The following is a 288,358-nucleotide window of genomic DNA, read 5'->3' as shown; positions in this document are numbered from 1 at the left end:
AATTAGGAAGAGGAGGGAAGAGGATGAAGATGACATGATCTTCTTTATTTGGCCAACACTGTACCAGAACCTTAGTAGGATCGACAAAAAACAGCGACATAGCTCTGTCCTGTATGGCAAGAGGCGTGTTAATGAAATCCTTCAAGGTCATGTCAAGAATTGCCTGGTATCTTTTAGGATGGAGCCCCACATCTTCGAAGTGCTAGCATCATATCTTAGAAGGGAAAATTTGATGAAGGACAAGACAATCAAGGTGGAGGAGAAATTAGCCTTTTTCCTTTACATGTTGTCTCACAACGCGTCTTTTCAAGATCTACAACTAGAATACCAACATAGCGGGTGGACCTTCCATGAATACATCAAGTCTTTCTTCGACATCGTCCCGACTCTATCATGTCGATTTTTAAAGCATCAAAGCATCGATGAACCTCATCCAAAGATTGCTGGAGATCCAAGATTCTTCCCATACTTTGAGGTTTTCACCTCGACACTTTCACTTCTTGTCTTATCTATATCTTCAGATTTTGTATATTGACTTGCAATCAATCTATTCGCAGAATTGCATAGGCGCCATCGATGGAACTCATGTTCCTATGACTGCAACACCCGACAAAGCCGCTCCTTTCCGGAATAGGAAGGGAACTCTCAGCCAAAATGTCATGGTTGCATGTGACTTTGACTTAAATTTCACATTCATCTCATGTGGTTGGGAAGGGTCGGCTACAGATGCTAGAGTGCTCCAGTCGGCCTTGAACCGCGGCTTCAAAGTACCTGAAGGAAAGTTCTATTTGGTTGATGGTGGTTATGCAAATACCACATCTTTCCTTGCACCGTATCGGGGTGTACGATATCACCTCAAGGAGTTTGGGCATGGGCGCCATCGACCACAGAACTACAAGGAGTTATTCAATCTTCGGCATGCCGTGTTGCGCAACCATGTGGAAAGGGCCATAGGAATTCTTAAGAAGCGTTTTCCAATTCTTCGCGTTGGTACATTCCATCAAATCGAAAACCAAGTCAAGATCCCAGCAGCTGCAGCCGTCTTTCATAATATCATCAGGATGCATAAGGGCGATGAAAATTGGCTTGATAATCAACCCAATAACATACCTCCCACTGAATTTGTTGACCTTCCAGATGATAATGATCACCAACACGTTAGCAACCAAGAGAATAACATCCCAGGCGACAACTTGAGGGACGAGATTGCTAGGAGGATGTGGGATGATTTTCAATGATGTGGGATGAACTTTTTTGTAATGAGCTCTTTTGTTATGTTTGTCATGTAATAGTGAACCCTTTGTTATGAATACTTGAATGACGTAAGATTGATTCTAGTAATAATTGTTATCTTTGTTATGATGCTCTTTGTTATCATGTAATAATGAGCTCTTTGTTATCTTACATGTTCATCATATAAGATATGTATGCTAAAGGTTCTCCAAAGTTCAACTTGATGCAAAGGAAAGGTTTGCAGAAAAAACCTTCACCAAAGGCAATGAAAAGGGTTACTTCACCAAGAGGTATTTTCCATATTACCTGCGTCTCAACTTGTATCTTTTGAAACATATTTCTTTCATCTGCACTTCTCTAATACTTGTGCTTGTGTAGTTGACAAGCCAAGGGCCCAATGGAACCGAGGACTTGAGAAGTCTTTGGTGGATTTGCTTCATGAGCATGATGATCCCTGTTTTAGAGGTGACAATGGCTGGGGAAGTGAAACATGGAACCAGATGGTCAAGCTATTCAATTGTAGGAATTGTGTGAACTTTACTAAGAATCAGATCCAAGAGAAGGAGAAAGAAATGAAAAGGGACTACAGGGCTCTAAAGGAGGCTCGAAGACAAAGCGGTGTTAGCTGGGATGATGTTAGATGCACACTAATTGCCGATGAAAACCTTTGGAAAAATATGATCCAAGTAAGTTACTTTACCAACATTGCAATGACAGCTCCATGCTTGAAGTTGGTATTATTGTGGTATTAATCATTTTCACTATTCTTGTTTGTAGACATGGAAAAGAATTGGAAAATTCAGGAGAGGATCTTTCCCCCTATATGACAGACTAGGCGACTTATATGATGGTAAGCATAATTTGAAGAAATTAATACTGCTGCTCCTAGTTAGGGTGGAAGCCATTTCCTCCATAAATTAACACTTCATAGACTAGTTCTGTTACTAGTTCTGTTAGGGTGGAAGCCATTTGATATCTGAATTTTGCAATGCAAATGCAAATGGAAATGCACCAGCTCCCAATACTGTTAGGTATATATAATTCATTGAAAGCAAAAGCAATCATAGTAGTTCTACAGCAGAATTAACTGAAGTTGCACATGGGCCGCAAAATTTAACTCGTCAAAAAGCAAGACACGGAAGAGCAAGACACTGAACTTTGCAAATTAACTGAATTTTAACATTTTGCTGCTAGTTATGGGTGTTATGTATGGAGAAGCATAAATTTTAATGCTTCTCAGTATGTTCTTTGTGCAGGCCATACAGCTGAAGGAAATTACAATTTCATATCTTCTGAACCATCACATCAAGCTGGGCTGTCACAAGTACCAGGTATTACACAAGTGGAGGATGAGACTGAAGAAGAGCGGGTAGAAGAGGTAGATGCTGATGAATTGCAGATCCTGGAGGAAGAGGATATTGCTGCTGCTAGAGTTGGTGAAAAGAGGGTTGCAGACGCTGATCCTGTAGGAACTGATGAACAAGTTAGTGAAAAGAGGGTTCCTGCTGCTGCAAAAATGAAGCCTCGGAAGGAGGCAAAGAAGGCAAAGAAGACTGGAGATGCGATGGTGGAAGTGATGCAGCAGTACGTGAACATAAAGAAGAAACAAGCGGAGGATGAAATCGCCCTGCTGACAAAAGAGAGTGCTGGATCAACAAATGGGCATGAATTCTCCATCAGCAGGTGCATTTCTCTAGTGCACAAGATGGGAGACATCGCACGCCATGAGAGAGCCAGAGCATATAAGGTGTTCAAAAATGTTGAGAACCGTGAAACCTTCATCACTTCCGCTGCCGAGGATGAAGCGAGTGCAGTCGAGTGGCTTCGGAGCGAAATGGATGAGTTGGCTACCTAGAAGAGGTAAACTTTCTTGGAACTTGAATATTGGATCGGTTCATAATGTTCTTGCTTGCTTGGTTTGGTTCTTGAATATTGCTTGATATTAGAGTTTCTTGCTTGCTTAATTCAGCCAACACATGATTGGTGAACACATATTAATATGCATCACAGTAATTGGAATGTCCACAATAATCATCACAGATTTTGGTCCATAAACTTTTATGCATACATGCCCTGCTTTTGAATCCATGCATGCCCTGCTTTTGGATGCCGCAAAATCATTTTTTTAAGTCTTTGGTGTCGTTTATCTCATCAGGATTAATTAGCTTGATGTCTCCCAAGAAGAGACAAGAGAGAGTATATATGTTCTCTTCTAATATACATATATATGTAAGTTCAGTTAGCCTTGCTAAGTTAGGCAGGAGGTGCATGTGTTAGGCTGTCTAAGTTACATAGGTAGGATAGATAGAATTATCATGATCTGCAAAGCAGCAGAAGAGCTTAGCATATTCAAACTGCAAAGAACAAATGAATATAAAGTTCAAAGATCAAGGAACAAGGCCATTTTTTCTTACTTTCTTGCAAGGCCAGGATTTTAGTGTGTTTCTCCAGACCTCTCTCTCTGTTTTCACTCTGAGATGCCAGTGCTATATCAAATCCTTTACGCGAAGCTTTTCAAAATTTTCAACATGCAAAGGCTTGTCCTTTTTTACATTTTTGCCTTGGGTCTTTGTGTCACTGTTCTCGTTCTCACCGATACGATTTGGACATGATATCGTGTCAACCCAGCTAGTTTTCCGTACTGTGAACATGAACCGCGGAGGAATTACATGTTTAAGCCTACAGAAATTGTGTTCTTATTTTTCAATCCATGCATGATTTATTCCCTCTCTATTTGTATGTCGATAACACCATCAACCCAAAGCTGCAGTTTCAGTTTAAACGTAGAGCAGGCACTGAAGGTACTGTGCAATCTTCAGCACATATATAGCCATTGCTCGATATGTTGTTGTTTCTCTTGCGTGCTTCCAATGGTGGATGGATCAACTTCTGATTTATACTCCTTTGCTTTGTTTTTGTAGGTGTGTCCCTTCAGCCTTCATGTTCATGAGTTCAGAAGATCACGACGATTCTTTGCCTTTGATGAAAGTTCCACCCCGTATGCGCTGCTTCCATAATTGACTTGTTATGATGGCATGATCTTTTTCTTTAGCCTAGATGAGATATTCTTGGTTTATTTGACTCAATGGTGTGAAAAATGATGGTGATGTTGCTGGAATGAACTGTTGTAATTGACAACTGTCATAATTATTTTTATTTGGCCCAGATGTGAAATGATGGTTGTGATAAAAGTCACATTTTTACATGCTGTTGGTGTGATAAAAATTACATTTTTATTCTATTGTGCATCCAAAGGCTATCCCTAGCCAAACAACAATTTTATGTGTTTGAGAATATTGGGGCTGGGGGTGGGAGGGAATGTAGGGGATTGTAGGGGATTGGTGAAGGGGAGGGATTCACCAAATCCGTGAAAATCCCCAGCCCCTTTGGGGCTTGAAAGCCTCCAGCGCCAAACAAGGCCTGACCGGGTGCAATCCCATAAAACTTTCTTTTCCTCCCTCTTCCCCAAATTCGCCATCTGCACCCGGGAAAACATCGCTGAAAACCTGGCCCCGCATGAATGAGGACCCATCAATCATGTCACACGTCTGCTACAAGTCGCAGGCGCAGCCGTGGGGCCCTACAACGAGCGAGGGCTCCCGATCCCGGAAAGGGTTGGTCCTCATGTGCGTGTACGAGGGCGGAGGATAGGCCCCCCTGGTCGTACGGAATAGGCCGCTGCGACGGCGACACGTACGTGGGGGAGGGCCTCGGCCGTAGCATCGGTATCCGCCCGACCGGCCCCGCCGGGCGGGTGTAGTTGGCCATGTACGCCCTGTACTCTCTCCTTCTCCCTCCTTTCAATTCTTTATTATTTCTTTCTCCCTAACTCCAACCATAATCTTACATGTTAACAAGTCCGTTAAATCCTCTCGCTCAAAATAATAGTAAAAAGCTGGTTCTCCACATGCCATAAGCTTAATCTGGATGCATGTTCTACAAAGAATCCGGATGCACGGAGCTGCATGGTTTTCCTTCGACATTTTTTTGCACGTAAGTTTTTCCAATGTCAGCGCAAAATGTATTCCCTCGGTTCCATATATAAGATGTCTTTGAAAGAAAAAAAAATGCTTGCTAAAACGTCCTGTATTATGAAACGGGTTACCAACCAAAACCTGATTAGGGAATTAAAGAAAACCTTAATGAAAATAGTATTTCGCATAATCCCGTAAGTATGCGTCGTCATAAAAACTTATACCTCGTAAGTACGTGCATATCCTTAGATACATGTTTGCAGTGCATAGCTCTTTAGCTCTCCACATGCCATGACTTCCATGAATGTCATTTCATGCAAAAATTGTCAAGCACACAAAATATTTGTCAAAGTTTGCAAAATAATCAGACTTTTTTGAATTTGAGCTCGGACGTAGAAAAGGGTCTTCTCAATACACGAGGACATGTGATAGTTATATTAATGCATGAAGCAACCTCTAAATATTTTTTGCAAATGGTCATCAAAATTCTCTTTGGTCTGCCCTTGCCCTACTAAATTTTCACTCCTTTTTTATTGCAAATGGTCATCGAAATTCTCTTTGGTCTGCCCTTGCCCTACTTGGCCTTTGCTTCACGAAATGCCTTGCTTGCTCTCCCGCTATCATTCAATAGTGGAACGTGCTACTTTAGGTCCTTACACCAATAATATGTGACTTTACGTCCTTAGAGCAATAATATGCCACCAAAGTAAGTGCTAGAATTTAACTGATGACACATATGCTGCCACATTATTCGTACTCCAACTCTTGTGAGGATAGGGATGCTGCTCTATAAGACAATGAAGTAGTTCATCCCCAAACTATCTCAATATTCCATGTCTTCCCTTTGGTATGTGATGTAAAGCCATAGGTCAATCTTTGATGTGCCAAGAGCTTTCAAACCTTTTAGAGTTGTTGGAGCTGTTCCCTTCCTCCTTGCCATCCATATCACTCATTTATTATCCGCGGTAACTTAGAAATTGGTTAACCGGACAACACGTTATCTATCGATAATTCTTTTCAGAAACCATTCTTTGGCACCACTTTAGACTTAAAGCAAACGTGCCAACACAAAAAAAATAGTGTTGCGGTTGTCGAGAGCGAGCGAACGAACCGCTCCCGCTAGAAGGCGATCGCCAGGAACTGCCCTAGCGACACCGGCCGCCACCGGTCCCTGCCTCCTCCGTTGCCCACTCCGTCGACGTGAGGAGGTGGGGACCACGGCGCTGCAACGGCGCTGCGACGCCGGCTTGTTGTTAGGGTTGGTCTAGTGTTTTCTTAGGACGCCGTTGGGGTGGTGGGAGCGGCGTCTGGTCAAATAAATCGGCCTCAACTCTATTCCCACACTGACGACGACCTTCACGGCGGCGTCTTGGAGTTGATGGCAACGTGTGCTGCTCGGTCCTTCAGATCGGCGGCTTGGTCTTCTCGCCGTTCTTCAGATCTGGCGAGATCAGTTTCTGGGTGTGTCCCTGGCGTCCGTGGTTATTCGCGACGACGCTGGCGGCCGGGGCGAGGTGGTTCTTCTGGAGCGAGGATGTCGGTCCGAAGGTGGTGGATCTGCCGTTCCACTCCAACTTTGTTGATGGGAGGCGACAAATCTTGGTCCAAGACAGCACAGGGACGTCCCCCGGTCGACGTGCCACAGCGACATGTGCCTTGCTGCGTGCAGCGGGCCTTTTCATCGACTCACAAAGCCTCGTTGGCGATGGTGCTTTCTCTGATCTTGGGATTGTGGAGGCTCGGCGTCACTTCCGGCGTTCGCCTCGGGGGCGCTGGAGTTGGGCGGCGGCCGTTCGCTATGGTGGTTGCAGGAAACCATAGGGATCGTTTTGTATTTCTCGTTCTCTTAGGTTTTTATCTGCAAATTCAGGATAATCATTTTATCCCGGTTTGTCTTTTAGTTTCCACGTGTGTTGCTTATTGTAACTTGTTTTTCGATTAATGAAACATGTGGTTCTCTCTCAAAAAAAAGAGTTGAAGAAAAAATGAAGATAGTATGTTGGGCCACTACACAATAAAGACCAATGAAACACAAACCGTGTGGCTACCACATTGAGAGGCTAGAAAGTAGAGGTGAGTATATAGCTATATATTATAATATGACCTCGAGATTCACTTACATGAAAATGTACATATACGTTGAATGTAAGTTTATATAGATTGCGATAATATGTTGCATATGTGGTACTCTAGGATTAGAATGCCTGATAGTGTGGGAGCATCACTTTGGCCCCGGAGCTACATGAATGCGCTTATATACAAAAATTTAAAACTTTTATTTGGAGTCTATAAAAAATTCCATCAGTTTCCACATGTACATGTAGACGCGTTCACTATGTAGTTCATTATATCCATAAATTTATAATAAAATACATTAATCTTTGTGCCGTACAAAAAAGATATGTTTGGAGATCTAAATGGCAAATAGATATGCATTTTTATCTTATTTTTTTGTAGTCGACAAATGATAAAAAATACTGAAACTTTATATGTATATATTTCACACCTGTGTACACAATGATTTTTTTTCATTTTTCAGTTTAATATATTGATTTTGATTTGAAAGGAAAGGGCTCCATAGGCCCAGGGATCTAATTTGTATTTTCGCGGATAAATTCCAATAGTCATGGGATGGTGAACAGTTGGACAAAGAGAGAACAAAACCGGAGGAGCGAGCACCCCTTGGCATATTTTCATAGAAGGGGCGAGATATAAAAGAGATGAACAACACGGTCCTGCTAGTATAAAAATATATTCCTCACCGAGATCGTACACCGATAGTCGCACTTCCCCGGGCTCCCGGCTCAAAAATATTACGTAATGTTATAAAACGATTTCCCAACTAACATTATGTGTGTTGTAACCATTGGCAAGGATGGGCACAACTTCGGCCAAGGCATGTAATTATAAATCAACTCTCTCTATCTTAATATATAGACGCGCAGATCTCCTGGTCCTCGAAAAGAACAATGCTTGCCATCCTCGTATGTTCCTTGTTTGTGCTTGCAAGTGATGTGATCATGGAGCAATAGTATGCCTAGCCACATAAAGTTCAAAACATTGAATATGTCCTGACATTTTGATTGGTTAATTTGTCGAGCTTGTGCGTAGGAGCGTGCAAAACCACCGAGCAGAACTTCTTTTGAGATTTGCACGTACTAGCTGGCTTAAAATAGCAGTTAGTGGATTTGTGGTCCATACAATTATGGTAAGTATCCTGCTAAATAAAGGTTTTTCGCTGGTGTACCTGACAAGGCTGCTCGTGTCTTTTGAAGTACATGTGCATGTTGTTAAACGTACGACGTGAGCAGTGATTGGCCTGTGCAAAATTGCATAGAACTCCCACTTGGGTCCCAAAGCTGAAACTGGCGATGCATTTTTTGAGGCGATAAACTGTGGAGCAACTGTGGGCTGTGGGGCGCGTTGTGCAGAGGTAAAGCCTTTCTCTGGGGAATCCAAGCTTTAAACGGATGGTGGAAATATATAGGACGTACACACACAAACAAATAAAAATGCACGGTACTAACTGCAGTACGCCGTGCCTGTTTTGAAATGAAAACGCAGTACGTAGCAGCTGGGTGGCAAGTTCGAAAATGTATAACCGGCCATTAATCCTTACCGATTCATCAAATTTTTGAAGTAGTTTTAAACAATTTTGCTTTTGGATTCTACGAAGTACAGTACATCATGCAAATTAATTGTCACCCTACATGCATCACCGGGTTAGTATGAGAATCGAAACCCTTTCAAAAATGTCACGAGGCTATAATAATCATCTAGAAGAACACGGCTCCCTGATGGAGTACGTTGCTATCTTTCATGATCCGTCAAGATCTCACCCATGACCCATCCGCATCTACTTGATGGGGTCCCCGGACACTACAGTCTACTTGGAATCCCACCTCCGCCTCTCTTTCTCCATCGACTAGCCATTTATCATATCATCGTTGTGAGCTAGCTCGCGATCAAATTCTTTCACAGGGAATCCTTTAACTACCGGGGGCTAGCTGGATTGCCAAAACAAGGAAGGAACGTGACTTTTTCGAAACGGAGAGCTAGCGCAGGCAAAGTTATCCTGGGCAACTCGGAGACGTCCAGTGCATGTGATCATTGTGTGAGGCCCGGCCGGAGCTAGGTGTGGTAGAAGCTTTTTCTGGCCCAGTAGCGGCACTGCCCTAGCCACCCAACTTGCTTCCTGTTCATACTTTCCTGGTCAATTATCGATTGCATCAGTGCACAGCATCGATGCAAAGCTGATGCTGCTATTTCCTGCACGCGTGCGTGTCCAGTCCGACTCGGTGAGGCTGGACGCAAGAATGACATGATTTGATTGGCCCGAAAGACCCCGCTGAACTTGCCAGCTTCTCTGCTTTTGTCCTCCAGGCAGGCTAACGTGTACGGCTGTACGCAACTGGAGTTTGGAGGATACGCCGTGAGAGAGCCAACTGATATACCCTCAAACAAAAACCAAGAAAATTGTCTGATTTTTATTTTTGAGGCAATCAATAGAAGCTTTTATTCAACCGTCACCATGTTTACCATATATGTCCGCCAACCCCTAAATACAAAACATGCTTCCCTAGATTGTGAGCCTCAAAATTAAGACTTCTAAATTCATGGACGAAATTACAAATGTATAAAAAACACTACTATAGTCTATGATTTCATGTATAATGGCTCCATAGCTGGCCAACTTCACCGCTTGATGTCGTCCACCACTACCTTGCAGTCAGAAGCTACGTGAATTTTCCGCAAATTGAGATCTTCGGTGAGGGCTGGGAGCATCTCCAAGGTGGACCCGCACACCTTCCGCAACCGTCCGGGCCGCACTGTCCGGACCACGGAAGCCATCCAAGGCGGTTTTGTATCGGTTTGCGCCGTGGTCCGGATGAGATTTCTCCTGCAAACTGGAGACAAACGTGGGAAGCTTTATGGGAGTCCGGACACGAGAAACATCGCTATCTACCCCCTAGCCAACCCAAAAGGAAGGCGAAGCTCGCGCTTTTGTAGCATCAAGCAATGCATCCGCATCAAAATCCCCCACTTCTCTTGTTTCAGTCTCCGCCGCTCTCCGTCCATTTCCCACTCTTTTCTTCCACCATCTCCTTCCTTTTGCCGCCGACGCATGGATTTATTGGAGAACCTACCGGATGTGGAGCCGGTGGAGGTGCCGAAGGATCCATGCATCAAGGTCATCCGGAAGTTCAACTCTACGACGCGACAGGATCGCCGCGTCAAAATGAAGGTCACAAAGGAGGAGAAGCTTAAGAACCGGTTGGCCACCGGTGGGCCTGCTGGTGGCGATGGGTGTGGAGGTTGTGGCGGTCAGAAAGGCCGTGGAGGACGCCTCAAGATGGGCGCGCACACAGTACAAACAACGCCTTCGACAGAGCCTTACAAGCCTCTATACTACTATGCCGCCAAGCAGCACGGCACCCCAGTCGGTACGGTGCCTTACATCATCTACGTTAACACGGCTCCACTCTTCTCCGAGTATTCCTCACCATAGCTAGCCTGGGCACGACCAATGGTCGGGGAGCAGATGGGTGCCCACACGTTGTTTGCTATAATACCTACATCGGAGGGGTACAACATGGACAGGGAAATGCTCAATAGCATCCACGACGAAAGCGAGGGAAGAGGAGGGGGCTATGAGGATGGGGAGGTGGAAGACTTCGATCCCACCTAGTCCGCCAACTACCACCAACAGTCCTACACCCAGACGGCCACACAACAGACATACGCCCAGACCGACGATGGCACGGAGCAATGATAACATTGGGCCATCGGAGAGCAGGAGCCCCATGGGGAGGATGGGGAAGAGGAGGAGGGCTATGACGACGACGATGATCCACAAGATACAATCGGCGATCCGAAAAAGAAGGGAAAAGGAGAAAGCTTCAACATGCTCGAGGACGAGCTATTGTGTGAGGCATTGTTGGCCACTAGCCTCGATCCGTTCCATGGCATTGAGAAAAAGGACATGACCTTTTGGAGGAACATTCACATATGGTTCCACGAACACAAGAATTTTGCACCCTTACTCCAACGCCGTCATCCGCAACCGTGAATCGAAGTCCCTCAACCATCGATGGTACACCATCCAAGAGATTATGTCCAAGTATTGGGGGCACTTGAAGCATCTCATCGCACGGTGGCCTACCGGTGCATAAAAACCGAGTAATTAAGTTGATCATTAGCCAGATATGCTTTAGTTTTGTTGATCACTAGCCGGACATGTATCGTTTTGTTGCTCTAGACGAATATGCATTGTCGACATTGTTTTACTTTGTAGCCTACTCGTGCTTGTGTGATGTACAAGAAGTTGGAGAAGAAGTCCTTCACTGTCATGCATTGTTGGTGAAGTTCAATGGACAACAGAAGTGGAACCATTTCATTGCCAAGACCATCGTCCAAGCCAATTAGAAAGAAACGGGTGACCCTACCGAACCAACCCAACAACTATCGAATAAGGTTAGAAGAAATCTGTGGGGGAGTGGGAGGAGGAGAGCTAGAAGCAAGAAGGTGTGGCGACCAAGATGATGAATAGGTTCGAAGACATCTTGGCAAAGAAGGAGGAGGCATGCGTCAGACGCTCGGAGATCACAGAGGAGAAGAAGGCGGAAATGTTTACACTGTTGATGGATGCGGCGGACAAGAAGCTCACACTCGAAGAGAGGAGAACCATGATCGAAGAGAGGAAGACCGTGCTCGTGGAAAAGAGGGTGATGATCGCCGCCAATGCGGAAGATGCCAAGATGTTAACCCTTGACTGTCGACTCTTTGGATTCCGATGCAAGATCCATCGTGCAATCCTATGGAAACCAAATGTCATAGCGGCAGAAAGATGAGGTGGCGGTGGCGGACTATGAGGACGCGACCGAGGCAGACGTGGAGGTGGAGGCGAAAGAGGACAAGGAGGCTGCCTACACGGCTCCGACGACACCTCCTTGATTAGGGAGCAGCTCACACGGATTGCCGGTCCGGCAAGGCAGAAATGCATGGACTGTCACACTGATATTCTTTCGGAATTGGACATGTAAAATCTAAGCATATTTGCCTCTTTTGTTGTGATCGGAAGCATATTTTCCTCTTTTGTTGTGATCGGACATGCGATCTGTCATGTTATGTGAATCGGATCAGAATATATTTAAATTTAATTTACTCGAGGAGGGGGGCGGTTTCGGTCCAAAATGGGCCTTCACGTCCTAAGACACTTGGGTGTTGATTTCCTCATCGGTCTTCTCGTAAGCCAACTTCTTTTTGGCAGGAGGCTCGGGTTTCTTCTTTGGTGCTCTCTTCCTTTTTGGAGTCCCCTGACACGGCAGAGATCGTAATATTGCAGACTCGCACTGGGCTCCGTCTCGGGGTGGAGTGGAGTTTGCTGACGCGGTGGAGATCGATATAGTGGACTCGTGCTGTGCTCCGTCTTGAGGTGGGCAGTGGAGTCGGCTGACGCGCCGGACTTGGAGGAGGAGTTGGTGGCCTTGGCGCCAGGTTTGGAAAAACGATGCATTCCTTTCTCCATAAAATGACACAATGTGCGACCTCTCCGAGTCTCTCCTCCCCTTCACCTCCAGGAATGTCAAGCTATAGTGACTCATATTCCGGCACAATGTCATCCACATATGAGCATATTTCTTATAGTGCCCCAACTTAGCATAGCCAGCTGGAATCGGATTGCCATGGCTGGTTTCTCGAGGTGCACTCATTAAAGCAAAGCCGACCGCCACATTCATGGATATGTTCTTCTTTTCTAGGGTAGCTCACAACTTGTCCTCTCTTTGATATCATCCACGGGGTCGCCAGCCAGGAGGGCATCATTGGCCAGGACCCCCTTGGAACACACGCTGCTTTTCCACATATATGGGACGGTAGTATCATCCAATGTTGGATCTTCTTGCTCCTACCACAAAGATGCCCTTTGCTCGCTAATTGTGTCTAATTGCTCCTGCTGCAGCTTTACTATGCGACATAACTACTTGTTACTTATTTCTGCCCTTTGAAGCCGGTCCGCATCCTGCTTCTTCTTTCTCACACGGGTTATGTAAGTGTTGTTCCACTCCGTAAACCCCTCAACCCATGGAACACCGCCTTTGCCTCGTGTTCGTCTTGGGTGTTCACGATTCCCGAGGGCGCGTATAAGCTTGTCGTTCTCTCTATCGGGCTGGAACGCCCCCATTACAACCTCTTCTATTGCTTGAATTAAAGCATCTCAGGCATCTTTAAGATCTTCCTGTTCAATAATCTCCCCTGTCTTTGGGTCCAACTTTTGCCCCATGCACATAAAACCAAGTCCTAGACCGGTCGGGCCAACCCACTGTTTTTGAAGTGACCCCTACAGCAATCATCTTGGCCTCAGATTCTTCCCACTTAAGCAGGGCAGTCTTGTATCCACCTCGCCCTAGAATATGGTGAAACTTTTTCTTTGTCAGCATTTTTCTTATTTTTTTCTCGACCGTTCCTTAGCTACTTCCGATTCCTTGACGTGCACAAATAAGTCCAAGTGATCTTTTACCTTCTCTAGTGTTCCAATGAATTATAGTCTTCTTTCCTGCATTGACGTACTTGGACCATAATCTTTTCTTCCACGTCTGTAATTGTGTGGCCATCTTCTCAAGAGCAAACTGCTTGACTCTCGACCGTTCGCAATACATGAAACCCTCTCGTAGGTTGAAATGTGACATGAGCATATCCCAAAGCAAAAAAAAATTATCTTTCATCCACAAAACTAACTCCTCGATCTTCCCTTGGCTTATTCCGTTCTTGAATGGTGATCGGGATGTTGTCCCTAAAAATAACTCAGCATTGAGTTGTAAATTTGTCGGCATTGTTTGTAGGAGATATCGGTTCGCCATCTGCTTTGACATCATCAATGGTGTAATTTATGCCATCGGGCAACTTTTGGCCTCGCCTCGTACCCATGTAGAAGATTTTCTCGATCCGGAGGGCTAAAAGAAGAAAGATTTTTTAATATATATATACAAATCAATTAATACATATAATGATCATCAGATGCCATATATATATATACACACACACCTCGCCGGACTTTGTTAATTGAAGAACATTTCCTTCGTCATCATCGTTTGTGTACCCTTTATCTCTTGGTTCTTCCTCAAATCCCTCACAAGACTAGTTCAGATATTGTGAGCCGTCATCTAGTTTATTCTGTGGGTTTTGGGAAGAGCGTATCATGTCGAAGATGAGGTCCTCTTGATCATGGTCGTCTCTGCCGCTATCGTCCATAGCTTAACTAATCCAGAAGAAAGATAAAATAATTTAGTATTCAAATTAGAATGCATTCAATAAGCAAAAAAAAAAATGAATCAGAATATTTAGTCGCCGACAAGATTTGATCTCAGGGGCGAGGGATGGCAAGGATGATTATTTTTTTAGCAAGATCATCATATAATATCACTAATTAATACATCTTGAATAACCCAGTTAATGCATCATCAATTATCGAATATTATCACTAATACATATCAAATGTTACCATATAATATCACTAATACATCTCCTGATCAAACTGATCACCCAAAGAGCTGCTGATGTACTGAACCGCGGGCGATGGATACCCAAAGAGAAGGAACCATCACAGGATCATAGCTCGGGTGAGATCCCTGAAGAACCTGCGAGGTATTGGAGAACCTGATGTCCAACGCAAGTGAAAGTGCGTTATATCGACTAGAGGGGGGTGAATAGGTGATTTTTACAAATTCATCACTGAGGAAATTCCTAGTGAGGAAAGTCCCCAGTCATGAACTGAGTGCAGCAGAAATAATACTTAGACAGAAGTGCAAAAACAACTACAGCAAAGTACACAGCGTGAATTGATAGGGTCGGTTTGCACAGGTCATGTATACAGGATAAGCAGGTGATGAATAACTTAGGTGAAGAATTTGAGGTCAGGAATTCAATGAAAGTCTTCAGTCAAATTCTTCAAACGGTACAGATCAATATATTCAACATGCAATTGAGGAAATGAAAATAGTTGAAGAAATAGAACGAGTAGCTCGATGAAGATAGTGGTTGATAATCCAGTTCCAACTGATGTGACAGTTGTACGTCTGGTTTGGAGCAGCTTGGTATTGAAACCAAAAGACACACAGTCCTTACCGTATTCTCCTTGAGCTAAGGACACACAATCCTCGCCTAACACTCGTCTTAAGTCTTCAGGGCAGACTTCCAAACCCTCACAAACTTGGTCACTCGGCGATCCACGAATTGACTGCTGGATGCTCTAGACCATGACACCTAACCGTTTGGAGGATGCACAGTCCTCAAAGGTAACAGGCGTCGGTTCCACACAGGAACAATCTCTTCAATGATGCTCAATCACTTTGGTTTTGGTTTTGGTTTGGGTGTTTGGGGTATTTCCTCACTTGATAATTTTTGCTCAAAGTCCTTGAGGAATTGGGTTGCTCTAAATGACAAGTGGCAGTTTCTCTCGGAGCAGCCAACCAACTAGTGGTTGCGGGGGCGGCTATTTATAGCCTCGGAGCATCCCGACATGATTTGACATTAATTCCCTTAATGACATGACCGTTGGGTGGATAAGATTTGGGACAAGTGGCGCGTGGTGCGGCAACGGTCGGAGATTTCGACTCTGAAAGTTTGCATGTCTCTCATGTTCCTCACTTGAAGGATTTGGTATGTGTAGGTTTGAGTTGAGCATCATGAGGAAATTATTTCCATAGTTTTACCTTGACCCCCTTTAGCAATACGGTGTCCCTATGACTCAAGAATGAAGAAAATGAAACAGAAAGAGTAATCTTCAAGCTTCAAAGTCTTCAAAGTATTTTTTTGGGACACACCAAATTCCTCATCTTCAATGTCTTCACGAGGAATATCAATTTCTTCACAATTTCTTCGCGATCAAGGTCTTCAAGGAATGACCAAAGTCTTCACCCGAAGACATACATTTTAAGGGGTCGATATTCATCGAATAACTTAAACTCCTCAGCGACTTATAGAGCCTGTGTACACTTACAAACTTATCAGTCTCTTAACCTATATGTCTTCAATCCACCAAAATCACTAAGGGGCACTAGATGCACTTAGAGCAACCATGTAGTGATGGACGTTCTGGTCCTCCTCCCTGACATGGCGACATACGACCTCCTCGGGGGGCGGCTGCCTTCGCACCGGTAATGGCCAATGGGACCGCCACCAAATAAGCTCCCGGTCGACGACGAGACCCGGATTCCTCACCAAGCTGCACGCCCCGGAAGGTAGCACCTCCCGGTGCCAGCCCAGCGAAGCCCAGTCCCAGACATGTCGCCTCTAAAATTGGTTGTCGCTGCTGAGTCGACGACGAGGATGCTAGCCGGGCGTCGTCGACGTCGAGAATAAACTTTTACAACTATATAGTAGATACTCATATTTAATAAACTTTAACATTTTTCAAATAAGATATTGACATGTTTTGAATACATGAAAAACCTTTTTAGCATTTTTCATGCATTTAATGCTTTTTTAGCTAAAAGATAATTAAAACAACTTAAAATAATTAAAGTAAAAAGAAACTAGCACTAAACCTATAAAGAACTAAAACAATACTATTTTGTTTAAAACCTAAATTTAATTAATCCTAAAAATACTCAGATTAAACATACTCATAAAAAAATCTAATACAAAACATCAGCAAAAATATTCACTAAAATCTATTTTAAACTAAAAGATTGCACAAACATGCCAATAACATTTCTATTGGAATAAAAGCATATATATTTTTCTCGTGCAAAGCACGTACAAATTTCTATTGGAATTTAAATAATTTAGTATTGTGATTACACATAATAATCTAACGTGCAAATATGAACCCTAGAAAAATCCTAGAACCCCCATTTTTTGGTTTAAACCTAGAAAAATCCTAGAATTTTTTTTGATGAACCCTAGAAAAATCACCTTGTGGGCGAGGCGGAGGAGGTCGGAGTGGCTGATGGCGGAGGCGTTGAGGAGGAGGTGGAAGTGGCCGACGATGGAAGCATGGAGGAGGAGGTCGGAGTGGTCGACGGTGGAGGCGTGGAGGAGGAGGTCAGAGTGGTTGACGGTGGAGGCATTGAGGGGAAGGTCGGAGTGGTCAATGTCGAAGGCGTGGAGGAGGAGGTCGGAGTGGCCGACGGCGAGGCGAAGGCGTTGAGGCGTCGGCGCCGGCGTAGGGACGTGGGCGGCATGGAGGACGACACGGGGTCGGGCGACGAAGGGAGGGCACGGGTCTGGGGCGACATGGGGTCGGGCAGCTCAATGCCGATCGAAGACGGGGCATCGAGCAGCGGTGGCGGCGACGAGCGGTTCGGCGTGATGGTCGGGCAGCTTGGCGGCGTCAATCTAATTCTTCTCCCGGGCGGTGTGTGGCACCGGGAGATGAGGAAGTTATATACGCGAGCCCTTTTGTCCCGGTTCCAGCCACGAACAGGACTAAATGTCCTTTAGTCCCAGCTGCAGCCACCAACTTGGACTAAAGGTCCTTCTTTTCGGCGGCCCAAATTCCGCACAGGAGAAGGAACCTTTAGTCCCGGCTGGTGGTTACAACCGGGACAAAAGGTGGTTTTTTTCTTTTCTGTTTTGTATTTTGCTAGAGAGAACAATTTCTGTTTTGAGATTTTGAAGAACTCTTAGAATATTTAGAGTTTTTGAGTGAACCTTTTTGCTATAGGTCACAAAACTTATAAACTTTCTGTTAGTTCTAGTAGTTTTTAAATTTGAATTCTTTAAAATTTGTGTGACTGACTAGTTTGTGAATAACTTTATTTTAAATATTATTTTTTGAGTGATTCTTTTTCCTACTATTTAATATTAGTGTGTTTTATTAGTATGTTCAATTTTGAAATTTTTAAGATATTTTAAATAGGCGTTTTAATCAAAAACAAATTATCTTTAGCTCTTTTAGGTTTATACCTTTTTCCTTTGTTTTAATTATTTGAAATTAATTCTTGTAAAATACATAAAAATTTGAAACTAAACCAAATGAGTTGATTCAAATTTCTGTGGATTCATCTTGAAGATTTCTATCAGCTATATAGTATCATTTTGACTCGAAATTGCATAATTAATTTTGCACTTATTAATTTAAAAATCACTACAAATAAATTCTGAAAAGGTTGAAATTTGGCATGCTATCATAATTCTACCCACATAGCATGTGCTAAAAAGTTGAGAGGGTTACGGCAAAAACTAGATGCACTTCATGTAGAAACTGGACAATCTCTTTCGAAGTATAGGGTTTTGGACGAAAACTCATATGTTACAAAGGCATTCCGCTCTTTTAAGCTTATTTCAATATGCACCATTCAAAGCCACACCATCAATTTTCAACCCTTTTCGACTTCATTTGCTATTTTCATGCTTTTAATGATTTTTTGAGCTAAATGACCCTGAAATTGAAAAGCACTACAAATGAACTCTGAAAAGGTTGAAATTTGGCACGGTATCATCATTTCACCCTCATATCGTGTGCTAAAAAGTTGAGAGGGTTACGACAAATTGGATGCACTTAGTGTACAAACTGGACAATCTCTTTCGAAGTATCAGGATTTCGGACGAAATCTCATCTGTTACAAAGGCAGTTCATTTTTTAAGCTTATTTCAACTCCGGACTTTTTGTGCGTTCAATATGTACCATTCAAAGCCACATCATCAATTTTCGACCCTTTGTGACTTCATTTGCTATTTTTGTTTGGACATAATTGCATTGGTTAACTCCTACAAAATGTTTCTTCGTGTTTCAAATGTCAAAATGCCAGAACACATATATACCCTAATTCTTACAAAGATTCCCTTCGGTTTGTCCGAAGTGGGACTTTCCAGCTATAAGTTTGGAATCTCACTAGAGAAGAAAGTGATGACGGTGAAGTCGGTCACATCCAAGAGTGGGGTCTTGGGTATAAAACTTTTTCTTCGCGTGTGTCCCTTTGCGCCGTAACCATGGGCAGTCTTCATCATTTAACATGTTGCTTGGGTCAGTCTTCACTGTGAAGGGAGGAATTTCATGAAACTTTTCATAATCTTCTGACATGTCTGTCTTGTCCTCCACTCCCACGATGTTTCCTTTCCCTGAAAGAACTATGTGGCACTTTGGCTCATCATATGATGTATTAGCTTCCTTATATTTTCTTTTTCTCGGTTTGGTAGACATGTCCTTCACATAGAAAACCTACGCCACATCATTGGCTAGATGAATGGATCGTCTGTGTACCCTAGATTGTTGAGACCCACTCTTGTCATTTCGTGCCGCGGGTCTTCCTTTACCCCGCCTCGTGTCAGATTGACCCATTTACAGAAGAAAAGGGACCTTAAAATCACGTCCATAGTCAAGTTCCCATATCTCCTCTATTTAACCATAATATGTGTCTTTTGCCCTATTGGTGTTTGCTGCATCAAAGCAAACACCACTGTTTTGGTTGGTTCTCTTTTTATCTTGGGTGATCGTGTAAAATGTATTCCAATTTATCTCGTACCCTTGGAAAGTCAATCCGTCGAAGATGGTGTCCTGCTTTCCAACACTGTTGTTACCCATGAGATGTGTTTGCAACCAATCACAAAAAATCCCCATGTGTTCACGTGTAATCGAGTCGTCAGACTCCCCCGGGTGTTTTGAGTGCAGATTATTCTTATGTTCATTGATATACGGGGCCATCAAGGTAGAATTTTGTAGAACTTTATAGTGTGCTTGCGCCCAAGAATGCTCGTCCCTACATATTACTGAATCCTTTCCTAGCGTGCCTTTTCCACTCAGTTTCCCCTCATAACGTGATTCAGGAACACCGATCGTCTTAAAGTCAGGAATAAAGTCAATACAAAACTCAATAACTGATATGTCTCCAACGTATCTATAATTTTTGATGGTTCCATGCTATTATCTTGTCAAATTTGGATGTTTTGTATGCATGAATATGCTATTTTATATCTTTTTTGGAACTAACCTATTAACTCGGTGCCACGTGCCAGTTTTTGTTTTTTCGTGTTTTTGACCTTTTTCAGAGAAGAATATTAAACGGAGTCCAAACGGAATAAAACCTCAGGAATGATTTTTTCCATAACACAAGATATGTAGGGGACTTGAGAAGGACTTGAGAACCAAGGCAAAGGACCCTGGGGGAGGTCACAAGCCCCCTAGACGCAGCCTCGGGGGGGCGCCTACCAGGCTTGTGGGCCCCCGTGGATCCTTTGCCCTACTTCTTCCGCCTATAAATTCTCTAAAAATCCAAAACTGCTAGAGAGAGGCACGAAAATAGTTTTCCGCCGCCGCAAGCTTCTGTCTCCGCAAGGTCCCATCTGGGGACCGTTCTGGTGCCCTGCCGGAGGGGGGATTCGGACACGGAGGGCTTCTTCATCAACACCATTGCCTCTCCGATGATGCGTGAGTAGTTCAGCACAGACCTTCGGGTCCATAGCTAGTAGCTAGATGGCTTCTTCTCTCTCTTGGATCTTCAATACAAAGTTCTCCATGATCTTCATGAAGATCTATCCGATGTAACCTTGTTTTGCGGTGTGTTTGTCAAGATCCGATGAATTGTGGATTTATGATCAGATTATCTATGAATATTATTTGAGTCTCCTCTGATCTCTTATATGCATGATTTCGTATCCTTGTAATTCTCTTCGAGTTGTGGGTTTTGTTTGGCCAACTTGATCTATAATTCTTGTAATGGGAGAAGTGCTTGGTTTTGGGTTCATACCGTGTCGTGTCCTCACCTAGTGACAGAAGGGGTAGCGAGGCACGCATCGTTTTGTTGCCATCAAGGGTAAAAAGATGGGGTTTATATCTATTGCATGAATTTATCCTTCTACATCATGTCATCTTGCTTAAGGCGTTACTCTGTTTGTTATGAACTCAATACACTAGATGCATGCTGGATAGCGGTCGATATGTGGAGTAATAGTAGTAGATGCAGAGAGTATCGGTCTACTTGTCTCGGACGTGATGCCTATATGTATGATCATTGCCTTAGATATCATCATGACTTTGCGCGATTCTATCAATTGCTCGACAGTAATTCGTTCACCCACCGTAATACTTGTTATCATGAGAGAAACCTCTAGTGTACACTATGGCCCCGGGGTCTACTTCATATCATATTTTCAGCTCTACACTTTTACTTTGTTGCACTTTCCACCTTCAGATCTCACCTTGCAAATAATCGTGAAGGGATTGACAACCCCTTTATAGCGTTGGGTGCAAGTTTGTTTGTTTTTGTGCAGGTACATTGGTGCCTCATCTCGATACTCCTACTGGATTGAGACCTTGGTTCTCAAACTGAGGGAAATACTTAGTACTACTGTGCTGCATCACCCTTTCCTCTTCAAGGGAAAAACCAACGCAAGCTCAAGAGGTAGCAAGAAGAATTTCTGGCGTCGTTGCTAGGGAGTATCAAGTCAATAATAGTCTCCCTTCAACGTGCCAATTTCTGGCGCCGTTGTCGGGGAGTATTTAGAGTGAAGCATATCCAAGTAACTGTCGCAAACTCATCTCTTGCATTTACATTATTTGCCTTTTGCCTCTCGTTTTCCTCTCCCCCACTTTTGAGAAAAACAAAATTTACAAAAATATTTTCCTTTTTCGTTCGCCCTTTTCTTTCGCTTGCTTTCTGTTTCTTGTGTTGCCATGTGCCTTCAATATGCTTGCATCTTTGCTTGCTAAGTATCTCTTGATATGGATCCTCATCCACTTGCTAATCTTTTCAAGAGACCCAATTATGTTGAACCAATTGCTAGTGAGTTGAGTGCACTTGACTATCTCTATGAGTTTTGTTTGAGATGCGTGAATCTGAAAATTGTGATGAAGAAATTTATGAAGTGATTCACGAGGGATCCTTGAATGAAAAGCATGATTGCAATGGTTTCACTATGAATTCTATTAATGGAAATCATGCTAAAAATTTGCAAAACCCTAAGCTTGGGGATGCTAGTTTTGCTATGTCCACTACTTGTTGCAATGATCGTGATTGGGGTGATGATTTTTCTTATGATCTTGAAAATTTGTTTAAGCCTCATGATGAATATGATATTTGCAATAATATTGAAAGTGGGTTTGGAGAAGTCATGACTTTAGTTGATGATAATCCCACTATTTTTGAAGAGCGTAAACTTTGCATGCATGTGGATTATGAAAAAATATCCTATGTGATAGCTATATTGTTGAATTTGATTATGATCCCACATGTAATTGTTATGAGAGACGAAAATATTGTGGTAGAAACTTTCATGTTACTAAATTACCTCTCGTTTTGTTGAGATTGATATTGTCTCTTTCTTCTTCCTTGCATATGGTAGTTATTGCTTGTCTTGATAATTTGTTTTCCTATAAAATGTCTATGCATAGGAAGTAGTTCATGATGCTCTCTTCGTTTTCGATTGCTATCTTTTATGTGAGCATCATCGAATTATCAATGCCTAGCTAAGGGCGCTAAACAATAGCGCTTGTTGGGAGGCAACCCAATGAATTTATCTTTGCTTTTTTGCTTTATGTTTTGTTGTGTCCACGCCATCATAATTCTGTTGTGATTGTGTTTTTTTGTGTTTATTTTTTGTTTGTGCCAAGTAAAACCTGTATGACTAGTTTTGGTGATGGTTGTTTGATCTTGCTGAAAAAGACAAAAACTTTGGGCTCAAGAAATTATTTTTAATTCCTATCCAGAAAGAGCTTTTGAGTTTATTCTTTTTGCTGATGGTTGATATGAAAATTTCCCTAATTTTCATAAATTTTCAGAATTTTGGGGATACCATAAGTATACGAAGTATACATATTGCTACAGACTCGTCTGTGTTTGACAGATTCTGTTTTTGTTGTGTTGATTGGTTATTTTGATGAAACTATGGATAGTATCGGGGGGTACTAGCCATGCAAAAGTGAGAATACAGTAATCTAACATCAATCTAAATAGAAATCAAGTTTACTACAGTACCTAAAGAGTTGGTAGTTTGTTTTCTTATGCTAATGATATCACAAGTTTCTGTTTAAGTTTTGTGTTGTGAAGTTTTCAAGTTTTGGGTGATGTTCTCATGGAAAATGGGATAAAGAGTGGAAAGAGCTCAAGCTTGGGGATTCCCAAGGCATCCCAAGCCAAATTCAAGGACACCAAAAAGCCTAAGCTTGGGGATGCCCCGAGAAGGCATCCCCTCTTTCGTCTTCAATCCATCGGTAACGTTACTTAGAACTATATTTTTATTCACCACATGATATGTGTTGTGCTTGGAGTGTCGTGTATTATAGGAGTATTTTTCTTTTTGTTGTGTCACAATCATCCTTGCTGCACACATTTTTGAGAGAGACATGCACTCATCGTGAATTTGCTAGAATACTCAATGACCTTCACTTATATCTTTTGAGTTAGGCAATTTAGCTCGCATGTGCCTCACTTATATCTTTTGAGCTAGATAACTTTGCTCTAGTGCTTCACTTAGATCTTTTTAGAGCATGGCCATATCATAGTTTGAAGAAATAAAAACTCTCAATCTTCACTTATATCTTTTTGAGAGTTCTCTCTCTCAGTAACTTGGTAATTGGCGTGTGCTATGAAAGTAGTCCTAAAGGTGATAGGCATCCAAAGAGGATATAATAAAAACTTCCATATTCAAGTGCATTGATTAGTAAGAGAAGTTTGATTCCTAACAATTAAGTTTTGAGATATGGATTTGGTAATATTAGAGTTATGTTAGTAGGGTGTTGTGAATCTAGAAATACTTGCGTTGAAGTTAGTGATTCCCGTAGCATGCACGTATGGTGAACCGCTATGTTAGGAAGTCGGAGAATAATTGATTTATTGATTGTCATCCTTTGTGTGGCGGTCTGGATCGCGCGATGGTTAACACCTACCAACCCTTCCCCTAGGAGTATGCGTTTAGCACTTTGTTTTGATTACTAATAAAACTTTCGCAAGAAGTATATGAGTTCTTCATGACTAATGTGAGTCCATGGTATAGATGCACTTTCACCTTCCACCATTGCTAGCCTCTCTAGTGATGCGCAACTTTCGCCGGTACACAAACCCACCATATACCTTTCTCAAAACACCCACCATACCTACCTATTATGGCATTTTCATAGCCATTCCGAGATATATTGCCATGCAACTCCCACCGTTCCGTCTCATGACTGGTGCCGTCACGTACATATTGCCATTGCATGCTCGTAAGATAGCTAGCGAGATGTTTCAACGTCATACGCTAAGCTAGATCGTTGCACATCCGGTACACTGCCGGAGGCATTTCCTATAGAGTCATCATTGCTCTAAGTATTGAGTTGTGAGTAAATAAAAGTGTGATGATCATCATTATTAGAGCATTGTCCCAAGTGAGGAAATAAAAATAGGCCAAAGTTGCCCACACAAAAAAAATGAAAAGATGCCAAAGAGCCCAAACAAAAAAAATGAGAGAAAAAGAGAGAAGGGACAATGGTACTATCTTTTTTTCCACACTTGTGCTTCACAATAGCACCATATTCTTCATGATTGAGAGTCTCTTGTTTTGACACTTCCATTTACTAGTGGGACTTTTCATTATATAACTTGGCTTGTATATTCCAATGATGTGCTTCCTCAAAATTGCCCTAGGTCTTCGTGAGCAAGCAAGTTGGGTGCATACCCACTAGTTCTCCTTTTGAGCTTTCACACACTTATAGCTCTAAGTGCATCCGTTGCATGGTAATCCCTACTCATTCACATTGATATCTATTGATGGGCATGTCCATAGCCCGTTGATACACCAAGTCGATGTGACCATCTCCTCCTTTTTGTCTCACAACCTCCACCACACTCTATTCCACCTATAGTGCTATATACATGGCTCACGCTCATGTATTACGTGAGAGTTGAAAAGGTTTGAGAAAGTAAGAGTGTGAAAACAATTACTTGGCTAATACCGGGGTTGTGCATGATTTAAATTCGTTGTGTGGGGATTATGGAGCATAGCCAGACTATATGATTTTGTAGGGATAACTTTCTTGGCCTTGTTATTTCAAAAGTTCATGATTACCTTGCTAGTTCGCTTGAAGTATTATTGTTTTCATGTCAATAGTAAACTATTGTTTTGAATCTTACGGATCTGAACATTCATGCCACAAGAAAGAAGTTACAAAGGACAAATATGTAAGGTAACATTCCACAACAAAAATTCAGTCTTTATCACTTCCCTACTCGAGGACGAGCAGGAGTTAAGCTTGGGGATGCTTGATACATCTCCAACGTATCTATAATTTTTGATGGTTCCATGATATTATCTTGTCAACTTTGGATGTTTTGTATGCATGAATATCTTATTTTATATCTTTTTTGGGACTAACCTATTAACTCAGTGCCACGTGCCAGTTTTAGTTTTTTCGTGTTTTTGACCTTTTTCAAAGAAGAATATTAAACGGAGTCCAAACAGAATAAAACCTGCGGAATGATTTTTTCCATAACAGAAGATACACTGGGGACTTGAGAACCAAGGCAAAGGACCCCGGGGAACGTCACAAGCCCCCTATCCACGGCCTGGGGGTGCGGCTACCAAGCTTGTGGGACCCCCGTGGATCCTTTGCCCTACTTCTTCCACCTATAAATTCTCTAAAAATGCAAAACTGCGAGAGAGCCACGGAAATACTTTTCCGCCGCCGCAAGCTTCTGTCTCTGCAAGATCCCATCTAGGGACCATTCTGGTGCCCTGCCGGAGGGGGAATTCAGACACGGAGGGCTTCTTCATCAACACCATTGCCTCTCAGATGATGCGTGAGTAGTTCACCACAGACCTTCGGGTCCATAGGTAGTAGCTAGATGGCTTCTTCTCTCTCTTGGATCTTGAATACAAAGTTCTCCTCTAGGGCAAGGAGGTCCAGGGGGCCCACAAGCCTGTGGGTTGCGGCCTCCCCCTGGCCACGGGGTGAGGGCTTGTGGGGCCCCTGGGCCCCCCTGCCTTGGGTCTCAAGTCTCCTAATCTTCTTCCGTTACGGAAAAAATCTTTTCGGGGATTTTATTCCGGTTGGACTCCGTTTCAAAATTTCCTCTGAAAGGGGTCAAAAACATGGAAAAAACAGGAACTGGCACTTGTCACTGAGTTAACAAGTTAGTCCCAAAATAATATAAAAGGCATGCAAAACATCCAAAGTTTGACAAGATAATAGCATGAAACCATAAAAAATTATAGATACGTTGGAGACGTATCAAGCATCCCCAAGCTTAACTCCAACTCGTCCTCGAGTAGGGAAGTGATAAAGAATGAATTTTTGATGTGGAATGCTACCTAGCATAGTTGTCCTTTGCAACTTATTTCACGTGACATGGATGTTCAGATCCGTAAGATTTGAAACAATAGTTTGCTATTGACATGAAAACAATAATACTTCAAGCAAACTAGCAAGGTAATCATGAACTTTCAAAATAACAAGGCCAAGGAAAGTTATCCCTACAAAATCATATAGTCTGGCTATGCTCCATCATCCTCACACAACTAATGTAAATCATGCACAACCCCGGTATTGGCCAAGTAATTGTTTTCGCACTCTTACTTTCTCAAACCTTTTATAACTATCACGCAATACATGAGCGTGAGCCATGGATATAGCACTATAGGTGGAATAGAGTGTGGTGGTGGTTGTGAGACAAAAAGGAGAAGATGGTCACATTGACTCGGCGTATCAAAGGGCTATGGAGATGCCCATCAATAGATATCAATGTGAATGAGTAGGGATTGCCATACAATGGATGCACTAGAGCTATAAGTATGTGAAAGCTCAAAAGGAGAACTTGTGGGTGTGCATCCAACTTGCTTGCTCACGGAGACCTAGGGCAATTTTGAGGAAGCCCATCATTGGAATATACAAGCCAAGTTATATAATGAAGATTCCCACTAGCATATGGTAGTGACAAACCAAGAAGCTCTCAATCATGAAGAACATGGTGCTATTATGAAGCACAAGTGTGGAAAAAGATAGTAGCATTGTCCCTTCTCTCTTTTTCTCTTTTTTTTAATTTTTGGGCTCTTGGGCCTCTTTTTTTTATTTTCTCCTTTTTTTATTTGGGCTCTTTGGCCTATTTTTTTCCTCACATGGGACAATGCTCTAATAATGATGATCATCACACTTTTATTTACTCACAGCTCAAAGCTTAGAACGATGATGACTCTATAGGAAATGCCTCCGGTAGTGTACCGGGATGTGCAACGATCTAGCATGGCGTATGACGTTGAAAACATCTCGCTAGCTATCTTACAATCATGCAATGGCAATATGAGAGTGACGGCACAAGTCATGAGACGGAACGGTGGGAGTTGCATGGCAATATATCTCGGAATGGCTATGAAAATGCCATAGTAGGTAGGTATGGTGGCTGTTTTGAGGAAGGCATATGGTGGGTTTGTGCACCGGCGAGAGTTGCGCGGTACTAGAGAGGCTAGAAATGGTGGAAGGTGAAAGTACATCTATACCATGGGCTCACATTAGTCATGAAGAACTCACATACTTGTTGCGAAAGTTTTTATTAGTAATCAAAACAAAGTGCTAAACGCATACTCCTAGGGAAGGGTTGGTAGGTGTTAACCATCGCGCGATCCCGACCTCAACACAAAGGATGACACTCAATAGATCAATTATGCTCCGACTTCCTAACATAGCGGTTCACTATACGTGCATGCTACGGGAATCACTAACTTCAACACAAGTATCTCTAGATTCACAACACCCTACTAACATAGCTCTCAATATTACCGAATCCACGTCTCAAAACTAACTGAGAGGAATCAAGACTTCTCTTTCTACTCAATGCACATGAAGATGGAGGTTTTTGTATCCTCTTTGGGTACCTATCACCTTTGGGACTACTTTCATAGCATAAGACAACTACTCAGTCACGCACCGCCGTGCTCTAAAAGGTATAAGTGAAGCACATAGAGCAAAAGTATCTAGCTCAAAAGATATAAGTGAAGCACTATGAGCATTCTAGCAAAATCACGATGAGTGCATGTCTCTCTCTCTCAAAAAGGTGTGAAGCAAGGATGATTGTGACACAACAAAAATAAAAGACTCCTACGATACAAGACACTCCAAACAAAACTCATATCATGCGCTGAATAAAAATATAGCTCCAAGTAATGTTACCGATGTATTGAAGACGAAAGAGGGGATGCCTTCCCGGGGCATCCCCAAGCTTAGGCTTTTTGGTGTCCTTGAATTTGGCTTGGGATTCCTTGGGAATCCCCAAGCTTGAGATCTTTACACTCCTTATCTCTTTGTCCATGAGAACATCACCCAAAACTTGAAAACTTCACAACACAAAACTTAAACATAAACTTGTGATAACATTAGAACAAGAAAACAAACTACCACTTCTTTTGGTACTGTAGCAAACTTGAATTCTATCTATATTGGTGTTGGGCTACTGTATTCTCACATTTCCATGGCTAGTACCCCCCGATACTAACTATAGTTTCATCAAAACAAGCAACCAACTCAACAAAAACAGAATCTGTCAAAAACATACCAGTCTTTAGGAATCTGTATACTTCATATACTTCTGGTACCTCACAAAATCTGAAAAATTACGACTGCCTGGGAAAAAGGCATATCAACCAGCAGCAAAAACAATCAACTCAAAAGCTCTTTCTGAATAAAAATGAAAAATCATCTCGTGAGCGAAAAGTTTATGTCTTTTTCCAGCAGGATCAAACAACCATTACCAAGACTAGTCATAAAGGTTTTGCTTGGCTCAAACACAAAAAGAAACACAAAAAACACAATCACAACAGAATTATGATGGTGTGGACGCAACAAAACAGAAAGAAAAAAGATAAATTCATGGGTTTGCCTCCCAACAAGCGCTATTGTTTAACGCCCTTAGCTAGGCATTGATAATTCAATGATGCTCACACAAAAGACAAGAATTGAAGCACAACGAGAGCATCATAAAGCATGTGAAAATCACATCTAAGTCTAACATACTTCCTATGCATAGGCATTTTATAGAAAAACAAATTATCAAGACAAGCAATAACTGCCATATGCAAGGAAGAAGAAAGAGACAAGAGCAATTTCCACATAACGAGAGGTAATTTGGTAACATGAAAGTTTCTACCACAATATTTTCCTCTCTCATAGCAATTACATGTGGGATCATAATCAAATTCAACGAAATAGCTATCACAAAGGATATTCTTTTCATGATCCACATGCATGCAAAGTTGATGCTCTTCAAAAATAGTGGGATTATCATCAATTAAAGTCATGACTTCTCCAAACCCACTTTCAATATTATTGCAAATATCATTGCAACAAGTAGTGGACATAGCAAAACTAGAATCCCCAAGCTTAGGGTTTTGCATATTTTTAGCATGATTGTCATTAACATAATTTATAATGAAATCATTGCAATCATGCTTTTCATTCAAGGAGCCCTCGTGAATCATTTCATAAATTTCTTCATCACGATTTTTAGATTCACGCATCTCAAGAAAAACTCCAAAGAGAAAGTCAAGTGCACTCAACTCACTAGCAATTGGTTCCACATAAGCGGATCTCTTAAAGAGATTAGCAAGTGGGTGAGGATCCATATCACTAGATTTTCAGCAAGCGAAGATGCAAGCATATTGAAGGCACATAGCACACAAGCAAAGGAAAGGCAAACGAAAAAGGAAAATTGTGAAGTGGGGGAGAGGAAAACGAGAAGCAGCTGGCAAACAAAGTAAATGGAAGAGATGAGTCTGCAACACTTACTTGGATGAGTTCTTGACTTGATCCTCCCCGGCAACGGTGCCAGAAATCCTTCTGCTACGGCAACAAAAGTCCTTCCCCGGCAGTGGTGCCAGAGATCCTTCTGTCGTCACTTGAGCTTGCTTTGGTTTTTCCCTTGAAGAGGAAAGGGTGATGCAGCACAGGAGCAGTAAGTATTTCCCTCAGTTTGAGAACCAAGGTATCAATCCAGTAGGACAATCTCGCCAAGTCCAGAGTACCTGCACAAACACAAAAGAGCTTGCACCCAATGCTTTAAAGGGGTTGTCAATCCCTTCAAGATTGTTTGCAAAGTGAGATATGAAGGCAAAAAAGTGCAATGAAGTAAAAAGTGTAAGGCTGAAAATATGGTGTGGAGTAGACCCGGGGGCCATAGTGTTCACTAGATGCTTCTCTCAAAATAGCAAATATCACGATGGGTAAACAAATTACTGTCGAGCAATTGATAGAACCGCGCAAAGTCATGACGATATCTAAGGCAATGATCATACATATAGGTATCACGTCCGAGACAAGTAGACTGATGCTTTCTGCATCTACTACTATTACTCCACACATCGACCGCTATCCAGCATGCATCTAGTGTATTGAGTTCATGACGAACAGAGTAACGCCTTAAGCAAGATGACATGATGTAGAGGGATAATCTCAAACCAATGATGAAAACCCCATCTTTTTACCCTTGATGGCAACAACACGATGCGTGCCTCGCTACCCCTTCTATCACTGGGTGAGGTCACCACACGGTATGAACCCAAAACCAAGCACTTCTCCCATTGCAAGAATCATAGATCTAGTTAGCTAAACAAAACCCACAACTCGTAGAGAATTACAAGGATATGAAATCATGCATAAGAGAGATCAGAAGAAACTCAAATAAATTCATAAATAATCTGATTATCTATGAATATTATTTGAGTCTCCTCTCATCTCTTATATGCATGATTTCGTATCCTTGTAATTCTCTTCGAGTTGTGGGTTTCGTTTGGCCAACTTGATCTATAATTCTTGCAATGGGAGAAGTGCTTGGTTTTGGGTTCATACCGTGTGGCGTCCTCACCAAGTGACAGAAGGGGTAGCGAGGCACGCACCGTGTTGTTGCCATCAAGGGTAAAAAGATGGGGTTTATATCTATTGCATGAATTTATTCCTCTACATCATGTCATCTTGCTTAAGGCGTTACTCTGTTTGTTATTAACTCAATACACTAGATGCATGCTGGATAGCGGTTGATGTGTGGAGTAATAGTAGTAGATGCAGACAGTATCGGTCTACTTGTCTCGGACGTGATGCCTATATGTATGATCATTGCCTTAGATATCATCATGACTTTGCGCAATTCTATCAATTGCTCGACAGTAATTCGTTCACCCACCGTAATACTTGCTATCATGAGAGAAGCCTCTAGTGAACACTATGGCCCCCGGGTCTACTTCACATCATATTTTCAGCTCTACAGTTTTACTTTGTTGCACTTTCCACCTTCAGATCTCACCTTGCAAATAATCGTGAAGGGATTGACAACCCCTTTATAGCGTTGGGTGCAAGTTTGTTTGTTTTTGCACAGGTATATTGGTGCCTCATCTCGATACTCCTACTCGATTGATACCTTGGTTCTCAAACTAAGGGAAATACTTACTGCTACTATGCTGCATCACCCTTTCCTCTTCAAGGGGAAAACCAATGCAAGCTCAAGAGGTAGCAATAACCTCCTATGTTTCATGGCCCTTGGAGATGCTTCCTTTGGGCCTAGCACGGTTATGAACATATTTCTTTAAGACTCCCATGAACCTCTCAAAGTGCAACATATTGTTTAGAAATACAGGACCGAGAATGGAAATCTCTTCGACTAGGTGAACTAGGACGTGTGTCGTGATATTGAAGAAGGATAGTGGGAAGACCAACTCAAAAATGACAAGACATTGCACCAAATCATTATGTAACCTTGTTACACATTCTTCTTACATTCATCCAAATATATACTTTCGGTCTCACCTAAACAGTGATTGCATGCATTGTATCCCTTGTTTGTGTGTCCTAAAAGGTTAGTAAGAGCAGGCCAATCATTGATGGTTATAAATAGCAATGCTCGTAGGTCAAATTCCTCCTGTTTGTGCTCATCCCACACACATACAACTTTTATATCCCACAACTATAAAAGTTCTTCCACTAATGGCCTTAGGTACACATCAATGTCGTTGCCTGGTTGCTTATGGCCATGGATGAGACTAACATCATAATGAACTTCCGCTTGATGCACAACCAAGGAGGAAGGTTATATATACATAGAGTCACACACGAGGTGATATGATTGTTGTCGTGCTCCCCAAAAGGATTAATGTCATCTGCACTTATACCAAGCCAACAGTTCCTTGCGTCATCTGCAAACTCCGACCACATTCTCTCAATTTTTATCCATTGCGACACATCGACGGGTACTCTCAATTTCCCGTCTTTCTTATGATGTTCTTTGTGCCATCGCAACAACTTGGCATGCTCTTTGTTTTAGATCAAATGTTTCAACCCTGGTATTATAGGAGTGTACCACATTACCTTGGCAGAAATCCTCTTCCTAGGTCGCTCGCCCTCAACATCACGAGGGTCATCACTGCTGATCTTCTATGCAATGCATCGCATATTGGGCATGCATTCAAATTCTCATACTCCTCGCCATGGTAGAGGATTCGGTCATTAGGGCATGCATGTATCTTCTGCACCTCTAATCCTAGAGGGCACACGGCCTTCTTTGCTTCGTACGTATTGTCGGGCAATTTGTTCTCCTTTGGAAGCATAGTCTTTAACATTTTCAGCAACTTTTCAAATCCCTTGTCAGATACACCATTTCCTGCCTTCCATTGCAGCAATTCCACTATGGTACCCAGCTTTTTCTTGTCATCTTCGCAATTTGGGTACAACAATTTTTTGTAATCCTCTCACATGCGCTGCAACTTCAACTCCTACTTTTCACTTGTGTTGTTTCTCTTTGCATCAGCAATGGCTCGACCAAGATCATCAATGGGCTCATGTCCTCTTCTTTAGCTTCTTCCCCCATTGTAGTACCATCATATTCAAGGAACCTAGGATAGTTGTTGTGACAGCTCGAGACCGACGCTCCAGAAGGTTCCTCTTTTATTCCATTGTCGCCGGTTTAATTATTGTTTGTCGCACTCATCATCGCATCATGCGCATCATCTGCATTGCATTGGCACTCCGTTGCTACCAGTTTTCAAAACTGCATTCGTTATCAGTTGTGAGTTCTCTCCGTTTTTGTCATTGACCGTTTTGAGCCCGACCACACACGCACGCCCCCATGGCATCGTTAAAATATTGTTTTTAAAAGTGTCTGGAAAATGTTCTCGGGTTGGATCAAAACTTGGCGTGCGGTCTTATTTTAATGTAGGTAGGCCGCCCGCCAATTTTCGTCGCAATTGGAGTTCGTTTGATACCCGAACGGTCGACCATAGCGGCACCGTCATCGGTTTATCGTCGGACATTTTTGGTGTTTTAAAACTCTGTTGCTGGGTGCGCGTTTTCCCTCTCATCTCCACCTAGCCTCTCTAACACATCCCGTCAGACCACCTAAGCTAACTCTAAGCCCCTCCGCTTCCAGAGCCGTCGGATCGTGATCCAACAGTCCAAAAACAGAGCAAATCGCCTAACCCTAGCCCTGTTTTCTATAAATAGGCACCTAACTCTAACCCTCCTCATTTACCGTACTCCCCAGCCCCCGCACCCGCCACAGCATCCTCCTCTCTCCTCCAGCCGCCAGGACCGCCGAGCCCAGATCGGGCTCGCGAATCCCATCCACCTCCTCGCTCCATATCGGGAGAGGCACTCCCGATCGAGAGCCTCCTGAGCCCCTGCTCCGCCTTCCGTCGCCGTGGTCGTGCCGCCCCAGCCGACTGTCGCGTCCCTATGGCGAGCCGCGTCGCCAGGCACCGGATCAGGCCGGAACGCCTCCTCCCTCCCCCTTCTTCTTCCTTCCTTCTTCTCCCAATCACAGGTTCTTTCCCACTATGCATGTAGGTGTTGTGCCATGGAGGCTTGCCGAGCTCGCGTCGTGCCTCATCGCCGGGAATCGGCTGGCCCGCACCATGGCTCGTCGCCTTCGTCGGAGTAGGTGCCTCGCCGGAGCCCCGGAATTCGCGCTGCCGCGTCATCCTGTGCGGGAAACGAGCGCTAGTCGTGCTCACGTTGACCGCACCGCCATGCTCCTAGGCCGGCTCACGCGCTTGGGCCTCGCCACCCAGGCCGGCTTCCTCCAACCGCCTCCTCAGCCTCGGCCCAGCTCGAGCCCATCACCAGCCGACCCAAAGGCCCTCGGTGAGCTGCCCCCACCCCCCCCCCCCCCCCCCGCGCGCGCCCTATCCTTCGCCTAAGCATCATTTATCTATTGTGCGCGCGTGCCTGTTGAGCCCAATAGCAACAGATTCGGCCCATGGGTATTTTCCTAATTAACCGTAGATTTAATTAATTTCAGGAAAAATGCATATTTTCTTTCGCTCGTAGATTTTAAACCGTGCATCCGTTCGCGACAAGTCATATATGTAGAACGTGTAGAATTTCGCGTAGAATAATATTTTCTAGCTCTAATGCATATTTAAAACTGTTAGCCATGTTGTTTGCATTGGTTTGGATGGCAACATGTTTAAAATGGTTTAATTCATAGCTAGTGAACCGTAGCTCCGTTGGAGATGAGCCATATATGTAAACGGTTTAATTCGTCTGCTTCACGGAGTCGTTCTTCTTCCAAGCGGGATCTCAAGCAAGATGATCATTTTCCTAGATACCAATACTATCATTGCCATGCTAGTTGTCTCGTTTCTTTCATTATGTCTTGTTGCCTACCACCTATTAAATGTAAGCCTCTCAACATTGCCATGAAAACTTTCAACCTTCTACAACCTAACAAACCATTGATTGGCTATGTTACCGCTTGCTTAACCTTTGGATAGCGTTCCTAGTTGCAGGTGCAGTTGCTTCCATGTGAAAACATGGGTTCCTTGTTATATCACCCTATTAAATTCTATTTAATTCAATGCGCGTATATACTTGGTAAAAGGTGGAAGGCTCGGCCTTTCTTGCCTGGTGTTTTGTTCCACCTTTGCCGCCTTAGTTTCAATTACCGGTGTTATGTTCCATAAATGAGCGCTCCTAACATGCTTGGGGTTTTTATGGGGACCCCCTAGATTCTCGTTTTGGGATAAAGCTCGCCTAGAAAGGCCCGACATTCGTACTATATTTGCCCAACATAATAATCCTGATAATACTGAAAACATAGCGCATCATGAACCCAAGGAGTAATTCAACATAGTACAGGGGGCCAGTGTTAATGGTGCTGGTCCAAAATAGAGCACTGTGCGGGGCCAACCCAGGGCAACTTGGGTGATTTCTATCAGGCCACTATGTGTGTTGCTTATCCGTCATGTCCTCAAGACGAGATACGTTGCTCCTATCGGGATCGTCGACATGCTAGGCGGCCTTGCTGGACTTGTTTTACCTTTCTCGAGCGTCTCATGTGTGGGATTTCGAGGATGCTTTGGGTTATCTCGAGGTTGAGGTTTTCCAATAGGAATCCGAGGAGATCACGGGTTTCCCTGATCGAGGTCATTCCATCGTAGCGTGTGGTAGTTTTTGATGGACTAGTTGGGGCACCCCTACAGGGTTAAATCTTTCAGAAATCCGTTCCCGCGGTTATGTGGCAACATGGAAACTTTGTTTAACATCCGATTCTAGATACCATGAAGTAAACTTAATTAAAACTTGCCAACTGAGTGTGTAGCTGTGACTGTCTCTTTCGTGAGCTCCTTCTCCGATCGAGGACACGGTGGGGTTATGTCTGACATAAGTAGGTGTTCAGGATCGTTCATTTGATCATCAGTAGTTCACGTCCGCTATGTGTAGATCATCCCCCTCTTATTCTTGTACTCATAAGTGAGCCACCTCAAATAAATGCTTAGTCGCTTGTTGCAGCCTCACCACTTAACCATACCTCACCCATTAAGCTTTGCTAGTCTTGATACCTTTGAAAATGAGATTGCTGAGTCCCTGCGGCTCACAGATTACTACAACACCAGTTGCAGGTACAGGTAAGGAGTTAATTTGATGTGAGTGCGATGATTGTTATTTGGAGTTTCTTCTTCTTCTTCATCATCGATCTAGGATGGGTTCCAGGTCGGCAGCCTGGGATAGCAAGGCTGGATGTCGTTCTTTTATCGTTTGTTTTCATCTGTAGACGGACCCTGCTATTCTTCATGATGATTGTATGTATTGTACTGATGTGACTTTGATGTAGCTTGTGGCGAGTGTAAGCCAACTCATTATACTGATCTTTTCAATACATGTACTTGTAACGATATCCATTCTTGCTAAACGACAAGATACGTTTATATCCCTGTCGAGGCCCTCGCGCCAAAATAATGATAGGACCGTATCTTGGGTGTTACAAGTTGGTATCAGAGCAGTACCGACCTAGGAGCCCTCTTGATTGATAGAACTTGGCCGAGTCGAGTCTAGTGAAAAACTGCTTTGAGTCTAGTTATATATCGGAGAGTAGGATTCTCTTTTCTCCTCTTCTATGCTCTCGTGAGGAATCTTGGCATAATGATTTTAATTCTACTCTTCTTCTCAGTCAATTTTTTTAGGATCACGCAATATGTTGGAATCTATATGATGCTGATGTGACGGAGTTCTGAGTTGGTGCCTCATGTTGTGTTGATTTTACTCCGGGGAGTTGAGCTCCACGGGATTCTTGAGCACATCGTTATCATTCACATTTCTTAGTATCTCAGGACGAAGGATGTTCGAAATTGCTTCTATACTAGTAGTGGCGAGATAACCTCGGCATCCCCAGTACTGGTGTAGAGAGTTTGGGGGTACCGCCATACTTAGTATCGTTGTGATTACGAGGATCTGAGATAGATGAAGTTCTGAGATTTTGGTTATGTGTTGACGGATGTGATACACTGGACGGGTAGTGTTATTGCTAGGAGTTGAGTGATGGATTTTACTCCTTGTATCCGTGGACCCGATTGCATGACCAGAAAATTTCGGGAGTTCTTAGGTGGTAATTCAAGTAGTTACTTATAGGACAATCTTCCAACAGATGCATGATGTAGGTTGGGGTTCGACATCTAGTGGATTCGTTTGTTCATGGTCGTCTTACAGCGGTTCCCGTTGTGTCTTAAAGAGTCCTTGTAGCTTGCTACGACTCGGGAACGCTTCGTATCTCGTGTGCACTACCTTGTACATGATTTCTACTGTAGGATAGAGCCCGTGCGATCCTATCCACGAAAATATCAGACGAAATCTCTGTCATGAATTTGTTCCGTCTTGTTTTGTAAGCCTCATCCTTTGTGTTGTTGGAGTATGGTAACTCGAGTTGCTTTGATGTCAAATGGTGATTTCATATATTTTCCAAGAGGTGTTCTCATATTTTTATGGGAATGCTAATTTAGTTGCTCAATCAAGTTGTCTTTGCAATTCTTCTCAACCGGAGTCGTCATATCAATTCTTCAACCGGTGTGCTTCTCTTCAAGTGAATTCAATCCTCTCCAATTTTTGCAAAATCAATGTCTCGTTTCTTTCCGGAGTTCATCTCAGATGTCCCAAGTTGTCTTTGTTTTCCCCCGCCCTCCCTCCCTCCCTTTTCTTCAGTGTTTTAGTCATCATTCAAGTGCATTTCAATTCATTGTTGCCTCTTCTATTTCTTCTTCTGTTTCGTAACCGGTGATTCGTTGTAAAGATTCTCAGGAATTCCGAGTTCATCATTTTTCATTCGTGTTCTCTTTTCTGGTGAATTCAATTTAAGCTATCCGTGTTCATCATATCCTTTTCATCCTTTAAATTATTTCCCATGTTGAAAATTCCTATCCAAGTCTCTCTTGTTTTTCATCTCTCTCAATTCTACCCGGAGTGCTGAAGATATCCAGAAGTTTCTTGTTTTCAATTCTTTCAATTACTTTGAGGTTCTCACCTCATCAGGTTTTCTTTATACCAGTGCAATATCTCTCTTTTTGAGCAATCCATTCATCCGGTGTTTCCTTTCAGTGGGCCCCTAACCCACACGTTATTTCTCAGGATCTTTTGCGACTCTTGTAATCTTTTTTGGAGATCTCTTAATCTTTTCAGGTGTGATGTAAGTATGCATTCCATCAGTCTTATTTCTTCTTCAAGATTGCTTCAAATTTATTTCGCATCATTGATTCAACTTTTCCTTGTTCATTTCTTCCGGAGTGTCTCAGCAATTTTGGTGGTGTCTCTTGCCATCGTTCTCAGCCTATGAAGACAGAAGAAGTGGTTCTCTCAAATCTTGGTTCATTCTCTTGAAGATTCATCATTTCAGCTTGTGTTATCATCCTGAATTGTTCTCGATCATGAGAATCCCTTTCTTGCTATCCGGTGCATTTCAGAGGTGTTTTCATTCTCGATCCTCCGAAGGCCATCATTTGAGAATATTTCTTCGTTTTCAGCTTTTAACTTTCATTCTCAAATTCTTCTCAGTTTTGTCTCTTCGTTCGTCTCTCAATTATTACGGTGCCTTGTTCAGGTTTTTTATCTCAAGTGGCTCATGATCTCTTCATTCTCATATATCTCCATTTATTCTTGTTATCCCCATCCATTACAATTCTTATCGGTGTCTCCTTCAAGACTTTATCAAGTTTGTGCTCTATCTGTCTCTCTTCAATCTTTTCAAGAAGAATAAGTGCTATGCTAAAACCGTTGCTACTCATCAGTTTAACTTTATGTAGGATGAGCATAATATAATTCTTATTCTTGTTTCATACTGATTGCAATTCTTCTTCTGGAGTGGCTCATGATATCAATTCTTTTCTCAAGTGCTCATCTTTTCTTTTCTGGAGTTCCAAGTTTTCTCAAGTATCTCTTCGTGAAGCTTCATCTAAATCTTTGCAAGGTCATAATTTAATTCTTTTGAACCATCAATTCTTTTCTAGCATCCTTTCATTCCGATGTTCTCCAAGTGGTTCTTCATGGTGATTCATCAAGGTTTCAATTCTTTCTCGAAGTTTCCTTCAACATTCTAGTTGGAGAGGCTCAAATATCATGTGTTTTGCATTCCTAGTGCAATTCTTCTCCCTTATTCTTTGAGGTGGTGTTATAGCATTCTCGATAGTGGAGGAGTCTCGAAGAGAAGTTGTTTCAAGAATTAAATATGTAAACCCACCAATCCTATGATCAGGAGATTTTTTTTTCAACTCAAGATTTCTTCATTGAGCTATCTTGGTTTAGACTTCACCTAATGCTTTGTCTAAGGATTGTTTCTATTATGGTGTTGCCATTAATCCAAGTTTTCATTGTTTCCCCTTGGTGTAAGAAGTTGTGCATATCTTGTTGCTCCCAATCTCTGTTTCTGTTAGTGGCTGGTTGTCACCTCATTATTTTGAAATGGTTTCCATAAGCCCACAACAAGCTTGTTCTTTTCGTTGTCGGTTTTCCAACAACCCCGTTCAATTCTTATCGCAAGGCTGCTTCTCAAATTCAATTGTGATAGAAGTTGTCATTTTCTTCTCCATTCTCTTCTTCTCAATGGTCTAGTCTCTATTCTCTTGTTCAGGAGTTGTTGTGATGTGCTCACATATATCTATCATCTTGTTCTGTCAAGATCGTGTTCTTTCCTTGCTTATCAATTTAGTTGGTTTGTTGTGAATATTGTCAACATCTTTCCATCTTATCAAATTTTTGTCCTCAATTTCCTACCGAAGTGCTGCCAAAATTTTGTGTGAATTCTTGCTTGTTTCTCATATCACTCTTCATCTCTTTGCAACCTTCAACGATCGTTGGTTTCACTCGTTTGTCAAAGAAGCGACTAAGTTTTACCTCTTGCTCTTCTCTCCTATTCACCCCTTTCATTCTTAGATCTCGGCGCAAGATCTTTTGTTAGTGTAGGAGAGTTCTAACAGTCCAAGACCGACGCTCGAGAAGATTCCCCTTTTATTCCGTTGTCGTCGGGTTAATTATTGTTTGTCGCACTCATCATCGCATCATGCGCATCATCTCCATTGCATCGGCACTCCGTTTTCGCCAGTTTTCAAAACTGCATTCGTTATTAGTTGTCAGTTCTCTCCGTTTTTGTCGTTGACCGTTTTGAGCCCGACCACACAGGCACGCGCACGCGGCATCGTTAAAATATTGTTTTTAAAAGTGTCCAGAAAATATTCTCGGATTGGGTCGAAACTTGGCGTGCGGTCTTATTTTAATGTAGGTAGGCCGCCTGCCAATTTTCGTCGCAATCGGAGTCTGTTTGATACCCAAGCGGTCGACCGTAGCGGCACCGTCATCGGTTTATCGTCACACGTTTTCGGTGTTTTAAAACTCTGTCGCCGGGTGCCCGTTTTCCCTCTCATCTCCACCTAGCCTCTCTAACACATCCCGTCAGACCACCTAAGCTAACCCTAAGCCCCTCCGCTTTCGGAGCCGTCGGATCACGATCCAACGGTCCGAAAACGGAGCAAATCCCCTAACCCTAGCCATGTTTTCTATAAATAGGCAGCTAACCCTAACCCTCCTCGTCCCGTGCTCCCCATCCCCCGCAACCGCCACAACCTCCTCCTCTCTCCTCGAGCCGCCAGGACCGCCGAGCCCAGATCGGTCCCGCGAAGCCAATCCGCCTCCTCGCTCCAGATCGGGAGAGGAGCTCCCAATCCAGAGCCTCCCAAGCCCCTGCTCTGCCTTCCGTCGCCATGGCCGTGCCGCCCCAGCCGGCTGCCGCGTCCCTTCGGCGAGCCGCGTCGCTAGGCCCCGGATCAGGCCGGAACGCCTCCTCCCTCTCCCTTCTTCTTCCTTCCTTCTTCTCCCCATCACATGTTCTCTCCCTCTACGCATGTAGGTGCTCTGTCATTGAGGCTCGTCGAGCTTGTGTCGCGCCTCCCCGTCGGGAATCGGCCGGATCTGGCAACCCTCGGCACGCGCAATGGCCCGCCGCCTTCGCCGGAGTAGGTGCCTCGTTAGAGCCCCAGGATTCACGCAGTCGCATCGTCCTGTGCGGGAGACGAGCGCGAGCCACGCCCGCGTTGACCTCGCCGCCGCGCTCCTGGACCGGCTCGTGCGCTTGGGCCGTGCCGCCCAGGTCGGCCTCCTCCAACCGCCTCCTCAGCCCCGACCCAGCTCGAGCCCATCACCAGCCGGCCCGAAGGCCCTCGGTGAGCTGCCCCCCCCCTCGAGCCCTATCCTTCGCATACGCGTCATTTAGCTATTGCGCGCACGCGTGTTGAGCCCAATAGCAACAGATTCGGCCCATGGGCGATTTTCTAATTAACCGGAGATTTAATTAATTTCCGGAAAAATGCATATTTTCTTTCGCGCGTAGTTTTTAAACCTGGGTCGGTTCGCGACAAGTTATATATGTAGAACGTGTAGCATTTTGCATAGAATAATATTTTACAACTCTCATGCGTATTTAAAATTGTTAGCCGTGTTGTTTGCATTGGTTTGCGTGGCAACATGTTTAAAATGGTTTAATTCGTAGCTAGTGAACCGTAGCTCCGTTGGAGATGAGCCATATATGTAAATGGACTACAACAACGAGTAGAATCACGTGAACCATTTTTTGCCGTTTAACAAACATAAAAGGTGATTAGGACAAATTTGGACAGATTACAAAGTCAATGCGTGGGGTCGTTTCACAGATGCTATATGTCGTTTTCGGCCTCATTTAAAATGCCTAGATAGGTAGATTAATTTGTGCTTAACCCCTTTCCATGTGTAACACTATTTAATATTGTTGTGTACCTAAATGGGAGTGAACTAAATAATTAAATGTGGAGTCTCGTCAATATGCAACTCGTTGCATATTGAGCTTCACGTAATGTGTAGTGTTTGACTGTGTGAATTGCCATGTGAAAGGACGTGGATGTCGCCTAGAGGGGGTGAATAGGTGCTTTAAAATAATTAAGGTTTAGGCTTGAACAAATGCGGAATAAAACTAACGTTTAATATGTCAAGCACAAAACCTCAAACAACTAGGCTCACCTATGTGCACCAACAACTTATGCTAAGCAAGATAAACAACTAAGTGATAGCAAGATATATGACAAGAGACAATATGGCTATCACAAAGTAAAGTGCATAAGTGAAGGGTTCGGGTAAGAGATAACCGAGGTACGCGGAGACGATGATGTATCCCGAAGTTCACACCCCTGCGGATGCTAATCTCCGTTGGAGCGGTGTGGAGGCACAATGCTCCCCAAGATGCCACTAAGGCCACCGTAATCTCCTCACGCCCTCGCACAATGCAAGATGCCGTGATTCCACTAAGGGACCCTTGAGGGCGGTCACCGAACCTGTACAAATGGCAAACCTTGGGGGCGGTCACCGAACCCGTACACGTGGCAACCCTTGGGGGCGGTTACTGGTACCCGTACAAATTGCTCGGGGCAATCTCCACAACCTAATTGGAGACCCCGACGCTTTCCCGGAGCTTCACACCACAATGATTGAGCTCCGAGACACCACCAAGCTTCTAGGACGCCAAAGCATCCACGAAGAACAATATCTAGGGTACTAAGTACCAAAGGTAATAAGCTTCTCAAACTTCACTTCCACGTATCACCGTGGAGAACTCAAACCGATGCAACCAATGCAATGGCAATAACACACGAAGTGGTCAAGTCCCTCACACTCAACTCCCTCCACAACAACGAAAGCTATGGAGAAATATGAGAGGAAGAACAAGGAGCTCACAAAGAACTCCAAGATCTAGATCCAAGGGGTTCCCCTCACATAGAGGAGAAAGTGATTGGTGGAGATGTGGATCTAGATCTCCTCTCTCTTTTCCCTCAAGAACAAGCAAGAATCATTGGAGGGATTGAGAGTAAGCAAGCTCTAAGAATGTCAACAATGGAGGTAGAACAAGAGCTCAATGGATGGATGAGGCCAAGGGGGAAGAAGACCCCCTTTATATAGTGGGGGAAGGAATCAGACCATTACCCCCACTTACAGCCCGAGCCCTGCGGTACTACCGCTGGTTGCAGCGGTACTACCGCTGAGCCCATGGTAGCGCAAAGATACTACCGGGCCAACCACCGCCAAGAAAGCCTTCGCAAAAATGTCCGACGCAGTACAACCGCAAAGATGACGGTAGTAAAAACTTGGAGCGGTACTACCGCTGGCCAGGGGCGGTACTACCGCTGGGATAGCGGTAGTACCGCCAGCTCTAGTGGTACTGCCGCTAGGGCCCGCGGTACTACCACCAACTCTAGCGGTACCACCGCTAGGTCCAACGGTACTACCGCTCACCACTGAAACAGCCATAACTTTCGCATACGAGATCCGAATCGAGCAAACCCAAGCTTGTTGGATTCAGGACGACAAGAGCTATCCAAACAGATATGAAAATGCCAATGATATAGAGATGTGAGTCCTCTATGAATGAAGAACCGGCAAAAACTCCAACATCGAAAACATCATAGTAGATGCATATGGACTCCGTTTTCGATGAACTTGAGCTTGTCACGAAGATGACCATAAGCTCTAAAACTCACAAAGAGAAACACCAAACAAGAACCAAGAAGTATGATGCAAGGATGCAAATGGTTTGAGCTCTCAACGAACGATACGATCAAGCTACTCACTTGAGAGCCCCCCTTGATAGTACAACAATCTATCCGAAACATAAAACCTATCATGGGAAAACCTATACCTTGCACCTCGTCCTCTTGAGCTAGATGATTATGATCTTGGCTTCCTCAAGATGGACCACCTTTCTTGATTGTGTTGGCTTGATGAAGACTAGTTGATTGCTCCCCCATACTCACTATGGGTGAGCCACTCTTCAGCATATCTTCACAAGTCCATTGCCACCACAATGGACGGTAAGCTTCAAGCATGATATCTTCGTGCTGATCCACTTGAACTTGCACATCGCAATCTTGATGACGATCACAACTTGACGTCATACTTCATGGGTTGTATGAGATCTTCCCTTTGACGCAAGCCCATGGAAACACACCTAACCCCCACATAGAACTCTCACGAAGACCATGGGTTAGTACACAAACACGTAATGGACAATGCTTACCATACCATGGGATCACTTGATCCCTCTCGGTACATCTTGTACGCTTTGTGTCTTGATCATCTTGATTTACTCTTTGTCTGAGATCTTGATCAACCATGTGTCTCTATGACCATTCTTTGGATAATACCTTGAATACCATCTTGCTCATCATATAAACTCCTTGAACCCAATAGATGGACTTCAAGAAGTGCCTATGGACAAATCCTATAAATGTAACTTAAGGCAACCATTAGTCCATAGGAATTGTCATCAATTACCAAAACCACATATGGAGATATATGCTCTAACACCATGCCCTGCCTTGCATAGTTGAACTGATCATGCATCATATTAGGAGGTGCATCGTATCGTACTTTTGTGGTGGTGATGTCGTATTTTGATTCCTGTTTCTGTTTGCTTCGTCTCGATAGAGTTCCACAAGCGTGTCTGAATGTGAGGATCCATTCGACTCGGTTCGTCTGCTTCATGGAGTCGTTCTTCTTCCAAGCGGGATCTCAGGCAAGATGATCATTTCCCTAGATACCATTACTATCATTTCCATGCTAGTTGTCTCGTTTCTTTCGTTATGTCTCGTTGCCTACCACATGTTAAACGTAAGCCTCTCAACATTGCCATGAAAACTTTAAACCTTCTACAACCTAACCACCTGTTAAATGTAAGCCTCTCAACATTGCCATGAAAACTTTCAACCTTCTACAACCTAACAAACCACTGATTGGCTATGTTACCGCTTGCTTAACCTTTGGATAGCGTTGCTAGTTGCAGGTGCAGTTGCTTTCATATGAAAACATGGGTTCCTTGTTATATCACCCTATTAAATTCTATTTAATTCAATGCGCATATATACTTGGTAAAAGGCGGAAGGCTCGGCCTTTCTAGCCTCGTGTTTTGTTCCACCTTTGTCGCCTTAGTTTCGGTTATCGGTGTTATGTTCCATAAATGAATGCTCCTAACATGCTTGAGGTTGTTATGGGGACCCCCTAGATTCTCATTTTGGGATAAAGCTCGTATCACAAGGCCTCACATTGGTACTATATTTCCCAACAAAATAATCCTGATAATACTGAAAAACAAAGGGCGTCATGAACCCGAGGAGTAATTCAACATAATACACGGGGGCAGTGCTAATGGTGCTGGTCCAAAATAGAGCACTGTGCGGGGCCAACCCAAGGCAACTTGGGTGATTTCTATCAGGCCACTGTACGCATCGCTTATCCTCATGTCCTAAGAACGAGATACGCGGCTCCTATCGGGATCGTCGACACGTCGGGTGGCCTTGCTAGACTTGTTTTACCTTTCTCGAGCGTCTCATGCGTGGGATTCCAAGGATGCTTTGGGTTATCTCAAGGTTGAGGTTTTCCAATAGGAACCCGAGGAGATCACGAGTTTCCCTGATCGAGGTCATTCCGTCGTAGCGTGTGGTAGTTTGTGATGGACTAGTTGGGGCACCCCTACAGGGTTAAATCTTTCAGAAAGTCGTTCCCGTGGTTATGTGGCAACGTGGAAACTTTTTTTAACATCTGATACTAGATAACATGAAGTTAACTTAATTAAAACTTGCCAAATGAGTGTGTAACTGTGACTGTCTCTTTCGTGAGCTCCTTCTCCGATCGAGGACACGGTGGGGTTATGTCTGACGTAAGTAGGTGTTCAGGATCGTTCATTTGATCATCAGTAGTTCACGTCTGCTATGCGTAGATTATCCCCCTCTTATTCTTGTACTCGTAAGTTAGCCACCTCAAATAAATGCTTAGTCGCTTGCTGCAGCCTCACCACTTAACCATACCTCACCCATTAAGCTTTGCTAGTCTTGATACCTTTGAAAATGAGATTGCTGAGTCCCTGCGCCTCACAGATTACTACAACAACAGTTGCAGGTACAGGTAAGGAGTTACTTTGACGTGAGCGCGATGCTTGTTATTTGGAGTTTCTTCTTCTTCATCATCATCGATCTAGGATGGGTTCCAGGTCGGCAGCCTGGGATAGCAAGGATGGACGTCGTTCTTTTATCGTTTGTTTTCGTCCGTAGACGGACCCTGCTATTCTTCATGATGATTGTATGTATTATACTGATATGACTCTGGTGTAGCTTGTGGCAAGTGTAAGTCAACTCCTTATACTCATCTTTTCAGTACATGTACTTGTAACAATATCCATTCTTGCGAAATGATGAGATATGTTTCTATCCCTGTCGAGGCCCTTGCGCCAAAATAAGGATAGGACCGCATCTTGGGCGTTACAGTTGTCCTCATCCTCTTCTTCTTCATTCTCTTCCATTAGAACCCCTCTTTCTCCGTGCTTGGTCAAACAGTTATAGCAGGACATAAAACCAGACGTAAATACGTACACGTGAAGGATTTTTGAGCTAGAGTAATTCCTATCATTCTCAGAGACACCACATGGACCACACATAAAACCATTCGACTTGTTTGCCTCAGCCACACGCAGAAAACTATGCACGTCATTAATGAACAGGGGAGAGCGTTGGTCATCTTACATCCATTGTCGGCTCATCTTCATTACACAACACCGAGAAGACCAAATTAATACAATTGCAGACATAAAGTTCATACACACTTATTCTCATAAAACAACATACAACTATTTAGCTAAAGCATTTAAATGCAACAACAAATGCGATCAAAATCGCAATTAAGGCAATAATTGATCCAACAACTTAATGATACCAAGTTTCTTTATAAACGGCGTGTTTTCTGATCTTTCTAATCTTCAAGCGCGTTGCATCCAGCTTGATCTCGTGATCATCGACGATATCGACAACATACAACTTTAATTTCATCTTCTTTTGTTCAATTTTTTTCATTCAAATACTCGTTTTATTTTTAACTAAATTTAACTTCTCGACAAGAGGGCGGTTGCAATTTCTGGTTCACATACCTCCTAGATAAAAAATATCTATGTCAACTTGATGGGCATAATTGTCATAAACCTGAAATGCAACAAATAGTCATAAAAGATATTATACCACATCCAAATCATAAACCGGACGAGGGCCGACGGGGACGAATATCAAAACCATGGCACTACGTATGGCAAACAATCATACAAGTAAGAAAATTATACAAGCAACTATCTAAATCATAAAAATAAGATTTTTTTTCACAAAAAGGATAAGAACAAGAGCCGCACCAAGGTGGTGTTGGCGACGGGACAGCGTGGGCGATCGATGTTGGTGAGGACGGTGACGGGAAGGCACTAAGAAACCACACCTACACATATGCAAACTAAGAAGTTAATTTAAGCTCATATTGCATATTAATCAAATAAACTCCCACATAATTACTTCCAAACTAAAACCCACAACTCACTATACTTATAGAGCATGAAACAAGCTAAACTAGCAATGAGAGGTGAAAGCATGAAGTTGCTAACCTTTTACAACCTTGGATAGATGGGGTGTCTCAAATCTTGACAAAATTAGCAAAAATAGAGGGTGAGAGCTCGCGCTATGGGGAAAACAGAGAGGATGGGGCTTGGACTGGATGAAGGGGTTTATATAGGGACATCTTTAGTCCGAGTTGTTGATACAAACCGGGACTAAAGGTCCACCTCTAGTCCCGGTTGGTAATAACAACGGGACAAAATGGGTTACTTGGGGCCCCAGCCTGACGCTAGCCTGTCACCATCCTTTTAGTCCCGGTCCGTAATACCAACCGGGACTAAAGGTCACAAATGAACCGGCACTAATCCTGGTCGTGCTCTCGGCCGCCCCTAGCCATTGAAACCGGGACTACTGGTCACATTAATCCCAGTCAGAAACCCAACCCAGACTAATGTTGCGGACGAAAGGTTAGTTTTCTACTAGTGCTTGGCGCAGACCATAGACATGGTCGTCGGCGTCAAGGATTCGGAGCGTGCATACAAACGAGAGTGGTCAACATGAGAAGCTTCGAACTATGCTTGGGGAGACGACTATGGTGGGCGGAAGAGAACTAAGGTCTTTTATGCCCTATTATGGGGCAGCCGTTGGATACGGCACTTGCTCATGGCCAAAAAAAAAATCAGTTTTGATGCCCAATTATTTTTACACAGATGGAGATTAATTTGGCATAATAACCCTTAGCTTATTCGTCGGTTTATTTTGATCCTATGCATTAGAAGGATTTTCTTTTAGCTGTTATGCTTCTCTGCTAGGGGTTATGAGTGTATGTCTGTAGCTAGCTTGCACATGCTTGTGTTTTGGCACACATAGCAACAATACATCATATTCCTATGTCCTCGCATATAAAAGCAAGAAACACACGCATACTCTACTGAATTAAGACCAGCGATCCATGTTCATCTAATTGGTTTACACTCTTTTGTATGGTCATTGTTTAGCTTGGACGAAAGGATTTATCAATTGGAGACTTATGTTTGATTGTGCTCGTTCTATATCTATCAGCAACATGACATCACTTGATCAATAACTCATACATCTTTTTACTGTTTTGTAGCAACATGGACTCCTCATTATAGACAATGTTTCACCTCATCTACGATCTTTGCAATTCCATAGCGTAGCACGGACATCTTAATTACTAGTTGCGTCAAAAGGTTCTAGTTTTGCAAGGGGTGTCACAGAGTGGGCCGACCTATCAAAGGGACAGTATATCACGTCGCTTTACTATAGCTAACAATTAACAATAGCGTTGTCTTTTTCTATTTTTCTGTTGGTCAATATAATAAACACTATTATTTTTTGAAAATTGTGAAGAAAAAATCCAAACTTTTTTTTTAAAACGGGTACAGTTTTATAAAATTGGGAACAATTCTTAAAATCCAATCATTTATTTAATATGCGTTTGAATTGAATAATTTCTGAAAATTGTGAAAATTTTAAGACCAGAACATTTATTTTTCAAGATTCCAAACGTTTTGGAAAGTGTGAACAATCTTCAAAACATGAACTTTTTTGATAACACAATTTTTTCAAACGTGCATACTTTTAGAAAATTTGAGGAATATTTGAATATTTTATGAAAAATACAAATATTTACTGAAAAAATTAGGTTTTTCTAAGTAATCAGAATAATGATGTAAATTGGGAATATATTTTCAATATTCACGATTTTCTTTTGAAAAATTGAACAGGTTTTGGCATTTTTAACATTTTCATAAAATTCTGAAGTATTTTTACATTTCCAATTTTGGAAGATGTTTTTTAAGGATACAATTTAAAAAATCCATTGAATTTTGAATGTAGGAATTTTTTAAACTTATTTATTGAAAACTTCAAGAAAGGAAAAACAGAAAACCATACAAGATATAGCCGGAAAACCCCATACATGACGTTCTACAAATTCACCCAAACTGGAAAAAATGGGTTCGAAGAAGGTTCGTAAACTGGGACCCGTTAAACACATAGTACAACTAAATGGACTGGCCGAGTTAGGTCCCTTACTCGCTATCTCTGTGCAGGAGGGAGAAGACGAAATTACTAATTAGAGAATACTCCTTTCAACGATTACTCTCACCTCCACATGTTGCGACAAATAACGCAATGCATGCGTGCCACTTGTCGCAACCTGTGAGTTTTTTCTTTTTTTCGTAGATCCGTATTTTTAAAACGTTTTATCTCCTAAACCGTGCGTCCAAATCTCGAACAGTTTTCACCATTGGCTTTCTCGCGTCGAGATATTCAAAACTAGATACCATGTTGATAGGTTTTGATGAACTTTTTTTTCACGAAAAAAACCGGAATAAAAAAACCAGACAAAAAACCGTGCCTCACACGATAGAAAATAAAAACTGAAAACGCGTTTTTTTCCTTTCCGAGAGGCATGGGTCATGCCTCTTGCGAAGGCAAAACCGTAACTCTTGCGGAAGCAAAACCGTGCCTCTTGCGGAAAAAAAAAAGAAGCAAAAAACGCGTTTTTTCCTTTTCGGGAGAGGCGTGGCTGTGCCTTTCGCGGAAGCAAAACTGTGCCTTTCGCGGAAGCAAAACCGTGCCTCTCACAAAAAAACAGAAAACAGTTTTTTTCCTTTAAGGAGAGGCATGGGCATGCCTCTCGCGAAGGGCAAAACTGTGTCTTTTGCGGAAGCAAAACCGTGTCTTTCGCAAAAAAAAAGAGGCACGGGCGTGCCTCTCGCGAAGGTAAAACCATGCCTTTGTCGCAAGCAAAACCGTGGCTCTCGCAAAAAAAAGTAGAAAATGAGTTCTTTTTCCTTTTGGAGAGGCACGGCCGTGCCTCTCGTGAAGGCAAAACCATGCCTCTCGCGAAAGCAAAACCGTGCCTCTCGCGGAAGCTAAAACGAGCATTTTTTTGAAAAAAAGTTGAAATTTTTTTTCATCCAAAAGTTACGAAAGACCGGTGAAAATCGCAATATCAAAAAAATTGGAAAAAATCACTCAAAAAAGACGAGAACCCATGCGAAATAATAAAAAAAATCTAAAAAAACGCTGAGAGCACGACACGTGACGGCGGCTGGAAACGCGCCAAGTGGCGATGCGCGAAAGCGATCGCTGGAAGGCTACCGAAAGAGCGCTCGCTAACTAGTTGCTCTCGGGAGAAGACAACTCCTACTCGGTGCTCTCCGCACCAGCTAAGGCTACTCGCGCTCACACGCGACATGTAGCAGGTCGGCCCAACAACATCCTCAAAAATCAAAATGCGAGCAACAAGAAAATTCCTATTCGTCGTTGTGTGCGAAGCGATGTGGTGACTTCGCACAGGAAGGACAGCGCAGCGATTTTAAATGTGATAGCTTATTCAGCGGGTTGCAGCGTTTCGGTTTTGAAAACCTTTCCCAGATGGGTTTTTCTGGATTTCAGAAACATCTAGAAGGTTCTTTGAACCGTTTTTTTTCTCTTTTTCTCTTTTCTTTACTCTTTTCTGTTTTGTTTTAAAAAATATACGGGATTTCCGAAAAATATTTTTAGATTTACAAAAAATGTTCTCAATTTTAGAAAAATGTTCTGTATTTTCAAAATATATTCTTCCAATACGAAAAATGTTCACAATTTATAATTTTATTCATGAATTTGAAACTTTTCATGTTTTAGAATTTATTCACAATTCAAAAAATCTTCTCAGTTTTAAAATTTGTTCGCAGATGCAAATAATGTTCAAAAAAATTAATTTTTCTCAAAATTCAAGTAATGTTCTTAGTTTCAACATATGTTAGCAGATTCGAAAAATATTGCCAACTTTCTGATTTTGTTTACGAATTTGACATTTGTTCATATTTCAAAAAAATCACAATTCAAAAAATGTTCGCGGTTCCAAAGTTTGTTCACAATTCAACAAAATTCATAGTCTTATAATTACATTCACAAATTTGATATTTGTTCATGTTTTAAAATTTGTTGACAATTTGAAAAAAGTTCGCGGTTTCAATATATATTCGCAGATTTGAAAAATGTTCACATTTTGCGAAAATCCTATTTTTAGAAAAATCAAAATATTCTAGTGTTTGAAAAAATGTACTCATTTTCAAAAAGTCAATCACAATTTTCAAATTTTGTTCACGAATTAGAAATATGTATTGTATCTTTTCAAATTTGTTCACACTTTCAGAATCTTTTCATGAATTTTTGTTCACAATTTGATAAAAAATCGTGGTCTCAATTTTTTTTCGTACAGATAAAAAATGTTCGTACTTTAAAAAAGGATCTCATTTTCAAAAACAATAGTCACAGTTTTAAATTTTGTTCACGAATTATAAATATGTTCCTGTTATTTTAAACTGTTTGTACTTCCAAATTTGTTCAGTACTTTTCGAAATTGTCCTCTGTTTCAAAATATGTTCTCGAGATTCAAAAAAAGTTTTACTTTAAAAAATTGTTCGCGGTTCCAAATTTGTTCGGATTTTTTCATAAATTTGTTCTCACTTTTAAATTTGTTCATTTGTTTTCAAAATTGTTCTCCTTCTGAAAATTTTGTCTCAATATGAAAAACTGTTCAGGCTTTAAAAAGTTATTTGCGCTTCCAAATTTATTCAGGTTCAAATTCGAAAAATGTTTTGGATTCAAATACAAAAATAAAGGAAAAAGGAAATAAAAAACAAACCAAAAAAAGTAACAGCAAAAAATGGAAACGAAGCTGGGACGGCCGAGATGGGGGAACACCCCCGACCAAATTGCAGGTACAAGGATTCGAACTCGGGAGCTGCTACCTGCCGCTCACTGCGGCAGGCAGCCCAGTTCTGTTCTTTTTTCCAGTTATTATTTTGCTTCTCTGTTTTTCTTTGGTTCGTTTATTCTTTCGTTTTTATTTTTATTTTTTATTTGAAGAAAAAACATTTTTCTAGTTTGAATAAAAGTTTTGAAAAATCATGAATAAATTTGGAAACGTGAAAAAATTCTTAAAGCACGAACATTTTTTTCAAGAAAGATATTTTTTTGAATTTTGAGAACAAATTTTGAAACCGAGAACAATTTTAAAAAGACGTGAACAAATTTGGAAGCATGAACAGTTTTTTAAAGCACGAACATTTTTTAAATCCTGAGAACAAAATTTGGAAAAGGAGAACAATTTTAATAAACCCCGGAAAATTTGAAAGCGCAGACAAATTTGTAAAGCACAAACATTTTTGGAATTTTGAGAACAAATTTTGAAACATGGTACAATTTAAAAAAAAAGTGAATAAATTTCGAAGCGCACACAATTTTCTGACGCATGAATATTTTTTGAATACCGAGAACAAAAAATTGAAAAGGAAAACAATTTTGAAAAACCCCGAACAAAATTTTAAAGAATGAAATTCTTTTGCATTTTGAGAACAAATTTTGAAAGCAAGAACAATTTAGAAAAAAAAGAAATTTGAAAGCGCGAACAACTTTTTAGCTACACGGACATTTCTTGAATCTTGAGAATAAAATATTTAAAATGAGAAACTTTTGAAAATCCCCAAGCAAATTTGATAGAGCAAACAATTTTTAAAGAAGGAACAATTTTTGAATTTTGAGAACAAATTTTGAAACCGAGAACAATTTGAAAAAAACATGAATGAATTTGGAAGCGCGGACAATTTTTTCAATACACAAATTGTTTGGAAAACAGAAACAATTTCTTAGTATATAAACAAATTTGAAAACAGGAACATTTTACAAACATAGAATATTTTTTGAAAGAAAGAAAGAATTTTTAAATTTCTGCACAATTTTTGAGACACGGACAATTTTTAAACTTATGTACACTTTTTTAAACAGGGACATTTTTTGAACTTACGTACACTTTTTGAAATGGCGAGTATTTTTTAGAAAATGAAGAATATTTTTTTAACTTCTCGAACATTTTAAAATCATGAATAATTTTGGAAATGGCGAACAAAATTTCAACAAGTTTTCAATTTGTGAACAAATTTCAAAAAAGAAGAACATTTTTTAGAAAATTTTGAACAATTGTTGAAAAAAGAAAAAAATGAAAAATCATGCAGTATTTCGAATACGACAACAATTTTTGAAACAGAAACATTTTTCAAAATATGAACACATTTTCGAAGAGGGAAGATTTTTTGAAGCACGGACATTTAAATATAAACAGTGAGTACGAGAACATTTTTTTACATTCAAAACGAAAATTATAAAATGTCAAACAGGGAAATAGAAAAAGGAAAAAGGAACAAAAGTGAAGGAAAGAATTAAAAAGGAAACAATAACATTTTTTTGAACAAGAAAATTTTCTGAAAAAAAAGAACATTTTTTGAAAATGGCAAATATTTTTCAAAAATGTCAGACATTTTTCTAAAATACCGAACATCTTTTGAAGCTAGGAATGTTTTTGAAAAACGGTAAACATTTGAAAGTTAGAACATATTTATAAAATCAAGAACATTTTCTGAATTTAAGAATTTTTTTAAAACATGAGCTTAGGTTAAAACAAAAGCCATCAAAAAAAAAGAAAAAAAAACTGAAGCAGAAAAACAAAAAAGAAAAAAACAGCAAAAGGAAAAAAATGAAGCAGAAACCGGAACTACCTGCACAGGGAGATGGCCTGGCCGAGTTTGTCGCTCCCCTGTGCGTTTACCCGACTATTTGAGGCAAAGAGTGTCAAATAGGGTTTTCTGTCGAACTCGCGCCTTCCTAATGCAGGTATGGTGTATCTAACCACTACGACTTCACCACAGTAATAGCAATGCATACTTTGCAAGAAACTTTATAACCGTGCTATTTATTTATTACTTATTACACAATAGCACTTAGATTTTTGAATTATATGGAAAGGTTGGTTTCTTATGGAAAAAGTTCATCAATTTTTAGAAAAAGTTCATGAATTTTATAAGGTTTACGCATGTGAGAAAAACTTCATGATTGTACAAAAAGTCCATGGAATTTGAAAAAACTTCCATTGAATTTTAAAATCTTAATCGATTTTGAAAAAAGGTCATCGAACTAGAAAAGTAGTTCATTGAGTTTGAAAAAAGCCCATCCAATTTCAAAAAAGATTCATAGATCACAAAAACAGTTCACCGAAATTTGGAAAAGGTTCATCAACTTCGAATAAAGTTCATCGTATTCAATAAAAATTCATCAATCTTGAACAAAATTCATAGAATTAGAAACGAAGTTTGCATAATTAGAAAAAAGTTCATTGAATTTCAGAAATAGGTTCATTGATCTCGAAAAAGGTTCACCAAATTTGAAAAGAGTTCATCAACTTTGAAAAAAATCATCGAATTTGAAAATAAAATTTAATCACATTGTAAAAAAAATCAACGAATTTGAAAAAACTTCATCGGTTTTGCAAAAAAATATCACAAAAAAGGTTCATCAGTTGTCCAAAACATTGATCAAATTGAAACTTTTTAATCCATGCTAAAAAATGCTCATGCAATTTAGGAAAAGTTGATCCATTTTGAAAAGAAACTTTATGAATTTGAAAAAAGATATGATTATTTAATAAAACAAAAACGTTTAGTAATTTGAATATGTTCGCACATGTAAGGAAAAAAGATAAAGGAAAAAAAAAGAAACTTCAGCCACAATAAAAAGGATAAAAGAGGTTATTAACCACGATGGTCAAGGTCGTGAAGTGGTTTGTGTTGTTCCGTGCGACTCGGGATGTCGCGAGTTCGACCCACCCCCGTCGCTGCACCCTTTTTTGCTTTTAACAGGAAAATAGGTAATATGGGCCGGCAACGCGTTTGTAGCGCTAAATAGGAATTGCGCGTCAATGACGACGGTCGTAGCTAGACCTTGGTGAAATAATAATTATAGCAAGCCCAATATAAATTATTTGACAAAATAGGAATTGCCCGTCAATGCCGACGACCGTAGCTAGATCTTGGTGAAATAATCATTATAGCAAGCCCGGTATAAATTATTTGACAAAACAAAAGTAAAGTATGAAAAATAATGAATTTAAACAAAGTTCAAAATTGAAAAACTATTGTAAAAGCTAAAAAAATTTGTGAATTCGAGCAAAAATAACGAATTTGCAAAGATTCTTATAAATTCGAAAAAACTAAAAATTAGAGAAAAGTTCTTCAATATTTAAAAACTTCGAGACTAGGGAAAAAATTTGATTTAAAAAAAATCATGAAATTTCAAAAAAGTTCAATTTTTTAAGAAAGCTTGTAAATATGCAAAAGTTGATGAAATATGAACAAAAATCACAATTTTCAAAGAACAATCAAGACTTCGGAAAGCTCATAATTTGAAAAAACCTTAAAAAATAAAAAATTCAAAATTTGGAAAAAAGGTTCACGATATTTGGAAAAAGGTTCACAAACTTGCAAAATGTTTAAATTTGCGAAGTTCATGTGTTTAAAATATAAAAAATAAGAAGGAAATAAAAGCAAGAACTAAAACTAAAACGAAAGCCGAAACAAAACCTATGAAGAAAAAATTAGATTGAAAATGAACGACGAGTAGAAAATGTGAGAACTCTATTTGGCAATTGATGGTATTGTGGTGCTTCACGTTTTTTCTTTTTTTTCTTCCTTGTTTTACTTTTGTTATACTTCTCACTACTCACATACTTATTGTAAGATTTTATTAGCTCTTTCGAAGCAAAGCACTAACCGCATGCCCCTAGAGAGAAGGTTGGGAGGAGTTAACCATCGCACGACTCCGATTATAATAGCATAAAGGATTTCAATCAAGGATAAGTTATGCTCCAACTTCATCACATAACCACAGACTATACGTGCATGATTCGGGAATCACAAACCTTAACACTAATATTCTTACTAATCCACAATCATCAACTAGTGCACCCACATATTACTATTTTAATATCGCAAAACTATTGCAAGGAATCAACCATATCATAATTAGTGATCTACAAGTTTTATGTAGGATTTAATAACCATGTAAATGACCAAATCCTTTTGGCTCTCTGAATAGGTATAAGTGAAGCATGATAGTTTAGCTCTTTCTACAAAAGACCATGCTCTAATAAATATAAGTGAAGCACAAGAGCATTCTACAAATAACGGTTTTCTTCATGTAGAGAAATAGGCAATCCAAACTTCAAATGATATAAGTGAAGCACACGAAGCATTCTATAAATACATACTCAAAAGATATAAGTGAAGTACAATGAGAATTATATAAATCAACCATGGAATATCTAATACCAACATGGTGCATAAAAGAAAGTTGAAAACTAAACACAAAAGACGCTCCAAGATTTACGCATATCACGTGAACGAAACAAAGACAAAAACATACCGATACTTGTTGAAGAAAGACAAGATGCCTTCCAGGGCATCCCAAGCTTAGATGATTGAGTCTCCTTGGATATTTACTTGGGGTTCCTTGGGCATCCCCAAGCTTGAACTCTTTCCTCTCCTCCATCTCCTCATATCGAGACTTCCTCGAACTTCGAACACTTCATCCACACAAAACTTAATAGAAAACTCGTGAGATCTGTTAGTACAATAATGCAAATTACAACTTAAGTACTATTTCAAACCCTTGCATATTTTGTTTTGCATTATGGCTACTGTAATATAACTTCTCCATGTCTTATGTCACTGATACAATCGATAGTTTCATCAAAACTAGCAAAACGGTGCATCAAAAACATAATCTTTCAAAAACAGGTCAGTCTGTAGTAATCTGAACATTGACCATACGTATGTAACTTTAAAAATTCTGACAAATTAGGAAGAAATAAAAAATGTTATAGCATTACTGTGTAAATTTTTTAGAAACTTTTGACATTTCAGTAAAAAATATAAATACACGCAATACAGCCAAAGTTTTTGTTTTTGCACCACACATACCAACAAGCAATCTAATCATCCTAAAGGAAAATCTTGGCACATTATTTTTATAATTCAATGGTATTTATATAAGGGGATAATTATTTTTGTTGAAAATTTTATGTAATCAAGATTCACAATGTTTCCATGGGCATGAACAAAGTTCAAGTCTAGCCCCACTTCAACATGCTCATCCTTCTCAGTTTCACTTCTCTTTTACAAAAAGTTTTAAGTTCCTCACTTTATTTTTTTTTGTTTTTAAATATTTTAAAATAACACAAGAGAAATAAATGAATCTCTACCGGGTTATCTCCTTGGCAGCACTTTCTTTAAATCCATTAAGCTAGGCATAAAGTGCTCAAGTAATGGATCCACCCGGATCACAAGGTATATCAAAGCCAATTTTAATTAACAATGATATGTAATTTAGTAGTAAGCACAAAGAAACATATATCATACAATGATGAAGTCTAACTCTCTTCCTATGCATCGGCGTGTCATAAAAGAACAATTCATGCACATCAAGTAAAGGCCAATACATAGCATAAGTAGTTTCTTGCAATTTTATCATGTTGAAAACATAAAGAGGTGGAGATGTAGTTCCTCTCATAATAATTGCAAGTAGGAGCACCAAGCACATGCATATTATATCCATCAAAATCATCATGTGAAGTGGTAAAACACAACCAATCAATATAATCCTTAATAAGAGCAAACTTATCTAAAATAATATAGTTGGGAGAATTCAAAAAGATAATAGGACTATTGATACATCTCCAACGTATCTACTTTTCCAAACTCTTTTGCCCTTGTTTTGGACTCTAATTTGCATGATTTGTGTGTTACTAACCCGGATTGACGCTGTTTTCAGCAGAATTGCCTTGGTGTTATTTTTGTGCAGAAATAAAAGTTCTCTGATTGACCTAAAAATTTACGGAGAACATTTTTGGATTTAATAAAAAATACCGGCGAAAGAATCTACTGGAGAGGGCCACCCCCAGGACACAAGCCTGCAGGGCGCCCCCCCTAGGGCACGCCCCCGGGCTTGTGGGGGCCCTGAAGCTCCACTGACCTCGTTTCCACTCCTATATATTCCCATCTGCGGACAAAAAATGGAGAAGAAGAGTTCATTCCATTTTACAATACGGAGCCGCCACCACCTCCTATTCTTCCTCGGGAGGGGAAACCTCGAGTCTCATTCGAGCTCTGGAGAGGGGAAATTGACGCCGTCGCCATCATCAACCATCCTTCATCACCAATTCCATAATGCTCTCCATCATTCGTAAGTAATTCCATCATAGGCTTGCTCGACGGTGATGGTTTGGATGAGATCGATCATGTAATTGAGTTAGTTTTGTTAGGGTTTGATCCTAGTATCCACTATGTTCTGAGAGCTATGACTTTTCTATGCTTAATGCTTGTCACTAGGGCCCGAGTGCCATGATTTCAGATATGAACCTATTATGTTTTCATGAATATATATGTGTTCTTGATCCTATCTTGCAAGTAATAGACACCTATTATGACCCGCATCCCCCAGGGTGATAATAATTGGGATTCTTTCCGGTGATTACCGTAGACCCATAGTTTGAGGAGTTCATGTATTCACTAAGTGCTAATGCTTTGGTCTGGTTCTCTATTAAAAGGAGTCCTTAATATCCCTTAGTTTCCGTTAGGACCCCGCTGCCACCTGATGGTAGAACAAAAGATGTCGTGCAAGTTCTTTTCCATAAGCACGTATGACTATATATGTAATACATGCCTACATTACATTGATGAATTGTAGCTAGTTCTATATCACCCTATGTTATGACTGTTGCATGATGAATGCCATCCAACATAATTATCCATCACTGATCCATTGCCTACGAGCTTTCCACATATTGGTCTTTGCTATGTTACTTTTCCGTTGCTATTGTTACGATCACTACAAAACTGCTATTGTCACGTTTGCTACCATTACCGTTACTTCCATACCACTTTGCTACTAAATACTTTGCTGCAGATATTAAGTTTTTCAGGTGTGTTTGAATTGACAACTCAGCTGCTAATACTCGAGAATATTCTTTGGCTCCCCTTGTGTCGAATCAATAAATTTGGGTTGAATACTCTACCCTCGAAAATTGTTGCGATCCCCTATACTTGTGGGTTATCAAGACCTTTGTGTGGCGCCATTGTCGGGGAGCATAGCTCTATTCTGTGAGTCACTTGGAATTTATATCTGTTGATCACTACGAAGAATATGAAATACGCTAAAACCAAGATCTACCCCTCAACTACGAGGGCAGGTAAGGAACTGCCATCTAGCTCTGCATTTGATTCACCGTCTGTTATGAGTAAACTTACGACACCACCACTTGTTACTAAATCTTATATGTCACAAGTAATTGATGAAGCTACCTCTGATATGCATGATGCTTCTGATACTTTGCTTGATACTACTGTGCCACTTGGTGAATTTCTTGATGAACAAATTGCTAGAGTGAATGGTGAAACTGATAATATTGCTGAATCTGATGAAACTGAACACTATGATTCACCTTCTAGACCTAGCTCTCCTAGATATGAATTGCCTAATATACCTGAGGGTTATGTTATGGAAGGAGAAGTAGCTAGAGACTTTCTTGCTTGTAAGGATAGAGATGATCTTAAGAAGTTGCTATGCAAGTGGAAGGAAAATCTTTGAATGCTAGAATGCAATATGATCCCAAGTTTGCTACTTCACCTATCTGTCTTACTGATAAGGATTATGAATTCTCTGTCGACCTAAGTTAATTAGTTTGGTAGAATCTTATCCTTTTCATGGTTATGAATCTGAAACTACTGTGGCACACCTTACTAAATTGAATGATATAGCCACCCTATTTACTCATGAGGCAAAAATTCGTTACTATTATATTCTTAAGCTGTTTCCGTTTTCATTAAAGGGTGATGCTAAGATATGGTTTAATTGTCTTGCTCCTAGTTATGTGCGTAGTCCCGAGGATATGATTTACTACTTCTCTGAAAAATATTTTCCTGTCCATAAGAAACAAGCTGCCTTGCAGGAAATATTTAACTTTGCGCAAATTGAAGAAGAGAGTCTCCCACAAGCTTGGGGGATGCTTCTCCAGTTACTTAATGCTTTGCCTAATCACCCTCTCAAGAAAAATGAAATACTTGATATCTTTTATAATAGACTAACCGATGCTTCTCGGGATCAGCTAGATAGTTGTGCTGGTTGTGTTTTTAAGGAATGAACTGTTGAACAAGCTGAACTATTATTGAATAATATATTGAGCAATGAAAATGATTGGACTATTCCTGAACCACCTCCAAAACCAACTCCGAAGAAAAGAGGTATTCTATTCCTCAGTCCCAACCATATGTAAGAGGCAAAGAAATCTATGAAATAAAAGGGTATTAAAGCTGAAGATGTTAAGAATCTACCACCTATTGAATAAATACATGGTCTGGATAACCCGACACAGGTAGTAGAGGTAATTTCTCTTCGTAGATTTGATGAAGATGATATTCCTTATAACAAGTCTGCTAGCCAATGCTTGGATGAATTTGGTAACTTTGTTGCTAAACAAGAAAATTTCAATGCTTATGTTAGTAGACAATTGAAACATAATGCTTACATGCTTGATCGCTTGGGAGAATATATGAGTAGAACTGTTACTGACCTTAGGCTTATTAGTAAACATGCTTCCACGGTAACTACTCAAGTAGAACAGGTACTTAAGGCACAAAATGATTTTCTCAATGAGATGACTAGTAAGAACAATGATCATACTGTTAGAATTGTGACTAGAGGTGGTAGAATGACTCAGGAACCCTTGTATCCTGAGGGCCATCCTAAGAGAATTGAGCAAGAATCTCAGAGAGATAATATTAATGTACCTGGTCCTTCTAATAAAAACAAAAAGAATGATGATAGGACTTTGCATGCTACTAGTGAACTTGTTATAGAGTCACATGAAAACCCAAATGATACCTCTATTTCTGATGCTGAGACACAATCTAGTAATGAACATGAACCTAGTGATAATATTAATGATGATGTTCATGTCGATGCTCAACCTAGTAATGACAATGATGTGGAGATTGAACCTGTTGTTGATCTTGATAACCCACGACCTAAGAACAAGAGATATGATAAAAGAGATTTTGTTGCTAGGAAGCATGGTAGAAAAAGAGAACCATGGGTTCAGAAACCCATGCCCTTTCCTCCTAAACCATCCAAAAAGAAGGATGATGAGGATTTTGAGCGCTTTGCTGAAATGTTGAGACATGTTTTCTTACGTATGAGCTTAACTGATATCCTGAAAATGTCTCCCTATGCTAAGTACATGAAAGATATTGTTACTGATAAAAGAAATATACCGGAAGCTGAGATTTCCACCATGCTTGCTAATTATACTTTTAAGGGTGGAATACCAAAGAAACTGAGAGATCCCAGAGTACCTACTATACCATGCTCCGTTAAAGGAAATTATGTTAAAGACCTTGGAGCTGGTGTTAGTGTTATGCCGTTCTCTTTATATCGTAGACTTGATTTGAATAAATTGACACCTACTGAAATATCTCTTCAAAATGGATGATAAATCAACTGCTTTACCTATCGGTATTTGTGAGGATGTGCCTGTTGTGGTTGCAAACTTTACTATCTTAACAGACTTTGTTATTCTTGATATTCCCGAGGACGATAGCTTGTCGATCATCCTTGGTAGACCCTTTCTAAATACTCCAGGGGCTGTTATTGATTGCAACAAAGGCAATGTCACTTTTCATGTCAATGGTAATGAGCATACAGTATACTTTCCGAAGAAGCAATCTCAAGTTCATAGCATCAATTTCATTGAAAAAATTCCAAGGATCATTATTGGAGACTTTGAATTCCCTCTTCCTACTGCCAAGAAGAAATATGATATACTTATTGTTGGGGACATGCATATCCCCATTGAGGTAACCTAGTGCTATTCGGAAGTTCTCCGGTTCCATGTCATTCGAAAAAAGTTTGTCAATAATACTTGATCAACCTTATTGATGGATTCTTTTTTACAGGCATGAGATGGATGAATTTAGAAAACACAACCTTCTGTACCTAACTTTTTATTTCATGTTTTCTTAGTTTCACTTTAGTAAAAAAGTTATTATTTCCCTGTTTTTCGTTTTACCCGTGCAATAGAAAATATCTTGAAAAAAAAAAGTTCTCAGAATTCCTTGAAAACTTAGTAGTGATTTTTTCTGGAATATTTAAGAATTTATGGCACTAAGAACACATCAGGGGGCTGTACCAGTGGGCCACAAGCCTGCAGGGCGCGGCCACCTCCCTGGGCGCCCCCTGGGCTTGTGGGTTCCATGTGGAGCCCCTCCACTTATTCCAGTACCCATCCACTCCCTCTTCCTCCAGAAAAAATCCCACCATTGCTAAAACCCATGTTTTAATTCATCTTGCTCCATTATCGATCTCCTTGCTCAAAGCTTCATTTGTGAAACTATTTTAGGGGATTGTTCATCGGTATGTGACTCCTCCAATGGTCCAATTAGTTTTTGTTCTAGTGCTTTATATATTGCAAAATCTTGCTGCTGTGGTGATCTTGTTCTTGAGCTTGCATGTCAAATTTGTAGGGTCCCAAGTAGTTGTGATGCATGATATATCCCCTATGTACTTGTGGGACTAGTTGTTATAAGCTTTGATTGTGCTTTGTTCATTTTTATTTTGAGTGACTAAAAATTTCAGATTTATTTTTCAAAAAAAGAAAGGATGAGGAGATTGTTAAGAGGCTCTTCAAGCCGGGTTCTAAACAAAATGAAAATGAGAAGCCTAGATACAATATTCCTCGCACCGTGGAAGTTCAACCATGTGAATGGCCAAGTGAGGCATTCTTGAGGGTGGTCGGAATTTATGAAGATTTTTACTATCTAGTAGAAAATGTAGGCATCACCGACTTCCTCAATGATAAGTGTGACCAGTATCTCCTACTTACTAATTCTTTCCTGCAAATTTTTCTCTTTTATCCTAGGAAGAATCCTCCCATGGTAGAATTTCATTTATATGATATGCGTAAGGAAATGACACTTTATGATTTTTGCAATGTTTGCAAATTACCTTTTGAGGGCAGCATCAGTGAACCATGTCCTAGAGACATGGAGGATTTTATTCCCTTAATCACTATAGGAGAAGAAAGAGGGGTGTCAAAGCCGAGAGCGGCTAACGTACATTTCCCCGTTCTATGTTATTATTCATTATTTGCAGGGAGATGTTTAGTTGGTCGTGGTAAGAGTGGAAGCCTCAGTGCTCCCGACCTCACTATTATGCGCCACACTTTACTTGTTGATTGAACTTTTAGTTTGGGCGCTATAGTGGCTCAACGGTTGAATTTAAACCATTCGAAGGGCATTATATTCGGAGGTATCTATGCATCTCGTTTAGCTAAAAACTTTGAAATGCCCATTAGGCTTAACGAGGAAGAGGAAATTTGACTACCTACGAGATACTTAGATTATGATAGGATGGTAGCACATGATTTTATTGAGAAAGATAATAGTAGGAGGCTGCTCTATAACTTAGTATTTAGTCAGGGTACCTGTGAGATTATTACTTTGCCTACTCCTTCTTTGTTCGATATCCATACAGGAAAGTACACTATTATGCACGAGGACATTTACAAATATTGGGGGCTTTCGCAACCCCCAGCATTTGAGCTTGCACCAGCCCTCGATCCGTATCAAGTTCCATTTTTCGGTGGGAGCCGCAGGAGCTCGGAAACCGGTGGAACCCTCACTATTCTCTAAAGTATCCATGAGAGGGTTATTTCCAGTCATGGCCCTAGACCAACATTACATTCATGTTCACACACACGTATTCACCCCCAGTAAAGCCTAAGCGAGTACATATTTCTCACCGACATTACATTCATGTTCACACACACATTCAAGTTGTCGGTGTTCATACTTTTTCATTGTACTATCCATGATAGTTTATTTTCTTATTTTTATTTCTTGTGTGTTTCATTAACCTTGAGAAAATAAAAATATATATTTATTTTTAGCTTTACCTTCTAGTTTGTTTAGTTGTAGTGTTAAAAGAAAACCCAAAAAGATTTTTCGTTCTTCTTTTGCTTGTTGGGGGCTTCCCCATGTAAATAAGTTTTTTTTTCTTCTTTGGGTCGTAAGGAGAAGACCACAATGACATGCTGAGTGGCTCTCGTTTTTATTATCGTTTATTTATCAAGAGAGTCCATATTACCTCGTCTTCTCCTTTGAGTTATTTCTTGCATATTCCAGCTTAGTCCAATGCACGAACACTCTTATTATTATTTTCCACATCGTTCGGACGTGCAAGTGAAAGGCAATAATGATGATTTATGATGAAGTGACCGAGATGGAGAAAAGCTGGTATGAACTCGACCTATTTTGTTTTTGTAAATATGATTAGCTCGTCGTTCTGGATTCATCTCATTATGGATTGAACATGTTTGCAATAACAATTAGAGATTATAGTTACTTATGCCATGCTTAATTAGCTAGGAGTGAATAATGGTTTGTCTGGAGTGCCAACATACGTATTAAAATGGTTGTGATGTAGTATGATAGAATGGTATCCTCATCTGAATGATTCGAGTGGCTTGACTTGGCACATGTTCACGCATGTAGTTGAAACAAAATCAACATAGCCTCTATGATGTTTATGTTCACAGTGATTTATATCATACTCATGCTTGCATTCAATGTTGGTTAATCTCAAAGCATGTTTATGATTGTCGCCGCTCTCTAGTTGGTTGCTTCCCAGTCTTTTGCTAGCCTCCACAAAGAGGAAATACTACTTATTCATCCACCCCCATAAACCCAAAGTTGTTCCATATGAGTCCATCATACCTACCTATATGCGGTAATTACCTGCCGTTCTAAGTAAATGTGCATGTGCCATACTCTAAACCTTCAAATAAATATTTTGTTTTGTATGCCCGAATCGCTCATGTAGTAGCTAGGGGCTATCAGTACTCCCTCCGGTCCTTTTTACTCCGCGTATTAGATTTCAGTCAAGTCAAACTTTACAAAGTTTGACCAAATTTATATTAAAAAATATCAATATCTACAATATCAAATATATACACTATGAAACTACATTTCGTAAAGAATCTAACAATATTGATATGGCATGGTGAATGTTGATATTTTTTTCTATAAGTTTGGTCAAAGTAGAGATACTTTGACTTCGGACAAAACTTATATGCAGACTAAAAAGGACCGGAGGGAGTATCTTCCATGCTAGGTGGGTTATTCTCAAGATATGTGTTGATTCACTATCATTCACGAGAAAGTGGCTGGTAATCGGGATTCCCAGTTCCATGCTTAAAGTCAAAACAAATTTAATGAAACAAAACTCCCCCAGTATTGATGTTTGTATGGGCGGTACCCGTGGATGCGGCCCGCCGTGGAATGCGATTGATTGGTGGAGGGGGAGTAAAAACTTTACTACTCTGTTTGGGAACTGCCTATAATTTATTTAGCATGGAAGATATTGAGAAATCTTAGTTGTTACGTTGACAATGAAAGCATACCACCCAAAATTTTGATTCATCCCTGTTTTAAAAGCTCGAGCTCTGGCACTTGTGCAAATCCATGCTTCCCTCTACGAAGGGCCTATCTATTTTACTTTATTGATGAGTCATCCTCTTCTTATTAAAGGCACCAGTTAGAGAGCACCCCCGTCATTTGTATGCTTTGCTATTAACTGATATTGAGTATGAGTATGACTGGATCTCTTTTACCATGAATTACAACGTCTAGTCACTACTTGTTATTTGGAGGTGCTCTGCATTTATGTTTTGCGGTCTGAGAAAGGGCTAGCGAGATACCAATTTATCATACTGTATTATGATTGTTTTGATAAAATTGTTGTCATCCGAGACTTATTATTATTACTTGCTAGTTGATTATGGCATTGATATAAGTAAACATGAGACCTAAGTATTATTGTGAATGTGGTTAGTCTATAATCTGAGCTGAAAATCTAAAGATAAGTTAGACATATTTACAACAACAAGATCAAACAAAGTTTGTAAAAGTTTTTCTTTATCACTTTCAGTTTATCAACTAAATTGCTTGAGGACAAGCAAATGTTTAAGCTTGGGGGAGTTGATATGTCTCCAGCGTATCTACTTTTCCAAACTCTTTTGCCCTTGTTTTGGACTCTAATTTGCATGATTCGAATGTAACTAACACGGACCGACGTTGTTTTCATCAGAATTGCCTTGGTGTTATTTTTGTGCAGAAATAAAAGTTCTTGGATTGACCTGAAAATTTATGGAGAGTATTTTTGGATTTAATAAAAAATACCAGCGAAAGAATCTACAAGAGAGGGGCCACCCCCAGGCCACAAGCCCGCGGGGTGCCCCCCCTAGGGTGCACCCCTAGGCTTGTGGGGCCCCTGAAGCTCCACCAACCTCATTTCCACTCCTATATATTCACATCTACGTAGAAAAAATGGAGAAGAAGAGTTCATCGCATTTTACGATACGGAGCCGCCGCCACCTCTTGTTCTTCCTCGGGAGGGCAGATCTGGAGTGTGATTTGGGCTCTGGAGAGGGGAAATCGACGTCGTCGTCATCATCAACCATCCTTCATCACCAATCCCATGATGCTCTCCATCATTCGTGAGTAATTCCATCGTAGGCTTGCTCGACGGTGATGGGTTGGATGAGATCTATCATGTAATCGGGTTAGTTATGTTAGGGTTTGATCCCTAGTATCCACTATGTTCTGAGATTGATGTTGCTATGACTTTGCTATGCTTAATGCTTGTCACTAGGGCCCGAGTGCCATGATTTCAGATATGAACCTATTATGTTTTCATGAATATATATGTGTTCTTGATCCTATCTTGCAAGTTAAAGACACCTATTACGAGTTATGATCCACATCCCCTAGGGTGACAATAAATGAGATTCTTTTCGGTGATTACCGTAGTTTGAGGAGTTCATTGCTATCCCACAAACAACAGCGCCAGAAATTGACACGTTAACAATGGTTGGGCTTGCGTTGGTTCTTCCCTTGAAGAGTAAAGGGTGGCGCAGCACAGGAGCAGTAAGTATTTCCCTCAGTTTGAGAACCAAGGTATCGATCCAGAAGGAGGGTCTCGTCAAGTCCAGATTACCTGCGCAAACACAGACAAGCTTGCACCCAACGCTTCAAAGGGGTTGTCAATCCCTTCAAGATTGTTTGCAAAGTGAGATCTGAAGGCGGAAAGTGCAATGAAGTAAAAAGTGTAAGGCTGAAAATATGGTGTGGAGTAGACCCTGGGGGTCATAGTGTTCACTAGAGACTTCTCTCAAAATAGCAAGTATCACAGTGGGTGAACAAATTACTATCGAGCAATTGATAGAACCGCGCAAAGTCATGACGATATCTAAGGCAATGATCATACATATAGGCATCACGTCCGAGACAAGTAGACCGATACTTTTTGCATCTACTAATATTGCTCCACACATCGACCGCTATCCAGCATGCATCTAGTGTATTGAGTTCATGATGAACAGAGTAACGCTTTAAGCAAGATGACATGATGTAGAGGGATAATCTCAAACCAATGATGAAAACCCCATCTTTTTACCCTTGATGGCAACAACACGATGCGTGCCTCGCTACCCCTTCTGTCACTGGGTGAGGTCACCGCACGGTATCAACCCAAAACCAAGCACTTCTCCCATCGCAAGAATCATAGATCTAGTTGGCCAGACAAAACCCACAACTCGAAGAGAATTACAAGGATATGAAATCATGCATAAGAGAGATCAGAAGAAACTCAAATAAGATTCATAGATAATCTGATAATAAATCCACAATTCATCGATCTCGACAAACACACCGCAAAATAAGATTACATCGGATAGATCTCCATGAAGATCATGGAGAACTTTGTATTCAAGATCCAAGAGAGAGAAGAAGCCATCTAGCTACTCGCTATGGACCCGTAGGTCTATGGTGAACTACTCACGCATCATCGGAGAGGTCATGGTGTTGATGAAGAAGCCCTCCGTGTCCGAATCCCCCCTCCGGCAGGGCACCAGGACGTGCCCCAGATGGGGTCTTGCAGAGACAGAAGCTTGCGGCGGCGAAAAAGCGATTGCGATGATCTCGTGATTTTTTTCTGGAATTTATGTGAATATATAGGCGAAAGACCTAGGTTAGGGGATGTCCAGGGGGCCCACAAGTCTGGATGGCGCGGCCCCCCTGGCCGCAGGGTGGAGGCTTGTCGGGCCCCTAGGGCTCCCCTGCCTTGGCTCCCAAGCTCCCCGATCTTCTTCCGTTCCAAAAACAATATTTTCAGGGATTTTCTTCCGTTTGGACTCCGTTTCAAAATCTCCTCTGAAAGGGGACAAAAACATGGAAAAACAGGAACTGGCACTTGGCACTGACTTAATAAGTTAGTCCCCAAAAATATATAAAAGGCATGCAAAACATACAAAGTTTGACAAGATAATAGCATGGAACCATCAAAAATTATAGATACGTTGGAGACGTATCAAGCATCCCCAAGCTTAACTCCTGCTCGTCCTCGAGTAGGGAAGTGCTAAAGAATGATTTTTTGATGTGGAATGCTACCTAGCATAGTTGTCCTTTGCAACTTCTCTCACGTGACATGAATGTTCAGACCCGTAAGATTCAAAACAATAGTTTGCTATTGACGTGAAAACAGTAATACTTCTAGCAAACTAGCAAAGTAATCATGAACTTTCAAAATAACAAGGCCAAAGGAAGTTATCCCTACAAAATCATATAGTCTGGCTATGCTCCATCATCCTCACACAACTAATCTAAATCATGCACAACCCCAGAATTGGCCAAGTAATTGTTTTTGCACTCTTACTTTCTCAAACCTTTTTTATAACTATTACGCAATACATGAGCGCGAGCCATGGATATAGCACTATATGTGGAATAGAGTGCGGTGGTGGTTGTGAGACAAAAAAGGAATAGATGTTCACATTGACTCAGCATATCAATAGGCTATGGAGATGCCCATTAATAGATATCAATGTGAATGAGTAGGGATTGCCATACAAGAGATGCACTAGAGCTATAAGTATGTGAAAGCTCAAGAGGAAAACTAGTGGGTGTGCATCCAACTTGCTTCCTCATGAAGACCTAGGGCAATTTTGAGGAAGCCCATCATTGGAATATACAAGCCAAGTTATAAAACAAAGATTCCCACTAGAATATGGTAGTGACAAAGCATGAAGCTCTCAATCATGAAGAATATGGTCCTAACATGAAGCACAAGTGTTGAAAAAGATAGTAGCATTGTCCCTTCTCTCTTTTTCTCTCTTTTATTTTTTTTCATTTGGGCTCTTAGGCCTCTTTTTTTGTTTTTTTTGTTTTTGGGCTCTTTGGCCTTTTTTTTATTTCCTCACATGGGACAATGCTCTAATAATGATGATCATCACACTTTTATTTACTCACAACTCAAAGATCACAATGATGATGACTCCATAGGAAATGCCTCCGGCAGTGTACCGGGATGTGCAACTATCTAGCATGGCGTATGACGTTGAAACATCTCGCTAGCTATCTTACGATCATGCAATGGCAATATGAGAGTGACAACACAAGTCATGAGATGGAACGGTGGGAGTTGCATGGCAATATATCTCGGAATGGCTATGAAAATGCCATAGTAGGTCGGTATGGTGGCTGTTTTGAGGAAGGAATTTGGTGGGTTTGAGTACCGGCGAGAATTGCGCGGCACTAGAGAGGCTAGCAATGGTGGAAGGTGAAAGTGCATCTATACCATGGACTCACATTAGTCATGAAGAAGTCACATACTTATTGCAAAAGTTTTTATTAGTGTATGGGTGTTAGATTTATTACAATGTAATTCGCATGATGATGTGAGGGCTAGATTATTGACTCTAGTGCAAGTGGGAGACTGTTGGAATTATGCCCTAGAGGCAATAATAAATATAGTTATTATTATAATTCCTGTATCAAGATAATCGTTTATTATCCATGCTATAATTGTATTGAATGAAGACTTGTATACATGTGTGGATACATAGACAAAACACTGTCCCTAGCAAGCCTCTAGTTGGCTAGCCAGTTGATCAACGATAGTCAGTGTCTTCTGATTATGAACAAAGTGTTGTTGCTTGATAACTGGATCACGTCATTAGGAGAATCACGTGATGGACTAGACCCAAACTAATAGACGTAGCATGTTGATCGTTTCATTTTATTGCTACTGTTTTCTGCGTGTCAAGTATTTGTTCCTATGACCATGAGATCATATAACTCACTAACACCGGAGGAATACTTTTTGTGTATCAAACGTCGCAACGTAACTGGGTGACTATAAAGATGCTCTACAGGTATCTCCGAAGGTGTTCGTTGAGTTAGTATGGATCAAGACTGGGATTTGTCACTCCGTGTGACGGAGAGGTATCTCGGGGCCCACTCGGTAATACAACATCACACACAAGCCTTGCAAGCAATGTGACTTAGTGTAAGTTGCGGGATCTTGTATTACGGAACGAGTAAAGAGACTTGCCGGTAAACGAGATTGAAATAGGTATGCGGATACTGACGATCAAATCTCGGGCAAGTAACATACCGAAGGACAAAGGGAATGACATACGGGATTATATGAATCCTTGGCACTGAGGTTCAAATGATAAGATCTTCATAGAATATGTAGGATCCAATATGGGCATCCAGGTCCCGCTATTGGATATTGACCGAGGAGTCTCTCGGGTCATGTCTACATAGTTCTCGAACCCGCAGGGTCTGCACACTTAAGGTTCGACGTTGTTTTATGCGTATTTGAGTTATATGGTTGGTTACCGAATGTTGTTCGGAGTCCCGGATGAGATCACGGACATCACGAGGGTTTCCGGAATGGTCCGGAAATGAAGATTGATATATAGGATGACCTCATTTGATTACCGGAAGGTTTTCGGAGTTACCGGGAATGTACCGGGAATGACGAATGGGTTCCGGGAGTTCACCGGGGGGGGGCACCCACCCCGGGGAAGCCCATAGGTCTTGGGGGTGCCGCACCAGCCCTTAGTGGGCTGGTGGGACAGCCCAAAAGGGGCCTATGCGCATTGGGAAGAAAATCAAAGAGAAAAAAAAGGAGGAGGTGGGAAAGGGAAGAAGGACTCCACCTTCCAAACCAAGTAGGACTCGGTTTGGGAGGGGAATCCTTCCCCCCTTGGCTCGGCCGACCCCTTGGGGGTTCTTGGACCCCAAGGCAAGGCTCGCCCCTCTCCCTCCTATATATAGTGGGGTTTTAGGGCTGATTTGACAACTTTTGCCACGGCAGCCCGACCACATATCTCCACGGTTTTACCTCAAGATCGCGTTTCTGCGGAGCTCGGGCGGAGCCCTGCTGAGACGAGATCATCACCAACCTCCGAAGCGCCGTCACGCTGCCGGAGAACTCTTCAACCTCTCCGTCTCTCTTGCTGGATCAAGAAGGCCGAGATCATCGTCGAGCTGTACGTGTGCTGAACGCGGAGGTGCCGTCCGTTTGGCACTAGATCGTGGGACTGATCGCGGGATAGTTCGCGGGGCGGATCGAGGGACGTGAGGACGTTCCACTACATCAACCGCGTTCACTAACGCTTCTGCTGTACGGTCTACAAGGATACGTAGATCACACATCCCCTCTCGTAGATGGACATCACCATGATAGGTCTTCATGCGCGTAGGAAATTTTTTGTTTCCCATGTGACGTTCCCAACAGTGGCATCATGAGCTAGGTTCATGCGTAGATGTCTTCTCGAGTAGAACACAAAAGTTTTTGTGGGCGGAGATGTGCGTTTTGCTGCCTTCCTTAGTCTTTTCTTGATTCCGCGGTATTGTTGGATCGAAGCAGCTCGGACCGACATTACTCGTACGCTTACGAGAGAGTGGTTTCATCGCTGCGAGTAACTCCGTTGCTCAAAGATGACTGGCGGGTGTCAGTTTCTCCAACTTTAGTTGAATCGGATTTGACCGAGGAGGTCCTTGGATGAGGTTAAATAGCAACTCATATATCTCCGTTGTGGTGTGTGCGTAAGTAAGATGCGATCCTACTAGATACCCATGGTCACCACGTAAAACATGCAACAACAAAATTAGAGGACGTCTAACTTGTTTTTGCAGGGTATGCTTGTGATGTGATATAGCCAACGATGTGATGTGATATATTGGATGTATGAGACGATCATGTTGTAATAGAAAATATCGACTTGCACGTCGATGGTACGGCAACCGGCAGGAGCCATAGGGTTGTCTTTATAACTAACGTTTGTGCTTGCAGATGCGTTTACTATTTTGCTAGGATGTAGCTTTAGTAGTAATAGCATGAGTAGCATGACAACCCCGATGGTGACACGTTGATGGAGATCATGGTGTGGCGCCGGTGACAAGAAGATCGTGCCGGTGCTTTGGTGATGGAGATCAAGAAGCACATGATGATGGCCATATCATGTCACTTATGAATTGCATGTGATGTTAATCCTTTTATGCACCTTATTTTGCTTAGAACGACGGTAGCATTATGAGGTGATCTCTCACTAAAATTTCAAGACGAAATTGTGTTCTCCCCGACTGTGCACCGTTGCTACAGTTCGTCATTTCGAGACACCACGTGATGATTGGGTGCGATAGACTCAACGTTCACATACAACGGGTGCAAAACAGTTGCGCACGCGGAACACTCGGGTTAAGCTTGACGAGCCTAGCATGTGCAGACATGGCCTCGGAACACATGAGACCGAAAGTTCGATCATGAATCATATAGATGATATGATTAGCATAGGGATGCTTACCACTGAAACTATACTCAACTCACGTGATGATCGGACTTGAGATTGTGTAAGTGGATCATGAACCACTCAAATGACTAGAGAGATGTACTTTTTGAGTGGGAGTTTAGCGAGTAATATGATTAAGTTAAACTCTAATTATCTTGAACATAGTCTAAGTCCACTTTGAATATATTTCTGTTGTAGATCATGGCTCACGCGACAGTCACCCTCAATTTTAATACGTTCCTAGAGAAAGCTAAGTTGAAAGATGATGGAAGCAACTTTGTAGACTAGGCTCGTAATCTTAAGATAATCTTACAAGCTGGGAAGAAGGATTATGTCCTTAATGCTGCGCTAGGAGATGAACCACCCGCTACGGCTGATCAGGATGTTAAGAACGCTTGGTTAGCACGTAAGGAGGACTACTCAATAGTTCAATGTGCAGTCTTGTATGGCTTAGAACCGGGACTTCAACGTCGCTTTGAGCATCATGGAGCATTTGAGATGTTCCAGGAGTTGAAGTTTATCTTTCAGAAGAACGCCCGGATCGAGAGGTATGAGACCTCCGATAAATTCTATGCTTGCAAGATGGAGGAGAATTCGTCTGTCAGTGAACATGTGCTCAAAATGTCTGGGTACTCAAACCGTCTAGCTGAGCTGGGGATTGAACTCCCGCAAGAAGCTATCACTGACAGAATCCTTCAATCACTGCCGCCAAGCTATAAAGGCTTTGTGTTGAACTACAACATGCAAGGCATGAACAAGTCTCCCGGCGAGTTGTTTGCGATGCTGAAAGTCGCAGAGTCTAAACTCCGTAAAGAACATCAAGTGTTGATGGTGAATAAGACCACTAGTTTCAAGAGAAACGGCAAAGGCAAGAAGGGTAATTCAAAGAAGAGCGGCAAGCCTGTTGCCAATCCAACGAAGAAACCCAAAGCTGTACCTAAGCCTGAAACAGAGTGTTACTATTGCAAGGGTATGGGTCACTGGAAGCGAAATTGCCCCAAGTATCTGGCTGATAAGAAGGCGGCCAAAGAAAAATCTGGTATATTTGATATACATGTTATTGATGTGTACTTAACCAGCTCTCGTAGTAGTGCCTGGGTATTCGATACCGGTTCTGTTGCTCATATTTGCAACTCGAAACAGGAACTGTGGAATAGACGAAGGCTGGCGAAAGATGAAGTGACGATGTGCGTAGGAAATGGTTCCAAGGTTGATGCAATCGCCGTCGGCACAGTTTCACTTCAGTTACCATCAGGATTAGTTATGAACTTGAATCATTGTTATTTAGTGCCTGCGTTGAGCATGAACATTATATCTGGATCTTGTTTATTGCGAGACGGTTACTCTTTTAAGTCAGAGAATAATGGTTGTTCTATTTCTATGAGTAACATCTTTTATGGTCATGCACCCAATGTGAGAGGATTGTTCATATTGAATCTTGATAGTGATACACACATACATAACATTGAGACCAAAAGAGTTAGAGTTAACAATGATAGCGCCATATTTTTGTGGCACTGCCGCTTAGGTCATATTGGTGTAAAGCGCATGAAGAAACTCCATGCCGATGGACTTTTGGAGTCACTTGACTTTGATTCACTTGACACGTGCGAACCATGCCTCATGGGCAAGATGACTAAAACTCCGTTCTCCGGAACAATGGAGCATGCAAGTGACTTGTTGGAAATCATACATACCGATGTGTGTGGTCCGATGAGCGTAGAGGCACGCGGCGGATATCGTTATTTTCTCACCTTCACTGACGATTTGAGTAGATATGGTTATGTCTACTTAATGAAGCACAAGTCTGAAACATTTGAAAAGTTCAAGCAATTTTAGAGTGAAGTTGAAAATCATCGTAACAAGAAGATCAAGTTCCCGCGGTCTGATCGTGGGGGTGAATATCTGAGTTTCGAGTTTGGTGCTCACTTAAGACAATGTGGAATTGCTTCACAATTAACACCGCCTGGAACACCACAGCGTAATGGTGTGTCCGAACGTCGTAATCGTACTTTGTTAGAGATGGTGCGATCTATGATGTCCCTTACCGATTTGCCATTATCATTTTGGGGTTATGCATTAGAAACAGCTGCATTCACTTTAAATAGGGCACCATCAAAATCCGTTGAGACGACACCATACGAACTGTGGTATGGCAAAAGGCCAAAGTTGTCGTTTCTTAAAGTTTGGGGATGTGATGCTTATGTCAAAAAGCTTCAGCCTGAAAAGCTGGAACCCAAAGCGGAAAAGTGCATCTTCATAGGTTACCCAAAAGAGACAGTTGGGTACACCTTCTATCTCAAATCCGAGGGCAAAGTGTTTGTTGCTAAAAATGGAGCTTTTCCCGAGAAGGAGTTTCTCTCGAGAGAATTGAGTGGGAGGAAGATAGAACTTGACGAGGTTGTCGAACCTCTCATCCCTCTGGATGGTGGCGCAGGGCAAGGGGAAACCTCTGTCGTTGCGACGCCGGTTGAGGAGGAAGTTAATGATGATGATCATGAAACTCCGGTTCAAGTTTCTGTCGAACCACGCAGGTCGACGAGACCACGTGCTGCTCCAGAGTGGTACGGTAATCCCGTCTTGTCAATCATGCTGTTAGACAACAATGAACCTGCAAATTATGAAGAAGCAATGGTGGGCCCAGATTCCAACAAATGGCTAGAAGCCATGAAGTCCGAAATAGGATCCATGTATGAGAACAAAGTGTGGACTTTGGAAGTATTACCTGAGGGCCGCAAGGCTATTCAGAACAAATGGATCTTTAAGAGGAAGACGGACGCTGACGGCAATGTGACCGTTTATAAAGCTCGACTTGTGGCAAAGGGTTTTTCACAAGTTCAAGGAGTTGACTACGATGAGACATTCTCACCCGTAGCGATGCTTAAGTCCGTCAGAATCATGTTAGCAATAGCTGCATTTTTCGATTATGAAATCTGGCAGATGGATGTCAAAACGGTGTTCCTTAACGGTTTCCTTAAGGAAGAGTTGTATATGATGCAACCCGAAGGTTTTGTCGATCCTAAGAATGCTAACAAAGTGTGCAAGCTCCAGCGATCCATTTATGGACTGGTGCAAGCATCTCGGAGTTGGAACAAACTCTTTGATGAGGTGATCAAAGCATTTGGGTTTATACAAGTGGTTGGAGAATCCTGTATTTACAAGAAAGTGAGTGGGAGCTCTGTGGCGTTTCTAATATTATATGTGGATGACATATTGCTGATTGGAAACAACGTGTAGTTCTTGGAGAGCATAAATGATTACTTGAATAAAAGTTTCTCTATGAAGGACCTAGGAGAAGCTGCTTACATTCTAGGCATTAAGATCTACAGGGATAGATCAAAACGCCTGATAGGACTTTCACAAAGTACATACCTTGATAAAGTTTTGAAGAGGTTCAAAATGGAACAGTCCAAGAAAGGGTTCTTGCCAGTTTTACAAGGTACGAGATTGAGTAAGACTCAGTGCCCAGCAACTGATGAAGATAGAGAGCATATGCGCTCCGTCCCCTATGCTTCAGCCATAGGTTCTATCATGTATGCAATGCTGTGCACTAGACCGGACGTTAGCCTAGCCATAAGTATGGCAGGTAGGTTCCAGAGTAATCCAGGAGTGGATCACTGGACGGCGGTCAAGAATATCCTGAAGTACCTGAAAAGGACTAAGGAGATGTTTCTCGTGTATGGAGGTGATGAAGAGCTCACCGTAAAAGGTTATGTCGATGCAAGCTTTGACACAGATCCGGACGACTCTAAGTCGCAAACCGGATACGTATTTATTCTTAATGGGGGTGCGGTAAGCTGGTGCAGTTCCAAGCAGAGCGTCGTAGCAGATTCTACATGTGAAGCGGAGTACATGGCTGCCTCGGAGGCGGCTAAGGAGGGTGTCTGGATGAAGCAATTCATGACGGATCTTGGAGTGGTGCCAAGCGCACTGAATCCAATAACCTTGTTCTGTGATAACACGGGTGCCATTGCCCTAGCAAAGGAACTACGGTTTCACAAGAAGTCCAGACACATCAAACGACGCTTCAACCTCATCCGCGACTATGTCGAAGGGGAGGACGTAAATATATGCAAAGTGCACACATCTTAATGTAGCAGACCCGTTGACTAAACCTCTTCCACGGGCAAAGCATGATCAACACCAGAACTGTATGGGTGTTAGATTTATTACAATGTAATTCGCATGATGATGTGAGGGCTAGATTATTGACTCTAGTGCAAGTGGGAGATTGTTGGAATTATGCCCTAGAGGCAATAATAAATATAGTTATTATTATAATTCCTGTGTCAAGATAATCGTTTATTATCCATGCTATAATTGTATTGAATGAAGACTTGTATACATGTGTGGATACATAGACAAAACACTGTCCCTAGCAAGCCTCTAGTTGGCTAGCCAGTTGATCAACGATAGTCAGTGTCTTCTGATTATGAACAAAGTGTTGTTGCTTGATAACTGGATCACGTCATTAGGAGAATCACGTGATGGACTAGACCCAAACTAATAGACGTAGCATGTTGATCGTGTCATTTTATTGCTACTGTTTTCTACGTGTCAAGTATTTGTTCCTATGACCATGAGATCATATAACTCACTAACACCGGAGGAATACTTTGTGTGTATCAAACGTCGCAACGTAACTGGGTGACTATAAAGATGCTCTACAGGTATCTCCGAAGGTGTTCGTTGAGTTAGTATGGATCAAGACTGGGATTTGTCACTCCGTGTGACGGAGAGGTATCTCGGGGCCCACTCGGTAATACAACATCACACACAAGCCTTGCAAGCAATGTGACTTAGTGTAAGTTGCGGGATCTTGTATTACGGAACGAGTAAAGAGACTTGCCGGTAAACGAGATTGAAATAGGTATGCGGATACTGACGATCAAATCTCGGGCAAGTAACATACCGAAGGACAAAGGGAATGACATACGGGATTATATGAATCCTTGGCACTGAGGTTCAAACGATAAGATCTTTGTAGAATATGTAGGATCCAATATGGGCATCCAGGTCCCGCTATTGGATATTGACCGAGGAGTCTCTCGGGTCATGTCTACATAGTTCTCGAACCCGCAGGGTCTGCACACTTAAGGTTCGACGTTGTTTTATGCGTATTTGAGTTATATGGTTGGTTACCGAATGTTGTTCGGAGTCCCAGATGAGATCACGGACATCACAAGGGTTTCCGGAATGGTCCGAAAATGAAGATTGATATATAGGATGACCTCATTTGATTACCGGAAGGTTTTCGGAGTTACCGGGAATGTACCGGGAATGACGAATGGGTTCCGGGAGTTCACCGGGGGGGGCACCCACCCCGGGGAAGCCCATAGGTCTTGGGGGTGCCGCACCAGCCCTTAGTGGGCTGGTGGGACAGCCCAAAAGGGGCCTATGCGCATTGGGAAGAAAATCAAAGAGAAAAAAAAGGAGGAGGTGGGAAAGGGAAGAAGGACTCCACCTTCCAAACCAAGTAGGACTCGGTTTGGGAGGGGAATCCTTCCCCCCTTGGCTCGGCCGACCCCTTGGGGGTTCTTGGACCCCAAGGCAAGGCTCCCCCCTCTCCGTCCTATATATAGTGGGGTTTTAGGGCTGATTTGACAACTTTTGCCACGGCAGCCCGACCACATATCTCCACGGTTTTACCTCAAGATCGCGTTTCTGCGGAGCTCGGGCGGAGCCCTGCTGAGACGAGATCATCACCAACCTCCGGAGCGCCGTCATGCTGCCGGAGAACTCTTCTACCTCTCCGGCTCTCTTGCTGGATCAAGAAGGCCGAGATCATCGTCGAGCTGTACGTGTGCTGAACGCGGAGGTGCCGTCCGTTCGGCACTAGATCGTGGGACTGATCGCGGGATAGTTCGCGGGGCGGATCGAGGGACGTGAGGATGTTCCACTACATCAACCGCGTTCACTAACGCTTCTGCTGTACGGTCTACAAGGGTACGTAGATCACACATCCCCTCTCGTAGATGGACATCACCATGATAGGTCTTCGTGCGCGTAGGAATTTTTTTGTTTCCCATGCGATGTTCCCAACAAAGCCAACTACCAAATCACGCACCACCGTGCTCTAAAGATATAAGTGAAGCACAAGAGCAAAAGTGTCTAGCTCAAAAGATATAAGTGAAGCACAAGAGCAAAAGTGTCTAGCTCAAAAGGTATAAGTGAAGCACTATGAGCATTCTAGCAAAAATCACGATGAGTGCATGTCTCTCAAGAAGGTGTGCAGCAAGGATGATTGTGACACAACAAAAACAAAAGACTCCTAAGATACAAGACGCTCCAAGCAAAACACATATCATGTGGTGAATAAAAATATAGCTCCAAGTAATGTTACCGATGGATTGAAGACGAAAGAGGGGATGCCTTCCCGGGACATCCCCAAGCTTAGGCTTTTTGGTGTCCTTTAATTTGGCTTGGGATGCCTTGGGCATCCCCAAGCTTGAGCTATTTCCACTCCTTATATCTTTGTCCATGAGAACATCACCCAAAACTTGAAAACTTCACAACACAAAACTTAAACAGAAACTTGTGATAACATTAGTACAAGAAAACAAACTACCACTTCTTTTGGTACTGTAGCAAACTTGAATTCCATCTATATTTATGATGAGCTACTGTATTCCCACTTTTCCATGGCTAGTACCCCCCCGATACTAACCATAGTTTCATCAAAACAAGCAACCAGCTCAACAAAAATAGAATCTGTCAAAAACAGACCAGTCTGCAGCAATCTGTATACTTCGTATACTTCTGGTACCTCAAAAAATCTGAAAAAGCACGACGGCCTGGGAAAAAAGCATATCAATCAGCAGAAAAAAGAATCAACTCAAAACATATTTCCGAATAAAAATGAAAAATCATCTTGTGAGCGAAATGTTTCTGTCTTTTTCCAGCAGGATCAAACAACCATTACCAAGACTAGTCATAAAGGCTTTGCTTGGCTCAAACACAAAAAGAAACACAAAAAACACAATCACAACAGAATTATGAAAGTGTGGACGCAACAAAACAGAAAGAAAAAGATAAATTCATTGGGTTGCCTCCCAACAAGCGCTATTGTTTAACGCCCTTAGCTAGGCATAGAAGCGATAGAATCACGTATCGTCGTCTTTGGTGCTCAAACCATAAGTGTCCCTCATCATGGATTCATAAGGCAATCTTATTTTATTTCTAGGAAAGTGTTCCATGTCCTTCCTTAAAGGAAATTAAAATCTAATATTCCCTTTCTTCATATCGATGATAGCACCGATAGTCCTTAGGAAAGGTCTACCAAGAATAATGGGGCATGAAGGATTGCAATTAATGTCAAGCACAATGAAATCCACGAGTACATAGTTCCTATTTGCACTAATAAGAACATCATTGATCCTCCCCATGGGTTTCTTGACCGTATAATCCGCAAGATGCAAATTAATAGAACACTCTTCAATCTCATTCAAACCCAGAACATCACATAAAGACTTTGGAATCGCAGAAGCACTAGCACCCAAATCACACAAAGCATTGCACTCATATTTTTGGTAGGTTCCCACTCATCATGAAGCTTTCTAGGGATAGAGACTTACAATTCAAGTTTCTCTTCAAGAGATTTTATCATAGCTTCGACGATATGATCGGTAAAGGCTTTGTTTTGGCTATAAGCGTGTGGAGAGTTCAACATGGATTGCATCAAAGAAATGCATTCAATCAAGGAGAAACTATCATAATTGAATTCCTTGAAATACACGGTATAAATTTCATTACTACTCAAAGTTTTAACGTCTTCTACTCCACTTTTAATGCTTTTAGCATCAAGATAGATGGACTCTGAATCATTGGGGCACTTTTCAACCAAAGTGGATTCATATCCAGCCCCATAATCATTAGGTTTGTCACAAGAAAACAAAGATTCAATGGGAGTCACACCAAGCACTTTAAGATCTTCGTGATTCTCATCACGAGAACATGCCTTTTTAAGCCATTCATGTCTAGCACGAATTTGGGCGGTTCTTTCTTGGATCTCAATCATGGAAACACGCATAGCTTTCAAAGTTTCATCCATGTTGATTTTGGGAGGAGAACATCTAACTTTCAAAGCATCAACATCACAAGAAATTCTATCCACGCTCTTAGCCAAATCGTCAATTTTGAGTAGTTTTTCCTCTATGGACGCATTGAAAATCTTTTGAGAGTTGATAAACTCTTTGATATTACTCTCTAGATCAGAGGGTAATCTATTGTAATTTCCATGAGTATTGTTGTAGGAGTTGCCAAAGTTATTAGAGGATTTACTAGGAAAAGGCCTAGGAACATAGTTTCCTCTAAAAGCATTGTTGTTGCCAAAGTTATTCCTACCAAGCTAGCGTTGCTACTATCAATCAAAGAAGACAAAGTCATATCATTAGGATCCAAAGGAGCACTTTTACTAGCAACCAAATTCATTAACTCGTCCACCTTAGCACTCAACGAGTTAATTTCTGCTATAGCGTGTACCTTCTTACTAGTAGGTGACCTTTCAGTGTGCCATTGAGAGTAGTTTGTCATGATGTTGTCTAAGATCTTTGTGGCTTCCCCTAACGTGATTTCCATGAACGTTCCACCTGAGGCAGAGTCCAAGATATTTCTAGAAGCGAAATTCAAGCCAGCGTAAAAGATTTGAATAATCATCCAAAGGCTCAAGCCATGAGCGGGACAATTTCTAATCATTAATTTCATTCTCTCCCAAGCTTGTGCAACATGTTCATGATCAAGTTGCTTGAAATTCATGATATCATTACGGAGAGAGATGATCTTAGCCGGCGGAAAATACCATCTTTGCACTTATCCCAAGAATCAATACTATTTTTGGGCAAAGAAGAAAACCAAGTTTTTGCGCAATCTCGCAACGAGAAAGGGAAAAGCTTCAATTTAATCACGTCATTATCCAAATCTTTTTTCTTTTGCATATCGCAAAGCTCAATGAAGGTATTGAGATGGGATGCAGCATCTTCACTAGGAAGGCCAGAGAATTGCTCTTTCATAACAAGATTCAGCAAAGCGGCATTGATTTGGTATGATTCCACACTAGTGGCGGGAGCAATCGGAGTACTAATAAGATCATTATTATTAGTATTCGAGAAGTCACAAAGTTTGGTGTTTTCGTTCATGGTGACTTCAGCAAGCAAGCAAGTGCACAAGCAAACAAAAAGCAGGGGAGAAAAAGGGCAAACAAAAAGGCGAACGAAAAAGGCAAATTGGTGAAGTGGGGGAGAGGAAAACGAGAGGAAACTGGCAAACAAAGTAAATGCAAGAGATGAGTTTGCGACACCTACTTGGATGAGTTCTTGACTTGATCTTCCTCCCCGACAACGGCGCCAGAAATTCTTCTGCTATCCCACAGACAACAGCGCCAGAAATTGACACGTTGACAGAGGCTGGGCTTGCGTTGGTTCTTCCCTTGAAGAGTAAAGGGTGATGCAGCAGAGCAGCAGTAAGTATTTCCCTCAGTTTGAGAACCAAGGTATCGATCCAGAAGGAGGGTCTCGTCAAGTCCAGAGTACCTGCGCAGACACAAACAAGCTTGCACCGAACGCTTCAAAGGGGTTGTCAATCCCTTCAAGATTGTTTGCAAAGTGAGATCTGAAGGCGGAAAGTGCAACGAAGTAAAAAGTGTAAGGCTGAAAATATGGTGTGGAGTAGACCCTGGGGGCCATAGTGTTCACTAGAGGCTTCTCCCAAAATAGCAAGTAACATGGTGGGTGAACAAATTACTGTCGAGCAATTGATAGAACCGCGCAAAGTCATGACGATATCTAAGGCAATGATCATACATATAGGCATCACGTCCGAGACAAGTAGACCGATACTTTCTGCATCTACTACTATTACTCCACACATCAACCGCTATCCAGCATGCATCTAGTGTATTGAGTTCATGACGAACAGAGTAACGCTTTAAGCAAGATGACATGATGTAGAGGGATAATCTCAAACCAATGATGAAAACCCCATCTTTGTACCCTTGATGGCAACAACATGATGTGTGCCTCGCTACCCCTTCTGTCACTGGGTGAGGTCACCGCACGGTATGAACCCAAAACCAAGCACTTCTCCCATTGCAAGAATCATAGATCTAGTTGGCCAGACAAAACCCACAACTCGAAGAGAACATGCATAAGAGAGATCAGAAGAAACTCAAATAAGATTCATAGATAATATGATCATAAATCCACAATTCATCGGATCTCGACAAACACACTGCAAAAGAAGATTACACCGGATAGATCTCTTGAAGATCATGGAGAACTTTGTATGGAAGATCCAAGAGAGAGAAGAAGCCATCTAGCTACTAGCTATGGACCCGTAGGTCTATGGTGAACTACTCACGCATCAGCGGAGAGGTCATGGTGTTAATGAAGAAGCCCTCCATGTCCGAATCCCCCCTCTGGCAAGGCACCAGGACATGTCCCAGATGAGATATTGCGGAGACAGAAGCTTGAGGCGGCGGAAAAGCGATTGCGATGATCTCCTGATTTTTTCTAGAATTTATGGGAATATATAGGCGAAAGACCTAGGTCAGGGGACGTCCAGGGGTCCCACAAGCCTGGATGGCGCGGCCCCCTGGCCGTGGGGTGGTGGCTTGTGGGGCCCCTGGGGCTCCCCTGCCTTGGCTCCCAAGCTCCCCGATCTTCTTCTGTTCCAAAAAAAAATCTTTTCAGGGATTTTCTTCCATCTGGACTCCGTTGTAAAATCTCCTCTGAAAGGGGTCAAAAACATGGAAAAAACAGGAACTCGCACTTGGCAGCGAGTTAATAAGTTAGTCCCAAAAAATATATAAAAGGCATGCAAAACATCCAAAGTTTGACAAGATAATAGCATGAAACCATCAAAAATTATAGATACATTGGAGACGTATCATTCATGTATTCACTCAGTGCTAATGCTTTGGTCCGGTACTCTATTAAAAGGAGGCCTTAATATCCCTTAGTTCCATTAGGACCCCGCTGCCACGGGAGGGTAGGACAAAAGATGTCATGCAAGTTTTTTTCCGTAAGCACGTATGACTATATATGGAATACTTGCCTACATTACATTGATGAATTGTAGCTAGTTATGTATCACCCTATGTTATGACTGTTGCATGAAGAATGCTCTCCAACATAATTATCCATCATTGATCCATTTCCTACAAGCTTTCCACATATTGGTCTTTGCCACGTTACATTTTTGTTGCTATTGTTACTATCACTACAAAACTGCTACTGTCACGTTTGCTACCGTTATCGTTACTTCCATAGCACTTTGCTACTAAATACTTTGCTGCAGATATTAAGTTTTCTAGGTGTGGTTGAATTGACAACTCAGCTGCTAGTAGTCAAGAATATTCTTTGGCTCCCCTTGTGAGGAATCAATAAATTTGGGTTGAATACTCTACCCTCAAAAACTGGTGCAATCCCCTATACTTGTGGGTTATCAACTATCATGTGTGGGTGCAAGGGAAAAAACTTCATTCTTAACATAAGGAACTATAGCAAGTTCATCCTCAGAAGCATAATTCATATTGGCATCTTGGCCACAAGCATAGGAAGCATCAATTTCATCAAAAAGGGACATTTCAAAAGAATCAATGGGATCATAGCAGTTATCATAACATTCTTCCTTTGGTAAGCACAAAGGGAAATTAAATAATGTATGAGTTGAAGAGTTACTCTCATTAGAAGGTGGGCATGGGTAGCCAATCCGCTCTTCCTCCTTTTGTTCTTCGCTCTCCTCATCATCTTTTTCATCCAATGAGCTCACATTTTCATCAATTACTTTTTCCGTAGGTTCCTGCAAAATATTAGTCTCTTCATGGATATCGTAATTGTATTCATAATTCTCATAGCAATATTTAAGTATAGCAAAATTTTCAGGTCTATAAACACCATCATCATAATTTTCAAACTTTTCAAACAAAGATTCAAGTTCATAAGCACCCTTAAAAGCAACAAATTCTTCTATTCGTTCCATATCATACTAATCATATATACCATTAGCATAAGAAGCTATGGTTTCATTATCATTATATTCACATGCAAAGAGAATGTGTCGAGCCTTCATCCTAGAGAAACAAGTATAATCATATCTCTAGCATAAATTCCAAGCATACCAATACAACATATGAATTTGATCCCATAAGAATTTCCCTTTTTGAGTCAAGCGATAATCCCTAAAGTATTCACGTTGATCCAACGTAACTCCCATCATCAAGTTGAATGGGTTTTATCAGGGTTATCAAAGTAGTGTTTAATATTTTCCACATAACGAGCATCGAGGGTTTTAGGAGGTTCCTCTTGGGGAACGTCGCGTGGGAAACAAAAAAATTGCTACGCACACCAAGATCAATCTATGGAGACTAACATCTAGGAGAAGGGGAGTGCATCTACATACCCTTGTAGATTGCTAAGCAGAAGAGTTAAAGAATGCGGTTGACGTAGTGGTACGTCTCCGCGATCCAATCATGATCCGTCCCATGAACTCCCAACCAAGCGCCGAACGGACGACACCTCCGCGTTTAGCACCCGTACAGCTCGATGACGTCTCTGCCTCCTCGATCCAGCGAGCAAGGGAAGAGTAGTAGATGAGTCCTCTGGCAACACGACGGTGTCGTGGTGGTTGTGGTGGTGCTATCCCGGCAAGGCTACGCCTAGCGCTACCGAAACCGCAAACGGAGGAGAAAACGATCTAGGGAGAGAGAGGGGCGCCAAGGGCTTCCTGTGTCCTCTTGGGGCACCCCTGCCTTCTATATATAGGTGGAGGGGCGTCGGTAACAGCCCCTCCAAGCCCTAGGTGCAGCCATGGCGGAGGAGGTGTAATCCTAGTCCCCTTCCTTCCCTTCCATAGAAAGGTGGACTTTCCACCTTTCCCAACTGCATGGGCCTTGAGAGACTAGTGCGCTTGGCCCAACAAGGCCACAATGTCTCTTATCAGTCCATGCAAACCCTTGGGACGTGGTAGAACCCTTGGTGGACTTCCGGATTCCTCCGGAAGTTTCCAAAACCTTCTAGAAGCTTCCCAGTACAATGTTGGAAAACCCCGAAACTTTTCCGATAGTGAAAATATGACTTCATATATATATATATATATATATACACACACACACACACACACACACACACACACGTCCGGACTATCCTCGAGCTCCTTGTGACGTCCGGGGTCTCATCCGGGACTCCGAACAATCTTCGGTTACCAACATACATAACTCAACTATACCGAAATGTCATTGAACCTTAAGTGTGCAGACCCTGCGAGTTCGAGAACTATGCACACATGACCTGAGACACTCTCTGGCCAATAACCAATAGCGGGACCGGGATGCCCATATTGTCTCCTACATATTCTACAAAGATCTTTATCGGTCGAACCACGATGTCAAGGATTCAATCAATCCCGTATAGTGTTCGCTTTGTCCATCGGTATGTTACTTGCCCGAGATTCGATCGTTGGTATGTCCATACCTAGTTGAATCTCGTTACCAACAAGTCTCTTTACTCGTTCTGTAATAGAAGATCTCGTGACTAACTCTTTAGTCACATTGCTTGCAAGGCTTGTTGTGATGTTGTATTACCGAGTGGGCCCCGAGATACCTCTCCGTCACACGGAGTGACAAATCCCAGTCTTGATCCATGCCAACCCAACAAACACCTTCAGAGATACCTGTAGAGCACCTTTATAGTCTCTGAGTTATGTTGTGAATTTTGATACACACAAGGCATTCCTCCGGTGTCCGGGAGTTGCATGATCTCATGGTCATAGGAACACATACTTGACATGTAGAAAATGGTAGCAATAAACTGACATGATGATATGCTGCGTTCATAGTTTGGGTCTTGTCCATCACATCATTCTCCTAATGATGTGATCCCTTTATCAAACTACATCTCATGTCTATGTCTAGTAAACCTTGACCATCTTTGATCAACGAGCTAGTCCTTCAGAGTCTCACTAGGGACAGTGTGTTGTCTATGTATCCACATATGTATTTGAGTTTCCAATCACTACAATTCTAGCATGGATAATAAAAGATTATCATGAACAAGGAAATATAATAATAACCAATTTATTATTGCCTCTAGGGAAAATTTCCAACAGTCACCCACTTGCCCTAGAGTAAATAATCTAGTTCACATCACTATGTGATTGCAATGAATCTAACACCCATACAGTTCTGGGGTTTGATCATGTCTTGCTTGTGAGAGAGGTTTTTAGTCAACAGGTCCGGAACATTCAGAGTCGTGTGTACTTTATAAATCTTCTATGTCATACTGTAGTTCCTTCTACCACACTTCACTTGGAACAATTCCAAGCGACTGCTCCACTATATGAATCCGTTTTACTACTCACAGTTATCCGGATTGGTGTCCAAGCTTGCATCGATGTAACCCTTTACGACGGACTCTTTTATCACCTCCATAATCGAGAAAAAATTCCTTAGTCCACTGGTTCTTAAGGATAACTTTGACCGATGTCGAGTGATCCATTCCTGGATTACTCTTGTACCCCTTGACTAATTCATGGCAAGGCACACATCAGGTGTGGTATGCAGCATGGCATACCATAGAGCCTATGGCTTAGGCGGAGGGGACGACCTTCGTCCTTTCTCTTTCTTCTACCATGGTCGAGCTTTGAGTCTTACTCAAATTTCACACGTTTACAACACAACCAAGAACTCCTTCTTTGACCAATCTACTTTGAACTCCTTCCAAACTTGTCAAGGTATGCATTCATCAAAAGTTTTATCAAGCATCTTGATCTATCTCCATAGATCTTGATACTCATTGTTCAAGTAGGCTTAATTCAGGTTTTCCTTTGGAAAACACTTTTCAAACAACCATACATGCTTTCCAGAAATTCTACATAATTTTCGATCAACAATATGTCAACCACATATCAAAAATTCTATAGTGCTCCCACTCACCTTCTTGGAAATACAAGTTTCTCATAAACCTTGTATAAACACAAAAGCTTTGATCATCTCATCAAAGCGTATATTCCAACTGCGAGATGCTTGCTCCAGTCCATAGAAGGATCGATGGAGCTTGCATACTCGTTAGCATCCTTAGGATCGACAAAACCTTCTGGTTGTATCGCATATTCCACAACTAAACCGTCAAGGAAACAATGTTTTGACATCCATCTGCAAGATTTCGTAATTGAAAAATGCAGTAACTGCTAACAATATTCCAACAGACTTTAGCATCACTACGAGTGAAAAAGTCTCATCGTAGTCAACCCCTTGAACTTGTCGGAAACCTCTTTGCAACAAGTCGAGCTTTCTAAATGGTGACATTCACAATTATCGTCTGTCTTCCTTTTAAAGATCCATATGTGCCTAACAGCCGTACGACCATCGAGTAGTTCTTCCAAAGTCTACACTTTGTTTTTATACATGGATCCTATCTTGGATTTCATGTCCTTCATCCATTCGTCGGAATTCGGACCCACCATCGCTTCTCCATAGCTCGTATATTCATTGTTGTTCAGCAACATGACATCCTAGACAAGATTACCGTAGCACTCTGGAGTAGCACGTGTCCTTGTCGACCTTTGAGCTTTGGTAGTAACTTGATCCGAAGCTTTTTGATCAACATCATCAGCTTCCACTTCAACTGGTGTAGGCGCCACAGGAACAATTTTTTGTGCCCTTCTACTCTCTCGTTGAAGGGATGGTTCAACAACCTCATCAAGTTCCACCATCCTCCCACCCAATTCTTTCGAGAGAAACCTTTTCTTGAGAAAAGACCCTTTTCTAGAAACAAACACTTTTCTTACGGATTTGAGATAGGAGGTCTACCCAACTATTTTGGATGTCCTATGAAGATGCATCTATCCGCTTTGGGTTCAAGCTTATCAAGCTGAAACTTTTTCACATAAGCATCGCAACCCTAAACTTTTAGAAACGACAGCTTAGGTTTCTCCAAACCATAGTTCATACGATGTCATCTCAACGGAATTACGTGGTGCCCTATTTAAAGTGAATGTGGTTGACTCTAATGCCAAACCCCAAAACAATAGTGGTAATTCGATAAGAGACATCATAGTATGCACCATATCCAATAGGGCGCGACTATGACGTTCGGACACACCATAACACTACCGTGTTCCAGGTGGCATGAGTTGTGAAACAATTTTCACATTGTCTTAAATGTTTACCAAACTCGCAACTTAGATACTTATTTACCTCCACGATAACATCGTAGACATATTATCCTCTTGTCACGACGATCTTCAACTTCACTCAAAAATTGATTGAACTTTTCAATATTTCAGACTTTGTGATTCATCAAGCAAATACAACTGTATCTACTCAAATCATCATTGAAGTAAGAACATAATGATAGCCACTACGTGCCTCAACACACATTGGACTGCATACATCAAAATGTATTATTTCCAACAAGTCACTTGCTCGTTCCATCTCACTGAAAACGAGGCCTTCAATCATCTTGCCCATGTGGCATGATTTGCATGTCTCAAGTGAGTCTAAACGATCCATCTGCATGGAGTTTCTTCATGCATTTACACCAATAGGCATGGTTCGCATGTCTTAAACGATTCAAAAATGAGTGAGTCTATAGATCCATCAGCATGGAGCTTCTTCATGCGTTTTATACCAATATGACTCAAACGGAGTGCCACAAGTAAGTGGTACTATCATTACTACTTTGTATCTTTTGTCATCAATATTATGAACATGTGTATCACTACGATCGAGATTCAATAAACCATTCATTTTAGGTGCATGACCATTGATGGTATTATTCAAGTAAACAGAGTAACCATTATTCTCTTTAAATGAATAACGTACTGCAATAAACACGATCTAATCATGTCTATGCTCAACGCAAACACCAAATAACAATTTTTTAGGTTCAACACTAATCCCGATGGTAGAGGGAGCATGTGATGTTTGATCACATCAACCTTGGAATTACTTCCAACATACATCGTCACCTCACTCTTGCTAGTATATGTTTATTCCGTAGCTATATTTTTGAGTTACTAACACTTGGCAACTGAACCGGTATCTAATACCCTAGTGCTACTAGGAGTACTAGTAAGGTACACATCAATATCATGTATATCCAATATACTTTTGTCGACTTTGCCAGCGTTCTCATCTACCAAGTATCTAGGGTAGTGCTGCTTTAGTGACCGTTCCACTCATATTAGAAGCACTTAGTCTCGGGTTTGGGTTCAACATTGGCTTTCTTCACTAGAGCAACAACTGGTTTGGCATTCATGAAGTATCCCTTCTTCCCTTGCCCTTCTTGAAACTAGTGGTTTTACTAACCATCAACAATTGATGATCCTAATTGATTTCTACATTCGCGTTGTCAAACATGGCGAATAACACAGGGATCATCTTGTGCATCCCTGATATGCTATAGTTCATCACGAAGCTCCAGTAGCTTGGTGGCAGTGACTTTGGAGAACTATGTCGATCACTATCTTATCTGGAAGATCAACTCCCACTCGATTCAAGCGATTCTAGTACCCAGACAATCTGAGCACATGCTTAAGATTGAGATTTTCTCCCTTACTATGCAGACAAAGAATCTTGTCGGAGGTCTCATACCTCTCAACACAGGCACGAGCCTGAAATCCAAATCTTAGCTCTTGGAACATCTTATCTGTTCCGTGACGTTCAAAACATCTTGGGCACATCAATTCTAAGTTGTTAAGCATTACACACTGAACTATCAAGTAGTCATAAAAAATGTGTATGTCAGATGTTCGCAACAACCACAAATAACGCTCGGGGGGTAGCACACTGAGCGGTGCATTAAGGACATAAGCCTTGTGTGTAGCAATGAGGACAATCCTTAGTTTACGGACCCAGTCCGCATAATTGCTACTATCATCTTTCAACTAAGTTTTCTCTAGGAACATATAAAAAAAGTGGATCTACAGTGCAAGCTACAACATAATTTGCAAAGACATTTTGACTATGTTCATGATAATGAGTTGGGTTAATCATATTAATTAAGAACTCCCACTCAAATTTACATCCCTCTGGTCATTCGAGTGGTCCATGATCCAAATCCGCCAACCCAAGTCCGGTCATCACATGAGTTGAGTTGGCTTCAATGGTGAACATCTCTATGTTGATCATATCTACTATATGACTCATGTTCGACCTTTCGTTCTCTTGTGTTCCGAGGCCATGTCTGTACATGATAGGCTCGTCAAGTTTAACCCGAGTGTTCCGCGTGTGCAAAACTGTCTCGCACCCGTTGTATGTGAACGTAGAGTCTATCACACCCGATCATCATGTGGTGTCTCAAAACGACGAACTATCGCAATGGTGCACACTCAGGGAGAACATAATTTTATCTTGAAATTTTAGTGAGGGACCATCTTATAATGCTACCATCGTCCTAAGAAAGATAAGGTGCATAAAAGGATTAACATCACATTCAAATCATAAGTGACATGATATGACCATGAACTTGTGCTTCTTGATCTCCATCATCAAAGCACCGGCATGATCTCCATTGTCACCGACGCCACACCATGATCTCCATCATTGTTCTGCCATCAAGGTTGTCGCGCCAACTATGCTATTAATACTAAAGCTACTGAACTAGCGATAAAGCAAAGCATCACTAGGTGCAAAATAATTAAAGACAACCCTATAGCTCATGCCGGTTGTCGTAGCATCGACGTGCAAGTCGGTATTTAACTATTACAACATGATCATCTCATACATGAAATATATCATATCATGTCTTTGGCCATATCATATCACAACATACCCTGCAAAAACAAGTTAGACGTCCTCTAATTTGTTGTTGCTTGTTTTACATGGCTGATACGTCTCCAACGTATCTATAATTTTTGATTGTTCCATGCTGTTATATTACAATTATTGGATGTTTTACAATCATTTTATAGTCATTTTATATCATTTTTTGGTACTAACCTATTGACATAGTGTCCAGTGCTAGTTGTTGTTTTCTGCATGTTTTTACATTGCAGGAAATCAATACCAAACGGATTCCAAATGCAACGAAACTTTTTGTGGATTTTTTTGGTCCAGAAGACATGCAGTGGGCCAGTAACGCACCTGAGGAGAGCTCTAATGGGAGCACAACCCACCAGGGCGAGCCTGGGGGGCCAGGCGCACCCCGGTGGGTTGTGCCCTCCTCATTGGTCTCCCACACCGCCTCTTCGCTCTATAAATACCCAAATATTCCAGAAACCCTATGGAGGGGGACGAAAATCAATTCCAGCCGCTGCAGAGTCCATAAACACCAGATCCAATCTAGACACAACCACAGAGGGGTTCATCATGTCCATTGGTGCCTCTCCAATGATGTGTGAGTAGTTGTTTGTAGACCTACGGATCCGTAGTTAGTAGCTAGATAGCATCCTCTCTCGCTCTTGATTATCCATACAATGGTCTCTTGGAGATCCATATGATGTAAGTCTTTTTGCAGTGTGTTTGTTGGGATCCGATGAACTTTGAGTTTATGATCAGATCTATGTTTTTATCCATGAAAGTTATTTGAGTCTTCTTTGATCTCTTATATGCGTGATTGATTGTAGCCTCATATTTCTTCTCTGATATTTGGGTTTTGTTTGGCCAACTTGATCTATTTATCTTGCAATGGGAAGAGGTGCTTTGTGATGGGTTCGATCTTACGATGCTTGATCCCAGTGACATAAAGGGAAACAACACGTATGTATCATTGCTATTAAGGATAACAAGACGGGGTCTATTTCTACATAAATAGATCTTGTCTACATCATGTCATCGTTCTTATTGCATTACTTCATTTTTCCATTAACTTAATACACTAGATGTATGCTGGATAGCGGTCGATGAGTGCAGTAATAGTAGTAGATGTAGGCAGGAGTCGGTCTACTAATCTTGGACGTGATGCCTATATAATGATCATTTGCCAGGATATCGTCATGATTATTTGAAGTTCTATCATTTGCCCAACAGTAATTGTTTTCCCACCGTTTGCTATTTTTCTCGAGAGAAGCCACTAGTGAAACCTACGGCCCCCGGGTCTCTTTTCGTCATATTTGCCTTTGCGATCTATTTTCCTTTGCTTTTATTTCCAGATCTATTAAACCAAAAATACAAAAATACCTTGCTGCAATTTATTTGTTCCGCGGTCTATTTATCCTATCTACCATTTTACCTCACGTTATTTGCCTATCTTGAGGCACCGTACCCGAAAGGGATTGACAACCCCTTTAACAAGTCGGGTTGCGAGTATTTGTTATTTGTGTGGAGGTGTTGTTTACGTGGTGTGAGGAGGTTATCCTACTCGTTCGATAACCTTGGTCTCATAACTGAGGGAAGTATCTACCATCGCTATACTACATCATCCCTTCCTCTTTGGGGATATACCGACATAGTTCTAGCAGACATCAAAAGGAATTTCTGGCACCGTTGCCGAGGAGGATCTTCAACATGAACCAGGTTCCTAATCACAAATGTCATCTCCCCACAACTTATATTATTCGCCATTTTCCTCTCGTTTTCCTCTCCCCCACTTCACAAAAATTTGCCGTTTTATTCACCCTCTTTTTTGTGCGCCGTTTTCTCGTGAGATCTGTTTTTTGTGTGCAATCTTGTTTGCGTAGTCATGATGCCTCAAAGAAAATATTATAATGTTCCTTACCCAAATATTTTGCTTGAAATTGAGAAAAGCACAAAGGAATATATGACTACACAATTTGAGCATAATAAGTATTTTACTTAAGAGCTTAAGGAACACTCTGTTGTGTTAGAGGATATAACGAAACAACTTGATGATATTAGTAGAGAAGTTTGCATTCTCCAATCAAAGTATGCTTTTGCTGAAAGTTTGTTGGGAAAATATCCGATGCACAAGCTACTTCAGTGAATCAAATGGCTATCAAACCAATCTCGTTAGAAAATAAAAATTAAGATCTTAAAATGATTGGTGTTTCTTCTATTGATTCTTTGTTTAGTAAAATTAAGATTGATGAAAAAGGTACTGGAGAATATTCAACTTTAGTTAGAAGGTGTCCCTATGATTCGGAGGGTGAAATCTTGTTGAGAAAATTGATAAAAGTGGGTTTGAAGAGGTCAAGACTTTAACTAGTGATGTGCCCACTATTTTGGATTACAAAGACTTTAATTATGATAGTTTCTCTTTGGTTGATTGTATTTCTTTGTTTCAATCCATGATAAATTCACCCCATGCTTATGAACAAAATAAATCTTTTACTAAACATATTTTTGATGCTATGATGAAAGCTTTTGAAGAAAAAATGGAATTGGAAGTTTCAATTCCTAGAAAATTTCATGAAGAGTGGGAACCTACTATCAAAGTCAAAATTAAAAATTATGAGTGTTTTGCTTTATGTGACTTGGGTGCTAGTGTTTCTACAATTCTGAAATCTTTATGTGATGTGCTTGGACATACCAATATTGAAGAATGCTCTTTAAATTTGCGCTTGGCGGATTATACTATTAAAAATCGTATGGGAAGAATTAATGATGTTCTCATTCTTGCAAATAGGAATTATGTGCCCATAGATTTTATTGTTCTTGATATTGATTGCAATTCGTCTTGTCCAATTATACCTGGTAGACCGTTTTTTCGTACTATTGGTGTCATGATTGATATGAAAGAAAGTAATATTGAATTTCAATTTCCACTAAGGAAGGGAATGGAACACTTCCCTAGAACAAGAATTAGGTCACCATATGAATCAATCATGAGGGCACCATATGGATCTAGAAACAAAGATGACAACACTTAGATCCTACGTGTTATGCCTAGCTAGGGGCGTAAAACGATAGCGCTTGTTGGGAGGCAACCCAACTTGTATCTTTTTGATTTTCGGTTTTCTTTCTTTTTTCAATAAAATACACGATTATACCTCTCGTTATATGTGTTTTTTGGTTTAAATTAGTGTTTGTGCCAAGCAAGGCCTTTGGGATGATTTGGGTGAAAGTTGATTTGATCTTGCTGAAAAACAGAAACTTTTCCGCTCACGAAATTATTTTTAGTTTTTAACAGAAGAGTGTTTTTGAGTTGATTTTTGAAGAAGATTAATAAACAAATGATTCATGTATTACTTTTTTTTAGAATTTTTGTAGTTACAGAAGTATTTGAAGTAGTCAAATTGCTACAGTCTGTTCTGTTTTTGACAGATTCTGTTGTCTTTGCGTTGTGTGCTTGTTTTGATGATTCTATGGTTTTCTTTGATGAGTTTTTGCCATAGAAAAGTTGGAATACAGTAGATATAATGCAAAAATAAATATGAATAGGTTTGCAATAGTACTTATAGTAGTGGTTTGCTTTCTTATACTAACGGATCTCACGAAGGTTTTGTTGAGTTTTGTGTGATTGAAGTTTTCAAGTTTTGGGTGATCTTACGATGGATGAAGGAATAAGGATTAGCAAAAGGATAAGCTTGGGGATGCCCGAGGCACCCCAAGATAATATTCAAGAAGTAGCAAGAAACTAAGCTTGGGTATGCCCCCGAGTGGCATCCCCTCTTTCTTCTAACAACCATTGATATTTTACTTGAAACTATATTTTTATTCGTCACATATTATGAGTTTTGCTTGAAGCGTCTTGTATGATATGAGTCTGTAACATCCCAATTTTCCTAATTGGGAATGTTTTACATTGTAGCTAAGCATCTATGCATATCTATTTAAATAAAGTTTGCATTTGAATTCTTTCGACTTTTGCTTTTGCATTTCTATTTTTTTCTTCACACGAGAAGTGCCGGGAAATAATCTCTTGCACGCAAGGGAGAGCGGAGGAAAATGACCCTCCAAAGTGTGAGGCATTTTTGAAATATTTTGAGCCAAGAAAGCCAAAATTTTATCGTGAAAATAATTGCAAAAATAAAATATAGCATAAGGGATTTTTTCTGAAAAAACTTTTTTTAAAAGTTTTTATTTTTGCCTTGGAAAAATGTTAATCGAGTAGAGGATATTTTTCTGATTATTTTGGTATATAATACCCCATATTAATTATTTTATTTGTCTCCTTTTTATTCCCTTTTAGTTTCTGTTTTATTAAAAAGGCTAAAATAGGAATTTTATTTTTTGTTTGGTAAGCGCCTGAGCACGTTATAGCAGTTCTGGCCCAGATCCCACCTGGCCCGGGATCCGAATCTGGTCCGAGCCGGCCACCCGATCCCACGCCCAACCCCTCCCCCTCTATGCTCGTGGGACCCCACTGGCTGATCCACCTCACCCGCCGGTCACCTTCTTCCTCCTTCCTTCCCCCGTCGGATTCCCTGCCATGCATCACCGGCCGACCGATCCCCGCTCGGAACCGAGATTTCCCTGCCGCCTGAGAGCCCCCCGAGGCCGCCTATATAATCCCAAGGCCACCGCACCCCGAACCCCCCTCCTCGCCGCCCCAGCCGCCCGACCCCCTACCTCGCCGGAGCAGTAGCCCCGAGCTCCTCCCTGCTCCTTGCCGAGCCCTCCCCGCACCAACCGCGCCACCAACAGCCACCCCATCGCCGTCACATTCCATTTTTCACCCAGCACCCGAGCTCGTCGCCCCGCTGCCGCTCCTCACCTCGCCAGAAATACTGCTGGACCGGAACTTCCCCGAGCTCGTGACGGCCCTCCTCGCCACCCCGGACCGCTCCGACGCCTCCAAAGGACGCTGGAGGTTCGTCGTGTCCCCTTAGTGCTCTCACCGTCGCCGGAGGACCGCCGGAGCTCCTCTCCTCGCTAGCGCCGCCTCGGACCTCGCCGGAGTAGCCCCTAGCCAGCCAACTCTCTGTAAGTCTCCACCCCCTCCTCTAGTTTTCCTTTTGTTGTTTTTCCACCGTAGGATCTTAGATCAATGGGTTAGATTAGATGTGCATACCCCTTCGGTTCTTTAAAAAAACCGGAGCGGTTTTATCTGTCACTTAAACTGAGCCGAGTAGTTTTCATTAGATTGCGGCCGTGTGTTAGTTTTCCTCCATAGCAAACACCCCGCAGCCAATCAGAGCACGCCACATACCCCCCCCCCCGTTGACTAGCTAGTTCTCTGTTTTTTTGTTTAATTCAAAAACAGAGAAAGTTGTAATCTTGTTTCCCCTATAAGTTTTGATCTAGAGATACAATGAGGTTGATTCTTTTTCCAGTAGATCACAATTTTTCTGTAGTTTTCAAAACATATAATTTTTCTATGTTTGAAATTTTGAAATTTGAATTAGATCAGATTTAGTTTAAACTTGTTTTGCTTATTCCTGGATTTTAAAAACTGATTTTGATTTGATTCTTTTTGCTACTGCTTCCTAGTGATTATATCTTATTGTGGTATAAGTTTCATTTTTTTTTAATATTTTTACTTCGGGTTTTAACAGAAACAAGTTTCTTCCTTAGTGACGCATAGTGAATTCTTTCACTTAGGCCATAGCAACTTATTACTTGTGATGTTATTTTTACTTGTTGTTTGATTGTAGTGCTTATGGTGTGTATTTTTTTCTATCGGTAGATCACCCGGAGTGCGAAGCTTGTTACTTAGAAGCGCTCGATCAAGACAACTATCATCAAGGAAAGTCATTTTGATCATACTATCTCCTAAGTTTTTTGATGCATGGTAGTTTCACCTTTCTTTGCCCAATTGCATGCTGCTTAGGTACTTGGAAATTTTAGTATAGGTTGTAGTATCATGTGGTAGGCACAAAACAACCCCGATACATGGCCCCGGGACGACAAATTTCATATTGCTATGCTTGAGTAGACGGGATTTCGGTTGAGTGCATAACACGAGTGATGCGAGGTTAATTAAATAATCAAGACCGGTTAAGAGAAGATTTTCAAGACCTCGTGATGCAATGCAACTCTGGGTGACGGACGGTTGATCGGCTCCCTGGAGAAACCAGTGGATGACCCGGGATGCTGGAGACGGCCATGGCATCTTGCGGAAAGATTCACCCAGGCTCGAAGAGACGGATGGAGGCTTCAAGACCCAAGGCTTACCAGCATAGCCACAAGTCATTATGGGCTCTGTCTTGGTTGGACAACGCGGCGACTCTGGACAGGTGGTGCTAGCAGATGTAGAAGAACGGTAGGAATGGATGGGCACCGACAGGGATTCATAGGGACCTGTTGAAAGAACATGTTTTGATCATCCGGTCTTCAAACACCCTGAAGTGCGAGGACATACTCGGAGGCGATCAAATCTTGTGGGGAACATGTGCAAAACTCTGCAGAGTGCCCAACCTAATCGATTAGCCGTGTCCACGGTCATGGACAACTTGAGCCGAAGGCATTGAAATTCCCCTGAACTCTCGACACAAGTTAATAATGATGTGGGTATTAACAACAACTCGGTACGAGAATTGGTTGGCGGAACCATCTCGTTAACAACAAGCAATGTAGTAATATTTTGCTTCCAGCCCCTCTTGTTGTAGGAGAAAATTGGCTTTATGCAAAACTTATAGCCCCACCTGCCAAATATGCATGTAGAGATAGTTGATTATTATTTTACCCCTCTCTTTGATGACTTGCCGGCATATTCCATATGCTGACCTACACGACTGCAACATATCATGTTGCAGAGTACTTTTCCAACCAGGAGTGAGGCTACGATCTACGCTCAGCGACATGCCCTGGAGTCAGATGGACTCGTCTACCTGATGCTTCCGCTAGTCTTCGTTAGATATCTCATGAGATGGTCTTAAGCCACTTTATTGTAATCCATTATTGTAATAAAGTACTCGTTATGAGATTTCGATTAATAAAGCTGTCTGATTGAACTCTTGATATATACATTAATGTACTGAGTGTGTACCAGCATGATCTTGGGATGGTACGGAAACACCAGAGGCTTGACTCGTCTTGAGCCGGGTCGCTACAGAAATGGTATTCAGAGCACACGCTGACCGTAGGACATAACCTCTAGGAATGGAAAAGCCTTAGGAAGAAAACTATTTTCTTATGTCTATAAATCCTCTATTTCCTCTTCTGATCATTTCTGACTTCTCTCCGATTTTCCAATGTTTTAGATGGCCACCTTCATCCCCGTTAAGTTCACGGAGTTTTGCCAGCCCGACGCCACAATGCCTTTCGGAAAGGAGCTGATACAGATCACCAAGGACTTGAGGATTGCTCTGCCGACTATCACAGGGAAGCCGAGTTCGTCTTACCCGGAGGATTCATGCTACAGGATTGAGGTGCACGTTCCCGGAAGGACATTCGAGCCGCGCACTGAGCCTGTGGACTTCAAGTTCATCGCACCCAACTGGATTCTCGGAAGGGACATGGCGGTCCATTGTGCACTCTGACGTATCAAGGAAGTGTACAGAGGCTGCCCTATTTCACCGGACCTATTCATGGTATCCCGGAGAAGAGAAGATGGAGAAATCATCTCAAGCAAGACCAAGGACGCTCTCCTGTCCTATGCCCAGACCTTGGAGAAGCACAGCGGGACTCTGGAGCATCGTGTGATCAAGGACGCTAGGAAGATCAAGCAACTGTCGCTCCGCAAACTCGAACTCGAAGAACCAGCCCGGGAAGCCCACTATGAGCACGAACTGGAGGTGAAGGACTTTCTGGAGAGGATCGAGAAGCTGAAGACTCGAGTTGCATACCTGGAGGAGGAACTGGACATGGGCGAGAACCTTCATCCGAAGGTGACGTAGCCCCCTTGATCAACAATGACGAGGACTATGAAGAAAGCTCCACCGAAGGACCCACCACCATGCTTTTCTGAGGAGGACACTTAGACTAGACCACCAAATTTATTTTATCGTTAAACGCTTAGGCCAATGTTTAGGTTATCGAATTTTGTATCCCCGTGTGTGAACCTTTTGTGATGGTATTGAATAAAATGTGTGGTGTGATACTTGTTTTGTTGCATTTCATATGGGTAGTGTAATTACTCTTAGACCATTGTTCTATGCTAATCTCACCCCTCTACAAACATCAGATGCCTCCAAGACGTGCCCCTACTTCCAACTTTCCGCCGGAACTCACCCAGTTGATTCAGCAACAGAATACCCTGATGCAGCTGATCATCCAGAACCAGAACAATAACAACAACCATCATCCACCCGAGGCCGACAATCTCACCCGTTTCCTGAGCTTGAACCCTCCGACTTTCTCCAGCAGCATTGAGCCCATTGTGGCAGATGATTGGCTCCGCAAGATGGAGCGGGAACTTATCACTGCTGGTTGTACTGAAGCTGAGAAGGTGCGCTTTGCTGTGCATCAAATTGAAGGCCCTGCAGCTGCATGGTGGGAGAACTACACCACCACATACCCCATTGCTGGAGTCACTTGGGAGCAGTTCAAGCAAGCCTTCCGTACCGCACATGTCTCAGCTGGTGCAATGAGTCTGAAGAAGCGTGAGTTTCGCAACTTACGCTAGGGGAATCGCTCTGTGGCTCAGTATGTCGATGAATTCAGCATGCTCGCCCGTTATGCACCTGGAGATGTGGCCGATGATGCGGCCAAGTAGGAAAAGTTCTTGGAGGGACTCAATGATGAGCTGAGCATTCAGCTGACTGTAGCCACCTTCAACAACTACCAGGAGCTGGTAGATAAGGCCCTCATCTTGGAGGGGAAACACTAGCAGATGGAGAACCGCAAGCGGAAGTATGGGAATGGAAAGTTCAACTCCGGCACTCAGCAGAAGCCTCGCTACACCCCCTATTCAGGGAATACCAGGACTGGATATGGTAAGTTTGGAGGACACGTCCAGCATAACCACCCAGTGCACAACCATGGAGGCCACAACCATGGAGGAAATGGGAACCACCGCAACAACAACAACTTCAAGAATGGCGGTACTGGCACTTAGCATCATTCAGCTCCAGCTCAGAAGGATCTGAACCACATCACCTGCTTCAAGTGTCAGAAGACGGGACACTATGCCACTGAATGTCCCCAGAACAAGCAGGGAAATGGAAACGGCAACGGCAACTCTGCAGCAAAGAAGCCCAATACTTTTCCTCGAGCTCAGGTGAATCACATTGATGTTGAAGAGGTCTATGATCACCCCGATACTGTGGTTGGTAAGTTTTTGCTAAATTCACGTCCAGTATTGGTACTTTTTGATTCTGGTGCAACGCATTCATTCATATCAAGGGTAGTTGTCGAAAAGTATAGTTTTCCAACTAGAACCCTCAGCCAGCCTATTAAGGTCAGTTCCCCAGGAGGCATGATGACAGCCGGGATAGGATGCCATGCTTTGAGTCTCAACATCGGTAACCATAATTTTCCCACCGACCTCATCGTATTAGAGTCCCAGGGATTGGATGTAATCCTAGGCATGGATTGGTTGGCCAAGTATGAAGGGAATATTGATTGTAACCTTAAGTCTATTTTGCTAACCACCCCCGAGCAAAAGCAGATTAAGTACGTGTCTCAGCGCCCGACACAGAGTAAACGAGTAAACTCTCTCACGGGAGTAGTCTAGGAGGAAGTACCGATTGTACAGGAATACCCAGATGTATTTCCGGAGGAATTGCCGGACATGCCACCTGATAGAGAGATTGAGTTCCTGATTGAGCTATTACCCGGAACAGCCCCAATATCCAAGAGACCCTATCAGATGCCCGCAAATGACTTGGTAGAAATCAAGAAGAAAATTAAGGAGTTGTTGGACAAAGGGTATATTCGCCCAAGTTCTTCACCTTGGGGAGCCCCAGTGCTCTTGGTTGAAAAGAAGGATAAGTCCTTGAGAATGGTTGTCGATTATCATGCATTGAACAAGGTGACCATCAAGAACAAGTACCCTTTGCCGATGATCAATGATCTGTTTGACCAGTTAGTTGGAGCCCGAATATTCTCCAAGATCGATCTTCGATCCGGGTACCATCAGCTGAAGATTCGTGAACAGGATATACCCAAGACAGCCTTCACCACTCGGTACGGCTTGTATGAGTACACGGTCATGTCATTTGGACTAACTAATGCTCCGGCATATTTTATGAATCTGATGAACAAGGTATTTATGGAATACTTGGACGAGTTTGTCGTGGTGTTCATCGATGACATACTGATATTCTCCAAGAACGAAGAGGAACACAAGGAACATCTGCGTCTAGTTCTGGAGAAACTTCGAGAGCATAAGTTGTATGCAAAGTTTAGCAAATGTGAGTTTTGGTTGAAGGAATTCGGATTCCTCGGACACATCATCTCAGGAGAAGGAATAGCAGTGGACAATGCCAAGGTCGCAGCAGTCACCGAATGGGTAGCACCCACGTCAGTCAAGGAGATCCGCAGTTTCCTCGGACTTGCCGGATATTACCGGAGGTTCATTGAGAATTTCTCAAAGATCGCCAAGCCCATGACAGAATTTTTGAAGAAGGAGTCCAAGTATGTTTGGACTGAGGAATGTGAAACCAGTTTTCAAGAGTTGAAGAAACGTCTAGTTACAGCCCCAGTGCTGATATTGCCGAACATTCGGAAGGATTTCTAGGTTTACTGTGACGCTTCTCATCAAGGACTCGGAGGAGTGCTCATGCAAGAAGGTAAAGTTGTAGCCTATGCATCCAGACAGCTCAGACCCCATGAGTTGAATTATGCCACTCATGACTTGGAACTAGCAGCCATAGTGCACGCTCTTAAGACATGGAGAATTTCCTGATCGGAAATAGTTGTGATGTTTACACTGATCACAAGAGCCTGAAATATATCTTCACGCAGAAGGAGTTGAACCTCATACAAAGGCGATGGCTAGAGTTGATCAAGGACTATGACATGAGACTGCATTATCACCCAGGCAAGGCAAATGTTGTAGCCGATGCGTTGAGCCGCAAGAGTTATGTGAACACACTCATAGCAGGAGGGTTACCCCAGGAGTTAGCCGATGACCTCCGAGAGCTCAAATTGGAAATAGTTCCAAGAGGATTTGTTGCCACACTAGAAATTCAGTCCACTTTGACAGAAAAGATCCGCGAGGCACAAAAATCAGACAAGGAGATAGCTGAGATTAAGCAGAAAGTGAAAGACGGGAAGGCTAAAGGTTTTCGTGAGGATGAACATGGAACTTTATGGTTTGAGGATCGCATTTATGTGCCCAATGATCCCGAACTCAGGAAGTTAATACTTCAGGAGGCCCATGATTCCCCGTACTCGATACACCCCGGCAACACCAAGATTGTAGGGGCCAATGAAGAAATGCCACGCGGAGATGGCTGATGTTCCGTTGAGAGATACAGTGCCCCTAGAGGCCATACAGCTTGACAGTGATCTGACGTATGAGGAGAAACCCGTCAGGATTCTCGAGACTGCCAACAGAGTTATCCGCAACAAGATCATCAAGTTCTGCAAGGTGTTGTGGAGCCACCACACCGAGGAAGAAGCCACCTGGGAACGAGAAGAGGATCTTCGTCGAGACCACCCGCACCTATTTTCTAGCCAACCCGAATCTCGAGGGCGAGATTCATCTTAAGGTGGGTAGGTTTGTAACATCCCAATTTTCCTAATTGGGAATGTTTTACATTGTAGCTAAGCATCTATGCATATCGATTTAAATAAAGTTTGCATTTGAATTCTTTCGACTATTGCTTTTGCATTTCTATTTTTTTTTCTTCACACGAGAAGTGCCGGGAAATAATCTCTTGCACGCAAGGGAGAGCGGGGGAAAATGACCCTCCAAAGTGTGAGGCATTTTTGAAATATTTTGAGCCAAGGAAGCCAAAATTTTATCGTGAAAATAATTGCAAAAAGAAAATATAGCATAAGGGATTTTTTCTGAAAAAACATTTTTTAAAAGTTTTTATTTTTGCCTTGGAAAAATGTTAATCGAGTAGAGGATATTTTTCTGATTATTTTGGCATATAATACCCCATATTAATTATTTTATTTGTTTCCTTTTTATTCCCTTTTAGTTTGTGTTTTATTAAAAAGGCTAAAATAGGAATTTTCTTTTTTGTTTGGTAAGCGCCTGAGCGTGTTATAGCAGTTCTGGCCCAGATCCCGCCTGGCCCGGGATCCGAATCTGGTCCGAGCCGGCCACCCGATCCCACGCCCAACCCCTCCCCCTCTCTGCTCATGGGACCCCCCTGGCCGATCCACCTCACCCGCCGGTCACCTTCTTCCTCCTTCCTTCCCTCGTCGGATCCCCTGCCATGCCACACCGGCCGGCCGATCCCCGCTCGGATCCGAGATTTCCCTGCCGCCTGAGAGCCCCCCGAGGCCGCCTATATAAATCCCGAGGCCACCGCACCCCGAACCCCCTCTCCTCGCCGCCCCAGCCGCCCAACCCCCTGCCTCGGCGGAGCAGTAGCCCCGATCTCCTCCCTGCTCCTTGCCGAGCCCTCCCCGCACCAATCGCGCCACCAGCAGCCACCCCATCGCCGCCGCATTCCGTTTTTCCACCCAGCACCCGAGCTCGTCGCCCCGCTGCCGCTCCTCACCTCACCGGAAATACTGCTGGACCGGAACTTCCCCGAGCTCGTGACGATCCTCCTCGCCACCCCGGACCGCTCCGACGCCTCCAAAGGACGCCGGAGGTTCGCCGCGTCCCCTTAGTGCTCTCGCCGTCGCCGGAGGACCGCCGGAGCTCCTCCCCTCGCTAGCGCTGCCTCAGACCTCGCCGGAGTAGCCCCTAGCCGGCCAACTCTCTGTAAGTCTCCACCCCCTCCTCTAGTTTTCCTTTTGTTGTTTTTCCATCGTAGGATCTTAGATCAATGGGTTAGATTAGATGTGCATACCCCTTCGGTTCTTGCAAAAAAGAACCGGAGCGGTTTTCTCTGTGACTTAAACTGAGCCGAGTAGTTTTCATTAGATTGCGGCCGTGTGTTAGTTTTCCCCCGCAGCAAACATCCCGCAGCCAATCAGAGCACGCCACATACCCCCCCGGTTGACTAGCTAGTTCTCTGTTTTTTTTGTTTAATTCAAAAACAGAGAAAGTTGTAACCTTGTTTCCCCTATAATTTTTGATCTCGAGATCCAATGAGGTTGATTCTTTTTCCAGTAGATCAAAAATTTTCTGTAGTTTTCAAAAACATATAATTTGTCTATGTTTGAGATATTAAAATTTGAATTAGATCAGATTTAGTTTAAACCTTGTTTTGCTTATTCCAGGAGTTTAAAAAACTGATTTTGATTTGATTCTTTTTGCTACTGCTTCCTAGTGATTCTATCTTACTGTGGTATAAGTTTCAATTTTTTTTAAATATTTTTACTTGGGGTTTTAACAGAAACAAGTTTCTGCCTTAGTGACGCATAGTGAATTCTTTCACTTAGGCCATAGCAACTTATTACTTGTGATGTTATTTTTACTTGTTGTTTGATTGTAGTGCTTATGGTGTGTATTTGTTTGTATCGGTAGATCACCCGGAGTGCGAAGCTTGTTACTTAGAAGCGCTCGATCAAGACAACTATCATCAAGGCAAGTCATTTTGATCATACTATCTCCTATGTTTTTCGATGCATGGTAGTTTCACCTTTCTTTGCCCAATTGCATGCTGCTTAGGTACTTGGAAATTTTAGTATAGGTTGTAGTATCATGTGGTAGGCACACAACAAACCCCGATACATGGCCCCGGGACGACAAATTTCATATTGCTATGCTTGAGTAGACGGGATTTCGGTTGAGTGCATAACACGAGTGATGCGAGGTTGATTTAATAATCAAGACTGGTTAAGACAAGATTTTCAAGACCTCGTGATGCAATGCAACTCTGGGTGAAGGACGGTTGATCGGCTCCCTGGAGAAACCAGTGGATGACCCGGGATGCTGGAGACGGCCATGACATCTTGCGGAAAGATTCACCCAGGCTCGAAGAGATGGACGGAGGCTTCAAGACTCAAGGCTTACCTGCACAGCCACAAGTCATTATGGGCTCTGGCTTGGTTGGACAACGCGGCGACTCTGGACAGGCGGTGCTAGCAGATGTAGAAGAACGGTAGGAATGGATGGGCACCGACAGGGATTCAGAGGGACCCGTTGAAAGACCATGTTTTGATCATCCGGTCTTCAAACACCCTGAAGTGCGAGGACATACTCGGAGGCGATCAAATCTTGTGGGGAACGTGTGCAAAACTCTGCAGAGTGCCCAACCTAATCGATTAGCCGTGTCCACGGTCATGGACAACTTGAGCCGAAGGCATTGGAATTCCCCTGAACTCTCGACACAACTTAATAATGATGTGGGTATTAACAACAACTCGGGTACGAGAATTGGTTGGCGGAACCATCTCGTTAACAACAAGCAATGTAGTAATATTTTGCTTCCAGCCCCTCTTGTTGTAGGAGAAAATTGGCTTTATGCAAAACTTATAGCCCCACCTGCCAAATATGCATGTAGAGATAGTTGATTATTATTTTACCCCCTCTCTTTGATGACTTGCCAGCATATTCCATATGCTGACCTACACGGCTGCAACGTATCATGTTGCAGAGTACTTTTCCGACTAGGAGTGAGGCTACGTTCTACGCTCAGCGACATGCCCTGGAGTCGGATGGACTCGTCTACCTGATGCTCCCGCTAGTCTTCGTTAGATATCTCATGAGATGGCCTTCAGCCACTTTATGGTAATCCATTATTGTAATAAAGTACTCGTTATGAGATTTCGATTAATAAAGCTGTGTGATTGAACTCTTGATATATACATTGATGTACTGAGTGTGTACCAGCATGATCTTGGGATGGTACGGAAACACCAGAGGCTTGACTCGTCTTGAGTCGGGTCGCTACAAAGTCTTTGCTTGTTTTGCTTTGTGTTTTAAGTCTTCAATCCTTGCCGGACACACCTTTTTGAGAGAGCCCAAAATTATGCTATGCTTGCTCCTATGCTTCACTTAAATTTTTAGAGCCATGGATTTGCTCTAGTACTTAACTTATATCTTTTTGAGCGCGGTGTGCTTTGTTATTTTTGAAGAAATGCTCTCATGCTTCACTTAAATTTATTTGGGAGTTAGTAAATTTTTTAAGAAATTCTCTCTTGCTTCACTTAGATTATTTTTAGAGAACGAAAAACTATGCTCTTGTTCTTCACTTAAATTGTTTGAGCTTATCAAAAGCAACATATGAAAATAGTCCCAAAGTGATAGATATCCAAGGAAGATATAATAAACACTTTCATGAAGATCATTGGACAAAATAAACTTGATTCTTAGTAATGGTTTTGAGATATGAGAATATGATATGTGAGTCATGTTGATGACTAATTGTGCTTTAGTAAGAATATTGATGTTAAGGTTTGTGATTCCCTATGCAAGCACGAAAGTCAATAGTTATGCAATGAAATTTATATCCTACTTGTGGTGCATTATTCGGTGTTACTTATGCTTAATACTTAGGTACGAGATTTTTCGTTTCTTGGATGTTCGCTTCTCAATCTTTTTGCTAGCCTTCATTTTGCACTAAGTATGATCACTACTAGTGCACCCAAAACCCTTTAAACCATTTTTGCCATATGAGTTCACTATACCTACCTATATGCAGTATTTCCATGCCGTTATAAGCAAATTTGCATGTGCCATCTCCAATTTTCAAAATAAATTTCTCTTTTGTGTGCTCTACCGCTCCCGAGGCGGTGAGGGGTGGCCAATATTTTCCATGCTAGATGTGTTATTCTCACGATGAGTGTTTATTCACTTGTCACTGCACGAGAGTACGACAAAGGTATTAGGGACGCCCAGTCCCGAAATGAAAAAAATGAATTTACTTTTTGTTGTCAAATAATAAATTCCTTGGAAAGTGTTGGTATGGAGGGTACCCGTGGATACGAACAAGCCATGGAAAGTGAAAGTAATGGTGGAAAAGGGAATAAACTTTAGTTCCTGTTTGGGAACCGCCTATGATGTTTCTAGCATGAAAAGTGTTGGGAGCTCTAAGTCGTTTTCGTTGGTGGGAAAAGTATGCCTCCCAAAATGTGTTTACTCTAAATTTTCTCTTTGAGCACTGGCACCTCTACAAATCCCTACTTCCCTCAGTGAAGGGCCTTTCTTTTACTTATGCAATTTTTACTTTGAATTTGAGTCTCCATCTTCTCTCATAAAGCACCAAGTAAGGGGCACTATGATCGTATTTGAGCATTGGGTGTAGCTAATATTCGAGTGTGTTTCATGAATGGATGAATGTTTGAGCATAATGGGCTAGGGCTAACTTGCTTTAGTGTTGATATTTTGGAAGACATGGTTGCTTGTTGGTATGCTTGAGTATTAAAGTCTTCATGTCAAAACTAGACTATTGCTTTGAACCATATAAAAGTCCAAATGTCCATGCTATAAAGAAAAGAAATGTGGTAAACATGTTAGGCAGCATTACACATCAAAAATTCTGTTTTTATCATTTACCTACTCGAGGACAAGCAGGAATTAAGCTTGGGGATGCTGATATGTCTCCAACATATCTATAATTTTTGATTGTTCCATGATGTTATGTTATCATTCTTGGATGTTTTACAATCATTTTATATCATTATTTGGTACTAACCTATTGACATAGTGCCCAGTGCCAATTGTCGTTTTCTGCATGTTTTTTTACATCGCAGGAAATCAATACCAAACGGAGTCCAAACGCAACAAAACTTTTTGTGGATTTTTTGGGCCAGAAGACATCCAGTGGGCGGGGAACGCACCTGAGGGGAGCTCCGATGGGAGCACAACCCACCAGGGCGCGCCTGGGGGCCCACGCGCGCCCCGGTGTGTTGTGCCCTCCTCGTTGACCTCCCGCAACGCCTCTTTGCTCTAGAAATACCCAATATTCTATAAACCCTAAGGAGGGGGAGCGAAAATCAATTCCATCCGCCGCAGAGTCCAGAAACACCAGATCCAATCTAGACACCACCACAGAGGGGTTCATCATGTCCATTGGTGCCTCTCCGATGATGCGTGAGTAGTTCTTTGTAGACCTACGGGTCCATAGTAAGTAGCTAGATGGCTTCCTCTCTCTCTTGATTATCAATACAATGGTCTCTTGGAGATCCATATGATGTAAGTCATTTTGCGGTGTGTCTGTTGGGATCCGATGAACTTTGAGTTTATGATCACATCTATGTTTTTATCCATGAAAGTTATTTGATCTTCTTTGATCTCTTATATGCGTGATTGATTATAACCTCGTATTTCTTCTCCGATATTTGGGTTTTCTTTGGTCAACTTGATATATTTATCTTGCAATGGGAGGAGGTGCTTTGTGATTGGTTCGATCTTACGGTGCTTGATCCCACTAACAGAAAGGGAAATGACACGTATGTATCATTGCTATTAAGGACAACAAGATGGGTCTATTTCTACATAAATAGATCTTGTCTACATCATGCCATCGTTCTTATTGCATTACTCCATTTTCCCATGAACTTAATACACTAGATGCATGCTGGATAGCGGACGATGTGTGGAGTAATAGTAGTAGATGCAGGCAGGACTCGGTCTACTAATCTTGGACATGATGCCTATATAATGATCATTGCATGGATATCATCATGATTATTTGAAGTTCTATCAATTGCCCAACAATAATTGTTTTCCAGCCGTTTGCTATTTTTCTCGAGAGAAGCCACTAGTGAGACCTACGGCCCCAGGTCTCTTTTCGTCATATTTGCCTTTGCGATCTATTTTCCTTTGCTTTTATTTTCAGATCTATTAAACCAAAAATACAAAAATACCTTGATGCAATTTATTTGCTCCGTGATCTATTTATCCTATCTACCACTTTTACCTCACGTTATTTGCCTATCTTCAGGCGTCGTACCCGAAAGGGATTGACAACCCCTTTAACACGTCGGATTGCGAGTATTTGTTATTTGTGTGCAGGTGTTGTTTATGTGGTCTGACGAGGTTCTCCTACTGGTTCGATAACCTTGGTCTCATCACCGAGGGAAATACCTGTCGTCACTATACTGCATCATCCCTTCCTCTTTGGGGAAATACCGACGTAGTTCTAGCAGACATCAGTGGCTGCTATGTGTATCACTACAGGAATCGGGAATTTGCCATCAACTAGTTCGTTGCCGTTTGCTGGCTGATGGCAAAGAGTCTCTATGGCGTCAGCTTTCAGAAAACAGACGGCAAAGAGGTGGCTGATGGCAAAGAGGCTATTTGCAATCAGCCACCTCTTTGTCGTCTGCCAACGGACGGAAGAGAAGGTGCAGGCAGACGGCAAAGAGCTGACTGTTGGCAAAAAACATATTGGCCATCAGCCACCTCTTTGCAGTCTGCCAACACACGAAAAAGAAGCTGAAGGCAAACGACAAAGGGGACTGCCCTAATGGACAGAGCCCACCACACCCCACCGACCCCTTTGCCGTCTGCCTCCCACCCTTTGTCGTCCGCTGCAAACGGCAAAGGGGGCGCCCGCTAACGGTACTCAGCCCCCACCCCGCTCCCCCTAATGTCCACTCTCTCCCACTCTCTCTCTCTCGCCCTGCCCACCCTCTCTCTCTCTCTCTCTCCCTGCCCACCCCAACACCGCCGCCGCACCAGCGGAGTCGCTTTGGCCCACCACCCCGCCCCGGCCACCAACTGCGCTTCGGCCCCCCACCCCACTCCGGTCCCCCGACGCCCCTGCCGCCCCCGACGCCCCCTAACGTCGTGGTGCCCCCGGCCGCCACACCCGCCCCCAGCGTCCCCGCGCCGCCCCTGTCCACCGCCGCCCATGCCGCCTCGCCGCCCTCCGCCGGTGAGTACCACCGTCGGCCGCCCCCTTTTTCCATTTAGTTAGTTTAGTTAGTTTATTAGGTTAGTTTAGGTTAGTTTATTAGGTTAGTTTAGGTTAATTTAGTTAGTTTATTAGGTTAGTATTATTAGGTCAATTAGGTTAGTTAGTTAGGTTAGAAGAAAAATAAGATGAAAAGAAGAAGGAAAAAAATGAAAAAGAAAAAGGAAAAGAAGAAAAGAATTAGAAGAAGAAGAAGGAAAAGAAGAAGGAAAAGAAGAAGGAGAAGAAGAAGAAGAAGAAGAAGAAGGAGAAGGAGGAGGAGGAGAAAAAACAAGAAGAAGGAGAAGAAGAAAAAGAGGAGACAGGAGAAGAAGAAAGAAGAGGAAAAGGGAAAAGAAGGAAGAAGAAGAAGAAGAATAAGAAGAGGAAAAAGGAAAATAAGGAAGAAGAAGAAGAAGAAGAAGGTGACATCCCGACACCCCGACACAACGCCCCGACACCCCCGCACAACGCCTTGACACCCCGGCACGACGCCCGACACTCCAAAACGACATCCCCACGACACCCCGGCACAAAACTCCGCGCAGCTGTTCATACGCCGCCCCCCACGCCACTGACCCCGAACCTCCGACACCTCTTCGGCCTCTTGTTGACCTAGAAGGTGATCTTCGGCCTTCCAGAGGCCGCCAGCCGCGGACCTCACCAGGAGAATGCTCGGCGAGGATAGGAGAGGCAGAGAAGAGAGTTAGGGGGTTCCTCGACATTGATGGAACCCTAGATGACATCTATATAGGTCATATATTTGTGTTAGGTCATATATTTTTTGATTTTATTAATGAACACAAAATATTTGTGTTGATCGGATGGATTTACATGTGAAGTTGTCTCGTGTGCTGTTCGAAGACCTCCCCGTGCATTCGACGAGCTCCGCCCCTACGTTCGTGGGTGAGTACAAATGACATCTCCTCCTCGCCCCTTAATTTGCTTTGGGTCAGTGTGTACATGAAACTTCCTAGATATAGGTACATTAAATTATCAGTATGCGTGACCAGTATGTGTCTCCCATTCGAAAGGGTTACAGTTATAAATATGCATGTATTTGCATATATTTATAACCGTGATTCTTCCAAATTGTCCAACATTATCCATGGACAGCCCGAGTATGTGTAGATTGGGTTCATTTTCCCATATGCTTTGTTCCCGATCGGATGCAGAATTTTGTCAGTGCCTCCCTGTTGTTCTCTGAATACACATCCTCTCTGCTTATTGCCGAGACGTGTATCATGAGAATAGCGGGGAGGTGCTGCCGAAATTTTGTGTTGGATCTGGAGGAGAGCATGGGAAAACGAACCCAATCTACACATACTCGGGTGGGATTAGGACGTATCTTTACCTATTAGCGTGTAGGTTGCATGGAAGTAATAAAACTGGCGAACTTGATTAACTGATGAACATATATGCTGAATTACATATAAATTTCTTGTGTGTTTAGTAGCTAGGCAAGATGAGTGATCGTGCTTGGATGAACACCAGTCACCCTAGTCAGAAAGAGATGACGAAAGAATGGTTTCTAAAAACAAAGGACTTTGTGAAAGCTGCATTTGAAAATGGCCAAGAAACAAACTGGTGCCCTTGTCCATGGTGCGACAACTATAGAAAGAGGACAAAGGTTGTAATGATTAAACACCTACAAAGGAAGGGTTTTAAGCCTAATTATACGGTGTGGTCATTTCATGGCGAGTCTATACAACGCACCAGAGCTGAGGTGGTTCGTCGTCGCACCAATGAGCATGGTACCGGGATCGAAGACATGGTGCACGACTTTGATGATGCTCGGGATTCAGACGAAGAGATGGAGGAATCTGCAAAGGCCTTCTATGAAATGTTGGAGTCTTCAAAACGTTCTCTCCATGAGCACACTGAGCTTTGTTAGCTCGATACCTACAAGTAATGGCTCTGAAGGCTCAGTTCAACTTGGGAAGAGAATGCTACGACGCGATGATGACACTATTTGGACTCTTTCTACCCAAAGGCCATGTCATGCCTGCAAATCTGTACCAGTCGAACAAAATACTTTGGGTACTTAAGATACCATATGAGAAGATAGATGCATGTGATAAAGTATGTGTATTATTTACGAAGGAGTATGCACACTTGGACTATTGTCCCAATTTCGGGTCTTGCAGGTATCTTGTGGTAGACAACGTTATGGGTGAGAAGAGGAAGACCAAAATCGCAGTTAGTGTTCTTCTGTATATGCCAATCATACCAAGGCTTCAACGTCTTTTCATGGTCGAAGAGACAGCCAGACAGATGAGATGGCACAAATTGGGCAAAAGAACCAAACTAGATGCGGATGGGAATAAGATGGCGGTACACACATCGGATGGGGAAGCGTGGAAACATTTCGATGGATTACATCCGGATAAAGTGGCAGATCCAAGGAATCCTCGAGTGTGCGTCACCACGGATGGGTTCAATCCCTTCGGCATGACGGCAACCCAATACAGTAGTTGGCCTGTATTTTTCATTCCACTCAATCTCCCCACGGTCAGTTTATGCAAAGAAAGAACATATTCCTCATGTTGATAATTCCAGGGCCCAACTAACCGGGGAAGAATATGAATGTGTACATGCAGCCGCTTAAGGATGAATTGCAAGAAGCTTGGGATATGGGGTCAACACATACGATGCCGCTAGAAAAGAAAACTTCAAAATGCATGTGTGGTACATGTACTCGATGCATGACTTGCCGGCGTATGCGCTATTCTCTGGATGGCGTGTGCATGGAAGGTTCCCATGCCCCTTGTGCAAGGGAGCTCTTCAGTTTCATTGCTTGCAGGCGGGTGGGAAGTATTCTTGCTTTGACTTGCATAGACAGTTCCTGGATCCTCACCATCAGTTCAGAAAAGACACGAAGAACTTTACCAAAGGTAAAGTTGTCAAAACCTTGGCACCACCTGCGTTGATAGGCCAACAGATCCTGGATCAGTTAGACGCCCTCAAGCCTGATCCAAAGCGTCCAGGGTATTTCAAGGGGCATAATTCAAAACACGCATGGACTCACAAGTCATGCTTTTGGGATTTGCCTTACTTCAAACACCTCCTTCTTCCACACAACATCGACATGATGCACACTGAAAAGAATATCAAAGAGGCCATTTTTGGTACATTGCTCGGCATAGATGGGAAGACAAAAGATAATCCTAAGGTTAGAGTCGATCAAGAGACACTATGTCGTAGACTGTTACAAAACATGCGAGAAGGCAAAGGAAAGCAGAAGCGGTCGAAGCGAAAGGCCTGGTTCAATCTTGGAAGGCCAGCTATGAGGGAAATTATCTTGTGGGTCAAAATGTACTTGATGTTCCCCGATGGGTGTGCAGCAAATCTAAAGAGGGGAGCGAGTCTTGAAAATTTATAAATATTTGGTCTCAAGAGTCATGATTGGCACATATGGCTTGAGCGGGTAATGCCGGTGATGTTATGTGGCTTTATTCCTGAGGATGAATGGCTAGTACTGGCGGAGCTGAGCTATTTCATCCGTGTTCTTTGTGCGAAAGAACTGTTGCCTGGCGTGGTAGATGACATGGAGGAGTTTGCGTCGGAGTTGATCTGCAAGTTAGAGAAGATCTTTCCGCTGGGCTTCTTTAATCCAATGCAGCATTTGATTTTACATCTACCGACCGAGGCAAGATAGGGTGGGCCCGTGCAAAATCATTGGTGCTATGCAACTGAGAGGGTGTAGAAGACACTTCGAGCTAAATGTAAAAATAAACGTAGAATTGAAGCATCGATGGCCGACGCATTAATTACTAAGGAGGTGGCTAACTTTGTGACAGCACACTACGAAGCAAAAAATTGTCATTTGCATAATCCGAAGTCTTGGTACAATGATACCGACCCTAAAAAGGTAGATCCAACCTCAGCCTATTCAAAGGGAAGCTCGCAACAGTCGGTGCTTCGAAACCAATAACGTTGGATGTCAAAGAATGGCGGAATATTTCATTGTATATCTTCAACAACCTAATAGAAGTGCGGCCGTACATCGAGTAAGTTCTCGGCACATTTTTCCGTAACTTCTAGTTCCTTTGAACTGCTCTTATTCCCAGATATTTGATGCAGTCGATACGTCGCCAAATTCTCACATGGAGCGGTGATCCAAAATGATTCCGTCGAAGAGTATGAGCTTCTGGTAAAGCATGGAGGCGGCTATCCCAGTTTCATCTCTTGGTTCAAACAAATGGTAATTATCAATAATGGACCATTTCATTCCTTGGTCTAACTTGCGGCTAATGCAACAATCATTTTGTATTAAACTTGTAGGCTAATTCAGAGTCTATGGACGCCGAATTGAGACAAGCCGCTAATGGTTTTGACTATAAGGTCCGTTCATTTGAGAAATACAACATCAATGGGTATCACTTTCATACCTTTGGCAAAGAGCTATCTATGCCGGACCGGAAATCTACAAATTGTGGTGTCTCTGCTATTAGCGAAGGTGGAATCGAGTATTATGGAAGAGTTGAAGCAATTTATGGACTTCAATTCTATGGTGAAAACCCACCGAACGTCATAGTATTCAAATGTTATTGGTTCCAGCCAAAGGAGACTACAAGGACTCATGAACATATAGGGCTAGTCAAAATCAATCCAAGCACCCATTTAGATGTTCCCGATGTCTATATTACGTCTCAACATGCGACCCAAATTTTCTATCTACCGTGGGCATGCCAAACTAATAAGAATCTGAATGGTTGGTATGTTGTCTATGAAGTGCCGCCACGTGTTAGACCACCTCCCCCAGATGAAGAGGATTATGAACCTCACATTAACCCAGACACATATGAAGGAGAATTCTTCCAAGAAACACGCCTTTCCAAGAAATGTTTCAACCACCACGCTTCACCCCAGAACATGGAAGTAGACAGCGACAGTGAATCCGACTTCACCCCTGACCTAGAACAAGCAGAGACGGAACTAGAAGAGGTTACTGTTGCGGATGACCTGTCAACGCTTGACCGATTACAGAAAGGCCTTCCACAAGTTCATGCCGTTGAACCCGATGAGCACGTCATTCATGATGACACGCATGATAGTGGTGATGATTATGCATTTTTTGATCCACAGTATTATTAATTTGTATGTATCTCAATTTAAATTAAATATGTACATATTTGTATTCATGTCTGGTATTCAATTTTTTTATGTATTACTAATTTATTTTACTCTTTACCATGGCAGGTGTTGAAAGATGGTGGGTGCGGGTCCAGATCGCTTGGCGGGTTCTTCTTCGTCGGCGGCCCACGCGAGGGGTGGTACTTCCATTCAACCCCTCATACGTCTCCAACGTATCTATAATTTTTAATGGTTTCATGCTATTATCTTGTCAAACTTTGGATGTTTTGCATGCCTTTTATATATTTTTTGGGACTAACTTATGCTATCTCAAAAAGATTCCCGGCAACGGTGCCAGAAATACTTCTGATTGTTCTGCTGTGTATCCCTTGCAATGGTGCTAGGAAGTAGTAGTGTCGACGGCACCAGGAATCCTTCAGCTACGACTACGCCTTAAGGGACTTCCTAGGAAAGTATGCAAAGGATTTCCCCTGTGGCCTTGGAGCCTTGCGTTGGTGTTCCCTCGAAGCAGAAAGGGTGATGTAGCACAACGACGGTAAGTATTTCCCTCAGTTGAGAACCAAGGTATCTATCCGGCGGAAGAGTATCTCAAGATCCTGCACAAACACAAAAACTTGCACCCAACCCTATGAAGGGGTTGTCAATCCCTTATAGATTGTTTGCCAAGTGAGAATTGAAAGCAACAAGTAACAAAGCAAAGTAAAAGCGGAGATGTAAACGATGGATGTGAATAGACCCGAGGGGTGTAGTGTTTACTAGTGGCTTCTCTGATGAAAGCAAGTAGACGGTGGGTGAAAAAATTACTGTCGAGCAATTGATAGAACTGTGCAGAGTCGTGACGATATCTATGCAATGATTATTTCTATAGGCATCACGTCTGAAACAAGTAGACCGATACTTTCTGCATCTCCTACTATTACTCCACACGTCGACCGCTATCTAGCATGCATCTAGTGTATTAAGTCCATAAGAACAGAGTAATGCCTTAAGCAAGATGACATGATGTAGAGGGATAATCTCAAACCAATGATAAAAACCCCATCTTTTTTACCCTTGATGGCAACTGCTTGATGTGTGCCTTGCTGCCCCTACTGTCACTGGGAAAGGTCACCACATGGCAGAACCCAAAACCAAGCACTTCTCCCATTGCAAGAATCATAGATCTAGTTGGCCAAACAAAACCCAAGACTCGGAGAGACTTACAAGGATATAAAATCATGCATATAAGAAATCAGCAAAGACTCAAAATATATCATAGATAATCTGATCACAAGTCCACAATTCATCAGATCTCGACAAACACACCGCCAAAGAAGATTACATCGGATAGATCTCCATGAAGATCATGGAGAACTTTGTATTGAAGATCCAAGAGAGAGAAGAAGCCATCTAGCTACTAACTACGGACCCGTAGGTCTGAAGTGAACTACTCACGAGTCATTGGAGGGGCGATGATGATGATGAAGAAGCCCTCCACCTCCAAAGTCCCCTCCGGCAGGGTGCCGGGAAGGGTCTCCAGATGAGATCTCGCAGAAACGGAAGCTTGCGGCAGCGGAAAAGTATTTTCGAAACTCCCCTGATTTTTTGCAGAATATTTGGGAATATATAGGCGCAAGATCTAGGTCAGGGGGCGGCCAGGGAGGCCACAAGCCTACCCATCGCCGCCTCCCCCTGGTGGCGGAGTGGGGGCTTGTGGGCTCACTCGAGCCCACCTGGCTTGGCCCAAAAGCCCCCTGGACTTCTTCCGTTCCGGAAAAAATCATTTCAGGGTTTTTCTTCCGTTTGGACTCCGTTCCAAAATCATATCTGAAAAGAGTCAAAAACACGGAAAAAATAGGAACTGGCACTTGGCACTGAATTAATAAGTTAGTCCCAAAAAGATATAAAAAGGTACATAAAACATACAAAGAAGGCAAGATAACAGCGTGAAACCATCAAAATTATAGATACATTTGAGACGTATCAACTTATTAACTCAGTGCCAAGTGCCAGTTCTTGTTTTTTCCATGTTTTTGACCCCTTTCAGAGGAGATTTTGAAACGGAGTCCAAACGGAATAAAATCCCCGAAAAGATTTTTTCCGTAACGGAAGAAGATCAGGAGACTTGAAAGCCAAGGCAGGGGGGCCCCAGGGGCCCCACAAGCCCTAACCCCGCGGCCAGGGGGGAGGCCGCGGCCCACAGGCTTGTGGGCCCCCTGGACCTCCTGTGCCCTAGGTTTTGCGCCTATATATCCCCAAAAATTCCACAAAAAAGCAGGAGATCATCCAAAGTACTTTTCCGCCGCCGCAAGCTTCTGTGTCCGCAAGATCCCATATGGGGACGTTCTGGTGCCCTGCCGGAGGGGGATTCGGATACGGAGGGCTTCTTCATCAACACCATGACTTCTTCGATGATGCGTGAGTAGTTCACCATAGACCTACGGGTGCATAGCTAGTAACTAGATGGCTTCTTCTCTCTCTTGGATCTTCAATACAAAGTTCCCCATGATCTTCATGGAGATCTATCTGATGTAATCTTCTTTTGTGGTGTGTTTGTCGAGATCCGATGAATTGTGGATTTATGATCAGATTATCTATGAATTTTATTTGAGTTTCTTCTGATCTCTCTTATGCATGATTTCATATCCTTGTAATTTTCTTCGAGTTGTGTGTATTGTTTGGAAAACTACATCTATGATTCTTGCAATGGGAGAAGTGCTTGGTTTTGGGTTCATATCGTGTGGTGACCTCACCCAGTGATAGAAGGGGTAGCGAGGCACGCATCATGTTGTTGCCATCAAGGGTAAAAAGATGGGGTTTCATCATTGGTTTGAGATTATCCCTCTACATCATGTCATCTTGCTTAAGGCGTTACTTTGTTTGTCATGAACTCAATACACTAGATGCATGCTGGATAGCGGTCGATGTGTGGAGTAATAGTAGTAGATGCGGAAAGTATCGGTCTACTTGTCTCGGACGTGATGCCTATATGTATGATCATTGCCTTAGATATCGTCATGACTTTGCGTGGTTCTACCAATTGCTCGACAGTAATTTGTTCACCCACCGTGATATTTGCTATTTTGGGAGAAGCCTCTAGTGAACACTATGGCCCCCAGGTCTACTCCACACCATATTTTCAGCCTTACACTTTTTACTTCGTTGCACTTTTTCGCCTTCAGATCTCACTTTGCAAACAATCTTGAAGGGATTGACAACCCCTTTAAGGCGTTGGGTGCAAGCTCTTTTGTGTTTGCGCAGGTACTCTGGACTTGACGAGATTCTCCTACTGGATTGATACCTTGTTTCTCAAACTGAGGGAAATACTTACTGCTCCTGTGCTGCATCACCCTTTCCTCTTCAAGGGAAAAACCAACGCAAGCTCAAGAGACGACAGAAGGATCTCTGGCACCACTGCCGGGGAAGGTCTTTTGTTGCCGTAGCAGAAGGATTTCTGGTGTCGTTGCCGGGAGGATCAAGTCAAGAACTCATCCAAGTAAGTGTCGCAGACTCATCTCTTGCATTTACTTTGTTTGCCAGTTGCCTCTCGTTTTCCTCTCCCCCACTTCACAATTTGCCCTTTTCTTCGTTTGCCTTTACTTTGCTTGTGTGCTATGTGCCTTCAATATGCTTGCATCTTCGCTTGCTGAAAATCTAGTGATATGGATCCTCACCCACTTGCTAATCTCTTTAAGAGATCCCCTTAGGTGGAACCAATTGCTAGTGAGTTGAGTGCACTTGACTTTCTCTATGGAGTTTTGCTTGAGATGCGTGAATATGAAAAGCGTGATGAAGAAATTTATGAAATGATTCACGAGGGATCCTTGAATGAAAAGCATGATTGCAATGATTTCATTATAAATTATATTAATGACAATCATGCTAAAAATATGCAAAACCCTAAGCTTGGGGACGCTAGTTTTGCTATGTCCACTACTTGTTGCAATGATATTTGCAATAATATTGAAAGTGGGTTTGGAGAAGTCATGACTTCAGTTGATGATAATCCCACTATTTTTGAAGAGGGTCAACTTTGCATGCATGTGGATCATGAAAAGAATATCCTATGGGATAGCTATACTGTTGAATTTGAATATGATCCCACATATAATTGCTATGAGAGAGGAAAATATTATGGTAGAAACTTTCATGTTACCAAATTACCTCTCGTCATGTTGAGATTGATATTGTTCTTTCTTCTTCCTTGCATATGGTAACTATTGGTTGTCTTGACAATCTGTTTTCCTATAAAATTCCTATGCATAGGAAGTATGTTAGACTTAGATGTGATTTTCACATTCTTTATGATGCTCTCGTTGTGCTTCAATTCTTGTCTTTTATGTGAGCATCATTAAAATCCTTATGCCTAGCTAAGGGCGTTAAACAATAGCGCTTGTTGGGAGGCAACCCAATGAATTTATCTTTTTGTTTGTGTTTTTTTGCGTCCACACCATCATAATTCTGTTGTGATTGTGCTTTTTGTGTTTCTTTTTGTGTTTGATCCAAGCAAAACCTTTATGACTAGTCTTGGTGATGGTTGTTTGATCCTGCTGGAAAAAGACAGAAACTTTTCACTCACGAAATGATTTTTCATTTTTATTCATAAAGAGATTTTGAGTTGATTTATTTTGCTGCTGGTTGATATGCCTTTTGCCCAGGCAGTCCTAATTCTTCAGATTTTTTGAGGTACCAAAAGTATACAAAGTATACAGATTTCTCCACACTGGTCTGTTTTTGACAGATTCTGTTTTTGTTGAGTTGGTTGCTTGTTTTGATGAAACTATGGTTAGTATTGGGGGGTAATAGCCATGGAAATGTGATAATACAGTAGCCCAACACAAATATAGATAGTATTCAAGTTTTCTACAGTACCAAAAGAAGTGGTAGTTTGTTTTCTTGTGCTAATGGTATCACGAGTTTCTGTTTAAGTTTTGTGTTGTGAAGTTTTAAAGTTTTAGGTGATGTTCTCATGGACAAAGAGGTAAGGAGTGGAAAGAGCTCAAGCTTGGGGATTCCCAAGGCATCCCAAGCCATATTCGAGGACACCAAAAAGCCTAAGCTTGGGGATGCCCCGGGAAGGCATCCCCTCTTTCGTCTTCAATCCATCGGTAACATTACTTGGAGCTATATTTTTGTTCACCACATGATATGTGTTTTTCTTGGAGCGTCTTGTATCGTAGGAGTCTTTTCTTTTTGTTGTGTCACAATCATCCTTGCTGCACACCTTTTTGAGAGAGAGAGACATGCACTCATCGTGATTTTGCTAGAATGCTCATAGTGCTTCACTTATATCTTTTGAGCTAGATACTTTTGCTCTATGTGCTTCAATTATATCTTTTAGAGCATGGCTGTGCGTGATTGGGTAGTTGGCTTATGCTATGAAAGTAGTCCCAAGGTGATAGGTACTCAAAGAGGATACAAAAACCTCCATCTTCATGTGCATTGAGTAGAAAGAGAAGTTTTGTTTCCTCTCAATTAGTTTTGAGACGTGGATGTGGTAATATTAAGAGCTATGTTAGTAGAGTGTTGTGAATCTAGAGATACTCGTGTTGAAGGTAGTGATTCCCGTAGCATGCACGTAAGGTGAACCGCTTTGTTAGGAAGTCAGAGCATAATTGATCTATTGATTGTCATCCTTTGTGTTGAGGTCGGGATCGCGCGATGGTTAACACCTACCAACCCTTTCCCTAGGAGTATGCGTTTAGCACTTTGTTTCGATTACTAATAAAAACTTTCACAACAAGTATGTGAGTTCTTCATGACTAATGTGAGTCCATGGTATAGATGCACTTTCACCTTCCACCATTGCTAGCCTCTCTAGTGCCGCGCAATTCTCGCCGGTACACAAACCACCATATGCCTTCCTCAAAACAGCCACCATACCTACCTACTATGGCATTTTCATAGCGATTTTGAGATATAATGCCATGCAACTCCCACCGTTTCGTCTCATGACTTGTGCCGGCACTCTCATATTGCCATTGCATGATCGTAAGATAGCTAGCGAGATGTTTTCAACGTCATACGCCATGCTAGATCGTTGCACATCCCGGTACACCGCCGGAGGCATTTCCTATAGAGTCATCATCGTTCTAAGCTTTGAGATGTGAGTAAATTAAAGTGTGATGATCATCATTATTAGAGCATTGTCCCATGTGAGGAAAAAAAGAGGCCAAGGATCCCAAAAAGAAAAAAAAAGAGGAAAGAAAAAAAAGAGGCCAAGAGCCCAAATAAAAAAAGAGAAAAACAGAGAAGGGACAATTCTACTATCTTTTTCCAGACTTGTGCTTCATAATAGCACCATGTTCTTCATGATTGAGAGCTTCTTGATTTGTCACCACCATATGCTAGTGGGAATCTTCATTATATAACTTGGCTTGTATATTCCAATGATGGGCTTCCTCAAAATTGCCCTAGGTCTTCGTGAGCAAGCAAGTTGGATGCACACCCACTAGTTCTCCTTTTGAGCTTTCACATACTTATAGCTCTAGTGCTTCCCTTGTATGGCAATCCCTACTCATTCACATTGATATCTATTAATGGGCATCTCCATAGCCTATTGATATGCTGAGTCAATGTGAACATCTATTCCTTTTTTGTCTCACAACCACCACCGCACTCTATTCCACATATAGTGTTATATCCATGGCTCGCGCTCATGTATTGCGTAATAGTTATAAAAAAGGTTTGAGAAAGTAAGAGTGCAAAAACAATTACTTGGCCAATTCTGGGGTTGTGCATGATTTAGATTAGTTGTGTGAGGATGATGGAGCATAGCCAGACTATATGATTTTGTAGGGATAACTTCCTTTGGCCTTGTTATTTTGAAAGTTCATGATTACTTTGCTAGTTTGCTAGAAGTATTACTGTTTTCACGTCAATAGCAAACTATTGTTTTGAATCTTACGGGTCTGAACATTCATGGCACGTGAGAGAAGTTGCAAAGGACAACTATGCTAGGTAGCATTCCACATCAAAAAATCATTCTTTAGCACTTCCCTACTCGAGGACGAGCAGGAGTTAAGCTTGGGGATGCTTGATACTGTTGGAAATATGCCCTAGAGGCAATAATAAATTAGTTATTATTATATTTCTTAGTTCATGATAATCGTTTATTATCCATGCTATAATTGTATTGATTGGAAACACAATACTTGTGTGGATACATAGACAAAACACTGTCCCTAGTAAGCCTCTAGTTGACTAGCTCGTTGATCAAAGATGGTCAAGGTTTCCTGGCCATAGGCAAGTGTTGTCACTTGATAACGGGATCACATCATTAGGAGAATCATGTGATGGACTAGACCCAAACTAATAGACGTAGCATGTTGATCGTGTCATTTTGTTGCTACTGTTTTCTGCGTGTCAAGTATTTATTCCTATGACCATGAGATCATATAACTCACTGACACCGGAGGAATGCTTTGTGTGTATCAAACGTCGCAACGTAACTGGGTGACTATAAAGATGCTCTACAGGTATCTCCGAAGGTGTCAGTTGGGTTAGTATGGATCAAAACTGGGATTTGTCACTCCGTGTGACGGAGAGGTATCTCGGGGCCCACTCGGTAATACAACATCACACACAAGCCTTGCAAGCAATGTAACTTAGTGTAAGTTGCGGGATCTTGTATTACGGAACGAGTAAAGAGACTTGCCGGTAAACGAGATTGAAATAGGTATACGGATACTGACGATCGAATCTCGGGCAAGTAACATACCGAAGGACAAAGGGAATGACATACGGGATTATACGAATCCTTGGCACTGAGGTTCAAACGATAAGATCTTCGTAGAATATGTAGGATCCAATATGGGCATCCAGGTCCCGCTATTGGATATTGACCGAGGAGTCTCTCGGGTCATGTCTACATAGTTCTCGAACCCGCAGGGTCTGCACACTTAAGGTTCGACGTTGTTTTATGCGTATTTGAGTTATATGGTTGGTTACCGAATGTTGTTCGGAGTCCCGGATGAGATCACGGACGTCACGAGGGTTTCCGGAATGGTCCGGAAATGAAGATTGATATATAGGATGACCTCATTTGGTTACCGGAAGGTTTTCGTGCATTACCGGAAAAGTTTCGGGCTCATCGGTAGTGTACCGGGAGTGCCGGGAGGGGTGCCGGGGACCATCGGGAGGGGTGTCACGCCCCAAGGGGTCTCATGGGCTATGGGAAGAGATAAACCAGCCCCTAGTGGGCTGGAATAAGTTCCCACTAAGGCCCATAAGGTTTGAGAAGGAAAAAAAAAACAAGGTGGAAAGAGTTTCCAAGTGGGAAGGTGGAATCCTACTCCAAGTAGGATTGGAGTAGGACTCCTCCACCTCCAATTTCGGCCAAACCTTTAGGTTTTGAGGCTGACTCCTCCCCTCCCTCCCACCTATATATACGGAGGTTTTAGGGCTGATTTGAGACGACTTTCTCACGGCTGCCCGACCACATACCTCCATAGTTTTTCCTCTAGATCGCGTTTCTGCGGAGCTCGGGCGGAGCCCTGCTGAGACAAGATCATCACCAACCTCCGGAGCGCCGTCATGCTGCCGGAGAACTCTTCTACCTCTCCATCTCTCTTGCTGGATCAAGAAGGCCGAGATCATCGTCGAGCTGTACGTGTGCTGAACGCGGAGGTGCCGTCCGTTCGGTACTAGATCGTGGGACTGATCGCGGGATTGTTCGCGGGGCGGATCGAGGGACGTGAGGACGTTCCACTACATCAACCGCGTTCACTAACGCTTCTGCTGTACGATCTACAAGGGTACGTAGATCACTCATCCCCTCTCGTAGATGGACATCACCATGATAGGTCTTCGTGCGCGTAGGAAATTTTTGTTTCCCATGCGACGTTCCCCAACAGTGGCATCATGAGCTAGGTTCATGCGTAGATGTCTTCTCGAGTAGAACACAAAAGCTTTTGTGGGCGGTGATGTGCGTTTTGCTGCCCTCTTTAGTCTTTTCTTGATTCCGCGGTATTGTTGGATTGAAGCGGCTTGGACCGACATTACTCGTACGCTTACGAGAGACTGGTTTCATCGCTACGAGTAACCCCGTTGCTCAAAGATGACTGGCAAGTGTCAGTTTCTCCAACTTTAGTTGAATCGGATTTGACCGAGGAGGTCCTTGGATGAGGTTAAATAGCAACTCATATATCTCCGTTGTGGTGTTTGCGTAAGTAAGATGCGATCCTACTAGATACCCATGGTCACCACGTAAAAAATGCAACAACAAAATTAGAGGACGTCTAACTTGTTTTTGCAGGGTATGCTTGTGATGTGATATGGCCAACGATGTGATGTGATATATTGGATGTATGAGATGATCATGTTGTAATAGATAATATCGACTTGCACGTCGATGGTACGGCAACCGGCAGGAGCCATAGGGTTGTCTTTATAACTAATGTTTCTGCTTGCAGATGCGTTTACTATTTTGCTAGGACGTAGCTTTAGTAGTAATAGCATGAGTAGCACGACAACCCCGATGGCGACACGTTGATGGATATCATGATGATGGAGATCATGGTGTGACGCCGGTGACAAGAAGATCGTGCCGGTGCTTTGGTGATGGAGATCAAGAAGCACGTGATGATGACCATATCATGTCACTTATAAATTGCATGTGATGTTAATCCTTTTATGCACCTTATTTTGCTTAGAACGACGGTAGCATTATGAGGTGATCTCTCACTAAAATTTCAAGATGAAATTGTGTTCTCCCCGACTGTGCACCGTTGCTACAGTTCGTCGTTTCGAGACACCACGTGATGATCGGGTGTGATAGACTCAACGTTCACATACAACGGGTGCAAAACAGTTGCGCACGCGGAACACTCGGGTTAAGCTTGACGAGCCTAGCATGTGTAGACATGGCCTCGGAACACATGAGACCGAAAGGTCGAGCATGAATCGTATAGTTGATATGATTATCATAGAGATGCTTACCACTGAAACTATTCTCGACTCACGTGATGATCGGACTTGAGATAGTGGATTTGGATCATGTACCACTCAAATGACTAGAGAGATGTACTTTTTGAGTGGGAGTTCTTAAGTAATATGATTAATTGAACTAATTGTCATGAACATAGTCTAATGGTCTTTGCGAATTACGATGTAGCTTGCGCTATAGCTCTACTATTTTATATGTTCCTAGAGAAAATTTAGTTGAAAGTTGATAGTAGCAAACTTTGCAGACTGAGTCTGTAAAACCGAGGATTGTCCTCGTTGTTGCACAGAAGGCTTATGTCCTTAATGCACCACTCGGTGTGCTGCACCTCGAGCGTCGTCTGTGGATGCTGTGAACATCCGACATACATGTTTCTGATGACTACACGATAGTTTAGTACAAAAATACTTAATGGCTTAGAAGCAAGGCGCCGAAAACGTTGTAAAACGTCACGGAACATAAGTGATGTTCTAAAGAGATGAAATTGTGATTTCATGCTTGTGCCCTTGTTAAGAGGTACGAGACCTCCGACAAGATTCTTTGTCCACAAAGCACAGGAGAAAAGGCTCAATCGTTGAGCATGTGCTCAGATTGTCTGAGTACGACAATCGCTTGAATCAAGTGGGAGTTAATCTTCCAGATGAGATAGTGATAGTTCTCCAAAGTCACTGCCACCAAGCTGTGAGAGCTTCGTGATGAACTATAACATATCAAGGATACATACAATGATCCTTGAGCGATTCGCGATGTTTGACACTGCGAAAGTAGAAATCAAGAAGGAGCATCAATAGTTGATGGTTTGTAAAACCACTAAGTTTCAAGAAAGGCAAGGGCTAGAAGGGATACTTCGTGAAACGGCAAAACAGTTGCTGCACTAATGAAGAGACCCAAGATTAAACCCAAACCCGAGACTAAGTGCTTCTATAATGAGGGGAACAATCACTGAGGCGGAGCAACTCAAGATACTTGGTAGATAAGAAGGCTGGCAAAAGTCGAAAGAAGTGTATTTGATATACATGATGTTGATGTGTACTTTACTAGTACTCCTAGTAGCACGAGGGTATTGGATACCGGTTCGGTTGCTAAGTGATTAGTGACGCGAAATGAAAGCTACGGCATAAACGGAGACTAGCTAAAGGCGAGGTGACGATACGTGTTGGAAGTGTTTCCAAGATTGATATGATCAAACGTCGCACGCTCCCTCTACCATCGGGATTGGTGTTAAACCTAAATAATTGTTATTTGGTGCTTGCGTTAAGCATGAACATGATTGGATCGTATTTATTGCAATACGATTATTCATTTAAAGAGAATAATGGTTACTCTATTTTCTTGAATAATCACCTTCAATGGTTTATTGAATCTCGATCGTAGTGTTACACATGTTCATGATATTGGTGCCAAAAGATACAAGTTGATGATGATAGTACCACTTACTTGTGGCACTGCCGCTTGAGTCATGTTAGTATAAATTGCATGAAGAGGCTCCATGCTGATGGATCTTTGTACTCACCTGATTTCGAATCACTAGTGACATGCGAATCATACCACATGAGCAAGGCCTTGTTTTCATTGAGATGAAATAAGATAGTAACTTGTTGGAAGTGATACATTTTGATGTATGCAGTCCAATGGGTGCTGAGGCACGCAGTGGATATCATTATGTTCTTACTTCACTGACGATTTGAGTAGATACAGGAGTATTTACTTAATGAATCACAAGTCTAAAATGTTGAAAAGTTCAATTCCGTTTTAGAGTGAAGTTCGTCGTAACAAGAGGATAAACTGTCTACGATATGATCATGGAAATGAATATCTGAGTTACGAGTTTTGGTACACAGTTAAGACAATGTGGAAATTGTTTCGCAGTTCATGCCACCTGGAACATCATAGTGTGATGATGTGTCTGAACGTCATAGCCACGCACTATTTGGTATGGTGCATACTATGATGTCTCTTATCGAATTACCACTATCGTTTATGGGTTATTCATTAGAGACAACCGCACTCACTTTAAATAGGGCACCGCGTATTTCCGTTGAGATGACACAGTATAGACTGAGGTTTAGAGAAATCTAAACTGTCGTTTCTTGAAAGTTTGGGGTTTCGACACTTATGTGAAAAAGTTTCAGTCTGATAAGCTCGAACCCAAAGCGGATAAATGCATCTTCATAGGATATCCAAAACAGTTGGGTACATCTCCTATCTCAGATCCGAAAGCAAAGTGTTTGTTTCTAGAAACGGATCCTTTCTCGAGGAAAGGTTTCTCTCGAAAGAATTGAGTGGGAGGGTAGTAGAACTTCATGAGGTTATTGAACCATCACTTCAACCAGTATGTAGCAGGGCGCAGGAAGTTGTTCATGTGGCGCCTACACCAATTGAAGTGGAAGCTGATGATGATGATCATTGAGCTTCGAATCAAGTTACTACAAACCTCGTAGGTCGACAAGGTCGCGTACTGCTGCAGAGTACTACGGTAACCCTGTCTTGGAGGTCATGTTGTTGAGCAACAGTGAACCTACGAGTTATGGAGAAAGCGATGGTGGGCCCAGATTCTGACAAATGGCTGGAAGCCATGAAATCCGAGAGAGGATCCATGTGTGAAAACAAAGTGTAGACTTTGGTAGAACTACTTGATGGTCATAGGACTATTGAGTAAAAATGGATCTTTAAAAGAAGACAGACGATGATGGTGATAAGTCACTATTAAGAAAAGCTCGACTTGTCGCAAAGATGTTTTCGATAAGATCAAACAGTTGACTATGATGAGACTTTCTCACTCGTAGCGATGCTAACAGTCTGTTAGAATTATGTTAGTTGTTGATGCATTATTTATGAAATATTGCACGTAGGATGTCAAAACATTGTTTTCTCGATGGTTTCCTTGAGCAAACATTGTATGTGATACAACCAGAAGGTTTTGTCGATCCTAAAGATACTAGCAAGTATGCAAGCTCGAGTGATCCTTCAATGGACTGGTGCAAGCATCTCGGAGTTGGAATATACACTTTGATGAGATGATCAAAGATTTTGGGTTTGTACAAGGTTTATGAGAAACTTGTATTTCCAAAGAAGTGAGTGGGAGCACTATAGAATTTCTGATAGGTATATGTGGTTGACATATTGTGGATCAGAAGTAATGTAGAATTTTTGTAAAGCATACAAGGTTGTTTGAAAGAAGTTTTCAAAGGAGTACCTGGATTACGCTACTTGAACGTTGAGCGTCAAAGATCTATGGAGATAGATCGAAAGCGCTTAATAGAAGTTTCAACAAGATGCATGCCTTGACAAGTTTTTGAAAGAGTTCAAAATAGGCCAGCAAAGAAGGAGTTCTTGGTTGCGTTGTGAGGTGTGAATTTGAGTAAGACTCAAAACCCGACCACGGCAGAATAAAGAGAATAGACGAAGGTCGTCTTCTATGTCTTAGCCGTAGAATCTAAAGTATGCCATGCTGTGTACCGCACCTGAAGTGTGCCTTGACTCAAAGTATGTTGAGAGGTACAGAGAGTGATCCATGATTGAATCACTAGCAGCGGTCGAAATTTATCCTTAGTAACTAATGGACTAAGGAATTTTTCTCGATTATGGAGGTGGTTAAAGAGTTTGCCGTAAAGGGTTACGTCAATGCAAGCTTTGACACTAATCCAGATAACTATGAGTAGTGAAACGGATTCGTATAGTAGAGTAGATATTTGGAGCATTTCCGAATAGCACGTAGTAGCAGCATCTATAAGATGACATAAAGATTTGTAAAGAACGCACGAATCTGAAAGTTTCAGAACCGTTGACTAAAACCTCTCTCACGAGCAAGACGTGATCAAACCCCATAACTATATGGGTGTTGGATTCGTTGGAATCACATGGTGATGTGAACTAGATTATTGACTCTAGTGCAAGTGGGAGACTGTTGGAAATATGCCCTAGAGGCAATAATAAATTAGTTATTATTATATTTCTTAGTTCATGATAATCGTTTATTATCCATGCTATAATTGTATTGATTGGAAACACAATACTTGTGTGGATACATAGACAAAACACTGTCCCTAGTAAGCCTCTAGTTGACTAGCTCGTTGATCAAAGATGGTCAAGGTTTCCTGGCCATAGGCAAGTGTTGTCACTTGATAACGGGATCACATCATTAGGAGAATCATGTGATGGACTAGACCCAAACTAATAGACGTAGCATGTTGATCGTGTCATTTTGTTGCTACTGTTTTCTGCGTGTCAAGTATTTATTCCTATGACCATGAGATCATATAACTCACTGACACCGGAGGAATGCTTTGTGTGTATCAAACGTCGCAACGTAACTGGGTGACTATAAAGATGCTCTACAGGTATCTCCGAAGGTGTCAGTTGGGTTAGTATGGATCAAAACTGGGATTTGTCACTCCGTGTGACGGAGAGGTATCTCGGGGCCCACTCGGTAATACAACATCACACACAAGCCTTGCAAGCAATGTAACTTAGTGTAAGTTGCGGGATCTTGTATTACGGAACGAGTAAAGAGACTTGCCGGTAAACGAGATTGAAATAGGTATACGGATACTGACGATCGAATCTCGGGCAAGTAACATACCGAAGGACAAAGGGAATGACATACGGGATTATACGAATCCTTGGCACTGAGGTTCAAACGATAAGATCTTCGTAGAATATGTAGGATCCAATATGGGCATCCAGGTCCCGCTATTGGATATTGACCGAGGAGTCTCTCGGGTCATGTCTACATAGTTCTCGAACCCGCAGGGTCTGCACACTTAAGGTTCGACGTTGTTTTATGCGTATTTGAGTTATATGGTTGGTTACCGAATGTTGTTCGGAGTCCCGGATGAGATCACGGACGTCACGAGGGTTTCCGGAATGGTCCGGAAATGAAGATTGATATATAGGATGACCTCATTTGGTTACCGGAAGGTTTTCGTGCATTACCGGAAAAGTTTCGGGCTCATCGGTAGTGTACCGGGAGTGCCGGGAGGGGTGCCGGGGACCATCGGGAGGGGTGTCACGCCCCAAGGGGTCTCATGGGCTATGGGAAGAGATAAACCAGCCCCTAGTGGGCTGGAATAAGTTCCCACTAAGGCCCATAAGGTTTGAGAAGGAAAAAAAAACAAGGTGGAAAGAGTTTCCAAGTGGGAAGGTGGAATCCTACTCCAAGTAGGATTGGAGTAGGACTCCTCCACCTCCAATTTCGGCCAAACCTTTAGGTTTTGAGGCTGACTCCTCCCCTCCCTCCCACCTATATATACGGAGGTTTTAGGGCTGATTTGAGACGACTTTCTCACGGCTGCCCGACCACATACCTCCATAGTTTTTCCTCTAGATCGCGTTTCTGCGGAGCTCGGGCAGAGCCCTGCTGAGACAAGATCATCACCAACCTCCGGAGCGCCGTCACGCTGCCGGAGAACTCTTCTACCTCTCCGTCTCTCTTGCTGGATCAAGAAGGCCGAGATCATCGTCGAGCTGTACGTGTGCTGAACGCGGAGGTGCCGTCCGTTCGGTACTAGATCGTGGGACTGATCGCGGGATTGTTCGCGGGGCGGATCGAGGGACGTGAGGACGTTCCACTACATCAACCGCGTTCTCTAACGCTTCTGCTGTACGATCTACAAGGGTACGTAGATCACTCATCCCCTCTCGTAGATGGACATCACCATGATAGGTCTTCGTGCGCGTAGGAAATTTTTGTTTCCCATGCGACGTTCCCCAACAACGTCTCCAACGTATCTATAATTTTTGATGGTTTCATGCTATTATGTTTTCAAACTTTGGATGTTTTGCATGCCTTTTATATATTTTTTGGGACTAACTTATTAACTCAGTGCCAAGTGCCAGTTCCTGTTTTTTCCATGTTTTTGACACCTTTTCGAGGAGATTTTGAAACGGAGTCCAAAAGGAATAAAATCCCCGAAAAGATTTTTTCCGTAACAGAAGAAGATCAGGAGACTTGAGAGCCAAGGCAGGGGGGCCCTAGGGGCCCCACAAGCCCTCACCCCGCAGCCAGGGGGAGGCCGCGGCCCACAGTCTTGTGGGCCCCCTGGATCTCCTCTGCCCTAGGTTTTGCGCCTATATATCCCCAAAAATTCCACAAAAAATCAGGAGATCATCGAAAATACTTTTCCGCCGCCGCAAGCTTCTGTCTCCGCAAGAACCCATCTGGGGCACATTCTGGTGCCCTGCCGGAGGGGGGATTTGGATACGGAGGGCTTATTCATCAACACCATGACCTCTTCGATGATGCGTGAGTAGTTTACCATAGACCTACGGGTCCATAGCTAGTAACTAGATGGCTTCTTCTCTCTCTTGGATCGTCAATACAAAGTTCCCCATGATCTTCATGGAGATCTATCCGATGTAATCTTCTTTTGCGGTGTGTTTGTCGAGATCCGATGAATTGTGAATTTATGATCAGATTATCTATGAATCTTATTTGAGTTTCTTCTGATCTCTCTTATGCACGATTTCATATCCTTGTAATTATCTTCGAGTTGTGGGTTTTGTTTGGCCAACTAGATCTAAGATTCTTGCAATGGGAGAAGTGCTTGGTTTTGGGTTCATACCGTGCGGTGACCTCACCCAGTGACAGAAGGGGTAGCGAGGCACGCATCGTGTTGTTGCCATCAAGGGTAAAAATATGGGGTTTTCATCATTGGTTTGAGATTATCCCTCTACATCATGTCATCTTGCTTAAGGCGTTACTCTGTTCGTCATGAACTCAATACACTAGATGCATGCTGGATAGCGGTCGATGTGTGGAGTAATAGTAGTAGATGCAGAAAGTATCGGTCTACTTGTCTCGGACATGATGCCTATATGTATGATCATTGCCTTAGATAACGTCATGATTTTGCGCGGTTCTATCAATTGGTCGACAGTAATTTGTTCACCCACCGTGATATTTTCTATTTTGAGAGAAGCCTCTAGTCAACACTATGGCGCCCGGGTCTACTCCACACCATATTTTCAGCCTTACACTTTTTACTTCGTTGCACTTTTTCGCCTTCGGATCTCACTTTGCAAACAATCTTGAAGGGATTGACAACCCCTTTAACGCGTTGGGTGCAAGCTCTTTTGTGTTTGCGCAGGTACTCTGGACTTGACGAGATTCTCCTACTGGATTTATACCTTGGTTCTCAAACTGAGGGAAATACTTACTGCTCCTGTGCTGCATCACCCTTTCCTCTTCAAGGGAAAAACGAACGCAAGTTCAAGAGACGACAGAAGGATCTCTGGCACCACTGCCGGGGAAGGTCTTTTGTTGCCGTAGCAACCACTGTCTCTCCGTAGAGCCTTGGCGGACAGTGTGATGACACCATCCGCGGCTACTTCTTCGTTGGTGGCGTTGCCCACTGCGAGAGGAGGTCGGGCAGGGAAGAAGGGGAAAGGTAAAGGATGTGGCCGCGGGAGAGGTAGGTGGAATGCTACATCGTCCTCGCCACCACCAGCCGCTCATTCACCCAAGCACAGGACCACTATGGTGGACCCATTTGTGGTGGATGCTACGGGCACTCCGGTCCAGGAGCCTGGTGTCGACGGGCATTTGGCCCATGAGACTCCGGTCCAGGAGTCTAGGGTCGACGGGCATTCGGCCCATGAGACTTCGGTTCCTGAGGCTACGTCCCAGGAGACTCCCGCCACAGAGGCTACGGCTAATGTGGAGACGTCCGGATGGGGTGCCTGGCTGGATCGGACCAAGGGGTTGGGTTGCCATTCTAGTGATGGCGGGGATGAGTCGACGAATAGTGAGGGCGATGTGGTGGACGGGGTCACCATGTACAAGCGTGGTAGTACACGTCTCCCGGTCGTACCGGCTACCCGCGAGCAGAGGCCGGTGATTCGGCTTGAAGGGAAGAGGTAAGTGCATTTACTTTTTTTTACCTTTTGCCTTCAAGTTTCTTCAAATATGTAATTTGTTGACCTTGTCATACTGTAGGGGTTGGATACATCCCCTTGGAGTCCGCAAGCTGAACACCGTCCTTGGTGTGCTTTGTCGGACAAATTTCCCGGGGTTTATCACATTGCCCGGTGAGGGTCAGGTTCCTACACTAGGATTCACCTGGGAGCACTACCAGGTTGCGCAGGCCCCGCCGAAGGAGATTGTAGATGGTGTCTTGTGCCACACGAGGGCCGAGATGGTGATTAACACCTTCTGGGTAAATTCTCCTTTTATACAATCTAACATTAACAATATAGCTAATTATTGTACTAATCGGTGTTGTCTCGTTTGATTGCAGACCTTCTACAGGTGTGAGGAGGGATATGAGGAGGTGGCGTCCAATGTTCTTGAGGCCGAGTGCAGGAGGCTATTATAGAAGTTGCGCCACGAGGCTCGGCCGCAAGCTATTAGAGACTCCTACGCCACGCGTGGTGTTAAGAAGGAGAAGAAGGACTGCCACAGAAAGTATCTAAAGAAAGAGCAGTACATGAAGGTAATTACCTATTCTTAAGGCCTTGTACGTAGTTTTCTTGATTTGATTCGTAGGCATAGCGCTCAAAATTCTTTTTACTCACTTATAGGTGCCCCCGAGATGGTGTGCGGATAAGATGGATTGTTGGGAGGCGTTGGTGGATGAGTGGTGCACAGGCAACTGGCGAGCTGTCTACGACAATGTGAACGAGGGGCGTTCCCAAATGGTTGGTGTGCCACACCATCAAGGTAGCGCCAACTTAATTCAGTTCGGACGGAACTCGGTACGTGGTTTGCTTCCTTATTCATGCAATTAGTTCTTCATGCTAGGTTGAGCCCTTTACTAATACTTTCTTCCTCTCTTTTAGGCACATCACAATAAGGCGGAGGAGCCAGAGTTGTACAACCTTTATGGCATGGCCCATACTGCCTCCTACAAGAAGGCCAAGGCATTCTGTGAGACTAACCTGGATAACACGTCGTCCATGTCCAGTCGATCTCGCCGTCGAGGTTAGTTGTACGGACTCAGAGAACTTTCATCCATTTCATTGTGTGTGTGGTCATTGATCATTATAGTGGTAATGAGGAATGGTGTTGCAGGCTGCTCTTCAGAAGGAGAGAGCGGCAAACCAGGCTGCTCTTAAGAAAGAGAGAGTTGCAAACCAGGCTGCTCTTCGGGGTGCTCTTGAGGAGAGGGACCGGAACACGACTCGGTTGTTGGAGGAGGAGAGGGCCCGGAATGATGCGGGTCACCTCGCCATTTACGAGCTTCTTGTGGTAAGTATTTTTTTCACATTAGCCAAATCATGCATGTAATGTGGGTTTCATTAGTAACTAATACGTCCGACTCTTCAAAACCAAATGTGTAGTCTATGTGCGAGAAGGCCGATCAGCCCCCTCCGCCGATGCCTATCTTTTCTGTGATTGGCACGGTGAGATTCATTTAAATGGTCATTATAAACTAGTATTAACATTTTAGTGTCATCATGCCAACGAGACATTGCAAAATATCTTTTCTACAAAATAACTCCCGAGCGGCATCGCACGAACCTTCTCCAGGGAAACCATCTCCAAACACAACCGGCCCGAGCAACCCTGGTGCTTCTCCCAAATGACCACGACGGTAATATTTCTCTAGTTCATTTATGACATAATTAGCTAATTTAGCTCCAAATGACCTAATTACCTTATTTATCCTCTTTCTTCTCCTCCTTAGCTTATTTTCCCAACAAAAACATACCTAGCTAATTATCCTCTAAAATGACATAATTAGCTAATTTAGCTCCAAAATGACATAATTAGCTAGTTTAGCTCCAAGAAGACATCATATTAGCTAATTTAGCTCCAAAATGACATAATTAGCTAATTTAGCTCTAAAAAGACATACTTAGCTAATTTAGCTCCAAGAAGAGGAGAAGAAATAGGAAAAATGAAAAGAAGGAAGAAGAAGAAGAGAAGAAAAAAGAATAAGAAGGAGAAGAAGAAGGAGAAGAAGAAGAAGGACAAGGAGGAGAAGAAGGAGGACTCCTTCTACTTCTTCTCCTTCTCCTTCTTCTTCTCTTATTATTTTCTTCTTTTCTTCTTCTCCTCCTCCTCCTTCTTCTCCTTCTCCTCCTCCTCCTCCTCCTCCTCATGCTTCTTGTTCTTCTCCTTTTCTTCTCCTTCTTCTTCTCTTCTTTATTCTCCTCTTTCATCTTCTACTTAGCTTATTTTTCCCCCAACAAAGAAATAATTAGCTAATTTAGCTCCAAAATGACATAATTAGCTAATTTAGCTCCAAAATGGCATAATTAGCTAGTTTAGCTCCAAGAAGACATACTTAGCCAATTCAGCTCTAAAATGACATAATTAGCTAATTTAGCTCTAAAAAGACATACTTAGCTAATTTATCTCCAAGAAGAGGAGAAGAGGAGGAGAAGAAAGAGGAAAAATGAAAAGAAGGAAGAAGAAAAAGAAGAAGGAGAAGAAGAAGAAGAAGAGAAGAAAAAAGAAGAAGAAGAGAACAAAAAGAAGAAGAATGTGAAGAAGAAGGAGAAAAAGGAGAAGGAGGAGAAGGAGGTCCTTCTTATTCTCCTTCTTCTCTTCTTCTTTTATTCTTCTTATTCTCCTCCTCCTCCTCCTCCTTATTCTTCTTCTCCTTTTTCTTCTCCTTCTTCTTCTCTTGTTTCTTCTCCTCTTTCATCTTCTACTTAGGTTATTTTCCCCAACAAAGACATAATTAGCTAATGTAGCTCCAAAATGACATAATTAGCTACTTTAGCTCCAAAATGACATAATTAGCTTAGTTAGGTAAGAACATCACAAGAACCTTGCTTAGATCATAACTTAGTGTATCCTCCTCCTAAATGACATAATAAGCTTTTCCTCCTAAATGACATATCATTTTTCCTCTCCTTCTTCTTCTCCTTCTCCTCCTCCTCTTCGTATTCTTCTTCTTCTTCTTCTTCTCCTTCTCCTCCTCTTTCTTCTCCTCATCTTATTTTCCCCAACAATGACATAATTAGCTAATTTAGCTCCAAAATGACATAATTAGCTAGTTTAGCTCCAAGAAGACATACTTAGTTAATTTACCTCCAAAATTACATAATTAGCTAATTTAGCTCTAAAAAGACGTACTTAGATAATTTAGCTCCAAGAAGAGGAGAAGAGGAGAAGAACGAGGAAAAATGAAAATAAGGAAGAAGAAGAAGAAGAAGAAGAGAAGAAAACAGAAGAAGAAGGAGAAGAAGAAGGAGAAGGAGGGGAATAAGGAGAAGGAGTCCTCCTTTTCTTCTTCTCCTCCTCCTCCTCCTTCTCTTCTTCTTCTTCTTCTTCTCCTTCTTCTTATTCTCCTTCTTCTTCTACTTCTTCGTTTCTTCTTCTTTTCTTGTTTTCTTGTTTTCTTCTTATCCTCCTCCTCCTCCTGCTTCTTCTTCTCCTTTTTATTCTCCGTCTTCTTCTCTTCTTTCTTCTCCTCTTTCATCTTCTACTTAGCTGATTTTCCCCAACAAATACATAATTTGCTAATTTAGCTCCAAAATGACATAATTAGCTACTTTAGCTCCCAAATGACATAATTAGCTTAGTTAGGTAAAAAACATCACAAGGACCTTGGTTAGCTCATAACTTAGCGCATCCTCCTCCTAAATGACATAATAATCTCATAAATATTATATACTTAGCTTGTTTTCCTCTAAAATGACATAATTAGCTTAGTTAGGTCAAAAAGGCATAAGAACCTTTGTTAGCTCAAAAAGGTCATATACTTAGCTTATTTTCCTCCAAAAAGACACAATAAGCTCAAAAATGTCATATATTGTTGTTCTTCTTCTAACTTTATTATTCCCATTTTGCAGATTAGATGTACTACATGGAAGCTGGCATTGATGGAGTGCTTTAGTTTTTGTTTTCATTTGAGTTCATGATAATGTGGAACTATATGTATATGTATATATGGATGAACAGTGTAAAACATTGTATGTTGGTTCTTTCGATATATGGGATGTGATTGATGAACAAACAACATTGATGAACTTTATATGTATATTATATATGTGTGCCGTGAACTATATCATATATGTGGTGTGAACTATATATATGTGTGTGTTAAATATATATATATATGTGTGTGTGTGTGTGTGTGTGTGTGTGCGCTATGAAATAACATAAAACAAATAAAACAGTGACAATATGGGCTCTTTGCCGTGTGCTAGCGGATGGCAAAAACCTTTGCCATCACGTAGCAGACGGCAAAGAGGCCACATGGCAGCCAACTATGCAACCTGGGGAAAAGGGGGCTGGCCCATATGGTTACTTTGTCGTCTGCTGCCTTTGAAGGCAGACGACAAAGACAGTGAAAGCAGACGACAAACACTTGCAAAAAGTGAGACGGAAAGGAGCCTGAGAGAGGCAGACGGCAAAGAGCCTGAGAGAGGCAGACAACAAAGAGGCTAAGAGAGGCAGGCGACAAATATTCTGTTAGCCACATAACGGAGTAGGTACCTGTCGACTGTCGTGTACATGTCTTTGCCGTCTGCTTCGGCAGGTGGCTGACGGCAAAGGTCCTTGCCGTCCGCTTTGTATTAGCACACGACAAAAAAGGTACTTTGCCGTCGAAAGTTGTCGCAAAACTTTTGCTAAGAGGTGGCTGACAGCAAAGCCTTTTCCATCCGTGGAACACCCCTTTGCCATCTGTTACGGCAGACGGCAAAGAGTTTGATTCATGTAGTGTATCTAGTATCATCGCATCTTACTTATGCAAAGCCACAACGGTGATATACAAGTTGCTACTTGTCACATCCCTGGAACCCTAACCAAGGTTTAGCATTGTGCTCATATCTTCATTGCATTGCATCCAAGAAATTGCATCAAGATCAAAGTAAGTGGTGAAGCTAAACTCAAAAACCCTAGCCACTTCTCAATTTAAAGGAAATTCCAAACTTGTTAAAATCAATGAACCCAAAATGGCCTCAAGAAAAGTTCAACTTTTCTGATAATTCTTGAAAGCAAATCATGAGGGAAGAAAACTATTTTTAAAACAGATTTGGCATTTTATTTAAATTCAAAAAGCTACTGAATTCAAGTTTAAATTTGACTTCAAATATTTTCAAGTTTCAAAAATGTTGCAAACCTCGGGAGTGGTTGGAAATATTCCAACTAATATTTCAGTGGGTTCAAAATGATTTATGAACCAATACTTGAGCCAAAACAAATAGGAATTCAAATCAGTGGATAAAACAGAAAACAAAACAAGAAAAAAATAGCAAAACACTTACCTGTCGCTCACCTGGCCCAGGCCCAGCTCCCCCGTGTCGTCTTCCTCCTCGCCAGTGGGCAGCAGGAGGTGGCCGCCGCGACGCCCGGCGTCTCGACGCAGCTCCCTTCCTGCCTGGACGTCTTGGTGCACTGGCAAGGCGAGGATAACCTCCCAGAGCACAACCCTATCCATCCCCGCTACCCATTCCTCCCCTCTCCTCTCGGTTCCTTCCTCTCCTCCTGCCGCCATTGACACGAGCTCGAGCTCGAGCTGCCAGAGACTCTGGCCACAGGTTCTTCCCTCCGAGTGCTCCATTCGCTCCGCCTCGACAAGCTGGTCGTCCCTACCCAAGAAGAAGGTCCCCCAAGCCCTGCAACGCCCTCGGCACCGTCGTCTTCAAGCTTCGGCCGCCGGCGAGCTTCGTTGGATTCGTCGCCCACAGCGCCTCCCCGAGCCGTCCGAGCCTTCCACTTCCTTCACCGTGAGCTCGCGCTCATTTCCCCTCTTCTTCCCCTCGATTTCGTGCACCCTAGCCACTAGATCGACGAGCCCGAGCTCCGGCCGTCGCCTCAGCTCGTCGTCGGTGACCTCCGGTCCTCCCCAGTCCTCCCTGTGATGAGGCCGAGCCTGGGGATCCTCCCAGTGCTCTCGGCCCTCGTTCCCGAGCACCATTGCCAACTCCAGCAACTCTCTGGCAAAGATCCGCCGCGGATCTGGTCACCGCCGATCAGTTCCGGCAGGATCTGACCTGGCCTCGCTAATCTGCCGGTTTAAACTCTAAGCAGTCGCTGATAGTGGGCCCCAGACGCAAGTCAAATGCAATCTGGGGCTGGTCAGCGCGAGATTAGCCCTGTGAGGCTGACCAGTGGGTCCCCCTGTCGGGTTTGACCTGACCAGGTCAGCCGACGGCTGACGCCATGCTGACGTGGGCCTGACGCAATAAGTAGCTTTTCTGATTTAAAAGAATTCCAGAAAATACCCAAAACTTCTAAAAACCATAGAAATTAATGTGTAACTCCAATGAAAATAATTTATATATGAAAAAGTATCAAAAAAATCCAAGGAATATGAATATGTCATTTTCAAACATTTTTGAAAATGTTACTGGACCAAACATGTAAAATGATGAATAGGTTAAATTTAATAAATGCTATGGAGTTGGAATTTGAAAATCATTTGAATTCCACTTCAAATGCTATGATCAAACATTGTTCAATCACAACCAGCAACTTAACATATCATTCCCATGCATGTTAAAAACAAGTTGATCTGAGCATTAGGTCGAATCAATTAAAATGGTATTCGAGAATACCTCGTTTGAAGTGATATTTGAATCTGATTCAAATCCACTTCAACCTAATAATGGTCGCTACATTAGCATACCACCATGCATCTTCATGCCATGCCCATGCATCATTTTGTTGCATATGATTGTTATTGATTGATGTCATTTCTATCGGTAGGCTCCGCTCCTCCGGATTCCACCGAATATCCGACTGATGGATATTGTCCCTCTACTGAGCAACAAGGCAAGCAACCATTTTGATCATCCCGATAAACCCCATGTTCTCGCTCCTGCACTTACTTATTGCATTAGGATCAAATGCTTTTGCCACGTTAGTTGAACCCACTTCCTTTGCATGACCTGTCTTTGTCACGGTAAATAGCTGAACCTTGCAACCTAGCATACCTGGTAGATGCTTGAGCCATGATGTGCCTTATCCTGCTATGCATGCTATGCTTAGAGTTGTGTATGGTCTGTCATCTGGGAGATGAACAGAACTGTGAGAATGTGTTCACTAAGTAAAGGTTGTGTGTTGAACCTGATTTGGTAAAGGTACCAGTGAAAGGCTATGTAGGAGTACATGGAGGGTTGTTTCATTGGAACCGTCCTTAGGAACTGAGTTCCGTGTATGTAATCCAAGACTAGATACTACCACACGTTGGGATACTTAATTGACCCTCTCGACTTATTAATCGCTTAGTACACGGTCCAGGAGTTGCAAGTAGTTTCTGGTGTTTATAGTCATATGGAGGCCGTGCATAGCGCTGACCTGAGAGGTGGGCTGTGATGTGGTAGGCAGTGGCACGGTGTACCAAGTGGCACCCGGATGGTGGGCTTGGGAACCCTGCGCACATTGTTTGGGGCCGTGGCAAAAACCTCGGCCGGACTTCCGTGCGGGTTACCCTCAGATAGGCGATAGACCTGGATTAAGTATTAGCGTGGTTCACGGTCGTCGCCGACTCCCTCGCTGGGCTTCTGCTTGAAGGTTGCCAAGGTGCATGACGTGCACATGGCGATAAGTGGCGAGAGCGTGTGTGAAGAAGTACACCCGTGCAGGGTTATGATCTATTCAAATAGCCGCGTCCACGGATATGGCCTACTTGGAGACATATGTTGTTCATAGATAACATTAATGGCTACTCATAAAATTGTCAAGATAAGCGTGAGTGTCGTGGACGGCATTTCCGTATGGAGACGGAATGATTCCACGATGGAGTATTGTTATGGTGTTAGTGGACTCGTGTGCAAGAAATCAAGTTGTCAAAATTATTTAAAAATGCAAGTTGTCTAGCCACGAGTCAAATGCTGGCTCTCCGCATGAAACCCCACAATTCCTTATTGATACATTGCATGAGTAGATAGTTATCCTAAAGTCTTGCTGAGTACCCCTGTACTCATGTTTTCTTAATAATTTGTTGCAGAAGTTGTTAATGACCCTAATGGAGGGTTCTACCTAGACATCGACGACGACGAGTAGCTGGTATCCCAGCTACGATCTGGCCCTAGGGTTGGTCTGTAGTATAGTTAGGCCATGTGCCTTCTAGTTTCATCTGTCTGTACTCAGACAGTTTAATTACTTCCTCTAGCTTGTAACTTGAATGACTGTTATGATGGGTCGTGAGACCCCTACAGTGTAATATTATGTGTGAGGCTCTTCCGAGCCTTTTAAATAAAGCTTGTATGTTACGGTTATGTTGTGATGCCATCGATGTATCTATACATATCGGTATGCCATGCGTACGTGTGTTGTACTTGATATGTATGGGGTTCGATTACCTAGCCGTAGGCTTTAGTAGCATTCCTTACAGGGAAATGCCCCTTTGTGATCCAACGAGCCATGGTAGTTCGCTACTGCTCCGGACACATTGGTTGACCGGCATGTGTCCTTCTTAGCTACTGTGTCTGTCCCCTTTGGGGAAATGTCACGCGATGTAATGGAGTCCCTGTAGCTTGCTACGACTCGTCTACATTCGCTGGTGACCGACACCTGTTTTGCTGGGTCATGTATGCCTGTCCCTGTGCGGAACTGCCGCTTGGGTTTATGACTATACATGTCGATCCGGGTTCTCTGTCACTGGATTGCTAGCGACACAATTGCATACAGTAGTCAAAAGGCGCAAACGGTCCCGGCTAAGGTAAGGCTGCAGCCATGGGGATAACCGTGCATGAGACCGCAAAGAGATGTGATGTGTTACAGGCTAGATTCCTATGACTTAGGATCGGGGTCCCGACAGCGTTGGTATGAGAGCCTGACTGACTGTAGGACTACTAAGCCAAACTGGTCGAAGTTGAGTCTAGAACTGCTTTAGTTAGATATAAGGGAATTGTTTGTGGAAGGGAATGTAAGACTCTTGTTCTCTTCTCAAGTTATTCTATTCTGGTCATCCTCGTCTTTTCTGCGGGGATTAAGGACTAGGTTACTCATCTTCTTTTAGGCTCGTGTTTCTGATCGGTAGATTATAGGACAACGGGTCGAGAGTTATTTTGGGTTTCTTTTATCCCTAGGAAAAGGAAGTAAGTTTGATGATCAGAGAATTGAACTTGATAGTTGAGTGGTTACACTATTCTAATTTTGGGTTGTCTCAAAATTGTTTTTGAGCATTTACAGCCGTTATGCTGCCCAATTTTGCATTCAGAGCTCTAATGCTTTTGCATTACTCCCTATTTTCAGATGCCTGGCCGTCCTTCTCGTCAGGTGGTTCGTTTGACTAGGTGCATTGATGTGCCGGGTCATACGGCCATGCTAGTCTGGGTGATGTCGGTGTGCGGTTACCGCTGGTACCCAGAGTACACAGTGGAGGAACAGTATCGAGACTTCAACCAGAGCCAGTATATCCGCACTGTTAGGGTATTCCCAGATTACCCAGGAGCTGAGGAGCCAATCCATTGGTCTTATGGATTGGGAGTCACTGTTGACATGGCAGTACAAGATGCTGCCTATTCAATGTTGAACATCATGAGGGCTAGACATGCGCTGCTGCAGAATTTAGAGTTCTGCTATGTTCCTGCCTCTCAGCCAGGTGAAGAAGGATACCTCAGCGGGGTCTACTTTGATTCCTCTATGGAGGATCCGCTACTGCAGTCCACTATTGAGATGCTAGAGAATAGAGACAGGGATGCTCGTGCCCTCCGCATGGAGCTTTATGCTACACGTACCCGTCTGTGGACGACTTTGACGCAGCTGGCACCGGTAGTCCAGACAGAGTATGGAGATATGGAGATGCTGAACCCTGTTAGAACCCATCTTCCGGCTCATGTTGACTGGCCCGCTATAGGAGGAGTCACCCCTCTTCGGGGACCCCTACTACCACCAGTCAGGGGACCAAGGCCACATTTGTGTCCTTACGGATCCCAGGGATCTCAGGCTAGAGTATTTCCTGATCCGCGGGTTGAGCTTCCACGCCATGGAGGCAATCTTTATGAGATGTTCTATGTGGATGCCTGAACCGTGAGTGGAAGGATAGTGTGGTAGTAGCTGTACTTTCACAGTCCCGTGTGACTTGTGAAGTATGCTTGTGTCGTGAAATGAATTCCGGAGGCATAGATAAATAATGTATAGGAAGCTTGTAAGACTCTGATGAGTAGTTTCATAACTTTAGTAGTTTGCTCTTCGGTTAAGGTTGTACTGAACTATGTAATGGTGTGTATGAACCATGGTGTATATATAGCAGTTGCTTGTTACCATGTTGTTCGGATATTCATTTCCGCATTCCATGTGTTCAGTGCATTCTTAATCCATAGCTAGCATTGATGATGATATTGGTCTAAGCTATGTTGTTTGTCAGGATGGTGTTCACCAGGTTGAACCGTGCCCCCGCTCATGAGCAAGGCAAGGGTAGTCAAGCGTCGCAGGAAGAACTGCCTCACCCGCCCTCTCTGGCGGAAGTTATGCTTGAGGCAGAGAGAAACAAAAGGGAGACCAACCGACTGTTAGAGCGTATTGAGCAAAATACAGCTCGACAGCCTAGGAATGCTGCAGTGTCCCTCAATGACTTTGTGAAGCTGAATCCTCCAAAGTTCCATCATTCCGTCGATCCCCTCGACGCTGATGATTGGTTGTGCAGTATTTCCCATAAGATTCGCTCTGCGAATGTTTCTGAGGCCGACAAGGTGACCTTTGCGGCATATTTTCTGGAAGGACCCGCCAATCTGTGGTGGGAGAACTTTGAAGCTATGCATCCTACTGAACCAGCGGCCACATGGGCAGACTTTAGTGCAGCCTTCCATCTGCACCATATTCCAGAGGGCCTGATGGAAAGAAAGAGAGAGGAGTTATGTGCATTCACCCAGGGAAAGTTGACCGTGGATGCCTATAGTCGCGAGTTCGGTAACCTCGCCCGCTATGCAACAGAGGAGGTGTCTACTGATGCCAAGAAGCAAGCAAGATTCCGTAAAGGTCTGAGCCCTGAGCTTCGTCGTGATTTGCGCCTCCATGAGTGTACAAGCTTCCAAGCCCTGGTCAACAAGGCGATCAGTGCCGAGACTGGTCATACCGACTATGAAGCCACAAAGAAGCACTCCCGTGACTTTGGCTCGTCCTCTGGTTCCGTGTTTCCAAAACGCAGGCTGTGTGTTCCAAACAGTTCTCTGCCGCCAAGATACACTCCGAGGCCATCCTATGTGGCGCCTCAGATGAATCAGTCCAACCCTCCAGCAAAAACCTATGGTGGTCCAGCTAGCAACGCTGCACCACGTGCCAACCAAGTGATATGTTACAAGTGTGGAGAACCAGGACACTATTCCTGTGAGTGTCCTCAGAATGTGGGTGCCAAGCAACCCGGAAAGTCCGTCGGGCAAGGCAAGTCGGGCAGAGCTTACTATGTGAAGCCAACTCCTGCACGTGGCCGTGTGAACTATGTTTCAGGAGAAGAAGCTGCAGAGGATCCCGACGTCATCCTGGGTACGCTCCTTGTTAATTATCACCCAGCGTCTGTTCTTTTTGACACTGGGTCTTCTCATTCCTTCATTTCGTAAAGTTATGCACAGTTGCATAACATGTCTTTCCGTGATATGCCAATCCCATTGGTTGTCCAAACCCCTGGTAGTAAGTGGCAAACCTCTAGGATATCTTATGACAATGAAATTCTAGTAGACATGCTAGTTTTTCTAGCATCATTGATAGCCCTGAAATCTTTGGATATTAATATCATCTTGGGTATGGACTGGATGTCAGCTCACTATGCCAAGATTGATACTCATACCAGAAATGTTCAACTTACCCATCCCTCGGGTGAGAGAGTCAATGTCTCTACTCGAGTTGCCAAATGCCAACTCTATTCCCTCAATGTCAACCCACTTCCGGAACTTGAAGACATTCCGGTAGTCCGTGACTTCCCGGATGTTTTTCCACAGGAACTGCGAGGAATTCCACCTGATAGAGATGTAGAGTTTGTGATAGATCTTGTTCCGGGAACTGTTCCAATAGCCAGAAGACCATATAAGATGGCACCCCTGGAGCTAGCCAAACTTAAGAAGCAACTAGATGAGGCCTTGAATAAAGGTTTCATTCGTCCTAGCTCTTCTCCTTGGGCTTGTCCCGTCCTCTTCATCTAGAAGAAAGACGGAATGGATCGGATGGTTGTAGATTACCGACCAGTTAATCTGGTCACCATAAAGAACAAGTATCCGCTCCCTAGGATCAACGACCTGTATGATCAGCTCGCTGGATCCTCAGTCTTCTCAAAAATGGATTTGAGGTTGGGATACCATCAAATCAAGATCAAGAACGGGGACATTCCAAAAACGGCTTTTGTTACTCGTTATGGCCAATACGAGTACACCGTCATGTCCTTCGGTTTAACTAATGCCCCAGCCACCTTCTCTCGCTTGATGAATTCAATCTTCATGGAGTATTTGGATAAATTCGTCGTGGTATACCTCGATGATATTCTTATCTACTCGAAGAACGAACAAGAACATGTCGAGCATCTAAGGCTGGTATTGATGAAACTTCGAGAGCATCGCCTTTATGCCAAGTTTTCAAAATGTGAATTTTGGTTGCCAGAAGTGACCTATCTAGGTCGCGTAATCTCTGGTAAGGGTATTGCTGTCAATCCTGAGAGAGTTCAAGCTGTCCTTGATTGGACTCAACCTGAATCGGTTAAGCAAGTTAGGAGTTTTCTTGGTCTAGCGAGATATTGTCGCCGCTTTGTCGAGAATTTCTCCAAGGTTGCAAAGCCTCTAACTGAACTCCTCAAGAAAGATAAAAAGTTCGAGTGGACACCATAGTGTGAGCATAGTTTTCAGGAACTAAAAAGGCGCCTAACTTCCGCACCTGTGTTGCTACCACCAGATTTTTCTAAGGACTTTGTTATCTATTGCGATGCCTCGCGACAAGGATTAGGTTGCATTCTCATGCAAGATCGTCATGTGATTGCATACGCATCTCGGCAGTTGCGTCCACATGAGGATAATTATCCCACACATGATCTTGAGCTTGCAGCTGTAGTCCATGCACTTAAAACCTAGCGACATTACCTTCTTGGTAATCATTGCGAAATATTCACTGATCACCAAAGTCTGAAATATATCTTCACTCAGCCGGATTTGAATCTCAGGCAAAGACGATGGGTTGAGTTGATCACGGATTACGACTTAGGGATAACTTACACCCCTAGGAAGGCCAATGTTATGGCCGATGCACTAAGTCGTAAATCTTATTGTAACAACTTGATGCTACAATGAGGTCAACCACATCTCTATGAGGAATTTCGGAAGTTAAATCTCCATATTGTTCCTCAAGGATTTCTTTCTACCCTGGTGGCGAAGCCTACTCTTAGGGATCAAATCATAGCCGTGCAGGCTTATGATAAGGGTATATCCCAGATCAAGGAGAATATTGCTAGCGGAAACGCTAGGGATTTCTCCATCAATGAGAAAGGTGTTGTGTTCTTTCAGAACCGTTTAGTGGTTCCTAAGAGTAAACGTCTGCGGCAATTGATCCTTAAGGAGGCTCATGATTCTCCTTTCACCATTCATCCTGGTAGTACTAAGATGTATCAGGACCTACGCCAGAGGTTTTGGTGGACCAGGATGAAGAGAGAAATTGTCGAGTTCGTTGCTAACTGCGACATTTGTAGTCGAGTTAAGGCAGAACATCAAAGGCCTGCTGGCACCCTTCAACCTTTAGCTATTCCTGAATGGAAATGGGATAAAGTCAGTATGGATTTCATTACCGGATTTCCCGAGACCAAGAAAGGAAATAATGCTATCTTTGTGGTCATTGACCGTCTCTCCAAAGTAGCTCATTTTCTTCCAGTTCGTGAGAGTATAACAGCTAGCCAGCTAGTAGAGTTATATATCTCTCGAATAGTGTCTCTTCATGGTGTCCCTTTGGAGATTAACTCAGACCGTGGAAGTATCTTTACTTCTCGCTTCTAGGAAAGTTTTCAGAATGCTATGGGGACTCACTTATCTTTTAGCACTGCTTTCCATCCTCAATCAAGTGGTCAAGTAGAACGAGTGAATCAAATCCTAGAATATATGCTCCGAGCTTGTGTCATATCGTTCGGTATGAATTGGGGGAAGTGCATTCCATTCGTCGAATTTTCTTATAACAATAGTTATCAATCAAGCTTGGGCAAAGCCCCTTTTGAAGTTCTCTATGGACAAAGATGTCGAACACCTCTTAATTGGTCAGAAACCGGAGAGAGGCAACTCTTTGGCCCGGATATGATCCAGGATGCAGAAGAGCGGGTTCGCATTATTCGTGAAAAGTTGAAAACAGCCCAGTCTCGTCAAAAGAGCCAATATGATCGTCATCATAAGGCTGTGACCTTTGAAGTTGACGAGAAGGCTTACCTTCGGGTTACACCTTTGAAGGGTACCCATCGATTCGGTATCAAGGGAAAATTGGCTCCTTGTTACATTGGTCCTTTTCGCATTCTTGCCAAACGAGGAGAAGTTGCCTACCAATTGGAACTTCCTCCGCATCTTTCCAAGGTTCATGATGTCTTCCACGTCTCGCAACTCAGGCGTTGCTTTTCGAATCCTATCCGTGAAGTGGACCACGAAACGCTTGATCTCCAAGATAACCTTTCATACCGAGAATACCCTGTGCGTATTCTTGATCAAGCTGAGCGTACCACCCGATGTCGAAACCTCAAGTTTCTTAAAGTTCAATGGTCAAATCATTCTGAAAAGGAGGCAACATGGGAAAGAGAGGATCATCTCCGACTTAAATATCTCGCGTTATTCCCAACGACTTCTAAATCTTGGGACGAGATTCTTTTGAGTGCGGGTGATTTGTCACATCCCTGGAACCCTAACCAAGGTTTAGCATTGTGCTCATATCTTCATTGCATTGCATCCAAGAAATTGCATCAAGATCAAAGTAAGTGGTGAAGCAAAACTCATAAACCCTAGCCACTTCTCAATTTAAAGGAAATTCCAAACTTGTTAAAATCAATGAACCCAAAATGGCCTCAAGAAAAGTTCAACTTTTCTGATAATTCTTGAAAGCAAATCATCAGGGAAGAAAACTATTTTTAAAACAGATTTGGCATTTTATTTAAATTCAAAAAGCTACTGAATTCAAGTTTAAATTTGAATTCAAATATTTTCAAGTTTCAAAAATGTTGCAAACCTCAGGAATGGTTGGAAATATTCCAACTAATATTTCAGTGGGTTCAAAATGATTTATGAACCAATATGTGAGCCAAAACAAATAGGAATTCAAATGAGTGGATAAAACAGAAAACAAAACAAGAAAAAGATAGCAAAACACTTACGTATCGCTCACCTGGCCCAAGCCCAGCTCCCCCGTGTCGTCTTCCTCCTCGCCAGTGGGCAGCAGGAGGTGGCCGCCGCGACACCCGGCGTCTCCACGCAGCTCCCTGCCTGCCTAGACGTCTCGGTGAGCTGGCAAGGCGAGGATAACCTCCCCGAGCACGACCCTATCCATCCCCGCTACCCATTCCTCCCCTCTCCTCTCGGTTCCTTCCTCTCCTCCTGCCGCCATTGACAGCAGCTCGAGCTCGAGCTGCCCGAGCCCCTGGCCACAGGTTCTTCCCTCCGAGTGCTCCATTCGCTTCGCCTCGACAAGCTGGTCGTCCCTGCCCAAGAAGAAGGTCCGCCGAGCCCGGCAACGCCCTCGGCACCATCGTCTTCAAGCTTCGGCCGCCGGCGAGCTATGTTTGATTCGTCGCCCACAGCGCCTCCCCGAGCCGTCCGAGCCTTCCACTGCCTTCACCGTGAGCTCGCGCTCGTTTCCCCTCTTCTTCCCCTTGGTTTCGTGCACGCTAGCCACTAGACCGACGAGCCCGAGCTCTGGCCGTCGCCTCAGCTCGTCGCCGGTGACCTCCGATCCTCCCCAGTCCTCCCTGAGGCCCGTGCTGGATGAGGCCGAGCCTGGGGATCCTCCCAGTGCTCTCGGCCCTCGTTCCCGAGCACCACAGCCAACTCCGGCAAAGATCCGCCGCGGATCTGGTCGCCGCCGATCAGTTCCGGCAGGATCTGACCTGGCCTCGCTAATCAGCCAGTTTAAACTCTAAGCAGTCGCTGACAGTGGGCCCCAGGCGCAAGTCAAACGCAATCAGGGGCTGGTCAGCGCGGGATTAGCCCTGTGAGGCTGACCAGTGGGTCCCCCCTGTCGGGTTTGACCTGACCAGGTCAGCCGACGGCTGACGCCATGCTGACGTGGGCCTGACGCAATAAGTAGCTTTTCTGATTTAAAAGAATTCCAGAAAATGCCCAAAACTTCTAAAAATCATAGAAATTAATCTGTAACTCCAATGAAAATAATTTATATATGAAAAAGTATCAGAAAAATCCAAGGAATCTGAATATGTCATTTCCAAACATGATTGAAAATGTTATTGGACCAAACATGTAAAATCATGAATAGGTTATATTTAATAGATGCTATGGACTTGGAATTTTAAAATCATTTGAATTTCACTTCAAATGCTATGATCAAACATTGTTCAATCACAACCAGCAACTTAACATATCATTCCCATGCATGTTAAAAACAAGTTGATCTGAGCATCAGGTCGAACAATGAAAATGGTATTCGAGAATACCTCGTTTGAAGTGATATTTGAATCCGATTCAAATGCACTTCAACCTAATAATGGTAGCTACATTAGCATACCACCATGCATCTTCATGCCATGCCCATGCATCATTTTGTTGCATATGATTGTTATTGATTGATGTCATTTCTATCGGTAGGCTCCGCTCCTCCGGATTCCACCGAATATTCGACTGACGGATATTGTCCCTCTACTGAGCAACAAGGCAAGCAACCATTTTGATCATCCCGATAAACCCCATGTTCTCGCTCCTGCACTTACTTATTGCATTAGGATCAAATGCTTTTGCCACATTAGTTGAACCCACTTCCTTTGCATGACCTGTCTTTGTCATGGTAAATAGCTGAACCTTGCAACCTAGCATACCTGGTAGATGCTTGAGCCATGATGTGCCTTATCCTGCTATGCATGCTATGCTTAGAGTTGTGTATGGTCTGTCATCTGGGAGATGAACAGAACTGTGAGAATGTGTTCAGTAAGTAAAGGTTGTGTGTTGAACCTGATTTGGTAAAGGTACCGGTGAAAGGCTATGTAGGAGTACATGGCGGGTTGTTTCATTGGAACCGTCCTTAGGAACTGTGTTCTGTGGTCTGTAATCCAAGACTAGATACTACCACACGTTGGGATACTTAATTGACCCTCTCGACTTATTAATCGCTTAGTACTCGGTCCAGGAGTTGCAAGTAGTTTCTGGTGCTTACAGTCATGCTGGAGGCCGTGCATAGCGCTGACCTGAGAGGTGGGCTGTGATGCGGTAGGCAGTGGCACGGTGTACCAAGTGGCACCTGGATGGTGGGCTTGGGAACCCTGCGCACATCGTTTATGGCCGTGGCGGAAACCTCGGACGGACTTCCGTGCGGGTTACCCTCAAATACGCGATAGACCTGGACTAAGTATTAGCGTGGTTAACGGTCGTGGCCGACTCCCTCGTTGTGCTTCCGCTTGAAGGTTGCCGAGGTGCATGACGTGCACATGGCGATAAGTGGCGAGAGCGTGTGTGAAGAAGTACACCCGTGCAGGGTTATGATCTATTCAAATAGCCGCGTCCGCGGATATGGACTACTTGGAGACATATTTTGTTCATAGATAACATTAATGGCTACTCATAAAATTGTCAAGATAAGCATGAGTGTCGTGGACGGAATTTCCGTATGAAGACTAAATGATTGCACGATGGAGTATTGTTGTGGTGCTAGTGGACTCATGTGCGAGAAATCAACTTGTCAAAACTATTTAAAAATGCAAGTTGTCTAGCCACGAGTCAAATGCTAGCTTTCCGCATGAAACCTCACAATTCCTTATTGATACATTGCATGAGTAGATAGTTATCCGAAAGTCTTGCTGAGTACCCCTGTACTGACGTTTGCTTAATAATTTCTTGCAGAGGTTGTTAATGACCCTAATGGAGGGTTCTACCTAGACATCGACAACGACGAGTAGCTGGTATCCCAGCTACGATCTGGCCCTAGGGTGGGTCTGTAGTATAGTCAGGCCATGTGCCTTCTAGTTTCATCTGTCTGTACTCAGACAGTTTAATTACTTCCGCTGGCCTGTAACTTGAATGACTGTTATGATGGGTCGTGAGAGCCCTACTGTGTAATATTATGTGTGAGGCTCTTCCGAGCCTTTTAAATAAAGCTTGTATGTTATGGTTATGTTGTGATGCCATTGATGTATCTATACATATCGGTATGCCATGCGTATGTGTGTTGTACTTGATATGTATGGGGTTCAATTACCTAGCCGTAGGCTTTAGTAGCATTCCTTACAGGGAAATGCCCCTTTGTGATCCAACGAGCCGTGGTAGTTCGCTACTGCTCTGGACACATTGGTTGACCGGCATGTGTCCTTCTTAGCTGATGTGTCTGTCCCCTTTGGGGAAATGTCACGCGATGTAATGGAGTTCCTGTAGCTTGCTACGACTCGTCTACATTCGCTGGTGACCGACACCTGCTTTGCTGGGTCATGTATGCCTGTCCCTGTGCGGAACTGCCGCTTGGGTTTATGACTAGACATGTCGATCCGGGTTTTCTGTCAGTGGATTGCTAGCGACACGATTGCATACGCGAGTCAAAAGGTGCAAACGGTCCCGGCTAAGGTAAGGCTGCAGCCGTGGGGATAACCGTGCGTGAGACCGCAAAGAGATGCGATGTGTTACAGGCTGGATTCCTATGACTTAGGATCGGGGTCCCGACACTACTTAACCTTCTCCAAGGACCGCCTTGGTCAAATCCGATTCAACTAAAATTGGAGAAACAGACACCCGCGAGGCATCTTTATGCAACAATTTGCATGTTAGTCGATGAAACCGGTCACTCGTAAGCGTACGAGTAAGGTTGGTCCGGGCCGCTTCATCTAACAATACCGCCAAATCAAGAAAAGACTAAGGAGGGAAGCAATCTGAATATCAACGCCCACAAACTCCTTCGTGTTCTACTCAAGATGTCATCTACGCATAGACCTAGCTCATGATGCCACTATTGGGGAACGTCGCGTAGGAAACCAAAATTTCCTACACACACCAAGATCAATCTATGGAGACTAATGATACGTGACCAATGGATCTACAATTTTTGATTGTTCCATGCTATTATATTATCTATTTTGGGTGTTTTATATGCATTAATATGTTATTTTATATTATTTTTGGGGCTAACCTATTAATCTAGAGCCTAGTGCCAGTTTCTGTTTTTTCCATGTTTTTGAGTATTGCAGATAAGGAATATTAAACGGAGTCCAAACGGAATTAAATCTCCGGAATGGTTTTTCTTGGACTAGAAGAAACCCAGAAGATTTGGAGTAGGGGGCAGGGCACCTGTCGGGAAACCACAAGCCTGCAGGGTGCACCCCCTGGCTTGTGGGTCCCCTGCAGGTCTCCTAACCCTATTCTTCGGCCTATAAATTCCCAAATATTCCTCCATTGCAAAAGAGAGCCACGAAAATACTTTTCCGCCGTCGGGAACCTCTCTTCCCATGAGATCCAATCTGGGAGCCTTTTTCGGTAATCTCCCGGAGAGGGAATTGATCACGGAGGGCATCTACATCAACTCCATTGCCCCTCCGATGATGTGTGAGTAGTTCACCACAAACCTATGGGTCCATAGCTAGTAGCTAGATGGCTTCTTCTCTCTCTTTGATCTTCAATACCATGGTCTCCATGATCTTCATGGAGATCTATCCGATGTAATACTCTTTTGCGGTGTGTTTGTCGAGATCCGATGAATTGTGAGTTTATGTTCAGATTATCTATGAATATTATTTGAATCTCTTCTAAATTATTATATGCATGATTTCATATCTTAGCAAGTCTCTTCGAGTTATTGGTTTGGTTTGGCCAACTAGATTGGGGATTCTTGCAATAGGAGAAGTGCTTAGTTTTGGGTTCAATCTTGCGGCAAATAAAGTAGCAAGGCACTTATTTTATTGTTGCCATCGAGGATAACAAGATGGGGTTTTCATCATATTGCTTGAGTTTATCCCTCTACATCATGTCATCTTACTTAATGCGTTACTCTGTTCTTCATGAACTTAATACTCTAGATGCACGCAGGAGTCGATCGATGTGTGGAGTAATAGTAGGAGATGCAGAATCATTTCAGTCTACTTGACACGGACGTGATGCCTATATGCATAATCATTGCATTCGATATCTTCATAGTTATTTGTTTTTCTATCAATTGCTCGACAGAAATTTGTTCACCCACCGTATTATTTTCCTTTTTGAGAGAAGCCTCTAGTGAAACCTATGGCCCCGGGGTCTATTTTCCATATTATACTTTCACACCTACAAACCAAAAATACAATAAATATCTTGCTGCAATTTATTTACTTTTGTTTCCGCAATCTTTTATATCTATCTCTATCAGATCTCATCCTTGCAAATAACTCTAAAGGGATTGACAACCCCTTTTTAGCGTTGGGTGCAAGTGTTTGATTATTTGTGTAGGTACTACGATTGGGCCTTGCTTGTTCCTCCTACTGGATTGATATCTTGGTTCTCAACAAACTAAGGAAAATACTTAACTACTTTGTTGCATCACCCTTTCCTCTTCAAGGGAAAACCAACGCAAGCTCAAGAAGTAGAAAGAAGGATATCTGGCACCGTTGCCAGGGAGGATACATAGCAAGATCAAGCCTACCAAGTTCCCATCGTAAACTCATCTCTTGCATTTACTTTATTTGCCATTTGCCTCTCGTTTTCCTCTCCCCCACTTCTAAATTTTTTTTCAGAAAATACCAAAAAGATTTGCCCCTTTATTCGCCCTTTTTCGTGTGTCTTTTCGTTTGCTTCTCGTTTGCTTAGGTGTTAGATCGCTTAAACTCATGGCTGGCCTTGCTACTATCGCTAATATTCATGAGAATGAAGTTCTTAATTTTAAGCAAAGGGAGGGAGAAAACTTAAAAGACGTTTGGAATTGAATTTGCAATGCTCAAAATAGATCTATTCGCAGGAAATCTACAACCGTTCTCTTTCACAATTTTTATGTGGGTGTCTCTCCTTGGAATAGACATGTTTTGGATACCATTGTGGGAGGAAACTTCTTGGGTAGCCATACATTTGATTCTTATAATGCTATGACAAATCTGATAGGTTCACTGATACGTCCATTTTGCATCATGCTTTCATGTTGATATTTATCACTTTATGGACTGTTACTATACTTTGTGGAAACTTACTTATGCCTTTTCTCTCTTATTTTGCAAGGTTCATTTGAAGAGGGAGAATACCGGCAGCTGGAATTCTGGACTGGAAAAGGAGAAAGTCTGAGTGCTCTATTCTACGCAACTCCAGATGCCCTGAAAATCAACATGGATTTTTTTGGATTTTATAAAAAATACTGGGCGAAAGAAGTGTCACAGGGGAGCAACCAGGGGTCCACAATCCTGGTTGCCGCGGCCTACTCCCCTGGCCGCGGCAACAGGGCTTGTGGGCACCCTGGCGGCCCACTGCCCCCCTCTTTTGCTATATGAAGGGTTTCGTCCGGAAAAAAATCAGTGTGGAGCTTTTTCGTGGTTTCTCCGCCGCCACGAGGCGGAACTTGAGCAGATCCAATCTAGAGCTCCGGCAGGACGATCCTGCTGGGGAAACTTCCCTCCCGGAGGGGGAAATCGTCGGCATCACCATCACCAACACTCCTCTCGTCGGAGGGGAGGCATCTTCATCGACATCTTCATCAGCACCATCTCCTCTCCAATCCCTAGTTCATCTCTTGTAACCAATCTCCGTCTCGCGACTCCGATTGGTACATGTAAGGTTGCTAGTAGTGTTGATTACTCTTTATAGTTGATGTTAGTTGGATTACTTGGTGGAAGAGTTTATGTTCATATCCTTGATGCTATTCATTACACCTCTGATCATGATTATGATTATGCTTTGTGAGTAGTTACTTTTGTTCTTGAGGACATGGGATAAGTCATGCTAATAATAGTCATGTGAATTTGATATTCGTTCGGTATTTTGATATGTTGTATATTGTTTTTCCTCTAGTGGTGTTATGTGAACGTCGACTACATAACACTTCACCATATTTGGGCCTAGAGGAACACATTGGGGAGTAGTAAGTAGATGATGGGTTGCTGGAGTGACAGAAGCTTAAACCCCAGTCTATGCGTTGCTTCGTAAGGGGCTGATTTGGATCCACTAGTTTAATGCTATGGTTAGACGTTGTCTTAATTCTTCTTTCGTAGTTGCGGATGCTTGCGAGAGGGTTTAATCGTAAGTGGGATGCTTGTCCAAGTAAGGGAAGTACCCAAGCGCTGGTCCACCCACATATCAAACTATCAAAGTAACGAACGCGAATCATATGAACATGATGAAACTAGCATGACAGAAATTCCCATGTGTCCTCGGGAGCGTTTTTCCTCTTATAAGACTTTGTTCAGGCTTGTCCCTTGCTACAAAAGGGATTGGGACACTTGCTGCACCGTTGCTACTACTTGTTACTTGTTACTTTCCGCTTGCTACGTTTCACCTCACTACACCATCACTTGTTACCGCTACTTTCAGTGTCTGCAGTTATTACCTTGCTGAAAACCGTTTATCAGAGCCTTCTCCTCCTCGTTGGGTTCGACACTCTTACTTATAAAAAGGACTACGATTGATCCCCTATACTTGTGGGTCATCATTCACCCCCACTCATGGTTAATGAAACAATCTTAACTTTGGAACATGTGATGCGAAGGCTTGATGCTATTGAAAATAAAGTGGCTACTATTGAGCTCATTGAAAACTTGGACAAAAATATTCATAATCATATTACTCAATATGGATCTAAGGTAGGAGTTACTTTAAAAAACCTAAGGGAAAAGGAACCCATAGTTAACGAAAAATTGGATCAAGATTCTTCTAAAATTGGAAAGCTTGAGGACAATATTACCAACTTGGGTTCCGCCTTTGCCTCTATTCGAACCACCCCTCCTCCTAAGACTGCCAAGTTTGTTTATGTTCCTAAAAATAAGGGTGAATCCTCTAGAAAAGGTGATGAAGATCTTAAGATGATAAGCGTTCACCCAAGCTTTATTAGGGAACTTATTACTACAAGTGAAATTCTGGATTTCTCACCTAGGAGTATGACTATTGATAAAACCAAAGGATCTCCTAGGGTTCACAAGTGTGCAATTGAGGATTTGCATGCCAAAGATGGCAATACCTAGATCTATTTCGTTATGCCTAGCTATGGGGCGTTAAACAATAGCGCTTGTTGGGAGGCAAGCAATTTCATTTTTATGCTTTTGTTTTTGCTTCTATTTTTGAGTTCTACACACATTATTACCTTTGTAATAATTTTGTTTTCTTGTTTTAATTAGTGTTTGATCCAAGTAAGACCTTTGGGATGGTCTACGGTGTTTGCTAGTTGAATTTGCTGAAAACAGAAACTTTCGCTCTCAGTCCAGGAATTTTGTAAATTCACTCGAATGTGCTTTTGATCTGCATTCTTTACAAAATATTTATTTACAACTTTCCTAGGTTTTTCTAAATTTTCAGAATTTATATGGTTACATAAGTATTCGAAGTAAACAGATTGCTACAAACTGTTCTGTTTTTGACAGATTCTGTCTTCTTTGTGTTGTTTTCTTATTTTGATGAATCTATGGGTTGTATCGGGGGGTATGAAGCATGGAGAAGTTGGAATACAGTAAATATTACATCAATATAAATAAAGAATGAGTTCACAACAGTACCTAAAGTGGTGATTTATTTTTCTTATACTAACGGATCTCATGAGTTTTCTGTTGAGTTTTGTGTTGTGAAGTTTTCATGTTATTGGGTAAAGATTTGATGGACTATGGAATAAGGAGTGGCAAGAGCCTAAGCTTGGGGATGCCCAAGGCACCCCAAGCCATATTCAAGGATAACAAAGATCCTAAGATCGGGGATGCCCCAGAAGGAATCCCCTCTTTCGTCTTTAATCCATCGATAAATTTACTTTAGGCTATATTTTTATTCACCACATGATATGTGTTTTGCTTGGAGCGTCTTGTATGATATGAGTATTTACTTTTTAGTTTTCCACAATCATCCTTGCTGTACACATCTTTTTATTAGAATACTCTTTGTGCTTCACTTATATCTTTTGAACTAGGCAATGTTGCTCTAGTGCTTCACTTATATCTTTTAGAGCACGGCGGTGTTGTGTTTTATAGAAATTATTAAACTCTCGTACCTCACTTGTATTATTTTGAGAGTTCTTTAAGCAACATGGTAATTGGTTTAGGATATGAATTTAGTCCTAATATAATGTGCATCCAAGAGGGATATAATAGAAACTTTCATATTAAGTGCATTGAATATGATGAGAAGTTTGATTCCTTGCATATAGTTTTGAGATATGAAGCTGGTAGTATGAGAGTCATGCTAGTAAGTAATTGTGAATTAGAAGAAATACTTGTGTTAAAGCTCGTGATTCCCGTAGCATGCACGTATCGTGAACCGTTATGTGATGAATTCGGAGCATGATTTTGTTTAATGATTGCCAAACTTTGTGTGGAGGTCAGGATCGCGCGATGGTTAACTCCTACCAACCCTTCCCCTAGGAGCATGTGTCTAATACTTTGCTTCGATAACTAATAGGCTTTTGCAATAAGTATGTGAGTTCTTTATGACTAATGTTGAGTTCATGGATTAAACACACTCTCACCCTTCCACCTTCTCTAGCATCTCTAGTACCGTGCAACTCTCGTCGGTACATTAAACCCACCTTCCTCAAAACAGCCACCATATATTTTCCTCAAAATAGACACCATATCTACCTATTATGTCATTTTCATAGCCATTCTGAGATATATTTCCATGCAACACCATCGTCTCATTTTTGTGACACGCACCATCACTTCCATATTTCTTATAGAGTCATATTTTGCTCTAGATATCGAATTGTAATCTTTGAGTTGTAAGTAAATAAAGTGTGATGATTTGCATTATTAGAGCATTGTCCCATGTGAGAAAAGGATGATGGAAGCTATGATTCCCTCACAAGTTGGGATGAGTCTCCGGATTTACGAAAAATAAAAGTGGCCAGCGAAGCCCATAAAAAAATAAAAGAGGCCAAAGAAGCCCACCAAAAAAGACAAAAAGGAAAATGAGAGAAAGAGAGAAGGGACAATGCTACTATCTTTTTACACACTTGTGCTTCAAAGTAGCACCATGTTCTTCATAGAGAGTCTCCTATTTTGTCACTTTCATATAACTAGTGCAATTACATCTCTTGCACAACTACTTAGTTTCCTTTTTGAGATTTCATACACTTATAGCTCAAATGCATTTGTTGCATGGCAATCCCTACTCAATCACATTGATATCTATTGATGGGCATGTCCATAGCCCGTTGATATGCCTAGTTGATGTGAGACTATCTTCTCCTCTTTTTTGCAACCTCTACCATACTCTATTCCACCTATAGTGCTATATCCATGGCTCACGCTCATCAATTGCATGAGAGTTGAAAAAGTTTGAGAACATAAAAAGTGTGAAACAATTGCTTGATTTTCAACGGGGTTGTGCATGATTTAGATACTTTGTGTGGTGAAGATGGAGCATAGCCAGACCATATGATTTTGTAGGGATAACTTTCTAAGACCATGTTATTTCGAAAGAAGCAATTGCCTTATTAGTATGCTTGAAGTATTATTGTTTTTATGTCAATATTAGACTTTTGTTTTGAATCCTATGGATATGAATAGTCATGCCACAATAGAGAATATTACATGGATAAATATGTTAGGTAGCATTTAAACCTGAGAATGGTTATTATAAAACTGGGTGTAACGGTTCGGTTCTTACTTTGGGTTTGATTGGTTTAGGTTTTATTGGGCTGAGATTTTTTTAGTTTGGTTTTGGTTTGGGTATGTGGAGAAACTAGTTTGGTTATAGTTGGTTATGGGTTTAAATGGTTTGGTTATTAGAGGTTATAAACTATGGGTCGAAACCAGTTTCTAGGCATTGGTTATATGCAATAACCAACGACAACCGAGAACGAGTATGTTTGATCCACGTGCATGCTGTAATGCACTTTGTAATTATGTATTATGGAGAAACACCACATGAAAATCGGAAGTGTTTGCTTGTGCTTTGGCTAAGAAATTTGGTTTTAATACACTTATTAGTGAGATTTTAAGTCGTAGGCATTTTCTTTTTACCTCTTGCTCTGTGCTCACTGTATCTCACTGATACCTTTATTCCCAAACTGTTGTAGATGTACTTATATATTTTATATCTCATTTGCTTCTTAACATGTCAATTTGTGCAATCATATGTAAATTAAAGCAAAACTATAGTTATGTACTGGGTTTAAACCCACGGTTATGTATTTGGTTTAAATTGGTTTGGGTGGAAAAATAGTGGGTTCAGTTTTGGTTGGGGTGAAAATGACATTAAATGGTATGGTTAAAGTATGGTTTTGAGAGATAAATGAACGGGTATGGTTCAAGTATGGTTCAAGTATGAAACCATTCTCATGTTTAGTAGCATTCCACATCAAAAATTCTGTTTTTACCATTTACCTACTCGAGGACGAGCAGGAATTAAGCTTGGGGATGCTTGATACGTCTACAACATATATATAATTTTTTATTGTTTCATGCTATTATATTATCTGTTTTGGATGTTTTATATGCATTAATATATCGCTTTATATTATTTTTGGGATTAACCTATTAATCTAGAGCCTAGTGCAAGTTTCTGTTTTTTTCGTGTGTTCCAGTATTGCAGATAAGGAATATTAAACGGAGTCGAAATGGAATAAAATCTCCGGAATGATTTTTCTTGGACCAGAAGAAACCCAGAAGACTTGGAGTAGGGGGTAGGGCACCTGTCGGGAGGCCACAATCCTGCAGGGCGTGCCCTAGGGGGGCACCCACTCGCTTCTGGGTCCCCCCCAGGTCTCCTAACCCTATTCTTCAGCCTATAAATTCCCAAATATTCCTCCATTGTAAAATAGAGCCACAAAATACTTTTCCGCCACCGGGAGCCTCTGTTCCCGTGAGATCCAATATGGGAGCCTTTTCCGGTAATCTGTCGGAGAGGGAATTGATCACGGAGGGCATCTACATCAACTCCATTGCCCCTCCGATGATGCATGAGTAGTTCACCACAGACCTATGGGTCCATAGCTAGTAGCTAGATGGCTTCTTCTCTCTCTTTGATCTTCAATACCATGTTCTCCATGATCTTCATGGAGATCTATCCGATGTAATACTCTTTTGCGGTGTGTTTATCGAGATCCGATGAATTGTGAGTTTATGTTCAAATTATCTATGAATATTATTTGAATCTCTTCTGATTTCTTATATGGATGATTTCATATCTTAGCAACTCTCTTCGAGTTATTGGTTTGGTTTGGCCAACTAGATTGTTAATTACTGCAATGGGAGAATTGCTTAGTTTTGGGTTCAATCTTGCGGTGTCCTCACTCGGTGACATGGTAGGGGTAGCAACGCACGTATTGTATTGTTGCCATCGAGGATAAAAATATGGGGTCATCATATTGCCTGAGTTTATCCATGTACATCATGTCGTCTTACTTATTGTGTTACTCTATTCTTCATGAACTTAATACTCTAGATGCAGGCAGGAGTCGATCAATGTGTGGAGTAATAGTAGTAGATGTAGAATCGTTTTGGTCTACTTGACATAGACGTGATGCCTATATGCATAATCATTGCCTTGGATATCTTCATAATTATTCAATTTTCTGTCAATTGCTCGATAGTAATTTGTTCACCCACTGTATTATTTTCCTTTATGAGAGAAGCCTCTAGTGAAACCTATGGCCCCCGTGTCTATTTTCCATATTATACTTTCAGATCTATAAACCAAAAATACCAAAGATATCTTGCTGCAATTTAGTTCCTTTTGTTTCCGCAATCTTTTATGTATATCTCTATCAGATCTCATCCTTGCAAATAACTCTGAAGGGGTTGACAACCCCTTTTTAGCGTTGGGTGCAAGTGTTTGATTATTTATGTAGGTACTACGATTGGGCCTTGCTTGTTCCTCCTGCTGGATTGATACCTTGGTTCTCAACAAACTGAGGGAAATGCTTATCTACTTTGATGCATCACCCTTTCCTCTTCAATGGAAAACCAACGCAAGCTCAAGAAGTAGCAACTAACATCTCAAGAAGGGGAGTGCATCTACATACCCTTGTAGATCGCTAAGCGGAAGTGTTAAAGAACGTTATTGATGTAGTGGTACGTCTTCGCTATCCAATCACGACCCGTCCCATGAACTCCCTATCAAACGCCGAACAGACAGCAGCTCCACGTCTAGCACACGTACAGCTTGATGACATCTCCGCCTCCTCGATCCAGCGAGCAAGGACGGAGTAGTAGATGAGTTCACCAACAACAAGACGGTGTGGTGGCGGTTGTGGTGGTGCTATCCCGGCAGGGCTGCGCCTAGGGCTACCAAAACCGCAAACACAGGAGAAAACGATCTAGGGAGAGAGAGGGGCGCCTAGGTCTTCGTGTGTCCTCTTGGGGTGCCCCTCCCCTCTATATATAGTTGGAGTGGCGTGGGGAACAGCCCCTCCCAGCCCTAGGGCACAGCCAAGGGGGAGGAGGTGGAATCCTAGTCCCCTTCCTTCCCTTCAGTACAAAGGTGGACTTTCCACCTTTCCCAAATGCATGGGCCTTGAGAGACTTGTGCCCTTGGCCTAATAAGGCCACAATGTCTCCCCTAAGCACATGCAAACCCTTGGGACGTGGTAGAACCCTTGGTGGAGTTCCGAACTCCTTCGGAAGTTTCCGAAACCTTCTAGAAGCTTCCTAGTACTATACCGGAAAACCCCAAAACTTTTTTGGTAGCCAAAATATGACTTCCAATATATAAATCTTTACCTTTGGACCATTCCGGAGCTGCTCGTGACGTCCGGTATCTGATATGGGACTCTGAACAACCTTCGACCACCAACATGCATAACTCAAATATACTAAAATGTCACCGAACCTTAAGTGAGCACACCTTGTATGTTCGAGAACTATGCAGACATGACCTGAGACATGATAACCCACAAGTATAGGGGATCGTAACAGTTTTCGAGGGTAGAGTATTCAACCCAAATTTGTTGATTCGACACAAGGGGAAGCCAAAGAATATTCTCGATTATTAGCAGTTGAGTTGTCAATTCAACCACACCTGAAAGACTTAGTATCTACAACAAAGTTTCAGTAGCAAAGTAGTGTGACAGGTAGCAGCGGTAACAGTAACAGCAGTGACAGCAGTAGCGGTAACAGTAGGAAAAGACTCGTAGGCATTAGATCGGTGATGGATAATTATGTCGGATGAACTTCATCATGTAGCACTTATAACATGGGGAGATATGTAACTAGCTTCAGTTCATCAAAGTAATGTAGGCATGTATTCCGTATTTAGTCATACGTGCTTATGGAAAAGAACTTGCATGACATATATTGTCCATCCCTCCCGTGGCAGCAGGGTCCTAATGGAAACTAAGGGATATTAAGGTCTCCTTTTAATAGAGAACCAGAACAAAGCATTAGCACATAGTGAATACATGAACTCCTCATACTATGGTCATCTCCGGGAGTGGTTCCGGTTATTGTCACTCCGGGGTTGCCGGGTCATAACACATAGTAGGTGACTACAACTTGCAAGATAGGATCAAGAACACACATATATTGATGAAAATATAATAGGTTCAAATCTGAAATCATGGCACTCGGGCCCTAGTGACAAGCATTAAGCATAGCAAAGTAGTAGCAACATCAATCTCAGAACATAGTGGATACTAGGGATCAAACCCCATCAAAACTAACTCGATTACATGATAGATCTCATCCAACCCATCACCGTCCAGCAAGCCTATGATGAGATTACTCACGAATGGTGAAGAGCATCATGGAATTGGCGATGAAGGATGGTTGGTGATGACGACGACGTCAATTTCCCCTCTCCGAAGCCCAGAACGGACTCCAGATCTGCCCTCCACAGGAAGAACAAGTGGTGGCGGTGGCTCCGTGTCGTGAAACGCGATGAACTCTTCTCTTCTAATTTTTCCGGGCAAGAGAGAATATATAGAGCTGTAATCGGAGGCTACGGAGCCACGAGGGCCTCACAAGCCTGCCAGGCCCAGCCAGGGGGGGCGGGCCTCTTGGGCTTGTGGGTTCCTGGCTCCGTGTCTCCAGGTGATCCTTGCGCCAGTATTTTTATATATTCCACAAAAAATCGTCGTAAATTTCTAGGTCATTCCGAGAACTTTTATTTCTATGCAAAAACAACACCATGGCAATTCAGCTGAAAACAGCGTCAGTTCGGGATAGTTCCATTCAAATCATGCAAATTAGAGTCCAAACAAGGGCAAAAGAGTTTGGAAAAGTAGATACGATGGAGACGTATCAACTCCCCCAAGCTTAAAGCCTTGCTTGTCCTCAAGCAATTCAGTTGACAAACTGAAAGAGACAAAATAAAAACTTTTACGAACTCTGTTTGACCTTGCTATTGTAATTATGTCTAATTCATATTCAAATTTTCAGCAAGATCATAAGCTAACCACATAAGCAATGACATTTAGGTCTCATGATGTACTCATATCAATGGCATAATCAACTAGCGAGCAATAATAATAAGTTTCAAACGTCAACACTTCAATCAAAATAATCATGAAACAATATGAACAGATGGTATCTCGCTAGCTCTTTCTGAGACCGCAAAACATAAATGCAGAGCACCTTCAAAGACCAAGGGCTGACTAAACATTGTAATTCATGGCAAAGAAGATCCAATCACAGTCATACTCAATATCAGTTAATAGCAAAGCATAAAAATGACGGAGGTGCTCTCTAACTAGTGCTTTTATAATAAGAGGATGACTCAACAGAAATGTAAATAGATAGGCCCTCCGCAGAGGGAAGCATTGATTTGCAGAGGTGCCAGAGCTCAAGCTTTTAAAACAAAGATAAATAATTTTGAGTGGTATGCTCTCATTGTCAACGCGATGACCAAGAGTTTTCACCATCTTCCATGCGACACATACTATAGGTGGTTCCCAAACAGAAAAGTAAAGTTTTGACTCCCCCACCACCGATCAATCACACTCCATGACTAGCCGAATCCTCGGGTGCCGTCCATAACAACAACAATCCAGGAGGAGTTTTGTTTGCAATTATCTTTTCGGTTTGAGCATAGAACTAGGCATTCCAAATACCGGCCCCTTTCTCGTGGGTGATAGTGAATAAATGCGTATCGAGGATAACACGCCAAGCATGGAAGATACTGACCGCCCCTTCTCAGCACATGAGCGGTTCGGGCATACAAAACATATTTTACTTGAAGATTTAGAGAGTGGCACATGCAAATTTACTTGGAACGGCAGGTAGATACCGTATATAGGTAGGTATGGTGGACGCATATGGAACAACTTTGGGTTTATGGAAGTGGATGCACAAGCAGTATTCCCGCTTAGTACAAGTGAAGGCTAGCAAAAGACTGGGAAGCGACCAACTAGAGAGCGACAACAGTCATCAATAAGCATTGAAATTAACCAACGTTGGGTGCAAGCATGAGTAGGATATTAATCACCATAAACATGAATATCATAGAGGCCATGTTGATTTTGTTTCAACTACATGTGTGAACATATGCCAAGTCAAGCCACTTGAATCATTCAAAGGAGGATACCATCCTATCATACTACATCATAATCATCTTGAAATTCATGTTGGCATCTAAGACAAACCATTATAAGCTCCTAGCTAATTAAGCATGGCATCAAAAACTATGATCTCTAAGTTGTCATTGCAAACATGTTTCTCTCATAACAAAGCTGAATTAGGAACGATGAGCTATTCATATTTACAAAAACAAAATAGGTCGAGTTCATACCAGCTTTTCCAGGCTCAGTCACATCATCATATATCGTCATTATTGCCTTTCACTTGCACGACCGAATGATGTGAATCATAATGAGAGTGTTCGTGCATTGGACTAAGCTGGAATCTGCAAGCAAACACAGAGGAGAAGACAAAGTAATATGTCTCTTTGACGGATAAACAGATATGCATGTGAGAGCCACTAAACATTTTAACCATGGTCTTGTACCTTGACCCAAAGAAAAAGAAAACTATTTACACGGGAAAGCTCCCAACAAGCAAAAGAAGAACGGGACATCTTTTTCGGTTTTCCCTTCTTTTTTTACCACTAAGCAAGCTAGAAAGTAAACTTACAACTAATTTTTTGTTTTTCTCAAATTAGACAAACACACGAGAAGAAAGCGAGAAAAAGAAATAAACTAGCATGGATGATACAATGGCAAGGTGTGAACACCGACTAACAAAATGAAAGTGTGAGCATGAATATAAAGTCGGCGAGAAACACATACTCCCCCAAGCTTAGGCTTTTGGCCTAAGTTGGTCTACTCCCACGGCTGGTCTGGGCAATATCCAAAATCAGGATGGGGGTTGCATGGGATCATGGAAGCTACCGCCTGAATAGCTGCCTCACGGAGGCGAGCAGCCTTTGCCTCCCTCTCATACTCCTCTGCCTCTCCTCTGGTTATGTAATATATCCATTTTAACTAAAAGTCAAAGAAGGCACGAGGAGGAAGGGTAATATGGAAAACACGTTGTCAGTTAAATATTAACCGGTATAGGAGGGATTCATTATCCCTCTCAAGGAACTGATAACGTGTCATAGCGGCGCGATCAAGGAAGGCTATATGGAGTGGGGGATCTCCTGTGCGGATGGGTATTCCAAGAAAATTCGCTATACGAGTGGCATAGATCCCACCAAAGAAATCCCCTTCATTAGCATTATTATTTAGCCTCCTCGCGATTATAGCTCCCATGTTTAAACTTCTATCACCCATTACTACGCTCTTAAGAATACTAAGGTTAGGTGCGCAGAGGTGACAATGATCAATCTTGTCGTTGATGCATCTACCTATGAAGAGGGCAAAATAATATAAGGCAGGGAAATGAATGCTCCCCATGGTAGCCTGCATAATATCTCTAGTTTCTCCAACAGTTATACTAGAAATAAAATCTCTAACCGAAGACTTAGGAGGATCATTGGGACTACCCCAATCAGGTATCTTGCAAATTCTATTATAATCCTCTAAATCCATGGTATACGATTTGTCATAAAGATCAAACAGTATGGATGAGTCACGACCAACTGAAAAATTGAATCTACGAACAAAAGAGGCAGTGAGTGTAGTATACTGTTCGCATTTGTTGGAGATGAATTCTTCGAGCCCGACGTTGTGAACAAATGTATCAAACTCGTCCTTGAAACCTGCATCAATCATGAAATCATCGGAAGGCCATTCACATGGTTGTACCTATGTGTTCCTCGGCTGATAAGGATCGGGCTCCCGAATCGAGAGACGGGGACCCCTTTTGCTTGAGGAACCACCATGATAGTTTCTCCTCAACATCTTCTTTTTTCTGAAATTTTTAGTGACTCAAAAGAAAAGTGAACAAGGCTCAACAAAACTCATAGCAACTACTCCTACAAGTGCCTAGAGGCCATATCATGCATCAAAACTACTTGGGACCAACTAAAATGAACATGCAAAGCTCAAGAACAGGGTCACCAAGACAGCAAAAATACGCAATGAATAAAGCACTAGAGCAAAAACTAATTGGACCAATGGAGGAGTCCCATACAAAGGAACAACTCCCCAAAACAGTTTGGTGAATGGGGCTTTGCACAAGGAGATCGAAAAATGCAGCAAGAGGAGCAAGAACACGGGTTTGAGCTGTGGAATGATTTTTTCTGGATATAGAAGAAGGAGATGGGAGCTGTAATAAGAGGAGGGGGACCACGTGGGACCCACAAGCCTGCCAGGCCCGGCCAGGGAGGGGGGCCGGGCCTCCTGGGCTTGTGGCCCGCTGGTGCATCCCCCTGACTAGCTTTCTATCTTAGAAATTTCCAAAAAATCCAGAAAAATCATACTTGAATTTCAGGGCATTTAAAGAACTTTTATTTTCGGGACACCATTCTAAGCACTACTGGAAATCAGTTTTTTGCCGTCTGCCAAATCTTTGCCGTCTGCTACCTGATGGCAAAGAGTGTCTTTGCCGTCAGCTCTCAGAAAGCAGATGGCAAAGAACTGGCTGATGGCAAAGAAGGTCTTTGCCAGCAGTCAATTCTTTGCCGTCTGCCGCAGACGGCAAAGAAGGGGGCAGCAGACGGCAAAGAAGCTCATCTGGCCGGGGGAACCTTAGGTCAACCTACGCCCTTCTTTGTCGTCTGTTGGCGGACGGCACAGATGCCAGAGGCAGACGGCAAAGAGCATAGACCCCTTTGCCGTTCGCCAGCAGACGGCAAAGGTCCTGAATCTACTCAAACGGCCGCCCCGCCCCCACCCCGGCTCTCTCTCTCTCTCTCAAACGGCCACTCTCTCTCTCTCCTCCCTCGACGCCCAACGCCGCCTCCACCGTCGCCCGGCCACCCCCGGTGCCCCACAACCCTCCGGCACCCTTGGTGTCGCCCCCGCAGCCCCACCGTCGGCTCCCCTGCTGCCCCCGCAGCCCCACCACCGGCGCCGCCTGCCCAGGCACTGCCCCGCAGGCCCCGGCGCCGCCCCCGCAGCCCCAACACTGCCGGTAAGCCCCCACACCCCCACCCCCTTGTTATTTAGTTTTTTGGAGGAATAAGAAGAATAAGAGGAGAGGAGGAGAAGAGGAGAAGAAGAAGAGGAGTAGGAGGAGGAGGAGGAGTAGGAGGATGAGGAGGAGAAGAAAAAGAAGAAGAAGAAGAAGAAGAAGAAGAAGAAGAAGAAGAAGAAGAAGAAGAAGAGGAGGAGAAGAAAAAATTAAGAAGGAGAAGAAGAAGAAGAAGAAGAAGAAGAAGAAGAAGAGAAGAAAAAAATAAGAAGGAGAAGAAGTAAAGAAGAAGAGAAGAAGAAGAGAAGAAGAGAATAAGAAAAAAATAAGAAGGAGAAGAAGAGAAAAAAGAAGAAGTTGATTTTTTATTGTTTGGTATTTAGTTTTTTGGAATTAATTAGTAATTTTAGTGGTAGATTCTGTTAGTTAATTAGTAGATTTAGTGGTAGATTCTGTTAGTTTATTCGCCCATCATTATTGCTTAGGTTCAAGACTACTTCAAAGAAGATCACATGTTCTTTTGTTGAAATCAAGTCTGTCAAAATAATGTATCGTCTATATTTATTGGTACCGGAGCAAAACAGGACAACTTAAATAATATTGCCATCCTCAAATGTAGAAAATATCGAAAAGTTTTATATAACCTAAAAAGTAGTATAGGTAACCTGGAAAGTCCTCTGGACCAAAAGGGCAACTTCTGGACCTGCGAACTTTGCGTCGTAGGTGCATGTCCATGCACCAGGGTAATTAACCCAACAATGACATAATTAGCCCATTTAACTCTAAAATACCATAATAAGCTCAAAATGGCATAAGAACCTTGGTTAGCTCATTAATATTATATACTTAGCTTGATTTCCTCTAAAATGGGATAATTAGCCCATTTAGCTCAAAAAAGACATAATTAGGTAATTTAGCTCCAACAAGAGGAGAAGAGGAGAAGAAATAGGAAAAATGAAAAGAAAGAAGAAGAAGAAGAAGAAGAAGAGAAGAAGAAGAAGAGAAGAAGGAGAAGGAGGAGGAGCAGGAGGAGGAGGAGGAGATGGCCCAGGAACTTCTAGTCCTTCTCCTCCTCCTCCTTCTCCTCCTTCTCCTCCTTCTTCTTGATTTCTTCTTCTTCTCCTCCTCCTCCTCTTTCTTCTCCTCTTTCATATTATCCTTGCTTTAGTTAACCCAACAATGACATAATTAGCCCATTTAGCTCCAAAATACCATAATAAGCTCAAAATGGCATAAGAACCTTGGTTAGCTCATTAATATTATATACTTAGCTTGTTTTCCTCTAAAATGGGATAATTAGCCCATTTAGCTCAAAAAAGACATAATTAGGTAATTTAGCTCCAACAAGAGGAGAAGAGGAGAAGAAATAGGCAAAATGAAAAGAAAGAAGAAGAAGAACAAGAAGAGAAGAAGAAGAAGAGAAGAAGGAGAAGGAGGAGGAGGACGAGGAGGAGAAGGCCAAGGACCTTCTAGTCCTTCTCCTCCTCCTCCTTCTCCTCCTTATCCTCCTTCTTCTTGATTTCTTCTTCTTCTCCTCCTCCTCCTCTTTCGTCTCCTCTTTCATATTATCCTTGCTTTAATTTCCGCAACAATGACATAATTAGCCCATTTAGCTCCAAAATGCCATAATAACCTCAAAATGGCATAAGAACCTTGGTTAGCTCATGAATATTATATACTTAGCTTGTTTTCCTCTAAAATGACATAATTGGAATATTTGTGTTGATCGGGTGGATTTACATGTGATAGTTGTCTCGTCGCTGTGAGGTCTGCTGTGCGAAGACCTGCCCGTGCGTTGTACGAGCTCCGCCCCTGCATTCGTGGGTCAGTACAAATTTCATCTCCTCCCCGCCCCTTCATTTACTGTGGCTCGGTTTCCGGATGAAACTTTCTAGATTTAGGTAATTCAATTAATTTATCAGTATGCGTGACCAGTATGCGTCTCCCGTTCGAAAGGGCGACATCTATAAATATGCATGTCTTTGCATATTTATAACCGCCATCCTTTTGAATTGTCCAACATTATCCATGGACAGCCCGAGTATGTGTAGATTGGGTTCGTTTTCCCGTATGTTGTGCTCTGGATCCGATGCGGAATTTCGTCAGTGCCTCCCTGTTGTTCTCCGGATGCACATCCTCTTTGTTTATTGTGGAGACGTGTATCAGGAGAACAGCGGGGAGGTGCTGCCGAAATTTTGCGTTGGATCCGGAGCAGAGCATGGGAAAACGAACCCAATCTACACATACTCGGATGGGATTAGGATCTATCTTTACCTATTAGCGTGTAGGTTGCCTAGACGTAATAAAAATGGCGAACCTGATTAACCGATGAATATAAATGCTAAATTATATATAAATATATTTCTTCTGTCTTTAGTAGCTACGCAAGATGAGTGATCGTGCGTGGATGTATACCGGTCACCCTAGTCAGAAAGAGATGACGAAAGAATGGTTTTTAAAAACAAAGGAATTTGTGAAAGCCGCATTCGCAAATGGCCAGGAAAGAAACTATTGCCCCTGTCCTGGATGCGACAACTATAAAAAGACGACAAAGGCTGTAATGATTAAACACCTGCAGAGGAGGGGTTTTAAGCCTAATTATACGGTGTGGACATTTCATGGTGAGTCTATACAACGCACAAGAGCTGAGGTGGTCCGTCGTCGCACGGACGAGCATGGTACCGGGATCGAAGACATGGTGCAAGACTTTGATGATGCTCGGGATTCAGAAGATGAGATGGAGGAATCTGCAAAGGCCTTTTATGAAATGTTGGACTCTTCAAAACGTCCTCTCCATGAGCACACTGAGCTCTGTCAGCTGGATGCAATTGCACAAGTAATGGCTCTGCAGGCTCAGTTCAACTTGGGAAGAGAATGCTACGACGCGATGATGACACTATTTGGACGTTTCCTACCCAAAGGCCATGTCATGCCTGCAAACCTGTACCAGTCGGACAAAATACTTCGTGTACTTAAGATGCCCTATGAGAAGATAGATGCATGTGAGAAAGGATGTGTCTTATTTAGGAAGGAGTATGCACACTTGGACTATTGTCCCAATTACGAGTCTTGCAGGTATCTTGTGGTAGACAACGGTATGGGTGAGAAGAGGCAGACCAAAATCGCAGTTAGTGTTCTTCGGTATATGCCAATCGTACCAAGACTTCAACGTCTTTTCATGGTCGAAGAGACAGCCAGACAGATGACATGGCACAAATTGGGCAAAAGAACCGAACTTGATGCGGATGGGAATAAGATGATGGTACACACATCGGATGGGGAAGCGTGGAAACATTTCGATGGATTGCATCAGGATAAAGCGGCAAATCCAAGGAATCCTCGAGTCTGCGCCACCACGGATGGTTTTAATCCCTTCGGCATGACGGCAACCCAATACAGTTGTTGGCATGTATTTAAGATTCCACTCAATCTCCCCCCCCCCCGGGCAGATTATGAAAGAACATATTTCTGACGTTGATAATTCCACGGCCCAATTATCCGGGGAAGAATATGAATGTGTACCTGCAACCGCTTAAGGATGAATTGGAAGAAGCTTGGGAAAATGGGGTCAAGACATACGATGCCGCTAGAAAAGAAAACTTCAAAATGCATGTGTGGTACATGTACTCTATGCATGACTTGCCAGCGTATGCGCTATTCTCTGGATGGTGTGTGCATGGTAGGTTCCCGTGCCCCCAATGCAAGGCAGCTCTTCAGTTTCATTGGTTGCAGGAGGGTCGGAAGTATTCTTGCTTTAACTTGCATAGACAGTTCCTGTATCCTGACCATCAGTTCAGAAAAGACAAGAAGAACTTTACCAAAGGTAAAGTTGTCAAAAACTTGGCACCACTTGCGTTCACAGGCCAAGAGATCCTGGATCAGTTAAACGCCCTCGAGCCTGATCCAGAGCGTCGAGGGTATTTCATGGGGTATAATTCAAAACACGCCTGGATTCACAAGCCATGCTTCTGGGATCTGCCTTACTTCAAAGACCTCCTTCTTCCACACAATATCGACATGATGCACACTGAAAAGAATATCGGAGAGGCTATTTTTGGTACATTGTTTGACATAGATGGGAAGACAAAGGATAATATTAAGGCTAGAGTCGATCAAGAGACACTATGTCATAGACCGTTACGAAACATGCGAGAAGGCAAAGGAAAGCAGAAGTGGTCGAAGCCAAAGGCCTGGTTCAATCCTGGAAGGCCAGCTATGAGGGAAATTATCTTGTGGGTCAAAATGCACTTGGTGTTCCCCGATGGGTATGCAGCGAATTTAAAGAGGGGAGCGAGTCTTGAAAAATTAAAAATCTTTGGTCTCAAGAGTCATGATTGGCACATATGGCTAGGGCGGGTAATGTCGGTGAAGTTACGTGGCTTTATTCCTGAGGATGAATGGCTAGTACTGGCGGAGCTGAGCTATTTCTTCCGTGTTCTTTGTGCGACAGAATTGTCGCCTGGCGTGGTAGAATACATGGAGGAGTTTGCACCGGAGCTGTTGTGCAAGTTAGAGAAGATCTTTCCACCGGGCTTCTTTAATCCAATGCAGCATTTGATTTTACATCTACCGACCGAGGCAAGATTGGGTGGGCCCGTGCAAGATCGTTGGTGCTATGCAACTGAGAAGACCCTTCGAGCTAAATGTAAAAATAAGCGTAGAATTGAAGCATCGATGGCTGAGGCCTTCATTACTGAGGAGGTGGCAAACTTTGTGACAGCACACTACGAAGCCAAAAATCATCATTTGCATAATCCGAAGCCTCGGCACAATGATGGAGACCCTAAAAAAGGTGGGTCCAACCTCAGCCTATTCAAAGAGAAGCTCGCACCAGCCGGTGCTTCGAAACCAATAACGTTGGATATCGAAGAATGGCGGAACATTTCGTTGTATATCTTCAACAACCTAACAGAAGTGCGACCGTACATCGAGTGAGTTCTCGGCACATTTTCCCGTAACTTCTAATTCATTTGAACTGCTCTTATTCCCAGATATTTCAAACAGCCGTTACATCGTCAAATTCTCGGATGGAGCGGTGATCGAAAATGATTCCGTCGAAGAGTACGAGCTTCTGTCAAAGACAGGAGGCGGCTATCCCGGTTTCATCTCTTGGTTCAAACAAACGGTAATTATCAATAATGGACCATTTCATTCTTGGTCTAACTTGCGGCTAATGTAACAACCGTTTCGTATTAAACTTGTAGGCTAATTCAGAATCTATGGACGCCGAATTGAGACAAGTCGCTAATGGTTTTGACTATAAGGTCCGTTCATTTGAGAAATACAACATCAACGGGTATCTCTTTCGTACCTTTGGCAAAGAGCTATCCATGCCCGACCGGAAATCTACAAATTGTGGTGTCTCTGCTATCGGCGAAGGTGTTATCGAGTATTATGGAAGAGTTGAAGCAATTTATGAACTTCAATTCTATGGTGAAAACCCACCGAACGTCGTACTCTTCAAATGTTATTGGTTCCGGCCGAAAAAGACTAGAAGGACTCATGAACATATAGGATTAGTCGAAATCAATCCAAACACCCATTTAGATGTTCCCGATGTCTATATTACGACTCAACAGGCGACCCAAGTTTTCTATCTACCGTGGGCATGCCAAACGGATAAGAATCTGGAAGGTTGGTATGTTGTTTATGAAGTGCCGCCACATGTCAGACCACCTCTCCCAAATGAACAGGATTATGAACCTCACATTAACCCAGACACATATGATGGAGAATTCTTCCAAGAAACACGTCTTTCCAAGAAATGTTTCAAGAACTGCCGTGCTTCATCCAAGAACATGGAAGTAGACAGCGACAATGAATCCGACTCCAGCCCTGAGCCGGAACCAGAAGACCTGGAACTCGTAGAGGTTACTGATGCGGATGACCTGTCAATGCTTCAGCGATTAAAGGAAGGCCTTTCACAACTTCACGCCGTTGAACCCGATGAGCACGCCATTCATGAAGACATGCGTGATAGTGATGATGATGATGCATTTATTGATGATGATTATTAGTTTGTAAGATTCACAACTTAAATTATATATATTTTAATCTTTATTATTCATGTACATATTATTATTCATGTCAGTCATTCAATTTTTTATGTTGTACTAATTTATTTTAATCTTTATCATGGCAGGTGTTGAAAGATGGTGGGCGCGGGTCCAGATCGCTCGACGGGTTCTTCCCAGGCGCCCCGCACGAGGGGTGGTACTTCCCTTCCACTGGGAGAGGTGCTTTCGACACCAGTCGTGGGTTCTTCTTCGTCGGCGGCATTGCCCACTGGGAGAGGTGCTGGTCGGGTAGGGAAGAAGGGGAAGGGTACAGGGAGAGGTGGTGGCCGCGGAAGATCCAGGAGGACTGTTGAGCCGTCCTCGCCACCACCACCAGCTCATTCACCCGAGCATAGGACTAGTATGGTCGACCCGTTTGCGGAGGAGGCTATGGGGACTCCGGTCCAAGAGCCTAGTGTTCACGGGCATTCGTCCCATGAGACTCCGGTCCAGGAGCAGCCTCGGGTCGAGGTGCATTCGGCCCAGGAGCAGCCGGAGGAGACTACGGTTCTGGAGGCTTCACCCGACGTGGAGAGGCCCGGATGGGAGACCTGGTCGGATCGTACCGAGTTGCCGGATTGGACCGAGGGTCTGGGTGGCTCAGGGGGAGGGGATGATCTTACGGATAGTGAGGGCGATGTGCAGGTGGACGGGGCCACCGTGTACAAGCGTGGTAGTACACGTCTCCCGGTCGCCCCGGCTACCCGCGAGCAGAGGCCGGTGATTAAACCTGAAGGAGATAGGTAAGTACATTTACCCTTTTTTTAGCTTTTGCCTTCAAGTTTGTTCAAATATCTAATGCGCTGACCTTATCATACTGCAGGGGATGTGTACACCCTCTTGGAGTCCGCAGGCCGAACTCCGTCCTTGGTGTGCTTTGCCGGACAAATTTCCCGGGGTTTGTCACGTTACCTGGTGAGGGTCAGGTTCCTACACTAGGATTTACCTGGGAGCACTACCAGGCTGCGCAGGTCCCGCCGGAGGAGATTATAGATGGTGTCTTGTGCCACACGAGGGCCGAGATGGTGATCAAGAGCTTTTGGGTAAATTATCCTTTTACAGAATCTAAAATTAACAATATAGCTAATTATTGTACTAATCGGTGTTTTCACGTTTGATTGCAGACCTTCTATAGGTGTGAGGATGGATATGAGGAGGAGGCGGCCAGGGTTCTCGAGGTCGAGTGTAGGCGGTTACTACAGAACTTGCGCCACGAGGCTCGACCGCAGGCTATTCGAGATTACTACGCCACACGTGGTATTAAGAAGCAGAAGAAGGATTGCCGTGGAAAGTTTCTGAACAAGGAGCAATACATGAAGGTAATTACCTATTCTTAAGTCCTTCTACGTAGTTTTCTTGATTTCATTCATAGGCGTAGCGCTGAAAATTCTTTCTAATAACTTACAGGTGCCCCCGAGATGGTGTGCGGATAAGATGGATTGTTGGGAGGCGTTGGTTGATGAGTGGTGCACAGGCAGCTGGCGAGCCATCCATGAGAATGCAAAGGATCGGCGTAGCCAAATGGTTGGTGTGCCACACCATCAAGGCAGCGCCAACTTACTTCAGTTTGGACGAAACTGAGTATGTGATTTGCTTCATGATTCATGCAATTCTTTCTTGATGCTAATATTTTGTTCCTCTCTTTTAGGTGCATCACAATAAGACTGAGATGCCACACTTGTACGATCTTTATGGCATGGCCCATATTGCCTCGTACAAGAAGGCGAAGGCATTCTCTGAGTCTGACCTGGATGATCCCAATAACTTCACCAACATATCATCCCACCAGAAGCTCGTGGCATACAGGGACGCGGGGAAGGCTACGAAAGGGGATGACTTTAACCCTAGCCAGGAACCTTTGGATCCAGAGCTGGTGATGATATCTGGTGGCGGGAGGCCCCATGGCTCGATAGCCATTGGAGATGGGATAATACGTTGTCCACTCACTCTTCCAGAGATCAAGGCGCGCCAGTCGAGCAACTGTCCTGAGATAACGCGTCGTCCACGGCCAGTCGAACTTGCCATCGAGGTTAGTTGTACAGACTAAGAACACTTTCATCCATTTCATTATGTGTGTCACCATAGATCATTACTGTGGTAACGAGGAATGGTGTTTCAGGCTGCTCTTCAGAAAGAGAGAGCGGCAAACTAGACTGCTCTTGAGAAAGAGAGATTGGCAAGCTAGGCTGCTCTTCAGGCTGCTCTTGATGAGAGGGACCAGACCACGGCACGATTGCTTGAGGAGGAGAGGGCCCGGAATGAGGCGGGTCAACGGGCCCTGTACGAGCTTTTTGTGGTATGTTTTTTTTCACATTAGCCAAATCATGTGTGTAATGTCTGTTTCAATACTAACTAATGCGACCCACTCTTCAGGGTCTGTGCGAGAGGAGCGGTCAAGTCCCACCGCCGATGCCCGTCTTCTCTTCGATTGGCACGGTGAGTTTCATTATAAACTAGTATTAATAATTGAGTGTCATCATGCTAACTGAGACATTGCAAAATATCTTTTCTGCAGAATAACTCCCGAGCGGCATCGCACGACCCTTCTCCAGGGCAACCGTCTCCAAATGAAGCCGCCGCGAGCAACCATGGTGTTTCTCCTCCTTGATGACCACTACGATAAGTTTCTCCTCCAAACTTAGCTTGTTTTCCTCTAAAATGAGATAATTAGCCCATTTAGCTCCAAGAAGACATAATTAGGTAATTTAGCTCCAACAAGAGGAGGACAAATAGGAAAATGAAAAGAAAGAATAAGAAGAAGAAGAGAAGAAGGAGAAGGAGGAGGAGGAGGAGGAGGAGGAGGAGGAGAAGGAGGAGAAGGCCAAGGACCTTCTAGTCCTTCTCCTCCTCCTCCTTCTCCTCCTTGATTTCTTCTTCTTCTCCTCCTCCTCCTCTTTCTTATCCTCTTTAATATTATCCTTGCTTTAATTTCCCCAACAATGACATAATTAGTCCATTTAGCTCCAAAATACCATAATAAGCTCAAAATGGCATAGGAACCTTGGTTAGCTCATTAATATTATATACTTAGCTTGTTTTCCTCTAAAATGGGATAATTAGCCCATTTAGCTAAAAAAAGACATAATTAGGTAATTTAGCTCCAACAAGAGGAGAAGAGGAGAATAAATAGGCAAAATGAAAAGAAAGAAGAAGAAGAAGAAGAAGAAGAAGAGAAGAAGGAAAAGGAGGAGGAGGAGGAGGAGAAGGCCAAGGACCTTCTATCCTTCTCCTCCTCCTCCTCCTTCTTCTTGATTTCTTTTCTTCTCCTCCTCCTCCTCTTTCTTCTCCTCTTTCATATTATCCTTGATTTAATTAACCCAACATTGACATAATTAGCCCATTTAGCTCCAAAATACCATAATAAGCTCAAAATGGCATAAGAACCTTGGTTAGCTCATTAATATTATATACTTAGCTTGTTTTCCTCTAAAATGGGATAATTAGCCCATTTAGCTCAAAAAAGACATAATTATGTAATTTGGCTCCAACAAGAGGAAAAGAGGAGAAGAAATAGGCAAAATGAAAAAGAAAGAAGAAGAAGAAGAAGAGAAGAAGAAGAAGAGAAGAAGGAGAAGGAGGACGAGGATGAGGAGGACGAGGAGGAGAAGGCAAAGGACCTTCTAGTCCTTCTCCTCCTCCTCCTTCTCCTCCTTATCCTCCTTCTTCTTGATTTCTTCTTCTTCTCCTCCTCCTCCTCTTTCTTCTCCTCTTTCATATTATCCTTGCTTTAATTAACCCAACAATGACATAATTAGCCCATTTAGCTCCAAAATGCCATAATAAGCTCAAAATGGCATAAGAACCTTGGTTAGCTCATTAATATTATATACTTAGCTTGTTTTCCTCTAAAATGACATAATTAGCCCATTTAGCTCAAAAAAGACATAATTAGGTAATTTAGCTCCAACAAATGATATATAGTTCACCACACATATACTTAGCTTGTTTTCCGCTAAAAATGACATAATTAGCTGAAAAACATCATATTTTGTTCTTCTTCTAACTTTCTTATTCACATTTTTGCAGATTGGTATACTACATGCATGGAAGCTGGCATTCATGGAGTTGAACAATGTCGATGGATGAACTTTATATGTATATCATCTAGTTTTCATTTGAGGTGATGAACAATGTCGAACTATATGTATATGTATATATGGATAAACAGTGCAATACTTGGTATGTTGGTTCTTTGGATATATGGGGATGTACATTGGTGAATCATATATGTGTGGTGAATTATATATATGTGTTGGCCAGTATATGTGTGGTGAACTATATATCATATATGTGTGGTGAATTATATAAATGTGTTGTCAAATATATATATATATATATATGTGTGTGTGTGTGTGTGTGTGTGTGTGTGTGTGTGTGTGCGTGTGTGTGTGCTGTGAAATAATATAAAACAAAAAAACAGGAACTATATGGGCTCTTTGCCGTCTGCCAGCTGATGGCAAAGACCTATGCCATCAGCTGGCAGACGGCAAAGGTGCCACATGGCACCCAGCTGTGCATCCTGGGGTGTCTATGTAGTCTCTTTGTCGTCAGCCTCCAGGGTGGGCAGACGGCAAAGAAGAGGGAACATAGGAGGGGGGGAGGAGGAGGCAGACGACAAAGAGTGGAGAGAGGGGGAGGGGAGGAGCAGGCAGACGGCAAAGATGGACGGGGAGGCAGACGGCAAAGATGGAGGGGGAGGGGAGGGGAGGAGAAGGCAGACGGCAAAGATGGACGGGGAGGCAGACGACAAAGATGGACGGGGAGGCAGACGGCAAAGCCTCCGTTAACCCCTAACGGAGGCAACGCCTGTCGGCTGCCGTCTCGAGCACTTTGCCGACTGCTCCTAAGGAAAGTTGACGGCAAAGAGCTTTGCCGTCTGCTTTGGGGGGCAGATGGCAAAGAAGGTCCTATGCCGTCGTAGGCTGACGCAGAAATTTTGCCGGCCGTGAGAATCTTTGCCGTCTGTGATATTGTCTTTGCCGTCCGGGATATTGTCTTTGTCGTCTGTGATGGCAGACGGCAAACAAGCTGATTCCTGTAGTGAAGGGACGGAAAAAGCAGAAAACAGGAAAATAAAGCCAAATTTATCATTTTTCTTCTAAACAACCGAAAGTAAAAGTTGGGAACGGAGGGTTGTGACTCCTAGATTCATCCATCTCATGGTCATCAAAAGAAATCCGTCAACGAGGATGATCAAGTCTCCTTGACCAAATTTTTTGGAATCACATAAAACCGGAGAATTTTCGAATAATCACTAGGTTACCTCAACGGGGATGTGCATATCCCCAACAACTAAATCATACTTCATCTTGACAGTAGGTATAGGGCATTCAAAGCTTCCAATAAGAATTGATGAAGATTTTTCAATAGCATTGATGCAATGTACTCGATATTGTTTCTTCAGAAAGTGCATCCTATGCTCATTACCATTAACGTGGAAAGTGACATTGCCTTTGTTGCAATCAATAACAGCCCCTGCAGTGTTTAAAAAGGGTCTTCCAAGGATGACCGCCATGGCATCATCCTCGGGAATATCCAAAATAACAAAGTGCGTTAAGATAGTAACGTTAGCAACCACAACAGGCACATCCTCGCAAATGTCGATAGGAAAAGCAGTTGATTTGTCGGCCATTTGCAAAGACACTTCAATGGGTGTCAACTTATCCAATTCAAGTCTACGATATAAAGAGAGAGGCATAACACTAACACCGGCTCCAAGATCGCATAAAGCAGTTCTAACATAATTTCCTTTAATGGAGCAAGGTATAGTGGGCACTCCGGGATCACCTAGTTTCTTAGGAGTCCCACCCTTGAAGGTGTAATTAGCAAGCATGGTGGAAATCTCAACCTCAGGTATCTTCCTTTTATTAGTCACAATATCTTTCATGTACTTAGCATAAGGAGACATTTTGAGCATATCTGTCAAACGCATTTGCAGAAAGACAGGTCTAATCATTTCAACAAAGTTCTCAAAATCTTCATCATCCTTTTTCTTGGATGGTTTGGGAGGAAAGGGCGTGGGTTTCTGGACCCATGGTTCTCTTTCTTTACCATGCTTCCTAGCAATAAAGTCGTTCTTATCATATTTCCTGTTCTTAGGTTGTGGGTTATCAAGATCAACAGAGGTTCAATCTCCACATCCTTATCATTACTAGGTTGAGCATCAACATGAACACCACTATCAATATTATCACTAGGCTCATGTTCATCACCAGATTGTGTTTCGGCATCAGAAACAGAGACATCATTTGGATTCTTAGGTGTAATGGCAACAGGTTTGCTAGCATGCAAGTTCCTATCATCTTTCTTTTTCTTCCTATTACCAGGATGACTAGGTGCCTCAGTGTTAACTCCTTGAGAATCTTGTTCAATTCTCTTAGGATGTCCCTTAGGATACAAAGGTTCCTGAGTCATTCTACCACCTCTAGTGATGACTCTAACAGAATTGGCATTAAACTCATTGAGCAAGTCATTTTGAGCCTTAAGTAATTGTTCTACTTGAGTAGTGACCATAGAGGCATGTTTACTCAAAAGCTTAAGATCGTTGACATTTCTATCCACACAAGCACTTATATGATTAATCATGCGAGCATTTTGTTCCAATTGTCTGCTAACATAATCATTGAAACTTTGTTGTTTGGCAATGAAGTTATCAAATTCATCTAAGCATAAGCTAGCAGGTTTATCATAAGGAATATCACTCTCATTGAATCTACGAAGAGAATTTACCTCTACTACCTGTGTCGGGTTATCAAGACCATGTATTTCTTCAATAGGTGGTAGATTCTTAACATCTTCAGATTTAATACCTTTGTCTTGCATAGATTTCTTGGCTTCTTGCATATCTTTAGGACTAAGGAATAGAATACCTCTTTTCTTCGGAGTTGGCTTCGGAGGTGGTTCGGGAATAGTCCAAGCACTATCTTTGCTCAAGATATTATTCAATAGAATTTCAGCTTGTTCCACAGTTGTTTCCCTCAAAACACAACCAGCACAACTATCTAGGTGGTCCCTAGAAACATCAGTTAGTCCATTATAAAAGATATCAAGTATTTCATTCTTCTCAAGAGGGTTATTAGGCAAAGCATTAAGTAACTGGACAAGCCTCCCCCAAGCTTGTGGGAGACTCTCTTCTTCAACTTGCACAAAGTTATATATATCCTGAAGGCAGCTTGTTTCTTATGGGCAGGAAAATATTTCTTAGAGAAATAGTAGATCATATCCTCAGGACTACAGACACAACCAGGAGCAAGAGAAGTAAACCAAGTCTTAGCATCACCGTTTAGTGAGAAAGGAAACAACTTAAGGATATAGTAATGGCGAATTTTTTCCTCACTCGTGAATAGGGTGGCTATATCATTCAGCTTAGTAAGATGTGCTACAACCGTTTCGGACTCATAACCGTGAAAAGGATCAGATTCTACCAAAGTGATTAACTCAGGATCGACGGAGAATTCATAATCCTTATCAGTGACAAAGATGGGTGAAGTAGCAAACTTAGGATCGTATTTCATTCTAGCATTCATAGATTTTTCTTTCCACTTGCACAATAAATTCTCAAGATCATAGCTATCCTTACAAGCAAGAAAGTCTTCAGCTATCTCTCCCTCCATAACATAACCCTCAGGTATAATAGGAAATTCATATCTAGGAGAGCTAGTTCTAACAGGTGGAACAGCAGGTTCCACTTCAATACTTTCATCAGTTTCAGAAGTATCATCACATTCAGCAGCAACTCTAGCAATTTGTGCATCAAGGAATGCACCCAGTGTTAAAGCAGTATCAAGCAAAGAATCATTATAAGCATCATGGATAGCAGAAGTAGCATCATCAAGCACAGGCGACACATCAGAATTTCTAGTAGGTGGTGGTGTCGCAAATTTACTCATAACTGAAGGTGAATCAAGTGCAGAGCTAGATGGCAGCTCCTTACCTTTCCTCGTAGTTGAGGGCAGGACTTCAGTTTTTGGATCTCTCAGATTCCTCATAGTGATCAACAGACATAAATCCCAAGTGACTCAGAGAATAGAGCTATGCCTCCACGGCAACGGCGCGAGAAAATAGTCTTGATAACCCACAAGTATAGGGGATCGCAACAGTTTTCGGGGGTAGAGTATTCAACCCAAATTTGTTGATTCGACACAAGGGGAAGCCAAAGAATGTTCTCAAGTATTAGCAGTTGAGTTGTCAATTCAACCACACCTGAAAGACTTAGTATCTGCAGCAAAGTTTTAGTAGCAAAGTAGTGTGACAGTAACGGTAGCAGCGGAACAGTAACAGTAGTGACAACAGTAGCGGTAACAGTAGGAAAAGACTCGTAGGCATTGGATCGGTGATGGATAATGATGTCGGATGACATTCATCATGTAACAGTTATAACATGGGGATATATGTAACTAGCTCTAGTTCGTCAAAGTAATGTAGGCGTGTATTCCGTATTTAGTCATATGTGCTTATGGAAAAGAACTTGCATGACATCTATTGTCCATCCCTCCCATGGCAGCGGGGTCCTAATGGAAACTATGGGATATTAAGGTCTCCTTTTAATAGAGAACCGGAACAAAGCATTAACACATAATGAATACATGAACTCCTCATACTATGGTCATCTCCGGGAGTGGTTCTGGTTATTGTCACTTCGGGGTTGCCGTGTCATAACATATAGTAGGTGACTACAACTTGCAAGATAGGATCAAGGACACACATATATTGATGAAAATATAATAGGTTCAGATCTGAAATCATGGCACTCGGGCCCTAGTGACAAGCATTAATCATAGCAAAGTAGTAGCAACATCAATCTCAGAACATAGTGGATACTAGGGATCAAACCCCATCAAAACTAACTCGATTACATGATAGATCTCATCCAACCCATCACCGTCGAGCAAGCCTACGATGAGATTACTCACGAACGGTGAAGAGCATCATGGAATTGGCGATGAAGGATGGTTGGTGATGACGACGACATCGATTTCCCCTCTCTGGAGCCCAGAACGGACTCCGGATCTGCCCTCCAGAGGAAGAACAGTTGGTGGCGACGGCTCCGTGTCGTGAAACGCGATGAACTCTTCTCTCCTAATTTTTTCTCGGCAAGAGAGAATATATAGAGCTGGAATCGGAGGCTGCGGAGCCACGATGGCCTCACAAGCCTGCCAAGCCCGGCCAGGGGGGCGGCCGCCTGGGCTTGTGGGCTCCTCGCTCCGTGTCTCCAGGTGATTCTTGCACCACTATTTTTATATATTCCAAAAAAAATCCTCGTAAATTTCCAGGTCATTCCGAGAACTTTTATTTCCACGCAGAAACAACACCATGGCAATTCTGCTGAAAACAGCGTCAGTCCGGGTTAGTTCCATTCAAATCATGCAAATTAGAGTCCAAACAAGGGCAAAAGAGTTTGGAAAAGTAGATACGATGGACACGTATCAAGACACTCTCCGACCAATAACCAATAGTGGGACCTAGATGCCCATATTGGCTCCTACATATTCTACAAAGACATTTATCGGTCGAACCACAATGTCAATGATTCAATCAATCCCATATGTTGTTCCCTTTGTCCATCGGTATGTTACTTGCCCGAGATTTAGTCGTCGATATTTCCATACCTAGTTCAATCTCATTACCGGAAAGTCTCTTTACTCATTCTGTAATACAAGATCTCGTGACTAACTCTTTAGTCACATTGCTTGCAAGGCTTGTTATGATGTTGTATTACCGAGTGGGCCCCGAGATACCTCTTCATCACACGGAGTGACAAATCCCTATCTTGATCCATGCCAACCCAACAAACACCTTCGGAGATACCTGTAGAGCACCTTCATAGTCACCCAGTTACGTTGTCATGTTTGATACACACAAGGCAATCCTCCGGTGTCCGGGAGTTGCATGATCTCATGGTCACAGGAACAGATACTTGACATGTAGAAAATAGTAGCAATAAACTGTCACGATGATATCCTACGTTCGTAGCTTGGGTCTTGTCCATCACATCATTCTCCTAATGATGTGATCCCGTTATCAAATGACATCTCATATCTATGGCTAGGAAACCTTGACCATGTTTGATAAACGAGCTAGTCCTTCATAGTCTCACTAGGGACAGTGTGTTGTCTATGAATCCACACATGTATTTGAGTTTCCAATCAATACAATTCTATCATGGATAATAAACGATTATGATGAACAAGGAAATATAATAATAACCAATTTATTATTGCCTCTAGGGCATATCTCCAACAGTTCCCCATCTCCATGAGTAGCAAGTACAACTAATTTTTTTGGTGTTTCGTATTCCATATCCATAACTAAAGATATAAAACAACTAATAACAGAAAATAAAAACTACTTAGTGATAAAGCAAACAAGCACACATGAGAATATTCACCCCATGTTATTGCTGCCCGACAACGGGGATAGAAAAAGGTCCTTATAACCCACAAGTGTAGGGGGTCATTTGTAGCCTACGCGCACTTAACGTTTGCTTTACCTAAAAAAGGAATAAAACTAGAAGTATTTTGCAAGAAAATAAAGAGCAAGTAAATAATAGTTTGGTGTTGTTTAGTAGAAAGCTATTTGTGTAACGCAAGAGAAAGATGGTCCATAGGCAATTGTATATAACATGATAGATATTTATCATGTGCAATGACGGAGAGGAATACGCTAACACACTTTCTCTACTTGGATCATATGCACTGATGATTCGACCTCTAGCAAGCATCCGCAACTACTAGAAATCATTAAGGTGAACCCAACCATAGCATTAAACATGAAGTCCTCTTTACTTCCATACGCGCACAACTCCCTTACTCGGGTGTAAGTTTTTGTCACTCTCGCCACCTACTATAAGCGAATCATGAGCATGTTCCAAACCCTCTAGTGTGTATCCTTCACGTGTGCGCCTCGTGTAAGGCACCTTAGAACAGCACCATATCAACACACAACTCATATTAATAACATCATATCACAATTAACCCGTAGGACAAAAAGTATCTACTCAAACATGATTGGATAGCCACATATCATCGGGAAATAGTATGTAGTGTTGAGCAGCATGTTTAAGTAGAGAGTTATAACGGGAAAATTGGTGTTACATCGCTTCATAGAGGGGGAGATACTTGGTGTTGACGGCGGCAAGATTGTTGATGTAGATTGCCATCATGCTCCTTGCCCCGGCAGCACTCCGGCGGCACCGGGAGAGAGGGGGAAAGAGCCCTGATACGTCTCCACCGTATCTACTTTTCCAAACTCTTTTGCCCTTGTTTTGGAGTCTAATTTGCATGATTTGAATGGAACTAACCCAGACTGACGTTGTTTTCAGCAGAATTGCCTTGGTGTTGTTTTTTGTGCAGAAATGAAAGTTCTCGGAACGTCCTGAAAATTTACGGAGAATATTTCTGGAAAATATGAAAAATACCTGCGCAAAGATCCACCGGAGTGGGTGAGCCAGTGGGCCACAAGCACTGTGGCCGCGGCCACCCCCCCCCCCCCCCCCAGGCCGCGGCGTCAGGGCTTGTGGGGCCCACGTGGCTCTGCCGCCCCCAAACTCAGCTCTATTTATTCCATTTCGTCCCGGAAAAAAATCAGGAGAGAAGATTTCATCGCGTTTGTGATACGGAGGCGCCGCCACATCCTGTTCTTCATCTGGAGGGAAGATCTGAAGTCCGTTTTGGGCTCCGGAGAGGGGAAATCGTCGCCATCGTCATCATCAACCTTCTTCCCTCTCCAATTCCATGAAGCTCTTCATCGTTCATGAGTAATCTATTCATAGGCTCGTTGGGCGGTGATGAGTAGGATGCGATCTATCATGTAATCGAGTTAGTTTTGACGGGGATTGATCCCTAGTATCCACTATGTTCTGAGATTGATGTTGCTACTACTTTGCCATGCTTAATGCTTGTCACTAGGGCCCGAGTGACATGATTTCAGATCTGAAATTATTATGTTGTCACCAATATGTGTGTGTTTTAGATCCGATCTTGCAAGTTGTAGTTACCTACTATGTGTTATGATCCGGCAACCCCGGAGTGACAATAACCGGAACCACTCCCGGTGATGACCATAGTTTGAGGAGTTCATGTGTTCACCAAGTGCTAATGCGTTGGTCCGGTTCTTTATTAAAAGGAGAACCTTAATATCCTGTAATATCCATTTGGACCCCGCTGCCACGGGAGGGATGGACAATAGATGTCATGCAAGTTTTTTTCCCTAAGCATGTATGACTACACACGGAATGCATGCCTACATCACATTGACGAACGGGAGCTAGCCACATATCTCTCCATGCTATAATTGTTGCATGATGAATGTCATCCAACGAATCACCGATCCATTGCCTACAAGTTTGTCCCACTGCTGATGTTACTTGTTTTGCTCTGCTGCTGTTACTACTGTTGCTGCTACTGTTACTTGCTGCCACTGTTACTTGCTTTGTCCTCCTGCTGCTGCTACTACTGTTGCTACTACTATTACTTGTTGTTGTTGTTACTTGCTACTGCTGCTACTTGCTACTGCTATTACTTGCTACTGTTGCTACTTGCTACTGTTGTCACTAATGATGTTCCTTGCCACTGTTGTTACTCGTTACACTGCTGCTACCTGCTACAATACTTTTTCTAGCACCGTTGCCGGGAAAAGACTATTTCCCGTCCACGGGCAACTTACTGGCGTCATTGATACAACAGTTAGGAATAGTCTGCCTTGTCACCAGATCGTTTCTGGCACCGCTGCTATCATACTACTTTCCTGTTGATACCTTGCTTGCAGATACTAATCTTTCAGGTGTGGTTGAATCTGACACATTCAGCTGCTAATACTTGAGAATATTCTTCCACTTCCCGTCGAGCGAACCAACAAATTTGGGTTGAATACTCTACCCTCGAAAACTGTTGCGATCCCACGCGCTAGTGGGCCATTGCAAGACAATTGCTAATTGTTGAGCAACTGGGACAAACTCTTTTCTGGCTCCGTTGCCGTGGAGGCATCAAGTCAGGAATAGTTGCACGTCAACGGCATTTTTTTGGCACCGTTGTTGGGGAGGCATCAAGTCAGGAATAGTTGCATGTCAACAAGCCCCCATCCTTCTTCTTTTTCCTTGGCCTCCCCCTAGATGGGAGGAGAGTTCCCCCTCTCGTCCATGGCCTCCATGGTGGTGGAGGGGCAGGAGCCCCTCTGAGACTGGATCTCCCTCTCTGTTCTCTTCAATTTCACATTCTTGTTTTCTGGCCCTTCACCATTTCTTAAATTTTCGAAGATTCGTAACTCCGATCAGACTTACGAGGTGGCCACTAGGCACCACCCCGCACTAGGGGGTATGGTTCGCACCCCTGGTACCTAGTGGATGTCTTGGGCCTCCGTTTGCGTTGATTCCACCTTCCAAAAAACACATATATTCCAAAAATAATTCTCCGTAATTTTTTTATCGCGTTTGGACTTGTATTGATATGGATATTCTACGAAACAAAAAACATGCAACAAACAAGAACTGACACTTGGCACTGGATCAATATGTTAGTCCAATAAATCATATAAAATGTTACCAAAAATATGTGAAAGTTGTATAATATTGGGAAGTAACAATAAAAAATTATAGATACGACACAGACGTATCACTCGTGTACTCCCTCGCATGAGTTACGCAGCTCGGTCCAGCGCGTGAGGTAGTCGCGTAGGGACTCATTCCGGTCTTGGACTCACATGTCCAGCTCGCGAGGAAGACCCGGACGCTTGTAGGTGTGGGTGTAGTGGCACACGAACGCCTCTTAGAAATTGGTCCAAACGTTGATGTTGTCGGCCGGTGATAAACCACAAGTACAGGGATCGCAACAGTTTTGGAGGGTAGAGTATTCAACCCAAATTTATTGATTCGACTCAAGGGGAGCCAAAGAATATTCTCGAGTATTAGCAGCTTAGTTGTGAATTCAACCACATCTGGAAGACTTAATATCCGCAGCAAAGTATTTAGTAGCAAAGTAATATGTAAGTAACAATAACGGTGGCAAATGTGAGAGTAGCACTTTTGTAGTGATTGTAACAATAACAACGGAAAAGTAACTTAGCAAAGATCAATATGTGGAAAGCTCATAGGCAATGGATCAGTTATGGATAATTATGTCGGGTGGCATTCATCATGCAACAGTCATAACATAGGGTGATACAGAACTAGCTCCAATTCATCAATGTAATGTAGACATGTATTCCATATATAGTCATACATGCTTATGGAGAAGAACTTTGATGACATCTTTTGTCCTACCCTCCCGTGGCAGTGGGGTCCTAATGGAAACTAAGGGATATTAAGTCCTCCTTTTAAAAGAGAATCGGACCAAATCATTAGCACTTTGTGAATACACGAACTCCTCAAACTACGGTAATCACCGGAAAGAATCCCAGTTATTGTCACTCTGGGGGATGCGGATCATAACTCGTAATAGGTGTATACAACTTGCAAGATAGGATAAAGAACACATATATATTCATGAAAACATCATAGGTTCAGATCTAAAATCATGGCCCTCGGTCCCTACTGACAAGCATTAAGCATAGCAAAGTCACAGCAACATCAATCTCAGAACATAGTGGATACTAGGGATCAAACCCTAACAAAACTAACTCGATTACATGATAAATCTCATCCAACCCATCACCTTCTAGCAAGCCTACAATGGAATTACTCACGAATGGCGGAGGGCATCATGAAATTGGTGATGAAGGATGGTTGATGATGATGACGGCGTCGATTTCCCCTCTCCGGAGCCCAAATCAGACTCCAGACTTGCCCTCCAGAGGAAGAACAGGAGGTGGCAGCGGCTCCATATCATAAAACGCGATGAACTCTTCCCCTTGATTCCCCCCCCTCCCCAAATAAGAATATATAGAAGTGGAAACAAGGTCGGAGGAGTCATAGGGGGCCCACAAGCTAGGTGGTGCGCCCTTGGGGGGTCACGCCCTGCAGGCTTGTGGCATGGTGGTGTCCCCTCTCCGGTTGATTCTTTCTCCAATATTTTAATAAATATTCTCCGTAAATTTCAGGTCAATCCGAGAACTTCTATTTCTGCACAAAAATAACACCAAGGCAATTCTGCTATAAACAACGTCAGTCCGGGTTAGTTCCATTCAAATCATGCAAACTATAGTCCAAAACAAGGTCAAAAGAGTTTGGAAAAGTAGATACGTTGGAGACGTATCAACTCCCCCAAGCTTAAACCTTTGCTTGTCCTCAAGCAATTCAATTGATAAACTTAAAGTGATAAAGAAAAACTTTTACAAACTCTGTTTGATCTTGCTATTGTAAATATGCCTAACTGATGTTGAGATCTTCACCTAGGATTATAGACTAACCACATTCAATATAATATTTAGGTCTCACATTTACTTATATCAACGGAATAATCGACTAGCGAGCAATAATAATAAGTCTTGGATGACAACAATTTTATCCAAACAATCATAATGCAATATGATAAACTGGTATCTCGCTAGCCCTTACTGAGACAGCAAAACATAAATGCAGAGCACCTCCAAAGAACAAGGACTAACTAGACATTGTAATTCATGGTAAAAGAGATCCAGTCATACTCATACTCAATATCAATTAATAACAAAGCATACAAATGATGGAGGTGCTCTCCAACTGGTGCCTTTTATAAGAACAGGATGACTCAATAGTAAAGTAAAATAGATAGGCCCTTCGCAAAGGGAAGCATTAATTTACAGAGGTGCTAGAGCTCGAGCTTTTAAAACAGGGATGAATCAAGATTTTGGGCAGTATGCTTTCATTGTCAACATAACTACTAAGAGATCTCAATATCTTCCATGCTAGATAGATTATAGGCGGTTCCCAAACAAAATAGTTATTTTTTTACTCCCCCTCCACCAATTGATCACACTCCACGGTGGGCCGAATCCACGGGTACCGTCCATACAAACAACAATCCTGGGGGGGTTGTTTCTTTATTTTGATTTGACTTTTGAACTTGGAACTGGCATCATGATTACCAGCCACTTTCTCATGAATGATAGTGAACCAACACATATCTTGAGAATAACCAACCTAGCATGGAAGATACTGACAGCCCCTAGTCACTACATGAGCGATTCGGGCATACAAAACAGAATGATTATTTGAAGTTTATAGTATGGCACATGCAAATTTACTTGGGATGGGAGGTAAATACTGCATATAGGTAGGTATGGTGGACTCATATGGAACAAGCTTGGGTTTATGGAAATGGATGCACAGGCAGTATTCCCGCTTAGTACAAGTGGAGGCTAGCAAGAGACTGGGAAGCGACCAACTAGAGAGCGACAACAGTCATAGACATGCTTTGAGACTAACTAACATTGAATGCAAGCATGAGTAGGATATAAATCACCATGAACATAAACATCGTGGAGGCTATGTTGGTTTTGTTTCAACTACATGCGTGAACATGTGCCAAGTCAAGCCACTCGAATCATTCGGAGAAGGATACCATTCTATCATACTACATCACAACCATTTTAATATGCATGTTAGCACTCAAGACAAACCATTATTTACTCCTAGCTAGCATGGCATAAGTAACTATAATCTCTAATTGTAACTGCAAACATGTTCAATCCGTAACGAGCTGAACCCAGAACGATGAGCTAATCATATTTACAAAAACAAAATAGGTCAAGTCCATACCCGCTTTTCTCCACCTCCGTCACTTCATTATATATCGTCATTATTGCCTTTCACTTGCACGAACGAACGGTGTGAATAATAATAAGAGTGCACATGCATTGGACTAAGCTGGAATCTGCAAGCAATGCTCAAAGGAGAAGACAAGGTAATATGGGCTCTCTGATAGATAAACGATAATGCATATGAGAGCCACTCAGCATGTCATCGTGGTCTTCTCCTTACGACGCAAAGAAGGAAGAAAAACTATTTACACGGGAAAGCCCCCAACAAGCAAAAGAAGAACGAAAATCTTTTTGGGTTTTCTTTTGACACTACAACTTGAACAAACTAGAAGGTAAAGCTAGAACTAAAAAATGATTTTTCTCAAGGTTACTGAAATACACAAGAAGAAAACAAAATAAGAAATAAACTACCATGGATGGTATAATGAAAAAAGTATGAACACCGACAACTGGAATGAGTGTGCAAACATGAATGTAATGTCGGGGAGAAATACGTACTCCTCCAAGCTTAGGCTTTTGGCCTATGTTGGTCTAAGGCCATGGCTGGAAATAACCCTCTCCTGGATACTCCAGAGGACACTGAGGGTTCCACTAGTTTGCGAGCTCCTACGGCTCCCACCGAAAAACTAGAACCCGATACAGATCGAGGGCTAGTGCAAGCTCAGGTGTTGGGGGTTGCGACAGGCCCCAATACTTGTAAATGTCCTCGGGCAGAATAGTGTACCTGCCTAAATGGATATCGAACAAAGAAGAATCAGGCAAAGAAATAATCTCACAAGTACCCTGACTAAATACTAAGTTATAAAGCAACCTCTTATCGTTATCTTTCTTAATAAAATCATGTGCTACCATCCTATCATAATCTAAATATCTTATAGGAAGTAGCATTTATTCTTCCTCATCAAGCCTAACAGATATCTCAAAGTGTTTAGCTAAACAAGATGCATAGATACCTCCGAATATAGGGCCCTTTGAACGGTTTAAGTTCAACCGTTGGGCCACTATAGCGCCCAGACTAAAAGTTCTATCAGCAAATAAAGCTTGGCGCAGAATAGCGAGATCAGGAGCACTGAGGCGTCCACTCTCGCCGCGACCAACTAAACATCTCCCTGCAGATAATGAATAATAACAAAGAATAGGAAAATGTACGCTGACCACTCTTGCCTTTGACACCCCTCTCTCTTCCCCTACAGTGATTGCGGAAATAAAATCCTCCATGTCTCTAAGACGTGGTTCACTGATGCTGCCCTCAAACGGTATTTTGCAAACATTGCAAAAATTGTAAAGCGACGTTTCCTTAGGCACATCATATAGATGAAATTCTACCATGGGAGGATTCTTCCTAGGATAAAAGTCAAAATTTTGCACGAAAGTATTAGTAAGTAGGAGATACTGGTCACACTTGTCGTTGAGGAAGTCGGTGATGCGTGCATTTTCTGCTAGATAGTAGAAATCTTCATAAATTCCGACCGCCCTCAAGAATGCCTCACTTTGCCATTCACATGGTCGACCATCTGTCGTGCGAGGAATATTGTATCTAGGATTCTCATTTTCATTTTCTTTAAAACCCCGGCTTGAAGAGCCTCTCAACAATCTCCTCTTCTTTTCTTTCTCTGAAAAATAAGTCTGAAATTTTTAGTGACTCCAAATAAGGGTGAACAAAGCTCAATCAAAACTTGTAGCAACTACTCCCTCAAGTGCCTAGAAGCTATATCATGCATCAAAACTGCTTGGGACCCTACAAATTTGACATGCAAACTTAAGAATAAGGCCACCACAACAGCTAAAATTTGCAACATATAAAGTACTAGAACAAAAACTAATTGGACCATTGGAGGAGTCACCTACCGATGAACAATCCCCTAAAATAGTTTTGCAAATGGAGCTTTGAGAAAGGAGATCGAAAATGGTAGCAAGACGAGCTAAAACACGGATTTGAGCAATGGTGGGATTTTTTCTGGAGGAAGACGAAGTGGATGGGTGCTGGAATATGTGAAGGGGCCCCACGTGGGACCCACGAGCCAGGGGGCGCGGCCAGGGGGGTGGCCGCGCCCCGCAGGCTTGTGGCCCACTAGTGCAGCCCCCTCATGTGTTCTTACTACCAAAATTTCTTAAATATTCCAGAAAAAATCATACTAAATTTTCACGGCGTTCTAAGAATTTTTATTTTCATGTCATTTTTCTATTGCACGGATAAAATGGAAAATAGAGAAATAATAGCATTTTTACTAAATTGAAACTAAGGAACATAAAATAAAAGTTGGGTACAGAAGGTTGTGCTTTCTAAATCATCCATCTCATGCTCGTCAAAAAAATCCATCAATAAGGTTGATCAAGTCTTATTGGCAAACTTTTTTCGAATGGCATGGAACGAGAGAACTTTCAAATAACACTAGGTCACCTCAATGGGGATATGCATGTCCCCAACAATAAGTATATCATATTTCTTTTTGAACATAGGGAGAGGGAATTCAAAGTCTCCAATAGTAAACTTTGGAATTTTTCAATGGAGTTGATACTATGAACTTGAGGTTGTTTCTTCGAAAAGTGTATCGTATGCTCGTTACCATTAACATGAAAGGTGACATTGCCTTTGTTACAGTCAATAACAGCCCGTGCAGTATTCAGAAAGGGTCTACCAAGGATAATCGACAAACTGTCATCCTCGGGAATATCAAGAATAACAAAGTCCGTTAGGATAGTAACGTTTGCAACCACAAGAGGCACATCTTCACAAAATACCGATGGGTAAATAAGTTGATTTATCATCCATTTGCAAAGAGAGTTCAGCAGGTGTCAACTTATTCAAATCAAGTCTACGATATAAAGAGAACAACATAACACGACACCACCTCCGAGGTCACATAAGGCAGTTTTAACATAACTCCCTTTAATAGAGCATGGTATAGTAGGTACTCCATGATCTCCTAGTTTCTTTGGTATTCCCCCCTTAAAAGTATAATTAGCAAGCATGGTGGAAATCTCAGCTTCCAGTATCTTTCTTTTTATATGTAATAATATCTTTCATATATTTAGCATAAGGAGACATTTTCAAAATATCAGTTAAGCGCATACGTAAAAAGATAGGTTTCAGCATTTCAACAAAGCGCTCAAAATCCTCATCATCCTTCTTCTTAGATGATTTAGGAGGAGGCATGTGTTTCTGAACCCATGGTTCTCTTTCTCTACCATGCTTCCTAGCAATAAAACTCTTTTATCATATCTCTTATTCCTAGGTTGTGGGTTATCAAGATCAACAACAGTTTCAGTCTCCACATCATTATCATTACTAGGTTGAGCATCGACATGAACATCATCATTAATATTATCACTAGGTTCATGTTCATTACCAGATTGTGTCTCGGCATCAGAAATAGAGATATCATTTGGGTTTTCATGTGACTCTACAACAGGTTCACTAGCAGCATGCAAAGTCCTATCGTCATTATTTTTCCTTTTATTATAAAACCAGGTGCATCAATATTAACTCTCTGAGAATCTTGCTCAATTCTCTTAGGATGGCCCTCATGATACAAAGGTTCCTGGGTCATTCTACCACCTCTAGTCACAACTCTAACAGAATGATCATTGTTCTTACTAATCATCTCATTGAGCAAATCATTTTGTGCCTTAAGTACTTGTTCTACTTGAGTAGTTACCATGGAAGCATGCTCACTAATAATCCTAAAGTCATTAATAGTTCTACTCATATAATCACACAAGCGACCAAGCATGTAAGCATTATGTTTCATTTGTCTACTAACATAAGCATTGAAACTTTCTTGTTTAAGAACAAAGTTATCATATTCATCCAAGCATTAGCTAGCAGACTTATTATAAGGAATATCACCTTCATCAAATCTATGAAGAGAATTTACCTCTACTACCCGTGTCGAGTTATCAAGACCATGTATTTCTTCAATAGGTGGTAGATTCTTAACATCTTCAGCTTTATTACCTTTTTCTTTCATAGATTTCTTTGCCTCTTGCATATCTTCAGGACTGAGGAATAGAATACCTCTTTTCTTCGGAGTTGGTTTTGGAGGTGGTTCGAGAATAGTCCAATCATTATCATTGCTCAATATATTATTCAATAGTAGTTCAACTTGTTCAACAGTTCGTTCCCTGAAAATACAACCAACAAAACTATCTAGGTGGTCCCTAGAAGCATCGTTTAATCCATTATCAAAGATATCAAGTATTTCATTTTTCTTGAGAGGGTGATCAAGCAAAGCATTAAGTAACTCGAGAAGCCTCCCCCAAGCTTGTGGGCAGGAAAATATTTTCTGCAAGGCAACTTGTTTCTTATGGGCAGGAAAGTATTTTTTAGAGAAGTAGTAAATCATATCCTGGGGACTACGCACACAACCAGGAGCAAGAGAATTAAACCATATCTTAGCATCACCCTTTAATGAGAACAGAAACAACTTAAGAATATAGTAATAACAAAAAAATTCCTCATGGGTAAATAGGGTGGCTATATCATTCAATTTAGTAAGGTGTGCCACAACAGTTTTAGATTCATAACCATGGAAAGGATCAGATTCTACCAAAGTAATTAACTCAGGATCGACAGAGAATTCATAATCCTTATCAGTTCCAAAGATAGGTTAAGTAGCAAACTTGGGATCATATTACATTCTAGCATTCAAAGATTTTTCCTTCCACTTGCATAGCAATTTCTTAAGATCATATGTATCCTTACAAGCAAGAAAGTCCCTAGCTAATTCTCCTTCCATCACATAACCCTCAAGTATATTAGGCAATTCATATCTAGGAGAGCTAGATCTAGCAGGTGAATCATAGTGTTCAGTTTCATCAGATTCAGCAATATCATTAGTTTCAGCATTCACTCTAGCAATTTGTTCATCAAGAAATTCACCAAGTGGCACAATAGTATCAAGCAAAGTATCATCATAAGCATCATGCATAGGATAAGTAGCATCATCAGTTACTTCGGACATATTAGATTTAGTAGCAGGTGGTGGAGTCACAAGTTTACTCATAACAGACGGTGAATCAAGTGCAGAGGTAGATGGCAGTTCCTTACATGTACTCGTAGTTGAGGGGTATATCTTCGTTTTAGCATCTTTCAAATTCTTCATTGTGATCAACAGATATAAAATCCAAGTGACTCGGAGAATAGAGCTATGCTACCCGGCAACAGCGCCAGAAAAAGGTTTTGATAACCCACAAGTATCGGGGATCACAACAGTTTTCGAGGTAGAGTATTCAACCCAAATTTATTGATTCGACTCAAGGGGAGCCAAAGAATATTCTCGAGTATTAGCAGCTGAGTTATCAATTCAACCACACGTGAAAGAATTAATATCTGCAGCAAAGTATTTAGTAGCAAAGTAGTATGGAAGTAACGGTAACGATGGCAAACATGACAGTAGCAGTTTTGTAGTGATTGTAATATTAGCAACGGAAAAGTAACTTAGCAAAGATCAATATGTGGAAAGCTCGTAGGCAATGGATCAATGATGGATAATTATGTCGGGTGGCATTCATCATGCAACCGTCATAACATAGGGTGATACAGAACTAGCTCCAATTCATCAATGTAATGTAGGCATGTATTCCATATATAGTCATGCGTGCTTATGGAAAAGAACTTGCATGACATCTTTTGTCCTACCCTCCCGTGGCAGCGGGGTCCTAATGGAAACTAAGGGATATTAAGGCCTCCTTTAAATAGAGATCTGGACCAAAGCATTAGCACTTAGTGAATAGATGAACTCCTCAAACTACGGTAATCACCGGAAAGAATCACAGTTATTGTCTCCCTGGGGGATGCGGATTATAACTCGTAATAGGTGTCTACAACTTGCAAGATAGGATCAAGAACACACATATATTCATGAAAGCATAATAGGTTCAAATCTGAAATCATGGCACTCGGTCCCCAGTGACAAGCATTAAGCATAGCAAAGTCATAGCAACATCTATCTCAGAACATAGTGGATACTAGGGTTCAAACCCTAACAAAACTAACTCGATTACATGATAAATCGCATCCAACCCATCACCGTCCAGCAAGCCTACAATGGAATTACTCACGAACGGCGGAGAGCATCATCAAATTGGTGATGAAGGATGGTTGATGATGACGACGGCGTCGATTTCCCCTCTCTGGAGCCCAAATCAAACTCCAGATCTGCCCTCCCGAGGAAGAACAGGAGGTGGCGGCGGCTCCGTATCGTAAACATGATGAACTCTTCCCCTTGATTTTTTCCTCCCCGGATAGGAATATATAGAAGTGGAAACAAGGTCGGAGGAGCCACACGGGCCCCACAAGCCAGGGGGCGCCCTGCAGGCTTGTGGCCTGGTGGTGGCCCCTCTCCGGTTGATTCTTTCTCCAAAAAAATTCAGGTCAATCCGAGAACTTTTATTTCTGCACAAAAATAACACCAAGGCAATTCTGCTAAAAACAGCGTCAGTCCGGGTTAGTTCCATTCAAATCATGCAAATTATAGTCCAAAACAAGGTCAAAAGAGTTTGCAAAAGTAGATACGTTGGAGACGTATCGGCCGGTAGGCTATTGAGCCATGCTCGAGCTGAGCCAAGCAGCATGAGTGGGACGTAACGCACCGCCACACGCTTGTTGCCTCTGGCGATGCCGACTGCGGTCTTGTAGTCGACCAGCTAGTCCTCCGTCTTGGCGGACCCGTTGTACTTGGGGGTGTCGCGTGGCAACGTGAAGCCGGAGGGGAACGTCTCGTTCCGGATGTGGGGGCCGAAGCAGGCCGGACCGATCGGCCCTTCCTCCTCCAGGAGGCTGGACTTGGTGAGCCGGTCGAGGCGGCGGCAATCGTCATTTTTGTCCTGGATGCGGGGACCCAGCCTGGCGGCAAGCTCAGGACGCACTGTCAGACCGGTTGTGGTGGCCCTGTCCTAATGTGGAGGTGGGGCGAGCGCGTCCGTCCGATGTCTGCCAATTTCCTACCGATCGTTCTGTTCGTTGGTGATCACCGACTGATCATCGGAGCGTCAGGGACACTCTTCCCGGCCCCGGCTGGCGTGGAGGTCGGAACCACGGGAGGATGCGTGTTGTGTTTCCCGAGCCCCGTCGTTACCACAAACATGGGGGACACAGAACCTGCTTGGATCGGCTCGAACTGGGCTTGAAGGGCGTTGGCGGTGTTGATCAGCTCGTAGACGCACTACTCCTGCAGCGTGCGTTCCTCGCCCTCCAAGTCGGCCAGGTCGGCCATGGCGATGTGGGCGGCCTTCAGGTTGGTCACGCGCATGTCATAGGTGGGGAAGTTCCCACCGAGTATGTCGGCGATAGCATGGCTGCGTTGACGCACCTCACCACGTCGGTTGGGCTCGATACTAGCCGGGGTGAGGCCGTAGACGGTGTTGTACTCGTGCTGCGCGGACTCCATCCGGCGCTGCGTGGTGGCGAGGGCGGTAGCCTCCGCAAGCAACTACTTGTGGGCCGTGATACGTCCATTTTGTATCATGCTTCCATGTTGATATTTATTGCTTTCTGGGCTGTTATTACACTTCACGGTACAATACTTATGCCTTTTCTCTCTTATTTTGCAAGGTTTACATGAAGAGGGAGAATGCCGACAGCTGGAATTCTGGCCTAAAAAAGGAGCAAGTTTGAGATACCTATTCTGCGAAACTCCAAAAGTCGTGAAAATCAACGAGGATTTATTTTGGAATTTATAAAAAATACTGGGCCGAAGAAGTACCAGAGGGGAGCCAGCAGGAGGCCACAAGCCTGCTAGGCGCCCCCCTTGCCGCGCCTAGGGGGCTTGTGGGCTCCCTGGTGGACTCTGTCCCCCCTCCTTTGCTACAAGAAGGGTTTCGTTCCATAAAAAATCAGGAGGAGGCTTTCGGGAGGAATCGCCGCCGCCACGAGGCGGAACTTGAGCAGAACCAATCTAGAGCTCCGGCAGGGTCGTCCTGCCGAGGAAACTTCCCTCCCGGAGGGGGAAATCGTCGCCATCGTCATCACCAACACTCCTCTCATCGGAGAGGACTCGTCACCATCACCATCTTCATCAGCACCATCTCATCTCCAAACCCTAGTTTATGTGTTGCTTCGTAAGGGGCTGATTTGGATACACTAGTTTAATGTTATGGTTAGACTTTGTCTTAATTCTTCTTTCGTAGTTGCGGATGCTTGCGAGAGGGGTTAATCATAAGTGGGATGCTTGTCCAAGTAAGGGCAGTACCCAAGCGCCGGTCCACCCACATATCAAACTATCAAAGTAGCAAACGCGAATCATATGAACATGATGAAAACTAGCTTGACAGAAATTCCCATGTGTCCTCGGGAGCGCTTTACCTCCTATAAGAGTTTGTCCAGGCTTGTCCCTTGCTACAAAAAGGGATTGGGCCACTTTGCTGCACCGTTGTTACTTTTGTTACTTGCTACTTGCTACGAATCATCTCATCACACAACTACTTGTTACCGATAAATTCAGTGCTTGCAGAGATTACCTTGCTGAAAACCACTTGTCAAATCCTTCTACTCCTCGTTGGGTTCGACAATCTTACTTATCGAAAGGACTATGATAGATCCCCTATACTTGTGGGTCATCAAGACTCTTTTCTGGCACCGTTGCCGGGGAGTGAAGAGCCTTTGGTAAGTGGAATTTGGTAAGGAAACATTTATATAGTGTGCTGAAATTTATTGTCACTTGACACTATGGAAACTAATCCTTTGAGGAGCTTGTTCGGGTATCTTCACCTCGAACAGAAGCACAAAGAGTTGCTCCTCAACCTACTGCACCTACTGAAAATACTTTCTATGAATTTCCTTCGGGTATGCTTGAGAAACTGCTGGCTAATCCTTTTACTGGAGATGGAACATCACATCCCGACTTGCATCTAATCTATGTAGATGAAGTTTGTGGTTTATTTAAGCTTGCAGGTTTGCCCGAGGATGAGGTTAAGAAGAAGGTCTTTCCCTTATCTTTGAGGGATAAAGCATTGACATGGTATAGGCTATGTGATGATATTGGATCATGGAACTACAACCGGTTGAAATTGGAATTTCATCAAAAGTTTTATCCTATGCATCTAGTACATCGCGATCGGAATTATATTTATAATTTTTGGCCTCGTGACAGAGAAAGCATCGCTCAAGCTTGGGGAGGCTTAAATCAATGTTATATTCATGCCCCAACCATGAGCTCTTGAGAGAAATTATCATTCAGAACTTCTATGCTCGGCTTTCTCATGATGATCGCACCATGCTTGACACTTCTTGTACCGGTTCTTTTATGAAGAGAGATACCAACTTCAAATGGAATTTATTGGAAATAATTAAACGCAACTCTGAAGATTGGGAGCTTGATGAAGGTAAGGAGTCAGGTATGAATTTCAAGTTTGATTGCGTTAAATCCTTTGTTGAAACAAATAGTTTTTGTGATTTTAGCGCTAAGTATGAACTTGACTCTGAGATAGTAGCTTCATTCTGTGAATCATTTGCTGCTCATATCGATCTCCCCAAAGAGAAGTGGTTTAAATATCATCCTCCCTTAGAAGTCAATGTAGTTAAACCCAATCCAGATGAAGAGAAAGTCATTGCCTATAATGATCCTATTGTTCCTAGTGCTTACATTGAGAGACCACCTTTCCCTGTTAGAATAAAGGATCATTCTAAAGCTTCAACTGTGATGCGTAGGGGCTACATTAGAACACCTACACCCCCTGAGCAAATTAGAGTTGAACCTAGCATTGCTATTATCAAATACCTCCTGTCCGACAATGTTGATGGCCATGATATTCACTTCTATGAAGATGCTGCTAGAATTGCTAAACCTCATGCTAGAGACAAACACAGGCCTGTTGTTGGCACGCCTGTTGTTTCTGTTAAGATAGGAGATCATTGTTATCATGGTTTATGTGATGTGGGTGCTAGTGTTAGTGCAATACCTCGATCCTTATATGATGAAATCAAAGACGAGATTGCACCTATCGAGATAGAACCCATTGATGTCACTATTCAGCTTGCCAATAGAGATATTATCTGCCCTTTGGGATTTGTTAGAGATGTTGAAGTCTTGTGTGGTAAAACAAAGTATCCTGCTGATTTCCTCGTTCTTGCTACCACAAAAGATAGCTTTTGTCCCATCATATTTGGCACACCTTTTCTCAATACTGTCGATGCTCACATTGACTATGAGAAGCAAACTGTCACTGTTGGCTTTGAAGGTGTGTCACATGAGTTCAATTTCTCCAAGTTTGGTCGACAACCTCATGAAAAAGAGTTGTCTAGTAAGGATGAAACTATTGCCCTAGATTCTATTGTCGTGACTCCTACTGGTCCCTTAGAGCAATACTTGCTTGAGCATGAAAATGATATGCATATGGATGAAAGGGATGAGATAGATAGAGTTATCTTTGAACAATATCCTATCCTTAAGAATAATTTGCCTATTGAACTGCTTGGAGATCCACCCCCACCAAAGGGTGATCCAGTGTTCGAGCTTAAATAGTTGCCTGATACTCTTAAGTATGCTTATCTCAATGAAAAAGAGATATATCCTGTCATTATTAGTGCTAGCCTCTCAGGGCATGAAGAAAAGAAGTTACTAAAAACTCTGAGAAAGCACTGTGCTGCTATTGGATATACTCTTCATGATCTTAAGGGCATTAGTCCCACTCTATGCCAGCACAAGATTAAAACCGATCCTAATTCTAAACCAGTTGCTGCTCATCAACGGAGATTAAATCCTAAGATGAAAGAGGTAGTAAGAAAAGAAATACTAAAGCTCCTGGAAGCAGGTATTATCTATCATGTTGCTCATAGTGATTGGGTGAGTCCGGTGCATTGCGTCCCTAAGAAGGGAGGTATTACCGTTGTCCCTAATGATAAGGATGAATTGATCCCATAGAGGATTATAACTGGCTATAGGATGGTGATCGATTTTAGGAAGTTGAATAAAGCCACTAGGAAAGATCATTACCCTTTGCCTTTTATCGACCAAATTCTAGAAAGACTGTCTAAACACACACACTTCTGCTTTCTAGATGGTTATTCTGGTTTCTCCCATATACCTGTTGCACAATCTGATTAGGAGAAAACCACTTTCACCTGCCCTTTCGGTACCTTTGCTTACAGACGTATGCCTTTTGGCTTATGTAATGCACCTGCTACCTTTCAAAGATGCATGATGGCTATATTCTCTGACTTTTGTGAAAACATTGTTGAGATTTTCATGGATGACTTCTCCGTTTACAGGTCTTCTTTTGATGATTGCCTCAACAACCATGATCGAGTTTTGCAGAGATGTAAGGATACCAATCTTGTCTTGAATTGGGAGAAGTGCCAATTTATGGTTAATGAAGGCATCGTCTTAGGACATAAAATTTCTGAAAGAGGTATTGAAGTCGATAAGGCTAAGGTTGATGCGATCGATAAAATGCCATGCCCCACAAATTCAAAGGTATAAGAAGTTTCCTTGGTCATGCTGGTGATACGTCTCCGTCGTATCTACTTTTCCGAACTCTTTTGCCCTTGTTTTGGACTCTAATTTGCATGATTTGAATGGAACTAACCCGGACTGACGCTGTTTTCAGCAGAATTGCCATGCTGTTGTTTTTGTGCAGAAATGAAAGTTCTCGGAACGTCCTGAAAATTTACGGAGATTTTTTTTGGAATAAAAGAAAAATACCTACGCAAAGATCCACATGAGGGGGTGTGCCAGTGGGCCACAAGCCTATGGGCCGTGGCCACCCCCTATGGTCGCGCCATGAGGGCTTGTGGGGCCCACTTGGCACCACCGCCCCCAATCTCAGTCATATATCTTCTGTTTCGCCTGGAAAAAAATCAGAGAGAAGGTTTCATCGCGTTTTGCGATACGGAGGCGCCGCCACATCCTGTTCTTCATCTGGAGGGCACATCTGGAGTCCGTTTCGGGCTCCGGAGAGGGGAAATCGTCGCCATCGTCATCATCAACATTTCTCCGTCGACAATTCCATGATGCTCTTCATCGTTCGTGAGTAATCTCATCGTAGGCTTGCTGGACGGTGATGAGTTGGATGAGATCTATCATGTAATCGAGTTACTTCTTGACGGGGATTGATCCCTAGTATCCACTATGTTCTAGATTGATGTTGCTACTACTTGGCTATGCTTAATGCTTGTCACTAGGGCTTGAGTGCCATGATTTTAGATCTGAACCTATTATGTTGTCGCCAATATATGTGTGTTTTAGATCCTATCTTGCAAGTTGTAGTCACCTACTATGTGTTATGACCCGGCAACCCCGGAGTGACAATTGTCGGAACCACTCCCGGAAATGACCATAGTATGAGGAGTTCATGTATTCAGCGAGTGTTAATGCGTTGGTCCGATTCTTTATTAAAAGGAGAACCTTAATATCCCGTAGTTTCCATTAGGACCCCGCTGCCACGGGAGGGATGGACAACAGATGTCATGCAAGTTCTTTTCCCTAAGCATGTATGACTACATACGGAATACATGCCTACATTAGATTGACGAATGGGAGCTAGCCACATATCTCTCCGTGTTATAGCTGTTACATGATGAATCACATCCATCACACTCATCCATCACCGATCCACTGCCTACGAGTCTTTTACTACTGCTGTTACTTTGCTGCTGTTGTCGCTACTGCTGTTACTTGTTACTTTGTTGTTGTTGCTACTACTGTTCCTTGCTAATCCGATGTTACTTGTTGCAAGACTCTGTTGGCGCCAACATCCCGTCAACAAGGCTTTTTCTAGTGCCGTTATCGGGGATTGCCAAAGCTTTTTCTGGTGTCGTTGCTATCGTACTACCTTGCTACTAATACTTTGCTTGCAGACACTAATCTTTCAGGTGCGGTTGAATTGACAACTCAGCTGCTAATACTTGAGAATATCCTTTAGCTTCCCCTTGTGAGTGAATCAATAAATTTGGGTTGAATACTCTACCCTCGAAAACTGCTGCGATCCCATACGCTTGTGGGACATCAAGGCTTTTTTTGGCGCCGTTGTCGGGGAAGCACAGCTATATTCTCTGAGTCACTTGGGATTGACGTCTGCTGATCACTATGAGGAATCCGAAAGATCCAAGAACTAAAATCCTACCTTCCACTACGAGGAGATGTAAGGAACTGTCATCTAGCTCTGCACTAGATTCACCTTCAGTTTTGAGTAAGTTTGCGACTTCGCCTCCTGCTAGAAATCTTGATATGTCGCCTGTTCTTGATGATGCTACTTCTGTTGTCCATGATGCTATGCTTGATACTATGCCTGATGATGCTATACTTGATACTATGCCTGATGATGCTACGCTTGATACTATGCCTTATGATGCTATGCTTGATACTATGCCTAATGATGATATGCCTGTTATTGCTTTGCCAGTAGGTGCATTCCTTCATGCACAACTTGCTAGAGTTGCTGCTAGATGTGATGATACTTCTGAAACTGTTGATACTATTGAAGTAGAACCTGCTACTATGCCTGAACTACCTGTTATGCGTGATACACGCTATCTTATGGAGGGAGAGATAGTTGAGGATTTTCTTGCGTGTAAGGATAGCTATGATGTTGAGAAACTTCTCCGCAAGTGAAAGAAAAATCTATGAACGCTACGATGAAATATGACCCGAAGTTTGCTACTTCACCTATCTTTGTGACCGATAAGGATTATGAATTCTCTGTCGACCCTGACTTAATCACTCTTGTCGAATCTGATCCTTTTCACGGTTATGAGTCTGAAACGGTTGTAGCCCATCTTACCAAACTGCATGATATAGCCACCCTATTCACTAGTGAGGAAAAGATCCGCCACTACTATATGCTCAAGTTGTTTCCTTTCTAGCTGAAGGATGATGCTAAGACCTGGTTCACTTCTCTTGCTCCTGGTTGTGTGCGTAGCCCCCAGGATATGGTCTACTACTTCTCTGAAAAATATTTCCCTGCCCATAAGAAGCAAGCTGCCTTGCAGGAAATATACAACTTTGCTCAAGCTGAAGAAGAGAGTCTCCCACAAGCTTGGGGGAGGCTTATCCAGCTACTAAATGCTTTGCCTGATCACCCTCTTGAGAACAATGAAATACTTGATATCTTCTATAATGGACTTACCGATGCTTCCAAAGACCACCTAGATAGTTGTGCCGGTAGTGTTTTTAGGGAACGAACCGTAGAACAAGCTGAGATTCTATTGAATAACATCTTGTGCAATGAGAATGCTTGGACTATTCCCGAACCACCTCCTAAGCCAACTCCGAAGAAAAGAGCTATTCTATTCCTCAGTCCTGAAGATATGCAAGAAGCCAAGACATCTATGCGAGAGAAAGGCATTAAATCTGAAGATGTCAAAAATCTACCACCTATCGAAGAGATCCATGGTCTCGAAAACCCGATACAGGTAGTAGAAGTAAACTCTCTGCATAGGTTTGATGAGAGTGATATTCCTTTTGATAAACCTGCTAGCTTATGCATGGATGAATTTGATTACTTCGTTGCCAAACAACGAAGTTTCAATGATTATGTTAGCAGACAATTGGAAATGAATGCTCGTATGCTTAGTCATTTAAGTGCTTGTGTGGATAGAAATGTCAATGATCTTAAACTTCTGAGTAAACATGCCTCTATGGTTACTACTCAGGTAGAACAAGTACTTAAAGCTCAGAATGACTTGCTCAACGAGTTGAATGACAACTCCGTCAGAGTCGTTACTAGAGGCGGTAGAATGACCCAGGAACCTCTGTATCCTGAGGGTCATCCGAAGAGAGTTGAATAAGAGTCTCAAGGAGTTAGCATTGATGCACCTAGTCATCCTAGAAAGAAGAAGAAAGATGATAGGAACCTGCACGCTAGCAACCCTGTTGCTGCTATCCCTGAGAGTCCAAACGATGCCTCTATCTCTGATGCTGAAACACAATCTGGTGATGAACATGAGCCTAATGATAATATCAATAGTGATGTTCATGAAGATGCTCAGCCTAGCAATGAAAAGGATGTGGAGATTGAACCTAGTGTTGATCTTGATAACCCACAGCCTAAGACTAGAAGATACGATAAGAATGACTTCACTGCTAGGAAGCACGGTAAATAAAGGGAGCCATGGGTTCAGAAACCCATGCCCTTTCCTCCCAAACCATCCAAGAAAAAGGATGATGAGGATTTTGAGCGATTCGATGAAATGATCAGACCCGTCTTTCTACAGATGCGTTTGACAGATATGCTCAAGATGTCTCTGTATGCTAAGTACATGAAAGATATTGTGAATAATAAGAGGAGGATACCTGATCTTGAGATCTCCGCCATGCTTGCCAATTATACCTTCAAGGGTGGAACTCCGAGGAAACTAGGTGATCTTGGTGTGCCCACTATACCTTGCTCCATTAAAGGCAACTACGTCAGAACTGCGTTATGCGACCTTGGAGCCGGTGTTAGTGTTATGCCTCTCTCTCTTTATCGTAGACTTGAGCTAGATAAGTTGACACCCACTTAAATCTCTCTGCAAATGGCCGACAAATCAACTGCTTTCCCTATCGGCATTTGCGAGGATGTGCCTGTTGTGGTTGCTAACACCACTATCTTAAGAGACTTTGTTATCTTGGATATTCCCGAGGACGATGCCATGGCTGTCATCCTCGGAAGACCCTTTTTTAAACAATGCAGGGGCTGTTATAGATTGCAACAAAGGCAATGTCACTTTCCATGTCAACGGTAATGAGCATACGGTGCACTTTCCGAAGAAACAATATCGAGTACATTGCATCAATGTTATCAAAAAAACTTCATCGATTCTTATCGGGAGCTTTGAATGCCCTCTTCCTCGTGTCAAGATGAAGTATGATTTGCTTGTTGGGGAGATACACATCCCCATTGAGGTGACCTAGTGACTATTCAAAAATTCTCCATTCTCTTTTGCGATTCGAGAAGTTTTGTCGAGGGGATTTGATCAACCCCATTGACGGATTTCTTTCGATGACCATGAGATGGATGAATCGAGGAGTCACAAACCTGTGTTCCAAGATTTCACCTTCGGTTCTTAGAAGAAAAATGATAGGTTTAGTTTAGTTTTCCCTATTTTCTGTCTTAGCGTCTGGTAGAAAAATACCCGAAAATAGAAGTTCACCGAACGCTGTGAAAATCTAGTACGATTTTTTCTGGAATATTTGAAAAATATTGGGTCAAAGAGTCTGTCTGGGGCCACACCAGTGGGCCACAAGCCCTAGTGGCGTGGGCACTCCCCCTGGCCGTGCCACCCAGGCTTGTGGGGCCCACAGGAACCCCCTCCACTCATTCTTGCTTCCATCCAGTTCTCCTACCTCGAGAAAAAATCGTTTCGCAGCTCAAACCCGTGTTCTTGCTCCTCTTGCTGGGATTTTCGATCTCTTTGCTCAAATCACCGTTTTCTGAACTGTTTTGGGGAAAATTCTCCTTGGTAAGTGACTCCTCCATTGGTCCAATTAGTTTTTGCTCTAGTGCCTTATACTCCGCGTATTTTTGTTGCCTTGGTGACCATGTTCGTGAGCTTTGTATGCTGATTTTAGCTGGTCCCAAGTAGTTTTGATGCGTAATATGGTCTCTAGGTACTTGAGGGAGTAGTTGCTACGAATTTTGTTGAGCCTTATTTACTTTTCCTTAGAGTAACTAAAAATTTCAGAAATTTTCAGAGATAGAAAAGGGAAAAGATGAGGAGGTTCTTGAGAGGCTCGTCAAGCCGTGACCCTAAGGATGATGGGAGTGAGAACAAGACCAAGTATCCGGTCCCTCGAGTCGCAGAAGTTCGCGCGTGCGAATGGCCAAGCGACGCGTTCTTACGCGATGCTGGAATTTATGAGGACTTTTATCACTTGGTGGAGAACGCATGCCTTATCGCCTTCGTTGAAGATAAGTGTTCGCAATACCTCCTCCTCACTAATATCTTCGTACAAAGCTTTAACTTCTATCCGAGGAAGAATCCTCCTATGGTTGAGTTTAAACTTTATGATGTCCCCCAGCGCATGTCACTGCAGGATTTTTGCAATGTTTGCAAATTACCTTACGTAGGGGATATTCATGAACCTCGTCCACGGGACTTGGAAGCTTTTATCGGTACAATTGTTGTAGGAGAGGAGAGAGCAGTGTCTTGTGCTAGAGCTGCTAGCATTCATTTTCCCGTGCTTCGGTACTTCTCTCTATTTGTGGGAAAATGTTTGATTGGTCGTGGGAAAGCTGGGTCACTTCGTTCCCCAGATCTTGCGGTATTGCGCGAAGCCCTTTATAACGATAAAACTTATAGCTTCGGCGCTATAGTAGCTCAACGGTTGAACCTTAACCGTTCTAAAGGTGTTGTCTATGGAGGTATCTATGCTACCCGTCTTGCCAGACACTTTGAGATACCCATTAGACTGGAAGAGGAAGAAGAAATGCTTCTTCCCAAGAGATATCTAGATTATGATAGCATGGTTCGCCATGACTTTCTTGATAGAGATATAGGTGGAAGGATGATTTATAACCTGGTATTTAGTCAGGGTACTCGTGAGACTATTACTTTGCCTGCTCCTTCTTTGTTCAATCTTCATGCAGGCAGGTACACTATTATGCCCTTGGACATCTACGCATATTGGGGCTTGGCCCAACCACAGGTGCCCGTGCCCGAGCCGCCAGTCGAGTACCAGACGCCAGTTTATCAGTGGGAGCCGGAGGAGCTCACACAGCAGTGGCATCCACACTCCACTCCGGAGTACCCAGGAGCTGGTTATTTCCCTCCTTGGGAGTAGACCAAGTTAGGCCAAAAGCCTAAGCTTGGGGGAGTACGTGTTCTCACCGACTCTACATTATTGCTTATGCTTTCACTTTGTTAGCCGGTGTTCACACTTTTCCACTGTATCATCTATGCTAGTTTATTTTCTTTTTCTCGTTTTCTTTTCGTGTGTCTGTCTAGTTTGAGAAAAAACCAAAAAGATTTCCTTTTTTTTTCTTTTTCTTGTTGGGAGATTTCCCATGTAGATAGTTTTCTTTTTCTTTGGGTCAAGGTAGAAGATATTGGTTACAATGTTTAGTGGCTCTTGCATGCATACCTGTTTAGCTTTCAAAGAGCCATATTACTTTGTATTCTCCTTTGTGTTTGCATGCAGATTCCAGCTTTAGTCCAATGCACCAGCACGCTTATTATTGTTCACATCATTCGGTCGTGCAAGTGAAAGGCAACAATGACGATATATGATGAAGTGACTGAGCCTGGAAAAGCTGGTATGAACTCGATCAATTTTGTTTTTGTAATTATGACTAGCTCATCATGCCTGATTCAGCTTTGTTGTGAGAGAAACATGTTTGCAATGACAACTTAGAGATCATAGTTGCTTATGCCATGCTTACTTAGCTAGGAGCTTATAATGGTTTGTCTTGGTTGCCCACATGAATGTTGAGATGACTATGATGTAGTATGATAGGATGGTATCCTCCTTTGAATGTTTCAAGTGGCTTGACTTGGTGCATGTTCATGCATGTAGTTGAAACAAAATCAACATAGCCTCTATGATGTTCAAGTTCATGGTGATTTATGTCCTACTCATGCTTGCACTCAATGTTAGTTACTCTCAATGCATGTTCATGACTGTTGTCGCTCTCTAGTTGGTCGCTTCCCGGTATTTTGCTAGCCTTCACTTGTACTAAGCGGGAATACTGCTTGTGCATCCACCTCCATAAACCCAAAGTTGTGCCATATGAGTCCACCATACCTACCTATGTGCGGTATCTACCTGCCGTTCCAAGTAAATTTTCATGTGCCACTCTCTAAACCTTCAAGAAATAATCTGTTTTGCATGCCTGAACCGCTCATGTGGTGACAGTGGGCTATTGCTATCTTCCATGCTAGGCGTGTTATCCTCGATATGTGTTTATTCACTATCATTCACGAGAAAGGGGCCGGTAATTGGAATTCCAAGTTCCATGCTCAAATCGAAAAGATAATTGCAAACAAAACTCCCCCAGGATTGATGTTGGTTTGGACGGTACCCGAGGATTCGAATAGCCGTGGAGTGTGATTGATTGGTGGTGGGGGAGTCAAAACTTTACTTTTCTGTTTGGGAACCGCCTATAGCATGTGTAGCGTGGAAGATATTGAGAACTCCTAGTCATTGTGTTGACAATGAAAGCATGCCACCCAAAATTATTATCTCTGTTTTCAAAGCTTGAGCTCTAGCACCTCTGCAAATCACTGCTTCCCTCTGCGAAGGGCCTGTCTATTTATGTTCCTATTGAGTCATCCTCCTCTTATAAAAGCACCAATTAGAGAGCACCTCTGTCATTTGTATGCTTTGCTTTTAACTGTGTTGAGTGTGACTATGACTCGATCTTCATTGCCTTGAATTACAATGTTTAGTCAGCCCTTGGTTTTTTAAGGTGCTCTGCATTTTTGTTTTGCGGTCGCAGAAAGAGCTAGCGAGATACCATCTATTCGTACTGCTTCATGTTGTTTTGATTGAAGTGTTGACACTTGAGGCTTATTATTATTTTCTTGCTAGTTGATTATGCCATTGATATGAGTTTACCGTGAGACCTAGATGTCATTTGCTTCTGTGGTTTGCTTGTGATGTTGCTAAAATTCTGGTTATGAGTTATACATAGTTGCAACAACAAGATCAAACACGGTTCGTCAAACTTTTTCTTTTGTCTCTCTCAGTTTGTCAACTGAGTTGCTTGAGGACAAGCAAGGCTTTAAGCTTGGGGGAGTTGATATGTCTCCGTCGTATCTACTTTTCCGAACTCTTTTGCCCTTGTTTTGGACTCTAATTTGCATGATTTGAATGGAACTAACCCGGACTGACACTGTTTTCAGCAGATTTGCATGGTGTTGTTTTTGTGCAGAAATGAAAGTTCTCGGAACGTCCTGAAAATTGAAGGAGATTTTTTCTGGAATAAAAGAAAAATACCTGCGCAAAGATCCACGTGAGGGGCGTGCCAGTGGGCCACAAGCCCCTGGGCCGCGGCCACGCCATGAGGGCTTGTGGAGCCCACGTGGCCCCACCGCCCCCAATCTCAGTCCTATATCTTCCGTTTCGCCTGGCAAAAATCAGAGAGAAGGCTTCATCGCGTTTTGCGATACTGAGGCGCCGCCACATCTTGTTTTTCATCTGGAGGGCAGATCTGGAGTCCGTTTCGGGCTCCGGAGAGGGGAAATCATCGCCATCGTCATCATCAACCTTTCTCCATCGACAATTCCATGATGATCTTCATCATTCGTGAGTAATCTCATCGTAGGCTTGCTGGACGGTGATGAGTTGGATGAGATCTATCATGTAATCGAGTTAGTTCTTGACGGGGATTGATCCCTAGTATCCACTATGTTCTAGATTGATGTTGCTACTACTTGGCTATGCTTAATGCTTGTCACTAGGGCCCGAGTGCCATGATTTCAGATCTGACCCTATTATGTTGTCGCCAATATATGTGTGTTTTAGATCCTATCTTGCAAGTTGTAGTCACCTACTATGTGTTCTGACCCGGTAACCCCGGAGTGACAATAGCCGGAACCACTCCCAGAGATGACCATTGTATGAGGAGTTCATGTATTCACCGCGTGTTAATGCGTTGGTCCAGTTCTTTATTAAAAGGAGAACCTTAATATCCCTTAGTTTCCATTAGGATCCCGCTGCCACGGGAGGGATGCACAATAGATGTCATGCAAGTACTTTTCCCTCCGATTAGTACAATAAATAGCTATGGCTGATTTATAATTGTGTGAAGGAGAAATTACCCAGAACTTTCGGATCACCATGTCGGCCCTCGTGTCGCACAAAACACCGTCGATCTCCACCTCCGGCGGGGCCGGGGCACCCAAGTAGTGCTCCCAGGTGATTCCTACCTCTCGCTCCCGACCGGGCAACGTAACAAACCATTGGAAGTTTTTACGGCAAAGCACACCAAGGATGTTGTTGGGCTTGGGGACACCCTTGGCAACAATCCAACCCCTATAGTATGACAAATTAAAGCCAAAACATTAGATATTTGAGAAAACGCGAAGGCAAAAGGTTAAATAAGAGTAAATTAACTTACTTGTCCCCATTTGGCCTAATTGACCACCTCTGCTCGGGGGTCGCCGGCACAAGCGGGAGCCCTGAACTACCACACTGGTAGACGGTAGCCCCCTCACCCAGCTCCTCGTCGCTACCAGCATGGCCACTTGGCTCAGCCCAGGTATCCCACTGGGTCTCTTGGGACGTACCCTCATCCCTGCTTTGCTCCGGAGTCGCCTGGAATGAAGCCTTTGGGACACGAGTCTCGTGGGTCGAAGGCTCGTCAACCCGAGGCTCGTGAATCGGAGACCGTGTAGCCTCCACCTCAGACGAATCCACCCTAGAAGTCCTGTGCTCAGGTGAATCAGCTTGGGGTGGTGGCGGAGACCGTGTAGCCTCCACCTCAGAAGGCGTGGCATCCACCGCCCTACCTCTCCCGCGGCCACGTGTACCTTTAGTACAACATAAATACCAACATGAGTAATAAAATGTATATAAATACCAATATGCATACAACATGAGTACAACATAAATACCAACATGAATACAACGTGTACCTTTAGTACTTCTCAGCTTCGCGGGGGTCGACCTCCTCTCACGGGGGGCGCTCCTTGCAGAGTAGAGAGCAACGCTCTCCGAAGAGGCGAGGCAGGAATGGAAGTACCCATCCCATCACCCGCCGACGAAGAAGGAGCCGCGGAGTGCTTTTGACCCTTTCCCACCATCTTTCAACACCTGTCATGACAAAGAGTAAATGAAATTAGTACAACATAAATACCAACATGAGGTATAAAATTTATATAATTTAGTTGAATACCTGACATGAACTAATAACAATCGTGCTCGTCTATATATGCTTTGGGGTCAATAAATGCATCATGATCATCACTATCATCAATAAATGCATCATCATCATCACTATCACGAAGAACATGTGGAAGGCCACCATTATGTAATCGGTCAAGAAGTGACAGGTCATCCGCAGCAGTAACCTCTTCTTCTTCCAGCTCTTCCTGTTCGGGCTCAGGGGTTAAGACGGATTCACTGTCGCTGTCTACTTCAATGTTCTGGGGTGAAGTAGAGCGGTTCTTGAAACGTTTCTTGGACATACGTGTTTCTTGGAAGAATTCTCCTTCATATGTGTGTGGGTTAATGTGAGGTTCGTAATCCTCTTCATTGAGGGTAGGTGGTCTAAAATGTGGTTGCACTTCATAAACGACATCCCAAGCTTTGAGATTTGGATCAGTTTGACAGGCCCACGGTAGATAGAAAACTTGTGTCGCCTGTTGAGCCGTAATATAGACATCGGGAACATCTAAGTGGGTGTTTTGGTTGATTTCGACTACTCCTATATGTTCATGAGTCCTTCTAGTCTCCCTCGGCTCAAACCAATAACATTTGAAGACTACGGCGGTCGGTGGGTTTTCACCATAGAATAGAAGTTCATAAATTGCTTCAACTCTTCCATAATACTCGGTGTCTCCTTTGCCGATAGCAGAGACAGAACAATTTGTAGTCTTTAGGTCGGGCATAGATAGCTCTTTGCCAAAGATACGAAAGTGATACCCGTTGATGTTGTACTTGTCAAATGAACGGACCTTATAGTCAAAACCATTAGCGACTTGTCTCAACTCGGCGTCCATAGACTCTGCATCAGCCTACAAGTTTAATACGAAAGAATGGATGCATTAGCCGCAAATTAGACCAAGAAATCAAATGGGCCCTTAATGGTAATTAATTACCCTTTGTTTGAACCAAGAGATGAAGCCGGGATAGTCGCCTCCATGCTTTGCGAGAAGCTCATACTCTTCGACGGAATCCTTTTCGATGACCGCTCCATCCGAGAATTCGGCGACGTATCGACTATATCGAATATCCGGGAATAAGCGTAGTTCAAAGCAATTAGAAGTTGCGGAACAATAAATTACCGAGAACTTACTCGATGTACGGCCGCACTTCTGTTAGGTTGCTGAAGATATACAAAGACATGGTCCGCCATTCTTCGACATCCAACGATTTCCCTTTCGAAGCACCGGATGGTGCGAGCTTACCTTTGAATAGGCTGAGGTTGGATCGAACTTTTTTTGGATCGCCATCATTGTACCGAGGCTTCGGGTTATGCAAATGATGATTTTTGGCTTCGTAGTGTGCTGTCACGAAGTTTGCCGCCTCCTCAGTAATTAATGCCTCGGCCATCGATGCTTCAATTCCACGTTTATTTTTACACTTAGCTCAAAGCGTCTTCTACATCCTCTCAGTTGAGTAGCACCATCAATTTTGAACGGGCCCCCCCATTATTGCCTCAGTCAGGAGATGCAAAATCAAATGTTGCATTGGATTAAAGAAGCTCGGTGGAAAGATCTTTTCTAATTTGTAGATCAACTCCGGCGCCAACTCTTCCATTTCATCTAGCACGCCAGGAGATAGTTCTTTCGCACAAAGAGAACGGAAGAAATAGCTCAGCTCTGCTAGTACTAGCCATTCATCCTCAGGGATAAAGCCACACAACATCACCGGCATTACCCACTCAATCCATATGTGCCAATCATGGCTCTTGAGCCCAAATATTTTCAATTTCTCAAGACTCGCTCCCCTCTTTAGATTCACAGCATACCCATCGGGGAACATCAACCGCATTTTCACCCACAATAGCATTTCCCTCATAGCTGGCCTTTCAAGATTGAACCATGCCTTTGGCTTCGCTATGCTTTGCTTTCCTTTCCGTTGTCACAAGTTTTGCAATGGTCTATCACATAGAGCCTCCAGGTCGGTTCTAGCCTTAGGAGTATCTTTTGACTTCCCCTCTATGCCAAACAATGTACCAAAAATGGCCTCCGCAATATTCTTTTCAGTGTGCATCATGTCGATGTTGTGTGGGCAAAGGAGGTCTTTGAAGTAAGGCAGATCCCATAAGCATGACTTGTGAGTCCAGGCGTGTTTCGTATTATACCCTTTGAAGTATCCTCGATGCAAAGGATCAGGCTCGAGAGCGTTTAACTGATCAAGGGTCTGTTGGCCTGTCAACGCAGCTGGTGCAGTGTTTTTGGCAACTCTACCTTTGATGAAATTCTTCTTGTCTTTTCTGAACTTATGGTCAGGATCCAAGAATTGTCTATGCATGTCGAAGCAAGAATACTTGCGACTAGCCTGCAGCCAACAGAACTGAAGAGCTGCATTGCATGTGGTGCACGAGAACCTTCCATGCACACACCAGTCAGCGAATAGCGCAAACACCAGATAATCATGCATCGAGTACATGTAGCACACATGAATTTTGAAATTTGTTTTGGTAGCCGCATCGTAGGTCTTGATCCCATTATCCCAGGCTTCTTGCAACTCATCCTTAAGCAGCTGCATGTACACATTCATATTCTTCCCCGGATAGTTGGGCCCTGGAAATATCAACGTCAGGAAAATGTTCTTTCTTTTCATAATCTCTCCGGGTGGTAAATTTAGTGGAATGACAAATACAGGCCAACAACTCTATTGTGATGCCGTCATACCATACACATTGAACCCATCCGTGCTGATGGCAACTCTAGGTTGCCTTGGATCTTCCGATTTATCCTTATGTAATGCATCGAAGTGCCTCCACGCAAAACCATCTGAAGTGTGTACCAGCATCTTGTTCCCATCCGCATCTAGTTCGGTTCTTTTGCCCAATTTGTGCCATGTCATCTGTCTGGCCGTCTCTTCGACCATGAAAAGACGTTGACGTCTTGGTACGATTGGCAGATACCGAAGAACACTAATGGGGATTTTGGTCTGATTCTTCTCACCCATACCGTTGTCTACCACAATATACCTGGAAGAATAGCAAATGGGGAAATAGTTCAAGGCCGCATACTCAAGCCTAAATAAGGCACATCCATTCTCACAGGCATGTATCTTCTCATAGGGCATCTTAAGTACACGGAGGATTTTCTCTGACTGGCACAGGTTTGCAGGCAGTACATGGCCTTTGGGTAGAAAGCGTCCAAATATCGTCATCATTGCGTCGTAGCATTCTCTGCCTAGGTTGAATTGAGCCTTCAAAGCCATTACTTGTGCGATGGCATCCAGCTGACAAAGCTCAGTCTGCTCGTGGAGAGGATGTTTTGAAGGCTCCAACATTTCATAGAAGGCCTTTGCAGATTCCTCCATCTCATTGTCCGAATCCCGAGCATCATCAAAGTCTTGCACCATGTCTTCAATCTCGGTACCATGCTCGTCGGTGCGACGACGAATCACCTCAGCTCTAGCACGTTGGTCACACTCACCATGAAAAGTCCACACCATATAATTAGGCGTAAAACCCGACTTTTGCAGGTGTTTACCCATTTCAAACTTTGTTTGCTTTTTCCAGTTATCGCAGTTGGGACAGGGGCACCATGTTTTTTGCTGGCCATTTGCAAATGCGGCTCTCACAAACCCCGTGGTTGTTGTTAACCATTCATGGGTCATGTCTTTCTGACTAGGGTGACCAGTGTACATCCAAGCATGATCACTCATGTTGCCTAGCTACCTATGGGGGCACAAGAAATAAATATATAATTCATCATCTATATTCATATGCTAATCAAGTTTGTCAGTTTTATTACGTCCATGCAACCTACACGCTAATAGGTAAAGATAGGTCCTAATCCCACCCGAGTATGTGTAGATTGGGTTCGTTTTCCCATGCCCTGCTCCAGATACGATGCAGAATTTCGGCAGCACCTCCCCGTTGTTCTCCTGATACACGTCTCGGCAATAAGCAGAGAGGATGTGTACCCGGAGAACAACAGGGGAGGCACTGATGAAATTCCGCATCGGATCTAGAGCACAGCATACGGGAAACCAAACCCAATCTACACATACTCGAGCTGTCCATGGATAATGTTGGATAATTCGAAAGGATGGCGGTTATAAATATGCAAAGAAATGCATATTTATAGATGTCGCCCTTTCGAACGGGAGACGCATACTGGTCACGCATACTCATGATTGAAGAAACCTATAGCTAGCAAGTTTCATCGGCACGAAGACCGGGACAGAGCAAATTAAGGGGGGTAAGAGGAGAAGTCATTTGTGCTCACCAACAAACGCAAGGGCAGAGCTCGTCCAACGCACGTGGAGGTCGTCGAACAACTGCACATTGAAACTCACACGATCAACACAAATACGATGTTTTTATAATTAACATAATCGGAAAATATGTGACCTAACTCATAATTTACAAAACTATGACCTCGTGGGCCTCTGGAAGGCCGAAAAGCACCTTCTCATTCAGTAGAAGGCAGAAGAGGTGTCGGCGGTCGGGGCTTAGTGGCGTCGGGAGTCAGTGCCGTCGAGGGTCGGTCGTGTCGGGTGTCGGTGGCATCGGGGTTCGGGGGGTTAGTGGCGTCGGTTGTGGGAGGTCAGTGGCGTCGGGGGTCGAGGGTCAGTGACGTCGGGGGTCGAGGGTCAGTGATGTCGGGTGTCAGTGGCGTCGGGGGTCGGGGGTTGGTGGCGTCGAGCGTCGGGGGTCGGGAGTCGGGGGCCGAGGGTCTGGGTCGGGGGTCAGTGGTGTCGGGGGTCAGTGGAGTCGGGGGTCGAGGGTTAGTGGTGTCGGGGGTTAGTGGCGTCGGGGGTCGGGGGTCAGTGGCGTCGAGGGTCGATGGTCGAGGGTCAATGGCGTCGGGCGTCAGGGGTCGCGGGTCGAGGGTCAGTTTCGGGGTGTCGGGGTTCCCTTTTCCTCTTCTTTCTTCTTCTACTCTCTGCTCTTTTTCTTCTTCTTCTTCTTTTCTTCTTCTTCTTTTCTTCTTCTTCTTCTTCTTCTTTTTCTCCTCCTCCTCCCCCTCCTCTTTTTCTCCTCCTCTTCTTTTTCTTCTTCTTCTTCTTCTTCTTCTTCTTCTTTCTCCTCCTCCTCCCCCTCCTCCTCTTCTTCTTCTTCTTCTTCTTTCTCCTCCTCCTCCTCCTCCTCTTCTTCTTCTTCTTCTCCTTCTTCTTTTCATTCTTCTTCTAATTATTTTCTTCTTTTCCTTTTTTCTTTTTCATTTTTTCCTTCTTCTTTTCCTCTTTTTTTCTTCTAACCTAACTAACTAACCCAATTAGCCTAATAATCTAACCAAATAAACTAACTAAATTACCCTATATATAATAAAAAAAACTAACCTAATAAACTAACTAAAGTAATTAACTTATTAAAAAAGAAAAAGAAGAAGAACTCACCGGTGGGGTGGCGTGGGCGGCGGTGGACGACGGCAGGGGGTAGGGGGCGCGCGGCAAGGGGCGCGCGGCAGGGGGCGCGCGGCCGGGGCGGCACGGGCGCCGCGAGGGCCGGAGCGGGCTGGGGTGGCCGGGGCGGCTCCGACGACGGCGGCGGCGGGAGGTGGGCAGGCGAGTGTACCGACCCGACTCAAAACAAGTCAAGCCTCCGTGTATCTGTGCCATCCCTAGATCAGTATGCTGGCACACACAGTACATCAATGTATATATCAAACTGCAATCACATGTAAATAGCGTAAAACTGATATATACCTTAAATATCTCAGCAGAAACAGTCAAGGGAGTGGAGTCCCAAATAACACCAACGGCAGGTTGAGTGTGGACCGTAACCCTGAATCTTACTCTTACTCGTCGAGGAAAAATATCTGCAACATAAGATGTTGCAGCCGTGTAGGTCAGCATATTGAATATGCCGGCAAGTCACAAAAGAGAGGGGTAAAATATCATCTATACTATATGCATATTTGGCAGGTGGTGTTGTAAGTTTTAGCGTAAAGCAAATTTTCTCCTACAACAAGAGGGGCTAAAAGCAAAATATTACTACGTTGTTGGTTGTTAATGAGATGGTTCCACCAACCAATTCTCGTACGCGAGTTGTCAATAATTCCCACATCAATATTATTATTTGTGTTGAGAATTTCAGATAACTTCAGTTCCTTTGGCTCAAGTTGTCCATGACCGTGGACACGGCTAGTCGATTAGGTTTGAGTACTCTGCAGAGTTTTGCACACGTTCCCCACAAGATTTGATCGCCTCCATGTATGTCCTCGCACTTCAGGGTATTTGAAGACCGGATGATCAAAACATGGTCTTTCAACAGGTCCCTCTGAATCCCTGTCGGTGCCCATCCAAATCCTACCGTTCTTCTACATCTGCTGGCACCTCCTGTCCAGAGTCGCCGCGTTGTCCAACCAAGCCAAAGCCCATAATGGTAAGCCTTGGGTCTTGAAAATATCCGTCTGTCTCTTTGAGCCTGGGTGAAGCTTTCCGCAAGATGTCATGGCACGTCTCCAGCATCCCGGGTCATCCACTGGTTTCTCCAGGGAGCCGATGAACCGTCCTTGACCCAGAGTTGCATTGCATCACGAGGTCTTGAAAAGTCTTGACTTAACCGGTCTTGGTTATTGAATTATTCTCGCATCACTCGTGATAAACTCTCAACCAGAATCCTGTCTACTCAAGCATAGCAATATGAAATTTGTCTTCCCGGGCCAAGTAACGGGGTTGTTGGGTGCCTACCACATGATACTACAATATGTAACCATAATTTCCAAGTACCTACTCAGCATGCAATTGGGCATAGGATGGTATAACTACGATGCATAAAACATAGGTGATACATGATCAAATGACTTGCCTGGTGATGTTGACGAAGAAGAATTTTCGTTCTCGAGGAATAACTTGATAGACTACTCGTCACTCTCCGATGAAATCTATATAACAACCATATCATTCACGTAAGCACTCATACTAGCAATCATTCTAGAAATCAAAACAAAAGAGAGAGCGAATAAGAATCTGAAGGAAACTTCAAATAAGACTAGGGAGTCTTCTACTACATCAAACACTAAATAGTTTTTGTCTAACAAAAATTAAAATACTTAAATAACAGGGAACTAAGATATAAATTTAACTAAGATAAAGTAAAGTATTTTTCACAAAATTATTTGGAAGTATTTCCAAACGGGAGTTGAAACAGTAGAGAAATCAATTGCAAGTTATTAGGGAACTAGAATTGATTTCATGATAACAAATAAAATACAAATAAAAACTTGTTGAGAACCTACTGTTTAACTAACAGAAACTAAACATAAACTTTCTGAAATATAAAAGAAAATAATTTAAAAACAACTAAAGAAAGAGAATTAGTCACAATCCTAAAAGAAGTGAAACAGAAAGTGTTTCACCAGAAATAATGAGCTAAAATACTCAAACAATTCTGAAATTCTTACCACTAATAAATAAGATCACTAGTGATCAGTAGCAAAAAGAATTAATTAAAAATCTATTTTTAAACTCCCAGAATAAGCAAAACAAGGTTAAACTAAATCTGATCTAATTCACATTTGTAAACTTCAAACATAGGCAAATAATATGTTTTTGAAAACTACAGAAAAATTGTGATCTGCTGGAAAAAGATTCAACTCTATTGGAGTTCTGGATCAAAAGTTATGGGGGAAACAATATTGGAACTCTCTCTGTTTTTGAATTAAAACAAAAAAAAACTAAACAGCTAATTAGTGAGCGGGGGTCCACGTGGCGTGTTGTGATTGGCTTTGGGGTGTGCGTTGCATCGGCTAAACAGCGGATGGCCGCTATATAAGAAACCGCTTCGGCTAAACTTACTAATAAAAAATAACCGCCGGTTCTTTTAAAAGAACCGAAGGGGTATCTTCATATCTAATCTCACGCGTTGACTAAAGATCTAATGGTAGAAAGTAAAACAAAAGAAAAAACAAAAGGGAGAGGGAGTTACCTCGTGCACGATGGCAGGGAGGAGCAGTGGCGAGGAGGAGGCACTCCGACGAGGGGCGAGGTCGCCGGCGAGCGTGGGGCGGCGGAGGACGGTGCGGGCGACGGAGGGGAAGGGTCGGCACTTGGGGCTGGGGCGTCGGGTGCCCTGGTCGCGCAGGGGCGAGGGGGGGCAGCTCCTGGTCGTGATGTGGAGCTCCTGGAGGGAGCTTCGGCGGGGTGGGGAGGGGTGCAGCGAGGGGTGCGGGTGCGCAGGGGTGGGGTGCAGCGAGGGTGGGGCGATGGGGAGGTGATGCTGGGGCGATGGGGAGGTGATGCTGGGGCGACAGGGGAGAGCTCCGTGGTGCGTTCTTGACAGGGAAAAGTGGAGGTGATGGGGAGATGCTACGGGCAGGGGAAACGAGGATTTCTCTAGGGGAATGGAAAGAGGAGAGACGGGGCGTTCTTATAGTGGTGACGGGAGGCGCCGGGGGGAGTATAGCTCGCGAATCCCGGAGGGGAAGCTTCCTCGGAAGCTTCTGCCATGGCTACACAAGGCACGCGCTGGAGGTAGAAGAAGAATGTGAGTTATGGGGCTGATTCGTTTCCTAAAGTGGCCCAGTGAACTTCCTAAATAAAAGATCACTTTCCATTTTTATTAAAACGGGAATTAAAACGATTAAAAGGAAATGGAATATTCCTCGGAATATAGGGATATAATATATTAAAAATTTCAGAAAAATAAATAAATAAAGATGGGCATTTTTCCACTACCAAAATAAATACTTCAAAAAATGTTTTTTAGAAAATCCCTAAATTGGTTTATTTTCTTTTTGCGAATATTTTTCAAATAAACCTTGGGTTTTATGGTCCAAATATTTCAAAGGAATATCCCTGGTTTGGAGGGTCATGTTCCTCCTCTCTTTCTTGCTTGGCAAGAATTATTTTCGGGGTATTTCTTGGGGAAGAAAAATATAGAAGCAAGGGCATATATTTTAAAGGATTCAAATGCAAAACTCTGTTCAAATTCCTTATAGTTGAAGAGGTCATGTCATCTTCTCTCATTGCTTTTAATTGGATGAATTTGAATTTATCGGAGAAGGGAAAGTCATTTTATTCCCTCTCATTCAAAAGTTTTTGAAAAGTTTCAAACTCCACTCAAGTTTAAATCACTCAATCAAACAAAAAAACAATCTAATAATTATTTTTAACATTCCAAAATTTGGGATGTTACAAACCAACCACACTTAAAATGAATCTCGTCCTCGAGATTCGAAAGGCTAGAAAGAAAAGGTTAGGGTTTTGGGGTCTTCTAACAAATCAAACCTCCGGCAAAGCGGGCTGCTACCACACTTAAAATGAGAGCTACTGGTCCCTCACAATTTTAGAAATCCTCTCGGGTTTTGGAATCTAACTCCTCAGAGTCTTCATACTAACTCCTCTGGTGATGCTCTTCCATTATACTCATAACGTTCCCATCAAAATCGAGGGTTCTTCTGTTGATACAAGCTTCTTCCGTTACTGGGTCTTCTTAACTGACAGACTCGTGATTAATACTAAATAACCTATCGATGATTCTCATGGCGGTCTACCATTTGTGGTTATCCTGCAGAGAGAGAGGTCTTGTCTTCATCCTCACCATAAAATTTTCTACGCGTGACAACAACTGCCATGTACATGGGCTTTTCTTATTCCATTCTAAGGCTTAAATAAAAGCTTCAAAGAATGTCTTCTCTCACTATGGGTAAGTCTCTCAGATTTACCATTCCGAATAGCAAGAGAATGATAATAGTAAGTCGTCATGGTGGCCAAGCCATGTCGCACTAAAATCATTACCTTGTATAAGGCTTAGTGAATCTCGTATTCTAACACTTGGGCATCCTCACAAGCGTTGTAGAATTTCTCTTGTACACGAACAAATTTTGGATAAATCCAATGATTCTGCAAGCTGAACAAAAAATCTATCGTAACTTCACAACTCTTAGGTTTTCGTATGCTCCTAGGGAAATGTTGCTGATACAAGTTTCCTTCCCCAGAAGATAGTACTTGATCCTCGTTAGTCCCGGGGTCTGTGGGTTTCAGGCATACTTGGAATTACTCTGCCTTTAAATTCCATAGTCTTTCGTTCCATCATACTCTTGAGGTAACCATCATATAATAATAATCCTCAGACTTATTTTTGGTACATACTCCACTCCATGGGATACCATAAGAAGATATTGCTCATCGATACCATTTCTGTAGCAACCCGACTCACAACGAGTCAAGCCTCCGTGTATCTGTGCCATCCCTGGATCAGTATGTTGGCACACATGGTACATCAATGTATATATCAATGTGCAATCACATGTAAATAGCGTAAAACTGATATATACCTTAAATATCTCAGCGGAAACAGTCAAGTGAGTGGAGTCCCAAATAACACCAACGGCGGGTTGAGTGCAGACCGTAACCCTGAATCGTACTCTTACTCGTCGAGGAAAAATATCTGCAACATAAGACGTTGCAGCCGTGTAGGTCAGCATATTGAATATGTCGGCAAGTCACAAAAGAGAGGGGTAAAATATAATCTATACTATATGCATATGTGGTAGGTGGTGTTGTAAGTTTTAGCGTAAAGCAAATTTTCTCCTACAACAAGAGGGGCTAAAAGCAAAATATTACTATGCTGTTGGTTGTTAATGAGATGGTTCCGCCAACCAATTCTCGTACCCGAGTTGTCAATAATTCCTAGATCAATATTAATATTTGTGTTGAGAATTTCAGATAACTTCAGTTCCTTTGGCTCAAGTTGTCCATGACCGTGGACACGGCTAATCGATTAGGTTTGAGTACTCTACAAAGTTTTGCACACGTTTCCCACAAGATTTGATCGCCTCCGTGTATGTCCTCGCACTTCAGGGTGTTTGAAGACCGGATGATCAAAACATGGTCTTTCAACGGGTCCCTCTGAATCCTTGTCGGTGCCCATCCAAATCCTACCGTTCTTCTACATTTGCTGGCACCGCCTGTCCAGAGTCGCGGCGTTGTCCAACCAAGCCAGAGCCCATAATGACTTGTGGTTGTGCAGGTAAGCCTTGGGTCTTGAAAATATCCGTCCGTCTCTTTGAGCCTGGGTGAAGCTTTCCGCAAGATGTCATGGCACGTCTCCAGCAGCCCGGGTCATCCACTAGTTTCTCCACGGAGCCGATCAACCGTCCTTCACCCAGAGTTGCATTGCATCACGAGGTCTTGAAAAGTCTTGACTTAACCGGTCTTGGTTATTAAACTATTCTCGCATCACTCATGATAAACTCTCAACAAGAATCCCGTCTACTCAAGCATAGCAATATGAAATTTGTCGTCCCGGGCCAAGTAACGGGGTTGTTGGGTGCCTACCACATGATACTACAATATGTAACCATAATTTCCAAGTACCTACTCAGCATGCAGTTGGGCATAGGATGGCAGAACTACGATGCATAAAACATAGGTGATACAAGATCAAATGACTTGCCTGGTGATGTTGACGAAGAAGAATTTCCGTTCTCGAGGAATAACTTGATAGACTACTCGTCACTCTCCGATGAAATCTATATAACAACCATATCATTCACGTAAGCACTCATACTAGCAATCATTCTAGCAATCAAAACAAAAGAGAGAGCGAATAAGAATCCGAAGGAAACTTCAAATAAGACTAGGGAGTCTTCTACTACATCAAACACTAAATAGTTTTTGTCTAACAGAAAATAAAATAGTTAAATAACAGGGAACTAAGATATAAATTTAACTGAGATAAAGTAAAGTATTTTTCATAAAACTATTTGGAAGTATTTCCAAACGGGAGTTGAAACAGTAGAGAAATCAATTGCAAGTTATTAGGGAACTAGAATTGATTTCATGATAACAAATAAAATACAAATAAAAACTTGTTGAGAACCTACTGTTTAACTAACATAAACTAAACATAATTTTTCTGAAATATAAAAGAAAATAATTTAAAAACAACTAAAGAAAGAGAATTAGTCACAATCCTAAAAGAAGTCAAACAGAAAGTGTTTCACCAGAAATAATGAGCTAAAATACTCAAACAATTCTGAAATTTTTACCACTGATAAATAAGATCACTAGTGATCAGCAGCAAAACGAATTAATTAAAAATCTGTTTTTAAACTCCCAGAATAAGCAAAACAAGGTTTAAACTAAATCTGATCTAATTCAAATTTTAATATTTCAAACATAGGCAAATAATATGTTTTTGAAAACTATAGAAAAATTGTGATCTACTGGAAAAAGATTCAACTCCATTGGAGTTCTGGATCAAAAGTTATGGGGAAAACAAGATTGGAACTCTCTCTGTTTTTGAATTAAAACAAAAAAACTGAATAGCTAATTAGTGAGCGGGGGTCCACGTGGCTTGTTGTGATTGGCTCTGGGGTATGCGTTGCATAGGCTAAACAGCGGATGGCTGCTATATATGAACCCGCTTCGGCTAAACTTACTAATAAAAAATAACTGTCGATTCTTTTAAAAGAACCGAAGGGGTATCTTCAGATCTAATCTCACGCGTTGACTAAAGATCTAACGGTAGAAAGTAAAACAAAAGAAAAAAAACAAAAGGGAGAGGGAGTTACCTCGTGCACGATGGCAGGGAGGAGCAGTGGCAAGGAGGAGGCACTCCGGCGAGGGGTGAGGTCAGCGGCGAGGGTGGGGCGGCGGAGGAGGGTGCGGGCGACGAAGGGGAAGGGTCGGCACTTGGGGCTGGGGCGCCGGGTGCCCTGGTCGCGCAGGGGCGAGGGGGGCAGCTCCTGGTCGTGATGTGGAGCTCCTGGAGGGAGCTTCGGCGGGGTGGGGAGGGGTGCAGCGAGGGGTGGGGGTGCGCAGGGTTGGGGTGCAGCGAGGGTGGGGCGATGGGGAGGTGATGCTGGGGCGACAGGGGAGAGCTCCCTGGTGCGTTCTTGACAGGGAAAAGGGGAGGTGATGGGGAGATGCTACGGGCAGGGGAAACGAGGATTTCTCTAGGGGAATGGAAAGAGGAGCGACGGGGTGTTCTTATAGTGGTGACGGGAGGCGCCGGGAAGGAGTATAGCTCGCGAATCCCGGAGGGGGAGCTTCCTCGGAAGCTTCTGCCATGGCTACACAAGGCACGCGCGGGAGGTAGAAGAAGAAGGTGAGTTATGGGCCTGATTCGTTTCCTAAAGTGGCCCGGTGACCTTCCTAAATAAAAGATCACTTTCCATTTTTACTAAAACGGGAATTAAAACGATTAAAAGGAAATGGAATATTCCCCGGAATATAGGGGGATAATATATTAAAATTTTCAGAAAAATAAATCCAAAAAGATGGGCATTTTTCCACTACCAAAATAAATACTTCAAAAAATGTTTTTTAGCAAATCCCTAAATTGGTTTATTTTCTTTTTGTGAATATTTTTCAAATAAACCTTGGGTTTTATGGTCCAAATATTTCAAAGGAATATCCCCGGTTTGGAGGGTCATGTTCCTCCTCTCTTTCTTGCTTGGCAAGAATTATTTTCGGGGTATTTCTCGGGGAAGAAAAATATAGAAGCAAGGGCAAATATTTGAAAGGATTCAAATGCAAAACTCCGTTCAAATTCGTTATAGTTGAAGAGGTCATGTCATCTTCTCTCATTGCTTTTAATTGGATGAATTTGAATTTACCAGAGAAGGGAAAGTCATTTTATTCCCTCTCATTCAAAAGTTTTTGAAAAGTTTCAAACTCCACTCAAGTTTAAATCACTCAATCAAACAAACAAACAGTCTAATGATTATTTTTAACATTACAAAATTTGGGATGTTACAGCGAGAGAGAGAGGGCAGGGCGAGAGCGAGAGAGAGAGAGCGGGCACTTGACGCGAGAGCCGTTAGGGGAGGGGGTGGGGGGCTATGCGCCGTTAGAGAGGGAGCCCCCTTTGCCGTGTGCAAAGGCTGGGTGGCAGGCGGCAAAGGGGTGGGTGGGGTGGGGTGGGCTCCGGCCGCTAGGGTGGCACCCCCTTTGTTGTCCGTTTGTGGTTCCTTTGCCGTCCGCTGGCCGACGGCAAAGGGAAGGCCGACGGCAAAGAAAACTTTTGCCTTAGGTGTTGTCTTTGCCGTCTGCTTTGTGCCAGCTGACGGCAAAGAAGCTCTTTGCCATGTGTCAGCAGACGGCAAAGGAAGGCAGACGGCAAGTTTCTGAATTCCAGTAGTGGTTCTTTTCCCTAAGCACGTATGACTACATACGGAGTACATGCCTACATTAGATTGACGGATAGGAGTTAGCCACATATCTCTCCGTTTTATAGCTGTTACATGATGAATCACATCCGTCACACTCATCCATCACCGATCCAGTGCCTACGAGTCTTTTACTACTGCTGTTACTTTGCTGCTGCTGTCGCGACTGTTCTTACTTGTTACTTTGCTGCTGCTACTACTACTGTTCCTTGCTACTCCACTTTTACTTGTTGCAAGACTTTTTCAGCGCTAACATCCCGTCAACAAGGCTTTTTCTAGCGCCGTTGCCGGGGATTTCCAAAGCTTTTTCTGGTGTCGTTGCTATCGTACTACCTTGCTACTGATACTTTGCTTGCAGACACTAATCTTTCAAGTGTGGTTGAATTGACAACTCAGTTGCTAATACTTGAGAATATCCTTTAGCTTCCCCTTGTGAGCGAATCAATAAATTTGGGTTGAATACTCTACCCTCAAAAACTGTTGCGATCCCATACACTTGTGGGACATCAAGGCTTTTTCTGGCGCCGTTGTCGCGGAAGCACATCTATATTCTCTGAGTCACTTGGGATTGACGTCTGCCGATCACTATGAGGAATCCGAAAGATCCCAGAACTAAAATCCTACCTTCTACTACGAGGAGAGGTAAGGAACTGCCATCTAGCTCTGCACTTGGCCCACCTTCAGTTTTGAGTACGTTTGCGACTTCGCCTCCTGCTAGAAATCTTGATATGTCGCCTGTGCTTGATGATGCTACTTTTGTTGTCGATGATGATATGCTTGATACTATGCCTGATGATGCTATCCTTGATACTATGCCTGATGATGCTACGCTTGATACTATGCCAGATGATGCTATGCTTGACACTATGCCTGATGATGCTATGCCTGATACTGCTTTGCAACTAGGTGCATTCCTTGATGCACAACTTGCTAGAGTTGCTGCTAGATGTGATGATACTTCTGAAACTGCTGATACTATTGAAGTAGAACCTGCTACTATGCCTGAACTGTCTGTTATGCCTGATACGCACTATGTTATGGAGGGAGAGATAGCTGAGGATTTTCTTGCGTGTAAGGATAGCTATGATGTTGACAAACTTCTGCGCAAGTGGAAAGAAAAATCTCTGAACGCTAGGATGAAATACGACCCGAAGTTTGCCACTTCAGTTATCATTGTGACCGATAAGGATTATGAATTCTCTATCAACCCTGAGTTAATCACTCTTGTCGAATCTGATCCTTTTCATGGTTATGAGTCTGGAACGGTTGTAGCCCATCTTACCAAACTGCACGATATAGCCACCCTATTCACTAGTGAGGAAATGATCCGCCACTACTATATGCTCAAGCTGTTTCCTTTCTCGCTGAAGGATGATGCTAAGACCTGGTTCACTTCGCTTGCTCCTGGTTGTGTGCGTAGCCACCAGGATATGGTCTACTACTTCTCTGAAAAATATTTCCCTGCCCATAAGAAGCAAGCTGCCTTGCAGGAAATATACAACTTTGCTCAAGCTGAAGAAGAGAGTCTCCCATAAGCTTGGGGAGGCTTATCCAGCTATTGAATGCTTTGCCTGATCACCCTCTTGAGAAGAATGAAATACTTGATATCTTCTATAATGGACTTACCGATGCTTCCAAAGACCACCTAGATAGTTGTGCCGGTAGTGTTTTTAGGGAACGAACCATAGAACAAGCTGAGATTCTATTGAATAACATCTTGTGCAATGAGAATGCTTGGACTATTCCCAAACCACCTCCTAAGCCAACTCCGAAGAAAAGAGGTATTCTATTCCTCAGTCCTGAAGATATGCAAGAAGCCAAGAAATCTATGCGAGAGAAAGGCATTAAATCTGAAGATGTCAAAAATCTACCACCTATCGAAGAGATCCATGGTCTCGATAACCCGATACAGGTAGTAGAAGTAAATTCTCTGCGTAGGTTTGATGAGAGTGATATTCCTTTTGATAAACCTGCTAGCTTATGCATGGATGAATTTGATTACTTCATTGCCAAACAACGAAGTTTCAATGATTATGTTAGCAGACAATTGGAAAAGAATGCTCGTATGCTTAGTCATTTAAGTGCTTGTGTGGACAGAAATGTCAATGATCTTAAACTTCTGAGTGAACATGCCTCTATGGTTACTACTCAGGTAGAACAAGTACTTAAAGCTCAGAATGACTTGCTCAACGAGTTGAATGACAACTCCGTTAGAGTCGTTACTAGAGGCAGTAGAATGACCCAGGAACCTCTGTATTCTAAGGTTCATCCGAAGAGAGTTGAACAAGAGTCTCAAGGAGTTAGCACTGATGCAGCTACTCATCCTAGAAAGAAGAAGAAAGATGATAGGAACCTGCACGCTAGCAACCCTGTTGCTGCTACCCCTGAGAGTCCAAACGATGCCTCTATCTCTGATGCTGAAACACAATCTGGTGATGAACATGAGCCTAATGATAATATCAATAGTGATGTTCATGAAGATGCTCAGCCTAGCAATGAAAAGGATGTGGAGATTGAACCTAGTGTTGATATTGATAACCCACAGCCTAAGACTAGAAGATACGATAACAATGACTTCACTGCTAGGAAGCACGGTAAAGAAAGGGAGCCATGGGTTCAGAAACCCATGCCCTTTCCTCCCAAACCATCCAAGAAAAAGGATGATGAGGATTTTGAGCGATTCGTTGAAATGATTAGACCCGTCTTTCTACAGATGCGTTTGACAGATATGCTCAAGATGTCTCCGTATGCTAAGTACATGAAATATATTGTGACCAATAAAAGGAGGATACCTGATCTTGAGATCTCCGCCATGCTTGCCAATTATACCTTCAAGGGTGGAACTCCAAAGAAACTAGGTGATCCTGGTGTGCCCACTATACCTTGCTCCATTAAAGGCAACTACGTTAGAACTACGTTATGCGCCTATTGTTCAACCACCTGATTGGAACTTACCTTTTGAAATCATGTGTGATGCCAGTGATTATGCTGTTGGAGCTGTTCTAGGACAAAGAGTTTACAAGAAGTTGAATGTTATTCACTATGCTAGTAAAACTCTAGACAGTGCCCAAAGAAACTATGCTACTAGTGAACAAGAATTTTTAGTAGTCGTGTTTGCATGTGAAAAGTTCAGGTCTTACATAGTTGATTCCAAAGTCACTATTCACACTGATCATGCTGCTATTAAGTACCTCATGGAGAATAAAGATGCTAAACCTAGACTTATCACATGGGTTCTCTTGCTACAAGAATTTGATTTGCATGTTGTCGACACGAAGGATGCTGAGAACCCCGTAGCAGATAACTTGTCTAGGTTGGAGAATGTTCTTGATGACCCACAACCTATTGATGATAGCTTTCCCGATGAGCAACTGAATGTCATCAATAGTTCACGTAGTGCACCGTGGTATGTTGATTATGCAAATTATATCGTTGCCAAATATATACCACCTAGTTTCACATACCAGCAAAAGAAGAAATTCTTCTTTGATTTGAGACATTACTTCTGGGATGATCCTGACCTTTATAAGGAAGGAGTAGATGGTGTTATTAGACGTTGTATACCTGAACATGAACAGGGACAGATCCTACAGAGGTGTCACTCCGAGGCTTACGGAGGACACCATGCCTGAGATAGAACTACACACAAGGTATTGCAATCAGGTTTCTATTGGCCCACTCTCTTCAAGGATGCCCATAAGTTTGTCTTGTCTTGTGACGAATGTCAAAGAATAGGTAATATCAGTAAACGTCAGGAAATGCCTATGAATTATTCACTTGTCATTGAACCATTTGATGTTTGGGGCTTTGATTATATGGTACCTTTTCCAAAATCCAACGGGTATACTCATATCCTAGTTGTTGTTGATTACGTTACTAAGTGGGTAGAAGCTATCCCAACTAGTAGTGCTGATCACAACACCTCTATTAGGATGCTTAAAGAAGTTATTTTCCCTAGATTTGGAGTCCCTAGATATCTAATGACTGATGGTGGTTCACATTTCATTCATGCTGCTTTCTGTAAAACGCTTGCTAAGTATGTTGTCAATCATAGAATTGCGTCTCCCTATCATCCCCAGTCCAGTGGTCAAGTAGAGCTAAGCAATAGAGAGATTAAACTGATTCTGCAAAAGACTGTCAATAGGTCTAGAAAGAATTGGTCTAAGAAGCTCGATGATGCACTATGGGCTTATAGAACTGCCTATAAGAATCCCATGGGCAAGTCTCTGTACAAAATGGTTTACGGTAAAGCTTGTTATTTACCTCTTGAGCTAGAGCATAAGGCTTATTGGGCAATCAAAGAGCTCAACTTTGATTTCAAACTTGCTGGTGAGAAGAGGTTATTTGACATTAGCTCACTTGATGAATGGAGAGCTCAGGCATATGAAATTGCCAAGTTGTTCAAAGAAAAGGTTAAGAGGTGGCATGATAAAAGGATACAAAAGCGTGAGTTCAACGTAGGTGATTATGTCTTGCTATATAATTATTGTTTAAGATTTTTTAGAGGCAAGCTTCTCTCCAAATGGGAATGTACCTACATTGTTGAGGAAGTATATCGTTCCGGTGCCATCAAGATTAACAACACGGAAGGTAATTTTCCTAGAGTGGTAAATGGGCAAAGAATCAATCATTATATCTCAGGTACTCCCATAAATGTTGAAAGCAATATTATCAATACCATAACTCCGAAGGAGTACATAAGGGATATTTATCAGCCTCTTTCAGACTCCGAAAACGAAGAGGTATGTGATTCGGTAAGTAAACAGACTCCAAAACTTTTCCAATAGGAATTTTTCTCCATTTTGGAATTTTTGAAAAAATAGAAAAAATTAAAGCAGTCTCGAAAGCGCGCCAGGAGGCCACAAGCCTCCCAGGCGCGGGCCACCCCATGGTCGTGCCTGGGGGGCTTGTGACCACCTCGTGTGCCTCCCGGACTCTGTTTTCTTTCGGAGTACTCCTTCTGGTCTGGAAAAATCATTATATATTCTCCCGAAAGGTCTGACCCTCGTATCACGCAAATTTCCTCTGTTTTCATTTCGAGCCTGTTTCTGCTGCAGATCTAGATCGCTATGACGTCCCCAAAAGCTCTGAACGACAAGATATTCGAGAAGGTCATCAATCCCTACCTCGCGGGAGTGCTGCAACACCCTCAATCTATCAAGATGCGTGAGGGGATGCTGCACGTCCGTGATGTTGAGGGGCCCAAGATGACCGGAAGCGTGGAGGCGAGGCTCGAAGCAATGGAGCAACAAGTCTTCAAGTGCCAAGGGATGGTGGAGCATGGACTCAACGCCAACCACATGATGATCACGGAGTTCTCCAGCAAGCACAAGATCGATGCCAATGACATCGGGAAGCACCTCTCCAGGCTCTATGCCAGGATTGATCACCTCCAAGCCCAGATCTATGACCTGCAGAACCAAAACTGTGAGTATGAGTATAGATTTAAATCAATACACTTGGCTGCAGATTTGAGGATTCCGGAGACACGGTCATCTTTCCATGATGGAGCACCTATGCCTTGGAAGACGGAGGATCAAACCCATGTTGCAACAACTCCACCACCATCACCTCCAAAGGAAGACAACTAAGCATGGGTATGGGCAATCCCCTTGGCTTGTGCCAAGATTGGGGAGTTGCCCCGATATCGTATCACCATCACATCTTTTGCCTTTACCTTTTCTTAGTTCGTTCCTTTTCGGTTTTATCTTTCTCTAGTAGAATAAAGTCCTTAGAGTTTTAGGCTTGAGTTTTGCTTTGTGTCACCCCCGATGTATTCGAGTTCGTGAGTCATATAATAAAGAGAGTTTTAGTTAAGGGCCTTGCCTCATGCCATGATCGAGAGAATGAGAAAAGAACAAAAGCATGAAAGATCATGTAATGATCTTATGGGAAGTGATGGATTCACATATAAAAAGAATGTTGATTGAAACCTGTTGAGGGTGGACAAACGTAGACCTTGGTCATTGTTGCAATTAATAGGAAGTGATAAAGAAGGAGAGGTTCACATATAAATATATCATCTTGGACACCATCTATGATTGTGAACACTCACTAAAATATTGCATGCTTAGAAGTAGATGTTGGACAAGGAAGACAACATAATGAATTATGTTTGCTTGGTTCCGAACAATGATTATATGACTAGTGATCCCTTAGCATGTGACGATTGCTTCCACCTCATATCAGCCAAAACTTCCGCACTACGTAGAGATACTACTTGTGCATCCATAAACCCTCAACCCAGTTTTGCCATGAGAGTCCACCATACCTACCTATGGATTGGATAAGATCCCTCAAGTAAGTTGTCATGGTGCAAGCAAGTAAAATTGCTCCCTAAATATGTATGATCTATTAGTGTGTGGAAAATAAGCTTTGTACGAACCTATGATGAGGAAGACATAAAAGTGACAGACTGCATAATAAAGTTCTTTATCACAGGAGGCAATATAAAGTGATGTTCCTTTACACTAAGAGGTCGCACATCCAAACCTCAAAAGCGCATGACAACCTGTGCTTCCCTCTGCGAAGGGCCTATCTTGTATCTTTACTTTTTGCCCTGAAAGAGTCATGGTGATCTACACCAATTCCTTATTTCGCCTTTATCTTGGCTAACGTCATATTCTAGGGAAGGATCTATATTCATATGTAAACTTGGAAGTAACTATTCATGAATTATTATTGTTGACATTACCCTTGAGGTAAGTGGTAGGGAGGCGAAATTATAAGCCCCTATCTTTCTCTGTGTTCAGCTAAAACTTTGATCTCATGAGTACCAAGTGAGCTGTAGCAATTGTAGAAGACAAAAGGATAATTAAGTATGTGGATTTGCTTTACAAACTCTTATTTGACTCTTTCCGATGTTGTGATAAATTGCAATTGCTTCAATGACTATAGGCTATCGGTTGTTAATTCTCATTAAGGTTCTTGAGCTATACTTTACTTTGTGAAGGAATTATCACTTTAGCATGAGAGATTATATGATGATATTGTTGTTCTAACTATGATCATGATGCCTGCATGTCTGTATCTTGTTTTGTCGATACCTCTCTCTCTAAACATGTGGGCATGTTTATTGATCTCGACTTTCGCTTGAGGACAAGCGAGGTCTAAGCTTGGGGGAGTTGATACGTCCATTTTGCATCATGCTTTCATGTTGATATTTATCGCTTTCTGGGCTGTTATTACACTTCACGGTACAATACTTATGCCTTTTCTCTCTAATTTTGCAAGGTTTACATGAAGAGGGAGAATGCCGGCAACTGGAATTCTGGCCTGAAAAAGGAGCAAGTTTGAGATACCTATTCTGCGCAGCTCCAAAAGCCGTGAAAATCAACGAGGATTTATTTTGGAATTTATAAAAAATACTGGACCGAAGAAGTACCAGAGAGGGAGCCAGCAGGAGGCCACAAGCCTGCTAGGCGGGGCCCCCCTGGCCGCGCCTAGGGGGCTTGTGGGCTCCCTGGTGGCCCTCTGGGCCCCCCTCCTTTGCTACAAGAAGGGTTTCGTTCCAGAAAAAATCAGGAGGAGGCTTTCGGGAGGAATCATCGCCGCCACGAGGCGGAACTTGAGCAGAACCAATCTAGAGCTCCGGCAGGGTTGTCCTGCCGGGGAAACTTCCCTCCCGGAGGGGGAAATCGTCGCCATCGTCATCACCAACACTCCTCTCATCGGAGAGGACTCGTCACCATCACCATCTTCATCAGCACCATCTCATCTCCAAACCCTAGTTCATCTCTTGTAACCAATCTCCGTCTCGGGACTCCGATTGGTACTTGTAAGGTTGCTAGTAGTGTTAATTACTCTTTGTAGTTGATGCTAGTTGGATTACTTGGTGGAAGATTATATGTTCAGATCCTTGATGCTATTCATTACCTCTCTGGTCATGAATATGATTATACTTTGTGAGTAGTTACTTTTGTTCCTGGGGACATGGGATAAGTCATGCTATAAGTAGTCATGTGAATTTGGTATTCGTTCGATATTTTGATGTGTTGTATGTTGTTTTTCCTCTAGTGGTGTTATGTGAACGTCGACTACATAACACTTCACCATTATTTGGGCCTAGAGGAAGGCATTGGGAAGTAGTAAGTAGATGATGGGTTGCTAGAGTGACAGAAGCTTAAACCCTAGTTTATGCATTGCTTCGTAAGGGGCTGATTTGGATCCACTAGTTTAATGCTATGGTTAGACTTTGTCTTAATTCTTCTTTCGTAGTTGTGGATGCTTGCGAGAGGGGTTAATCATAAGTGGGATGCTTGTCCAAGTAAGGGCAGTACCCAAGCGCCGGTCCACCCACATATCAAACTATCAAAGTAGCGAACGCGAATCATATGAACATGATGAAAACTAGCTTGGCAGAAATTCCCATGTGTCCTCGGGAGCGCTTTACCTCCTATAAGAGTTTGTCCAGGCTTGTCCCTTGCTACAAAAAGGGATTGGGCCACTTTGCTGCACCGTTGTTACTTTTGTTACTTGCTACTTGCTACGAATCATCTCATCACACAACTACTTGTTACCGATAATTTCAGTGCTTGCAGAGATTACCTTGCTGAAAACCACTTGCCAGATCCTTCTGCTCCAAGTTGGGTTCAACACTCTTACTTATCAAAAGGACTACGATAGATCCCCTATACTTGTGGGTGATACGTCTCCGTCGTATCTACTTTTCCGAACTCTTTTGCCTTGTTTTGGACTCTAATTTGCATGATTTGAATGGAACTAACCCGGACTAACGTTGTTTTTAGCACAATTGCGATGGTGTTGTTTTTGTGCAGAAATAAAAGTTCTCGGAATGACCTGAAAATTTATGGAGAATTTTTCTGGAATTAATGAAAAATACCTGCGCAGAGATCCACCGAAGGAGGTGAGCCAGTGGGCCACAAGCCCACCAGGCGCCCCCCTGGCCGCGCCTGACAGGCTTGTGGGGCCCACAGAGCTCCACCGCCTCCAATCTGAGCTCTATATACTCCGTTTCGTCCGGAAAAAAAGTCAAGGAGAAGGATTCATCGCGTTTTAGATACGGAGGCGCCGCCACCTCCTGTTCTTCATCTGGAGGGCAGATCTGGAGTCCGTTCTGGGCTCCGGAGAGGGGAATCGTCGCCATCGTCATCATCAACCTTCCTCCATCGCCAATTCCATGATGCTCTTCATCGTTCGTGAGTAATCTCATCGTAGGCTTGCTGGACGGTGATGAGTTGGATGAGATCTATCATGTAATCGAGTTAGTTTTGACGAGGATTGATCCCTAGTATCCACTATGTTCTGAGATTGATGTTGCTACTACTTTGCCATGCTTAATGCTTGACACTAGGGCCCGAGTGGCATGATTTCAGATCTGAACCTATTATGTTGTCGCCAATATATGTGTGTTTTAGATCCTATCTTGCAAGTTGTAGTCACCTACTATGTGTTATGACCCGGCAACCCCGGAGTGACAATAGCCGGAACCACTCCCGGAGATGACCATAGTATGAGGAGTTCATGTATTCACCAAGTGTTAATGCGTTGGTCCGGTTCTTTATTAAAAGGAGAACCTTAATATCCCGTAGTTTCCATTAGGACCCCGCTGCCACGGGAGGGGGGGGACAATAGATGTCATGCAAGTTCTTTTCCCTAAGCACGTATGACTACATGCAGAATACATGCCTACATTAGATTGACGAACGGGAGCTAGTTACTTATCTCTCTGTGTTATAGTTGTTACATGATGAATCACATCCGGCATAATCATCCATCACCGATCCAATGCCTACGAGTCTTTTACTACTGGTCCTCGGTACGTTACTTTGCCGCTACTGATGTCACTGCTGCTGCTATTACTCTGTTGCTACTGTTGTTACTTTGTTGCTACTGGTTACTGTTGCTACTGCTGCTATCGTACTACCTTGCTACTGATACTTTGCTGCAGACACTAAATCTTTCAGGTGTGGTTGAATTGACAACTCAACTGCTAATACTTGAGAAAATTCTTTTGCTTCCCCTTGAGTCAAATCAATAAATTTGGGTTGAATACTCTACCCTCGAAAACTGTTGCGATCCCCTATACTTGTGGATTATCAAGACTATTTTCTGGTGCCGTTGTCGGGGAAGCATAGCTATATTCTCCGAGTCACTTGGGATTGACGTCTGTTGGTCACTATGAGGAATCTGAAAGATCCAAGAACTGAAATCTTGCCCTCAACTACGAGGACAGGTAAGGAACTCCCATCTAGCTCTGCACTTGATTCACCTTCAGTTATGAGTAAGTTTGCGACACCGCCTCCTGCTAGAAATCTTGATATGTCGCTTGTGCTTGATGATGCTACTTCTGCTGCCCATGATGCTTATGATGATGCTATGCTTGATACTGCTTTGCCTGATGATGCCATGCTTGATACTGTTTTGCCTGATGATGCTATGCTTGATACTGCTTTGCCACTAGGTGCATTCCTTGATGCACAAATTGCTAGAGTTGCTGCTAGATGTGATGATACTTCTGAAGCTGTTGATACTATTGAAGTAGAACCTGCTATTTTGCCTGCTAGAACTAGCTCTCCTATGCTTGAATTTCCTGTTATGCCTAAGCGTTATGTTATGGAGGGAGAGATAGCTGAGGACTTTCTTGCGTGTAAGGATAGCTATGATGTCGAGAAATTGCTGATCAAGTGGAAAGAAAAATCTCTGGACGCTAGGATGAAATACGACCCGAAGTTTGCTACTTCGCCTATCTTTGTGACCGATAAGGATTATGAATTCTCTGTCGACCCTGAGTTAATCACTCTGGTCGAATCTGATCCTTTTCACGGTTACGAGTCTGAAACGCTTGTAGCTCATCTTACCAAACTGCACAATATAACCACCCTATTCACTAGTGAGGAAAAGATCCTCCACTACTATATCCTCAAGTTATTTCCTTTCTCGCTAAAGGATGATGCTAAGACTTGGTTCACTTCTCTTGCTCCTGGTTGTGTGCGTAGACCCTAGGACATGGTCTACAACTTCTCTGAAAAATATTTCCCTGCCCATAAGAAGCAAGCTTCCTTGTAGAAAATATACAACTTTGCTCAAGCTGAGAAGAGAGTCTCCCACAAGCTTGGGGGAGGCTCATCGAGCTACTGAATGCTTTGCCTGATCACCCTCTTGAGAAGAATGAAATACTTGATATCTTCTATAATGGACTTGCCGATGCTTCCAGAGACCACCTAGATAGTTGTGCTGGTTGTGTTTTTAGGGAACGAACCGTAGAACAAGCTGAGATTCTACTAAATAACATCTTGTGCAATGAGAATGCTTGGACTATTCTCGAACCACCTCCTAAGCCAACTCCGAAGAAAATAGGTATTCTATTCCTCAGTCCTGAAGATATGCAAGAAGCTAAGAAATCTAAGCGAGAGAAAGGCATTAAATCTGAAAATGTCAAAAATCTACCACCTATCGAAGAGATCCATGGTCTCGATAACCCGATACAGGTAGTAGAAGTAAATTCTCTGCGTTGGTTTTATGAGAGTGATATTCCTTTTGATAAACCTGCTAGCTTATGCCTGGATGAATTTGATAACTTTGTTGCCAAACAACAGAGTTTCAATGATTATGTTAGCAGACAATTGGAACAGAATGCTCGTATGCTTAGTCATTTAAGTGCTTGTGTGGACAGAAATGTCAATGATCTTAATCTCTTGAGTAAACATGCCTCTATGGTTACTACTCAAGTAGAACAAGTACTTAAAGCTTAGAATGACTTGCTCAATGAGTTGAATGACAATTCCGTTAGAGTCGTTACTAGAGGCGGTAGAATGACCTAGGAACCTTTGTATCCTCTGGGTCATCCAAAGAGAACTGAACAAGATTCTCAAGGAGTTAACACTGATGCACCTAGTCATCCTAGAAAGAAGAAGAAATATGATAGGAACCTGCACGCTACTAGCAACCCTGTTGCTGCAACACCTGAGAGGCCAAACGATGCCTCTGTTTCTGATGCTGGAACACAATCTCGTGATAATATCAATAGTGATGTTCATGATGATGCTCAACCTAGCAATGAAAAGGATGTGGAGATTGAACCTGTTGATCTTGATAACCCACAGCCTAAGAATAAGAGATATGATAAGAACGACTTCGCTGCTAGGAAGCATGGTAAAGAAAGGGAACCATGGGTTCAAAAACCCACGCGCTTTCCTCCTAAACCGTCCAATAAAAAGGATGATGAGGATTTTGAACGCTTTGTTGAAATGATTAGACACGTCTTTCTGCAAATGCGTTTGACAGATATGCTCAAAATGTCTCTGTACGGTAAGTACATGAAGGATATTGTGACTAATAAGAGGAGGATACGTGAGGTTGAGATTTCCACCATGCTCGCTAATTACACTTTCAAGGGTGGAACTCCTAAGAAACTAGGTGATCCTGGAGTGCCCACTATACCTTACTCCATTAAAAGTAACTACGTTAGAACTGCTTTATGCGACCTTGGAGCCAGTGTTAGTGTTATGCCTCTCTCTCTCTTCATCGTAGACTTGAACTGGATAAGTTGACACCCACTGAAATCTCTCTGCAAATGGCCGACAAATCAACTGCTTTCCCTATCGGCATTTGTGAGGATGTGTCCGTTGTGGTTGCTAATGTCACTATCTTAACAAACTTTGTTATCTTGGATATTCCCGAGGACGATGCCATGGCGGTCATCCTTGGAAGACCCTTATTAAACATTGCAGGGGCTGTTATAGATTGCAACAAAGGCAATGTCACTTTCCATGTCAATGGTAATGAGCATACGGTGCACTTTCCGAAGAAACAATATCGAGTACATTGCATCAATGCGATCGAAAAAACTTCATCGATTCTTATTGGGAGCTTTGGATGCCCTATACCTCCTGTTAAGATGAAGTATCATTTGCTTCTTGAGGAGATACACATCCCCATTGAGGTGACCTAGTGACTGTTAGAAAATTCTCCGTTCTCTTTTGCGATTCGAAAAAGTTTGTCAAGGAGACTTGATCAACCTCATCGACGGATTTCTTTCGATGACCATGAGATGGATGAATCGAGGAGTCACCAACCTCTGTTCCAAGCTTTCACCTTCAGTTGCTTAGAAGAAAAATTATAGGTTTAGTTTAGTTTGCCATGTTTTCTGTTTTAGCCTCCGGTAGAAAAGTACCCCGAAAATAAAAGTTCTCCGAACGCCGTGAAAATCAAGTATGATTTTTTCTGGAATTTTTGAAAAATACAGAGACAAAGACCTTGTCTGGGGGCTGCACCAGTGGACCACAAGCCCCTGAGGCGCGGGCACCCCCCTGGCCGCACCTCCCTGGCTTGTGGGGCCCACACGCACCCCCTCCACTCATTCTTGCTCTCATCTGGTTCTCCTACCTCCAGAAAAAATTGTTTCACAGCTCAAACCCGTGTTCTTGCTCCTCTTGCTGGGATTTTCGATCTCTTTGCTCAAAGCATCATTCTCCGAACTGTTTTGCGGAAATTACTCCTTGGTAACTGACTCCTCCATTGGTCCAATTAGTTTTTGTTCTAGTGCCTTATACTTCGCGTATTTTTGCTACCTTGGTGACCATGTTCTTGAGCTTGCATGCTAATTTTAGCTGGTCCCAAGTAGTTTTGGTGCGTAATATGGCCTCTAGGCACTTGTTGTAGTAGTTGCTACTAGTTTCGTTGAGCCTTATTCACTTTTCCTTAGAATCACTAAAAATTTCAGAAATTTTCAGAGATAGAAAAAGGAAAATATGAGAAGGTTCTTAAGAGGCTCTTCAAGCTGTGACCCCAAGGATGATGGAAGTGAGAAGAAGCCCAAGTATCTGGTCCCTCGAGTCGCGGAAGTTCGAGCGTGCGAGTGGCCAAGCGACGTGTTTTTACGCGCCGCTGGAATTTATGAGGACTTTTATCACTTGGTGGAAAACGCAGGCCTTACCGCCTTCGTTGAAGATAAGTGTCCGCAATACCTCCTCCTCACTAATATATTTGTACAAAGCTTTAACTTCTATTCGAGGAAGAATCCTCCTATGGTTGAGTTCAAACTTTATGATATCCCCCAGCGCATGTCACTCCAGGATTTTTGCAGTGTTTGCAAATTACCTTACGTTGGGGATATTCATGAACCTCGTCCAAGGGACTTGGAAGCTTTCATCGATACAATTGCTGTAGGAGAGGAGAGAGGAGTGTCTTGGGCTAGAGCTGCTAGCATTCATTTTCCCGTGCTTCGGTAATTCTCACTTTTTGTGGGAAAATGTTTGATTGGCCGTGGGAAAGATGGGTCACTTAGTTCCCCAGATCTTGCGGTCTTGCACGAAGCCCTTTATAATGATAAAACTTATAGCTTGGGCGCTATGGTACCTCAATGGTTGAACACGAACCGTTCTAAGGGCATTGTCTATGGAGGTATCTATGCTACTCGTCTTGCTAGACACTTTGAGATACCTATTAGACTCGAGGAGGAATAAGAGATTCTTCTTCTCGAGAGATATCTAGATTACGATAGCATGGTTCGCCGTGACTTTCTTGATAGAGATATAAATAGAAGGATGATTTATAACCTGGTATTTAGTCAGGGTACTCGTGAGACTATTACTTTGCTTGCTCCTTCTTTGTTCAATATTCATGCAGGCAGGTACATTATTATGCCCTCGGACATCTACGCATATTGGGGCTTAGCCCAACCACAGGTGCCCGTGCCCGAGCCACCAGTCGAGTACCATACGCTAGTTTATCAGTGGGAGCCGGAGGAGCTCACACAGCAGTGGCATCCTCAGTCCACTCCGGAGTATCCCGGAGCTGGGTATTTCCCTCCATGGGAGTAGACCAACTTAGGCCAAAAGCCTAAGCTTGGGGGAGTACGTGTTTCTCACCAACTTTACATTCTTGCTTATGCTTTCACTTTGTTTGTCGGTGTTCACACTTTGCCACTTTATCATCCATGCTAGTTTATTTTCTTTTTCTCATTTTATTTTCGTGTGTCTGTCTAGTTTGAGAAAACCCAAAAAGATTTTCTTTTTCTTCTTTTTCTTGTTGGGAGCTTTCCGTGTAAATAGTTTTCTTTTTCTTTGGGTCAAGGTAGAAGATCATGGTTACAATGTTTAGCGGCTCTCGCATGCATCTCTGTTTATATGTTAAAGAGCCATATTACTTTGTCTTCTCCTTTGTGTTTGCCTGCAGATTCCAGCTTTAGTCCAATGCACGAGCACGGTTATTATTGTTCACATCGTTCGGTCGTGCAAGTGAAAGGCAATAATGACGATATATGATGAAGTGACTAAGCCTGGAAAAGCTGGTATGAACTCAATCTATTTTGTTTTTGTAAATATGACTAGCTCATCGTGCCTGATTGAGCTTTGTTGTGAGAGAAACATGTTTTCAATGACAACTTAGAGATCATAGTTTCTTATGCCATGCTTACTTAGCTAGGAGCTCATAATGGTTTGTCTTGGATGCCCACATGAATTTTGAGATGACTGTGTTGTAGTATGATATGATGGTATCCTCCTTCGAATGATTCAAGTGGCTTGACTTGGCGCATGTTCATGCATGTAGTTGAAACAAATCAACATAGCCTCTATGATATTCATGTTCATGGTGATTTATGTCCTACTCATGCTTGCACTCAATGTTAGTTAATCTCAGTGCATTTTGATGACTGTTGTCGCTCTCTAGTTGGTCGCTTCCCAGTCTTTTGATAGCCTTCACTTGTACTAAGCGGGAATACTGCTTGTGCATCCACTTCCATAAACCCAAAGTTGTTCCATATGAGTCCACCATACCTACCTATATACGGTATCTACCTGCCGTTCCAAGTAAATTTGCATGTGCCACTCTCTAAATCTTCAAGAAATAATCTGTTTTGCATGCCCGAACCGCTCATGTGTTGACAGGGGGCTATCAGTATCTTCCATGCTAGGCGTGTTATCCTCGATATGTGTTTATTCACTATCATTCACGAGAAAGGGGCCGGTAATTGGAATTCCCAGTTCCATGCTCAAATCGAAAAGATAATTGCAAACAAAACTCCCCATGGACTGATGTTGGTATGGACGGCACCCGAGGATTCGGCTAGCCCTGGAGTGTGATTGATTGGTGGTGGGGGAGTCAAAACTTTACTTTTCTGTTTGGGAACCGCCTATAGCATGTGTAGCATGGAAGATGATGAGAACTCTTAGTCATTGCGTTGACAGTGAAAGCATGCCACCCAAAATTATTATCTCTGTTTTCAAAGCTTGAGCTCTGGCACCTCTACAAATCAATGCTTCCCTCTGCGAAGGGCATGTCTATTTATGTTCCTGTTGAGTCATCCAACTCTTATAAAAGCGCCAATTAGAGAGCACCTCTGTCGTTTTTATGCTTTGCTTTTAACTGTGTTGAGTATGACTGTGACTGGATCTTCTTTGCCATGAGTTACAATGTTTAGTCAGCCCTTGGTCTAGTGCTCTGCATTTATGTTTTCCGGTCTCAGAAAGAGCTAGCGAGATACCATCTGTTCGTACTGCTTCATGTTGTTTTGATTGAAGTGTTGACATTTGAGGCTTATTATTATTTGCTCGCTAGTTGATTATGCCATTGATATGAGTTTACCGTGAGACCTTGATGTCATTTGCTTATGTAGTTTGCTTGTGATCTTGCTGAAATTCTGGTTATGAGTTAGACATAGTTGCAACAACAAGATCAACAGAGTTCGTCAAAGTTTTTCTTTTGTCTCTTTCAGTTTGCCAACTAAATTGCTTGAGGACAAGCAAGGCTTTAAGCTTGGGGGAGTTGATACATCTCCGTCATATCTACTTTTCCGAATTCTTTTGCCCTTGTTTTGGACTCTAATTTGCATGATTTGAATGGAACTAACCCGGACTAACGTTGTTTTGAGCAGAATTGCCATGGTGTTGTTTTTGTGCAGAAATAAAAGTTCTCGGAATGACCTGAAAATTTACGGAGAATTTTTCTAGAATTAATGAAAAATACCTACGCAAAGATCCACCGGAGGAGGTGAGCCAGTGGGCCACAAGCCCACCAGGCGCGGCCACCCCCCTTGGCCGCGCTTGGCAGGCTTGTGGGGCCCACACAGCTCCACCGCCTCCAATCTCAGCTCTATATATTCCGTTTCGCTCAGAAAATAATCAATATAGAGGCGCCGCCACCTCCAATTCTTCATCTGGAGGGCAGATCTGGAGTCCGTTCTTGGCTTCGGAGAGGGGAAATCGTCGCCATCGTCATCATCAACCTTCCTCCATCGCCAATTCCATGATGCTCTTCATCGTTCATGAGTAATCTCATCGTAGGCTTGCTGGACAGTGATGAGTTGGATGAGATCTATCATGTAATCAAGTTAGTTTTGACGGGGATTGATCCCTAGTATCCACTATGTTCTGAGATTTATGTTGCTACTACTTTGCCATGCTTAATGCTTGTCACTACGGCCCGAGTGCCATGATTCCAGATCTGAACCTATTATGTTGTCGCCAATATATGTGTGTTTTAGATCCTATCTTGCAAGTTGTAGTCACCTACTATGTGTTATGACCCGTTAACCCCGGAGTGAAAATAGCTGGAACCACTCCCGGAGATGACCATAGTATGAGGAGTTCATGTATTCACCAAGTGTTAATGCGTTGGTCCGGTTCTTTATTAAAAGGAGAACCTTAATATCCCGTAGTTTCCATTAGGACCCCGCTGCCACGGGAAGGATGGACAATAGATGTCATGCAAGTTCTTTTCCCTAAGCACGTATGACTACATACGGAATACATGCCTACATTAGATTGATGAACGAGAGCTAGTTACTTATCTCTCCGTGTTATAGCTGTTACATGATGAATCACATCTGGCATAATCATCCATCACCGATCCAATGCCTACGAGTCTTGTACTACTGGTCCTTGCTACGTTACTTTGCCGCTATTGCTTTCACTTCTGCTGCTATTACTCTGTTGCTACTGTTGTTACTTTGCTGCTACCGGTTACTATTGCTACTGCTGCTATCATACTACCTTGCTACTGATACTTTGCTGCAGACACTAAATCTTTCAGGTGTGGTTGAATTAACAACTCAACTACTAATACTTGAGAATATTCTTTCGCTTCCCCTTGAGTCGAATCAATAAATTTGGGTTGAATACTCTACCCTCGAAAACTGTTGCGATCCCCTATACTTGTGGGTTATCAGTGGGTCATCAGGCCGCCTCAAGCTCGACCATGGCAGAGGCCGGGTTGGCAGATGGCGCGATGAGGGTTCGCAGTCCCTCCAAAGTGGCACACAGGGGGCGGGATGTGCCGGCTCGGGCCATAGCCACGGTGGCCGCTGCCTTGGCCCTGGCACGCCCCTAACTGGAGCTGGAGCCGGTGACCATCAGCTCAACGCGGAGGTGAAGACGGCTGGTGTCGCCTGAAGCGCTGCTGCCGAGGGTAGGTGGCAGGTCGAAGATGTTGGCAATATGCCCTAGAGGCAATAATAAATAAGTTATTTTTATATTTCTTTGTTCATGATAATCGTTTATTATCCATGCTATAATTGTATTGATTGGAAACACAATACTTGTGTGGATACATAGACAAAACATTGTCCCTAGTAAGCCTCTAGTTGACTAGCTCGTTCATCAAAGATGGTCAAGGTTTCCTGACCATAGACAAGTGTTATTACTTGATAACGGATCACATTATTAGGAGAATCATGTGATGGACTAGACCCAAACTAATGAATGTAGCATGTTGATCGTGTCATTTTGTTGCTACTGTTTTTCTGCGTGTCAAGTATTTATTCCTATGACCATGAGATCATATAACTCATTGGCACCGAAGGAATGCTTTATGTGTACCAAACGTCACAACGTAACTGGGTGACTATAAAGGTGCTCTACAGGTATCTCCAAAGGTGTCCGTTGAGTTAGTGTGGATCAAGACTGGCATTTATCACTCCGTGTGACGGAGAGGTATCTCGGGGCCCACTCGGTAATACAACATCACACACAAGCCTTGCAAGCAATGTGACTTAGTGTATGTCACAGGATCTTGTATTACGGAACGAGTAAAGAGACTTGCCGATAAACGAGATTGAAATAGGTATGTGGATACCGACGATCGAATCTTGGGCAAGTAACATACCGAAGGACAAAGGGAATGACATACGGGATTATATGAATTCTTGGCACTAAGGTTCAACCAATAAGATCTTCGGAGAGTATGTAGGATCCAATATGGGAATCCAGGTCCCGCTATTGGATATTGACCGAGGAGTGTCTCGGGTCATGTCTACATAGTTCTCGAACCCGCAGGGTCTGCACACTTAAGGTTCGGTGACGTTTCGGTATAGTTGAGTTATAGGTGTTGGTAACCTAAATTTGTTCGGAGTCCCGAATGAGATCCAGGACGTCACAAGGAGCTCCGGAATGGTCGGAGGTAAAGATTGATATATAGGAAGTCCTGATTTGTTCACCGGGAAAGTTTCGGGCTTATCGGTAATGTACCGGGAGTGCCGGGAGGGTGCCGGGGACCATCAGGAGGGGTGTCAAGCCCCAAGGGGTTTCATGGGCTATGGGAAGAGATAAACCATCCCCTAGTGGGCTGGAATAAGTTCCTACTAAAGCCCATAAGATTTGAGAAGGAAAAAACACAAGGTGGAAAGAGTTTCCAAGTGGGAAGGTGGAATCCTACTCCAAGTAGGATTGGAGTAGGACTCCTCCACCTCCAATTTCGGCCAAACCTTGAGGGTTTGAGGCTGCCTCCTCCCCCCCCCCTCCTATATATAATAGAGGTATTGGGGGTTTTTGAGACACAACTTTGCCACGTGTTGCTCAACCCTATACCACGCAGTTTTTCGTCTAGATCGTATTTCTGCGAAGCTTAGGCGAAGCCCTGCCGGAGTAGATCATCACCACCATGGGCGCGCCGTCACGCTGCCGGAGAACTCTTCTACCTCTTCGCCCCCTCTTGCTAGATCAAGAAGGCAGAGATCGTCATCGAGCTGTACGTGTGCTGAACGCGGAGGTGTCGTCCGTTCGGCACTAGATCGGGAAGGATCATGATGAGATCGCGGGACGGATCGTGATGAAGTTCGCGGGACGGATTGTGATGAGATCGTGGGATGGAGTGTACGACTACGGTGATTTGAATCACGCAAGCTGTTCCACTACATCGTCCGTGTTTCTTAACGCTTTTTTCTATGCGATCTACAAGGGTACGTAGATCGAAAATCTCCTCTCGTAGATGAACATCACCATGATAGGTATTGCGTGTGCGTAGGAAAAATTTTGTTTCCCATGCAACGTTCCCCAACAGTGGCATCATGATCTAGGTTCATGCGTAGATGTTATCTCAAGTAGAACACAAAAGTTTTTGTGTGCGGTGATGTGCGATTTGCTTCCCTCCTTAGTTTTTTCTTGATTCCACGGTATTGTTGGATCGAAGTGGCTCGGGCCGACATTATTCGTACGCTTATGAGAGACTGATTTCATCGCTACGAGCAACCCCATTGCTCAAAGATGACTCGCAAGTGTCGGTTTCTCCAACTTTAGTTGAATCGGATTTGACCGAGGAGGTCCTTGGAGAGAGGTTAAATAGCAATTCATACATCTTCGTTGTGGTGTTTGCGTAAGTAAGATGCGATCCTACTAGATACCCATGGCAACCACGTAAAACATGCAACAACAATTAGAGGACGTCTAACTTGTTTTTGCAGGGTATGCTTGTGATTTCATATGGCCAACGACGTGATGTGATATATTGGATGTATGAGATGATCATGTTGTAATAGTTAATATCGACTTGCACGTCAATGGTACGGCAACCGGCAGGAGCCATAGGGTTGTCTTTAAACTAATTTTTTGTGCTTGCAGATGCGTTTACTATATTGCTAGGACGTAGCTTTAGTAGTAATAGCATGAGTAGCACGACAACCTCGATGGCGACACGTTGATGGAGATCATGGTGTGGCGCCGGTGACAAGAAGATCATACCAGGTGCTTTGGTGATGGAGATCAAGAAGCACATGATGATGACCATATCATGTCACTTATGAATTGCATGTGATGTTAATCCTTTATGCACCTTATCTTGCTTAGTACGACGGTAGCATTATGAGGTGATCTCTCACTAAAATTTCAAGACGAAATTGTGTTCTCCCCGATTGTGCACCGTTGCGACAGTTCGTCGTTTCGAGACACCACGTGATGATCAGGTGTGATAGACTCAACGTTCACATACAACGGGTGCAAAACAGTTGCACACGCGGAACACTCGGGTTTAAACTTGACGAGCCTAGCATGTGCAGACATGGCCTCGGAACACAGGAGGCCGAAAGGTCGAGCATGAATCGTATAGTTGATATGATTAGCATAGAGATGCTTACCACTGAAACTATTCTCGACTCACGTGATGATCGGACTTGAGATAGTGGATTTGGATCATGTACCACTCAAATGACTAGAGAGATGTACTTTTTGAGTGGGAGTTCTTAAGTAATATGATTAATTGAACTAATTGTCATGAACATAGTCTAATGGTCTTTCTGAATTACGATGTAGCTTGCGCTATAGCTCTACTGTTTTTTATATGTTCCTAGAGAAAATTTAGTTGAAAGTTGATAGTAGCAACTTTGCGGACTGAGTCTGTAAAACTGAGGATTGTCCTTGTTGTTGCGCAGAAGGCTTATGTCCTTAATGCACCACTCGGTGTGCTGCACCTTGAGCATCATCTGTGGATGTTGTGAACATCCGACATACACGTTTTCTGATGACTACGCGATAGTTCAGTGCAAAATACTTAATGGCTTAGAAGCAAGGCGCCGAAGACATTTTTGAAACGTCACAGAACATAAGAGATGTTCTAAAGAGATGAAATTGTGATTTCATGCTTGTGCCCTTGTTAAGAGGTATGAGACCTCTGACAAGATTCTTTGTCCATTAAGTAAAGGAGAAAAGCTCAATCGTTGAGCGTGTGCTCAAATTGTCTGAGTACGACAATCGCTTGAATCAAGTGGGACTTAATCTTCGAGATGAGATAGTGATGGTTCTCCAATGTCACTGACACCAAGCTGTGAGAGTTTCGTGATGAACTATAACATATCAAGGATAGATACAATGATCCTTGAGCGATTCGCGATGTTTGACACTGCGAAAGTAGAAATCAAGAAGGGGCATCAATAGTTGATGGTTAGTAAAACCACTAAGTTTCAAGAAAAGGCAAGGGCTAGAAGGGATACTTCGTGAAACGGCAAAACAGTTGTTGCACTAATGAAGAGACCCAAGATTAAACCCAAACCCGAGACTAAGTGCTTCTGTTATGAGGGGAACGATCACTGAGGCAGAGCTACCCTAGATGCTTGGTAGATAAGAAGGCTGGCAAAGTCAAAAGAAGTATATTTGATATACATGATGTTGATGTGTACTTTACTAGTACTCCTAGTAGTGCGAGGGTATTGGATACCGGTTCGGTTGCTAAGTGATTAGTAACACGAGATGAAAGCTACGGAATAAACAGAGACTAGATAAAGGCGAGGTGACGACACGTGTTGGAAGTGTTTCCAAGGTTGATATGATCAAACATCGCACACTCCCTCTACCATCGGGATTGGTGTAAAACCTAAATAATTGTTATTTGGTGTTTGCGTTGAGCATGAACATGATTGGATAGTGTTTATTGCAATACGATTATTCATTTAAAGAGAATAATAGTTATTCTATTTGCTTGAATAATTACCCTCAATGGTTTGTTGAATCTCGATCGTAGTGTTACACATGTTCATAATATTGGTGCCAAAAGATACAAAGTAATAATGATAGTACCACTTAGTTGTGGCACTGCCACTTGAGTCATGTTGGTATAAAATGCATGAAGAAGCTCCATGTCGATGGATCTTTGTACTCACTCATTTTTGAAACATTTGGGACATGCAAACCATACCTGTTGGTATAAAATGCATGAAGAAACTCCATAGAGATGGATTGTTTGGACTCACTTGATTTTGAATCACTTGAGACATGCAAAACATGCCACATGAAACAAGGGAGTAACTTGTTGGGAGTAATGCATTTTTGATGTGTGCAGTCCAATGAGTGCTAAGGCACGCAGTGGATATCATTATGTTCTTACTTCACTGACGATTTGAGTAGATACAGGAGTATTTACTTGATGAATCACAAGTCTGAAATATTGAAAAGTTCAAAGCAATTTCAGAGTGAAGATCGTCGTAACAAGAGGATAAACTGTCTACGATATGATCATAGAGATGAATATCTGAGTTACGAGTTTTTGGTACGCAGTTAAAACAAAGTGAAAATTGTTTCGCAGTTCATGCCACATGGAACACCATAGTGTGATGATGTGTCTGAACGTCATAGCCACGCCCTATTTGATATGGTGCATACTATGATGTCTCTTATCGAATTACCACTATCGTTTATGGGTTATACATTAGAGACAACCACATTCACTTTAAATAGGGCACCGTGTATTTCCGTTGAGATGACACAGTGTAAACTATGGTTTAGAGAAACCTAAGCTGTCGTTTCTTGAAAGTTTGGGGCTGCGATGCTTATGTGAAAAAGTTTCAGTCTGATAAGATCGAGCCCAAAGCGGATAAATGCATCTTCATAGGATGTCCAAAATAGTTGGATACATCTCCTATCTCAGATCCGGAAGCAAAGTGTTTGTTTCTATAAAAATGTGGAATTGAGTGGGAGGGTGGTAGAACTTGATGAGGTTATTGAAACCATCACTTCAACCAAGTGTAGCAGGGCGCAGGAAGTTGTTCCTGTGGCGCCTACACCAATTGAAGTGGAAGCTGATGATAGTGATCATTGAGCATCAGATCAAGTTACTACAGACCTCGTAGGTCGACAAGGTCGCGTACTACTACAGAGTGGTACGGTAACCCTGTCTTGGAGGTCATGTTGTTGAACAACAATGAACCTACGAGTTATGGAGAAGCAATGGTGGGCCCGGATTCCGACAAATGGCTGGAGGCCATGAAATCTGAGAGAGAATCCATATGTGAGAACAAAGTATAGACTTTGGAAGAACTACTTGATGGTCGTAGGACTATTAAGTAAAGATGGATCTTTATAAGGAAGACAGACGATGATGGTGAATCGTCACCATTAAGAAAAGCTCGACTTGTCGCAAGGATGTTTGCCGACAAGTTCAAGAAGTTGACTGTGATGAGACTTTCTCACCCATAGCGATGCAAAAGGTATGTTGAAATTATGTTAGCAGTTGCTGCATTATTTATGAAATATTACACATAGGATGTCAAAACATTGTTTTCCTCGACGGAAAGGTTGTATGTGATACAACCAGAAAGTTTTGTCAATCCTAAGGATGCTAACAAGTATGCAAGCTCCAGCGATCCTTCTATGGACCGGTGCAAGCATCTCGGAGTTGGAATATACGCTTTGATGAGATGATCAAAGCTTTTGGGTTTGTACAAGGTTTATGAGAAACTTGTATTTCCAAAGAAGTGAGTGGGAGCAGTATAGTTTTTCTCATAAAGTATATGTGGTTGACATATTGTTGATCAGAAGTAATGTAGAATTTCTGTAAAGCATAAAAGGTTGTTTGAAAGGAGTTTTTCAAAGGAATACCTGGATTGCGCTACTTGAACGTTGAGCATAAAAATCTATGGAGATAGATCGAAACGCTTAATAGAAGTTTCAACAAGATGCATGCCTTGACAAGTTTTTTGAAGGAGTTCAAAATAGATCAGCAAAGAAGGAGTTCTTGGTTGTGTTGTAAGGTGTGAATTTGAGTAAGACTCAAAAACCCGACCCCGGCAGAAGAAAGAGAAAGGACGAAGGTCGTCCCCTATGCCTTAGCCGTAGACTCTACAGTATGCCATGTTGTGTACCGCACCTGATGTGTGCCTTGCCACAAGTCTCTTAAGAGGTATAGAGAGTGATCCTGTAACATCCCAAATTTTGGAATGTTAATAAAATTATTAGATGGATTGTTTGTTTGTTTGAGTGATTGAAACTTGAGTGAAATTTGAAACTTTTCAAAAACTTTTGAATGAGAGGGAATAAAATGACTTTCCCCTTTTTCGGTGAATTCAAATTCATCCATTTAAAATCAATGAGAGGAGATAGCATGACTTCTTCAACTATAAAGAATTTGAATGAAGGTGGCATTTGAATTTCTTTCGATTTTTGTTTTGCAATTATATTTTTTTCCACTCAAGAAATGCCGGGAATAAATTCTTGCCAAGCAAGTATTAGAGGAGGAACATGACCCTCCAAAACCAGGGGCATTCATTGAAATATTTTGAGCCAAGAAAACCAAAATTTAATTGAGAAAATATTTGCAAAAAAAGCTTTTAGGGATTTTCTGAAGAAAAAAAACATTTTTTTTAGTTTTTATTTTGGCCGTGGAAAAATGTCCATCATTTAGATTTTATTTTTCTGATAATTTTAGGATATAGAAACTCTATATTCCGAATTTATTTAGTTTCCCTATTATCGTTTACTTTCCGGTTTTTGAAAATAGGAAAGAAATCTCTATTAAATGGAAATATAGCTGGCCCATTAAGACACTTTTCAAAATTAGGCCCAACCGACATCTTCTTCTTCCTCACGTTCTCCCTCCTCCCACGAACTTCCATATCCATGGTGAGAGGAACCTCCACCTTCCCGATCTCCCTCTCCCTTCCATCCCGGCGCCTCCCGAGCCCCTCTATTTAAAGCCCCGATCCTCCTCGTTCCATTTTCCCCATCACCACGCCCTCTCCCTACCCGTAGCCTCCTCACCACCATCCTCCTCTTCCTTCCCAGAACGCTCACCAGGAGTTTCCTCGCGTCACCCCATCGCCAGGCCAAGCCTCTCCAGCCCACCACTCCCCTGCCGCATCACCCCATTCCCATACCGTGCCCCCACGCCACTCCCCCTCCACCTCGTCACCCCCTGCAGAGCCCACGCCACCCAGCCGTCCCTGCCAGGATCGCTCAAACAGGAGCCCTCTAGGGAGCCGCCAACGCCCCTGGTAACCGCCCGTCGCCTTGGAGAAAAACGACCCCGCCGAGGCCCTCCGCCGGTTCCACCTCTCCCCGCCAGTTCTCCCTCGCCGGAGCACCTCCCACCTTGCCGCCCCATCTCCTGCCGTCACGGGAGTTCCCTGTAGCGCAGGTAAGCTCTCCCTCCTTTTTTTTTTCTTTCTTTCACCCTTAGATCAAAGACCTACGGTGTAGATTAGAAGGGCATACCCCTTTGGTTCTTCAACAAGAACCGGCCGTTTATTTTTATTAACCAAAGTGTTTTCTTATAATTCGGCCGTTCGCTGGTTAGCCTACGCAGCGCACACCCCCTAGCCAATCAGGATCCGCCACGTCACTTTTTCGTTTTTATCTTTTTCAGTTTTTATTTTCGAAACAGAACTAGTTCAAATTTTGTTTTCCCTATATCTTTTAATCTAGAGGTCCAATGAAGATGATTCTTTTTCCAATAGATCGCACTTTTTCTGTAGTTTTCGAAAACATATTATTTGCCTATGTTTGAAATTTTCAAATTTCAATTAGATCAGATTTAGTTTAAACCTTATTTTGCTTATTCTGGGAGTTTAAAAATAGATTTTTAATTAATTCTTTTTTCTACTGATCACTAGTGATCTTATTTATCAGTTGTAAAAATTTCAGAATTGTTTGAGTATTTTAGCTCATTATTTCTGGTGAAACACTTTCTGTTTCACTTCTTTTAGGATTATGACTATATTTCTTTCTTTAGTTGTTTTTAAATTATTTTTCTTTTATATTTCAGAAAGATTACATCTTGTTTACGTTAGTTAACAGTAGGTTTGCAACAAGCTTTGATTTTATTTTTATATGTTATCATGAAATCAATTCTAGTTCTCTAATAACTTGCAATTGGTTTCTCTACTGTTTCAAATCCCGTTTGGAAATACTTTCAAATAGTTTTGTGAAAAATACTTTATTTTGTCTTAGTTAAATTTATATCTTAGTTCCCTGTTATTTAAGTATTTTATTTTCTGTTAGACAAAAACTATTTAGTGTTTGATGTAGTAGAAGACTCCCTAGTCTTATTTGAAGTTTCCTTCGGATTCTTATCCGCTCTCTCTTTTGTTTTGATTGCTAGAATGATTGCTAGTATGAGTGCTTACGTGAATGATATGGTTGTTATATAGATTTCATCAGAGAGTGACGAGTAGTCTATCAAGTTATTCCTCGAGAACGAAAATTCGTCTTCGTCAACATCACCAGGCAAGTCATTTGATCATGTATCACCTATGTTTTATGCATCATAGTTCTACCATCCTATGCCCAATTGCATGCTGACTAGGTACTTGGAAATTATGGTTACATATTGTAGTATCATGTGGTAGGCACCCAACAACCCCGTTACTTGGCCCGGGACGACAAATTTCATATTGCTATGCTTGAGTAGACGGGATTCTGGTTGAGAGTTTATCACGAGAGATGCGAGAATAATTTAATAACCAAGACCAGTTAAGTCAAGACTTTTCATGACCTCATGATGCAATGCAACTCTGGGTGAAGGACGGTTGATCGGCTCCCTGGAGAAACTAGTGGATGACCCGGGATGCTGGAGACGTGCCATGACATCTTGCGGAAAGCTTCACCCAGGCTCAACGAGACAGACGGATATTTTCAAGACCCAAGGCTTACCTGCACAGCCACAAGTCATTATGGGCTCTGGCTTGGTTGGACAACGCGGCGACTCTGGACAGGCGGTGCTAGCAGATGTAGAAGAACGGTAGGATTGGATGGGCACCGACAGGGATTTAGAGGGACCCGTTGAAAGACCATGTTTTGATCATCCGGTCTTCAAACACCCTGAACTGTGAGGACATACACGGAGGCGATCAAATCTTGTGGGGAACGTGTGCAAAACTCTGCAGAGTACTCAAACCTAATCGATTAGCCGTGTCCACGGTCATGGACAGCCAAAGGAACTAAAGTTATCTGGAATTCTCAACACCATTTATATATATTTGATGTGGGTAATATTGATAACCTGGGTATGAGAACTAGTTGGCGGAACCATCTCATTAACAACCAACAGCGTGGTAATATTTTGCTTTTAGCCCCTCTTGTTGTAGGAGAAAATTTGCTTTACGCTAAAACTTACAACATCACCTGCCATATGTGCATATAGTATAGATGATATTTTACCCCCTCTCATATGTGACTTGCCGGCATATTCAGTATGCTGACCTACACGGCTGCAACGTCTTATGTTGCAGATATTTTTCTTCGACGAGTAAGAGTACGATTCAGGGTTACGGTCTACACTCAACTTGCCGTTGGTGTTTATTGGGACTCCACTCCCTTGACTGCTTCCGCTGAGATATTTAAGGTATATATCAGTTTTACGCTATTTTCATGTGATTGCACTTTGATATATACATTGATGTACTGTGTGTGCTAGCATACTGATCCAGGGATGGCACAGATACACAGAGGCTTGACTCGTTTTGAGTTGGGTCGCTACAGATCCAGGATTGAATCACTGAACAACGGTCAAAGTTATCCTTAGTAACTAATGGACTAAGGAATTTTTCTCGATTATGGAGGTGGTTGAAGAGTTCGTCGTAAAGGGTTACGTCGATGCAAGCTTTGACACTAATCCGAATAACTATGAGTAGTGAAACGGATTGGTATAGTAGAGTAGATATTTGGAGTATCTCCGAATAGCACATAGTAGCAGCATCTATAATATGACATAAAGATTTGTAAAGAACACACGGATCTGAAAGTTTCAGAATTGTTGACTAAAACCTCTCTCACGAGCAAGACGTGATCAGACCCCAGATCTATATGGGTGTTGGATTCGTTAGAATCACATGGTGATGTGAACTAGATTATTGACTCTAGTGCAAGTGGGAGACTGTTGGAAATATGCCCTAGAGGCAATAATAAATTAGTTATTAATATATTTCTTTGTTCATGATAATCGTTTATTATCCATGCTATAATTGTATTGATTGGAAACACAATACTTGTGTGGATACATAGACAAAACACTGTCCCTAGTAAGCCTCTAGTTGACTAGCTCGTTGATCAAAGATGGTCAAGGTTTCCTGACCATAGGCAAGTGTTGTTACTTGATAACGGGATCACATCATTAGGAGAATCATGTGATGGACTAGACCCAAACTAATGAACGTAGCATGTTGATCGTGTCATTTTGTTGCTACTGTTTTTCTGCGTGTCAAGTATTTATTCCTATGACCATGAGATCATATAACTCACTGGCACCGGAGGAATGCCTTGTGTGTACCAAACGTCACAACGTAACTGTGTGACTATAAAGGTGCTCTACAGGTATCTCCGAAGGTGTCCGTTGAGTTAGTGTGGATCAAGACTAGGATTTGTCACTCCGTGTGACGGAGAGGTATCTCGGGGCCCACTCGGTAATACAACACCACACACAAGCCTTGCAAGCAATGTGACTTAGTGTATGTCACGGGATCTTGTATTACGGAACGAGTAAAGAGACTTGCCGGTAAACGAGATTGAAATATGTATGTGGATACCGACGATCGAATCTCGGGCAAGTAACATACCGAAGGACAAAGGGAATGCCATACAGGATTATATGAATCCTTGGCACTGAGGTTCAGCCGATAAGATCTTCGGAGAGTATGTAGGATCCAATATGGGCATCCAGGTCCCGCTATTGGATATTGACCGAGGAGTGTCTCGGGTCATGTCTACATAGTTCTCGAACCCGCAGGGTCTGCACACTTAAGGTTCGGTGACGTTTCGGTATAGTTGAGTTATAGGTGTTGGTAACCGAAAGTTGTTCGGAGTCCCGGATGAGATCCAGGACGTCACGAGGAGCTCCGAAATGGTCCGGAGGTAAATATTGATATATAGAAAGTCATGTTTTGGTCACCGAAAAAGTTTCAGGCTCATCGGTAATGTACCGGGAGTGCCGGGAGGGGTGCTGGGGACCATCGGGGGGGGGGGTGTCACGACCCAAGGGGTCTCATGGGTTATGGGAAGAGATAAACCCGCCCCTAGTGGGCTGGAATAAGTTCCCGCTAAGGCCCATAAGGTTTGAGAAAGAAAAAAACACAAGGTGGAAAGAGTTTCCAAGTGGGAAGGTGGAATCCTACTCCAAGTAGGATTGGAGTAGGACTCCTCCACCTCCAATTTCGGCCAAACCTTGAGGGTTTGAGGCTGCCTCCTCCCCTCCCTCCCTCCTATATATACTAGAGGTATTGGGGGTTTTTGATACACAACTTTGCCACGTGCTGCTCAACCCTATACCACGCAGTTTTTTCGTCTAGATCGTATTTCTGTGGAGCTTAGGCGAAGCCCTGCCGGAGTAGATCATCACCACCACGGGCGCGCCGTCACGGTGCCGGAGAACTCTTCTACCTCTCCGCCCCTCTTGCTGGATCAAGAAGGCGGAGATCGTCATCGAGTTGTACGTGTGCTGAACGCGGAGGTGCCGTCCGTTTGGAACTAGATCGGGAAGGATCATGATGAGATCACGGGACAGATCGTGATGAAGTTCGCGGGACGGATCGTGATGAGATCGTGAGATGGAGTGTACGACTACGGTGATTTGAATCATGTAAGCTGTTCCACTACATCGTCTGTGTTTCTTAACACTTACCGCTATGTGATCTACAAGGGTACGTAGATCGAAAATCTCCTCTCGTAGATGAACATCACCATGATAGGTATTGCGTGTGCGTAGAATTTTTTGTTTCCCATGCAACGTTCCCCAACAGAAGACGTCGAGCACCACGTCAGGGTACTCATCGGAGGCGGGAGCGACGCTGATGTGCAGCCCCGTGAAGTGGTCGCAAAGATCGCTGATGTCGTTGGGGGATATGCCGTCGGCACACGACAACGGGTCAGAGATGGTAAGTACCTCGTCAGGGTACTCATCGGAGGCGGGGTGGGTCGCTGATGCGCATCCCGTCGGAGGCGGGCAGGTCGCTTTTGAGGCTTTGTGTAAATTTTGTGAAATCCCTGGCCATCATGATTCGTGTAGAGGATAGAGACTCCATGTCTATTGACTCTACCATATCGTGGCGTATGGAATGATTTCCTATGCAAATACCTCGGCCTTCAGCTCTCTATCAACCAACTAACAAGGTCTCAGAGGCAGCAATTATCGATGATGTGTTGAATTTTCTCCCTGGTTGGCAGAAGGGGTTAGTGACCAGAGCCGGTATATTAGTTCTTGTGAACACAGTGGTTAGGGCGAGGCCTACCCATGATCTCCTATTAGAAGACGCTGCCAAATGAGCCATCAAGAGGGTAGACAAGGGATGAAGGGCGTTCTTTTTGGGACGGTGTAGAGGAGGTACATGGTGGTAAACGGCTTGTGTCATGGTAGAGAGTTGCCGGCCCAAGCAACTTGGAGGGTTGGGCGTCATCGATTTCAGAAAGCATGGGATCACTCTACGACCTCGCCGGCCTTGGCTGCAACGTACTAATGATTCAAACCTTGGAAGGGACTCCCGCTTGCTGTTCATCCTATGTCCAAGGTGCATTTTGTAGCCTCGGGTACTGGCGTGTGGGGTTGGGGATCACATCCTCTTCCGGAAGGATCAATGGCTAAACGAATGTACTGTCTCAGAAATCGCCCCCTTGGTTGTTGCAAAAATCAGAACCCAAACTATTAATTGGTGAAAAGTCAAGGATGTTATGCACATGAACCAATGGGTCTCTGACATTAGCGGTGATCTTTCCACAACTGGCCTAGTTCAGTTTATCGATCTATGGAAGGCCCTACTCTTGGTGGTTCTCCTAGCTAGACAGGATGATAAAGCAAACTGGAAACAAATGAGCATGGGACCTACACCTTGGTATCTACCTACCACATGCTTTGCTTTGGGGGCATTGCGGTGGTATACACGGGTGCAGTTTGGAAGTGTTGGGCGTCCCTCCCGTGCAAAATATTCATGTGGTTGGCATTACAATATAGGTTGTGGACATTGGATCGAAGGCTTTGGTACGGCCTGCAGGACGACCTTTCTCCGTGTTTCACATGTGATCAGGAAGAGGATACAATTGAACACATCTTGCTTCGGTGTAACTACGCATAATAAGTTTGGTTTGTAGGTTACATCAAAGCCACAATTGACCTCGCCTTATTACCTCCCATGGATGATCAGATCGAACAATGGTGGTTAACCTGGCGAAATTGCATACCGAAAGCCCAACGAAGAAGGGTTTAACTTTCTCATCACCCTCATCTGATGGTCTCTTTGAAAGCAATGGGATGCAAGAGCCTTTGATAATATTAGTAGGATCGTTTTGGGTCGTGGGTTACTAGACAAAATCTTCAATGAGCTTGAAAATTGGGCCTTGACAGGAGACACCGGAGTCTTAGATTTTTGTAGGGAATTGTGTTAGAGAGTAAGAATTTGCTAGGTATTAGTGTTGTTGGCACACGTTTTTTTATTTTTTCTGTTAATCTCTTGTCCATATTCTCTACCTTTTATAAAGCTAAGTACCGCAATTGCGTACTCTTAAAAAAGACGTTGCTCTTTTTTTGAAAGGATAGGCATTGCTCTAAATGCGAGCGAGTGGCTGAGATTTCAGGAGCAGCTGAGCCTGTCTCAGAATCGAATTTTCGGGAGAAAAGAGATTTCTCTGAGAAAAAGGAGAAGAAAAGAGATAAAAGCGAAAGGAAAAACAAACGCACCGTCATCTGCGAAGACTCCGAAGGCCAAACCCCAGACTCAGCGACAGAGAGCAGCCAGCAGCCTCCTCCTCCTCCGCCGCCGCCCATGTCAGGAGGAGGGATCGCCCGCGGCCGCCTCGCGGAGGAGCGCAAGGCCTGGCGCAAGAACCACCCCCATGTCCGTATCACCCCCCTCCCTCTTCGCGTCTCACCCCCCGCCCCTCCTAACCGGCGATTGTGGTCTTGATCTGGTCCTTCTGGTTCGCAGGGATTCGTCGCGAAGCCGGAGACGATGGCCGACGGGTCGGTGAATCTCATGATCTGGAACTGCACCATCCCCGGAAAGCAGGGGGTAAGTATCTGAGTAACTGCGGAGCACCCGAATCCCCCCTCCCCCTCCCCCCTCCTTCGATTCGATCTGGTTCGGCTTGCGAGGTAAAGGGGCTGTCTTGATAGTGATATTGCACAATCGCGTCTCGCGCTCGTGTGGAAATTGAGGGTTTGTGGACTGTCGTGGTATTATTATACTAGTATTATAGACTACTAAAACTAGGTTCGTTGTCTGGTCTTGTGTCTGGTGGTTCATCTATGGATTATTATCTTACCTATTGGTTTGATTGGGCATTAGGAACTGTGATGTTACTCTTGAAAAATTATTGTTCTTGAGTTCTTCCTCATCGCCTATCTGTTACAGGAGCTATGGAACTAATGTAGCTTTTGTCCATACTTTGCTTACAACAAAACAGTTTATACAAAGCCTTCATTCCCAAGCATGTTTGAGCAGGCTAGAGATGAGACACACAAGAAGAGCCACATGAACCCAAACAAGAAGTTATTAATTTTGGCCACATGAGGACAGATATTTTTCTATAACACGATTCGCCTTTACTCATTCTGATGTGACCAGGAAACTCAAGTTCTCTGGCCATGATTTTTTTTGATGAATCAGGCAGGTTTACTGCCAATGAATTTAAGAAGAAAGGAAGTTTTTTACATGATCAAATTGTCAGGTCCAACAAGATCAGACCTCAAGAAAAGAAAATCAATAACGACTAGTCCTGTCTAGTGGTAGTGGGTGCTGCGAAACCAACATCATGCTTAATGCGCTCAGCTAGATGTTTCTGTAGGTGTGCATTGCTCAAAAACGTGTCTGTTGTGTTTCTTAATATTTGCCAACTGCAGTAGCTATATGCTACTCCATCCGTCCCAAAATGTAAGACGTTTTTTGACAATATCATAGTGTAAAGATCGGTCTTACATTATGGGACGGAGGGGGTACAGCTTAGTGTGGACAAGCCGTAGGAGTAAGCAATTCACCTTTCAGTGCTGCTCATCCATTCATGTGTATATATAGTGCAGTTTACAAAAGAGGCACAGAGTGCAGTCTGCAGTTTTCACAAGGCACGATGTGAAGTGGTGATCGCGTGCGGCGTGCGTGGCTGCATGAGACCAGAAGATGCACTCGTTTAGCTAGAGTAATTGCTGTGTACACTGAGATCAAAGAGTCGTCAGCTCGTAACTGATAGCTGCCGAAAAAGAAAACCTCCAGGCTGCTGGTGAAGGGAGCTGATGATGAACAAGGTGTAATGTTAGCTTTTCCAACCAGTCGGCCATTAAAGTCCACATGCCAAGGGGGTATGATCACTCTAGGATCAGGCATGCAGAGTTTTCAGGAAGCTGATCACATAGGGCGATAGGGAGCACATGCTGTTGTTTGGGATGCCATGTTTAGAAATATTCTTATTAGTGAGAAGCCTTTCCTGAAGCCAAAGTCAAAGAAGGTACCAGTACTTATGTCCCACTTTCATAGTGTAGGCCTTGGTGAGGTTTACACTGGAATAGGATCCCTAAAATGGAAAATGTAGGCAGAAGAGGCTGAATACGATCTGTTAGCAGATGCCATGCTTTCCTGCTGCCGTTTCTGAGATTACGGAGAGTGGGAAGGATTCCAAAAATGCCAGACATGCAAAGTTGTTGGATCAACAGGAGGAAGAGTAGGATGGAACGGCTGTAGATAGATAATGTGCTGCCATTACCACTCTTGCACTATGTCTTAGTCAAACCATTCTGCCCTGCATCTGGTGGACTTGCTAATCTCTCGCATCTGTTTTCCCAGTTCTGTGATATAACTGTTGTGGTGAATGTTTGTTCTCACTATATCTTCATAGTCAAACCATTCTGCGTTGCATCTGGTGGACTTGGTAATCTCTCGCATCTGTTTTCCCAGTTCTGTGATATAACTGTTGTGGTGAATGTGTGTTCTCACTTTGTATTTCTCTTTCTTGTTTTGTCTTCCTGTTAACTCATCGCTCACTTTGTATCTCTCTTTCTTGTTTTGTCGTCCCTGTTAATTCATTGCAAAATGTCTGATTTTTTTGACTGAAGTATCTTAACTACTCCCTCCGTCATTTACGCAGACTGATTGGGAAAGTGGATACTACCCACTTACCCTCCATTTCAGTGAGGACTACCCTAGTAAACCTCCCAAATGCAAGTTCCCGCAGGGTTTTTTCCACCCAAATGTCTATCCTTCAGGGACGGTCTGCCTCTCGATTCTTAATGAGGATAGCGTAAGCGCAGCAAAGCTATTTCTTAGGTTTTATTGAAATGGCACACCACCGAATTTACAGTTCAAGTTGCATATTCTCAGGGTTGGAGACCTGCCATCACTGTTAAGCAGATCCTAGTTGGAATACAGGATTTGCTTGATCAACCTAATCCAGCTGATCCTGCCCAGACTGATGGTTATCACCTCTTTATCCAGGTTAGAATTAAAAACTGAACAAGATTCTTTCATCCATTAGTCCTTCATTCAAGTATCATCCATTGACATTATTTTCTTCTGCTTTGCAGGATCCAGCAGAGTATAGGAGGCGTATTCGGCTGCAGGCTAAGCAGTACCCTGCTCTGGTTTGAGGATCCGCGTAGCAGTCTAAAATCATAAATTACCGCACCTGAAAATATGAAGTTTGACTAATTATAGCCCAAAGCGGGGTATTGTGGGGAGCTTTCTATTGTGACCGTGGACATTTGTGACATGTGGTCCGGTGTTGACCAAACAAAAATCAGGTCCTCCAGCTTGAATGATGGATGTATGGATACTTTTGAACTTAATCCATGATTGTGTCTTCTCTTGTTTTGTTTTGTGATTTTTTCGGTGATCTCTTAAAAATAATTATATTTGAACACTGGCATCCTATAATAAGAAGGGGTAGGCAACCCAATTTGAACCTATAGGACTTGCAGAAAGGGGACGGGTGTTCAACGAAGTTATCAGTCTTTGTAGGTGATTTCTCGTCAGGAGAGTTGGTCTGTTCTTTTATTTTTAATTATTTACAAATCATTATTCTTGTGGCTTGCCCTCTTGGTTGGTGTTATTAGGGTTGTAGCAAGTAAAGTGTGCTTCTCAGCTCGAGCTCAAGTGAGCTTGGGTGAACAGTAAAATCCAAAAAAAAAGTTTAAAAAATCTATTTTTTTTGTGACAAACATTGACAAAAGTTCTAACTGCCTGCAAAATTTCATTATGAAATCACATTTGTGAAAGCCGTGGCAAAAAAAAAAAAATTCGGTACTCCAAAATGCTTTTGAAAGTAGCATTTTCATAGTATCAATTTTGTTTCTTTGCCACGCCTCACAAAAATGTTATTTTCTGATGAAATTTTGCAAGATATTAGAATTTTTGTCATTGTTTATCACAAAAAAAAAGGATTTTTTTGTATTAGTTTTGATTTTACTGTTCATCAGAGCTCGTTTGACATCAGAGCCCGTTTGAGCTCGGGCCGAGAAACTCCACGTCCAACCTTAGTTTGTCCACCAGCCACCTCTGATTGCATGCCAGGTAATTCTTAATTCAACTACTCGGCACTAGTACAATCTGCAAAACTTTTGCTTTGATCGTGCTGCAGAGTTTTCACTGTCATTGCGTGCGTCGAACCCCCCGCTATTCACATGGGCGGGGGCAACGCGCGACAGTGTCTAGAGATAACTGGAAATAAATAAGCAAAAACGGAAATTGTAGAGGGCAACAATCATCCCAGCATAGCACCGCAGAGCGTTGTCATTGGCACGGCTCCTGCTACTTGTGCTGTGCTTCAGAGCATCGCTTCGAGTCCTATTTGAAGTTGGCGCGAGCCTGGTACGTGAGCCCGATGCTCCAGCTCGCCGGCGCTGCGTCAGCGGCGAGGATGGTCAGCCCGGTGGTGTAGGAGGTGAGCTTGAAGCTGAGCGCCTGGCCGCCGAGCTGCCCGAACGCCTGGTACGAGGCGCCCCAGTTGTGGCTCATGCGCAGCCACCCCATGCCGCCATTGCCCTTCACCCACATCTCCCCGACGTCCCCGGCGCCGCCGACGTTCGTGACGTAGACCAGCAGCCAGTGCGGGTTCCCCTGGAACGCGAACCGGATGCCGCCCTTCCGCATGCATGGCACCCTGCGGTACATGACAGGGACGATGCCCGCATGCCAGTCAGCCATCTTCTTGAAGGCCGGGATGGCGAGGTCGAAGTGGGTGCGCGGCGGGTTGCACCACCCGCCGTTGTTGGTGTCCTGCGCCCAGTTGGGCGGGCACAGGTTGGTCGCGGTCACCGTGATCACCGGCGAGCCCCTGTAGCAAGCCGCGGCTTTAACGCACCGGATCTGGTAGCACGTCCCGCACCCGTAGCCCTCCTGGAACAGCGTCGAGCTCAGCGCCGCCGTGTCCGCGCCGTACCCCGCCGTGATGTCGTACCCGCACGCCCCGCCTGCGAGAACACGAGCACTACACATCAGCATAACAAGAAACGAGCATGCATGGCCATTGACCAATGTAGGAGTACGTGCGCAGTGCAGGCTATGTACCCATCGTCTCGGCTGTGGCCTCGTCGCCGTAGAACGTGGCGTGGGCGGGAGTCCACTGCATGGCCCTGAACCTGGCGTCCGCGGTGGTGACCACGCCGGCAAGGCAGACGAGAAGGACCAAGAGGGCCGCGGATTTGGACGTAGCAGAAGCCATTGCCTTCGCTTCGCGTTGCCTTTGTGGCGTTCTCTTCTTGGCTGAGGTCTGCAGAAGATGGCAGGGGGCGATTGGATTTATAGTGTGCACTACGTTGGATTGGATCAATCGGTGTAGTGGTTAGATCAGCCGGTGATGATTGAGGAGGAACATATATCGTTCGACCTTTGGGCCAAGTCGTGCCTGCACGCAGTCGCGAAATCGTGAAGATTTGTACGGCGTACCATACGTGCGGGCAAGGAACCGAGCTGTACTCTCTTATTCTGCCGTTTTGCTGGTAGGCCGGATTTTGTATGTTTTCTCCTTCGAAAAGGAATTTCGCATGTTGGAGCCGTGCACTTTCATTTCTGATCACGGTATGTTATTTTTCTGGGAGAGATCGGATAGGTCAACATTCTTATTCTAGATGGGATAGAGTTACATATACAGTGAACACGCCGGGCGTCTCCCCGTAGTTCCCTTTGGGTAACACTAGCTACCATATGTCTAATAGAAGCCAATCGTTAGACAGGTTCAGAGTCATTGATGCAATTTTAATCTCACAGCCGAAATTGATTCCAAATCTAGTCGATGTATTTTAATGCGCCTGTCCATGACCCCCGCCTAATTAATCACACCTTCCCTAAACCACTCTGTCCCTCGTCCCCATCTCTGCATGCTCCCAAATGACCTCCGTCCTCGACCTGACCACTCCCCTCGTGGACCCAGATCCATCCGTCATGATTCAGCCATGCCCCCTTGACCGTGAGGTTAACCACGCTGGCATGTCATCCCACTCGCTGGCTGCACCTAGTAACGCGCACAAGGAACGATCTCGCACCTTGCTTGCTGCCCCGGTCATCTACAGTGCTTCCGTGCCCTGCAGCCACCGGTCCACCGCGGCAGTGAGTCCTCTCGGTTCTGGAACAAAGCCAACCCACGAATATGTTGGTGTATTTTCCTTTGTTGTGTCCGAATCTGGGGACTTGACTATTATCTCTGAATTTGGTATGTATACATGAAATACATCTGCTTCTCAGTTTTTGTGGCAATATGATTTAGAACTCTATTTTCAGATGTCCATGCTTTCAGCTTATATTTTCAGATGTTCATACTTCTTAACCATTTGTGCTTCAAGATGGCAATCCATATGCTTCCTTCCACGATAGAGTTTGCCATATATTTCATGTAACAGAGCAGGCGCATGCTTCATTTTTCCTTGATCTGGAGATAACCATGCACTGCTTCTGATGGCCATGCATTTCTTCATTTATTCAATATCAACCTGTTTAAATTACTACATTCGTGGAATAAAAATAGGGGCTTCCAAAACATTTTTTGAATGCATATTGTGCCAATTTAATTGCTTCCACAATGGTTGATTTTTATTTTTTCGCTAGACTTATAGTAATTGTTATCCCCATTGAAATGTGCTATGCTCACATACATGCTGTACAGAATATGTTTCTGATTTCTACTTAATTTGCTTCAATATTTCCATCTTATTCTCCTTATTTTTCATTATCCAATTTAAGTACGTTATTGCTTACATCTTATCCTTGCTTACATTGGCTTGCTTTGATAATAGATTTTTACTAGTTATTTTCATTTCTAAGTTTCCCACTTCTATTTCTCGCATATGCTTCTATGGTAATGAAATTTTGCTTCATCTGTTTTCTACTTTTATTGATTTTGTTTCTTTCATATGCTTCTATCTAGTATTTTTTGCTTCAATACTTCAATCTTATTTCTCACAATTTTTGCTATCATACTGAAATTTGACTTCAACCTCTTCCTACGCATATTTATCACATATACTTCTGTGGTTGTAATTTTTTTACTTCAACCACTACAAGTGTATGCTTCTTTTATTATACAAACATGTTGGTGTAGGTACTCGTACTCGTCGGTGCTTCAACAACCATCATTGTTACCCTAAAAAAACATCAGTGTTGTTTGGTTTAGTGAATTATTTTATTTCAATCACTCGTAACTGTGCTTCACTTTGTATGAATGGTGTTTCGGTTATATATATTTTTTTGCACCACAAAATTGTTGCGACCCTTCTTTGTTTTGGACAGATGTCAAGGTATTACAATAACGATGTCTAGAGCACTATGACGGGGATGGGGCGCACTATTCATTGGGCGGATTCCTTCTTGGCTAAATAATGGTGTATGACATGTTCTTTTTTATGGTTGCAAAAAGAATTGGCAGTAGTTGTTTGTTCTTTCGTGAGGCTAACAGCTAGCTCCGTAATTCCTTTGAAGCGTATGCAATTGCGACAATGTAACTCTTTTGCTGCAAACAAATTACTATTTGATCGGAAGCAATTCTCCAATAGAAGGAAACAAGAGAGCGATGATTCTGTATTATTTTTCTATTTGATGGAAGCAAACTACTATTTGATCGGAAGCATTCTCTAATCAATGGAAACAAGAGAACACTGTTTCTATATTATTTTTCTATTTGATGGAAGCAAACTACTATTTGAATGGAAGCAATTGTCTAATTGACAGAAGCATAAGAGTGATGCTTTTTACAAGGTGGAATTATTTTCTACTCGACAAAAACAAACTATTGTTTAGTTGGAAGAAACTCTAGTTAATGGCAAAAAGATGCAATGCTTTCGAAGCAAAATATCTTGTGAAACATAATTTTATATTAATCGAGCAAATATTATTCGCCGCAGAAATACAATCTCGCGTGAATGGAAGCACAAATTTGTTGGTGAACGGAAACATATCTTTGATGCTAAGAAAATCATAAAAGAAGGTCGAAGCAAATATTAGTTGCATTGGAAGCAAATATTAGTTTGTGGAGGATACACAATGTCATGCACAGCATCACGTTACCTGTTCGTGAATGAACAACATAGCACAAGAGAATTAACGTGGGCAGTTAGTTACTAGAAGCACAAAATTAGGAAAGATTAGGTAGTGGAGGTGCTATATACACGACACTGTTACTGGAAGCATTTAATTAGCAAGGAAGCAACTCAACGTCTAACCACTGTATCAAATCGGATGAGAATCATGATTTTAATCCTACGACCAACTACTAGTCTCATGGAAAGTATGGGATCAGTAGTCTGATCCCTAGAGGTGCCCGTTCCCTTTCCCCAATAAACAGATGGTCTTGTCGGATCAACCAATAAATAGCCAATGCCGGATCTCACTCAAATAAAAGCATTTTTTTTTCAAATTTAGAGCGTGCTTGGATCCAAGAGACTTATTTTAGTCTGACTAAAAATAGTCTTTTTAAGAGGCTAAAGTTCCAAGCACGCCTGACTAAAGAGGGGCTAAAACTAGTCTTGAGACTAATTTTTTAGTAAGGGATACCCCTACTAAAATGTGGATTAGTCATCTCTCTCCTCATTTAACTCCTCCCTTTTAACACATGCGAGTTCTGGATTGGAGGGTTTGGAGGATAATAAATGCTCATTAACTTTATTTTAGTCTCTTTAGTATTTGGATCCAAACATGGATGAGGCTAGCAAGTTTTAGTCCCTCTACTTTGAGTACTTATTTACTTGAGCGGTAAAGGAAAGAGCAAATCAATTTCAACATAAATTGACACTTTAGGATTCTCTAGCCTTTCTGTAGATCCCCCTAAATAAGTACGGTACTAAAAACAAACTCAAAACTTGCACTACAAACATAGGCTAAAAAGGATATCTCAAAAAAATAAGATCTTAAAAAGGATTTATTAACACATTTCTCGATAATCGACATCGTTTGTTATCAACATGAGAAGAACAATGATCGGTTTCACAAATTATGACCTTTCATATTCAGTGATGTCATTCATAGCTTGGACCTGCGGAAGATCGCTATGTTTGGTCGCCAGTTCACTTGGTCGGATAGTCGGTTGGTTCCTACTTATGAAAAACTTGGCCAAGTTCTAGTAACCATTGACAAGGAATATTAGTTTCCTCCAACTTCCGTACACACATTGAAAAGAATAAAGGCCTTATTGGGTCATGCTCAATTGCTAATTAATTTTAGTCAAACCTCTCAATCAAGCAAACATCCCCAATTCATATTCGAGTTGAGATGGCTTACTAGAGAAGGCTTTCGTGACCTGGTTAAGAAAGTTTGGGCTAGACAATGACAGAGTAATACACCTATTCAACATGGAATTATAGGATTCATGTAATGCGATGATTCCTATGTTGTTGGGTTAAGCATATTGTTGGTGTGGAAAAGTCCATGTTGTCTTGCATGATTGACAAGCTTGATAAGGTCACGGAGATATGGCCACTATTGATCTATATATTGATCAAAAGATCCAATTAAACAAGGGGATAGCTCGTATCTTGCATGAGGAAGAGATTAAAGGGTACCAACAAACAATTGCTCGTTCAAAGAAATGATAATGTGAAATACTTTCATATGCTTGCCAATGACAAGTTTAGGAAGAAACATATGTTTGTGCTCGACCAGGATAAGGGTCGTATGGGGTGGGTGGTGAGGGTGGACCGCTATAGAATTTTATTAAAAACTATTACAAATATCTTTTTGGACCATCTGTTGGGAGAAATTACTCGTTGGATGGGTCAATAACAGATGACATCTCTCGAGAGTCAGAGACGTAAAATGTGTTTTTTACTACTTCATTTATGAAGAAGAATTTCGTGATGAGGTGTTTCAAGTGGAACACATAAAGCTCCCAAGCCGACTGACTTTCAAACCGAGTTTGAACATTTTTTCTAGGATGTGATCAAGGCGAACTTGTAAGAGATGTTTGATCAACTACACATAGAAAAACTTCACATCACCCTTCAAACTTTGGCGAAATTACCCTCCTGATGAAGACTAAGGGCGCACGTATGTATCGGACAATATTGTCCGATTTATCTCCTAGATCTCAACTTTTAAGATTTTCACAAAGGCTACAACTAACCAGTTGAATGGGCAAGATGACCATGTGCTACATCCCACTTAAATGACCTTTATGTAAGGAAAAAACATACTCGATGGGGTTGTTGTGCTGCATGAAATAGTACACGAGCTTCAATAGAAAAGGTTGAGCAGGGTCATCTTTATGATCAAATTCAAGAAACCGTAAAATAATGTCAAGTGGTCCTTTCTTCTACAAACTATCTGCATGAAGGGGCTCTCGTTGTATTAGTGGAGGTGGCTCGAGAGCTTCACCTTTGGTGGCAATGTTGCTGCAAGGTCAACGATGATGTCTACAACTACTTCTAGACTTGAAATGGTCTCTCGGAAGGGTACCCCTTGTCCCCTATCTTGTTCAATATTGTGGTAGGCATGCTTGATGTTAACGTCGAATAGGATGAAGTGGCTGGACGCATTAGCGGTGTAATTCCTCATTGGTTAGAAGAGGGGTTTCCATTCTAAAGTATGCAAATTATGTTATTCTATTTTATGGACCATGACTTGGATAAAGTAAGAAATATTAGTCTGTTGTCATATACTTTTGAGGAGCTTTCTATTTTGAAAATAATTTCCACAAGAGTAAACTTTTCTGCTTTGGTGAGGTTGTAGATTCACATCCGAGTATGTTGAGATCTTCGGTTGCCACTTGCCACCTTGGGTGGTTGTCGATTTGATCCATTGGTATTCGTGTCTACTTATAGTGACCTCCTATCGCAGATTGGATATACATGGAAGAGCAACTTGAGAAATGCCTTACAACTAGAAGGGAAAACTTCTTTCATATGTGAGACACTTGGTTTAAGCAACTCCTTCCTCATAAATGTGGCCTTGTACATGTTGTCATTGTTTCACATACCAGAGGGGGTAGTGGAGAGGTTGAACCGTTTTTGGTGCAGATCTTTCTAGGAAAGTGATAATGATACTAAGAAATGGTAGTTTGCTAAGTGGAATGTAAAGTGTTGGCCAAAAGTGAGGGTGGTTTAGGTATTTAGGACATTGAGATAGAACCATTGCCCTTCTTAGTAAAATATACTATATAAGCTCCTTACTAAGGATGAGGTGTGGCACCAAATCATTCATAAGAACGTGAGACCTAAAGCCATGTCTCAACTCATTTGAAGACTTTGTAACTCCCATTTCTGGTCTGCCTAGCGGCCCTTGCGCCCGACGCTCGGCCTGGGAGGTCTTCTGTCCCAAGATGTATCGCCTTCTGCTTTCCGCTTTCCATTTTAGTCTCCGGATGCCTTGCATCGCTGTGGCTCGAGGTTGCCTACCGTCTCACCCTTGGATTGCTTCATGTTCGTCTGCTATCTTCTTCAGCATGTGTGTTTGCGTCAACCGCCCATCTACCGGCTTCTCGACTCTCAGAAGCTGCTACTGTCGTGATCACATTATGTTTCCCTAATGGCACAACCTAACGTCAATGTCATCTGTTGGAACGTTCGAGGCCTCAACTCGCGTGCTCGCCAAGATGCCGTTCAGGACATCGTCCGGGACTCTCATGCCTCCATTGTCTGCCTCCAAGAGACAAAACTACAGGCTGTTGATGTAGCCATCATCCGCGTGATGCTTGGCCCGTGTTTCGTCACAAACTACTATATCCTCTCGGCAGTCGGCACCCGTGGGGGCTTAATTCTTGCTGCGTCGGATCACTTCTTCAGCCTATCCGACTTCCATGCGACTCCGGGCTCTATCTCCGCCAACATCACCATGCTCAAACGAGCGCGTTTCGTGGACTACCTCGGCCGTCTATGGCCCGCAGGGAGATCAGGAAAAGTTGGCCTTCATTGAGGAGCTTAGGACTCTCAAGACCGTGGCAAGAAGCGAGTGTCTCCTTTTGGGGGATTTCAACCTCATCAACAAAGCGGCGGATAAGAGCAACGCCAACATCAATCGCCGCCTAGTGGGCAAGTTTCCTCGGGCTCTTGATTTCTTACAACCAGAGGAGCTTCACCTGGGCGGGCGCCATTTCACCTGGTCCAACGCGCAGGCCAACCCGGTCCTCACCAAGATTGACCACGTGTTCCACTCCGATGAATGGGACATGCTCTTTCCCAGTGCGCACCTTCAGGCTATCTCCAGAGCTTGCTCGGATCATGCTCCTCTATACCTTCACGGGTGCGTCGACAACTCGAGAAAGCCTTCCTTTAAATTCGAGGAATTCTGGCTTCGTCTCCCCTGCTTCAAAGACATCGTTGCCTTAGCATGGAACAAACCCGTTCGGGCGCGTGCTGCCATCCGCAAGATTCATATCAAGCTCTGTCGGACCGTGAAGGCCCTGCACAAGTGGCAAAAGGAAAAAGTAGGGATGCTCAGCTCCCATATCGCAGTTGCCAAGGAGATCATCTGGCGCCTGGATGTGGCTAAGGAGGGAAGACCGCTCTCGGACTCTGAGAGGGATTTGCATAAACAACTGAAGGCCTCGTACCTAGAGCTTATCGCCATTCAAAAAATCAAGCTGAGACAACGTTCTCGGCTCAACTAGATCTGCCAGGGGGATGCTAGCACAAAGCTTTTCCATGCTCGTGCGGTCGGACGAAGGCGTAAGAACTTCATTCAGACGATGACAACTACCTCGGGACTGGCAATTACCAGAGAGGACAAGGAGCGGGCCCTTCTGGACCACTTCCAGGCTAACATCGACACGCCTGCCCTTCGCACCAAGTCCATTTTCTCGGAGACCATCGGGATGCAGTGCCACGACCTCTCGGCTTTGGACGCCCCATTCGACGAGGCGGAGATTAAGGAGGCAGTATTCTCATTACCTTCGGTCAAGGCCCCGGGCCCCGATGGTTTTATCGGCGCTTTCTTCAAATCCTGCTCGAAGATCATCAAAGCGGATGTTGTGGCTATGATGATGCAGCTCACGAACCTGAGAGGCGACTGCGCTAGCCTCATCAATTCAGCCAACACTATTCTGCTCCCGAAAAAAGCCGGCGCATCCTCGATTGGCGACTACCGCCCAATCAGTTTGATACACAACATCTCCAAGATCTTCTCCAAGCTGTTGGCTAACCGGCTAGCCCCTCTGCTTCCGTCGCTGGTTTCCAAGTGCCAGAGTGCCTTTGTGCAGAGACAGTGCATACACGACAATTTCCTACACGTGCAAAACTTGATCAAAGAATTGTTGGAAATATGCCCTAGAGGCAATAATAAAATGGTTATTATCATATTTCATTGTTCATGATAATCGTCTATTGTTCATGCTATAATTGTATTAACAGGAAACAGTAATACATGTGTGAATAAATAGATCACAATGTATCCTTAGCAAGCCTCTAGTTGGCTACTCGTTGATCAATAGATGATCAAGGTTTCATGATCATGGACATTGGATGTCATTGATAACAGGATCACATCATTAGGAGAATGATGTGATGGACAAGACCCAATCCTAAGCATAGCACTAGATCGTGTTGTTCGTATGCTAAAGCTTTTCTAGTGTCAAGTATCTTTTCCTTCGACCGTGAGATTGTGCAACTCCTGGATACCGTAGGAGTGCTTTGGGTGTATCAAACGTCACAACGTAACTAGGTGACTATAAAGGTGCACTATGGGTATCTCCGAAAGTGTCTTTTGGGTTGGCGCGAATCGAGATCGGGATTTGTCACTCCGTGTGACGGAGAGGTATCTCTGGGCCCACTCGGTAGAACATCATCATAATGAGCTCAATGTGACTAAGGAGTTAGTCACGGGATGATGTGCTACGGAACGAGTAAAGATACTTATCGACAATGAGATTGAACAAGGTATGGGATACCGACGATCGAATCTCGGGCAAGTTCTATACCGACAGACAAAGGGAATTGTATACGAGATTGATTGAATCCTTGACATCGTGGTTCATCCGATGAGATCATCGTGGAACATGTGGGAGCCACCATGGGTATCCATACCCCGCTGATGGTTATTGGTAGGAGAGGTGTCTCGGTCATGTCTACATGCCTCCCGAACCCGTAGGGTCTACACACTTAAGGTTCGATGACGCTAGGGTTATAGGGAATTGTTATACGAGGTTACCGAATGTTGTTTGGAGTCCCGGATGAGATCCCGGACGTCACGAGGAGCTCCGGAATAGTTTGGAGGTAAAGATTGATATATAGGATGGATGGGTTTGGACGCCGAAAATGTTTCGGGCACCACCGACAATGTGCCGGGACCACCGGAAGTGTTTCGGAGGCCCACCCGGAGGAGCCACCAGCCTCGGGAGGCTACATGGGCCAAGTGAGAGAGGGAAACAGCGCCTGGGTGGGCTGGTGTGCCCCCACACCCAGCCCAAGGCGCCCAAGAGAGGGAAAGGGGGGAAACCCTAGCACTGGTGGGCCTAAGGCCCACCAGGGGGTGCGCCACCCCCTCCTCCCCTCCTGGCCGCCACCTCCTGCCCCATCTAGGGCTGTCGCACCCCTTAGGGGTGGGAACCCTAAGGGGTGCGCCACCCTTACCCTTGCCCTATATATAGTGGGGGTTTTGACCATTGGAGACACGACAATTTCTCTCTCTCTCTCGGCGCAGCCCTACTGCTCTTCCTCCTCGTCTCCCACGGTGCTTGGCAAAGCCCTACAGGGAGACCTCGTCGCTCCATCGCCACCACGCCGTCGTGGTGCCGGAGCTCTTCCCCAACCTCTCCCTCCTCCTTGCTGGATCAAGGTGCGGGAGGTATCACCGGGCTACACGTTGAACGCGGATGTGCCGTGGTTCGACACTAGATTGGAATCACATCGTGATCTGAATCGCAGCGAGTTCGACTCCATCAACCGCGTTCTAGAAATGCTTCCGCTTAGCTATCTTCAAAGGTATGAAGATGCTCTCACCCTTCTCTTGTTGCTGGTTTCTCCATAGGAAGATCTGAATATGGCGTAGGAAATTTTTTGAATTTTGCTACATTACCCAACAAGATTTGGACCGCTCTTCAACGCCAGGCCTTTTCCTCAAGCTCGACATCTCCAAGGGTTTCGACTATGTGGGTTGGGCTTACCTCCCAGAGGTGCTACATCAGTTGGGATTTGGACAGTGATGGCGGGACTAGATCTGCATGACCCTCACTTCATCTTCCTCTAGGGTGTTGTTAAATGGGGAGCCGGGAATCACATAAGCCAATGCCTTCGCCAGGGTGACCTGTTGTCACCTATGATCTTCATTTTGGCCATCGATCCTCTACAACTTGTGCTCCGGGGAGCTTCCCAGGCTGGGATTCTCAAGCCCATCATGGCGCGGTCGGCCTCTTGTAGGGTTTCTCTCTATGCGGACGATGGTGGCATCTTCGCTAACCCGGTCAAAGAAGAGATCGATGCCATCGCTCATATCCTTGCCTGTTTTGGGGAGGCATCAAGTCTCATCACAAATGTCAGCAAGACCGAGGTGTTTCCCGTTCGCTGCCAGGACATTGCTCTCCCGGCCATCCTCTCGGCCTTCCCGGCCAAGCTGGCATCATTCCCCAGCTGATACCTGGGTCTCCCAATACATACCAGGCGGCTCAGAAGGGTTGACCTCCAACCTCTTGTGGACAAGACATTGGGCAAGTTGTCGAGTTGGAAGGGGAAGAACCTGGCGCGTCTGGGAAGGGTCTCCCTTGCAAAGTCCGTGTTGTGCGCCATCGCAAATCATCACCTCACTGCGCTCTCGCCTCCCACATGGGTAATCCAAAAGCTCAATAAGATCACTCGCAACTTCATCTGGTGTGGGGAAGACTCAGAAAACGCGTCTGGCGGATACTCCCTGGTCAACTTGAAGGTTGTGTGCCGGCCTAAGCCCATGGGCGGCCTGGGAATCAGAGACCTAGAGAGATTTGGTCGGGCGCTCCGACTTCGTTGGCCTTGGCTTATGTGGACTGATCCTGGCCGCCAATGGGTGGGCTCTGCGGTGCCCTGCAATGAGACGGACATGGCGCTCTTCAGGGCTTCCACCACCATCTCCTTGGGCAATGGGAGAAAATCCTTATTTTGGCACGATGACTCGACAAGACGGGGCCCTTTGTCCCGGGCCTTCCCGGAGCTATACAAAATTGCCACCGGAAGCGGAGAACTGTGTTGAAGGAGCTCCAGGAGGAAAACTGGATCAGATTGGTGGCCCGTCTTTCAACGCCTACCCACCTGGAGGAGTTCATTGCCCTCGCATTAGCTATCACTCAGGTTGCGTTGAACCCGGACCAGGAGGACTCCATCTCTTGGCAGTGTACCCCCAATGGCATTTACTCTGCTGCTTCGGCTTACGCGGCCTAGTTCTATGAATCCTATCCCAGGTTCTCCCGAGCCAAGATTTGGGAGGCACACATTGAGCCAAAATGCAAGTTCTTCGCCTGGCTTGTGCTCCACGGGAAAATCCTCACGGCCGACATGCTTGCCGTTCGTGGCTCGCCGCACGACCCTCGCTCTCCCCTTTGCCTTGGGGCACCGGAGACGGCCACTCATCTCTGCAAGGACTACCCGTTTGCCGCCGTAGTTTGGTCTCACGTCCAGGTATGGACGGGAGAGGACAATGGGGCCATGCCAACGTTGATGTTGGAAATATGCCCTAGAGGCAATAATAAATTAGTTATTATTATATCTCCTTGTTCATAATAATCGTTTATTATCCATGCTATAATTGTATTGTTTGGAAACACAAATACACGTGTGGATACATAGACAAAACACTGTCCCTAGTAAGCCTTTAGTTGACTAGCTCGTTGATCAAAGATGGTCAAGGTTTCCTGACCATAGACAAGTGTTGTCACTTTATAATGGGATCACATCATTAGGAGAATCATGTGATAGACAAGACCCAAACTATGAACGTAGCATATTGATCGTGTCGTTTTATTGCTATTGTTTTCTGCGTGTCAAGTATTTGTTCCTATGACCATGAGATCATATAACTCACTGGCACCGGAGGAATACCTTGTGTGCATCAAACGTCGCAACGTAACTGGGTGACTATAAAGGTGATCTATAGGTATCTCCGAAGGTGTTCGTTGAGTTAGTATGCATCAAGAGTGGGATTTGTCACTCCGTGTGACGGAGAGGTATCTCGGGGCCCACTCGGTAATACAACATCACACACAAGCCTTGCAAGCAATGTGACTAAGTGTAAGCCACGGGATCTTGTATTACGGAACGAGTAAAGAGACTTGTCGGTAACAAGATCGAAATAGGTATGCGGATACCGACGACCGAATCTCGGGCAAGTAACATACCGAAGGAAAAAGGAATTGACATACGGGATTATATGAATCCTTGACACTGAGGTTCAACCGATAAGATCTTCAGAGAATATGTTGGATCCAATATTGGCATCCAGGTCACGCTATTGGATATTGACCAAGGAGTGCCTCGGGGCATGTCTACATAGTTCTTGAACCCGCAGAGTCTGCACACTTAAGGTTCGACGATGTTTTAGTATAGTTGAGTTATATGTGTGGTTACCGAATGTTGTTTGGAGTCCAGGATAAGATCACGGAGGTCACGAGGGTTTCCGGAATGGTCCAAAAATGAAGATTGATATATAGGATGGCTTCATTTGGTTACCGGAAGGTTTTTAGGCGTTACCGGGAATGTACCGGGAGTGACGAATGGGTTCCAGAAGTTCACCGGGAGGGGGCCAACCCACCCGGGGGAAGCCCATTGGCCCTAGGGGTGGCGCACCAGCCCTTAGTGGGCTGGTGGGACAGCCCAAGAGGGCCTTGGCGTCAAGGAAAGAAAACCAAAGAAAAAGAAAAAAAAAGAGAGGTGGGAGGAAGAGAAGGACTCCACTGTCCAATCCTAATTGGAGTAGGACTCCTCCTCTCCCTTGGCCGGAGCACCCTTGAGGGCTTGGCCCTCAAGGAAAGCCTCCTACCCCTCCCTCCTATATACAGTGGTGATTTAGGGCTGATTTGAGACAACTTTTGCCCCGTGCAACTCAGATCTAGACACCATAGTTCTTCCTCTAGATCGTATTTGTGCGAAGCTCGGGCGGAGCCCTGCAGGAGTAGATCGTCACCACCACCGGAGTGCCATCATGTTGCCGGAGAACTCATCTACTTCTCTGTCTTTCTTTCTAGATCAAGAAGGCCGAGATCATCGTCGAGCTGTACGTGTGCTGAACGCGGAGGTGCCGTCCGTTCGGCACTAGATCAGAACGGATCGCGGGACGGTTCGTGGGACGGTTCGTGGGGCTGATCGAGGGGCGTGAAGACGTTCCACTACATTAACTGTGTTTCTTAACGCTTCCTGCTGTGCGATCTATAAGGGTACATAGATCCAAATCTCCTCTCGTAGATGGACATCACCATGATAGGTCTTCATGTGCGTAGGAAATTTTTTGTTTCCCATGCATCGTTCCCCAACAGTGGCATCATGAGCTAGGTTCATGCGTATATGTTATCTCGAGTAGAACACAAAGGGTTTTGTGGACGGTGATGTCCGATTTGCTGCCCTCCTTAGTCTTTTCTCGATTCGGCGGTATTGTTGGATTGAAGCGGCCCGGACCGACATTATTCGTACGCTTACGGAAGACTGGTTTCATCGATTGACATGCAACCTCGTTGCATAAAGATGACTGGCGGGTGTCGGTTTCTTCAACTTTAGTTGAATTGGTTTTGACCGAGGCGGTCCTTGGAGAGGTTAAATAGCAATTTGCACATCTCCGTTGTGGTTTTTGCATAAGTAAGATGCGATCATACTAGATACCCATAGGAGCCACGTAAAACATGCAACCTCAAATTAGAGGACGTCTAACTTGTTTTTGCAGGGTATGCTTGTGATATGATATGGCCAATGACATGATGTGATGTATTGGATGTATGAGATGATCATGTTGTAATAGTTAATATCGACTTGCACGTCGATGCTACGGCAACCAGCATGAGCCATAGGGTTGTCTTTAAACTAACGTTTGTGTTTGCAGATGCGTTTACTATATTGCTAGGACGTAGCTTTAGTAGTAATAGCATAAGTAGCACGACAACCGCGATGGTGACACGTTGATGGAGATCATGATGATGGAGATCATGGTGTGGCGCCGGTGACAAGAAGATCATGCCGTTGCTTGAGTGATGGAGATCAAGAAGCACAAGATGATGGCCATATCATGTTACTTATGAATTGCATGTGATGTTAATCCTTTTATGCACCTTATTTTGCTTAGAACGACGGTAACATTATAAGGTGATCTCTCACTAAAATTTCAAGACGAAATTGTGTTCTCCTCGACTGTGCACCGTTGCGACAGTTCGTCGTTTCGAGACACCACGTGATGATCGGGTGTGATAGACTCAACGTTCACATACAACGAGTGCAAAACAGTTGTACACGCGGAACACTCGGGTTAAGCTTGACGAGCCTAGCATGTGCAGACATGGTGTCAGAACACATGAGACCAAAAGGTCAAGCATGAATCGTATAGTTGATATGATTAGCATAAAGATGCTTACCACTGAAACTATTCTCAACTCACGTGATGATCGGACTTGAGTTAGTGGATTTGGATCATGTACCACTCAAATGACTAGAGATATGTACTTTTTGAGTGGGAGTTCTTAAGTAATATGATTAATTGAACTAATTATCATGAACATAGTCTAATGGTCTTTGCGAATTATGATGTATCTTGCGCTATAGCTCTACTGTTTTTTATATGTTCCTATAGATAATTTAGTTGAAAGTTGATAGTAGCAACTTTGGGGACTGAGTCCGTAAAACTTAGGATTGTCCTCATTTCTGCGCAGAAGGCTTATGGCCTTAATGCACCACTCGGTGTGCTGCACCTCGAGCGTCGTCTGTGGATGTTGCGAACATCTGACATACACGGTTTTGATGACTACTGATAGTTCAGTGCGTAATACTTAATGGCTTAGAAGCAAGGCGCCGAAGATGTTTTTGAAAACATCGCAGAACATAAGAGATGTTCTAAGAGATGAAATTGAGATTTCATGCTCGTGCCCTTGTTGAGAGGTATAAGACCTCCGACAAGATTCTTTGCCTACAAAGTAAAGGAGAAAAGCTCAAATCGTTGAGCATGTTCTCAGATTGTTTGAGTGCAACAAATTGCTTGAATCAAGTGGGAGTTAATCTTCCAGATGAGATAGTGATGGTTCTCCAAAGTCACTGCCACCAAGCTGCTAGAGCTTCGTGATGAACTATAAACATATCAAGGATATGATGATCCTTGAAGCGATTCACAATGTTTGACACTGCCAAAGTAGAAATGAAGAAGGAGCATCAATTGTTGATGGTTAGTGAAACCACTAGTTTAAAGTAGGGAAAGGGCTAGAAGGGATACTTCATGAAACGGCAAACCAGTTGCTGCTCCAATGAAGAAACCCAAGATTGAACCCAAACCCGAGACTAAGTGCTTCTGTTATGAGCGGAACGGTCACTGAGGCGGAGCTACCCTAGATACTTGGTAGATAAGAAGGCTGGCAGAGTCGACAGAATTATATTTGATATACATGATATTGATGTGTGCTTTACTGGTACTCCTAGTAGCACGAGGGTATTGGATACCGGTTCGGTTGCTAAGTGATTAGTAACTCGAAATGAAAGCTACGGTATACACGGAGACTAGCTAAAGGTGAGGTGACGATAAGTGTTGGAAGTGTTTCCAAGGTTGATGTGATCAAACATCGCACACTCCCTCTATCATAGGGATTGGTGGTAAAACCTAAATAATTATTATTTGGTGTTTGCGTTGAGCATGAACATGATTGGATCGTGTTTATTGCAATACGATTATTCATTTAAAGAGAATAAAAGTTATTCTATTTGCTTGAATAAGTACCCTCAATAGTTTATTGAATCTCGATCGTAGTGTTACACATGTTCATAATATTAGTGCCAAAAGATACAAAGTAATAATGATAGTACCACTTAGTTGTGGCACTGCCACTTAAGTCATGTTGGTATAAAATGCATGAAGAAGCTCCATGCTGATGGATCTTTGTACTCACTCATTTTTGAAACGTTTGAGACATGCAAACCATACATGTTGGTATAAATGCATGAAGAAGCTCCATAGAGATGGATCGTTTGGTCTCGCTTGATTTTGAATCACTTGAGACATGCAAATCATGCCACATGAAACAAGAGAGTAACTTGTTGGGAGTAATACATTTTTGATGTGTGCAGTCCAATGAGTGCTGAGGCACGCAGTGGATATTGTTATGTTCTTACTTCACTGACGATTTGAGTAGATACAGGAGTATTTACTTGATGAATCACTAGTCTGAAATATTGAAAAGTTCAAAGCTATTTCAGAGTGAAGATCATCGTGACAAGAGGATAAACCGTCTACTATATGATCATAGAGATGAATATCTGAGTTACGAGTTTTGGTACGCAGTTAAGAAAATGTGGAAATTGTTTTGCAATTCATACCACCTAGAACACCATAGTGTGATGGTGTGTCCGAACGTCATAGTTACACCCTATTTTTATATGGTACATACTATGATGTCCCTTAACGAATTACCACTATCTTTTATGGGTTATGCATTAGAGACAACCGCATTCACTTTAAATACGGCACCGCGTATTTCCGTTGAGATGACATAGTATAGACTATGGTTTCGAGAAACCTGAGCTGTCGTTTCTTAAAAGTTTGGGGCTACGACGCTTATGTGAAAAAGTTTCAGTCTCATAAGCTCGAACCCAAAGCGGATAAATGCATCTTCATAGGATATCCAAAACAGTTGGATACATCTCCTATCTCAGATCCGGAAGCAAAGTGTTTCTTTCTAGAAACGGGTCCTTTCTCGAGGAAAGGTTTCGCTCGAAAGAATTGAGTGGGAGGGTGGTGGAACTTGATGAGGTTAGTGAACCGTTACTTCAACCAGTGTGTAGCAGGGCGCAGGAAGATGTTCGTGTGGCGCATACACCAATTGACGTGGAAGCTGATGATGGTGATCATTAGAGCTTCGGATCAAGTTACTGCAAACCTCATAGGTCGAGAAACTTCCCGTACTACCACAGAGTGGTACGGTGACCCTGTCTTGGAAGTCATGTTGTTGAACAACAATGAACCTACGAGCTATGGAGAAGTAATGGTGGGCCCGAATTCTGACAAATGGCTGGAGGCCATGAAATCCGAGAGAGGATCTATGTATGAAAACAAAGTGTGGACTTTGGAAGGACTACTTGATGGTCGTAAGACGATTAAGTAAAGATGGATCTTTAAAAGGAAGACAAATGATGATGGTGATAAGTCACTATTAAGAAAATCTGGACTTGTCGCAAAGATGTTTCGGGCAAGATCAAAGAGTTGACTATGATGAGACTTTCTCACTCGTAGCGATGCTAAAAGTCTGTTGGAATTATGTTAGTAGTTGCTGCATTATTTATGAAATATTGCACATAGGATGTCAAAACATTGTTTCCTCGATGTTTACTTGATGAAAAGTTGTATGTGATACAACCAGATGTTTTTGTCGATCCTAAGGATACTAACAAGTATGCAAGCTCCATCGATCCTTTTATGGACTGGAGCAAGCATCTCAGAGTTGGAATATACGCTTTGATGTGATGATCAAAGCTTTTGGGTTTTTACATGGTTTATGAGAAACTTGTATTTCCAAAGAAGTGAGTGGGAGCACTATAGAATTTCTGATAAGAATGTGTGGTTGACATATTGTTGATCCGAAGTGATGTAGAATTTCTGTGAAGCATAAAGGTTGTTTGAAAGGGGTTTTTCAAAGGAAGACCTGGATAGAGCTACTTGAACATTGAGCATCAACATCTATGGAGATAGATGAAAATGCTAAACAGAACTTTCAAATGAAATGCATGCCTTGACAAATTTTCGAAGGAGTTCAAAATAGATCATCAAGGAAGGAGTTCCTGGCTGTGTTGTAAGGTGTGAATTTGAGTAAGACTCAAAAGCCCGACCACGACAGAAGAAAGAGAAAAAAACGAAGGTCGTCCCCTATGCCTTAGCGGTAGACTCTAAAGTATGCCATGCTGTGTGCCACACCTAAAGTGTGCCTTGCCATGAGTCTGTCAAGGGGTACAAAGAGTGATCCAGGATTGAATCACTAAAACAGCGGTCAAAGTTATCCTTAGTAACTAATGGACTAAGGAATTTTTCTCGATTATGGAGGTGATTAAAGAGTTCGTCATAAAGGGTTACGACGATGCAAGCTTTGAAAATAATCCGAATAACTATGAGTAGTAAAAACGGATTCATATAGTAGAGTAGATATTTGGAGTATTTCCGAATAGTACGTAGTAGCATCATCAATAAGATGACATAAATATTTGTAAAGCACACACGGATCTGAAAGATTCAGAACCATTGAATAAAACCTCTCTCACGAGCAAGACGTGATCAAACCCCACAATTATATGGGTGTTGGATTCGTTAAAACCACATGGTGATGTGAACTGGATTATTCACTCTAGTGCAAGTGGGAGACTGTTGGAAATATGCCCTAGAGGCAATAATAAATTAGTTATTATTATATTTCCTTGTTCATAATAATCGTTTATTATCCATGTTCTAATTGTATTGATTGGAAACACAAATACACGTGTGGATACATAGACAAAACACTGTCCCTAGTAAGTCCCTAGTTGACTAGCTCGTTGATCAAAGATGGTCAAGGTTTCCTGACCATAGACAAGTGTTGTCACTTGATAACGGGATCACATAGCATATTGATCGTGTCGTTTTATTGGTATTATTATATAAGTGTCAAGTATTTGTTCCTATGACCATGAGATCATATAACCCACTGGCACCGGAGGAATACCTTGTGTGCATCAAACGTCGCAACTGTGGGGACCCCGACTAGCAAGTCGAGTTCGCCGTGCCCAGTGACCCCAAGGATCAATGTCACTGAACGCAGATACTGAATAATAGAGTCTTACATCCAAGTACCAAATTATTACATCAAATGACCAGAAGGTCGGGTTCAAGAGCAAGGCCTAAAGCCAAATAAAAGGGATACATCGAGTAGCGGAAACTCGTAAGGGCTATGCGGTGCCCATGCCATCAAGCCTACACCAACATGCATTCTGACTCGGAAGCGTCCTAGATCAGAGGTCTGTCTCCGACGACGTACTCATCACCAAACTCCGGTCCTTCCATGTGTGGTCAATAACATAACCAGTGGCAAGCCAATGAGTACTTTGAATGTACTCGCAAACAGCCCATGACATATATATGGTAATGAATAACAGTAACAGGTATCCTTAGTGGAATGCAATGTGGTGGCATGATCAGGTATATGCAACAAGTTAAATAATTACTTTTGAAGAACAGGTTACAGATATTGACATATCTGTCAGGGGTTGAACACACCGGGTTCACCCTATATGCCAAGTCATCAGACTTGTCATAACCTTAATGTATTAATGAGGGCTAAACCATCCGGGTTTACCCTATATGTCAAGTCACCGAACTTGAGCATATTATTGTGATTATCAGGATTATAACAACACCTTTTTAACATCACACACACACACACTGGGTTTATGCGGAAACTCAGGACGTAGTTTAAGCAGCACCACCCAACTGTCCTTGACCGTGGACACGACTATTCGAATAGTTTACACTCTGCAGAGGTAGTACGCTGGACCCACGAGAAACGGGATACTTCCGTGTCATCCACGAGTCGCGGTATATCACATATACCCGAGGTAAGTATCCGATCATCATCTTTCCCCTCACGATACTAGACAAAGAGATCCACTCGATTGGTACCCAACCCACATGTTGTACATCTTACGAGCACCGACTCTGGACTGTAACAACCATGCAGGGACCAACGGTGTGCCTGGAACTCATAATAATGGCATAGTCGTCCTACCTGGCACGACCCCATCACGAGAGTGACACCGATCACTCCCGCCACTAGTAATGTGGCTCTTTGCTAGCACCGACCAGAGTAATCAACAAAGCCCCGTCCCATAAAGGGGTATCGTGGTCGTACTGGGTAAGGTTGGGACGGTCGACACATCATAAATCTAATCCATTTCCGAAACCATACTCACACCAAAATCACCGGTGCATCACTTCACCAAAAGTGATCACCAACTCATCATCACCCTCGGGCATTAGTGGCACCCGACGGGGTTTTCATAAACTCTTCATGTGATTCAACATTATGCTCATGATAAAATGCTCTATTATTACTTGACAACATGATAATATCATGACCCTCACGAGGTCGGGTCAAGCTCAATGAAGTGATTCTACTCTACTAGCCAACATGACAGTAGCATGATCCTCGTAGATGGTAAGATCAAGCTCATCATGTTTGTGCTCCGAGGAGCCATGTGAATATCACTACTATAAATGCAAGTGCTTCGAAGAAGCCTTCGGTACCATCACATGAATGATGAACCGGCATCGTGATCACATGCAACAGGAAAATACTTGCTATTCTAGCATGCATCATTTTATTTACTTAAGTCATGGCAAAAGGGCATGCTTGCCTTGGTCAGCTAGGTATCCGGGGTCTTCGAGGTCTTCTGCTCTGGATCCTCCGTCACTCGGTAACTCTACCGTCGAGAAAGGAATAAATAAATACTAGCTCTCACTAAAACAGATCACAAAGTGCTTTTAAAAAAGTTGCAAGGTTTGAATAAATTCAGGATATTATTTTGAAAATGTTTCCTATTGTTTTATTAGCTAAACATATTTATTTAAAAGCAAATAGAAGCAAACAAGTGCTTTTTAATATCATTTTATTATACGAAAATAGTTTCTGTTATTGATAAATGTCAACTATTACAGAATCAAATACTACTCTTTTTTAGAAAAATACTGGTGGAAGAAATATATTTTTCTACTGGCTAAATCTTTTTTATAAAAATCATTTAGTTTGCTAGATTAAAACAAAAGAAAACGGCCAGGGGAAACAGATCCATCCGGCCCAGCCAGCAGGCCTCACAACCAGGGGCGCGCGAGCCAGGTTCAAACCTGACCTGCGGGCCCCTGGGGTCAGCGTCAGTGGCTGCGCGCGCTGGCTGCCCCAGGACACCGACAGGTGGGCTCCACCTGTCGGGTCCTTCTCCTACCTCCGTCCAGAGAGGTGGAGATGGACGCCGGCGAGGCTGCCGTTGTCCTCAGGCCTAGCTAGGAACGGGAACGGGTTCCTCGTGCCTCCGCCTACCTGCTCGTGGTCGGGACATCACCGGAGGTGGTCTGGGTCGCCGGTGATGAGGTGCTCGTGGCGGAAGGGTTTCAGGTTCATGTTGAACTAGGGGTTAGGGGTATGGATTCGCTCGGGAGAGTTAGGGGAAACGTTCCTGGTGTCGAGGGGAGTGTAATGAGAGGTCAGGCAGCGCAGGAGCCGACGTGTAGCCGGAGATTGACCGGAGCTCCGAGGCGGAGGGGCCTCGGTCGATCTCGAGCACCGGGGCTCTGCGAGCTCGATTGGGTGGCTAGGGGGTGTCTACTGGTTGTGCTGAAGCTGCTTGGAGGGTGCTGGAGTGCCGGGGGGGGGGTCTATTTATAGGCCAACGACGGTGACCGGACTCGGGCACGCCGGTGACTCACCGTGGCACGCGTGCAAGCACAGTGAGGTGCTGGCCGTGAAACCACAGGTTCGGGACGTGGTTTAGGGCCTCCTGGTGCAACGGCCGTAGAGGGAAAGCGAGTGGGGACGAGCTGCAGCGATCGTGCATGCTCGGCCACGTCGGGCGCGCACGGGCACGCGTCGCCTGAGCTCTTGTGCGAGGGGGAGAGGGTCCCTGGGGTAGCTTTGCACTGAGGGGCTGTCGGGGGAGTGCTTGGACATAACTGGGGGGGGGGGGGGCTGGGACCGGCCGGAGCGTCGGCCCCTTGCGGGTGGCTCTCTACAGCGCGCCCAGAGCGCAGTTTTAGCATGCCACGGAATGCTGGCTTGCTCTGGGGCACTTGGGACGTGTCCTCCATGTCCTGAGTGTTGCTGGGAGTGTGCCTAGCCGTTGTGGTTTAGTGGGAGCTCGAGCTGGTCAAGGGAGCAAGGAACACTAGTGTTGCCAGTACTGTCCTGCAGCTCAAATTGGAGTTCTTGTCACTTGTGCTTGGAGTTGGGGAGGGGCTGGTTGACTGGGTGCTCAGGGTGTTCTGGTGCTCTAACCCACCAAGTTTGGGGCCTTGACATTGGGTAAAACAGTGGCTAGGAAGGTTTTTACCTTCCTGTCAGTAGGTGCTCGACAGTGACTTGGGGTGCTTCCACTCCACACTGTAAATGAAACTTAACATGTTTGGTATTGGGGTAAAAACATGGGGTTCCACCAAATCTGAGCTCCATTGAACAAGTTTGGCTTTGTAAACTTGAAAATGCCTCAAAATGACCAGTACTATCCTTTACAAAGGGAGTGTGGCCAAACAGAGTCTCACAAATCCCATCTTTGGTGGGGAATCCTCATTTGGGGTGTCAAACACCTGTGCAAAGTTTCAGCTCCATTGGAGAAACTTTGCAATGTAGAGTTGTTCCAACTCTACTCTGGACAGAGAGGGTTTTGGGCTCATTAGGTGCACTTCCCCACCTTGTATCAAGGTGAGATTTTAGGTGAGCACGTAATATGGTTTGGGAGGGCTCCAGTAATTTTATGGGAATTTACTGAGATACTTTCCTTTGGAAACGTCTCAAAAAGCTAAAACAGACAGAAATGGTTTTCAGGGTTTTACTCGATTAATATTAATATAAAATAGGGTTGAAAATCTTATGTATGGAAAATATATGTCCTTCTGAGTTTCCATGAATTTACTCAGAATTTTCTAAGGCAGGAAAGTAATTTTCCTTGTGGAAATATCATTAGTGGCCTTAGAAATAGACATAGATATAAAATAGGAAAATATTATTTTAAATCACCAAATAATGTTTTTAATGAATGAAAATGATGTTAGGATCAGATCACCAACTTTAGTTGGAAGTGCCACTTGGCTTCTTGAGCTAGTAGTGTATCCCAACAAGATGAAGGTGATCTTGATGTAAAGGAAAAAGGGTTTTTGATGAGAGCAAAATAATAAGTTTTTCATGGGTTTGAGTCATCAAACAAGCAAGCATACACTCAAACAAGGGCTGACATTGCACTCACAACATTATTTTAATTTTTTTAACAAGCTCTGATTTTTGCAACACAGAAAACTTGGGGTGAAAAACAGGGTGTGACAGACCTATCCCCTTACAAAAATCTCGTCCCCGAGATTCCTAAGCTAAGCGTTAAACAGCTCGGGAAATTCTGATCGGAGGTAGTCTTCACGCTCCCATGTGGCTTCTGCTTCGGTATGGTTGCTCCACTGAACCTTGAAAAACTTGATGGTGCGGCTTCTGGTGCAACGCTCTGCTTCGTCCAAAATGCGGATCGGTCTCTCGCGGTAGGTAAGATCCGGTTGAAGGTCAATAGCTTGATGATCAATGTCCTTGTAAAGATCGGGACGGTTCGGCACTTGCAAACACTTCCTGAGCTGTGACACGTGGAACACGTTGTGCACACCCGAAAGTTCAGGAGGTAGCTCCAACTGATAAGCTACTTCCCCGCGCCTTGCCGTGATCTTGAAGGGTCCAATGAACCTTGGAGCTAGCTTCCCCTTGACGTGGAAACGCTTGGTCCCCTTGAGAGGCGTGACTCGCAAGTACACTTGGTCTCCGGGAACAAACTCCACGTTTCTGCGGTGAAGGTCCGCATAGCTCTTCTGCCTTGACTTAGCTGCCTCCAAGTTCTCTCGGACAAGCTGAACCTTGTCCCCTGCTTCCTGCAGTGCTTCTGGTCCGAAAACTAGCCCTTCACCGGTTTCGGACCAATTGAGCGGGGTGCGGCATTTCCGCCCATATAATGCTTCGAATGGGGCCATTTGAAGACTGGACTGGTAGCTGTTGTTGTAAGAGAACTCAGAAAATGGTAGGCAGTCTTCCCACTTGGCACCATGGGCCAAAACACAAGCGCGGAGCATGTCCTCAAGTATCTGATTTACCCTCTCGGTCTGTCCGCCCGTCTGCGGATGGAAAGACGTACTGAAGGAGAGTTTGGTTCCGAGAGCTTCTTGAAACTTCTTCTAGAATCTTGAGGTGAACTGCGTGCCGCGGTCGGACACAATCTCTTTGGGGACTCCATGGAGACTCACCACTCGATGAATGTACAGACTGGCCAGCTGGCTGCCATCGTAAGTGGTGTTAACGGGGATGAAATGGGCCACCTTGGTCAAATGATCAACTATGACCCAAATGGAGTTATGTCCCTTATTCGACCGGGGCAACCCGGTGATGAAGTCCATGCCGACTATATCCCACTTCCATTCTGGCACTTGAAGAGGTTGTAGCAATCCAGCGGGTCGTTGGTGTTCAGCCTTGACTCGCTGACATACATCGCATTTAACGACATAGGAGCCAATTTCCCTCTTCATGCCATGCCACCAGAATTGTTCTCGGATGTCTTGGTACATCTTGGTACCACCTGGATGGATAGA

General features: G+C 43.1%; 2 protein-coding genes across 2 annotated transcripts; one reads left to right on the top strand and one right to left on the bottom strand.

The window, feature by feature from the left end:
* Positions 1-259,134: 259,134 nt before the first annotated feature.
* On the top strand, positions 259,135-262,254 carry LOC123437278 (SUMO-conjugating enzyme SCE1). The gene is made up of 5 exons (XM_045115698.1): positions 259,135-259,318; positions 259,409-259,492; positions 261,558-261,710; positions 261,791-261,904; positions 261,994-262,254. The coding sequence occupies exons 1-5, from the start codon at positions 259,247-259,249 to the stop codon at positions 262,054-262,056; spliced, it is 486 nt and encodes a 161-aa protein (XP_044971633.1). The 5' UTR covers positions 259,135-259,246; the 3' UTR covers positions 262,057-262,254.
* A 754-nt stretch (positions 262,255-263,008) lies between these two features.
* LOC123411076 (putative expansin-A30) lies at positions 263,009-264,162 on the bottom strand. Its single transcript, XM_045104000.1, has 2 exons — positions 263,975-264,162; positions 263,009-263,877 (listed from the first exon to the last, which is right to left on the bottom strand). The coding sequence occupies exons 1-2, from the start codon at positions 264,126-264,128 to the stop codon at positions 263,252-263,254; spliced, it is 780 nt and encodes a 259-aa protein (XP_044959935.1). The 5' UTR covers positions 264,129-264,162; the 3' UTR covers positions 263,009-263,251.
* Positions 264,163-288,358: the final 24,196 nt, after the last annotated feature.

Source organism: Hordeum vulgare, chromosome 1H, assembly GCF_904849725.1.
Source record: "Hordeum vulgare subsp. vulgare chromosome 1H, MorexV3_pseudomolecules_assembly, whole genome shotgun sequence".
In the NCBI taxonomy this organism is placed as follows: Eukaryota; Viridiplantae; Streptophyta; class Magnoliopsida; order Poales; family Poaceae; genus Hordeum; species Hordeum vulgare.
The sequence above is the reverse complement of the archived record's forward strand: the minus strand, read 5'-3'. Positions and strand labels throughout refer to the sequence as shown.

Bases quoted from the DNA above. Each gene is read 5' to 3' on its own strand.
- LOC123437278 (XM_045115698.1), top strand. From the start codon at position 259,247: ATGTCAGGAGGAGGGATCGCCCGCGGCCGCCTCGCGGAGGAGCGCAAG. The intron at 259,493-261,557 runs GTAAGTATCTGA...TCATTTACGCAG, and splicing joins CCATCCCCGGAAAGCAGGGG to ACTGATTGGGAAAGTGGATA. The intron at 261,711-261,790 runs GTAAGCGCAGCA...GCATATTCTCAG, and splicing joins CGATTCTTAATGAGGATAGC to GGTTGGAGACCTGCCATCAC.
- LOC123411076 (XM_045104000.1), bottom strand. From the start codon at position 264,128: ATGGCTTCTGCTACGTCCAAATCCGCGGCCCTCTTGGTCCTTCTCGTC. The intron at 263,878-263,974 runs GTACATAGCCTG...GTGTTCTCGCAG, and splicing joins GGCCACAGCCGAGACGATGG to GCGGGGCGTGCGGGTACGAC.